Source organism: Amblyraja radiata, chromosome 2 (assembly GCF_010909765.2).
Source record: "Amblyraja radiata isolate CabotCenter1 chromosome 2, sAmbRad1.1.pri, whole genome shotgun sequence".
Classification (NCBI taxonomy): domain Eukaryota; kingdom Metazoa; phylum Chordata; class Chondrichthyes; order Rajiformes; family Rajidae; genus Amblyraja; species Amblyraja radiata.
In genome coordinates this window covers 4424381-4712738 of record NC_045957.1, presented here as the reverse complement: position 1 = coordinate 4712738, position 288358 = coordinate 4424381, and the positions used below count along the sequence as shown (strand labels likewise).

At 45.3% G+C, this 288358-nt stretch overlaps 2 protein-coding genes across 6 annotated transcripts; one reads left to right on the top strand and one right to left on the bottom strand.

Moving 5' to 3' along the window:
- Positions 1-5266: 5266 nt before the first annotated feature.
- LOC116985813 lies at positions 5267-16824 on the bottom strand. Of its 2 annotated transcripts, none has more exons than XM_033040876.1 (7): positions 16684-16824; positions 9728-10155; positions 9499-9626; positions 9214-9402; positions 8933-9109; positions 8745-8819; positions 5267-6051 (listed from the first exon to the last, which is right to left on the bottom strand). In XM_033040876.1, exons 2-7 carry the CDS (start codon positions 10140-10142, stop codon positions 5800-5802), a joined length of 1236 nt encoding a protein of 411 aa, XP_032896767.1. In that variant the 5' UTR covers positions 10143-10155; positions 16684-16824; the 3' UTR covers positions 5267-5799. The 2 variants fall into 2 exon arrangements, with proteins under 2 accessions (XP_032896767.1, XP_032896756.1); XM_033040865.1 differs by having other exon boundaries at positions 5267-6055; positions 8746-8819.
- Positions 16825-57330: 40506 nt separating this feature from the next.
- Positions 57331-254735, top strand: ctdspl (CTD small phosphatase like). Of its 4 annotated transcripts, XM_033040824.1 has the most exons (9): positions 57331-58367; positions 180968-181125; positions 205063-205095; positions 212715-212816; positions 233208-233264; positions 240158-240250; positions 251567-251752; positions 253725-253846; positions 254106-254735. In XM_033040824.1, the coding sequence occupies exons 1-9, from the start codon at positions 58298-58300 to the stop codon at positions 254386-254388; spliced, it is 1104 nt and encodes a 367-aa protein (XP_032896715.1). In that variant the 5' UTR covers positions 57331-58297; the 3' UTR covers positions 254389-254735. The 4 variants fall into 4 exon arrangements, with proteins under 4 accessions (XP_032896715.1, XP_032896735.1, XP_032896725.1 ...); XM_033040844.1 differs by having other exon boundaries at positions 57333-58367; positions 253725-254313; XM_033040834.1 differs by lacking the exon at positions 205063-205095 and having other exon boundaries at positions 57334-58367.
- The last annotated feature ends 33623 nt before the right edge of the window (positions 254736-288358 follow it).

The window sequence follows — 288358 nt, the reverse complement described above, 5'->3', positions numbered from 1 at the left end:
AGGGTGACCTGGACAGGTTGAGTGGGAGGGCAGATGCGTGGTAGATGCAGTATAATATAGATAAATGTGAGGTTATCCACTTTGGTGGCAAAAACAAGGGGGCAGATTATTATCTGAATGGTGTTAGGTTAGGTAAGGGGGACATACAGCGAGACCTGGTTGTCCTTGTACACCGGTCACTGAATGTTGGCGTGCAGGTACAGCAGGCGGTGAAGAAAGCTAATGGAATGTTGGCTTTCATAATAAGATTTCAGTATAGGAGTAAAGAGGTTCTTCTGCAGTTGTATAGGGATCTGGTGAGACCACATCAGGAGTATTGTGTGCAGTTTTGGTCTCCTAATTTAAGGAAGGACATCCTTGTGATTGAGGCAGTGCAGTGTAGGCTCACGAGATTGATCCCTGGGATGGCGGGACTATCATATGAGGAAAGATTGAAAAGACTAGGTTTGTATTCACTGGAGTTTAGAAGGATGAGGGGGATCTTATAGAAACATATAAAATTATAAAAGGACTGGACAAGCTAGATGCAAGAAAAATGTTCCCAATGTTGGGCGAGTCCAGAACCAGGGGCCACAATCTTAGAATAAAGGGGAGGCCAGTTAAGACTGAGGTGAGAAAAAACCTTTTCACCCAGAGAGTTGTGAATTTGTGGAATTCCCTGCCATAGAGGGCCAGTGGAGGCCAAGTCACTGGATGGGTTTAAGAGAGAATTAGATAGAGCTCTAGGGGTTAGTGGAGTCAAGGGATATGGGGATAAGGCAGGCACGGGTTATTGATTGGGGACGATCAGCCATGATCGCAATGAATGGAGGTGCTTTCTTGAAGGACCGAATGGCCTCCACCTGCACCTATTTTCTATGTTTCTATGTTTCTATTTCTTTTCTCCAGAGATGCTGCCTGACCCGCTGAGTTACTCCAGCTTTCTGAGCCTATCTCCTGGGAAGCCACTATGATCCAGTCCATTTTGCTGCCTGTGTAATATAATATAATAAGGCATTTTCTCTGCAGTGTTACAGATGTTGCCATGACTTGAGGGCCTGAGCTATAGTGAGAGGTTGGGCAGGCTAGGACTTCACCCTTTGGAGAGCAGGAGGATGAGGAGTGATCTTTCAAAGCTGTGCAAAATCATGAGGGGAATAGATACGGTAGATGCACAGAGCCTCTTACCCAGGGTGGGGAACCAAGAACCAGAGGACATAGGTGAGAGGGAAAACATTTAATAGGAACTTGAGAGGCAGCTTTTTCACACCAGGGGTGGTGGGTGTATAGAACGAGCTGTCGGATGAGGTCATTGACAAAAGGTACTGTCACAACATTTAAAAGACAATAGACAATAGACAATAGGTGCAGGAGTAGGCCATTCGGCCCTTCGAGCCAGCACCGCTATTCAATGTGATCATGGCTGATAATCCACAATCAGTACACCGTTCCTGCCTTCTCATCATATCCCCTGACTCCGCTATCTTTAAGAGCTCTATGTAACTCTCTCTTGAAAGTATCCAGAGAATCGGCCTCCACAGATTCCACAGATTCACAACTCTCTGGGTGAAAAAGTCATTCCTCATCGTTCTAAATGGCCTGCCCCTTATTCTTAAACTGGCCCCTGGTTTTGGACTCCCCCAACATCGGGAACATTTGGACAGGTACATGGATAGGACAGGTTTAGAGGAATATGGGCCAAATGTGGGCAAGGGTCTTAGTGTAGATGGGGCATCTTGGTTGACATGGACAAGTTGGGCCAAAGGGCCTGTTTCTGGGATGTTTGACCATGACTCAATGGCTATATTAATCCTGAAAGATACAAGCTTCAAGATGCAGCTTAAATTGCTTCACCATTTAGGCAAGAGAGACATGATTTGCTCACGAAACATATGATGCACTGATTGGACTGCTGAGTACATGAAAGCAAGTCCTCTTCAAGACTATTCATGGTCCTAGTTTCGTTTCACAATCGATATTACTAAAGGTCTGATCTTGACCACTTCCTGTTGTTCTGTATATTGATTTTAGAAAAAACGCTGCCACTTACGGCTGTAATTTTGGGCCATCTTACTCAGTCCCCCTCCGCTGCGCAGGACAAGAGGAATTTTCCCATCGATGACAAATAAAAGAGTTATTAGTGTTTAAAAATGTTGAGATTCTCTCTCCTGAAGCCCACGCCTCTTCCTGAGGGACTATAAAACCCGGAAGTGTTGAGTGCCTCAGTCAGTCTCTGCAAGATGGGGGAGCGAGCGGGTCACGTCTCTCAGTCTGAGCTGTGAATAACATTGAACACATGTCTACTAAACTGTGAGTGTGGTTTTACTGACCTTGAGTGCCCTTAAAGTGTTTTGAAAATGAAAATGTGGTTGGTTTGGATTAAGCACAGCAAATGGTTGGTGGTGGATGGTTTGAAATAAAGCACAGCAAATGGTTGGTGGTGGTTGGTTTGAAATGGCAAATGATTAAAAGTCTAACCATGACAACTTCCTGTTTGCACTGTATATTGATTTTAGTAAAACGCTACCACTTATGGCTGTGCTTTTTGTTCATCTTACTCAGTCCCCCTCCGCTCATCAGGTGCAGAGGATTCTTCCCATCAATTAAAAATAAAAGTGTTATTAGTGTTTAAAAAATATGGAGAATGTCTCTCCTGTCAATCATGCCATGAAGACCTTCTGGGGGGAGGGGGGAGGGATTATAAAACCCGGAAGTGTGGGTGTGGCTCAATCTCTGCAAGATGGGGGAGGGAGAGGTCACAACTCTGTCTGAGCTGTGAATCAACTGAACACACTGAATGTCTACTGAAATGTGAATGTGGTGTTTATGTGGGTTGTGGTATTTTGTGTAGTTTTATGGTGGTTTCACCCTGCTTGAAATGGTATATAACTGCATTTGAATGTGGTGGCCTTGCACCCTGCATGAAATGGTATGAAACTGCATTTGAATTTGGTGCCCTTGCACCCTGCTTGAAGTGGTAGGAAACTGCATTTGAATTTGGTGGCCTTGCACCCTGCTTGAAATGGTATGAAACTGCACTTGTGTTTGGTGGCCCTGCACCCTGCATGAAATGGTATGAAACTGCACTTGAATTTGGTGGCCTTGCACCCTGCTTGAAGTGGCATGAAGCTGCACTTGAGTTTGGTGGCATTGCACTCTGCTTGAAATGGTATGAAACTGCACTTGAGTTTGGTGGCCTTGCACCCTGCTTGAAGTGGTAGGAAACTGCACTTGAATTTGGTGGCCTTGCACCTTGCTTGAAGTGGTAGGAAACTGAACTTGAATTTGGTGGCCTTGCACCCTGCTTGAAGTGGTAGGAAACTGCACTTGAATTTGGTGGCCTCGCACCCTGCTTGAAATGGTAGGAAACTGCATTTGAATTTGGTGGCCTTGCACCCTGCTTGAAATGGAATTTCAAGGAATAGCCGTGAGTCAACTGCCAGCCCACCAGCCGTGAGTGAGCTGCCAGCACATCAGGCTTGAGTGACTGAGCTGCCACCCAAGGAATCCATTTGGCCTACAGTGTCTATACTAGCCCTCTGGAAACCAGTAGCTTCAGCCCACAATACTCATACTAGCGCTCCAGAAAGCACCCCACCCCCCACCCCCCACTGGCCAACAATATTGGAATTGGTGGGGAGGTGGAATATTGCTTTGGGGTCCAGCCCTCCCGTGTGAACATGGGACCCAACGGGTCCCGCTTAGTCTAGTAATATATATAGTGCTGGGTCAACTCAGCGTGTCAGGAAGCATCTGTGGATGGAATAGACTTCTGCTCCCTGCCTACAAACAAACATTGTAGCAGGAGGATCCGGTACAGAGAGTTGTGAAATGCTGCTCAACGAACATGGATGACATCTTACACGACTGCTTGGAGTCAGTGGACTGGTCCATATTCAGGGCTTCTCGCAGCTAACCTGAATGAGTACGCCACTGCCGTGACTGGCATCATCAGCCTTCAGAAACTACACTAGGATACCCCCTGAACTGAAGACACAGGTGGGTCCTCTCCTTGAGAAAAAGTAGACCTTCATGAGGAAGCCACTGGAACCAGGCCTGCGCCTAGCCATCACCCTCCACTACCTGGCATCAGGAGACTCCTATAAGAGCCTCTCCTACAACTTTCTTGTGGCCCACAACACAATCAGCAAGGTTGTCCGAGAGACCTGTGAGGCCATCATCAAGGCTTATGAAGATGAAGTCATGGACTTCCCTGGTACACAAGATGAGTGGAAGAGAGTAGTGCAGGGCTTTGATACAAGATGGAACTTCCAGCACACATGTGGGGCAGTTGACAGCAAGCATGTTGGCCATCAGCTGTCCACCCGAGGGAGGTTCAATCTACTTCATGCATAAGAAGTTCCATTCCATCGTACTCTTAGCTGTGGTGGATACAAACTCCAACTTCCTGTATGTGGATGTGGGCACACCTGGCTGTGGTGCAGATGGAGGGATCTGGAGAGAGACCACCATTGGGCAAGCACTGGAAGAAGGGAGAACAGGCCTTCCTGATCCAGTACCGCTGCCGGGAGAAGACAACTCTGACATCCCCTACTCACTGGTTGGTGATGATGCCTTCGCACTCAGGACATGGATGATGAAGCCATACCCTCACAGGCGGATGTCAAGGGAGCGAAGGATCTTTAATTACAGGCTGTCCAGGGTTAGGAGGGTTGTGGAAAATGCCTTTGGTATCCTTGCTAGCAGATTCAGATGCCTGCTGACTACAATGGAGCAGGAGCCCGAGAATGTGCAGACCATTGTCTACGCGGCATGTGTCCTCCACAACCTGATTCGTACCAGAAGTGCTGCATCATCACACCAGGCTCATGGGGAGCTGGAGGACAGGCTACACCGATGGTGGCACTGGAGATATTTCCAGGAAACACCTGCAACAAGAGAGCCAAGGACCAGAGAGACCATCTCTGCATTTACTACAACTCCAAACTAGGCAGTGTACCATGGCAGAACAACATGATCTGAAGACCAGCAGCAAACAGCCCACACCACAGACAGAAGTCCACCACTCCAGGAAGAGAGCCCACGACAGACATCAAGAAAAGGCCATTTTCAGGACAGCCACTTCCTCTCAAAGGAGTTTAATTTTCAATACAGTACAATGCTTGTGCTTGTTTTATTGATCAAATTATATGAAAAGATTTTTCTTTTCAATGCAGTGCAATATTTGCGTTTGTTTTATTGATTGAAATATATGAAATTTATATATTTGAAATTAATACCATGATTAACAATTCTGAAAAATAATAGCTTCTTACACCAATTTGTCATAAAAATGTCAAGTATTTGCTTTATTGATATTGATATTAAACATTTTTTTAACAACACAGTTACTAACAGGACATTGTAGTGCATACAGAAATATAATAATCACACTTGAATTGAAATTTTCTATACTAAATCTATGAAGAACCATAACATCATTTTAGATGTTCTTTTTTTCAGCCCTGTCCCACTGTACGAGGTAATTCAAGAGCTCTCCCGAGTTAAAAAAAAAATCAAACTCGTGGTAAGCACGAAGAATGAATGTAGCGGGTACGTCGGAGCTCGGGGACGTCTCTTAGCGGCTCATAACGCTAACGGCAGGTACTCGGGAAGACTCGCTAACGGCAGGTAAGCACGGGAAGACTCGTGAAGATTTTTCAACATGTTGAAAGATGTCCACGAGAGCCCCGAGTACCGACGAGTGGCCATTACCGTAAATCTCCGAGTTCGAATCAGGGCAAACTCGGGGAGAACTCTTGGAATGAACTCGTACCGGGGGACAGGGCTTTAATGGACTTTACATCATTTATGGACACATTACACTGATGGGTGATCTGTGTCCAATACATCTGTGAGGGTCTCTGATCTGGTGGTACAGCCTGGTATCACTGGTGTAAGTATGGGTGTATTAAGGCTGGTGTATTCTGGGAATTCAACTATGAGTGCGGAGATGTCACTTCTTGCAGGCTGCCAGGCACTGCGCGTGTAAGTTGTGGCTAGTTGGTGTGCAGCCGAACTGGGTGAGCTGGCCATGGGGCGGGATGGCATCTGCGGTAGTCCCAACAGTGACTGCGGATAAAACACAGAAACATGTCAATATGAAATGGAAGGCAAATATATATTTTTTTTTTTTTCACTTAAATTTTAATTGATTTTTCAGAGATATATACAAAACAGTGCAACACCATCACCATAAATAAAACAAAGTAAGAAAAACAGCAATCAAAATAAAAAAATAAGTAGATCGGGGGGAAAAAAAAAAGAGGTAGACAAATAAAAAAATTGGAATAAGACCGTGTGGTTCACTTACCAAATTAAAAAAAGAAAAACATTACATTGATTAGTTATCTGGAGATAATTCAATATTCATACAAACATACCATCTAGTTCTATATAACACCATCTTCCCATATCTAGCTCGGCATTTATCTAATTGGTGTCATGGCTCAAATAAACGGTCCATTTTTCCCAGATCTTCTCAAATGAATTCTTGACTCTCAAGGAATATGTCAATTTCTCCATATTAAAGATCTCGCACAATTTCTGACCACTGTTCCTGTTTTGGACTTTTTTCATTAAGCCACTGCCTGGTAATAGCCTTCTTACTTGCTGCAAGCAAAACTTTAATCAAATATGTAGCTTCTATTTTTACACTATCTTTAATACGCCCCAGATACATCACAGGGCAGGTATTTGGGATTTTATAACCCAAGATATTATTTACAGCTGCATTAACATTTTCCCAGTATGGCCTTATCTTTACACAGTTCCAGAAAATATGCGAGTGGTCTGCCTCCGTACTCCCACACAGCCTCCAACAGTGTTGTTGGACAGCAAGTTGTCTGCTTTTTATATTGGGTGTTATAAAAAAGCGAGATAGATTCTTCCAGCAAAATTCTCTCCATACTAGTGAGCTTGTGGATGAACATTGTGTTTCACACATTTGGTACCATTGTTCTTCTGTTATTTGAATCTTTAATTCTGCTTCCCATTTTGTTTTTATGTAGAGCGTTGATTCTCCCCCGCATCCCACCAGAGCTTGGTAGAAAGCAGAGATGACCCGAGACCCCTTCTGTTTGTATGCATCCACAATCACCTTGAACACATTATTTGAAGTTTCATCTAGTTCTGGCCTATCTCTTGTAAAGTAGCCTCTTAATTGCAAGTATCTAAAAAAATCTTTGTTTTCGAGACCATACTTTGACTTTAAATCTTGGAAGCTCATAAACTCGCCATTTTCTGAAACTGTATACATTGCCGTTATGCCTTTTTGTGCCCATTCTTTGAATTTTGAATCATACTTAAACTTTGAGTCATATGCGAACCACTTCAATGCGTGAACCCCTCTTTTTAATTTATATTTTTCCACTAGAACATTCCATATTTCTAACGTAAATGCTACTATTAGATCCATAGCATGGCTCAAAGCCCCTCTCAGATATTTGTCTCCCACCAAAATCTGGGTCTGGTAACCCTGTATCTCCCTTTCCATTTCTTTCCATCGAGATTCATAATCAGGTCTACACCAAGAAGCCAGAGGTCTGAGTTGAGCTGCATAAAAGTATTTCCTCAGATTTGGTAAAGCCATTCCACCCTTGCTTTTCGGCAGTTGAAGTGTTGTTAGTTTTATTCTTGGTGTTTTTCTATTCCAAATGAATCTAGAGATCATTTTATCCCAGGCTATGAATTTATCTCGGGGGACATTAATTGGGAGAGATTGGAATAAATATAGTAGTTTAGGTAGGATATTCATTTTTACCGTTTGTATTCTGGCACTGAAGTCTAGAGGAAGGGTCGACCACCTTTCAACATCCTTTTTGATGCTTTCTTCAATTTTGTTATAATTAGTTTCAAACAAGTTGGAAAGTGTTTTGGTTATAGTTACACCAAGATACTGCATCGTTTTAGAATTCCATTTCAGATTATATGCATCTCTGATTTGTTGGGATGGAGAATAATTGAATGAAAGAATTTGTGTTTTTGTTATATTCAGTTTATACCCTGAGTAGTATCCATATGTTTCATATAGGTTCATTAGATTTGGGAGACATATATCTGGTCGTTCAAGAAAAATAATGATAACATCAGTGAAAAGACCAATTATATGTTCTTTCCCCCCTATTTTGACCCCCTGCAGGTCTTCTCTCTGCCTTATTGCTTGTGCTAAGGGTTCAATATACAAAACGAAGAGAGTAGGAGAAAGACAGCATCCTTGCCTTGTGCCCCTCTCTAACTGGATCCTTTTTGATATGTTTCCATTTACTTTAATCCTAACTGTAGGCTCCTGATATATTGTTTTAATACACCGAATTGCATCTTCATTGAAACCAAATCTCCTCAGTACTTCATATAAAATACCCAACTAACACTATCAAAGGCTTTTTCTGCATCTAAACTGACCAGGACCATATGTGTATCCTTTTTTTGAGCATTATCCACAATGTGGAGGGTTCTTCTAATATTATCCTGTGTTTGACGCCCCCGAATAAATCCAGTTTGGTCTTCATTAATCAGATCTGGTACAAAAGTCTCGAGTCTTTTGCAAATGATTGAGGTAAATAGTTTGTAGTCTACATTTAAAATTGAGATTGGCCTGAAATGTTTACATTGCTCTTTGTCTTTGCCTTCCTTGGGTAAAATGGTAATAATTGCTTCCTTCCATGATGGGGGAGCCCTGCCAATATATTTAAACTTTTCACATGCTGTGTGTGTGACAACGAATTTCAGGTGCAATTCACAAAAAGTATTATAACATTAGATACCTGGTAAGCCTGCTGATGTGGTGGTACCATCAGTCCCATGTGTGGTTGACTCAAGAATTCCATCTGCTGCGGAGTCTGCAACACCAACGAATTCACTGCGATTACTTCATACAAAAACATTAATTTTACGGTCTGATATTAAAGTCAAACGTTTCCAAAATGCCACAAAATGTGATTAAAATATTTACCGGCTGAGCAAAGCTGAGTGCCCTCGACAAGGCATCTGTGGTGTAGCTGTGCCAGATGTTTTCAGGGATCTTCAGCATCACTGTTCTTAAGTAGGCTGAGAAGATGTCAACAGTCCTCTCATGCGGTGTCTGGGGCTGTGTCATAGACTGCTTGGCTGCTAATACCTGTTGCACGAGCTGCAACATCAATGAGGATGATACAGGTAAGTAAATGTTGGGAAAAAATGAGAAGATGGATGGATGGATGGATGAGAAGAGAAATCCCCAAAAGTAGTACTTACCTCTTTGGTCAGCTTCAGCTGAGTTGCCTGTCTCTCCTCTTCCTCAGCTGCAGTTGGGATAAAACCTGCAGTGGTCCTGCTCCTCGTGCTTTGCTGTTGACTGCTGGAGGGGGTGGATCCAGACGTTCCCTCAAGACTATCAAGATCCTCCACACTAGAGAAACCGGAAAGTGAACTGATCTCGTCAAACTGGAAGAGAATAAATGTGCGTTACAAACTTTCAAGACCATCAGGAGGTGGACAATCAAATGATCAATGTCACACTAAGTATTTTATAATAGTTACCCATTTATCCATTATCCATTGCTTCCTCTGGGTCACGTATGTGTCACCAGATCCAGACCAGCTCGCTATCTGTGACAACTTGTCGTACGTGGCTATCTGGCTCTTGAACCATTGGCACAGTTGGGCATCTGTAAAAACAAAAAAGAAATGAAGATCAGTGTGGAACAATTTTTTATTTTCATTATATTACCAGAAATACAGACAAACAACCCAGTAAGTGGGTACTTACAGGTGCAGCCAGGGAACTCCGTCGCCTTGTTCTCTAGTAGTGTTTTCTTTTTCAGCTTGTTGTGATAATGTTGGCAATTTTGATCGTATAACTCAGGGTTTGCCCGATACCAATCTACCAGCTCCTCCTCTTGATCCAAGCTGAATTCATACGGCGGTGTCTTGGTTTCACTGCCCTTCTTCACCCCACTTGAGGCATCAGTGTCCTGAGCATAATCCGAGTCTGGGTCAGCAACAGTAGCAGCAGCAGCAGTGCTTGTGGACTTGACAGGCCGGGGTGGGGTGGTGGTGTGGACACGACCCACCTCCATGGTCACGTCCTCCTGGACATCAATCTCCTGGGATCCCTCAGTCTCCACCTGCCGGGTGGGTTGTGTCTTGCTCTTAGGCTGCGCCTTCCTTCTCCTTGGAGCCATTTTGCGACATTCACTGTCCCGGATCAACAAAAAAAGTTTGAATGTCAACGCACTATACACGACTAATCACGTTGAGCTGTGCACTTTTTTTCAAAAGTCGCTACTTGACTTCTCTTGACGCCGGTACCTGTCGCCAGTTGACGTAGGTAGTCGCCAGTGGAATTCACTGAAGTCAGCACCCAGCGACAACCAGCGACAACCTGCGTCGTCCCGGCGACAACCTACGACAGGGGAAGACAAGCTACGTCACTTAGAAATCCAGCACAGCGACCAGAAAAACATTACGACTCTTTAGGCGACTTGAGGACACTACTCACGACCATACAGTCGTCACCCCGCGCCCATGTAAAAACAACCTAGTCGCCGCAAAAAGCGCCTAAGTGGAACAGGGGCATAACTGTTTCTTCAACATTGCGATAGTCCCTGCCTCAACTACCTCCTCTGGCAGCTTGTTCCATACACCCACCACCCTTTGTGCAAAGGAGATACTACTCAGATTCCTATTAAACCCTTCACCCTTCACCTTAAACCTTGCAGTGTAGCTGCTGCTGGCGCTGACGATGGCAGCCACGGTGTACTGCTCCTTGCTATTTTGTATGTGCTTGTTCGTTTGTGTCGTCTGTGAAAACCCTACAAAGATTCTTCTTAATATTAATGTTTAGTGTTTTCTGAGTCATTCATAACTGTCACTGTATGTCATGTTGTTACTTGTGGGCGGAGCACCAAGGCAAATTCCTTGTATGTGAATACTTGGCCAATAAACTTACTTTCTTACTTATTTAAAAGTCCTCTGGTTCTTGATACCCTTATTCTGGGCAAGAGACTCTGTGCGTTTCTCCCATCTATTCCTCTCACGATTTTGTACACTCTTTGGTAATTCATGTCATAAGACACTCTTGTCTATACAAATAAATCTCCCCACAGTGCTTATACAAATAAATCTTCTTTCCTTTCTTGAAAGTTTTGTGGGTTCTCTGTATTATTATCTTATTATTATCTTCCACAAGCCAGCTGTGAACACACGGCATGTACAGGATGCAGATGAACAGTCAGGATCGTTACCCAAGTTGGCCAGGCGTGCGGCTGTGGCACAGTGGCTTGTGGCAAACACAGTTCTCAGCAGGACACGCTGGGGGATAAATTACCAGCAGGGCTGCTCATTCAGCTCGGCTCCACAGTTCCCTGCCCACAACACTGACCACCAGCTGCTCTGCCAACCATCTTTTCAGCCTCCTTCACCGTGCCCCCAAACTTGCCCTCTCACACCTGCCATCCTCCCCACTGGCTTTCTCATCTAAGTAGTCTTCCTGAGAAAACAGAACCATGAGCTGCTTTACAAATACAATGAGGCCCAACCTACCAAAGTGAACAAAGATATCAATGGGAGACAAAAATGCTGGAGAAACTCAGCAGGTGAGGCAGCATCTATGGAACGATGGAATAGGTGACGTTTCGGGTCGAGACCTTTCTTCAGACTGACATGGGAGTGGGGGGTGGGGGAGAGGAAGAAAGGAAGAGGCGGAGACAGTGGGCTGTTGGAGAGCTGGGAAGGGGAGGGAGAGGAGGGAGAAAGCAAGGACTACCTGAAACTGGAGAAGTCAATATTCATACCTCTGGGATGTAAACTTCCCAAGCGAAATATGAGGTGCTGCTCCTCCAATTTGTGGTGGGCCTCACTCTGGCCATGGAGGAGGCCCAGGACAGAAAGGTTGGATACGGAATGGGAGGGGGAGTTGAAATGCTGAGCCACCGGGAGATCAGGTTGGTTAATGTGAACTGTGCGGAGGTGCTGGGCGAAGCGATCGCCAAGCCTGCGCTTGGACTCACCGATGTAGAGCAGTTGATATCTAGAACAGCGGATGCAATAGATGAGATTGAAGGAGGTGCAGGTGAACCTCTGCACACATGGAAAGACTGCTTGGGTCCTTGAATGGAGTCGAGGGGGGAGGCAAAGCGACAAGTATGGCATTTCCTGCGGTTGTAAGGGAAAGTGCCTGGAAAGGGGGTGGTTTGGGTGGGAAGGGACAAATTGACCAGGGAGTTACTGAGGGAGTGGTCTCTGCAGAAAGCCGAAAGGGGAGGAGATGGGAAGATGTAGCCAGTGGTGGGATCCCGTTTGGAGGTGGCGAAAATGTCGGAGGATTATCTGTTGTATGTGACGGCTGGTAGAGTGGAAGGTGAGGACAAGCGGGACTCTGCCCTTGTTACGAGTGGGGGGATGGGGAGTGAGAGCGGAGCTATGGGATATAGAGGAGACCCTGCTGAGAGCCTCATCTGTAGTTGAAGAGGGGAACCCCCGTTACCTAAAGAATGAGCCCTGGTTTGGAACACCTCATCCTGGGTGCAGATGCGGCGTAGACGGAGGAATTGGGAGTAGGAGACAGGAAGCAGGGTGGGAAGAAGTGTCGTCCAGATAGCCATGGGAGTCAGTGGGTTTGTAGTGGATGTCGGTCAGTAGTCTGTTACCTGCGATGGAGAGAGTGTGGTCTAGAAACGGTAGGGAGATGTTGGAAATGGTCCAGGTGAACTTGAGTGCCGAATGAAAGTTAGTGGTGAAATGGATGAAGTCAGTGAGTTCTGTATGGATGCAGGGGGTGGCACCAATGCAGTCGTCGATGTAGCGGAGGCAGAGTTCAGGGATAGGGTCACGGTAACAAGGATTGTTCGATGTACCTTACAAAGCGCGCGTGCCCATAGCTACGCCTTGGATTTGGAAATCCAAATATATGCAGTTGGTATACTATGGGCACGAGCATGGGCCCCAGTTATTGATGCTACCTCCTGAAACATCACCTATTCCTTCGCTCCATAGGAGGGGGGGGGGGAGGGTGTGTGTGTGTGTGTTTTCACATCTTCTCAGAAAAACGACCCGCGAACGGGAATTTTATTTATATATTCTGGTAGAGATTTACCCCCTGGAGTCCGAAATCGGCTTACCTGAAAATTTTGTGCATTATTTCCCGAGTTATTAATCTCGAGCTGCCCCCTCCACTGGCCTCTTCACCGGAGCCTTGCAAGTTTTCAACCATCCTGTCTTTATCCAACTCCCACTTGAAAGCCACAATATAACCACATCCACAGACTGTACATTCCAGATTGCAACCACATCAAGCATAAAAAAGTTGTTCCAACATGTTATTCTTAATACTCTTTCCCTTTATTTTGTTCCAGTAACCTCTGGTTACAGGAGTCGCTGCCTGAACAAGGCAGCCAGCATCATCAGAGACCCACACTACCCAGGCTACATACTCATTTCACCCCTGCCATCGAGAAGAAGGTACAGGAGCCTGAAAACTGTTCAGGAACAGCTTCTTCCATACAGTCATCAGGCTATTAAACAACGACAACAAATAAACTGGGATCTACATAAACGATTATTGTTATTATTACAGTATTATTGTTGTTTCTTTATGTGTACATATATGTGTGTGTGTGTGTGTGTGCGCGTGTGTATATATATATACATATATCAGCGTTGCCAGATTGCAATTTTAATTTAAAGCCAAGTAATACTAGAAATAAGCCAAAAATCCAAACAGGCTTTAATATATTCTTCATACACCCACACACCCACTCACTCACCCACACACATACACCCACTCATGCGCACACACACACCCACACACACCCACTCAAACACACCCTCACGCTCCTACTCACACACTCACTCACCCACACACTCACACACACCCACCCACTCACACCCACCCACTCACTCACACACCCACCCACTCACACACCCACCCACTCACCCCCAGAGTGGTGTCTGTGGAATTCTCTGCCCCAGGGCGGTGGAGGCAGGTTCTCTGGATGCTTTCAAGAGAGAGCTAGATAGGGCTCTTAAAGATAGCGGAGTCAGGGGATATGGGGAGAAGGCAGGAACGGGGTACTGATTGGGGATGATCAGCCATGATCACATTGAATGGCGGTGCTGGCTTGAAGGGCCAAATGGCCTACTCCTGCACCTATTGTCTATGTCGCATGCACCCACTCACACACACGCGCACTTACACTCACACTCATACCCACTCACACACACACACACCCAGTCACACTCACTCCAGACTGGTCCCTTCACCGACACTCCTCGACTAGACCGCCCGCTCACAGGCCGGAGCTCCACCGCTGGACCGCGGCGCTGCATGCCCGGCCACCAGGAGAATGGAGCAGCAACACGACACGCACTGCTTCTACGCCCTCACTACCTCCCCGCCCGGGCGGGGACTCGCCGACGCTGTCGCCGACCTTCATCGTCTCCCCGACACCGACGCTGCTGCTGCCACTGCTGACCCGTATAGTGACTCTACTCACGGGCCTCCACCAGCGACTCCCCCGACCCTCTCCACCCGGCCACCATCGGGCCAGAGCCGACACTCACCTCACAAGAGCTCCAGGCGCAGTACTAGGCCCTAAAGGGCCTGTCCCACTGTACGAGCTAATTCAAGAGTTCTCCCGAGTTTAAAAAAAAATCAAACTCGTGGTAAGCACATAGAATGTACGTAGCGGGTACGTCGGAGCTCGGGGCCGTATCTTAGTGGCTCGTAACGCTAACGGCAGGTACTCAGGAAACGCGGTAAGCTCGGGAAGACTCGTGAAAAATTTTCAACATGTTGAAAAATGTCCACGAGAGCCCCGAGTACCTACGAGCGGCTATTACCGTAAATCTCCGAGTTGGAATCAGGGAAACTTGGGAGAACTCTTGAATTAGCTCGTACAGTGGGACAGGCCCTTAACCTACGCCCTCCACGATGCAGACACACTGCACGTGGTCTGTCTTAGTCTGACTCTGCTGGCTGGGTCCTAGTGCCCACCCTCACTCCTAGTTGGCGCAGGCACAGCACTAGGCCCACAACCTCCACCCTCCACGATGCACGCACACAGCACGTGGTCTGTCTGAGTCTGACTCTGCTGGCTGGGTCCTAGTGCCCACCCCCCCATCCTAGTTGGCGGCAGAAATATTGCCAAATGTAACTGACCAAAAAACATTGCTCTTAAAGGAAAATGTTTTGGAAAAAGGATGGTATGTAATTTTCGTGCAGATCATTTTAGCATGTAAAAAAGCCAGGAAAAAGCCAAATGAATTTTCTGACGGAAAAAAACAAATGGACATTATGATACCAACCAAATTTAAAAAAGCCAGATTTCTGGAATTTGTCATTAAAAAAGCCAATCTGGCAACCTTGATATATATATGTATATATACACACACATGCACACATACGTACATATGTCATATCTCTATGAGGGATTACATGCCCTCTGCTCCCACCCTCTATTATAAAGGTCAACTGGTATCCTAGTTCTTCTTATCTTACTATGTTTATTTCAATTACTATTACTGTGATTCCACACCGCTGCTTTGAAGAATGTCGCGCATGCGTGGTGGCGGAGTCTTCACATAATTCCTCATCGTAACTCCTCATTAAAATAAAGATCAAACTTCAAACTGGTAAGTTCTCATTTAATCTTACTATTAAAGCCTTCCCATCCTTCCTGTAATGCGGTGACCACAATTGAACAAATAACCACAGTTGAATCTGGAGCAGTATTTCATTAAGTTTCATCATTATACTCTATGCCTCTATTGCTTGAGCCCAGTGTATAACTTATTGAACGCGTTCTCAACTTGTTCTGCTACTTTCATCAACACATAAGGTCATAAGTGATAGGAGTAGAATTAGACTATGCCTACTCCGCCATTCAATCATGGCTGATCTATCTCTCCCTCCTAACCCCATTCTCCTGCCTTCTCCCCATAACCTCTGACACCCGTACTAATCGAGAATTTATCTATCTCTGCCTAAAAAATATCAACTGACGGCCTTCACTGCCTTCTGTGGCAAAGAATTCCACAGATTCATCACCCTCTGAAATTTCTCCTCCTTTTGTTCCTAAACTAACGTCCTTTAATTCTGAAGCTATGACCTCTGGTCCTCTAGTCCTAAATTTCTAATCCTAGACGTTCCCAGTAGTGGAAACATCCTCTCCACAACCACTCTATCCATGCCTTTCACTATTCTGTATGTTTCAATGAGGTCCCCCCTCATTTTTCCAAACTCCAGCGAGTACAGGCCCAATGCTGACACTTGGGACAATTTTACAACTGAAAAAGGCACAACTTTACAATGTTTTACTGATGCCAATTAACCTCCAAACCTGTATGTCTTTGGAGTGTGGGAGGAAACCGGAGCACCTGGGGAAAACCCACGTGGTCACAGGGAGAACGTACAAACTCTGTACTGACAGCACCTGTAGTCAGGATCAAACCCAGGTCTCTGGCGCTGTGAGGCAGCAACTCTACCGCTGCGCCACCGTGTCACGCAGTTTGTTACATATCCATGGTATTAATGTCCCTTTTACCCCACATGCTTGAACTTTGCTGAGAAACCTGTTGTGCATCACCTTATCAAAAGCTTTCTGATAGTCCATGTACACTAACTTCATCATTTGCATTCCCTTCATCATCTCTATCCATCACCTAATGAAAAACTCTATTGGATTATTAAACCTGGCTAAGCCTTAACAATCCGTGCTGACTTACCTTCATTATTCAGGTCTGTTCAGGTGACTATTGATCATGTCCCAGATCAACAATTATCAAACCTTTCTGATCACCAAGGTGACTGGTGCATGGTCACTGGGCTTGGGGACACGGGAGTAGTATTTTCTGCTTTCCAGTACAATTCCTGTATACAAAGAGCATCAAAAATTTATAAGAAACAACTGCAGATGCGGGAAAAATCGAAGGTAGACAAAAATGCTGGAGAAACTCAGCAGGTGAGGCAGCATCTATGGAGCGAAGGAATAGGTGACGTTTCAGGTCGAGACGTCTGAAGAAGGGTCTCGACCCGAAACGTCATCTATTTCTTCGCTCCATAGATGCTGCCTCACCCGCTGAGTTTCTACAGCATTTTTGTCTACCTTCAAAAATTTCTGATCAACTCACCCGCGATTTTCACCCATGATTCCTTTAAAATCCTGCAACGCACCCCATCATGTCCTGGAGACCTACCTACATTAAATTTGGCCACTTTTTTCTCATATCTCCATGTCTTCAGTTTTTAATGTACCCAGCGTCTCAACTATCTCTGCCTTCACTTTGGAATTTAGTAGCTTCAATGTAAGAGCTTAACATCATGTGTACGTTCGTATTTTTGTCCTCCATTTACAACCCTTTTACTATTTAGGTGCCTCGAGAACTATTTTGGATTCTCAAGTATGTTGGACGCTAATAATTTCTCAAGGGTTCTCTACACCTCTCTTTTCTCAATTTTCACTTTCCCGCTGAATCTTTTACAATCAGCTTGGTTCTTGCTGGCATTCAAGAACCAACACCAGTCATGTGCAGCCATTTTAGGCTCGAGCTTCCTCTACCTCTTACATTCTCCAGGAATTATGGGTATTTCTTCGTCCCCTGACCCTCATGGGAATGTGCTTCAAACATATGTGAACAATTTCTTCCTTAAATCCAGTTTGTTGTCCTGTTACAATTTTGTCTACCAACTTATGGATCCAATTTACCTGGGCAAGGTTTACGCTTATCCCATTGAACATTGCTTTTGTCCGATTACTTATTTATAGTTTGATTTGCCCCCTTCTCATTATGACATAGAAGGCAGCAATTCAACCTATTAGTATCGATTTACTATTGTCACGTGTATCAAGATACAGTGAAAAACTTTGTTTGCATGCTGTCCAGTCAAATTCAACTGTCCATGAGTATAATCAAACCATACCCAAGTGCAAAGAGAAAAATGCCAGAGTGCAGAAAAGAGTGTTACAGTATTATTGCATGATAGCTGTAGAGAAAGTGCAGATAACAAAGTGCAAGATCCTCAATGAGGTAGGTTGGGAGATCAGGACTGCATACTAGCTTTTGCAAGGACCATTCAGTATTCCGATCACAGTAGGAAGAAGCTGTTCCTGAATCTGGTGGTGCATGTTCTCAAACCTTTGTATCTTCTTCCTGACGGGAACGGGGGAGAAGAGGGAATGACCGGGATGAAAAAGGTCCTTGATTATGTGGCCTGCTTTCCAGAGGCAGTGTGAAATATAGATGGAGTCGGTGAAGGGGAGGCTGGTTTGTGTGAAGGACTGGGCTACATCCACAGCTCCCACCAAGTTGTGATGCATCTCAAAAGGAAGCTCTCGATGGTGCATCTATAGAAGTTGGTAAGAGTTGTTGGAGACATGCAGGACTTCCTTAGTCTTCTGAGGAAGTGGAGGCATAGTGTGCTTTCTTGGTCAGAGCTTCATGTGTCCATCTTATGGACCTGTTGTCTCTATCCTGCCTCTCAGATCTCTCTTCAACCACATGCCTCTAGAATTCCCCTGTAACCTATTCTCTCATATGCTGACCTACAGCAGGGGTAATTTGCAGGAGTCACTTAAAATATCAATCTTTGGAACATGGGTGGAAACTGGAGAATGTAGGGGAAACCCACACAGCCACTGAGAGACCGTGTAAACTCCACGTAGATAGTATTAGAGATCAGGATCAAAATTAGGTTGCCCGAAGCTGTGAGACACCGATGCCAGTCAATAATCTAAATACAATAATGTTTTGACTACTTGAATGCTTTCCTAAATAAATTATCAATCTAAATTAATGTGAAAAATACATTGCATGGTTCTGTCACCCAGTAAGTAACATCCTTTTGCAAAGAGGGGCAAGAGTAGTAAGGCTACTAAAGAAAAGCAAATGTCAGTTCCTTTTTATTGTGCGTAATCATTTTTATTCAGTATCTCTTCACTGTGAGTCAAAAGAACTTATGTGCAACTTAATTTCTCTGAAGGTACACAAAGGTGCTGGAGAAACTCAGCGGGTGCAGCAGCATCTAAGGAGCGAAGGAAATAGGCAACGTTTCGGGCCGAAACCCTTCTTCAGAAATCTAGTCTGGAAATTGCTTCACTAGATGTTAATCTAGTTTTTGTTGTTGTTGTTTGTTTGTTTGTTTGTTTGTTTGGCTTGGCAGCCCCGCCAACAGTCTGTTTTTTCGTCTTTCAAAAAAAAAAACATTTAGTGTGTTTTAAAAGTGTGTGTAAATGTTCTCTGGTGTGTTTTATGTTGTGGGTGGGGGAGGGGGCCGGGGGAAACATATTTTCAGCTTCTTACCTTGCCGGAGTTGCGATTGTTCTCTGGGTCGTATCTCCGGTCGCTCTGCGGCCTAACATCGATGGAGCTGGTTGGAGCGATCCCTTGCTTGGGATCGCTCCAACCGCGGCCTGCAGACTTTACCGTCGAGAGCTCGCAGTCTCGGGAGAGGCCGAGTCGGGAGCTCCAATTAAGCAGATTCTCGACCAGCCCCGACACGAGGTTCGATCGTCCAGCGCGGGGGAGCTGACATCCCCCCGATGCAGATCGCCCTGACGCGGAGGGCCCAAACGCCGCCAACTACGAGAGTAAGATCGTCCCGTCAACGGAGGGCTCGAGGCTCCCGACCGCGGGGGAGCAAAGAAGGGAAGAGATTTGAACTCATTTCGCCTTCCATCACAGTGTGGAGTGTGGAGGAGTCACTGTGGTGGATGTTTATGTTAAAATGTATTTTGTGTGTTCTGTTGCTTTTTATTGGTATGACTGACTTGGCAAATGAAATTCCTCGTATGTTGCAAAACATACTTGGCTAATAAAGTATTATTGTGATTGTGATTGTAATGACATTAAAACTGTGCTGAGAGTCATCCCGACACATAAAGATCACAATCTTCAATTGGAAGATTCATGGTCCAAGGTTCTTTCAATTGCCTGTGTAATGCTGCACAGTGTGGCATCTACTACATTGACTATTGCATGTACTAAGGAGCAGAGCAAAGTCCATGGTCTATGAGAGCCACTCAGGAGTATGCAATCAGGGTTCCATCTGGCACTGCACATAACCAAACACAAAGTTTGAAAGGATTTCAAGTGAGACCACAGTTGGGTCATTCTGCTCAGTTTTGATCACCCTGCTACAGGAAATATGTGGTTAAGTTGGAAAGAGTGTAGAAATGTACGAGGATGCTGCCAGGGCATTAAACAATAGACAATAGGTCCTTCGAGCCAGCACCGCCATTCATTGTGATCATGGCTGATCATCCACAATCAAGTACCTCATTCCTGCCTTCTCCCCATATCCCCTGACTCCGCTATCTTTAAGAGCCCTATCTAACTCTCTCTTGAAAGTATCCAGAAAATTGGCCTCCACTGCTTTCTGAGGCAGACAATTTCGCAGATTCACAATCCTCTGTGTGAAAACGTTTTTGCTCATCTCCGTTTTAAATGGCTTACCCCTTATTCTTAAACTGTGGCCCCTGGTTCTGGACTCCCCCAACATCGGGAACATGTTTCCTGCCTCTAGCGTGTCCAAACACTTAATAATCTTATATGTTTCAGTAAGATACCCTCTCATCCTTCTAAAGTCCGCAGTATACAAGCCCAGCCGCTCCATTCTATCAACATATGACAGTCCCGCCATCCCTGGAATTAACCCTGTGAATTTACGCTGCACTCCCTCAAATCTGGAGAACAAAATTGCACACAATACTCCAGGTGTGGTATCATTAGGGTCCTGTACAACTGCAGAAGGACCTCTTTACTTCTATACTCCTCTTGTTATGACTTGAAGCTCTGAGCAAAAGAGAGGGGTTTTGCCTGTTCGGGTTGTATTCCACATAGAAGGATGAGAGGTGATTATGAGGGGAATAAATAGGATAGATGCGTTTTGGGTTGGGATCCCGACCTAAAACTTCACCTATCCACGTTATACAGAGATGCTGTCTGACCCACTGGAGTTACTCCAGCACTTTGTCTTCTAGCATCTGCAGTTCATTGTATCTCCAGATTTCTCCGAAAAGTGGGCTGGTTAATGTTGAGCACACACAAGAATGTAAAATCAATAGAGCAGGCTTCACGTCAAATGGGACAACTAATAGAGGTTCCAGAATCAAGAGGAGCAAGGCCTTGGAGCACGTTAACATAAGGATGAGAATTTGTAGTCTGAGGTATTTGTGGCCTGGATCCAATGAATGAAGGCAATGGATGAGCAGAATGATGCAAGTTCTGAACATACAGCAAGGTTTTAGAGAGTGTAACGCTGGTCAAGGGAGTTTTGACATGATTGGGATTGGAGTGTTTCGGAGCAGATGGACAGAAGCAGTAGTTGTGAGGTCATATTAGAAAGAAAGAAGCTCGAGAGTCAAGAGTCAAGAGTGTTTTATTAGCATATGTCCCAGACAGAATAATGAATTTCTAAGTTGCAGCATCACATGAGAATATGTAAACATAGTACTCTGTACTCTGTAGCTTTTAATGGAAATGATGAAATCCACACGGGCAACTTCTACCGCCTCACCTTCATCACCTCCTCAAACATTTAATTCCTTTCAAATTATTAGCTCACTGGCCTGTAATTCGTTGGATTATCTCTGCTTTCTTTCTTAACCAAAGAAAAGACATTGGCTGACGATAGACACAAAATGCTGGAGTAACTCAACGGGACAGGCAGTATCTCTGGAGAGAAGAAATGGGTGACGTTTCGGGTCGAGGCCCTTCATCAGACTAGAGTCGGGGGGGGGAAGGGAAACGAGAGATATAGCCGGTGATGTAGAGAGATATAGAGCAAATGAATGAAAGAGATGCAATGGAGGAGGCCTCGGACAGAAAGGTCAATGTGGGAATGGGATGGGGAAGAAAAGCGTTTAGCAACCAGGAGATCAGATAGGTCCAGGCGGACTGAGCGAAGGTGTTCAGGGAAACGACATTGGCCACTCATGCTGACAATCAATTCCAGGTGAAATCAGGCTGATCAGAATATTGGACAGTACTTTGTGCATAATTCACCTCGGCATGGCTGATATTTTCCCAGAGTCGGTCGTGCACCTAATGATGCCACAAGTCACACATTACGTGTCCTCCCTGCCTGACATAAATTGGAGCTTGTGGATGCAACCCATAGCTATGTTGAATACTCACAAAATAACAGCCTACAGCGATAGGTGTAAGGCATTAATTAAAGGGGCTGGGCCGTGACATCAATGCCTTTGCCAGACTCAGTTTTCAATGATCAAGATAATGGAAAATTCATCACTGGTTTCCCCATCACTGCTCCAAACCTCTTTATGCACTTAATCTGAACTACATGCTGTGATCTTTGGCTTGGATACAATGGATGTGGAGGATGTTTCCACTTGTGGGAGAGTCTAGGACCAGAGGTCATAGCCTCAGAATAAAAGGAAGTTCCTTTAGGAAGGAGATGAGGAGGAACTTCTTTAGTCAGAGGGTTACTTAAAGCAAGACTCCAGTCTGAAAAGACTGGACCCTTTCCCACCCCAACCAACACTTTACACCCACTCACAGCCTGACCCCAGTCTGCAAAGAGTGGACCTTTCTACAGCCACTCCTCCCCAATCACCACGTCACACCTATTTAAAGCAAGACTCCAGTCTGAAAAGACTGAACCTTTCCCATCCACCCCTCTCCAATCACCACTTCACACCCAATTACCCGTCCCCTCAATGCTGCACAACATCACTTCTCCATCATCAACAATAAAAATAGAGAGGTGGAGAGGCTGTTCAGAAGCCAGAAAGCCGGAAATCTCAATGTTTCCCCCTCTACTCTCAAGCTCTGTGTCGAACAACTGGCACCGGTCTACACAGACATTTTCAACCAGTCCCTGCAAACCTGTACTGTCCCTGCCTGCTTCAAAGTCTCCACTATTGTCCCTGTACTCAAAAAGGCAAGGATTCCTGGTCTTAATGACTACAGGCCTGTCGCACTGACCTCTGTAGTCATGAAGACCCTTGAAAGGCTTGTGCTGGCCAAGCTGTAAAATATCACAAACCCGCTGCTGGACCCTCTGCAGTTTGCATATCGGGCCAATAGATCTGTGGATGACGCAGTCAACCTGGGCCTGACTTCATCCTCCAGCACCTTGCCTGCCTATGCAAGGATTTTGTTTGTTGATTTTAGCTCTGCATTCAACACCATTGTGCCAGAGCTACTACACTCCAAACTTTCTGAGTTGACTGTGCCTGAACTCCTCTGTCGGTGGATCACCAGCTTCCTGACCGAAAAGGAAGCAGCATGTGAGGCTGGGAAAGCACATCTCGGACCCGCAAACGCTCAGCATAGGAGCACCACAAGGCTGCGTACTCTCCCCTCTCCTCTACTCTCTCTACACCAACGACTTCACCTCCACAGACACCTCTGTCAAGCTTCTCAAGTTTGCGGATGACACAACCCTGATTGGACTGATCCAGGATGGGGAGGAATCTGCCTACAGACAGGAAGTGACACAGCTGGCATCCTGGTGCCATCGCAACAACTTGGGGCTCAATGCTCTTAAGACAGTGAAATTGATAGTAGACTTCAGGAGAGCTCCCCCTCCCCTCCCCCCACTCACCATCAACAACAGTCACATCTGTGGAGTATTTTAAGTTCCTGGGAACCATCATCTCCAAGGACCTTAAATGGGGGGCTACCATCGACTCCACGGTCAAAAAGGCCCAACAGAGGATGTACTTCCTGCGGCAGCTGAGGAAGCACAATCTGCCACAGGCAATGATGGTCCAATTCTACACGGCCATCGTAGAGTCTGTCCTCACCTTCTCCATCATGGTCTGGTTTGGCTCAGCCACCAAGCACTACACCCGGAGGCTGCAGCGAATCGTCCGATCAGCTGAGAAGGTTATTGGCTGCAACCTTCCCTCCATTGATGAACTGTACACTGCAAGGGCCAGGAAGCGAGCGGGTAAGATCATCTCTGACCCCTCTCACCCTGGCCACAAACTCATTGAATCACTTCCCTCTGGAAGGTGACTCCGGACTGTCAAAGCTGCCACAGCCAGACATAAAAGCAGCTTTTTTCCACGAGTAGTTGCTCTACTCAATAAGCAAAAATCTGTAGCCTCCTTGTGCTCTGGTATTTTATTTAATTCACATGTTTAATCAATTTTGTTTTATTATTAATGTTTAGTTTTTTCTGAGTCATTCCTAACTGTCACTGTATGTCGTTGTGGTGACAACTTGGGTGGAGCACCAAGGCAAATTCCTTGTATGTGAATACTTGGCCAATAAACTTATTCATTCATTCATCCATTCATTCATTCGTGGAATTCTTTGCCACAGATGGCTGTGGAGGCCGTTACTAAGGCAGAGATTGATAGATTCTTGATTAGTACATGTGTCAGGGGTTATGGGGAGAAGGCAGGAGTATGTGGCAAAGAGGGAAAGACAGATCAGCCATGATTGAATGGCAGAGCAGTCTTGTCGGGCTGAATGGCGTAATTTTGCTCCTATCACTTATGAACCTATTTGATCTTCCTGCACCTCGCATGGAACGGGACTCGATCAGGATAGACCATCTTGTTAGGGTGGGCGTAGGAGCAAACACCCACATATACATGAGATTGCTAAGTATCCCTCGCCTCCCTTTGCAATCACCTACAACTGGTTTGTGGCTGCCATGGGGACAGGGCCTCGAGGCCCAACATCCCTCTCGATGTATCTTCACACAGCTACTAACAGGATTGGAACAGGATCACTTCAGACCGTGATCTAGTAGGATATGGCAGTGGTGCTGTTTTTAAAATGTCTTTGGCTAATTTAGTTTAGTTTAGTTTAGAGATAGTGTGAAAACAGGCTCTTTGGTCCACCGAGTGCCTTCTAACCAGCGATCCCTGTACACTAGCACTACTCTACACACCAGGGAGAATTTACAATCTTTACTGAAGCCAATTAACCTACAAACCTGTACGTCTTTGAAGTGTGGGAGGAAACTGGAGCAGCCAGAGAACACCCACGCCGTCACAGGGAGAACGTACAAACTCCGTACAGACAGCGACGATAGTCAGGATCTCTGGAACCCGGTCTCTGACACAACTCTGCCGTTGCATCGCTGTGTCACCCTCAGAAAGCCTCTTGATTTTTTTTGTAGGTGACCCCATTGTGCATTTGCTCTTTAGTCACCACGTATAGCCTGCCAAATAGAGACTGAAGTCCGATTCTAGGTATTAACTGGGTAAAACAAGCAAATGCAAAGGGATCTGAACTGTAAGGTACAGTATTCCAACTTGTGTCTTATGGCAATTGGCACAGATGCTGTGGAACAGATTGTGCCGAACAATAGGTGGAGATATCTTTACAAATAAATATTTGTTGAAAAAAATTCTATGTGTGTAAAAATTAATTATGTGTTAAAGAAACACAAGCATTTTGGCAAAGGTAAAACTGAAGGTGTGGTTGAATATTATCACTACCTTAGAGTAGAGTAAGGGTGATGGTGATTCAATGGCGCCAGAAATCCGGGTTCGATCCTGACCACGGGTGCTGTCTGTACGGAGTTTGTACGTTCTCCATGTGACCACGTGGGTTTCTCTGGGTGCTCCGGTTTCCTCCCACACTCTAAAGACGTGCAGGTTTGCAGTTAATTGGCTTTGCTAAGTTGTAAAAGTTGTCCCTAGTGCTTAGTAGGTTAGTGTATGGGGTGATCATTGGTCGGTGGGCCGAAGGGACTGTTTCCGTGCAGTATCTCTAAAGTCTAAAGTAAATAGACAATGGTGATGGTGTTACTGGCTTTCTTTCAAAAGGATGAATAATTTATAAGCATTGCAGGACCGTTTCAGAAATATTTGCTGATTCTAATAACGTAACACAAAGCCAGACGTACAGCAAACGCTGCTGAAAAAGACTGTCTTTCTTGCAAAACAATGACTGTTTAAATGAGGAACCATAGTCACTAAGGATTCTGAGTTATAAAGCATAAAATAATATTGAGATGCTTTGTGTGTGAAGTAACTCACACACGGGTTAAGGTCGTATAGCTCAAGCTAATACCAGTGGGAGTTGGGTTGAGAAACCAACTCCAAACTGCTAATTAGAAAACAAGATTGGAAGATTTTCAAGAGCTGCTTGTCTCTTGCGAATGATGATGAACTCATGCTGGGAGCACAGTGTGAGGAAGAACAGAGGCTATGAGAAACGTGACAAAGCATGTGGACCAATATTCTTATCTGTTATCAGGCAACTGAGGGAGTTAGATGTGGCCCTTGTGGCTAAAGGATCAGGGGTATGGAGAGAAGGCAGGGATGGGATACTGAGTTGGATGATCAGCCATGATCATATCGAATGGCGGTGCAGGCTCGAAGGGCCGAATGGCCTACTGCTGCATCTATTTTCTATGTAACTGAACCATCCTACCAACAACTAAAGAGCAGTCCTGAACTACTATGTAAGTGCCTCCGACTATCTTTCATCAGACTTTATTCTTGCACTAACATGTTATTCCCTTTAACATGTATCTGTATACTGTGGACGGCTTGATTGTAGTCATAGAAACATAGAAATAAGGTGCAGGAGTAGGCCATTCGGCCCTTCGAGCCTACACCGCCATTCAATATGATCATGGCTGATCATCCAACTCAGTATCCCGTACCTGCCTTCTCTCCATACCCCCTGATCCCTTTAGCCACAAGGGCCACATCTAACTCCCTCTTAAATATAGCCAATGAACTGGCCTCGACTACCCTCTGTGGCAGAGAATTCCAGAGATTCACCACTGGTGGAGGCAGATTCGACAGTGATATTTAAGAGGCTTTTAGATAGGCGCATATATGTGCAGGGAATGGAAGTGTTACGGTGGCAGTCATGATGGCACAGCGGTAGAGTTGCTGCCTTACAGCAAAATGCAGCGCCAGAGACCCGGGTTCCATCCCGACTACGAGTGCTGTCTGTGTGGAGTTTGTACGTTCTCCCCGTGATCTGCGTGGGTTTTCTCCGAGAACTTCGGTTTCCTCCCACACTCCAAAGACGTACGGGTTTGTAGGTTAATTGGCTTGATAAAATGTTAAATTGTCCAAGTTGGCGATATGCAGAGTGCTGCCTTGCCGACGACAAAATTCAGAAGGTTCAGAAGGAAGGATATGGAGCATATGCTGGCAGACGGCGTTAGTTTAATGTAGGCATCATATTCAGTACAGATATCGTGGGCTGAAGGGGCTATTCCTGCGCTGTGCTGTTCTCTGCTCTCTATGATCATAACCCAGTAAACCGATTTTAGAGTTTAGAAGAGATAAATATTGACAAGGATATCAGAGACAATTCTCCCGTTTCTTTTTCAAAATAGTGCCAAGGGAACTTTAAGTCTACCTAGGCGAGCATGATAGGGCTCCAGTTCAGTTTCATTTAAATGACACACCTCCAATAACACAGCATTCCCTCAATGCCTATCCCTACAGTGTGATTGGCAACTCACATTCTGTTTAAAAGGCAACCGTGGTGCCACTGATTCACAGTTGACAATGTCATGATGGAAGACCATCTCTCCCTGAACTCCATACTGGACCCTCTGCCATCTATCCACTGAACAGGAGGGATACGATTCCGATCAGCCTCATACATCATGTTCACCAAGGCAGTGGTGCACTAAACCAAACTGAGTTTGTTACACTTTGGACAGCTGATTGTGTCCCAGCTTCGTGGCAAGCTCTTGCCTGCTTTTGCTTTACCCATCTAATTGTAGCCAGAATGTGACTCCTTCTTATCACCTAAAGAAGAAGACATAAGAAACAGCAGATGCTGGGATCTTGACAATAGGCAATAGACAAAAGGTGCAGGAGTAGACCATTCAGCCCTTCGAGCCAGCACCGCCATTCAATGTGATCATGGCTGATCATCCCCAATCAGTACCTCGTTCCTGCCTTCTCCCCATATCCCCTGGCTCCGCTATCTTTAAGAGCCCTATCTAGCTCTCTCTTGAAAGTATCCAGAGAACCAGCCTCCATCGTCCTCTGAGGCAGAGAATTCCACAGACTCACCACTCTCTGTGAAAAAAAGTGTTTCCTCGTCTCCGTTCTAAATGGCTTACTCCTTATTCTTAAGCTGTGGCTCCTGGTTCTGGACTCCACCAACATTAGGGACATGTTTCTTGAGCAAACCAGAAAGTGCTGGAGGAACTCAGTGGGCCAGGCAGCATCTGTGGAGGGAATGGACAGACATTTTGGGTTGGGACCCTTCTTCGGCTGATATGAGCTGTATCCACCTATCACTTGCCAGGCTTTGTCTCAACCCCATTTCTTTTTTTCCAGTTTTCTCTCCCTCATTACAATCAGTCTGAAGAAGTGTCCCGACCTGAAACATCGCCTGTCCATTCCCTCCACAGATGCTACCTAATCCACAGTTACTCCAGCACTTGGTATTACCTCAAGAATCAGTTCTTCCCTCACTGCTTTCTCATCCGCATGCTTCTCCCTCAAGTTGCTACCTACAAGCAGTCAGTTTCCAGACGACTACAGCTCGACCTCTCCTGCTCCCTTATTGAAAATGCAGTTCCAGTCTCACGTTGTGTGAGCTTCCATTTCCTGCAGCTAAAATTTGGGAATGACAACTCAGCATCATGCCGTTCACCAATTTATGTTGGTCCTCATCTTCTTGACTACTCTTAATTCTGTGCATTTGCTTCAAACATGTATGCCTTGTCATTCAGCTGAGCTAACCATATCATCTAGTCTTAAAAAGCATGGTTCTGATTCATTCCATTTAGGTTTTTGCAAACCTCATTCATTGTTACAATACTGCCCAAGCTCACCACTCCATCGTCTGTCCAATATCAACACATGTACATTACTAGACTTAGACTTAGTGGATGCAAATAAGACTTACCTGGAGCATTGAGTACAGTTTTGGTCTCCTAATCTGAGGAAAGACATTCTTGCCATAGAGGGAGTACAGAGAAGGTTCACCAGACTGATTCCTGGGATGTCAGGACTGTCTTATGAAGAAAGACTGGATAGACTCGGCTTGTACTCGCTAGAATTTAGAAGATTGAGGGGGGATCTTATAGAAACTTACAAAATTCTTAAGGGGTTGGACAGGCTAGATGCAGGAAGATTGTTCCCGATGTTGGGGAAGTCCAGAACAAGGGGTCACAGTTTAAGGATAAGGGGGAAATCTTTTAGGACCGAGATGAGGAAAACTTTTTTCACACAGAGAGTGGTGAATCTCTGGAATTCACTGCCACAGAAGGTAGTTGAGGCCAGTTCGTTGGCTATATTTAAGAGGGAGTTAGATGTGGCCCTTGTGGCTAAAGGGATCAGGGGGTATGGAGAGAAGGCAGGTACAGGATACTGAGTTGGATGATCAGCCATGATCATATTGAATGACGGTGCAGGCTCGAAGGGCCGAATGGCCTACTCCTGCACCTATTTTCTATGTTTCTATGTTTCATAACAGGAGGAGTTGAATATAGGAGCAAAGAGGTAATTCCGCAGTTGTACAGGGCCCTAGTGAGACCACACCTGGAGTATTGTGTGCAGTTTTGGTCTTCATATTTGAGGAAGGACGTTCTTGTTATTGAGGGAGTGCAGCATAGGTTCACTATGTTAATTCCCGGGATGGCGGGACTGTCATATGTTGATAGAATGGAGCGGCTGGGCTTGTATACTCTGGAATTTAGAAGGATGAGCGGCTTTCTTATTGAGGCATAAGATTATTAAGGGGTTGGGCATGCTAGAGGCAGGAAACATGTTCCCGATGTTGGGGGAGTCCAGAACCAGTGTCCACAGTTTAAGAATGAGGGGTAAGCCATTTAGAATGGAGATGAGGACAATCTTTTTCACACACAGAGTTGTGAGTCTGTGGAATTCTCTGCCTCAGAGGGCAGTGGAGGCCAATTCTCTGGATGCTTTCACGAGAGAGCTAGACAGAGCTCTTAAAGATAGCAGTGTTAAGGGATATGGGGAGAAGGCAGGAACGGGGTACTGATTGGGGATGATCAGCCATGATCACATTGAATGGTGGTGCTGGCTCGAGAGGTGGTGCTGGCTACTCCTGCACCTATTGTCTATTGTCTAACTGGGAAAGGGGGAATATCTAATCTAGTATTAAGGTTTTTTTTTTACTCCTTATAGACAGTAAAGAATTAAAGAGATCAATACTAATCAAAATAGACAAATTGCTTTTCCTTGTCTGTTTGGCTGTCACTGTGTTCTCCTATTTTGGCAGTCTGAAGCGGTTCTGAGAACATGCCTTTGTGTGAGTTAATGTGGGGCGGACATATACACAAAATATCTCCCCACCCCGGACTCTCCCTCTCTCTCCCCATATCTCTCTAAGCACGCATAGGCAGCGGAAGAGTTATGTGCAGAGGAATAAATAATAATCACATTTGGTGTTCTCGCACTCCAGGGAAAGGATGCTGTTATAGGAATTCATGAATTATGAACCATTTGCACTTCTGAGAAAGTGTGCTCATCTCATTGTCAGTCAGATACCTTTCCTTTTAGACACTTAAATGGATCAATGATTGAAAAGGTGGAGGGGAATGGATACATGACTGTCCACTTCTAAGCAGCTATGCAGCTTAAAGTCACATTTAAAAGCCCTATAAGAATCAAATCAATGTTTTATGTGGGATTAAAATATAGTCAGGGAGGGAGAGATACTGCACAGTTCCATGTTGCAATAGGTAGATGATTTATGTTGAGACCCATCAATACGATGGCAACTGAAGTACATCTCAATACTTGTGGTTGGCTTGTTAAGTGGTCCCTGCATCAAGTACGTGACTCCCATAACCAGCGTCATACCGTAAAGGGGACATTTTTCAAATGAAGTTATATCAATAAAATCTGGTAGCAGAATTGGAAATGCAAACAAATAGTTTCCTTTCAGAATATTTCCTTCAAAAAGTTCCAAATGCGGCAAAAAGATGTTCTAAGCCAGCCACTTGATAGTTTTTGGTTTATGGATGGCTCTTATCCTTTCGATAGCGAGAATCCTTTCCTGCGGGGAAAAAAAAAGCTAAACCTGATAATGATATACCCTTCTAATGAAGGGTTTATGGCCTCTTTCACACCTCATTTAATTTGAAGGGTCCCACTGGCAAGTGGCTTTAAATGTGTGCAGGCAGTAACTTCCATTGACAAAGTTAACCCCTTTTGTGTTGTAACATTTAGCTACAACAATGAAGAGGAGGGGAAGATAGTGATGCTTTGAGCTACAGCAAAAGCAATCAAAACATGACTCGGATTGTTTTAATTGTAACCAGAGAATAATTGGAACAGGAAGATGGCAAGGTTTTTATTAATAAACAGTTACAAATATAGGCAGCTTTTCCCTGAAAATGGACCTCATCGGTTTCACTGAACCAACTTTAAACTACCGTTGTAAAATGAAACACCAAAGGTTGAATTTTATGTATCCTGAACGATTTAAATTGAATTACTCATAGGAGCAAATTTAAGCCAAATGGCTAGCATAAAAATTTGTCTCCTGTTAGATTGTAAAATCCTCCAATGGTTCCATGAGCACATACAAACAAGGACAGGCATTCAATTATAAAACAATTTTAAAATGTTTTTTACATGAATGTTATTTTTCCTCTGGAGTGGAGAACAACGGCAATCATTTTTGATTCATTTGCAAGCCTTGTGGTCTGATGTGCTTTCCACATTTCGGATGCAACGACTGTTGTTCCTAGTGTAACTAACGGACTACACTGTCCCTCGTGCATCTGCTGGGCCAACTTAGTTTAGTTTAGTTTAGAGATACAGCGCGGAAACAGGCCCTTCGGCCCACCGGGTCCACGCCGACCAGCGATCCCCGCACATTAACACCATCCCACACCCACTAGGGACAATTTTTACATTTCAAGTCAAGAGAGTTTATTGTCATGTGTCCCAGATAGGACAATGAAATTCTTGCTTGCTGCAGCACAACAGAATATTGTAGGCATAAATACAGATCACATCAGTGTGTCCATATACCATAGAATATATATATGCACACATAAATAAATAAACAGATAAAGTGCAATAGGCTGTTATAGTTCAGAGTTTGTTTGAAGTTGTGTTTAATAGTCTGATGGCTGTGGGGAAGATGCTGTTCCTGAACCTGGACGTTGCAGTCTTCAGGCTCCTGTACCTTCTACCTGGAGGTAACAGGGAGATGAGTGTGTGACCAGGATGGTGTGGGTCCTTGATGATGCTGGCAGCCTTTTTGAGGCAGCGACTGCGATAGATCCCCTCGATGGTAGGGAGGTCAGAGCCGATGATGAACAGGGCAGTGTTTACAACTGTTTGCAGCCTTTTCCGCTCCTGGACGCTCAAGTTGCCAAACCAAGCCACGATGCAACACTCCAGCATGCTCTCTACTGTGCACCTGTAGAACTTAGAGAGAGTCCTCCTTGACATACCGACTCTCCGTAATCTTCTCAGGAAGTAGAGGCGCTGATGTGCTTTCTTTATGATTGCATCAGTGTTCTGGGACCAGGAGAGATCTTCAGAGATATGCACGCCCAGGAATTTGAAGTTCTTGACCCCTTCCACCATCGACCCGTTGATATAAACAGGACTATGGGTCCCCATCCTACCCCTTCCGAAGTCCACAATCAGTTCCTTGGTTTTGCTGGTGATGAGGGCCAGGTTATTGTGCTGGCACCATTTGGTCAATCGGTCGATCTCACTTCTATACTCTGACTCGTCCCCATCAGTGATACGTCCTACAACAGTGGTGTTGTCGGCGAACTTGATGATGGAGTTCGCACTATTTCCGGCTACGCAGTCATGAGTATAGAGTGAGTACAGCAGGGGGCTGAGTACGCAGCCTTGAGGTGCTCTCGTGCTGATTGTTATCGAGGATGACACATTTCCACCACTGTGGTCTGTGAATGAGGAAGTCGAGGATCCAATTGCAGAGGGATGCGCTGAGGCCCAGCTCTGAGAGCTTGGTAACCAGCTTGGAGGGGACGATGGTATTAAATGCCGAGCTGTAGTCAATGAATAACAGCCTGACATATGAGTTTTTGTTGTCCAAGTGGTCCAGAGCGGAGTGGAGAGCCAGTGAGATCACATCCACCGTTGATCTGTTGTGGCGGTAAGCGAACTGCAGTGGCTACCAAGCCAATCAACCTACAAACCTGTACGTCTTTGGAGTGTGGGAGGAAACCCGAAGATCTAGGAGAAAAACACATGCAGGTCTCGGGAGAACGTACAAACTCCGTACAGACAGCCAGGGCCGGCCTTAGGAGGTGCGGGGCCCAATTGGGAACAATTTTGGTGAGCCCCAGGTTCCCAGCCAAGGTCTGTAGAATCATAGAAATACAAATAAAGTCTATTATAGACTATATAATATATCTCTTATGGTAGAATGGAAAGTAATCAAAATGTGTGCTTAAAAGTGCCTACGAGTTAATGGACCAAACAGATCTAAGCTACATTTTAATATAAAATTGTATACATGTAAGTCTACAAGTAACAAACAAATGTGTAGATCACCTCTGAAAAGTACATAGTTACAATACCACTTGTTTTAGTGACTGTGAAATGAAAAAAAAAGTAATTTAATTAACTAGATCCTGGAAAACCAATAACCATTGGCGAAAAAGCAGTCCAGGCATTACATTTTGGGCTTCAGCCCCATCCTACCGTTCCGGGCTTTGATTACTGCAGACCTTTTTGAGTGGAAGACTTGCCATAAAACCACTGATTTTACGATTTAACTACTTGGTTTCCCTCCCAAGTTGACTCTCTCCAACCTTCCCCACGAGAGCTCGCTTAAACCAAATATAAAACATTTTACATTTGGCTGCTTCTCTCCAGAAGCTGGTAAATCCAAATCCAGACATATATTGAAAGTTGTGTGGTGTTTTCCACATATAGATGCGGTGTCTGTACTCAAAACATCATTGCAACATAATATGGATAGCATGGATTTACCAGCATGGTATCCTGCCAAGGATACTCTGGCCACTGCTTGTCTACGAAGTCCCAATATCCATCGTAGAGAGATTGGAGAGGAAAGTCAGCAGCTTTCTCAGAAGGTGGCTGGGACTACCCAGGAGCCTTAGCAGCATCGCCCTTTACGGAAATAACACCAAGCTCCAGCTGCCCCTGAAGTCCCTGGAGGAGGAGTTCAAGGTGACTCGGGCCAGAGAGGTGATGATGTACAGGGACTCCAGCGACCCCAAGGTGGCTCAAGCAGGGGTGGAGGTGAAAACTGGGAGGAAGTGGAGAGCCGGCAAAGCCGTGCTGCAAGCGGAGTCCCGGATACGCCACAGAGTCCTGGTGGGAGCAGTGACTCGGGGAAGAGCAGGCCTGGGAATCTTCCCATCTCCCCAGTTTGACAAGGCCAAGGGGAAGGAGAGGCGCAGGCTGGTCCAGGAGGAAGTGAGGGCAGTGATGGAGGAGGAGAGGTGTACCAGAGCAGTTAGATTGAGGCAGCAGGGAGCCTGGACAAGGTGGGAGCAGGCCATGGACCGAAAAGTCACATGGACTGAGCTCTGGCAGGCTGAACCACAGCGCATCAAGTTCCTGGTCCAGGCAGTGTATGATGTCCTGCCCAGCCCATCGAACCTCTTCATCTGGGGCAAAGCGGAATCTCCAGATTGCCCGCAATGCTCAGGCAAGGGGACGTTGGAACACATCCTGAGCTGTTGTCCAAAGGCTCTTGGGCAGGGCCGGTACACATGGCGTCACGACCAGGTTCTCAAACCCATTGCAGAAGCCATCAGCATGGGAATCAGCAGCTGCAGACGAGAACGCCCCACCACCCAGATGATCACCTTCGTGAAGGCCGGAGTGCAGCTGCCAAGAACCACAGCAGCCAGGAATCAGTCAGGAATCCTGGCGACTGCGCAGGACTGGCAGCTTTCCGTAGACCTGGTGAAACAGCTGAAGTTCCCACAGCACATTGCCACGACCACCCTGAGGCCAGATATCCTACTGGTCTCAGAGGCGACCAAAAACATCGTCTTATTGGAACTGACAGTGCCGTGGGAGGACCGTCTGGAGGAGGCCCACGAGAGGAAGATGGCCAAGTATGAAGAGCTGGTCATAGACTGCCGCAAGCAGGGCTGGAAGGCAAGGTGTATGCCCATCGAGGTTGGCTGCAGAGGTTTTGCAGGGCAATCGCTCTACAAAGCCTTGAATGCACTGGGCATCAACGGAGTGGCAAGGAGAAGGGCCATCGAGAACACCACAGAGGCAGCGGAGAAGGCATCAAGATGGCTCTGGATCAGGAGAGGAGGTCCATGGGGAGGAGCGAATGCCGCCTGAACACAAGTCGTGGTCTGATCAACCACGGCTGGGTCGCCTGGGTGAGGGTGTCTGATGTTGAAAGACCCGATGTGTTCAGGAGCATCTATCGATGTATTTGTATCAATCAAAATGTTGCTCAGTTTCAACTGTCTGGTTCCCTCCCAGCCTCCCATACTGTGAAATGATTTATTAAAAATATTAAGTTTTTTTTCCGGAAAAAAATTTCAGAATTTAAGTGCATTGTTGGAAACAAATGATCTTTTATGGATTTCTATTAACATTCATAAATTATAAATATCATATTATTATTGCCTTTTATTATGAGAACGCTATCTTGCTTTTTTCTCTGCAAAGTCTTTTAGAATTTTGTCAAAGTTTAAACTCCTGCTAATTTCAGATTCAATGGACATAATTGCCAAACTGTTCTAACATTCTTGCTGAATTGATGATCTCAAGTAAGTTTTGATCAGTTTCAGCTTGGAAAAACTCCTTTCTCCAGATGCCACAGTCACTGGGATTGTCAAGAAAATCCGAAGTGCAATAAATAAATTTGGAAATGCGATAGACTTGTTGTTGCAAGCAAGGAATTCAAGCATTTTCATGGGGTTTTGAATCTCTGGTGGCAGAATTGGCTTTCGTGCTTCCATTTCCTCACAAAGCATGTATCCATCTATATCAGCCAGTTTTGTGGTTTTAACTCCATCTTTTTCCTGTCCCAGCTTGACCTCTGTCAATGCCACTTCCAGATCTGCTGCACATTTTCTTATGGTGTCCTTGGACAGGTACTGAAAATTGCACAAGAATCCACATAAATGTTGATACTTTTTCAGTTGTTCAAACCGTGGCTCAAGTGTTTGCAGTGCTTTATCTACCACTTGATTCAAACATTGCACTCTGAAGGCTGTTTTTGGATCTGACAAAGGTTCATCTGCAGATTCATAATCAAATAATTTTCTTTTTTTGCATAAGCGCTGACTCCGAGTCTTGAATACAGGCTCAGCATCTAGGTCTTTGGCAAGTTCACTAGCGTCAATCAAGGCTTCGTCAAAACCTTTTCCCCTGTATGTCTTTAACCAGTTACAAAGCTTTTAAGATGAAGAAAGCCCTGTAGCAACATCCATGGTATCACTCTGAAGTTCCTTAAGGGCCTGTCCCACTTGCATGCGATTGCGTGCGTTTACCGCGACCGACCGGAAGCGGAGGCATCGTATGGCCGTGCGGGGGCGGTCCCACTTAGAAGTGCGGAGGGGTATGTAGTTGTGCACGACATCGCCCGGGGCTCTGAAATTTTTGTAGTGAACAAAATCTTCGCGCGCCAACGGCCTGTCATGGAACTGACGGCCAAAGTGGGACAGGCCCAAGACCCTGGCGCGACGCAATGTCTCACCTCAACAGCAGCAGAAGCAGGCAAACGATCACCGAACTCGGCCTGGGGCTCACGACCGTTGCGGTCCGGATCCGCCCCCAATCCTACTCCCAGAGCGGGGCCAAGAAAATTGAAGATAGACACAAAATGCTGGAGTAACTCAGCGGGACCGGCATCATCTCTGGAGAGAAGCAATGGGTGACGTTTCGGGTCAAGACCCTTCTTTTCAGACTGAGGACGAGTCTCGACACGAAACCTCACCCATTGCTGCTCTCCAGAGATGCTGCCGGTCTCGCTGAGTTACTCCAGCTTTGTGTCCATCTTTAAATGACGTCACGCGCTCCAGACGGCTGTGCGGACGCATGTAATCGCGTCCGACCTTCGCAGGATCATCACGGCTCAACGCGACCACGAGGTCGCGTAATTTGCGTGCCAAGGACACGTAAGTGGGACAGGCCCTTTACTCACAAAATTTACTTGAAAGAGTAAGGAGTGCCAGAAAACTAGTGAGACCAGAAACTTGTAATCTCTCATTTGACTGATTAACGATTCAGCATCGCTTTTTGCTTGGGCATCATCAGTGTTTTCTGCTAACTCTTCTAGTGCAATACAAACTTCAGCAGCCTGGTACCGTACAGTTTTGACACTTGCCATTCTACATTTCCATCGCGTTTCAGAGAGAGGTTTTATAGACAGACCTGCCACATGTTTTCTAAAAACAGTCCATCTTTTAGTAGATGATGCAAAAATGGTGTATATACGCTGCAGAGTTCCAAAGAAAGTCATTGCATCTGGACATGACTTGGCCATGTCTCCCAAAACTAGGTTGTAGTTGTGACATGCGCATGGTGTAGAGAAAGCTCTTCAATTCTTCTGTAGAAGTCGTGCATGCACACCTGAGGTGTGTCTCTTCATATTGGCACCATTATCGTACCCTTGTCCACGGATATTTTCAACATCCAGCCCTAATGTTTCAAGTTCATGTAGAAGGGTGTTGTTAGCAGCCTTGATTCGCAAAATGAATTCCTGTAGAACGGTTCGACATTGCGGATTCTTTTTCCTAAATAATGATCATGTATTTCCGTATTCTGGATTTTTCGCAGATGGTCTTGCATTACTGGATCAAACTTTCCTAGCAACTCAATAACACCAAGGAAATTTCCATGATGTGGTGTTCCTATATGTTCCGCAGATCCCCGTAATGGCAAGTTTCTTTCTGCCAGGAACTGTACAGTGGCTACCAGTCGCTCAAAAACTTGATGCCAGCGTTTTGCATCTTGTCTGATTAGTTTTTCTCCCACTTCATCAATAGGTTTTTTCAGCCGATAATCTTTGCTGCAGTTCACAGCAACTGAGCATAGCTTGCAAATGCTTTTTGGAGTTCTCATGCTCAGCTAGTCTTGTATGAATGTTCGGCCAGTTATTAAAACCACAACTTGCAAGTGCATTTGCTGTGTTATTATCAAAAAGCTGGCAGTAGTAACAGAAGATTTTATCACGATACAGAGTATATTAGCCGTGGACGATCTACAATTTCACCATTTGGCAGTTTTCTTTTGCAGTGAAATTTTGAAAAACGTGATCGACTCTCATTCTTGGGGAAAAATTCTACTATATTTGAAGGTGGTCCTTTTTTCACGAAATAGTCCCTGACACTCTGACTTATTATTTCTGGCCATGTTGCAGGATCATCTGTTAATTCCACAAAACTGGCAGATTTTGAATTCCCGTTCTCCCTTGCCTCAGAGGCACCAGCAGTCATGTGAACAGGCGAGTTTCCTTATTTGTCAAATTCAACACTTTCAAAATGGCCGATCTCACTTTCAGTAAATAAATTCCCACTTTGATTGTCTTGCATAACTTCTACAGACTGGCTTCCTTTGGTGTCATCATCTTCACTGTGTTGTGGCTCCACTTGCTCTTCTGCATTTCCTGAGATAGTTTTGCTGAAATACTTATCCAATGCACCTTTCTCCTTTTCTGCTTCGGCCTTCTTTGCCTTGGCTACTCTTATTGCCATTCAAATATGTTCTGCCGATGTCCCTTAGTCTTTTACTCATATTTACAGAAACCACGGAAATCTCTGTAGAACCTGCAATGTGGTGTTACATATATATTGCAATGTGTTGTTGTGTGTAGTTGACGAGCCGAGAGTAGATTACTCTAGCGCGGGGCCCCCTTAGGAACGGGGCCTAATTGGGAGCAATTAGTCCAATTGGCTTAAGGCCGGCCCTGCAGACAGCACCCTTAGTCGGGATCGAACCCGGGTCTCCGGCGCTGAATTAGCTGTAAGGCAGCAACTCTACCGCTGCGCCACCATGACCCGCCCAAAGTTCTCCCAAATGGGATTATATAACGGTACATACCATGCTTATCTACATTCATTCGATACGATACGATAGAATTTAATTCATCCCCGGAAGGAAATTGGTATGCCAACAGTCACAACACACAACAAGGTACACGAAAACTTGAAATTAAAATTAAATTAAAAAGTGAAAAAAAGAACAAGATAAGCAACTGTTGGCTGGCAGCCGTAACCGAAACGAACAAACAAACAAATGTTTAAGAGGGAACTGCAGATGCTGGAAAATCGAAGGTAGACAAAAATGCTGGAGAAACTCAGCGGGTGAGGCAGCATCTATGGAGCGAAGGAAATAGGCAACGTTTTGGGTCGAGACCCTTCTTCAGACTGATGTGAGGGTGGGGTGGCGGGAAGAAGAAAGGAAGAGGCGGAGACAATGGGCTGTGGGAGAGCTGGGAATGGGAGGAGGAAGCTGGGAATGGGAGGAGGAAGCCGGGACTACCTGAAATTATAGAAGTCAATGTTCATACTGCTGGGGTGTAAACTACCCAAGCGAAATATGTGGTGCTGCTCCTCCAATTTACGGTGGGCCTCACTCTGGCCATGGAGGAGGCCCAGGGCAGAAAGGTCGGATTCGGAATGGGAGGGATAATTGAAGTGCTGAGCCACTGGGAGATCAGGTTGATTATTGCGAACCAAGTGGAGGTGTTGGGCGAAGCGATCGCCAAGCCTACGCTTGGTCTCACCGATGTAGAGCAGCTGACACCTAGAGCAGCGGATGCAATAGATGAGGTTGGAGGTGCAGGTGAACCTCTGCTGCACCTGGAAAGACTGTTTGGGTCCTTGGATGGAGTCAAGGGGGGAGAAACAAACAAATGAATGCAGGCTTATCCACTGGGCTGAGGATTATAAAGCTAGAGTGCCCCAACCCCCTCCCCCACACCGAGTCCCCCTTTGTTCTCCCAACGTCACTCACGGTAATCCCCCCACGCCAGTTCCCCCCACGACGGGTCCCCATTGTCTTCCCCTCCCCCCCCTCACGCTCATCGACTGCTGATCGTGGGTCGATCGCGAGGCCCCATCGCTGCCGAGGCTCCCGCTGCTGCCGAGGCTCCTGCTGCGCCAACGCTCACGCTGCCTCCGAGGCCTCACTGCCGCCTACATTGAGGCTCGCTACCGCTGGGGCTCCCGCTGCCGCCGCCGAGGCTCCCATGGCCGCCGCCGGTGAGGCTCCTTCGGCCCAGACAGGCCTCGCCACCCGGCTTCTCCGCAGTCCCCTGGGATGCCTGTGGGCCGAGTCGGGCCTTCAGGGGCTTGTATCCGGTCAGTGGCGCGGTTGTTCAGTGGGTGGATTCCCCACCACTCCCCATTGTTACGACTGATCCCCTGACTTCTCAGCATCCCCAATACGCCATAGCACAACAGCTGAACCTGTCTACTGTCTTCCAAAACAGTGACCAAAAGTTTGTGTCTATCTTCGGTGCAAACCAGTATCTACAGTTCTTACTTCAGTCTTCAGTTCCTTCTGGTCTGAAGAAGGATCTCAATCCAAAAACATCACCCATTCCTTCTCTCCAGAGTTGCTGCCTGTCCCGCTGAGTTACTCCAGCATTTTGTGTCTACCTTTGGTTTAAACCAAGATTCAAGAGAGTTTATTGTCATGTGTCCCAGATAGGACAATGAATTTCTTGCTTTGCTTCAGCACAACAGAATATGGTAGGCATGAATACAGAACAGATCAGTGTGTCCATATACCATTATATAAATATATACACACATGAATAAATAAACAGATAAAGTGCAAATAAACAGATAATGGGCTATTAATGTTCAGAGTTTTGTATGAGTTGAGTTTAATAGCCTGATGGCTGTGGGGAAGTAGCAATGCCTGAACCTGATCATTCTTCAGGCTCCTGTACCTTCTACTTGAGGGTAGTGGGGAGATGAGTGTGTGGCCAGGATGGTGTGGGTTCTTGATGATGCTGCCGGCCTTTTTGAGGCAGCGACTGCGATAGATCCCCTCGATGGTGGGGAGGCCAGAGCCAGTGATGGATTGGGCAGTGTTTACTACTTTTTGTAGTCATTTCCGCTCCTGGGCACTCAAGTTGCTGAACCAGGCCACGATGCAACCGGTCAGCATGCTCTCTACTGTGCACCTGTAGAAGTTAGAGAGAGTCCTCCTTGACAAACCGACTCTCCGTAATCTTCTCAGGAAGTAGAGTTCATCTGCAGTTCATTCCTGCACATCTGCAGTTCCTTTCTAAACATGACAAAGAGCAAGAGTCCAAGCACCAATCCATTCTGAACTTGCAGACTCATAACTTCTACTTCACATTCAGTTGCCTCTCCTTTTCTGCTGGATCCTTGCTGTGGGCTGGAGACATTTGAGGTTGTAATTTACAGAATCGACAAGGGACAACTAGTTGATGTGGTGCATTTGGACTTTCGTGTGGCAATTAATAAGCTACACCACAAGGGATTATTAAGACAAATTATAGAACGTGGGATTGGGGGATAATACACTGTTGTGGATTGAGAATTGATTGATGGACGGAAAACAGAGCAGAGATTAATGGGCAATGCTCGGAATGGGAGACTGTGACCCAGTGGTATTCTACAAGGATTAATGCTGGAAATTCAGTTGTACACAGCCTATATCAATAATGCCAGGAGGATGTGGAAAGGATTAGGGAGATAGGATACTGGCTATGAACGAGCAAGGGCATGACAGATGGAATATAATATGGAAAAATCCGAGGTCATCTACTTTGGTAGGAAAAATGAGTAAGGTAGAATATATTTTATTCATGAGAGAATAAAAACAGTTAGTTTCAGGGGACATGCGTGTCGTGTATAAATCATTGAAAGTTAACACACAAATTTAGCATGTACTTAGAAAGCCAGTATGTTGGCCGTCTCTGGACAAAAAAATGAATAGGTGACGTTTCAGGTCGAGAACCTTCTTCAGACTTCCTCTGAAAAAAGGTCTCGACACGAAACATCACCTTTTCCTTTTCTCCAGAGATGCTGTCTGACCTGCTGAGTTACTCCAGCTTTTTGTGTCTATCTTCAGTTTAAACCAGCATCTGCAGTTCCTTCTTTCACTGGAGGAGGATTAGAGATATTTTACCCCAATCACATAGTCCTAATGAGACCAAATGTGGAATATTCAAGAGTCAAGAGTGATTCATTGTTATAATGAATTTATTGTCATTGAACAATAAAATTCTTACTTGCAACAGGACAGTAACAGGACAGTCAATGTATGTAATACATGCAGATAATATAGAACGTAAAAAAAAATCAATAAATCAATAGCCATAATACTAATGCAAAAAAAAAAAAGAAGTCCTTGGTGTAACCAAGGTGGTCTATAGATGTTCATTTTTGCTGAGGTTAGTGTTGTGCAGTGTTCAAGAGCATGATGATTGTTGGAAGAAGCTATTCTTGAACTTGGTGGTCATGGATTACAGGGCCCTGTGCCTTCTTCCCCATGGTAGAATATTAAAAACAAGTCTGATCCCTCTGTTGAAGAAAGGATGTAAGTGTGACAGATGGAGTTCAGCAAAGAATCACCAGCTAGAATACTCAGACGATGGGTTATCTGTATCGAGAGATGTCATGCCTATTTCCTCTTAGAGTTTAGAAGAATAGGAGATGATATCAGTGAAACGTAGAACTCTATAAGGTCTGGAAAGGATAGATGTGGAACTGTGCTTCACGTAGCTAGGATGTATAGAACCAAGGCTAGAGAAGAAAAAAAATGTCTGCTCGCTGAGAGGCGGGTATATTGGGCATTCTCGATCTAGGATGGCTGTGGATGCTCAGTTGCCAAGTAGATTCATGACAGAGAACAGCGCACGTTTAGAGAAAAGGAACCCAATGTTTTGTGGGAAAATGGTGCCGAGGTAATAGCCATGATTTATTTCTTAAGTTTTGATGTAGTTTCATTGGTATTAGGAATCCTCTGTTGCCTCACCCACGTAGCTGCTCATGGGTTATGAATATGAATGCATCGTGCATTATAGACATGTTTGATCCTGCTCCTTCTCCTGACATCTACAGATAACGCAAGGTCTCCAGACGCTCCTGGTGTGCAAATTATCTCACTTCTCTCACCTGTATCTTCAGCCATGTGGAGAATGGCAAATGGTAGTGGGAGATGAGAGTGACTTGCCCACATGAAAAATGAGGGGTTCAAAATTCACGGTAAAACAGAAATCAAATGGACATAAAGGGAAACCTGCCATTCCTCAGACATCACTCTAGGAGTTTCTAGGTACAGTGTATTATGCTCAAACACTTTAGCAGTTATAAGATCAGAGATGGGGAGGTTTTCTGTGGATTGCACATTCCAACGCTAGAGATAACAAAGGTATTTTTGCCCGTTTGCAATAAGACTTAAGCACATGGAATGGAATGATGAATGGCAAGACATATTAGTGGCATACAAGAACCAGGCAATGTCCTTTGTGGTATGACCATCATCAAAATTTCCACCACCACCATTGATTGCACACATAACTGTAGATACTGCAGCTACACAGCAGGTCAGGGGCGGTGTGAACGTGCTGTGTGACTCACCTCCTGAGACTCCATGGGCTTTCTCTCTATATAACTAAAAGTCTCATCTTGACCACTTCCTGTCTGCGCTGTATATTGATTTTAGAAAAACCGCTACCACATATCGCTATGTTTTTGGCCATCTTACTCACAGTCCTCCTCCGCTGAGGCAGCCCCAAGGATTTTTCAGATTGATGAAAAATAAAAAAGTTATGAGTGTTTAAAAAATCTTAAGATCACCTAAGATAAAGTCATCTCGCCTGTCAATCACCACAATGAAGGTAACGCCCCTTCCGGGGTGGGGGGTGGGGGGTGGGGGGGGGGGGGGGGGGGGGGGGGGGGGGGGGTAGGCAGGACTATAAAACCTCAGATGCCTGGACGTGAGTCAGTCACTCTGTTAGATCGCGAGGGAGAGGCCACAACTGTGATTCTAAGCTGTGAATCAACTGAACTGAGTCTGCAATGTACCTGCAATAAATGATTTGTTAACCCTTAATGAAAATGCAATGAGTTGTTTGGCCTGCCCTGTGCTTGAAACTGCAATGGAAATGAAATGAAAATGCAATGAGCTGTTTGGTCTGCCCTGTGCTTGAAACGGCAATGGAAATGGAAATGAAATGATAATGCAATGAGCTGTTTGGCCTGCCCTGTGCTTGAAACTGCAATGGAAATGGAAATGGAATGTAATTAAAATGAAGTGAGCTGTTTGGCCTGCCCTGTGCTTGAAACTGCAATGGAATTGGAAATGGAAATGGAAATGAAATGAGTTGTTTGGCCTGCCTGAAACAACAAATTTTGGCCCACAATGCCCCTATTAGCCGAGAAACCAGTCCCCTTTGCCTAAAATGCCCGTCTTAGCCCAGGAAGAGCATTTTGGCCCAAAAGACCCATGCCAGGCCAGGAAATGTCCAGAAAAAGTGCCTTTCACTGAGATTTGACTCAGATTTTATTTTAAAATAGCCCCTACGGCTCATCAGTCCCGTACTAGCCCAGTAGGAGTCCCTTTGGCCCCAGTAAGTATTCCCCCTGAAAGAATTAAACCTCACCCCAGTATTTTTCTCCCTCCCTTCATTGGCTCCCCGTGAGATCCAGGCCAGGATAGACTTTCCTCCTTCATTGCTGTGATCTGCAGAAAAAGATGAAAAATGTCTAAAATTAATTCTCCACCCTCTCCCCCTTCTCTCTCACAGAGTCTCTCACCTGTTTTGGGCAGAATTTCTGGTAGTTTCTGAGCTGCCAGCCCACCAGCCTTGAGTGACTGAGCTGCCAGCCCACCAGGCCTGAGTGACTGAGCTGCCCGCCCATCAGGCCTGAGTGACTGAGCTGCCAGCCCACCAAGCCTGAGTGACTGAGCTGCAAGCCCGCCATGCCTGAGTGACGGATCTGCCAACCCACCAGGCCTGAGTGACTGAACTGCCAGACCACCAGGCCTGAGTGACTGAGCTGCCAGCCCATCGGGCCTGAGTGACTGAGCTGCCAGCCCAAAAATCCTTTTGGCCCACAATGTCCATACTAGCCCTCTGGAAACCAGTCCCTTCAGCCCACAACACCCATTCTAGCGCTCCAGAAAGCCCCCCCCCCCCCAATGGCTACCAATATTGGAATTGGTGGAGAGGTGGAATATTGCGTTGGGGGACCAGCCCTCCCGTGCGAACATGGGACCCAACGGGTCCCACTTAGTCTAGTAATCTACTAGAAATGAGAGCCGTCCATCAGCCCTTAAGAAGGTTGAAACCATTCAGCACAAAATACAGCTGATGTGTTTTATATGGACTTCAGTGAGGCCTTTGACAATATCCAAAATGCCTCTTTATTGGCGTCTATCTTTATTTGGAGTATTGCCTGCAGTTCCTGTCGCCCCATTACAGGAAAGGTGTGGAAGCTTTGGAGAGGATGCAGAGGAGGTTAACCAGAATGCTGCCTGGATTAGAGGGATTCAGCTTCAGAGGAAGGTTGGATAAACTTGGATTGTTTTCTCTGGAATGTCAGAGGTTGAGGGGAGATTTGATGGAAGTATATAAAATTATGAGAGGCATAGACAGGGTAGACGGTCAGAACATTTTTTCCCAGGGTGTAAATATCCAACATCAGAAGGCATAGCTATGGGGTGAGAAGGAGAAAGTTTAATGGAGATGTGCGGGGCAAGTTTTATTTTACACGGTGGTGAGGTCCTGGAATGCAGTGCCGGGGACAGATACGATAGTGGAGTTTAAGAGGCCTTTAGATGGGCACTTGGAAGTGCAGGGGATAGCAGGATGTGGATCATGTGCAGGCAGATGAGATCAGTTCAGCACGGCATCATGTTCGGCACAAACATTGTGGTACGAAGGGCATGTTGCTGTGTTCTACTGTTCTATGTTCATACCCAAATGTGGGTAACAGGTCGAAAAGGCTTGGGCCAATGGGATCCAAAGCATCGGTAAAATGGACACAAAATTGGCTTGCCAATAGGAGACCGAGGGTGATAGTGAAGTTGATTTTGTGATTGGACGGGAGATTGTGACCCAGCTAGTGGTGAGACCCTTCCTTTTTATTAATATATGGGAATGAATTGGATGTTGATGTTGGAGGCATGATATGCAAGTTCGCAGATGACAAAGATTGGTGGTTGGAGGGTAGTATCAAGCCACAGAGCAATGTATTGATGAAATGTGCCTGTACTCTCCAGAGTGACCACCTGGGTTTTCTCCGGGTGCTCCGGTTTACTCCCACATCCAAAAGACATGCCGGTTTGTAGGTTAATTGGTCTCTGTATATAGCTCCTTGTGTGCAGGGAGTTGATGAGATAATTAGATAACATAGAACTAACATGGACTGGTGATCGGGCGGGCCGAATGGCCTGTTTCCATGGTGTCTGGCTCTACTGACGAAGAAGCTACTTGATTTCAGTCCAGTTACCACTCTAAACGTTTGCTCCCTCCACAGCTGAGCCCCTGCCATTGTAGTGTACTCCACTGGCAAGCTGTGTCGCAGAAACGTCCCCCATTTCCCTGGCAGCACCCCCTGAGCCCGTGACTTAGCCCATTAGAAGAACCAGGGATAGCCACCCTAACCCATTCTTTTGTATCATGTATAAAAATACAAAACTTCTGGAGGGAATATTCAATATCATTTCTAAAACACTCAAAATTCAATTGGACTCAGATTCAAAATTATTAATATTAGGAATGGCAGAGGGCTGCCCTAAGTTAACAATATTCCAAAGACTATGTATTAATAACTGTGAGAAAACGTATACTTAAATTCTGGAAAAAGATAACAGTCCCCACAGTGAAGATGTGGATGACAGAAATGACCGAGACACTACATCGAGAAAAAATAAGGCTTGTTTTGTCTGACAAACCAGATCAATTTTCCAAAATATGGTCTCCTTTCATTGAATTTCTTCAACAACATAATGGTTGAACACAAATTCAAAACCGACGCTAGGGTCGGGTGAGCGGGCGTAGGGAGGGGTAGTGGGATATATTCCCGCTTTTTTCACTTCTTCGATAGTTCAGGGGTTTTTCTTTTTTCTCTTTCGTGTCTTTTTCGAAATTCATTCTTTTCTTTTTCTTTTATTCTTCCTTTCCCTTCTTTCCTTTTTTCTTTATTCCGATTTAGTTATTGGTTTATAAAATGTTAAAATTGAAGCTGTACGAAAATTGTAAAATTGTTATGTCGATTACTTTCTCCTTGTACAATTGCTTCTAATAAAATAAATATTTAAAAAAAGAAGAACCAGGGATGAGGTGCATGAAAGGTCCTGTCCATGAGTTGGAAACAACATACCATCCGTCATCCTCACTTGGTCATGATCCTAGAACTCCAAAGCACTCTGGAAATTCCTTTCACCTACTAACTGCAGCTTACTGTCACCTCGTGCAAATTAGATATGGATAATTAGAGGCAGAGGCATTAATTGTCCTAATTGCATGTAAAATGCAATTAGGCCCTCCACTCCGCACTGGACCACTTGGACAACAAAAACTCATATGTCAGGCTGTTATTCATTGATTACAGCTCGGCATTTAACACAATCATCCCCTCCAAACTGGTTACCAAACTCGCAGAACTGGGTCTCTGCGCATCCCTCTGCAACTGGATCCTCGACTTCCTCATCCACAGACCACAGTCTGTTCGTATTGGTGGAAATGTGTCAGCCTCGATAACAATCAGCACGGGAGCACCTCAAGGCTGCGTGCTCAGCCCCCTGCTGTACTCACTCTATACCCATGACTGCGTAGCGAACCACAGTGCGAACTCCATCATCAAGTTCGCTGATGACACCACTGTTGTGGGGCGTATCACTGATGGGGATGAGTCAGAATACAGAAGAGAGATCGAGCAACTGTCCATATGGTGCCAGCGCAATAACCTGGCCCTCAACACCAGCAAAACCAAGGAACTGATTGTGGACTTTGGAAGGAGTAGGAGGGGGACCCACAGCCCCATTTATATCAACGGATCGATGGTTGAAAGGGTCAACAACTTCAAATTCCTGGGCGTGCACATCTCTGAAGATCTTTCCTGGTCCGAGAACACTAACGCAATTATCAAAAAAGCTCATCAGCGCCTCTACTTCCTGAGAAGATTACGGAGAGTCGGATTGTCAAGGAAGACTCTCGCTAACTTCTACAGGTGCACAGTCGAGAGCATACTGACCGGTTACATTGTGGCTTGGTTCGGCAATTTGAGTGCCTTGGAGAGGAAAAGACTACAAAAAGTAGTAAACACTGCCCAGTCCATCATCGGCTCTGACCTTCCTTCCATCGAGGGGATTTATCGCAGTTGCTGCCTCAAAAAGGCTGGCAGCATCGTCCAAGACCCACGCCATCCTGGCCACACACTTATCTCCCTGCTACCTTCAGGTAGAAGGTACAGGAGCCTGAAGACTGCAACAACCAGGTTCAGGAATAGCTACTTCCCCACAGCCATCAGGCTATTAAACCTGGCTCGGACAAAACTCTGATTATTAATAACCACTTTCTGTTATTTGCACTTTACCAGTTTATTTATTCATGTGTGTATATATTTATATCATGGTATATAGACACATTTATCTGTTTTGTAGTAAATGCCTACCATTTTCTGTGTGCTTAAGCAAAGCAAGAATTTCATTGTCCTATACAGGGATACATGACAATAAACTCACTTGAACTTGAAAATAAGAAAGAACCATGTGTCGTTCTTGTTGTCTTGGCTCTACAATGCATTCTTGCCTCGTAGTCAGAAAGCGATGGATCAAGTCGCACTTCAAGGTTTCAAGGTCAGTTTATTGTCACATATCAATTAAGGTACAGTGAAAATCAAATTACCAGTGATCTAGACCAACACTTCTGAACAATACTGAAGTGTGTTGTACATTTAGACATGCCAGTTCTCTTGGGTAGATGTTTCATTTAGTTTGGACAGACACAAAAATGCTGGAGTAACTCAGAGTGACAGGCAGCATGGAATGGATGATGTTTTGGGTCGAGACCCTTCTCCAAAAAGGTGGGGGGGGGGGGGCTCTGAGCAACCTGGTTGTGGGTGTTGGAGAGCCGGGGCGGAGGGAGAGATTGAAGCAGCTGCGGGGGCAGATGCGGACAGGGAGCCGGGGCTGGCGAGTCGCTCGCTGCAGCTCCGGCCATGGAGCAGCCTTAGTGCAAGAGTCCCGGGCCGTCGGAGGTGTTGCGCTGCTGCCTTGAGAGTCTCTGCGCCGAATTTGCCCTGGTGACCGGCATGGATCAGGATGCGGCTCGGTGCATCCTGGAGGACAACTAGTGGCTGCTGGAAGTAGGAACCAAACACTGGGTAGAAGTGGTGGAAGATAGTGGCCTTCAAATGGGGGTGGTTGGAGAAAGCATCCTGCTTGCCTGCTAGTTTTTTACTTACTGTAATTGCAGGAAAGATATTCCCCATGTTGGGGGAGTTCAGAACCAGGGGTCACAGTTTAAGAATAGGAATCTGTGGAATTCTCTGCCACAGAAGGCAGTGGAGGTCAATTCACTGGATGTTTTCAAGAGAGAGTTACATTTAGCTCTTGGGGCTAGCAAAATCAAGGGATATGGTGAAAAAACAGGAAAGGGGTACTGATATTAGATGAACAGCCATGATCATATTGAATGGCAGTGCTGGCTTGAAGGGCCGAATGGCCTATTCCTGCACATAATTTCCATGTTTCTATGCTTGAGTATATGGCAATAAAACTCGACCACTTGATTTTGAAGCATTCATGCATGGTGGAGGTATAATGTAGTCATAAAGTGATACAGTGTGCAAACAGGCCTTTCGGCCCAACTTGCCCACACCCGCCAACATGTCCCAGCTACACTACCTGCTTTTGATCCTTATCCCACCAAACCTGTCTTATCCATGTATCAGTCTAACTGTTTCTTAAATGTTGGGATAGTTCCTGCCTCAACTACCTCCTCTGGCAGCTTGTTCCGTACACCCGCCAACCTTTGTGTGGAAAAGATTACCCCTCAGATTCCTATGAAATCCTTTCCTCTTCACCATAAATCTGTCCTCTGGTCCTCGATTCACCTACTCTGGGCAAGAGACTCAGTGCATTGATATGTATATTTCTTCTGCATTTTAGATTTCTTGAAAGTCTTACTTTAAAAAAAGTGATGTTTCCACAAACATCTACCCCCTTTATTAATGTCATGGTTTGATGATTCTAAATTCAAATCAAAATGAAATATACGTCAAAAGGAGAACACATAATTTCAAAATACTCTGATTTTTTCCCCCGAGCAAATAATTTGTATGACTTTGCAAAATCAGGAAATGTTATGATTATTTCTTGTCCCTTTTTCCAACTACAAACAAAAAAAATAGCACTTGAAATTATAATACATTTAAAAGTTTTTTAGTCAAATTTTCTGTACCGTGGAAGGCACTGGCGTCGATCCGGGGGGATATGGGATACATCCCCCCCACTTTTTGAGGTGGGGGATGGCCTGTATTATTATCCCCCAGTTTTTGGAGGTCGAGCAATAACAAAAATAATAATCACCTGCTCTTATCTCTCATGTAGGCACTTATCTTAAAAATACTTCAAACAAAAAACATTGAAATCATACTTCTACACTGCACTAAAACATGATTTTAATACATCAAATTTCAAAATGTCCCTACCGTGGGAGGGGGGGGGGGGGCACCCCCCTCCTACACCCTCCCCCCACTTGGTCGTTCCACTCCCTCGCCGGGTACCCCCAAGGCCAGTGGTCAGTGATCGCTCAGCCCCCCCCACTTTCAAAAACGCTCCGCGGCCCCTGAAAGAAAGGACTATACATGAATACACTCAAGCCATCCACAGTGCACAGATAAAGGATACAACATTACGTGTAAAGATATAACATTGAAGTCCGATAAAGTCCAACTATAGATAGTTCATAAATCTCCAATGAGGTCAGACCCTTAATCTGAATATACTGTACATTTTCAAACTTCTGTACCTCTTGCCTGATGGGAGAGGGGAGAAGAGGGAGTGACCCGGAGTGAGACTGGTCCTTGATTATGTTGCTGGCCTTGCCGAGGCAGCGTGAAGTGTAGATGGACTCAATGGAAGGGAGGTTGATCTAATTATCCATATCTAATTTGCACTTGAGGTGAGGGTAAACTGCAGTCACTATGCCAAAGGAATTTCCAGAGTACCTCTGAGATGATAGATGCTCTGTGAAATTGTCTGGAGAATACTGGTTAAATTCTCCCCTGTATCTCAACTGATATTGATTGTTAATGAGTCTCATGAAAATACCAATTACATTAGCACATGTCATAAAACAGATGATTTGGCCCTACCAGTCCACGCCACTTTGGAACTTAATCCTTGCTAAACCGCCAATGAGGTTGAGAGAGTGTTACAAAGTACATGTTCTGTTTTTTTGGATGGCACGAATGCCTTTTGGATAAAGACAAAGGGTTTTGAAGAGTCACCCGTGTGTGACTGCTTAAACCACAAAAATACTAAAGCGTGTTTTGGTGGAAATTATTCCCTTTAAACGGCATTAAAACAGTGTTAACTTTTTTATTGATCCATTAGATGCTCTGACATTGCCACCATTTAGCCCTGCAATCTCTGCAGCTATTTCTCAATAGAAAATTCTACAATACGCCATACTACGTTCATTGCTACTGAAGGAACAGACACTGCAAAAGAGTTGATCCGCATCGAAACGGGTCCATCAGTCCAACTCATCCATGTTGTTCAAGATAAATCCCATCTAAGCTAAAGAATGACACAAAAAGTTGGAGTAACTCAGCAGGTCAGACAGCATCTCTGGAGTAAAGGAATAGGTGACGTTTTGGGTTGAGACCCTTCTTCAGTCATCTAAGCTAGTCCCATGTGCCCATGTTTGGCCCATGTCCCTCCAAAGCTTTCCCATCCACGTACAAGTCCAAGTGTCCATTAAAGGCTGTAATAGTATTTGGTGGCGCAGCGGTAGAGCTGCTGTCTTACAGCGTCTGAGACCCGATCCTGACTACGGAAGCCGTCTGTACGTTCTCCCTGTGACAGTGTGGGTTTTCTCCGGGTGCTCCGGTTTCCTCCCACACTCCAAAGACGTATAGGTTTGTAGGTTAGTTGACTTTGGTAAGTTGTAAAATTGTCCCTAGTGTGTAGGTTAGTGCTAGTGTATGGGGTGATCGTTTGTCAGGGCGGATTCGGTGGGCCGAAGGGCCTGTTTCCGTGCTGTATCTCTAAAGTCAAAAAGTCCAAAGTAGTACCTTCTCTGGTAGTTTGTTCCATATAACCACCACCTTCTGACTGAAAATGATGCCCCTCAGGTTCCTAGGTAATCTTGCCCCATCTGCCTTAAATCTATGTCGACTGGTTCTTGATTCTCCTCCCCTGGGTAAAAGACTGTGTATTCACCCTATCTATTCTCCTCATGATTTTATACACCTCTATAAGATCACCCCTCAGCCTCCTGTGCTCCTAGAAGTGGTAGCGTGCCCGATCTCTCCCTGTAGCTCAGGCTCCCCAGTCTGGGCGACGTCCTCATGAGGGGAGAGAGCTCCCAGAGCATCAGAAGAGCATGGGCAGGGTGACTAGCTGTGGCCGCAGGAGGCATGATCTGTGTGACCCTGACGTGCTGCCGATAGTTGGCAGGCGGTTTGTGAGTGTGATCCATGAAAGCCTGCATTTTATGGAAGATGCAAGAAAGAGCTGAAAGAAAGTAGATACAGTCTCCTTTGCCAGAGAATGGAATCTGGAAGACCTCACCCATGCAGTAGGGAGCAGCAAAGGGCGAGAAGAGACCAAGATCAGCAGCAGCAGCAGCCAGCAGTGATGGTGTGGGAGCGGAGAGTCGCTGTGACGTTCACGCCTCGTGGCAAGGCAGTCCAGGCAAACATGAAGAAGGTTTGAAGGCCCGACCCGAAACGTCACCCATCCTTTTTCTCCAGAGATGCTGCCTGACCCGCTGAGTTACTCCAGCACTTTGTGTCTATCTGGGTGACCATGAGGCTGCATCCGAGGATGCAGAAGGTTACAGATGTCAGTGATAACAAAAAAAACACTGCAAGTGTTGTCCCTTTGAAGAGCACATCTTCCAGTTCTGACAATATGTTTATTCTGTTTTTCTCTCTCCACGGATGCTGCCCGACCTGCTGAGCATCTCCAACATTCTCTGCTTTTATTGGTTTCATGGGATTGGCAAAAACTTGTTTGTTGTGCAAGCAATTAAGACATTTTTTTTTTTAGACAAGTGAAATTGAAAATCTCTCTAGAAATGCATTGAATGCAAGATGTTTTACTCTGGAATAAATTGGACAAATCCCACCAACGTGTCACGTTGAATTTCCCAATGGACTGAAAGACACCAGTTCTTTTTCTTTGGAATTGTTTTAAAGGATTTCTGCGCCAGTTTCTGATATTGCAACAATGACTCTTCTTCCATTGTCAAGCACATAAGTGGTTGTGAAGAACTTTGGGTGGTCATGGATGATCATGAGTGGTACTGTGTGTTCTTTCCTTTTAGAAATAAAAAGAGGAATGTAGTTCAAAATGTGGAGAAGGCAGGAGAATGGGGTTGAGAGAGAAAGATAGATCAGCCATGATTGATTGGCGGAGTAGACGTGATGGGCCGAATGGCCTAATTCTACTCCTATAACATGAATTTATGAAAATGTGAGAAGAGGAAATTAGAGGGGGAGTGGTCTAGTGTTGAGCATGTGATTGTGGGGTCCTCTCGTGCATAGTTATAGTGTTTCTAGGGCCTCAATGCTGGGGATGTTAGACTTGGAGAGGACATTGAAGCTGTTACGCTTGAAATCCAATGGATTTGGAAGATTTTATGGAGGCAGTACTGGCAATAGCTTTCCAGTTCATTGAGTGTTGGCTACAAGTAGTTTAGGTCTCAGAGGATACAGGAAGGCAGGGTTGCTGTCCAATAGACCATGGGATTTATGTCAAGTCTGAGGTCTTGATATTCAAACATCCTACTTTTTAGGTTTAGGTTTATTATTGTCACATATTAAGGTACAGTGAAAAGCTTTGTTTTGCATGCTATTCTATGCATAGGCAATCAGTTCAAATTCAAGTACAATAGATGAAACAAAGAGAATATAGTTCTCAGCATTGCAGTGCATCAGTTCCAGAGACAACGTGCAATGTCCTCGTTGGGGTGGAGGTGAATTGGTCAGTACCCTAGCATATGGAAGGACCGTTCAGAAGTCTGATAACTGTGGGGAAGAAGCTGTTCTTGAGTCTGGTGGTGCGTGGTTTCAAGCTTCTGTATCTCTGGGAGCAGGACTGTGGTAGCACAGTGAAGGTGACAGTGAATACCATCACATTTGATTTGGTGAAGAATTGAATCCCCAAAAAATGCAAGTTCCAGATCGGTTCTGAGATCTGATAGGCAGATGGTTGGACAGAGATGGAAAAAAAAGGGGTTGTAAGCTATTAAAGTGGAATATGAGCCTTGTACCTCCAGTTTACGTGTGGCCTCACTCTGGCAATGGTGGAGGCCCAGGACAGAAAGGTCACTTTGGGGATGGGATGGGGAGTTAAAATGGTTGACAACCAGTAGATCCTGTAGTGGACTGTGCGCAGGTGTTCGGCAAAGTAGTCGCCGAGTCAGTGGTCTCACTGATGTTCAGGAGGCACATGGGAACACAGTACAACATATAAACAGGCCCTTCGGCCCACAATGCCAAACATAATGCCAAGACCAACTCTTATCTGTCTGTACACAATCCATATCCAAAGTAGAAAAGAAAGGAAGGTGCTATGTGGAGTACAAAAACCTATATAAACCCATTTTAGTGAATGGATTATTTCTGGTTTGTAGATTCTATGCATTGTTTGGATAGAACATGACAAACTTTTCTGGTTTGTGTAGCTAAATTTCACAGCAGAAAAACGATGAACTCTTATAAGTGCTCGTTCTCTGTTAGTTTCCTTACAATAGTTAATTGAGCACCAGTGATTAGTTGAAAAAAGAGGCCCCTGTAGACTGGATTGAGGTTCAACATTACAGCGTTGGGATGAAGGTTACATTGTGAAGGTTACGTCTAGTGAGACCTTGATTGAACTATTGTAAATAATTAATTTATGCACCTAGCAAGGTTAACATATCAACATTATTGAGCTGCATTGCAAAGTTGCATTGCTCACAACTTTCTATAAATTTGGTTTACGTCATACTTAACATTACAGATCTGAGCACCATCCGAGGATATAGGGGACCTGCTCTAGACTAACCCTTAATTATGTGATTCAATACTGTATTTCAAGACAAAAACAGATTTCTGGACCGTAGCCATATTGGGTATATTTACCAAAATTATTAAATAATGTTGCATTATCTGAGGTGATCAGGGGTTTTCATCATTCAGTCTCGCATAGCAGGCAAATTATGTTAAGAATTAGGTTAAGATGTGGCGAGACATTATTTGGAAGGTTCTCCACAATGTTTTGGGCAAGTTACATTTATTAAAACAACATTTCAAAGCTACAGGTACATGCATAGGAAAGGTTTATGTGCCAAACTGGGAAAATAGGGCAATTTGGCCGACATGGTCAAATTGGGCCAAAGGGCCTGTGTCCATGCTGTATGACTCATTGACTCTAAGTAGATGCAGGTGGAACAATACCATTCCACTGCACTCCTTAATTTTGCACACTATGCCTCTGATCTTTTATTGCCAGGCGATGGTTATGCAAAATAAGTGAATCTATGCTGCATATAGTTATAATCTCCTTAGACAAGAAGAGAGGTGTTGCATTGGAGGCTGTTCAAGGAAGTTGTTTCCTGCAAGAAAGGGGCTGTTTTATCAGGGCAGGTTTGGCCTATATTCACAGTTTAGAATGAAAGAAGTGATCTTAATGACATTTAAGATTCTGTGTGGGCTTGACAGGGTAAACACTGTGAGAATCGTATTGCCATTGCTATTAGTTTATAATTGTCACGTGTCCGAGATACAGCAAAAAATCTTTGTGTGCTATCCAGTCAAACCATACTGTACACGAGTACAATGAAGCCATACACAAGTACAACAGGTAGCGCTAAGGAAAAAATGCCAAAGTGCAGAATATAGTTACAACATTACAGCGTTACAATTACAGAGAAAAAGTCCAAGGTCTGCAATGAGGTAGGTTGGAAGATCTGGACACCACCCTATCTCGTGGAAGAACTGTTCAGTAGGTAAGAAGGTGTTCCTGAATCAGGTGCCAAGCGCTTTCAAATTTTTGTATCTATCGATGGTAGAAGCAATGATGAGGCTGAAAAATGATTATGATGGTTGCTTTCCTGAGGCAGGGTTAAGTATAGATGGAGTTGATGGTGGGGACACTGGTCTGTATAAAGGGCATTTGGAACGAGGGGACATGGTTCCAGATGAGGAGGTGAGAATGCGGTGAATCTTTTGATTTAAGTAATTCAATACGGTATTTCAAGACAAAAACAGATTTCTGGACCATAGGCAATTGGGTATATTTACCAGAATGATGCTTGAATGAGGTGATATCAGCTACAGGGAGAGGTTGGACAAACTTGGATTGTCTTCTCCTCAACGCCAGTGGTTGCAGAGGGACTTGATAGAAGTAAATAAAATTATGAGAGGCATAAATAGGATAGACAGAGGTATTGGAGATAGATACGATAGCGGCATTTTGGATAGGCATATGGATATGGAAGGGAGGGATATGGAGTATGTGCAGGTGCAAGCATTTGCTTGTAGTTTGACCAAACCAGTTGTGTTTCATGTATTCCCGTATATTTAGATTATGGTAGGATTGGAGAAGAGATTAAATTGAACTCTAGAAAGAAACATAATGGACAGTTAAAAAAATATGTACCATTAGGTAGCTTTTGAAATACCACCCCTGCAAAAAAGCATTATTAGGGCAGGTGGAAGTGTCGCTGCCACACAGCGCCAGGTTCGATCCTGACGTTTTGTCTGCCTGTGTGGAGTTTGCATGGTCTCCCTGTGACTGCGTGGGTTTCCTCCAGGTGCTCCACCTCCCAGATGCCAAAAGACATGCGGGTTTATAGGATAATTGGTCTCTGTAAAACTGCCCCTACTATGTATGGAGTGGATGAGAAAGTAGTATCACATAGAACTGGTGTGAAGAAGTGATCGATGGTCAACGTGGACTAAAAGGCATGTTTCAATGCTATATTTCTCAACTAAAAGATGGCTTTTTAATACCACCCCTCCAAAAAAAAAGATATTTGCACTCTGGATTAATTATTCCTCTCAAACAAAGAAATGAGAAGTATTCTGCAATTCCAGGACATTTGGATGGGATGCTGTTGCCCACGTTATAAACCTCTCTCATTCCAATTGCCACTTTTATTTTATTCTTGGCAGCCAGAGTGTAGTGGAGTTGGGAGGAGGCGGGGTGAGGGCTGGTTTATGAGTATGTGTGTGTGTGCGCTCGCCTTGTGTGCACACACACACACACCATCAGCTCGGATTTCTTCTCTGCCTGGACTATTACCATTAATATTATTATTATTATTTTTGTCTGGGGAGGGGGGGTGGGTGGTGGAAAGAGGCAGGGGGAGGGAAGAGCGGTTGGAAAAAATGACTTGGATTTAACTGCTCCGCTGGCATCTCGTTTTATTCACGGCCAGGAGTTGCTGTTTTAATTGGGAAGCCAATTTTTTTTTTTTTTAGCTGGGGTGGGGTGGGGGGGGGAGAGGAGAAAGGAGGAGAGAGGAGAAGAAAAAAAACCCTCCTAAAGGAAGGAAGAAAGTGGGGGAGAAAAAGGAGAAGGCGGAAAAAAAAGTGAGGAGGGTTTCTTGAAACAGACGGCGCACATTTTCTTGTTGTTTTGGAGAAGTTCGAGCTCCTCCATATTGGAGAGCAAAAGGACGAGCAGCAGCAACAACCCGCCACCGACAGTGGAGGATAAAACACCCACCGCTAAACCCCACGGCCTCGGCACGACGACGACGACAAACAAAACTCCTCGTCTTTTTCCCCCGTCTCTCCGTTGACGACCAGGAGGATTTTTTTGTTTGCGTGGGAACAGAAGAAGAGGGAGAGAACGAGAGAGAGAGATAATTCTCCTCAGCACACACTCACCGGACAGCCTGGCGTCTCCTCTCCCGGGCCGCCGCCGCCGCCGCCGCGCAAAGGCGGTTATTTTTTGAATCTTGGTTTTATAATATATATATATACAATCTCCACCCATCAACGTTAATCTAAATGGTGGACTGACTCAAACATTTTAACAAAAAAATATTAATCCTCTGATTGTGTGGAAGAATCGTTTTTTTTACACACGAAAAAAAGTTGCAAGGGAAATATATTTCCTGTAATTTTTTTCTCTCTAAGGACGTGGCCTCCTCTTTCTGGCTGGTGTCTATTGTATAATAATATACATTATTATTTTTTAAAAATTTCCTCGGGGGGGGGGGGGGTTATTTTTTCGGTGCATTTTCTGAAGGAGAGAGAGAGGCGAGGGCCCGGCGGCCGAGGGCTTGTTCGATGGACAGCACGTCCATTATAACGCAGGTCTGCAAAGAGGATGAGATTATTTCATCGTCCCAGGAAAAAGGTAAGGCAATTGAGCATCTTTTATCCCAAATAGAAACATAATTGAAACCACTAAAATCTGAAGGGCGGGGAAATTTCAAGTGTGTATGGGGTTGGTTGGATGGATGGAGGAGGCACTCGAGTTTGTAAAGTGGCAACCAATTCTTGACCCTGGCCTTCCCAAGCTTTGGGTATTTACTTTTTTAGTCTTTAATTAAGTGCCAATGCTGATTAAAAAAATAATATATAATGTATTGAAATGTTATTTGCGCGCGCATATGTGACATCTATCGTAAATTTGGCTTGGAAGTGAATACTTCATAGACACATAGAAACAGAAAATATGTGCAGGAGTAGGCCATTCGGCCCTTCGAGCCTGCACCGCCATTCAATATGATCATGGCTGATCATCCAACTCAGTATCCCATCCCTGCCTTCTCTCCATACCCCCTGATCCCTTTAGCCACAAGGGCCACATCTAACTCCCTCTTAAATATAGCCAATGAACTGGCCTCAACTACCTTCTGTGGCAGAGAATTCCACAGATTCACCACTCTCTGTGTGAAAAAAAGTTTTCACTAAAGGAAGTATTCCTTCACTCCACAGTAAAGGATTTGAGCACTCTGTGTTGAATTTTATTTTTCACCCAATCTTTTTCTTGCTTAAAGTGATCGTTTCGTTTGTGAGCAACTAGTTTAGCGGGAGATGCAAGGGAATTCAGTCGATTCAATGACATGGAGAGTTGAGGAAAAATAAGGGGAGAGTCACTTTATGTTTCTCTCCCCATCGCCCTATCAAAGGTGGTTTTCTTTTTATTGATCGATTATGCAATTGAGGTTTAAAGGGAGGGGCAATCTCGCCGAGTTTGTTTACTGTGTAGAATTATGCATTAATAATTTAAACGCTTCTATGGCGAGAGAGAGAGAAACTGTAGTTGTTTGTCAAACGATGTTGTTAGCGTGAGCTCTATCCACTTTTCCACGCCCACTGTCTTGTCATCTGTGGAATTGAATGGAAAATGGCACACTTCCCACTCCCCTCCCAATTAAAAAAAAAAAAAAAAAGTAAAATAGAAATTGTGGAAATAGTATTTCCTCTAGCAATCCAACAACGTTTAACATAGGAAGAAACTATGCATTAGCCCGTGTTTAGAAAGAAATCACATTCTGGAATTAGGGTGTAAAAAGTTATGATAGTTGGATCGGTAAAACCATCTACACATAGTTGCCAGTAGGAACTTTTAAAAGAGAAAATCCGGTTAGGCATTTGGAGCTCATGGAGGGGATGGATCTAAGTAGATGAGGTTTGAGTTGGTATTAAAACTAAAAGGCATTTGCTTTAGTGTGACGAAGAATTTATTTAGTTAACAAGGTAGTTTTGGCAAGCATTTTTAAAAGTATTTTCCTGATTTCATACTTTTAAGTGTACCTTCTGAACCTGAATTTTGTAGTCGGCAGGGCAGTACTCTGCATATTTGGACAATTTAACATTGTACAAAAAAGTTTGATGGAATTGTCCCTCTTATGGAAAGGGTGCTTGTCAAAAGTACTTAATTGTTATAGTTTTTGCTTGTGCAACTTCTTAAATTTTCTGTGGTTTGTTTTCTTACCATTTATAATACTTATGTGGGAATTTCCATTGCATGCATCATTCCCAGGATTGAAGATTTTTAAAATTAGCTTAAATTCTAGACAAGAGCTTAAACATGTGTGGTCTGGAATCAGTGGCACTGTTGTTTGTAAATCCCAACTCTTTCGGAGTAACAGCAAGAATTTGCATTTTAAAATTAATGTAAATATGGTTGGATATGAAAGAACATGTTAGAAGATGGCAGTGTCTGGTTTACCCAAACTTTTTTAGGGGCTATGAACTGTCAAAATACCTGGTAAAGTCCAGGTATTTGGTCAAACTATTTGTGGTAGCTAGAATGTTTTTTTTTTAACATGTCATTGCATAGAAGGAAATTTAATATTTGATAATTAAGGATCACCAAAACGTACGTACTGTGAGGTACAAAGTGTGCTTCTATATACGTTTTCCTTTTACATAATGAACTATGTTGCTACTTGCTATGTTTGTGCAAAAATTCAGTTTATAGTCATGCATTCAGTTTCTTTTCACAACTATGTTATGATGGGCTTTCCTATTCTGTTTGCCGAGCAAGGTCTTGTGATAGGAAACAGGAGGTTAATGCTGCCTGGCTTCAGTTAACGTTCTAAATGGTTTCCTTTGTGCATGCTTTCAGCTAGGCCTTTTAAAAAATTTGGAGAAGGACCATACCCTTTTGTCAAAGCTTGAATTACAAGGTTGAAATGCTGTGTGCAGTGTTGTACTGTTTAGTGAAGGTTTCACATCACGTATGTGCCTGCTTTGGCAGTCTTTCAGCTTGCGTTGTTTTTGACTTGTTTCAAAATAGGAAGACCATAAAGCCTTAATCTGGCAAATATTGAGCCATACGTTTTTAAATAATGTTCCTGATAAAGATTCCCTTGAATTTTCAGCACTAGACACAGGAAATTGTAAGCAGTAGTTTTAACAGCACAACACACAGCTTGTTGAATGCCACCACACAGACACACATCTAGTTCTTGAAGACAATTTTAAGATGACCAATCCAACTTGAAAGGAATACTTGATCAAAAGCAGGCTAATAAAAAAAATCAACTTATTTTTTGTGCTTAAGAAAGAACATTTGTGCTATTCATTTTAAATTATCGTTACTGAATATGATGACACACGTGTAATATGAGAATTTTTCGCTGCACAGTAGAAATGGAAATGGAGAAACTTCCTGTTTTTTTTGCTGTCGTTGTCAGACCTTCCAGTCTGAATATCTTGTCTGTTAAGATATTTGATGTAAAACCCATGAATTGAAATTGTCCAGAATAATATTATAACCTTGGATTTCATGGGAGGGTTGTGAATTTATTTTGCGGAATTCATGTGATTCGGTTATTAATTGGCGAATATGCCCTTAATACCAGCATACTGATATGAAAATGTTAGAGCTCTGTATTTTTCCAATGTAAACTTGCAATTAATCCATGGTACTGCAGTCTGAAGGGATGGATGTTTGTGACAAGGCTAAAATATGTTTTCAATTTAGCAGCATCAGTTAAAGTAATCCAAATAGTCCAAGGTCATTGACCAGAAACTTTTAATTCTGTTTCTCTCTCTGTAGATGCTGTTTGACATGCTGAGTGTTTCCAGCATTTTCTTTTACCTTAGATTTGCAGCCACCGGCAATATTTTCCTTTTGTTCTTCAATCACATTATTGGTCCTGCCTGATACCCCTGTTGGCATGTATAGAAACAGGATGTATTGAGTGTATAAATATGTTTGAGTTTGTGAAAATTTTAGAGGCTGGAAAGACTTTGTGCAGGTCTTCCAAGTTGTCTTCAGGTCTCCTTCGGCCTTAGTTAGTTTGAGAAAAACAGAAATGTAATCATCTAGAGGTTGACGTATCAACTTCAAAAAATGAGTTTTATTTAAAAGTATATTTTACATCTACTTAGAAATTACTGCACTGATGAATTTTGGAGATTAACACATGTTGCCAATCCAGCCTCAAATAAGTGGGAGAATGGATAGTCTTGGGTGTAACAGAACCGAGAATGAGTGTTTTACGGACTTGACTATTATCTTGATAGATTAGTTATAGGAAATTTGATGGAGTCGTTACTCCAGGCTAGTACCTTTCTATATGTATCCTTAACTTTTTATTTATGTTTATTGTCACATGTACCGAAGAGCAGTGAAAAGGTTTGCTTTGTGTGCTTTCTGGCAAATCAGATAATACTATTAATTCAATGGGTAAAGAGAACAGTAAAATACAGTGTGCAAAATATAGTTCTCAGCATTGTATCAATGCAGTGCCAGAGAAAAAAATTCATTGTCTGCAATGAGGTAGGTTGGAAGATTAGGATTATGTCCACAATTCCAGAAGCCTGTTAACAGAGGGAAGAAACTGTTCCTGAGTCAGGCAGTGCGTGCTTTGTCAGTATCTTCTGCCAAATGGGAGCAGTGAGCAGAGGGAATGACCGGGGTGAAAAAAGTCCTTGATTGTGTTGTCTGCATTTCCGATGCAGTGTGAAGTGTAGATGGAGTGAATGGGTAGGGGGTCTGATCTGTGTGATGGACTGATACAGATGCATTGGAGATCATTATTCTGGATTCAAAGCCTAGCTGGGGTCTTGAATGCTTTGGTAGAAATAAAGTGCCACGGTACTAGTGAAGTAAAGTATTCTTACAAGTCCTTCAGGGCAAGAGTTGTTGCAAGAACAGAATGTTTAGTAAAACTTCAGCCTCGTGTCAAATTCAAACAAGCCAGATTAAAAGATTATGATCAATACACAATCCTTTATGGCAGAGTTCCTGACCCTTTCTCCTCTTCCTTTCTCCCCCCCCCCCCAAAAATAAATTGTTGGGCAGGAAGCATCTGTGGAAAGAGAAACAGTGTTGACGTGTCAGGTCCAGGACCCTTCATTAAACGTTCATGAGTTCTGTTTAAGGATCTCCAGCATGCATTCCTGAGATGCCTACCTGACCTGCAGAGTGCTTCCAGCAATTTGTTTGCTTTTGCTTATGACCATATGATCTTGTATTCTGTGTCGACCAATAAAGACCACCTTAACCTCTTTATAGACCTGTCCTGCATATTTATGGTAGACAAAAATTATGGAGTAACTCAGCGGGCCAGGCAGCATTTCTGGAGAGAAAGAATGGGTGACATTTCAGGTCGAGACCCTTCTTCAGACTGATGTCAGGGGAGTGGGCGGGACAGAGATAGAATCTAGTCGGAGACGGTAAGACTGGTGGGAGAACTGGGAAGGGGGAGGGATGGAGAGAGAGAGAAAGCAAGGGCTATTTGAAGTTAGGGAAGTCAATGTTCATACCGCTGGGGTGTAAGCTACCCAAGCGAAATATGAGGTTCTATTCCTCCAATTTGCACTGGGCCTCACTGACAATGGAGTAGGCCCAGGACAGAAAGGTCAGATTGGGAATGGGAGGGAGAGCTAAATTGCTGCGTTAAAGTATGATTCTGTGAGCACATATTTCAAGATTCCTTTGTTCCTATCTCTTAGCACCCTATCATTTACTGTATACTGCATCTCGTATGCCCTCCCCAAATGCATAAGCATACTTTTTCCGGCTAAAATTCCACTTACCATTTCTCTCCCATCCTAACCCCTTGATTGATGTCTTCCTGCAGCTTAGAATTTTTCACATTGCCGTTGCCCACAGTGTTCACTTTGGGAACATTGCAAACTTCTTAATCATGCTTCTTCACAGGAAGTTAGCTTGCTTGCTCTCTAGTCCATTACCACTGTGCTTGTTTACCTATATTCCCAATCTGTTTTAAGCCATAATGTATTTCCCATCTGTTCATGGCCCCAGCACTGACCAAATCTCTAGGTAGTTCCAACTTTGGTTCCTTGCCCAACCTCCACCATTGCCAACTGGTCAGCTGCCATAATGACAAATTCAGGAATTCCCTTACACCTACGACTCCCCCCCCCCCCCCCCCCCCTTAAAAAGTACGTCATTGTGCAACATTTTGATTTAAAATAGCTTGTATATTATCTTGGCATCAGCTTCTGTTATCTTTTCCTCCAATTAATACTTTGGGACATTTTCACCGTTTTGAAAGCAAACACAGCTAAAACAGAAAATGCCAGGGCAGTTTGGCAAGCATCATGTGTGGAGAATGTTTTGGACCACTGACCTTTCAACAGAATTGCAAGATGCTTGTGTGCACTTTCCAATAATTGGATCAGTGTGGCACTTGTAAGGGTCTGTGGTGGGGACAGGAAGGCCATGCTAATCTTTTCATGTGGTTCTGGTGTGTTTTCAATGGGAAGGAAATAACTTGAGAAAACGTGAATGGTTAACTCCCTTTGCAAAGAAAGGGGAGAAAAGAAGTTTGGAAATCAAATTAGATTTGGGCAGTTTCTTGTAAAAAAAAAAAAGTTTATTTAAATAATACAACTTTTTACTTCCAAACAATCTCTTTCATCTTTGAATTTTGACAGAATGCCATTCCAGTGGAAGCTAACCGGGGAAGCGACAGAGTGGCGCTTGTAACCAGAAGATAATTAAATTTGAGTACTTTACTTTAGTCTTCAGATCCGTGCCGCAGTTTGAAGGGTTGCTTGTTTTAATTCATTTTGCAAATGTACCATGTACATTTTAGAGCATGTACAAGTTTTCTCTATTCTGGCTTCTCGACCCCCGTGGCAAACTTCAAAGGGGTTGGCTATGAAGGTTGATTGTAACAGATATAGTTGATTTAAATAAAACTGCAAAAGTAAAATTGTGTTTCTGTGAACATTCTCCTGTTGTGGGATAAAGTATATTTGAAAAATGTTGCGTGGTGTGCTTGGTTGGAGCAAAGTTTCAATGGGAGATCTCCTCCCTCTGCTTGCTCCATGCCACAAGTGCAATGTAAGGAATGTGGTAATATCTACTCGTGGGGGGGGGGGGGGGGGGGGGGGGGGGGAATAAGCAAGTGACGCCATCCACGAACTTGGTGCTTTCAGTCTGTTGGGTTTCTTAAAGAATGCAGGATTTTACAGTATACTTTGGGGGAAGCTCTTTGGAGTCATTGAATATAAATAATCTCACTACTAATTACTTCTCATTTGCTTGCAATGCCAAAGGATCTTGCATTTTACTGCAGACTAACGATTATTAAACTGGAACAACTTTCATCTGAATTGCTTATTCCATCTGCTGAATTCCATCCTCATATATAACATCTTTGCTCTCCATGCCTCCTTTTCCTATGTTCTGTATCACGAAGCACTGTCAGAACGAATATAACATGGATGATGATAGATTGCTTTACAGATTAGTTCTATACAAAATGTCTGTTCAGAGGTTACCTGTGTTATTGTTTTAAAATCCAGAAAAGTTTACAAAGGGAAATTATGGGTTGTCATTTCAATTTTGTAAATAACCCAAATACAGGAAGGAAAATGTGAAATTTTGGGGAAATATTTTTGACTATATATCCTACATATTGCATCAAGCTTTTACTCCTCAAACATTTAATATTTTTGAAAGGGCCATGCTATATCATTTCTTTGTTATCAATTATAGAGCTTGCAGTGTATGTAGTCACACACTTTGCCTTGCTGCTGTTTGAAGGTTGTGTGATTATGAAATAATTTTATCCAAAAGTCCTCTTTGATCATAATCTTCACCTTTCCATCTTGCTTTTAGTTGACATTTAATGATATCAATTAGTTTAAATTTTCAAATCAATTTGACGACTAAATCCCCAGGGTGTATTAATGTTTCAACAATGTGAATTACATTGGGGGAAGATGGCATTTGGATGCGTTTCTGATATTTCCTATTTGTTCACTTGGCTGCACTATGCGGATGGCAATTCTGAGCTGAATCCAGCTGCTCTGGGAAAGGGATGGTCAATGTTTTGGAAGAGATTCATGAGGCCTGGATTGCTTGACTCTGGTATGATGAGCCGGGGCCAAAATGATGGCCAGTGCTTTTTATTTGTGAGATGTAAACAATCCTCTGTGGCTGGTTTAGGGTATGATGTTGTGAGGTCCATCCAAGAATCTAGCCCTTGAGCTATGACCTCTGTCAAATTATTCATTTTGTGGAACTGCCGTTTGTAAGGTTTGAGATCAGCTATGGTAATGGTACATAGAACATGGAAAATAGAAAAATATAGCACAAGAATAGGCCCTTCAGCCCATAATGCCCAGGCGGCACGGTGGTGCAGCAGTAGAGTTGCTGTCTTACAGCGAATGCAGCGCCGGAGACCCGAGTTTGATCCCGACTATGGGTGCTGTCTGTACGGAGTTTGTACGTTCTGCCCGTGACCTGCGTGGGTTTTCTCCAAGATCTTCGGTTTCCTCCCACACTCCAAAGACGTACAGGTTTGTAAGTTAATAGGCTTGGTGTAAATGTAAAAAATGTCCCTTCTGGGTGCCGGATAGTGTTAGTGTGCGGGGATCGCTGGTCGGTGTGGAACCAGTGGGCCGAAGGGCCTGTTTCCGTGCTGTATCTCTAAACTAAACTAAAATGCCTGTGCCAAACATAGTGCTGTTATACAAATCTCCTCCTATCTAAATGCCACTTTTGTATCTGCTTCCATCACCACCCCTGGCAGCGTATACCCATCTCTTGCTGTGCATATGGGGAAAAAACTTACCTTGTAGAAGTAGCCATTAATAGTGGAGTATAGTGTCTAAAGAAACAGCCATCAATCGTGGATCAGGTTGGTGGAGCAACAAGCAAGCTCAGTGTTGGATGAGGAAAATGTACACAATGAGATCTTCAAGAAGCATTAAGATTCAAAAGTAAATTTGTTCAGGCAAGAGAACTAAATGTTCTTAGATTGATGGCTACGTTGGATTTTCTGTGTGAGTGAAGATGACATTTGCCATGTGTTTAGTTACTTGAAGCCTGTGTGTGGTTGAGAAGGGTTGGTTGCTTAGGGGAACTAATGAAGGCATGGGTTTTGGCAGTGGAGAGGAGTTGCAGCGTTTTAGATGTGGAACGCTAATGTTACAGAATTGGAGGAAGTATTACTAACTGAGCTGATATAGATCAACTAAATCAGTAGTTTTCTGTGTATATAATTTCTGAAATGTCTTGTTTGCTCGCAATCAAATGATCAATGATTTATTTTCCATGTCCATGAAGTTTGTTTATTATTGGCAGGGCCACTGACTTGTAATTCAAAAACATCCACCCCTATGAAATCTAAAAATCTGTGGCTTTGCTTGTAAATTATATATCTGGAGAGAAGGAATGGGTGACGTTTTGAGTCGAGACCCTTCTTCAGACTCGGTCTATCTTTGGTTTAAACCATCATCTGCAGGTCCTTCGAACACTACTTTCTGTGAATCAGGTTCTGAAGACTATCTTATCTTATTTCAGACTTTAAGCTGAAGATTATCTTTTAGAAACGTATAAAATGATAAAAGGACTGGACAAGCTAGATGCAGGAAAAATGTTCCCAATGTTGGGGGAGTCCAGAACCAGGGGCCACAGTCTAAAAATAAAGGGGAGGCCATTTAAAACTGAGGTGAGAAAAAACCTTTCAAGTTCAAGTTCAAGTGAGTTTATTGTCATGTGTCCCTGTATAGGACAATGAAATTCTTGCTTTGCTTAAGCACACAGAAAATAGTAGGCATTTACTACAAAACAGATAAATGTGTCACAAATATATACACACATGAATAAATAAACTGATAGTGCAAATAACAGAAAGTGGTTGGTAATAATCAGAGTTTTGTCCGAGCCAGGTTTAATAGCCTGATGGCTGAGGGGAAGTAACTATTCCTGAACCTGGTTGTTGCAGTCTTCAGGCTCCTGTACCTTCTACCTGAAGGTAGCAGGGAGATGAGTGTGTGGCCAGGATGGTGTGGGTCTTTGATGATACTGCCAGCCTTTTTGAGGCAGCGACTGCGATAAATCCCCTCGATGGAAGGAAGGTCAGAGCCGATGATGGACTGGGCAGTGTTTACTACTTTTTGTAGTCTTTTCCTTTCCAGGGCGCTCAAATTGCCGAACCAAGCCACGATGCAACCGGTCAGCATGCTCTCGACTGTGCACCTGTAGAAGTTAGAGAGAGTCTTCCTTGACAATCCGACTCTCCGTAATCTTCTCAGGAAGTAGAGGCGCTGATGTGCTTTTTTGATGATTCCACCCAGAGAGTTGTGAATGTTTGGAATTCTCTGCCACAGAACGCAGTGGAGGCCAATTCACTGGATGATCACTCTATGAGAAAGTAAGATTATTGACTATTTTGAGTCTGATGATTGCTATGAGAACAAAAATCAAATGTCTATATGAAGTTGATGCTCGCCTATCCAATAACAACAGTGTGTTCAGGTGTTATTGCTTCTGTAAGGAGTAGTTGAAGAAAGTCCCAAGCCATTGTGGCTATGTTATGGAAACCTCATCAACCATTTTCGCAAGGATTTGATTGACAGCAAGACAGCTGGTGTACCATTAATAGTGATCATTATTGTCATAAACCTTTTAGTGTGCGTGCTTAAAGCTGGACTGATCATTCAACTCCAGCATTCTCAGTCACCAGTATCTTGTTATGCCTCGAGCATGTAGATTTTTTAATGGGATTTCTCACTCGAGGTTTATTATTTGTGAGTTCTCCAGTTTCATTTGCAAATCTTACGGAATTTAAGATCTTGCGTAATGACGGAGGTTGAGGGGCGACCTGATAGAAGTGTATAAGGTTATGAGAGGCATAGATAGGGTAGAAGTCAGAACATTTTGTCCTGAGGTGGAAATATCAAAGACTAGAAGGCATAAATTTGAGTTGAGTGGGAATGTGCGAGGGAATAGGGTGGTAAGTGTCTGGCACGCGCTGCCGGGGAAATATAATATTTGAGATGGACACAGCGACCTACAGGGAAAGGACAGGTATGGATCACGTGCAGGCAGATGAGATGAGTTTATCTTGGCATCCTGCTCAGCATAGACATTGTGGGCCGAAGGGTCCTTTACAGTATCGAACTGTTCTACGTTTGTATAATTCTTGATGCTTTTCTGGGCTGCTTTTAATTAAAATCTTGTGGTTTAATATCCTATGCAATTCTTCAGAATTTGATTTTCTGTCTCGGCCTGAAGACTGATTCCTCCATCTCATTGGTAGCTAGTGCTACAAATTCTAAACGAGGTTTTGTTGCTTTTTCCATGTTTTGCCTGTAAGTTGCCCGACACTTTCCTGTGTAAAAGGGAATTGACTTGTTTATTCACTGGAGTGAATCTCCTGTTCCCTTTTTAGATAACCATGCCCTATGATGTGACGCATTGTTTTATCGTCTTTGTTTATCTTGCCAAGTATCAAGATTGCATTTAAAAAAAAAAAATAGTGATTTGCCTCAGGAAGCTTGCCCAGTGCTGAAGTTTTCTAATCTTTTTGAGATTAAAAGGTTTTTCTTTGGGTATTGCAGCCAAGTATTGTGTAAAAATAAATCATAAATACTGCCGATCTATTATTGAGATAATTTTACAGTGCACTTGGGCCGGCTGTCGAATGGAAGAACTAGTTTCTCTATAGGGCGGCAATTTTATTGTAAGAAGGGAAATAATTACTTTAAAGAAACAATCTACTTAGTAATATGATTAAGGAAGGAGGGTGCCCACCTGATGACCCCAATGAAGTTTATACCCCTACCCCCACTCAAGATATTAAGAAGGTGCCAATTGCACCATCGACGCTGGACACCTCCTGTGCCTGTGCACCATCGATGCTGGATGCTGGACACCTCCTGTGCCTGTGCACCATCGATGCTGGACACCTCCTGTGCCTGTGCACCATCGATGCTGGATGCTGGACACCTCCTGTGCCTGTGCACCATCGATGCTGGATGCTGGACACCTCCTGTGCCTGTGCACCATCGATGCTGGATGCTGGACACCTCCTGTGCCTGTGCACCATCGATGCTGGATGCTGGACACCTCCTGTGCCTGTGCACCATCGATGCTGGACACCTCCTGTGCCTGTGCACCATCGATGCTGGATGCTGGACACCTCCTGTGCCTGTGCACCATTGACGCTGGACACCTCCCTGCACCAGTGAGGGAGCTGGATCCTCTCTGCACCCGCACCGCTGGACAACCTCTCTACACCTGCACTGCTGGACAACCTATCTGCACCTGCACTGCTGGATACTCTCTGCACCCTCATCGCTGGACTACCTCTACACCTGCTCTGCTGGACAACCTATTTGCTCCCTCAATGCTGGACACCTCGCTGCATCTGCACTGCTGGTCAACCTCTTTGCTCCCTCACTGCTCGACACCTCGCTGCACCCGCTCTGCTGGACAACCTCTCTGCTCCCTCACCGCTGGATACTCTCTCCACCTGCACCTGCACCGCTGGACACCTCTCTGCACCCTCACCATCATGCTAAAATACTCAACTCTGCAGATGACTGGTTTCTTCAACAACCACATCCCATCCTGCATCCAGGTCGTTAAACAGCTTGGACTTCTGCGTCGACCCCGTTTCATCCACAGAGGCTCTCGGCGCAGGCTTGTTTGCTTCAACCACGGACATTCCATTCCATCCATCTGCTCACTACCACGCTCTGCCCCCCCTCACCTGCGTCACCCCCCCATCCCAGCTGACCGCACGCACTGTCAACCGGGACAACCTCAGATCTCTCCAGCCTGCCCCCATCCCTCCACCCTCTCATAATGCCAACTTTGCCCTCCTCAACACCAGGTCGCTCAACGACAAAGCCCTTGCCCTCCATGAACTAATCCTTGACAACACTCTGGACTTCCTTCTGCTCACTGAGACCTGGCAACAACCCAATGTCTTATTCTCCCTCAATCAAACATCCCCACCTGGATTTAATTACATCTCCAAACCCCGCCCCTCCCGCCATGGAGGTGGCCTCGCTGTTATTTTCAACCAGAATTTCCGTATCACTGAACTCACCTTCCCCCCAGTAGCATCATTTGAATTCCTCGCCTTCAAAGCCCTTTCCTCCATGACAGTCATCCTCATTTACCGGCCACCTAAACCAAACCCCTCCTTCCTATCTGACTTCACTGAACTCCTCACACTTGCCTCATCCCTCTCCCCACGTCTGCTGCTACTTGGTGACTTAAATATTCACATGGACTCCCCCACCTGCAAGCTCGCATCTGAATTCGCCTTTTTACTTGACAACTTCTCTCTCACTCAGCACGTCACCTTTCCCACCCATGACAAAGGTCACATCCTTGACCTGGTCTGCTCCACAAATCAACCGGTACTCGACCTCCATCCTTGCCTCCTCCCCCTCTCTGATCATAAGCTTATACGGTTCACCATCCCTTCTCTGACACCTCGCCCCCGCTTCCTCCGAGAAATCACCTTCCGTAATCTAAAATCCATTGATCCCCACCATCTCTCTGACTTACTCTCCACCACTCTCCCCCTGGACTCAACCCCCATCTCACCTGATGATCTCACAAACCATCTCAACTCCACCTTGTCTACCTCCCTTAACACTATGGCCCCCCTCAAAACAAGAACCGTAACTTTCAACACATCTTCAGCCTGGTACACACCTGCACTTCGTAAACTGAAACAGACTGGTCGCCGACTTGAACGACTCACAAAGAAATCATCTCTCACAGTCCACCTTGAAGCTTACAAACTCCACCTCACTGACTACAAAGATGCCCTCATTGCTGCAAAATCTGCCTACCTCTCCTCCATATTCACCGATCCCTGCCTAAACCACAGAACCCTCTTCTCCACAGTGGGCAACCTCCTCAAGCCTCGAGCCAACACTCTCCCTACTTCTACTCCGGGTCTCTGCAACTCATTCCTCCACTTTTTCGCTGATAAAATCAGCACCATCTATCAATCTTTATCCCCTGTACCCGACTCCCCAGCATCTACTCCACCACCTACCAAGGCTCCTCCTTTCAACATCTCCACTGACCTCCTTACCCCTCCTCCACACTGCTTCCTCTCCCAGTTTGACCTGGTCACCCCTATTGAAATCTCAAAACTCATCAGCTCTTCCAAACCCACTACCTGCTCCCTCGACCCTCTCCCCACTCCCCTGCTGAAGTCCTGCCTCCCCGTTCTCTGCCCCTACCTCACTAATCCCTTCAACTCCTCATTGTCCCAAGGAATTGTCCCCTCCGCTTTCAAAACTGCTGCCGTTACACCAATCTTAAAGAAACCTGGTCTTGATCCCTCCTCTCTCATTAACTACCGCCCAATCTCAAACCTCCCCTTTCTTTCAAAAACCCTGGAGGGTATCGTTGCGTCGCAACTTCATTCCCACCTCCTTGCGTATAACCTACTTGAACCCCTCCAATCTGGCTTTCGCCCCCTCCATAGCACAGAAACTGCTCTCCTCAAAGTCCTCAACGACCTCCTCACCTCTGCTGACACCGGTTCCCTCAACATCCTCATCCTCCTCGACCTGAGCGCAGCCTTCGATACAGTGAACCATAACATCCTGCTCACCAGACTCAAAGACCTCGGCATTGAAGGCTCTGCACTCAGCTGGCTCCGTTCCTACCTTTCCAACAGATCCCACTTCATCTCTCTCCACAACCACACCTCTGCTACAGCCACAGTCACTCAAGGCGTTCCCCAAGGCTCCGTACTCGGCCCCCTCCTCTTCGTCATCTACATCCTCCCCCTTGGTCAGATACTCCGCCACTTCAACCTGGACTTCCACTGTTACGCTGACGACACCCAGATCTACCTCGGCACCAAATCCCCCCCCCCTCTCCCATATCAACTCCTGTTTGTCAGCTATAAAAACCTGGATGCAACATAATTTCCTCAAGCTCAACAGCGATAAGACAGAATTCCTCCTCATAGGCTCCAAAGCCACACTCAGCAAAATCAATAACCCCACTCTCACCATCGATGGCACCACTGTCTCCCCATCTCCCCAGGCCTGCAACCTTGGTGTGATCTTTGATTCCACCGTCTCCCTTGAGCCTCACATCCGCCATGTCATTAAAACCTCCTTCTTTCATCTCCGCAACATCGCCAAACTCAGACCCTCTCTCACACCTCCCGCAGCTGAAAGACTCATCCATGCCTTCATCTCCTCCCGACTGGACTACTGCAACTCACTTCTCCTTGGCATCAGCTCCACCTACATCAACCGACTCCAACTGGTCCAGAACGCAGCCGCCCAACTCATCACCCACACCAAATCCTGGCATCACATCACTCCAGTCCTCAAACAACTTCACTGGCTTCCCATCTCCCACCGGATCAACTACAAAATCCTGATCCTCACCTACAAAGCCCTCCACCATCTGGCCCCCCCCATATCTCACTGACCTCCTCTCCCCCTACCAACCCTCACGGTCCCTCAGATCCACATCAGCCGGTCTCCTCTCCATCCACAAGTCCAACCTCCGCAGTTTTGGGGACAGAGCCTTCTCCAGGGCAGCTCCCAGGCTCTGGAACTCCCTCCCCCAACTGATCCGCAATTCCGTGTCCCTCACCATCTTCCAGTCCCGCCTCAAGACCCATCTCTTCACCTCTGCCTATCCTTAGCCCCACGTCCCCCTCCCTTTTCATCTGTGCATTAATTGCCTCATATTGTGTTTTGTATTGAATTCTGTCTTTACTTTGTGTACTAGTCATGTCTCTACTATTTATTTCATTCCCCTTACATGTTTTTCCTCTACCTGCTAAATTTTTGTAAGGTGTCCTTGAGACTCTTGAAAGGCGCCCATAAATAAAATGTATTATTATTATTATTAATTATAGTTGGGATTGTAATATCAAGTCCTATAAGCTCAACTGATTGACTATAGAGTAAGTACAAGTGGGCAGAATAGTGGCACAGCAGTAGAGACCCGGGTTCGATCCTGAGTGCGGAGTTTATACCTTCTCGCTGTGACTGCGTGGATTATCTCCGGATGCTCTGGTTTCCTCCCACATTCCAAAGACGTGTAGGTTTGTAGGTTAATTGGCTTCTGTAAATTTTCCGTAGTCTGTAGGATAGAACTAGTGTATGGGGATTGCTGGTCAGTGTGGACTCTGGACCAAAGGGCCTGTTCCCACACTCTTATCTCTCAACTAAACTAAAATAACTGGAGATGCTGGTCTACAAAAAAAGACAAAATGCTGGCATATCCCAGTATTTTTGGAGAACTTGAATATGCTATATTTTGGGTCTATGTTCTCCAGAGATGCTCCCTGGCCTGCTGAGTTACTCCAGTACTTTGTGTCTTTTTTGACGTTTGACTGTATTTAATTTAACAACCAAGTTGAAATTTCTATTAGTGCATATAGCAGTCCATTGGTTGCAACCTATTGTGGACAGACACAATATTAGCGCTAACACTTATTATTTGTTTTAAATAAGTGACCTGCGCTAAGATAAACTTTCAGCGCATCAAGCTTGTAATTGTTTTTAAGAGTGACTATTACATTACCAAAACATTCATAGAACAGAGAACATAGAACTAGCATATTTGCTGAGTAATGGTTTAATGTATTCATTTATGTTGTCCTTGGTGCACTAATGAATGCTTATCTCCCGATCAGCTGTGGAAAAAAATGATCTGGTTATTATCTCATTGTTATGAGTAGGAGATTGCAACACCGAATTTGACAGCTGTCTTTCCTACATCTGTAACTGGTTAGACTTGGGTTGGCATTAAAGCACATTGGCATACTGAACCTGTTAAAGGTGCTGAATAATAAATTTTCCAAAGTTACATATTGCCACCTTTCTTCCTGCTCCGCATGGTCATTCTTTCTGATTTAAGTGTGAGGAAGCAACACCGCTTTCTATTTAAGCAAAACTTCTAAAAAATATCAACAATAATACTTCATCTAATTCAGTTATAGGGCTTGTTGATGTTTTTTTGGTTTGAATTTAGTTTTGAGTGTTAGCTGGCTATTTACAGCAAATCAGATCCTTGCCTTCAAAGTCCTGTGGATTTCCATTCGGGCATGAGAATTGGCTTTTTTAAATGCATCTTTCCTCACAGGTCCCCTCCCCCTACATCATAAAACTGGTAGAACCAAACCTAGAAAGAGCTGATGGTCCACTATTCAGTGCAGAGCAGTAGATCAGGACACTAGGAACTACAGATGCTAGAATTTTGTGCAAAGTACATAGTGCTGGAGTAACTCGGGACCCGAAATGTCACCTATCCATTCCTTCCACAGATACTGTGTGACCTGTTATCTGATTTAGGTTTATTATTATCTGTTGTACCAAAGCTGTGATTTACATACTATCCAATCAAGTCAGATAATGCTATACATAAATACAATCAAGCCATAGGCATAGTATGTCGAGCTCAGGGAAAGATAAAGATTGCAGCATATAGCATTGTAATGTAACAGATCCAGAGACAAAATCCAACGTTAGAATATTTTTAGAATGACTAGAAATGGAGCTAGATTTATGGGTATAAAAACGATTTATTAAAAAAAAAAAAGTTACTCCAGCATTTTGCTGTAAATTGGGATTTCTTCTTGAGGAATATCGACTAGATAGCGGGCTATCTGAGTCAGCGATTCTGCAGCTTAAGTTGGGCGTGTAGAAATCAAGCATGCTATTACTTTTCTTGAGGCTAAATTACACGCAAAATCTAAAAAAAGATCAGAAAGCAAATCTGTCCAAATGTATCGGAAGCTATCTCTGATTGACAGGTTTCCAAGGACTGCATTGTAATAGCAGTGGGGTGCAGTAACTGTGTGTCCTAATTTTTTGTCACATAAATATGGGAACAGGAGTAGGCTTTTACTCCCTCTGATCCTGTCTCACCATTCAGACCACACCTAATGCATAACTCAATTACATTTTTTCCACCTTTGTTCAATTGCCATGAATGTTCTTGCCAACATAAATGTTTTTACATATTTTAAGAGGATGGAGGATTAATCAGATTTTTATGATTGCTTAATGTTTTAAATCAAGAAGCTGTTGAATCTGTGATGCATCACTTCCAAGGCCAATGTAGCATCCTTGAGGATCATTGCTCAAACTAAATACAGTGCTCCAGGTGGGCTTCTGATCAATTGAATAACCTTAAGATAAAGGTGAAAGGGAAGCACCTTTTTCACTCAGTGGGTAGACCGTATTGGGAACGAGCTGTCAGAGGAAGGCGAAATAAGAAAATTACTTATAAAAGATGTTTGGACAGATATATGGATTGGAAGGGTTTAGAGGGCTATGGGACAAATACAGGCATATTCCTTGTACAGCTCTATAACTCAATAATAAACTGGCAATAAGATTTGATTTATCTCCTGAAACTCTTCAAACATATCTCGCACCCATTGTTCTTCTCTCTGGCCTTTTTTCCAACCATATGCCTGTCAAAAAATAACCTATTACCTGCCACGCTTTGGCCTCCTTCTCATTTCCAGCTTTATCCCCCCCCCCTCCGACCCGCTCCGCAATCAGTCTTCTTCTTGCGTATGTCGTGCACAGCCTAAAGTTGTAGGACAACTTGTTCTATTTGATTGTGCACATCAGGTTGATGCGTTGAAACGGGGTGGACCACGTGAAGGTTGCAATCTCCCACTCCGCAATCAGTCTGAAAGGTCTCGACCCAAAACGCTACCTATCCATATTCCCCACAGATGTTGCCTGACCCTCTGAGTTTCTCCAGCACTTTGTGTCCTTTTGTGTACCAAGCAGCATTTGCAGTTATCTATATAATTAAAAGTTTAATCTTGACCACTTCCTGTTTGCATTGTGCTTTGATTCTAGAAAAAAACGCTACCATATATGGCGGTGATTTAAAAAAAAAAAATTTTGGCCAACTTACTCGGAGTCCTCCTCCGCTGCGCAGGCCCTGAGGATTTTTCTATGTTTCTATGTTTCTAACTGATAGCAAAATAATGTATTGAAGTGATCAAGATTTCACTGCCGGCAGAACCTTGCCACCAGATGTTTGTTTTTTTGTAGTTCCTGCTTGCACAAGATAATCAGTGTGATGAATCAGGTAGCAAAGTTTCAGAATGTTTGTACACGTTTGTTGTTGCCAAGCCAGTGCACGGGAATGTATCTCCTTTTCATTACTTGGAACAGGAAGTCTGCAACATATTTTCCTCTTCTGGCTTTTGAGATTCGTGTGTAAAAATAAGGAAAATTTAACTAATCTTTACTAGTAAATTGGAAGAAAATTAGTTTGAGTCGAGGCAAAGTTGAAGACAATAGTAGAAACGAGGAACTGCAGATGCTGGTTTACAAAAAATGACACAAACTGCTGGAGTTACTCAGCAGGCTAGGCTGCATCCCTGGTGAATATGGATAGAAGATGTTTCGGGTCCGGATCCTCCTTCAGACGAGTGAAGATACAGGTTACCGTATCAAGCTCAAGCAGTCTGAAGAAGGGTTCTGATCTGAAATGTCAGCGTTCCATGTTCTCCAGCATCACTGCTTAACCTGTTGAATTACTCTAGTATGTTGTGTCTTTTTTTATAAGCCTTTATAGCCTTTTATAAGGCTATAAGTGCTTTCCAATAGTTTCAATGAACATGGAGTTTGAATTGAATGCCTTTTTGTCCTCCATTTTGGCTTCAAAACATATAGAGAATGTGAAAAAGAGTAAGTTATGAAAAAGTTATAGTCATAGAATCATAGACCATGGAAACAGTCCCTTCGGCCCATCTTGTTCATGCTGACCAAGCTGTACTATCTATGCCAGCCCCATTTCCCTGTGTTTGGGCCGTATCCCTCCAAATCCTTCTTATGACCCTTTCCAAATGTCTTTTACGTTATTTCATTCTAATTATTATTAATTTCACCACTGAATCGTACAATTAAAAGTATAACTTTACAAGTGATTGTGCCATCTACCACGAATGGTTCTACTTACTAATACACAATAAAAATGAAAAATGTTGGTTTAACTGGACTGCAGGGAATTTTGCTCAGTAAGGTTAAAGTCATAACCGGTTAAGCCATTACAGGTACAGGGCATAAAGTCATAACAGGTTAACGTGTATAAGATCACGAGAGGAATAGATCAGGTAGGTGCACAGTGTCTCTTGCCCTGAGTAGTAAATTGAAAACATTTAATAGGAATCTGAGGGGTATCCTTTTCATACTAAGGGTAGTGGATGTATGGAACAAGCTGCCAGAGGAGGTAGTTGATGCTGGAACAATCCCGACATTTAAGAAACAGTATGACAGTATATGGATAGGACAGGTGGCAAGTGGGATTGATGTATCTGGGGCATGTTGGCCGTTGTGGGCAAGTTGGTCCGAAGGGCCTGTTTCCATACTGTATCACTCTGTCTCTATGTATCATTGTGCCGTGCTGGTTATTTCAACAGTGTCATGCGTCACACCAAGTACATCAAGTTAATAAACAGAAATCTGAGCTATTGTCCTTTGCATGTTGCACCATTGCCTGGGTGTGATTGCAAAGAGCATTCTGATTTCAAGGCTTGAGACTGCTATAAATAGCTCAAGCTGTTTTGTAAAGTATCTGAAGGTTGCAGAGACATTTACAGTGCCCTCCATAATGTTTGGGACAATGACCCATCATTTATTTATTTGCCTCTGTACTCCACAATTTGAGATTTGTAATAGAAAAAAAATCATATGTGGTTAAAGTGCACATTGTCAGATTTTAATAAAGGCCAATTTTCTACATTTTGGTTTCACCATGTAGAAATTACAGCTGTGTTTATACATAGTCCCCACATTTCAGGGCACCATAATGTTTGGGACACAGCAATGTCATGTAAATGAAAGTAGTCATGTTTAGTATTTTGTTGCATATCCTTTGCATGCAATAATAATAATAATAATAATACATTTTATTTATGGGCGCCTTTCACGAGTCTCAAGGACACCTTACAAAAATTTAGCAGGTAGAGGAAAAACATGTAAGGGGAATGAAATAAATAGTAGAGACATGACTGACATGAGCAATGACTGCTTGAAGTCTGCGATTCATGGACATCACCAGTTGCTGGGTGTCTTCTCTGGTGATGCTCTGCCAGGCCTGTATTGCAGCCATCTTTAGCTTATTCTTGTTTTGGGGGCTAGTCCCCTTCAGTTTTCTCTTCAGCATATAAAAGGCATGCTCAATTGGGTTCAAATCTGGTAATTGACTTGGCCACTCACCTTTTAGCTTTGAAAAACACCTTTGTTGCTTTAGCAGTATGTTTGGGATCATTTTCTTGCTGTAGAATGAACCGCCGGCAATGAGTTTTGAGGCATTTGTTTGAACTTGAGCACATAGGATGTGTCCATACACTTCAGAATTAATTATGCTACTACCATCAGCAGTTGTATCATCAATGAAGATAAGTGAGCCAGTACCTTCAGCAGCCATACATGCCCAGGCCATAACACCCCCACCACTGTGTTTCACAGATAAGATGGTATGCTTTGGATCTTGGGCAGTTCCTTCTCTCCTCCATACTTTGCTCTTGCCATCACTCTGATACAAGTTAATCTTCGTCTCATCTGTCCACAAGACCTTTTTTCCAGAACTGTGGTTGTTCTTTTTAAGTCCTTCTTGGCAAACTGTAACCTGGCCATCCTATTTTTTTCGGCTAACCAGTGGTTTGCATCTTGTAGTGTAGTCTCTGTATATCTGTTCATGAAGTCTTCTGCGGACAGTGATCATTGCCAAATCCACACCTGACTCCTGAAGAGTGTTTCTGATCTGTCGGACAAGTGTTTGGGGATTTTACTTTATTATAGAGAGAATTCTTCTGTCATCAGCTGTGGAGGTCTTCCTTGGCCTGCCAGTCCCTTTGCGATTAGTAAGCTCATCAGTGCTCTCATTCTTCTTAATGATGTTCCAAACAGTTGATCTTGGTAAACCTAAGGTTTGGCTGATGTCTCTAACAGTTTTATTCTTGTTTCTCAGTCACATAATGGCTTCTTTCACGTTCATTGGCACAACTTTGGTCCTCATGTTGATAAACAGCAATAAATGTTTCCAAAGGTGATGGAAAACTGGAGGAAAGACTAGGTGCTGAGAGCTCACTTATACCTGCATTCAGGAGGCATTTTTATTTTTGTCTAGTTAAATGTAGTGTTTGTGTTTTTTTTAAGCTTGGTTTTAAATGTGTATATGTGGGGGGCGGGGGGAAACCGTTTTAAATCTCTTCCCTGTTCGGGAGACCCGACCTTTTCCCTGTCGGGTCTCCGTTGTCGTTGGGGCCTAGCACCGTGGAGTGGCCTCCAACCTGAACGACCCGGGGGCTCAGGAGACTGCGGACTGCGGACTACTCACCATCGTGGGGCTGGCCGGCCTCGGAACGTGGGGAGCGGTGGTGACTCGCTGCTGCGACTCGACTCCTGGGGCTCGGAGGCTCCAGCAACGCAGCCGCAGGTCCGGTGGACTGGGACATCGGGAGCTCGCGGGTCCGGGGGGAGAGACCGCTTCCCGGAGCTCCCGCAACGCGACTTCTCCAGCCCGTGTCGCGGGGTTGGAACGACCCGGAGCGGGGTCATACATCGCCCGGCATGGCTTCATGGCCGTGGGACATTCCAGCGCCCGCCGGGGGCTCCAACTTTGTGACTTTTAGACCGGGAGCGGGGCCGGAAATCGCCCCGCGCGGCCTAAAATGGCCATGGGACTTATCATCACCCGCCTGGGGCTTGGACATCGGGAGAGACATGGAGAGCAGGGGAGAGAAAAGACTTTACCTTCCATCACAGTGGGTTCACTGTGATGGATGTTTGTGTGAACTTAATTGTGTGTATGTCTGTAGGACATTGTTTTTGTTTGTATGGCTGTGGAAACAAAATTTCGTTTGAGTCTCACTGGGGCTCAAATGACAATAAAATTTGTATTGTATTGTATTGTATTTAAACACACCTGAGTAATTACAAACACCTGTGAAGCCATGTGTCCCAAACATTATGGTGCCCTGAAATGGTGGGGACTATGTATAAACACAGCTGTAATTTCTACATGGTGAAACCAAAATGTATAAAAATGTCCTTTAATAAAATCTGACAATGTATACTTTAACCACATGTGATTTTTTCTATTACAAATCTCAAATTGTGGAGTACAGAGGCAAATAAATAAATGATGGGTCTTTGTCTCCAGGGCATTGTAGGGCATTGTATATGTATTAAATTTGCTCTGATCCTTTGAGTTTTCTACAGGATAAAATGAAACGTTTAAATGGTTAGACACATAATTATGCGATCTGCCGGCTGACTTATTTTATTAGGTGGTAGGTGTTACATTGATGGGTAGGTGGGTCCTCCATTTTACTTTGTTTCATGAGATTGTAATCCGTTGTGCAAGGCTTGGGGATGAGGATGATAGTGGAGGTGAACCACAAGAATTTTATTTTTGAGAGTTTGGTCTTCATCTTGGGACTCGGAGGCACCTTCCTCTGATGCAAGGCTATTGGTAAATGAGGGGACCAAAACTTTATGTAGTACTCCAAGTGTGATCTCAATGGATGGATGTTCTGTATAGTTATAGCAAAACATACTACCTTTGTGCTCCTTTACTTTGCCATATAAGGTTTGGCTGATGTCACTAACAGTTTTATTCTTGTTTCTCAGTCTTATAATGGCTTCTTTGACTTTCATTGGCACAACTTTGGTCCTCGTGTTGATAAACAGCAATAAAAGTTTCCAAAGGTGATGGAAAGACTGGAGAAAAGACTAGGCGCTGAGAGTTCTCTTATACCTGCACTCAATTTTGTGTGCCTGCGTGCTAGCTTTAGGATTTGTTAAGTACGAGTGGTTAATAGTGGTTCAATTGCAGTACTCAATGGGGAAATTGATAAATATCTGAAAGAAAAAACAAAGCACAGTGATGTGGAGAGAGGATGGATGGTGTTAGGATTGGCTGGAGTATGTTGGATACTTTCTGGGCTGTGTGGCCTCCTCTTCTGTAACCTCTCATTTATCCCACAACTCTTCCAAATCCTGATGTCTGCTGGCTGAATTTGCCGAACTCCAGTCTAATCTTTCACCTTGTGACCCTCTGTGCCATTTGTTCATGGATCTTTTCATAGCAAAGCAGAAACTATCCCTCCAGATGTCTCGTGTTAAATGGAAGGGGAATTGCCAAATCCTGAACACAGTCCATCATTTGTTCAATTCAAAATGATTAATTAGAGCATTGTTATACTGATTTTGTTTCTGTCAGCAATACGCTGCTGCAATCGAATCATTAAAAATGACACTAGCTTTTGTGTAAAATCTGATCATCAAATGTTATTGTAGATATGGATAAATAGTATTATCTGCAGAACTGACCCACGACCGCCTGACCAATTTTCATTTCCACCCTTCATTAACTGAAACTCATCCAAAACTCTGCATAGTCTTAACTTTCACCAAAATCCTATTCACCCGTCACCTCTGTTCCTGCTCAACTACACTGGCTCCTGCTTGAACAGTACCTCAATTTAATGAAACAATTTATTGATTTAACATACAACAGATTGTCCTCCGACATTTTCGTCACCTCCAACGGGATCCCACCACTGGCCACATCTTCCCATCTCCTCCCCTTTCGGCTTTCCGCAGAGACCGCTCCCTCCGTAACTCCTTGGTCAATTCGTCCCTTCCCACCCAAACCACCCCCTCCACCGGTAATTTCCCTTGCAACTGCAGGAAATTCTACACTTGTCCTGGGCCTCCCCCATGGCCAGAGTGAGTCCCACCACAAATTGGAGGAGCAGCACCTCGTATTTCACTTGGGTAGTTTACACCACAGCCGATTGAACATTGACCAGCAGGCAGTGAAGAAGGCGAATGGTATGTTAGCATTCATAGCAAAAGGATTTGAGTATAGGAGCAGGGAGGTTCTACTGCAGTTGTACAGGGTCTTGGTGAGACCACACCTGGAGTAATGCGTACAGTTTTGGTCTCCTAATCTGAGGAAAGACATTCTTGCCATAGAGGGGGTACAGAGAAGGTTCACCAGACTGATTCCTGGGATGTCAGGACTTTCATATGAAGAAAGACTGGATAGACTCGATTTGTACTCGCTAGAATTTAGAAGATTGAGGGGGGATCTTATAGAAACTTACAAAATTCTTAAGGAGTTTGACAGGCTAGATGCAGGAAGATTGTTCCCGATGTTGGGGAAGTCCAGAACAAGAGGTCACAGTTTAAGGATAAGGGGGAAATCTTTTAGGACCGAGATGAGGAAAACATTTTTCACACAGAGAGTGATGAATCTCTGGAATTCTGTGCCACAGAAGGTAGTTGAGGCCAGTTCATTGGCTATATTTAAGAGGGAGTTAGATGTGGCCCTTGTGGCTAAAGGGATCAGGGGGTATGGAGAGAAGGCAGGTACAGGATACTGAGTTGGATGATCAGCCATGATCATATTGAATGGCGGTGCAGGCTCGAAGGGCCGAATGGCCTACTCCTGAACCTATTTTCTATGTTTCTATGACCTCCAATTCCAGGTACTCCTTGCTTTCTCCCTCCCCTCCCCTTCCCAGCTCTCCCACAGCCTACTGTCTCAGCCTCTTCCTTTCTTCTTACCCCCCCCCCCCCACTGAAGAAGGGTCTCGACCCGAAACATCACCCATTCCTTCGCTCCATAGATGCTGCCTCACCCGCTGAGTTTCTCCAGCTTTTTGTCTACCCTCAATTTAATGATGATCGTTTCCACTCTGGACATCACCTCACTATCTCTGCAACTTTCTCCAGCTCTGCAACACTCCTAAATTATATATTCCTTTAAACATCCAACTTGTTCTGTCTCTCTTCCTTCATTCCACCATGTGCCAGCTGAGTTTCAACATTTAGGCTGGTCCCTCGGGTCCTGAAATCCTCTCCCAAACTTTCTTGTTCCTGTTGTTTGAAAACATCTTTCGTCAAGCATTTAACACTGCTCTATTTTTTTCATGTACAATTTGGTATACTTTATGTAATTGAAGCTTGTGTCATGATACTTGGGACAGAGCGATACAGCCTGGAAGTGAGCATCTTGCTCTGTTGACACATCAAGCATGTGTCCCAAAAATTGCTCTTTTTTCTCCCCAGATATTACTGCTTACATGCACTGGGGGGGAGGGGGTGAGGGGAGAGTAGTAGATCAGGGGCTCCCAACCTTTTTTGTTTTGTTTACCCCTGAAAATAACAATGTTATATCACTTATTTATGAACAACTAATGATGAACAGATGACCAGAACCAAACACAGTCAGTCAATGATGTACAAATCTAGAATCAACTAATTTTCCCCTTGGGTAAGCAAAATTTACTCCCGGAGGTAGATTTACCCCCAGATTGGGAACCCTTGTAGTAGACAGTTAACCCACTGATCTGCATGTCTTTAGAATGTGAGAGGAAACCAGAGCATCCAGTGAAAATCCACGTTGTCACTGGAGAGTGTACAAATTCCACACAAGCAGCAGCACCAGAGGTCAGGATTAAACCCGGATCACTGGTGTTGTGAGGCAGCAGCTTTACTAGCTGTGCTGCTGTGCCGGATGTTTCGCTAATTGGAGCAGCAAGTAATGCAGGATATTAGAGTAAGAGACTTTCGTTCCTCTGCCATTAAGATGTCTGATCTCCCAAGACGTTTAGAATTGGGTCTAGGACATGTAGAAGATCATTGAGCTGAAAATGTTTACCAATCCTAATGCAACTATGCAGGTTTTGCATATGTTTGTGAACTGGTTAACTTTAACTTTAGTGCGGAAGTCTTTAAGGTATTGCACAAGTAAAACCTATTTCCTAAACGCTGCTTTTGTCTTTGATTGCAGCATGCCATTTCCTAGTTTTTAAACCACATTAGAATGTAGACAGCAAATATAAAATTAAGCGTGCCGTTTGAATACACTGACATTCCTTTCCCCCTTTACGCAAAGCCACTGGTTCCTTCTGTTCTTCCACGTTTTTGTTGAAGTTGTTTAAGAAGTGCAAATAACATGTTGCAGTGCTTTCTAACATGATTACTCAACAATATCTTGCATTATGTCGCATAGAACCCCTTGTGTTTGTCTGTCCAGTGTGTGGAAATCTACATTGCATGTAATGGAGCTTATTAATGAAGGCACAATTGGAAACAGATGCGTTTAGTTGGTTTATGAAGTTGGGAGAGAGGAGGAATGGAAAAGGAATTTAAAGAATTTTGTGATCTTTTAGCAGTGGGTTAGAAAAGTGATCTGTGTTCTGGAGAGACGAGGAACACCAGATGCTGGTTCACAAAAAAGACCAATTGCTGGAGTTACTAAGCGGGCCAGGCAGTATCTATTGAGAGCGTGGATAGGTGACGTTTCGGGTTGGAACCCATCTTCAGTCTCAAACATTGTCTATGTTCTCGAGAGGTGCTGCCTGACCTGCTGAGTTACTCAGCACTTTGCCTTTATCTGCATTCTGGAATTGGTGTAAGAGAGAGAGAGTATAGAAAACCTAAAGAAAATATCTCAGATTGGGAGAAGGGGAATGAGACTGTTAAAATTGTACTTTATCTGGAATATAATAATGTTGAAAGGGGGGGGGTGTCAGGGTATATGCAATCAGTTTTCTGGATTTTGCTGTAAAATAGGGAAATATTAGAAAGAACATATTTAAGGCTTCTTTATTGTTTGGTATATAGAATGGTTCAATTGATACGCAATTATATTGATATTAGTTTATTTGTTAAAGGGTTATTCTGCACACCAATAATGGTTTATATCAAATATGTTGTCAAATGCACAGATTATTAAACCTATACAGCGTGCTGTTACGTCTTGGGTAACTAGTATGGACTAGGGACTCTTGCTTTTGATCCTTGTATTTGAAATTTCTCAGATTAAATATTTTATTTTTGTTTTGTGCTCTTGAATCCCACACCTCGCACAGTTTTAAATGGCGATGGCATGAAATAAGGGTTGGGATGTTATGTTAAACATGTCTGACATGTTATGCCTGACGAAGGGTCTCGACCCGAAAACATCACCCGTTCCTTCTCTCCAGAGATGCTGCCTGTCCTGCTGAGTTACTCCAGCATTTTGTCCCTACCTTCATGTTATGTTAAACCACTGGTTCGGCCATACGTGAAATATTGCATGCAGTTTTGGTCACCACACTAAAGGAAGGATGTGATTAGACTGGAGAGAGTGCAGAGGAAATTGGCCAGGATTGGAGGACTTCAGTCATGAGAGAAATTGGATAGGCTGGCTTGCTTTCCTTGGAATGAAGGTGGAAGACAGCTGAGATGGTGTCAAAATCTTTTTACAATGGTAGGGATATCAAAACAAAAGGAGGCTATATGTTAATGGTGAGAAGAAGGACTTTAATTGTTTTTAAATATGCAAAGTGGTTGAAATCTAGAATGCACAACTAGAGTACATAGAATCAAATCAATTACTGCATTTAAGAGGCATTCAGACATCTTAAGTAGGTGAGGCATAGAAGGATACACACATAATGTGGTTCAATGAGATTGGAGTAGGTGGATGAAAGGTTTGATTATGGATATGGTGGGCTGAGGGGCCTGTTTCTGTGCTGTTCAACTATGACTATATCTAATACTTTGGGTGCATTAGAACCATGGGAGGATGCAATTTCATTTTTATCTATTCCCTGGAAGGAAGCTCTTTCTAACTCTTGGGTTTGTCCAAACCAAAACGGCTTTTACCAGAGACTTACTTTTAAATAAAAAATTTGGATCAAGGAATTCACTTCTGTGATTAACTACAGTGGCTGAAATGAGTATATTTTTCTTGATTAGGTTCCCATATTTTCCCAGATCACATTACAATTCATTTCAGCAATGAAGGAGAAATGTTGTCCTCATTTGTCCTTTGGTTCTTTTGCCAATTGTTCTATATCTACTGATTACCACCTCGTCTGGCAGAAGAAACGATCTTGGTTTACTGTATTAAAACACTTCAGAACTTTGGATGCTCCTTTTAACTCTCCCCATCATTTTTAGTACCCTGAGAGAATAATCTTCCTTCCTCATAACATTCTGTTAAATCTTCTCTGAACCCTCTCCAGGGTCTTGAAATCTTTCCTGAAGCACAGTGCCCAGAACTATATGTCCCAAGCAAAGGCTTAAAAGATTAATTTACAAAGATTTAACATAATGTCATTATGAGAGAGTTTTCCCACCAAGAGACTAAACAGTTTGGTCATGAATCCCTTAAGACCATAAGACATAAGAGCAGAATTAGGCCATTCAGCTCATCGAGTCTACTCCGCCATTCAATCATGGCTGATCTATTTGCCGTCCGAAGAAGGGTCTCAACCCGAAATGTCGCCTATTCCTTCTCTCCATAGATGCTGCCTCACCCGCTGAGTTCCTCCAGCATTTTTGTCTACCTTTGATTTTTCCAGCATCTGCAGTTCTTTCTTAAATATTTTCTCTCAACTCTGTTTTCCTACATTCTTCCCGTAACCTTTGACACCCTTATTAATCAAGAATCTGTCAATCACTACCTTAAAAATACACATCTTCTTGGCATCCACCACTGTCTGTGGTAATGAAATCCACAGATTCACCACTCTCTGGCTAAAGAAATTCATCCTCATCTTCATTTTAAAGGTATGTTCTTTTCTTCTGAGGCTGTGCCCTCCGGTTCTAGACTCTCCCATTAACGTAAATATTCTTTACAGGTCCACTCTATCTAGGCCTTTCATTATCTGGTAGGTTTCAATGTGATTTCCCCTTCCTCTCATCCTTCTAAACTCCAGCGAGGAGAGGGCCAGAGCCTACAAATGCTCCTCGTACATTAACCTATTCATCCACAGGATCATTCCAAACCCAGCACTTCCTCAGACAAGGGCCCTAAAAATGCTCACAATATTGAAAATGTGCCCTCACCTGCACCCGATAAAGCCTCAGCATTATATCCTTGTTTTTGTATACCTTATCAAAAGCCTTCAGAAAATCCAAGTAAACAACTTCCATTGACTCTCCTTTGCCTATCCTACCTATCCATAAAATGTGCTGACTGGCCAATTTTATCATATGCTTCCAAGTACCCCGAAACCTCATCCTTAAGAATCCTCATATTGAAGAAGGGTCTCGACCCGATTCTCCAGAGATACTGCCTGTCCCGCTGAGTTATCCCAGCATTTTGTGTCTACCTTCGATTTAAACCAGTCCTTTCTTACTCACCTCATCCTTAATAATTGACTCTAAAATTTTACCAGCCACAGAAGTCAAACTAACTAGTCTATAATTTCCTTTCGTTGCCTCCCTTTTTACACAGTGGATTCACATTTGGTTGTGTGGAATTACCTGCCCTGCTGGGTTGTGGAAGCTCGATCATTGGATGTATTTAAAGTGGAAGCAGATCAGGAAATAAGAGGGTTCGGGGAAATGGCACAAGAGGGGCTGAAGCCAGCATAGATCATTCATGGTGAGGTCGGCTTGAAGGGCCTGATGTCCTGCTCCTGCTCCTATTGCATTCTTCTTTTAAAAGCTAAGGATCTTTATTCATTTCAATAGACTTCATTTATCCTTTGTGCACTCCCCTTTGAAAGTGTCTATTTAGTTTATTCTGCCAGTCCTGGTTCCTTCTTTCAAAATTACAGAACTGAGTCAAATTATTATTATTTAACGCAGTTACAAGCTATGAAATGTTTTATTGTTTAATGCGCGCAGTGCCTGAAGAGATGTTGCAATATTTGATGTGTACTCCTTCAAGTTAGCAGAATTTGTATTTGTTCGCCAAGGGATCTAGTAGTCACACTACCTGGTACAGGTGCACAACCTTTTATCCGAAAGCCTTGGGACCAGACACTTTTCGTAATTCGGAATTTGTCGGTCTTCGGAATGGAAATTTTTTAGCGTAGATTTTAATGGCTGGCTCAGTGGTAGAGTGCTCGGCTCATATCCGCAAGGTCACGAGTTTGCGCCTTGATCCCGGCAGTTCCTCGGTCGCGAGTTTGAGTCTTCAATGTAGTTTTTTCTTGCAGAATAAATGTCTGTATGAAATGCAGTGTGTTGAATGAATTCCTGAATTTGTAAATGTGACCGCAGCATTGAATCACCTCTCGCACTCATGTCACCCTAGCGGGGCTACATGCCCTTAGGCGGCCTAAGGCGACATTTTCACACTCTTATATTCGTGTGCAGCAGAGGCGACGTGCGTTTGGCGCCAAACGTGAGCTTTGGTGTGCAGACGACATCCTGGAAAAAATGTCCGGTTTCTTCCAGGTAGGCGATATACCCTCCCGGGCAATATACCCTCCACTTCTCTTTTATGAAGGGGATTTAGTTCCCCTTTCTTCCAGGACCGACCGGAGGTTCCGCTGTCACCTCTGCGGGCCACCCTTGGTGAACGCTCACTCAACTTTGTCTTTGGATTCCTACTCTCCCGCGCAATGTACCCTCACCTTCTCTTTTATGAATGGGGATTTAGTTCCCCTTTCTTCGAGGACCGACCGGAGGTTCCGCTGTCACCTCTGCGGGCCGCCCTCGGTGAACGTCCTGTCTCCCTGTCCCTGGGATAGCAGGGGGCGATCAAACAGCACAATACCCCCCTCCCCCTCCAACTCCAGAGGAATCCGCTCCCCGATGGGCCGCTACGGCGACAAGTGGCAGTTCGCCAACAGCCCGAGCTGCGCGACCCCAAGAACAAGACGTACCTTGCACACCATCAGCTTCTGCCCATACGGGGAGCGTGTTCCTCTGGAGTTGGAGCGGGGCTGGGCTGGAGTTGCTGATCTGGGATCTCCGTGCTTGCAATGGGCCTGGGGGTCAGTGTCCCGATGAGGGGGCTGTGGGCGAACTGCCACTTGTCGCCGTAGCGGCCCATCGGGGAACGGCTTCTGGTGGTCCTGATGTCTCCGGCCAGTTTTCAGTTTTCCTCTGTAGTTGGAGCGGGGCTGGGCTGCTGCTGGCTGTGGGTCTCTGGGATCTCCGTGCTTGCAGTGGGCCTGGGGGTCGGTGTCCCGTTGGTCCTGACGTCTCCGGTGACTGGCACTGACCTGCTAGCATCGCGACATGAAGACAGTGCAAAGCCACCGCGCCTGTGCAATGGGCGGGGAGCTGGAGAGGGGAGGGAAGGGGTCACACACATGGCCGGGAAGCAGAGGGGTGTAGGTGGGGTGAAACTGAAGGCAGCGACAATCTGCTGCTGCTGCCTGCCCGCTGAGTTAAAAAGTTCCCACGCAAGACTCACGATACGTGCTACCGTGGGAACTTTTTAACTCAGCGGGCAGGCAGCAGCATATTGTCAATTATTAACCCTCCCGCGCAATATACCCTCACCTTCTCTTTTATGAATGGGGATTTAGTTCCCCTTTCTTCGAGGACTGACCGGAGGTTCCGCTGTCACCTCTGCGGGCCGCCCTCGGTGAACGTTTTCAAGGACCTTTCTTCAAGGACCGAAAAAATGTCCGCTATTCGGAGGTTTTCGTTATTTGGATCATCGGATAAAAGGTTGTGCACCTGTACTCTGAATTGTTAATATTGTACATGGTGATCTTTATTGCATTTGCTAGCTAGTGCCACATTAAAGGAATTCACACAAAGACATCTTCCACTCTTTATAACCAGAGTGGCAGTAAGCCATCCTTGACCCCGAGGGAATGCTGATGATGATGACTCTTAAAGTATTGATTTTCCTCTCCCGAGGCAATGTAAATATAATGTGGTCATGCTCAAATCAGCAACAGTTTCCATCTTTAGTGGTGCTCTGCAAATGTCTTTTCACTTGTAAATAAACATTGTTGCTGAATGTATACTATTGTGATGACTGTAAATTGAGTAAGTGTAGGAAACAACTGCAGGTGCTGGTTTACACCAAAGATATACACAAAATGTTGGAGTAACTCAGCGGGACGGGCAGCATTTCTGGAGAGAGAGAATGGGCGACGTTTCGTGTTGAGACCCTTCTTCATCATTGAGAGTCAGGGGAAAGGGTAGACGGCGATATAAAGAGATATAGAACAAAGAAAAAATGTATGTGAAACAATAATGATGATCAAGGAAATGGTCCATTGTTTGCTGTGTGCTAGGTGAAAATGAGTTATAGACAATGAAACTCACTAGGACAACAGTGAAACTAGTACAACGACTAGGCTGGGGGATGAACAGAGAGAGAGAGAGAGAGAGAGAGAGAGAGAGAAAGAGAGGGAAAGCAAGGGTTACTTGAAGTTAGAGAAATCAATATTCACACCTCTGGTCCTAGTGCAAAGTAAAAGAAATTGCATTTCATTGACTCAAGAAGTACGGTCAGTAATTGTGACAATGCGTCTTGATGTGCCCTCTTGTTAAATTTAAGCATTGAGGTGTATGGAACCAGACTATGACTTAAAGTATTGAAGTGCATTGTCGATCTTTAAATCTCTTGCGTTAGGGTGAGAGGATGAGAAAGATAAACATAGGTTGATGAAGCCAAGGTGTGTGTGGGGCAAGAACACTGTGCATTGGGATATCCGAAATTAGAAAATGTAATGCTCATTCACAATGTTTGTAAGCTGCCCAAGTGGAATATGAGTAAGAAGGAACTGCACATGCTGGTAGACACAAAAAGCTGAAGTAACTCTTCTTCTAGAAGGGTCTCGACCCGAAACGTCACCCATTTCTTCTTTCCAGAGATGCTGCCTGTCCCGCTGAGTTCCTCCAGCTTTTTGTGTCTTATCAAGTGGAATACGAATGTAGACAAAAATGCTGGAGAAACTCAGCGGGTGAGGCAGCATCTATGGAGCGAAGGAAATAGGTGACGTTTCGGGTCGAGACCCTGCTTCAGACTTATGTTCTTCCGATTTGGGCTTGCTTAACAATTGAGAAGGACAAAGCGAGACAGATCAGTGTGGGAGTAGGAGTGCTTAAATGAGCTTGTGTGGTCTCTGTGAGGAAAAAGGGAGAGTATTCTATTGTTAATAAGGCATTGTTAAAGGGGTGAAGGTGAAGTACTGTGACTGTGTGGTGTAACACTGCATTACCCAGGGGAGCACCGTGGTGAAAAGAAAGGCCTGTTATCATTTGGGACCATTAGATAATCAATTCATTACATTAGGGACCTTAGAGGTTTGCAATTATTTTTAACATTGTTAAACTCTGAGTTACTAAATTTCTCCAAGGAAAGATTTTGAAAGTCATTATTGTGAAGAAGCACAAAATAATTTTCAGTAGATTTCAGGGCTCTCTCTTAATATATAGCTGGTGTTTTCCTAGAATGGCATGTTTATACAAATGCCTGTGGGTTAATAGGCAGTGCAGTTCAACAGGAACACATTGTCTGAAATATTTTCAGACACTGTGATAAGTTGTCATGGAAGGTAGAAACCTTTGAGATCATGAATTTTGTGGGATATATGGATGATTAATTCCTCTGCTTGCAAAAATAATTTTCATTGTACAGGTAGTACTTTAGTTTACATGGCAGTTTTCACAACTCCATGATATCCAGAGCTTCAAGTATTGTAAGCAGATCCTGCTGCCAACCTGCATATATTTAACGTGTTCATTTCATACTTCATTTTTGTGACTCAGTCCAGTCTAAACACTGTCAATGGGATCTCAATTCTAAAGGTTATTTCAGCTTGGTTTCTCTTTCTTCATCACTGCATGCGCATACTATTAGATAAGGTTGGCTGGTGCCATCCTTCAATACTCCTGTCTTGATACAATTTTATTTTTCCTCCTCCCTGGATTGGCATAGTTGCATTGTGTTGTGGGAATCGTCAAGTATGTGTTCTGCATCGTCCACAACATCAGTGCCAGATTTCTTTTAAAAAAAAATCCTGATTGCTTGTTTAAAAAAAAAAAAAAAGTAGGTATTTGGGTTCAGGATTTCAAGATTTATACACTTTTTCACAGGAAGGCTGTTTACTTTGCATTCTTCAAATGCTTTGCCAGTTCCTTACCTCATCCAGACTGGTTTTGGTTTATTGATTTATTAATCTTTTTTTACACCTAGATTTCACAGCTCGTTTAAATAATTTGGAATGAAACAGGTATTCAGAATGAGCATTGTGTAAAATAGATCAGCCTCCTGCTTGGAAAAAATCTTTGTGAATTTGTTAACTTCACCAGAGCTATTGGAGTAGGGATTTATAATTAACTACAGTTTTGTGTGGTAAATGATTAACAGCAGAAGCTTATTGCACTCCTCTATCTGAAGTAAACAGCCCTGGTAAGCTGCAGTGTATGTTGCTGCTTCAGAATCTCCAGCTGTTGAACTGCAGACAAATCGCACATTGCACGCAAGTTCATGTGGACCTTTGTGTGCACTCAATTTTTATAAACCATAATTAAGTCTCCCTGCATGCCTTTACCATGATTACCCTAGACAGTTTTGTACAAACCCACTATCAGAAAGAAAATGACGTTGCTGTTTCACTTTTATTTCTCCTCTCTTAATGTTAGAGCATATATCCTGACAGGAAGGCAAATATTTAGTTTGTCCAGGCTGGTATGTGTGTGTTACAGAAACGGATGTTGCTCCATAAGAGAGTAACTTTTTGACTGAGGTTAAAGAAAATGCATGCCTGCTGCTTTAAAAAAAAAAAAAAAAGTAGAAAAGTTTTGTCAGAATATTCTCCTCGTATCACTCCCCAGCCCACCTAAACTTTAGGAAGGCACTGCAGATGCTGGTTTACACCGAAGATAGACACAAAATGCTGGAGTAACTCATTGGAACATGCCTGTTCTGCTGAGTTACTCCAGCATTTTCTGTCTATCTCCACCTAAACTGTTTTTAATTTGGAGAGAGATGCTGGAACCTTGAACAAAACATAAAGTACTGGAGGAAATCAGAGGGTCCAGCAGCACCTGTGGATGACATAGATGATATTTTGGGGCATTCTAAAGAAGGGTTCAGATCTGAAACGTCACCTAATTATTTTCTCGTAGATGTTGCCTGACCCGCTGAGTACTTCCAACATTTTTAAGATGGTGAAATACTTCAGTATTTTACACAGGCACTACAGCCCCTCATCCACAACCTTAAAAACCATGCTGTGCCAGGACCAGTTGAGGCCATTTGCTTCCTATTTTAGCTGATCGATATCTTTCAATTGTTCTTCAAAGGATATGGGCACCACTGGCAAGGCCAGCAGTTATTACCCAGGGTTGAATGCCCACATGAAGGTGGTCTTATGCCAGCATGTTCAACTACTTCAGGGAAAGGCATGTTAAAAAGACCACCGACATCTAGACACACGCACATAGCTCAACACAGTCAAGTCAAGAGAGTTTATTGTCGTGTGTCCCAGATAGGACAATGAAATTCTTGCTTTGCTTCAGCACAACAGAATATAGTAGGCATGAATACAGAACATATCAGTGTGTCCATATACCATTATATAAATATATACCAACATCAATAAATAAGCAAATAAACAGATAATGGTCTATTAATGTTCAGAGTTTTGTTTCAGTTGAGTTTAATAGCCTGATGGCTGTGGGGAAGTAGCTATTTCTGAACCTGGACGTTGCAGTCTTCAGGCTCCTGTACCTTCTACCTGAAGGTAGCGGGGAGATGAGTGTGTGGCCAGGATGGTGTGGGTCCTTGATGATGCACAGTGTTGGAAGAACTCGGTGGATCAGGCAACATCTTCGAGAAAGAAATTAGGCGATGTTTCAGATCTGAACCCTTCCTTAGACTGCCCTGATACATCATCTATCTATGTCATCCACAGGTGCTGCCTGACCCTCTGATTTCCTCCAGCACATTGTGTTTTGCTCAAGGTTCCAGCATCTATCTCTCCAAATTCAATACGGTTTAGGTGGAGATTGACACAAAATGCTGGAGTAACTCAGCGGGTCAGGCAGCATCTGTGGAGGGAATGGGCGGTTAACAGTTCTGGTCAGATCCCTTCTTCAGACGGATTATAATGGGGGGGGGGGAGGGAGAAATCTGGAAAAGGGAGAAGGGGCAGCAACATTTCTTGCAAGTGATAGGTTGATACAGGTGAGGGCAGTGATTGACAGATGCGTGGAATAAGTGACAATGGCTAGAGATGAAAGGAGATAAAAGGCTGTCGGAGGGGGGGAGAAGAGGAATGAAATGTCAAAACAGAGGGAGGGATATGGGTGGAAGGGGGATAGGTGGGTGAGGAAGGAAAGAAGGTGGAACAAATGATATGCATAGGAATGAGAAAGGACTTGGGGTGGGGGGTTATTACTTAAAATTGGAGGAATCAATGTTCATGCCGTTTGGCCGTAAGTTACCCAAGCTGAATATGAATCCTCCAGTTTGTGTGTGCATTCCCTCCACAGATGGGCCTCCAGCACTTTGGCTTTTGGTCAGGATTCCAGCATGTGTACTTCCTTATGTCTCCAAAGATCTGACTATGTTTCGTTCACTACCTGATCATTGTGGAAGGAGGAGGACTGTAATGATTTAACTGCATTAACAGTTTGGATTGTGATCGTCTTTTTAAGAAAAAAAGCATTTGTTTGCCTCTGCTTGCTGTATATTAAATTGCAAGACCTTGTCTGTGGGTAGATGAAGTACTGTTACAATAGATTTGAGAACAATGAGAGTGGTTGAAAAAGAGATCTGATTTGATTAGAATTTTGGTTGCAATGCTGCAGTGCAGTTTGCCGTGATTTGAATATTTCCGTTAATTACATGCTATCTGACTGAAAGTCGCCGACACTCTTGACAGTGGGGTATTTACACTGGCTTCTTTCCCTCGTGGTTCTTGGTGAGAGGAGAATAAACAAAAACATCTGCTGTGTGTTCTCGTTTGTTGTAAAACCGAACACGCAGCTCTTTAAAGGAATGATCTGCTGTGAACCTTATTAATGGACATTGTAATAATGGTTGTATGATGAACTTGAGAGTTGAGGGCAGGGAAAAGCATTGTGAATGACATTTTAAGTGCTGCTTTAGATTGTGCAGTCATGGTTGACTTAAAGCAGCTGCATGCCAGAAACGAGGCTTAACTAAAGCTTTATGCACTGAAAGAATAGTTAACCATTAACATTTTCCTGTGGTAGCATCTCCTTTTTCCCCAGCAGCTGTATAAATTGTACCCAAAGGTTAGTTTTTTCCTTCCATTTTCTGTCTGGTATACTCTCTCTATTGTTGTTTAGTTTTTTCTTTGGCGTGGAAACAGGGCCCTTGGCCCACCGATTCCATGCCAACCAATGGTCACCTGTACACTAGTTCTATCCTACACTACACACTAGGGGCAATTTATAGATGCCCAGAGAAAAACCATGGAGAACGTACAAACTCCTCACAGACAGCACCCGTAGTCAGGATCGAACTAGGGTCTCTGGTGGTGCGAGGCAGCAACACTACCACTGTGTTCTCTGCCACAGAAGGTAGATGAGGCCAGTTCATTGGCTATATTTAAGAGGGAGTTAGATGTGGCCCTTGTGGCTAAAGGGACCAGGGGGTATGGAGAGAAGGCAGGTACAGGATACTGAGTTGGATGATCAGCCATGATCATATTGAATGGCGGTGCAGGCTCGAAGGGCCGAATGGCCTACTCCTGCACCTATTTTCTAGGTGCCACCCTAAATCTATTCTCCTTTCCTCAACTGTTGATTGTTTCAGCGTGTAGACCGCTGGACTCCATTCCAAGCTGGTATGGTAGCAAGGTCACTGTACCAGTCTGCAGTCAATGGCCTGGTGACACTAGCTTGAATGCATGGCAGTTGACAAATAATTAGGCAAGGATTTAAAGAAGCAAGTAAGAGTAACCATGAGGCTGTGGTTTTGCGATTATATACCCATCATGTTCACCAACGTCCTTTGTGAAGGAAATCTACCATTCTAATTCCACTCTGGCCAATATGTGATTCCAGACCCCCTCACTCATAGAACAAACAATACATCACAGGAGATAGACACAAAAAGCTGGAGTAACTCAGTAGGTCGTTAGACAGCATCTCTGGAGAAAAGGAATAGGTGACATTTTGGGTTGAGTCCCTTCTTCAGAGGAGCAGGTCCTTCGGCCCACAATGTCTGTGCTAAACATAGTGGACAGCCTAAACTAATCTCATCTGCCTGCACTTGATCCATACTCCTCAATTCCCTGCGGTGGTTATGTGGTTGAATCATAACCTTCTCCTTTCAAGGTCAGTTAAAGATAATGAATGGTAGCCTTTCCATTGATGTCCCCATCTCATGAACAAATACAAATTATCTTTGTAATACAGAAAAAATAACCACAGTGAGCATCACAAATGTTTACAGTGTTCATTTGTGAGTAATGTTACTGGGTGGTTTGGGAATCCAGGCATATCTCCCCAACATCCAATGATGGGGGCTACCCCCAATAACCCTCACAATAGAAAAGCAGTTGCATTTATACTGTAAATTCTCAACTTATGGAGTCTAAGTGCTTTAGTACTTTTTAAATGCCGTTTATTGTAATGTAGGAAGTGTGGAAAATGTATGTACGGTAAGGTTTCCCAGGATAACAACTATTTAAACTGTTCAAGTGATGTTGACTACATGTAGCAACCATTCCTCTGCTTGTTTTTCACAATAGTGCAAAGGTCTTTTATATTCTCCAGAGTCTAGGGGAGGGGGGGTGGAGTTGGGTGAAGAGTGGGTAGGTTAATACCATGCAGGAAACATGTTCCTGATGTTGGGGGAGTCCAGTACCAGGGGCCACAGTTTAAGGGGTAAGCCATTTAGAACGGAGATGAGGAAACACTTTTTCACACAGGGAGCTGTGAATCTGTGGAATTCTCTGCCTCAGATGGCAGTGGAGGCCAATTCTCTGGATGCTTTCAAGAGAGAGTTAGATAGAGCTCTTAAAGATAGCAGAGTCAGGGGATACGGTGAGAAGGCAGGAACGGGGTACTGATTGTGGATGATCAGCCACCGTCACAGTGAATGGCAGTGCTGGCTCGAGGGGCCGAATGGCCTACTCTTGCACCTATTGTCCATTGTCACTGGTTTAATGACCTGCTAAAGAAGATTTGTGGGTCATATGAGTTTGTGCCCAGGTGTCGGGGATAGAGCTTGAACCTGGAGCTGCAGTGCTGTGATGAGAGCACTGCAGAGCTCCACCAGGCTCTTTCTCTCATTCTGAAAACAAAAATAGTGCAGGAAATTCTCAGGTCAGCAAGTATTATGGTGAGTGGTTGTTTGGCATGCTGAATGTCTCTTATTTCATCTTATATTTGGATTTTCAGCATCCATAGTTTTTATTGTTAGACTCTTGCTTTATCGCTTTCAGGCAGTTATTCATGTTCCAATGAAATCCTCTAGCGCTCTGGCAACCCCTGATAAGGTCTGCTCTTCATATGGCCTTTGGACTCTTCTCCATTGTTTGTATATCTTTGGCAGCTAGTTATGACAGGCTTTTGCGATCAATTCACTTCCATTTGTTTTTTTAATCTCGCCTTTCAGTCCTGCTCTGCCCCAGAGATTTGTGCGGTAGTGCCTTTACAGATTGGTTTAGTGATACAGCGTGGAAACAGGCCCTTCAGCCCTCGGAGTTCACGCCGACCAACGATCCCCGTACACTAACACATGCCATACACTAGGGACAAACATAGAAACATAGAAAATAGGTGCAGGAGTAGACCATTCAGCCCTTCGAGCCTGCACCGCCATTCAATATGATCATGGCTGATCATCCAACTCAGTATCCCATCCCTGCCTTCTCTCCATACCCCCTGATCCCTTTAGCCACAAGGGCCACATCTAACTCCCTCTTAAATATAGCCAATGAACTGGCCTCAACTACCTTCTGTGGCAGAGAATTCCACAGATCCACCACTCTCTGTGTAAAAAATGATTTTCTCATCTCGGTCCTAAAAGACTTCCCTCTTATCCTTAAACTGTGACCCCTAGTTCTGGACTTCCCCAACATCGGGAATAATCTTCCTGCATCTAGCCTGTCCAACCCCTTAAGAATTTTGTAAGTTTCTATAAGATCCCCCCTCAATCTTCTGAATTCTAGCGTGTACAAGCCGAGTCCATCCAGTCTTTCTTCATATGAAAGTCCTGCCATCCCAGGAATCAGTCTGGTGAACCTTCTCTGTACTCCCTCTATGGCAAGAATGTCTTTCCTCAGATTAGGAGACCAAAACTGTACGCGATACTCCAGGTGTGGTCTCACCAAGACCCTGTACAACTGCAGTAAAACCTCCCTGCTCTTATACTCAAACCAAAATCAAAAGTTACAACTTTTACTGAAGCCAATTAGCCTACAAACCTACATGTCTTTGGAGTGAGGGAGGAAACTGGAGCACCCGGGGAAAACCCACGCGGTCAACGGGAGAACTTACAAGCTCCATATAGACAGCACCCGTTGTCGGGATTGAAACCAGGTCTCTGACACCGTGAGGCAGCAACTCTACCGCTGTGCCATCATGCTGCTCTTGCAGTTTATATCCAGGAAACGGCATCAAAGATGTATAATGGTAATAAAACGGGTCTGGCAGCATCCGTGGAGGCAAAGGGTTGGTTGATCTTTCAGGACAATGCCCTGCATGGATCTGACTGCTCTGAGATTACTGATGAGTAAGATCACACACACAGTGGTACCATAATGTAGCATGGCCTTGCCATGGCATAGATGGACTGATTCACAATATGTGATTAACAGCTGAGCCAGTGTTGTGCTCTCGAGTTTAGAAAAATAGGAGGTGATCTTGTGGAAGTCTGCAAAACTCTACAGGAGACAAGGAATTGCAGATGGTGGAATCTTGAGCAAACAAATTGCTGGAGTAACTCGGTAGGTCAGGCAGCATCTGTGGAGGGAATGGATAGCTGACGCTCAGAAGAGCTTACTCCCTCTTCCTTCTCCCAAGAGGCACAGAAGTGTGAAACGAACTTCAGGGACAGTTTCTTCCCAGCTGTTATTAGGCAGCTGAACGGTCCTCTCACTAGCTCGAGAGCGATCCTGATCTCCCATCTACCTCATTGGAAACCTTACCAATAAACTAAAAAAAGCTAAACCCCTTCTTTACCCATATCTCTGCACATCACTCCCTCGGTACTTGATGGCTATGCAGCAATTGGTCAAGAGAATGATTGAATCTGATGAAGCAACTGAGGAAGAGTAGGAAATAATGAGATCCTCTGGCATATTATGCTACGGGCAAAAAAAAAATAGGATGCCACACTCTGATTATAAATTGTGAAATAATGGTATTGGCCTAGCTAGTAAGAGGCCAGTAATGATTTGGGTGGAATTGCAATCCAAATGTAACATTTGCAATAGAACAAGGAACAGGACCAGGCTCTTCGGCCCACTGTCTGTGCCAAGTATAAATTAATCTCATCTGCCTGCATGTGATCCATTTCCCTCCATTCTCTGCATATCTGTATGCCTGTTTAATAGTTAAACACCCATCTAAAGTGAATAATCGTGGAAAAGTTGCCAAATCTGTGACATTATTTATTGTAAGATAGACAATGACTGCAGGACATGGATAAAGTACAAGCTTGAGCTACTATCAGAAAAGCTCTCTTCTCATAACAATCCCAATATCCAGAATAGTCTTTTGTAGGGAAGTGGAAATGCAGGCAGTGTTTTAATCTATCCTTGTCCAACTCTGCGATGGAGTGGAATTGTCAAAGTGTGATCACCAGGAATGGTAGGCGTATGTATCGATTCCCTCACAATTCGCTATGGCACTCCTGACTTCAAGCTGGCTGACAGTTAGCTTGACTGAGACGGAATTGAAGTTGGACTATTGCTTCACATATTGATCTCTTTGAAGCTCACTAATGTTTCTGACAATCGTGATTTCCTCAGGGCTGCAGCTTTTGTCTTTGCTGGAGATGGTTCAGAAAATGTGACACTTGTCCCTGTGCCTGATTCCTTGCACCTGATTTACCTGTTTTGTAAGCAGTGTCTGCTTGTCGAAGTTGAGTTCTGCAGCATACCTTGGTGTACAAATGCCAAGTTGCAGAATAAATGTGGATTCCAGCGAGAATCTGCGGCAGAAAATTAAAAAAACAAACCCTGGAATTTCTTGCACATCCCTAATTTCCTTAGAAAGTGACTACCAGCTATAGCGTCATAGCGTGGAAACCAGCCCTTCGGCCCAACTTGTCCACACCGGCCAACATGTCTCAGCTACACTAGTCTTCTTGCCGTTTTTGTTGTTCCCATTGTCGTTATTATTTATCTGTTACGTTGGAGCTCCGCTCGGGCAGTGCGCCTGAAATTTTGTTGTATGTATTTACAATGACAATAAAGTGTAGTATTATTAGCATTTAGTCCATATCTTCCAAACCTGTCCTATCCATGTACCTGTCCAACTGTTTCTTAAATGTTGCGATAGTCCCTGCCTCAACTACCTCCTTTGGCAGCTTATTCTATACACCAACCACCCTTTGTGTGGAAAAAGCTGCCACACAGATTCATATTAAATCTTTTCCCCATCATCTTAAATCTATGTCCCCTGGTCCTCGATTCATCTACTCTGGGCAAGAGACTGTGCATCTGCCCGATCTATTCCTCTCATGATTTTATACATCTCTATAAAATCACCCCTCATTCTTCTGTGCTCCAAGGAATACAACCGACTCAACCTCTCCCTCTAGCTCAGGCCCTCTAGCCCTAGCAACATCCTCGTAAATCTTCTCTGTACCCTTTCCAGCTTGACATCTTTCCTATAACATGGTGCCCAGAACTGTACAGAATACTGTAAATGCGGCCTCACCAACGTCTTATACAACTGCAACATGACCACTCAACTTTTATACTTAATACTCTGACTGATGATGGCCAATGTGCCAAAAGCCTTTTTGACCACCCGACCTACCACTGACTCCACCTTCAAGGAACCATGCACCTATACTCCTAGATCCCTCTGCTCTATAACACCTTCACTCTCTGCAAAACCACCCACTTTTGTATCATCAGAAAACTTGCTAATCTTGCTGTGTATGTACTCATCCAAATCATTGATAATAATGACAAACAGTAACGGACCCAGCACAGAACCCTGAGGCACACCACTAGTCACAGGCCTTCAGTCCGAAAAAAAACCTTCCACCATCACCCTCTGCTTCCTTCCATGGAGTCAATTTTCAATGCATTGAGTTACCCCTCCTTGGATCCCATGCGATCTAACCTTCCGGTTTTCTGGAACCTATCTTCTGGAACGGCTGATCAAAATGGCAAAGGTATTTATTAATCTTGCATTAATTATTATTGACAGAGAAAGATAGCTAAGTGTTTCATTGAGCCTTGGTACACTGTCCAGATATGAAGTGCCTTTGACGATTATCAGACCATCATTATTGCCTTGGTTTATTCTTGTCATGTGCACCAAGACACATTGAAAAACCTTGTTTGTTTGCAATCAAGCCATATACAATACGACAGGTACTGCAAGAGAAATATACCAGAGTGCAGAATTTAATGTGGCAGAGTTATAGCTTTACAATTACAGAGAAAGTGCAGATTTGTTTTTAAAAGCGCTAGGTGCAATGAGGTAGGTTGGGAAATCAGAATGTCATCCTTGCCTAATAGGAGCACCATTCAGTAGTGTGACAGAGGGAAGAAGCTGTTCATGAATCTGGTGGTATGTTTTCAAGCTTTTGTGTCTTCTGTCCAACAGGAGAGGGAAGAAGACGGAATGACTAGGGTGTGAGTGGTCCTTGATTGATTGTTGGTTGCTTTCCTGAGGCAGCGTGGTGCAGGTGTAGTCAATTGGGGGGGGGGGGGGGGGGATAGACCAGTCTCTGTGGGACTTGTTTGCATCCACAACTCTGCATTGTCTTGCAGTCTTGAGCTGAACCCAAGAGAGGTGAGAAAAACCTTAGGCTAGATGAGGGACAAAATATCAACAAAATCTATCACCTACCATTGAAGGGGGTCAACCCAAGTTTTGAAAGACGACCCGATAAATACTCTTACCTAGCACTAAACACTGTCCAACTGAATTGTGTATCGTGTAATGAATAGTTTCTTCTGCATGAGCTGACATCTTGTTATAAAAGTAAGCGACCATCCGAGAAAAGAACATTTATTATTCATTTATTCATGAAGTATTTTCTCTTATGTTCATTCCTCTGCCCTTATCCTGCACAGAGAGGGAGAGAGACTATTAATACTACATGCCAATATTGTTAAAATCTAGACCAGCATATGTAATGAGGATCAGTTGTTTCTCCAATTTGCTTTTGAAAGATATTAAAAATTCTGCTACCCCCATTGTTTTAGATAGGTTTTAAAATAAAATCACAAACGACCCTTCACAATGCATTCGTCAACCCTGCCCTCCATTATTTTATGTTGATCTTCAGAATACTCCCTTCTAGTTATAGACCTGCAACTAGTGAAAATAGTCATTCTCCTGTTTGCCTTCAACATTTTCTACGCCTCTGATTTCTATCTTGCTGTAAGAAAAGACATGTCAGAATTTCTGATATCCTCGGGTGATGAGTGTTTCTCATCCCTAGAATCACATTGTGTATATCTCTAAGTTCTCTTCGTTCCTGGGAATCTACAGTCAGGTTCATAATTTAAAATATGCTGTCTTTATCCTCTTTGTAATATTGCCTCAACTATTCTTTTAAAATAATTTTTCAAATTAAAATAGACCATAAACAGGTCACTTTGCTGTAGCAGCGTGTCAATATTGTGTACAGTTGCTGGTCTGCAGGGAATTGTGTAGGTGTTCGAAAGCTGTCAGGCAGTCAGAAAAGACAGTCAGAAAAGACAGTTCTCTATTGAGAACCAGAAGGGTGTATTTTTCAATTTCTACTTTCCTGTTTCACCATTTAACAAATGCCGCATTTTCCTTCCTTGAGATAAACCCTCAGGAAGCAGCGTCTCAGGGGAAAATGATAGACAGGATGTCGGTGCCAATCTGACCATCTTATTAGCAGGTCATATTCCCTGGGTGTGACTTTCCGTCTGTGTGGGCTGGGTGCGGCTGGCTTGACCGAGACTGCCAAGCATGACTGGGCTGCCAATCTGTACTTCATCTGTGCATCATACCTCCTGGTCATTCGCATTGCTTGCATCAATTATTTATTGATAGTCCTGATATTCCAAACCTATATTTTTCCACCATGAGAGAAATTATTTTCATCCTTTGTTTTATTGCTATGTCACCTTGCACATTCTTAACAGAGTACTTACTGTGGTGATGTGAAGCCTCATCTTAGCAGCAAAAAGGGTCATATGCAAAACATTGACTTCCAAGACTCGGTCAGAGTTTTCGGTAAGTATTTAAACTTTGGTAAAATTAATTATTCTTTCATCAGCTGCCAGAAAATCTTACAAAACATAATTTAAATAATCATATAAATGAATCTGAAAAAGGGTCTCGACCCAAAACTTCATCCATTCCTTCTCTCCGGAGCTGCTGACTGTCCCGCTGAGTTACTCCAGCATTTTGCATCTATCTTCGGTTTAAACCAGCATCTGCAGTTCCTCCTTACACATTTATATTCATAATTTCCCATTGTGAGAATCTGTGGGCATTGTACCTGACCCAGAATATACTTTTAAAAGCAAGGAGCAGAATGAGATTCTTCTCCATTGTAACAATAAATGGCACATACAATACGATAGAACTATATCCGGTTTCCATCAGACCCTTTGCCAAGACCTAGGAGAGTGCTCACAAATGGGGAATCTTAAAAATGTAAGAATAATAAATTAGAAAAATTGCTTTCTCTATCTAGTCATCGTCTGTTCTCCACCCCCCCCCCCCCCCCCCACCTGATATTTATTTTCTGCTTATTTCACAAGCAGTTACATGTGACTCTGCATTTGTCCAAAACTTCCAAACCGTTGGTTCTACCCAGAAGCAGTGAGCATAGAGAAGGGAAATTCGTGTTGGAAGATGAAGTCCGAGGGAAATTTGGTTGGAAGTACTGTAGCAAGTCCTAGGATTGTTTTTTGGAATTCAGACAATTATATTTTGGTTTGTATTAACATCCTGGGCTCTGAATCTGATTATTAACAGGTCAGAATTCTGGATGGTAACAATGCAGAAGAATAAGTGAGCCTGAAGAGGCAGCCAAATGGCTGCAAATTGAGATAGATAAAAAATCTCATCAGTGCCAGACTAAATTTAATATAAAATGTCATAGCTTGGAAGGAAAATTAGGTGCGAAATGTATTAATTTTTTGATGACAAAGGGTTGGAGGGTTGTTGGTAAACTTGGCATATGAGTGGTCCACTCGCCTGGAAGAGTAGTCAAAGCGTTTGCCTACTGAACCGCACTGCCAGATTGAGAGACGCAATGGATCATTTGCATCGAAACCTCTGTTCCAATCAGATTGGGCAGGTTATAGCATATTTTGGTCATAGAAAAGTTGTGAAGCTGCTACTTAACACTGGAAAATAGGGTTGCGAGGAGTTTGTTTAGAACAGGTGAGAGAGCATTCACTGGGAAAGGATTGTGCAGGGGAATGATTCTCACAGGTCTGGAACTTTGCTTCAATACAGTGACATTGTGAAGAGAAGACAGAATTTCAAACCAGCAAGAGGCAAATGGGAATGATGAGAAGCAGATAAAGAACTGAGTAACATGATGCCAAGATAGTAACCTCTCCCTCAGTCAGCAAGATGAAGGAGCTAGTTATTGACTTCAGGAAACAATCTGGTGTACATGCCCCTGTCTGCATCAATGGTGCCAAAGCGGAGATGGTCGAGAGAAACTTCCTCGATGTAAATGCCTTCAACAATTTGTCCTTGACAATCGCACCTCACAGCACGGTTGCATCCTTTTGCACCCAAGCATTGAAGTTGCCTAGGAGAATAATTTTTCCTTTCAGTGAAAGTTCACAGTAGAAGTCCTCAGCTCCTACGTCAGCAGCTGGTCTATACGCACTAATGATCATAGCTTGTTGGTTCTGCGTTAGAGAGTTGAAGAATCACAAGGCAACCACTGAGGTGGTGGCTGAGTCTCCAGACTAACTCAAACTCAATCATGCAGCTCACACTGTGACGGTAATAATGGTCATTATGTTTGACCTTGGCGAAGGTATACCCATTCTTTAAACGTGCCCTCCCTTACCAGTCATGATTCACTCAAGTGATGCTAAAGTATTGGAATTCCTAGGCTTTGATAGCAGAGCAGCATTCCTGCCCATCGCTGTTGAGATGGTCTGAGTGGAAGTAGTGTGTACCTGGGTTATTTTTACATTGGGCAGCCATTGCACACCAGCTACCATACGGCATTCACTGAATGACGTCTTGATCGAGGAGGTCCGAGCAAGCTTTGCTGGGTGAAATCCTACAAGGAATAATCAACATGACGGGTGGCCTTTGGAGACGGTAATAGACAAAACCATGTCAATGCACAAATTTATGGAGCATGATATGCATTTGACTACCAAATACTGTAATTTGGTTGTGTTTACATGTTTCTTTTCTGAATACCTCTCCATGCTATCTTCTGTCTTCTATAACTAAGCCAATTTTGTATCCAACTTACTGTGGATACTATGTGACTACATTTTTTTGAACCAACCTTCCACGATGTACCTTGTCAAATACTTTATCAAAGACCATGCAGACGTCATCCATTCCATACACTGATCAATCGTCTTGTTCATTTCCTCACATGGTTCGATCAGATCAGTGAGACAGGATCTTCCACCCACAATACCATGGTGCTTATCCATAATAAGTCCGTGCTTTTACAAATGCGAGTAACTCCTGTCCTTAAGAATCTTCTCGCATTTTCCTTACCAGTGATGCAAGGCTCACTAGTCTATAATTCCCTGGTTTGTCCATCTTAAATAAAGGGACAACATTGGCTATTCTACACTCTTTGGGTACCTTGCCTGTGGATATGAGAAAACACAGATCTCTGTTTAGATCCCAGTAAAATCTTCCCTTGCCTCCCTCTGTATTCTGGATTGTTTCCATCACCTCCTGGATACTTATCCACCTTGATATTTTACCAGACAGCAAGCACCACCACCTTTTCAATGTCGACATGTCTCAGAATATCAATGTACCTCTCTCTGGTCTCACATTATCCACGTCGTTCACCTTGGTGAAAATTGATGTGAAGTACTCATTAAGACCAAATATGATCCCCATCCAAAACAACTCCTTTCAATTGTTAGTGTATAGGAAGGAAATGCTGAAAAAGGGTCTCGACTCGAAAAGTCACCCATTCCTTCTCTCCAGAGATGCTGTCTGTCCCACTGAGTTACTCCAGCATTTTGTGTCTACCTTCGATTTAAACCAGCATCTGCAGTTCTTTCCTACACAAAGAAATGCAGATGCTGGTTTAAACCAAAGATAGACACAAAATGCGGGAGTAACTCAACGGGACAGGCATCTCTGGAGAAAAGGAATAGGTGACGTTTTGGGTCGAGACCCTTCTTCAGACTGAGGCAGGAGAAAGGAAAATGAGAGATAGACGGTGATGTGGAGAGATAAAGAACAATGAGTGACATATATGCAACAAAGTAACGATGATAAAGGAAACCGTCCATTGTTAGCTGTTTGCTATGTGAGAACAAGAAGCTGGTGCGACAGGTGGGGGTGGGATGGAGAGAGGGGGATTGCAAGGGTTACTTGTAAGTTAGAGAAATCAATATTCATATCGCTGCTTGTAAGCTGCCCAAGTGAAATATGACATGCTTTCCTTCCAATTTGCATTTAGCCTCACTGACAGTGAGGAGGCCTAGGACAGAAAGGTCAAGGTGTTCAACAACCAGTAGATCAGGTAGGCCCAGGTGGACTGAGCGAACGTGTTCAGCGAAACAATCGCCCGGTCTGCGTTTGGTCTCGCCGATGTACAAGTCCACATCTTGAACAACAGATACAGTAGATGAGGTTGGAATAGGTGCAAATGAACCTCTGCCTAACTTGAAAGGACCAATGGGGTCCCTGGACAGAGTTGAGGGGGGAGGTATAGGGCAAGTGTTGCATCTCCTGCGGTTGCAGGGGAAGGTAACTGGGGAGGGGGTAGTTTGGGTGGGAAGGAACGAGTTAACCAGGGAGTTGGAGGGAACAGTCTCTGTGGAAGACGGAAAGGGGTGGAGATGGGAAGGTGTGACTAGTGGTGGGATCCCGTTGGAGGTGGCGTAAATGTCGAGAGGATTATGTGTTGTATGCAACGGCTGATGGGGTGGAAGGTGAGGACTAAGGGGACTCTGTCCCTGTTGCGACTCGGGGGTGGGGGAGCAAGGGAGGTGCTGCAGGGTACCGAGAAGATACGTATGAGGGCCTCAACTATGATCACAGATGTTCCAGTATGGAACACCTTATCTTGGGCGCAGATGCGGCGTAGGAATTGGGAGTAGGGGAGAGAGTCTTTGCAGGAAGCAAGGTGGAAAGTGTAGCTGAGATAGTTGTGGGAGTTAGTGGGTTTGCAATAGACGTCAGTCAATTGTTAACTACATTATTAACCGGGCATTTGTAGATTTTAGCAGCTTTCTCAATACTATACTAATTTTCTTATACATTTTCTGCTGTTGAATTTAGTGTTCTCAAAACTTTCTAAATTCACTTCTTAATGCTCAATCATCTTTAGAAACCTTATTGGTGTTTAAAATCAGAACTGTCATCCAATCTATCACCACACCAACCCCAAATTTTACCATGAAGGATTAAAAATGATTAAAAATCATTGTTGTTTTGTGCAGAACAGTTCGTTTTTTCATTGTGAATTCAACGAGGTGGCTGCTGTTAACACACGTGGCACTAACCATCACACTGACAAGATCTTTGTTTTAATATATGATCTTAATTCACTGAAAATTACATGGTGCAATAAACTGGTTGTCTGGTGAATTGTCTCCCTGGAACATGCTCTGGTTTGATGGCATTTGTCCAGGTCAGGCAAACTCTTAACTAATGTAGGATCCTGAGCAACTGACAGATGCACTGGCATGTAATAATCAATAGAAATGATTTACCGCCCTTTACGATTCGGTGATGAAGCATAGTAAAAGATCAGACAGAAGCCGAATCATTTTGTTTCCTTGAAATGTGGCTCCCGTGGATTAAGAATTTGCTTTCTTACTGAAGCAGAAGTGATTTGTAGATTGAAGTAGAACACTAGTGGTGCACTGTTGTCTACTTTGTTGGGGCCGTTGCAACTGACCGCTTTTAGTAAAGAACTGGATATTTGCAGTGGGGAATGGCCTTGCAAATAACATGGGGATTTATGTGAGTAATGGTGCTGAGGGAGTGAGAAAGTGACAGTAATCATCATGTTCTGTGGCTTGGCATAGGTATTGAGTTGGCCAGTTTCAATCCATTCACTGCACAAAAGATGCTCATTCAGCATGAAGGTCCGAGTCTGTTTAAGTTTATTATTGTCATGTGTGCAGAGGTACAGTGAAAATGCCTGTGTCTCCAAACCCTCTTTTTAACCCCATCTGAATTTGTTTCATTTGAATAATGGGATTTTTAAAATTATTTTTTAAATTTCAAAATAGACTTTATTCGAAAAATAAATATACAATACACGATACTTACATAACCATCCGACATTCTCGGACACTATACATACATACAATACAGTTTCCCCAAATCACAAGTTTATCTCCCCCCCCCCCCCCCCCATCACTGCCACTCATGTGGCCCACTGGCGATTTATTTCAATGACATGCATATGGTCATGCTACAAATTTGAAGTCTGTTGCGGCATTGTGTCTTTTTAAAGAGCATTAATGTGGGTGCCTCCGGGGCTTGATGGGATCCAGGTAAGTGGGAGAGGAAAGAGAATGCAGGAGCCTTGCCAAACACCTTTGTATCCTCTCTAGCCTCAGGTGAGGTGCCAGAGGGTTGGAGAGGAGCCAGTGTTGTTCTTTTGTTCCTTTTGAAGCAAAAAAGGAGATAATCTGGGATATTTAAAGGCCGGTGAGTCTCACATCAGTGGCAGGGAAGCTATTAGAGAGGATTTAGATATGATTTGTATTTGGTGGCGAATGGCCAGTCAGCGTGGCCTTGTATGGAGCGGGTCATGTCTTACAAACGATTGAGTTTATTTCAAAGTGACAAGTGATTTTGATAAGGGTAGGGCAGTGGATGTCGTGTACATTGACTTTCATAAGGCATTTGACAAGGCCTGTCATGGTTGAGTATCTCAAAAATCAAGATGCATGGGATCCACAGTGACTTGTAGTTTGGATTCAAAATGTGCTTACATGTAGAAGAAAGAGGGAAGTGGTGGAAAGGTTTTATTCAGGCTGGAGGTTTGTGACCAGTGGTAGTCTGTAGGGGGTACACAAAATTGCTGGAGGAACTCAGCGGGTGCAGCAGCATCTATGGAGCGAAGGAAATAGGCGACGTTTCGGGCCGAAACCCTTCTTCAGACTCTTGCACCCGCTGAGTTCCTCCAGCAATTTTGTGTACCTTCGATATTCCAGCATCTGCAGTTCCCTTTTGAACACGGTAGTCTGTAGGGATCAGTCCTGTGCACTGTTGTTTTGTGATATATAAAAAATAACTTCTATGAAAATGGTAGGTTAGTTGGTAATGTTGTAGACAGCTCAAAAAATAAGTCAAGTGGCAGACAGTGAAGAAAGCGGCCATGAGGTGCGGCAGGATTTGGATCAGTTGCACACCTGGGCGCAAAAATAGCGGATGGAGCTTAATCTGGGCAAGTGTGAGGTGTTCCACTTTAGGAGGTCAATGGCAGGCCCCTTAACAGAATGTTGTAAAGAGGGATAGAATGATAAAGAAGGTGTATTGTATGCTTGCCTTCATTGATTGGAGCATTGAAAATAAGAGTCACAAAGTCGTGTTGCAGCTTTATTAAACTTTGGTTAGGCCGCATATGGGATATTGTGTGCACTTTTGGTCGCCCTTTATAGGAAGAATATGGAGGTTTTGGAGAGGGTGCAGGTTTACCAGGATTTTGTCCAGATTCAAAGGGTATTGTCTATAAAGAGAAGTTGGACAATCTTAGATTGTTTACTATGGAGTGGTGGATGCTGAGGGAAGACCTGGTAGAAGTTAAGGTAGACGGTCATAATCTTTTCCCTCGGGGTGGAAAAGTCAAATACTAGAGGGCATTGCTTTAAGATGAGAGGGGGAAAGTTTGAAAGAGATGTGTGGAACAATTATTTTTACACAAATTGGTGGGTGCCATAGTCGCACTGCTGGGGGTGATGGTGGAAACTAATCGGATCATGGTGATTAAGAGGCATATGAATATACAGGGAATTGAGGAGTCGTGCTGGCAGAAAAGATTAGTTTAATTTAGCACATTGCTTGTTACAGCCATCATGAGCCTAAGGGCCTGTTCCTGTACTGCACTGTTCTATGTACTTGAGATGTTATAATTACCCAGCTTAAACCACATTGAAAGCCATAAGAAACTGGGCTGTTTTACTTCAGAAATGAATCAACTAATAAAGTTGTTTAATGAACTGAAATTGCTTCCATTCTGTTAAATTGATATTTAGCCATTTGGGAGGAGCCGAGTTCTTGTGTACAAATTAAGCTTGGATATAACTGGGTTAGATGTCATTAGGTTCTTCTTTTCCAAGAAGATAGTAAACCTAAGGAATAAGTTGGCAGCTCTCCTTGATTTGTTGCATGCCTTCTCAGGGAGCTAGATCAGTTCCAGGACAAGGAGGAATTTGTAGATTGCAAAAGGCAGGTGGAAAGCCAAGTAGAGTAAATGGTAGTCATTGTGATGGAAAGTTTGTGGTGGAAAGTTGATTTTCAGATTGGAGGCCTGTGACCAGTGGTGTGCCTGGCCATAGGTTTCCTGGCCCATTACTGTTTGCCATCTATGTCGGAGATTTGGATGAGAATGCACAAGGCATGAATAGTAAGTTTACAGATGACACTAAGTGTGAGGGGTTCCATTTTGGGAAGTCAAACCAGGGTAGGACATTCACGATGAATGATAGGCCCCCCGGTGGAGCATTGTAGAGCCGAGGGTTCTAGGAATGTAAGTACATAGCCTGAAACGGTATTACTGGTAGATATGGTTGTGAAGAAGACATTTTGCACATTGGCCTTCATCAGTCAGGAAATTTAGTATAGATGTTGAGATTTGATGTTATAGTTGTACAAGACATTGGTGAGGCTACACTTGGAGTATTGTGTTCTATTTTGTTCATCCTGATGCCATTAAACTGGAAAGGGTGCAGACTAAATTTACACGATGTTGCCAGGACTCGAGGGCCAGTGCTACAGGGAGAGGTTGGGCAGGCTCACCCTTATTCCTCAAGGTGTAGGAGGCTGAGGGATGATCTTATAGAGGTGCATAAAAACATGAGGGGAATGTGCTGAGTCTTTTTCCCAGGATTGGGAAATCAAAAACCAAAAATTTAAGGTGAGAGGGGAAAGATTTAATAGGAACCTGAGGGGCAACTTTTCACAAATGCAGTGGGGCATATGGAATGAGATGTCGGAGGAGGTAGTTCAGATTCAGATTCAATTTTATTGTCATTGCACATTTCAGTACAATGAAATGGTTTAGCCTGCAGTCATAACATAGAATAAATAACAAAGCACACACTCAACACAGTTTTAACATCCACCACAGTGAGTTCACCAGGCACCTCCTCACTGTGATGGAAGGCAAAAGTCCCAAAGTCCTTGTCTCTTCCCTCCTTGCTCTCCCTCTGCGCTGAGGCGATCCAGGCCTCCGATGTTGTGACCCCGCCGGGTAATGTTAAGCAAGTCCCGCGGCTGAATCCGAGTTCCGCGAACGGGCCGGTTCAAACTCCGCGGCCTGGGGCGGTTGAAGCTGCCGCCCTCCAGTCCAGCGGACGAAGCTGCTGTTGAGGGAGCTCCGGAAAAACAGGTCACCAACCTGTGACCTGTGAGCTCCCGACGATGATGTCATCCACTGGCCCGCGGCCGAGGCTCCGAAGTCGGGTCGGAAGTCGGGTCGCAACGCCACCACAGCCCCGAAGTCGGCCAGCCTCGCGTTGGTAAATCCTGGCTCTGCCTCCGGAGCCTCGAGGTCGGTCCCAGTTGGAGGCCGCCAGCTCCGCGATAGGCCTCAGACGGAGACGGGGGATACGGCAAGAACGGTCGCACCCCCCCACCCCCCCCCCCCGAAGGAAGTCAAAAACATGTCCCTCCCACCCCCCCACACATACACAACTAAAATAAACCGAAATAAACTGTAACAACAGGACAAAAGAAAAAAAAAAAAAAAAAGACATACGGACTGCAGGCGAGCCGCAGCTGCAAGGCAGCGCAGCCACTTCCGGAAGTACTACAGAAACATTTAAAATACATTGGATAGTTACGTGAATAGGACGTTTAGTGGGAAATAAGGCTCTGCTTGGATGGGGGCCCTTGATTAGAAATCGTCAGGGAAGTATTAAATTAGTGGATCTTGAGTGTGGCAAAGCTAAAGTCAGTTTGCCTTCAATTTCCCCTCCACGTGATGTCCTCCAGGATTTTAGATCCCTTCCGAATTCATGTCTACAATTGGTCCTTCACCAACATCGTCTAAAATTCTGGTGCAACAAATCTCTTCCTCATCTTTTTCTACCCATTTTATTGTCATCTGTCCAGAAACGGAACAAGTAAGAATTTAATCGTTCCATTTCGGGACAAAATGACAATAAACCGCACTTAATTCTTGATTGTCAGATTGTTTGTCTAACTGATCTATCCTCAAAATGTTAAAAAAGGCAAAGTAACTTTCTTGTCATCATCCCCACCCCTTTTGGATCTGCCATTTATTAAATTTGACTGCTCAGGACCGTGGTGTCACAGTGAACTTTGGACCATATAGCCGCACCATCAATAAACATGGCACTATCTCAAGGGTTCCCAACCTGGGGTAAATTTCACTTACCCAGGGGGTAAATGTGTTGATTGTGGATTTATACATATTTTTTCCCATTGACTGACTGTTTGGTTCTGGCATCTGTTCATCATTAGTTGTTCATAAATAACATTGTTATGTGCTATTAAAGTTGCCAGGGGTAAACGGAACGAAAAAGTTTGGGAACCCCTGCACTATCTGCTTCCATACAGTCATCCAATTCCACTCCTGTTTCAGCAAACTTCTAGCTATCCTACACCAGTTTCCTCGGTCAATGACTATTCCCATGTCAACAATACACATCGAAATCCATCTAAAATAACACTCCCGACCCTAACTTGCCCTGTCCCATCAGCTGTTGACGTGTGTAGCCATGGTGATGGATTGAGAGTTTGGAACAGTAGGGAGTTTAGCTGGAAAACCTCTCGTACATTTGAAAGCGAATGTCAAGGTGAGCAATCTGCACAAAACTCCTTCATACTCTCTAATCCAGGCAGCATTGTGGTAAAGCCTCCACATCCTTCCTGGAATGGGGTGACGAGAACTGCACACAATGCTCCAAAGGCCGCCTAACCAAAGTTTTATAAAACTTCTCCCCGCCACCCCCTCCCCGCCTGAAGAATGGTTTCGGCCCGAAACGTTGCCTATTTCTTTCGCTCCATAGATGCTGCTGCACCCGCTGAGTTTCTCCAGCTTTTTTGTGTACCTTCAAAGTTTTATACAGCTGACATATTCAGTACTCCAATGTATCCCAATATTCATTATGATCAATGAAGGCAAGCTTGCCATTTAAAAAAAGACACAATGTGCTTAAGTAACTCAGCGGTCAGGCAGCATCTCTTTAGAACACGATAAGTGACATTTTGAATCAGGACTTTTCTTCAGACGGAAGAAGAGTCCTGACCCGAACCATCACCTAGCCATGTTATCCGGAGACATTGCCTGACCTGCTGAGTTACTCCAGCACTTTGTTTCTTTTTTTGTAAACCGGCATCTGCAGTTGCTTCTGACTCGAGCACACCATACACCATTCTTTGCCACTCTGCCTGTTAGTGTTGCTATTGTGGTTTCTATTCAACATGATTTCAACTAAAGTGTATAAACTACAAACAACATTAATATGATCAAGGATTCCTCTGTGGACGATTTCAAAGGAATGAGAAGCCGCAGCTGTAGTTGCCAAGATAATGATTGGCATGTATGCTGTTCATCTGAATTGCTCCCAGTGATGGTTGAATTCCAGACTTTGATATTTCTGGTTTAATAAAAAAAGTGACTTTATTAACTTTATACGAGACTATTGTACATGCTCATGTATGGCTTGATTGTACTTGTGTATGGATAATTTGCATGAAAACCATGCAAAACAGGTTTGTCTCTGTGTCTTGATAATAATAATAATAAACCAATACCTTATCTCCTTGTATTCCATCCCAGCCAGCATCCTAGAGACTGTGCAGAGGAGATTTGAATGGTCTGGAAGGCATGAGTTATGGAGGTTTATAAAATCGATAGGGTGGATGGCCACAGTTGTCTACCCAGGGTAGAAGAGTCTAAAGGGGGAGTGCGTGGGTTTAAGAATAGAGGGGAGAAATTGGGGGGCACCTGAGGGGCGGTGGGTGTATGGAACAAGGTGTCAGAGCTGGTGAAGGTGGGTATACTTGCAACGTAGCTTTTCACTGTACCTCGGTAGACATGACAATAATAAACTTAACTAATTTGGGGAAACAGTGGATGGTAAAAGAGGTCAGGACAAATGTGACGGAGAAAACAGAAGGGAAGAATAGAGTGAATGGTACAAGTGGTAGTGGTGTGGTCTGAAAGAAGATGCATGTTATTGTAGGGGGAGTGCATTCCTGCAGCTTATCGTTAGTTTTTCTATTTCCTTGTGGGTGGGTGTGCAAGCATATTTTATTCCTGAGAACGGATCTTGGTATTATTACCAAAAACTCTCTTTAGCTGCAGCAATGCTCAACCACGAGTGAAAGTGTTTCCGTGTTATCTTTAACAAAGCTGAGTAGGTGTTCTAATTTCAAACATTTGTCGGCATTGGATTTTGGGTGGATGAGGAGGTGGGGAGTGTGTGAGGAGGAGAAGTATTATTCTTTGAAAGTGTTTGCTGATGTCATCATGTTTATTTAGAGTGCGTTTGATATGACCAAAGTGTCATTTTGTGCAAATGTTTTGCGCAGAGGGCTGATTGTACAATTGTCCATTTTCAATGATGATGCAGGGCAGGAGGAGAATCATGAATGGGATAGGCAAGGGTTATTGCTAGGGATGCAGGATGTTGTTAATGTGTTAAGAATGGGGAGCTATGGATTTGCAGGACATGTGGTGATTGCTTGAGTTCTCAAGACTGGATTAAATTCTCAGCCCAGAATTTTCTTTGAATGCTTTAGACTAGATAATTTATAGGTCGATGTTAAATAATATTTCAAGACACTTCATTACCTCCGCTTTGGCTGAAGACGCCTAGGGAAAGAATACACTGAGTTGAAGTCATTGGCTGGAGAAATCGACTTCTGGACGTGCAAATATAACCAGTTGCTTCAAAATAAGTGACATTCGGACGTATTCCTGCAGTAGGTAAGGAGATGATGTAAAGGATGCCGTGTATAATGGTGCTATTCACTACAAATACGTGCATGGAGTATGTGAAATAGCCTCGTACATTTTTCTGCACATTCAAACTGTTCCTGAAAGCCTGCTGCCCAAAGCTGGTTGACTAAAAGAAGCATCCTATTGTAGACTCTAAAAGGCACATTGTGTGTTTTGAACAGAACAGCAAATAATTGCTACAGCAGACATTGGTTTGTTTATCAGGAGAATAATGTTAGTGTTAGTAGAAGGTTTGACTTTCTGTAGATTTACTGAGTGAGTCTGGAATGACGTGCAGCTCTGGACCAATGTAATGAAAGATGACATCACTTGCATTTAAAGGCTGCTTCTGCATTTTCTACCGTTACAACGTGTTTGTAAAAGACTCAGAAAATGTGTGAGAGAGGTCTGGATGAGTTTTAATGTTATTCTGTAGATCAGTGATTTTTTCAACCTTTACCTGTCAATGTGCACATCTTGAGGAGAACAGTTTCTGAGGCTGAGGACCCCACACATCTAGGCTCAGAGCAGCATTTTGCTTTAGTATTATTTTTAAATGCAGAATATGTTAAAGTTCTTTGGTATTGTAGTAAAACCTGACAGTTTATAGTGTTAGGAGAGAAATTAGAAAAAGTAACTAAAGATCCTCTCACACATAATAATAATAATAATAATAATAATAATAATAATAATAATAATAATATATTTTATTGTCATTGCACAGAGGTACAACGAGATTTGGTATGCAGCTTCCATCCGATGTAATAACTTAATTATCACTACCACTATCCTACACACACTAGGGACAATTTTACATTTATACCAGGCCAATTAGCCGCTAAACCTGGTGCATCTTTGGAGTGTGCGAGGAAACTGTAGCTTTCCAGAGAAACCCACGCAGGTCACGCGGAGAATGTACAAATGCCGAACAGACAGCACCCGTAGTCAGGATACAAGGCAGCTACTCTACCGCTGTGCCAACTATGGTTAGTCCAATCTGCAAACGATGACAGGGATAAGATCTATGGGAGGTTGCATGGGTATAGCCGTTAAGAACTGGAGCATTCTGGATAAGGACAAGATTTTGGATTTGATTTATTCAAATACTAGGAATTGTATATTTTTAAAAGGATACAAGGTTTGGAGAGATTGGGATGAATATAAGAACAAAACGCATACGGATTGAGGTAACCAAGGTATACTGGAGAATTTTAGTGGCAGTGAAACAAATCAGCCTGGAGAAGGGCAGTTGTACTGTTTAGGACATATGCCTTTAAGCTTGGCTTAATGCCAAATGCCCACATTGGCTCTCACCAGGGTCTCTTCTCTATCCCGTAGCTCCACTCTCACTCCCCATCCCCCTCCCCCCCCCACACTCGTAAGGACAGAGTCCCCCTTGTCCTCACATTCCACCCTACCAGCCGTCACATACAATAAAAATAATCCTCCGACATTTTCGCCACCTCCAACGGGATCCCACCACTGGCCACATCTTCCCATCTCCTCCCCTTTCAGCTTTCCACAGAGACCGTTCCCTCCGTAACTCCCTGGTCAATTCGTCCCTTCCTACCCTAACTACCCCCTCCCCTGGTACTTTCCCTTACAACCGCAGGAAATACTACACTTGTCGCATTACCTCCGCCTTGACTCCATCCAAGGACCCAAGCAGTCTTTCCAGGTGAGGCAGAGGTTCACCTGCACCTCCTTCAACCTCATTTATTGCATCTGGTGTCAACTGCTCTACATCGGTGAGACCAAGTGTAGGCCTGGCGATCGCTTCGCCCAACACCTCCGCACAGTTCGCAATAACCGACCTGATCTCCCGGTGGCTCAGAACTTCAACCACCTCCCATTCCGTATCCAACCTTTCTGTCCTGGGCCTCCTCCATGGCCAGAGTGAGTCCCACTGCAAATTGGAGGAGCAGCACCTCATATATTGCTTGGGAAGTTTACACCCCAGCGGTATGAACATTGACTTCACCAATTTCAGGTAGTCCTTGCTTTCTCCCTCCTTCCCCTCCCCTTCTCAGCTCTCCCATAGTGCACTGTCTCCGCCTCTCCCTTTCTTCTTCCCGCCCCCAGTCCCACATCTTTCTGAAGAAGGGTATCGACCCGAAACGTCACCTATTCCTTCGCTCCATATATGCTGAAATTTTCATTAGGCGAGAAATAGTATTGGGTAGGCTAATGGGACTGAAGGATGATAAATGGTGGACTGCATCCCAGGGTCCTCAGGGAGGTGGCTCTAGAAATAGTGGACGCATTGGTGATCATTTTACAATGTTCAATAGAATCAGGATCAGTTCCTGTGGATTGGAGGATAGCTAATGTTATCCCACTTTTCAAGAAAGGAGCGAGAGAGAAAACGGGTGCTGTTTTAGTTAGCCTGACCGGTGTGGGAAAGATGCTGGTCAATTATTAAAGAGGTAATAATGGGGTATTTGGATAGTAGTAAAGGGATTAGTCCAAGTCAGCATGGGTTTATGAAAGGAAAATCATGCTTGACTAATCTTCTGGAATTTGAGGATGTGACAAGTAAAATGGATGAAGGGGAGCCAGTGGATGTAGTGTATCTTGACTTTCAGAAAGCCTTTGATAAGGTCCCGCCCGGGAGACTGGTGACTAAAGTTAGAGCACATGGTATTGGGGATAGGGTGTTGACGTGGATAGACAATTGGTTGGCAGACAGGAAGCAAAGAGTAGAAGTGAATGGGTCCTTTTCAGAATGGCAGGCAGTGGCGAGTGGAGTGCCGCAAGGCTCGGTGTTGGGGCCGCAACTGTTTACCATATATATTAATGATTTGGAAGAGGGAATTAGGAGCAACACTAGCAAGTTTGCGGATGACACAAAGCTGGGTGGCAGTGTGAACTGTGAAGAGGATGTTAGGAGGTTGCAGGGTGACCTGGACAGGTTGAGTGGGAGGGCAGATGCGTGGCAGATGCAGTATAATATAGATAAATGTGAGGTTATCCACTTTGGCGGCAAAAACAAGGGGGCAGATTATTATCTCAATGGGGTTAGGTTAGGTAAGGGGGAGGTACAGCGAGACCTGGGTGTCCTTGTACACCGGTCACTGAAGGTTGGTGTGCAGGTACAGCAGGCGGTGAAGAAAGCTAATGGAATGTTGGCCTTCATAACAAGCGGATTTCAGTATAGGAGTAAAGAGGTTCTTCTGAGTTTATTGTCATGTGTCCCTGATAGGACAATGAAATTCTTGCTTTGCTTCAGCACAACAGAACATAGTAGGCATGAATACAGAACAGATCAGTGTGTCCATATACCATTATATAAATATATACACACATGAACAAATAAACTGATAAAGTGCAAATAAACAGATAATGGGCTATTAATGTTCAGAGTTTTGTCCGAGCCAAGTTTAATAGCCTAATGGCTGTGGGGAAGTAGCTATTCCTGAACCTGGTCGTTGCAGACTTCAAGCTTCTGTACCTTCTACCTGAGGGTAGCAGGGAGATGAGTGTGTGGCCAGGATGGTATGGGTCCTTGATGATACTGCCAGCCTTTTTGAGGCAGCGACTGCGATAGATCCACTCGATGGTAGGGAGGTCAGAGCCGATGATGAACTGGGCAGTGTTTACTACTTTTTGTAGTCTTTTCTGCTCCAGGGCGCTCAAGTTGCCGAACCAAGCGGCGATGCAACTGGTCAGCATGCTCTCTACTGTGCACCTGTAGAAGTTAGAGAGAGTCCTCCTTGACAAACCGACTCTCCGTAATCTTCTCAGGAAGTAGAGGCGCTGATGTGCTTTCTTAATAATTGCATCAGTGTTCTCGGACCAGGAAAGATCTTCAGAGATGTGCACGCCCAGGAATTTGAAGCTTTTGACCCTTTCAACCATCGACCCGTTGATATAAACGGGACTGTGGGTCCCCATCCTACTCCTTCCAAAGTCCACAATCAGTTCCTTGGTTTTGCTGGTGTTGAGGGCCAGGTTATTGTGCTGGCACCATATGGACAGTCGCTCGATCTCTCTTCAATACTACGACTCATCCCCATCAGTGATACATCCTACAACAGTGGTGTCGTCAGCGAACTTGATGATGGAGTTCGCACTATGACTGGCTACGCAGTCATGAGTATAGAGTGAGTATAGCAGGGGGCTGAGCACGCAGCCGTGCTGCGTGCTCCCGTGCTGATCGTTATCGAGGCTGACACATTTCCACCAATCCAAACAGACTGTGGTCTGTGAATGAGGAAGTCAAGGATCCAATTGTGAATGAGGAAGTCAAGGGTTCTGCAGTTGTATAGGGCTCTGGTAAGACCACATCTGGAGTATTGCATATAGTTTTGGTCTCCTAATTTGAGCAAGGACATCCTTGTGATTGAGACAGTGCAGCGTAGGTTCACGAGATTGATCCTTGGGATGGCGGGACTGTCATATGAGGATAGATTGAAAAGACTAGGTTTGTATTCATTGGAGTTTAGAAGGATGAGGGGGATTCTTATAGAAACATATAAAATGGCACGGCTTTTCATTATCACAGAAGCTGCGAGGGGGGGAGGGGGAAGGGAGGGGGGGACTGGCTGCAGTGAGCCAAAGGTAATTGGACCCAGGAAAGGGCAGTGATACATCAGGGAACTGCAGGTAGTGGGAGAGTATGTTAAATGCTGCAACATAGGGGTTCGGTGGAGTACATGTCCCAAAGTTATAGTAACATGGTGCTGTGAGTGGCGTTGGGAACAGACTGGAAGCTAGTACAAACAAGAGCACGTGAGAGGAAAGTGAATGGATGCAGGTAAATAGTTAAAAGGCTTATGACAAAAACAGGACCCATTGCAGTTGTGATTAAATATCGTTGTGAGATCTTGCTCTTCGCTTAGTGAATGTAAATGGTGAGTGGGCTTTGTGAGTAGTCATGATTGTATTGAATTGTAACAGGAGAAGCATTCATTCCAGTGGGGGGTGGGGTTGGATGCATTTTGTATGCAACGTGGAAGAATATTTCTTGCAAGCTCGTGAGAAGGGGGAATCATTTATAGGCCAGGCCGGTAGTGGACGGGGTTATTTCTATGTATTGGACATTGTTGGCATTTGTGATCTTGACATGCCTTTTGTATTGTAGCAGTCCTGGCTTCCGGATGCAGTCACAAGTAGCTTCATATGGAGCTGCTTTTTTAAATCTAGTTTTATTTCTGCTCTGCTTCTTGAAATATTTTGGGCTTTCTTCCACCACCGCACTTTGCCACAAGTATCAGATTAGTTCCTCTGAGCTCCTAATAATGACTTTGTTTACTGCGAGTTCTGAGGGTAGGTGTGCAGGGGCCGGTGATGGGGTCCAACTTCCTGAGCAGGATGGTGGAGGCCAAACACAGAGCTCGTCTTTATACAGAGCAGGCGAAAGCGAGGCTGAAATGTTTTTTTTTAAAGAAAACAATTTTGGACGCAAATGTATTCACTCTGGCGACCCCTGGTGATGGCTGCTTCAGGAAGTTGCTGCTGTCAGAGGCTGATAAACATGTTTTAAGCAATCCTTGTGTCTGCAGCTCAACCATGTTTATTGGACGGACAGTTTGAAACCCGGGAAGGAGTGGGAGTGTATCGATGAATATTTAATGACGGGAGGGATTTGGAAACATGTCTGAACAGTTAAATATCTCAGTGCCAAGTGGAGCAAATCTGCATCGAAAAGGTTTTCCTATCCCATTGAATTTGTTCTGATGTTTATAAATACCACCTTTTGTTGGCTAAGAATTTCAGCCCTGACCCCTGATATATAAACGGATTTATCTGCGATGCAAGAATTTTCTGTTCCTCAGAGTCATTGGACCAGAAAGAATAGACATTAAAGTGTTCTCATTGCCATGCGACTCTGATCTCTTCCAGATCTCTGCTTTTGATCTGGTATTAGTTCAGCAGCGTGGCACACAAGCCTTACAGTTCTGTCACTGGGGCCCCTCTCTTGCCATCAAATTACTCCATACCACTTGGTCCAATCTGAAGCAACATGTTTAAGAAGGAGCTGCAGATGCTGGAAAATCGAAGGTAGATAAAAATGTTGGAGAAACTCAGCGGGTGCGGCAGCATCTGTGGAGTGAAGGAAATAGGCAACGTTTCGGGCCGAAACCCTTCTTCAGTGATGTGAGGGTGGGGGGGGGGGAAGAAGAAAGGAAGGAGGAGGAGCCAGTGGGCTGAGGGAGAGCTGAGAAGGGGAGGAGAAAGTAAGGACTACCTGAAATTAGAGAAGTCAATGTTCATACCGCTGGGGTGCAAACTGCCCAAGCGAAATATCAGGTGCAACATATATGAAACAACATCCTGTTTTGTGAGACTCTCCAAATCGCATTTGATAACGATTGAGATTTTTTTTCCATGCTATATATTGATGGAAATGGAGGCAAAATAAATGTACATTTGTGCCCGTGCCTACAGTAGCTCTTATTTTAAGTAACTTGAGTGACTATGCACTGCTTGTTTTGGTTCTCTCACTCGATGTACACGCTGTCCAAGACTTGGTTAGCAGATGGAGGTCAGGTTCACTCCTTTTCCAGTGCAGCCTCCAGCACAGCTTTCACCAGCAGTAGGGCTCAGCCATTAGTTAATACAGACTGCTTCAAGTTATTTGGAAAATAAAGCTCCTCGGCTCAGATCTGGCAGTGGACTGAGCCAGCTGAATGCATTATGTCACACTGTGACAAATTTAGGTCACTGCACAAGTGGGCTATTGTGTTAGATTGACCCAGCAGGGCCTGGGGGACAAATTCTGCCCTCTGTCAACTCTCCCCGTGAGCATGTACCAGGTTATGCCTGTCTGCTTTAAGGATAGCTTCTTCTGTTAAAAGTGAAAATAATGGGCGGCACGGTGGTGCAGCAGTAGAGTTGCTGCCTTACAGCTCCAGAGACCCGGGTTCGATCCTGACTACAGGTGCTGCCTGTACAGAGTTGTAGGTTCTCCCTGTGCCGTGGTTTTTCTCTGGGAAGCTCCAGTTTCCTCCCACATTCCAAAGACGTACAGGTTTGTATAAATGTAAATTGTCCCTAGTTTGTGTAGGATAGTGTTAATGTGCGAGGGTCGTTGGGTGCAGTGAGTTGAAGGGCCTGTTTCCACGTTGTATCTCTGAACTAAATTTCACTGGAAGTATATTTTGGGTTCTGGGAATGTATTTATTTATTTTTTAAGATATTTGTGGTGTCATCTTGCTTTTAATCATCTGACATCCCCTCAATTTTGACATGCATGTATCTTGGTCGCATAATGAGACGGGGCAAGATTACTCTTCCTGTAACTCATTAAAAACAAACTGCATCATGCTGTTTGTTTATTGGCAGCTTGACAGCAATCTTGTGTGATAAGAACATGGTTTCTCAGTTGATGCTCTTTTTGCGAGCCATTCAACGACCTGAAACGTCACCCATTCCTTCTCTCCAGAGATGCTGCCTGTCCCGCTGAGTTATTCCAGCATTTTGTGCCTATCTTTGATTTAAACAACCATCTGCAGTTCCTTCCTACACATAGTGTTGATGGTAATGCTCACTACCGCTGAATGGCTCGCAAAAGGAACATCAACGGAGAAACCATGTTCTTATCACGCAAGATTGCTGACAAGCTGCCAATAAACAAACAACATTTTGAGTTTGTTTTTAAGGAAGATTTAATCAGTGAAGAAGGGTCTCGACCAGAAACATCATCCATTCTTTCTCGTCAGAGATGCTGCCTGAACAGCTGAGTTACTCTAGCATTATGTGTCTACCATCAACACTAGTTTGTGGCCTAACCCTAATGGTGACCACAGGAACCTTCTTCCTACTCCCCCTCACTTTTCCTTCTCTGCCTTCAGGTTCGGCCATCTGTCTTGGAGAACTGAAGATAAAAGTACTGCGCTAGCAATGGTGTGGAGACATTTTGCAATGGTTCACCATTTGAGAAATGCTTCACAGGGGCGAAGTGTAGTTGAGTAAATGGGACAGCCACTTGCTATTGTGCTCTTGAGGAAGTAATTGGGTACTTTCAGTACAATAAAAATGACAGCATTTGAAACAAAGTATCCTGACTAGCATTGTGTAAAGGAGGTGGAGTGCCCTCTGCTTACAAGACACAAAATCCCCCAGTGTTGGTGTTTGTGGGGGTAGGGTTGGGTTTGGAGGGCTGGGTTAATAATCCAGAAACCCAATTACAGGACCCACCATGGTAGCTGTGGTACTTAATTGAGTGACCAGAAAAAAAAAATGCTTATTGCTAATGTTGACCACCCAATGTTACGTTGACAAAACCCTTCTAGTTCACTAATGGCCTTTCAGGTGAGGAATTTCGACTATGCTCACCCATATATGGATGAATCTTGAATGTTCACTGAGGTGGCACTGCGGTAGAATTGCTGCTTTACAGCACCACAGACCCGGGTTCGATTCTGACTATGGGTGCTGCCTGTATGGAGTTTGTAGGTTTTCCCTGTTTCCCTTGGGTTTTCTCCAGATGCTCCGGTTTCCTCCCACATTCCAAGGGCATGCAGGTTTGTAGGCTAATTGGCTTCTGTAAATTGTCCCTAGTATGTAGGATAGAATAAGTGTATGGGGATTGCTGGTCGGCATGGACTCGGTGGGCCGCAAGGCCTGTTTCTGAAGAAGGGTCTCTACCCGAAACGTCACCCATTCCTTCTCTCCAGAGTTGCTTCCTGTCCCGCTGAGTTACTCCAGCTTTTTGTGTCTAATGTTTCCACACTATTATCTCTAAACTAAATGAACTCGCAAGCCATCAAGTTTGTGGTCATTTGGGAAGAACGACAAGTGGTGGTCTTGCTGTGAAACAGATTGCAGAATATGAATAGGTAAATGTTCAAATTATTGAGGGTGAAGATAAATATAATTGGGTATGTGTGTGTGTGTACTGGTAGCACAATTGCCAACTTACTGCACCAGCAGCCAGAGCTTTAGAGCATTGATTCAGGGTTAGGAATGTAAAAATAGTTTGCTTTTATCTTGGTAACCATGGAGCGTCTCGGATGTAGCCCCTATTGGCCAGCTTGGTTTCCTGGCATGTGTTGGTTGAACTTGAAAGCAGTAAATCCCAAGAAAATCTTTGTTTTTCTAATCTTTCTAACAGTTGCTTTTAATCAGGGAGCCAAAAACTAGAACACAGATTTAGAGAAGTAGGTCCTCATTAACTCTATCCAACCCCTTTCCATTTATTTGTCTTTCAGATGACTATATGCCAGAGAAATTCACTCCAGTCTATCCAATCTTCTCTCGTAAATTAAATTGACCAATCCTGGCAACATCCTGTAAACTTGCCAGCAACCTCTAGTGTAATTGCACCTTTCCTGCAATGTGGTCATCTGAGCGACAGGCAGTTCTCAAGCTATGGTGTAGCTCTTGCAGGGTGACTTGGACAGGTTGGGGGAGTGGGCAGATGCATGGCAGATGAAGTTTAATATGGATAAATGAGAGGTTATCTACTTTGGTAGCAAAAGCAGGAAGGCAGATGACTCTAAATGGCGTCAAGTTGGGAAAAGGGGAAGTACAACGGGATCTGGGGGTCCTTGTACATCAGTCTATGAAAGTAAGCATGCAGGTACAGCAGGCAGTGAAGAAAGCGAATGGCATGTTGGCCTTTATAACAAGAGGAATTGAGTATAGGAGCAAAGAGGTCCTTCTGCAGTTGTACAGGGCCCTAGTGAGAACACACCCGTGTGCAGTTTTGGTCCCATCATTTGAGGAAGGACATTCGTGCTATTGAGGGAGTGCAGCATGGGTTTACAAGGTTGATTCCCGGGATGGCGGGACTGTCATATGCTGAGAGAATGGAGCAGCAGGGCTTGTACATTCTGGAGCTTAGAAGGATGAGAGGGGATCTCATTGAAACGTATAAGATATTTGGACACGCTAGAAGCAGGAAACACGTTCCCGATGTTGGGGGAGTCCAGAACCAGGGGCCACAGTTTAAGAATAAGGAGTAAGCCATTTAGAATGGAGATGAGGAAAAACGTTTTCTCACAGAGAGTGGTGAGTGTGGAATTCTCTGCCTCAGGAGGATTCCACACTCCACCTTGGGGCAGGTTCTCTGGATGCTTTCAAGAGAGAGCTAGATAGGGCTCTTTAAAATAGCGGAGTCAGGGGATATGGGGAGAAGGCAGGAACGGGGTACTGATTGGGGATGATCAGCCATGATCACATTGAATGGCGGTGCTGACTCGAAGGGCCGAATTACCTACTCCTGCACCAATTGTCTATTGTCTCTTGTAGCAGAATCTTCCTCCTTTTACATTCTGTCTCATCTAGTAAAGAAAAGCACCTCTTGCGTTTTCTAACCGCTCCCTTGACTCTCTTCCATCTTTTAACAATTTGTGGACATACCCCTTTCTCTTATAAAATGACAGCATGGAAACAGTCCCTTTGGCCCAACTTGTCCATGCTGACCAAGTTGGCATTGGTGTGCTACTTTCCCTTGAATCCTATGGATTAAACTTTTTTGAACAGCTGCCTTATCAAAGGCATGCTAACATCACTGTGGATGGTGTAAGTGCACTCCCCTTATCAAGATTCCTTGCTGCCTCCTCGAAGAAATGAATCAAGGTGGTCAGATACAAATCTATGCAGTCTCTCCTTGATTAATATGTGGCTTTCCGAATAAAGGTTTGTACTCTCTCCCCAGAATTGATTCCAGTAATATGCTCTTAGTCATAGAGTGATACAGTGTGGAAACAGGCCCTTCGGCCCGACCTGCCCACACCGGCCAACATGTCCCAGCTACACTGGTCAAAAGCTACACTACACATGCTCACAGCTGGAATTAAGCCACCAGTCACTTGATTCATCCTGTCCTTTTCTACATAATGGTGCAGAAAGCTTTTCTCTAATCTACTGGCACCATGACTGCAGCAAAGACGGACTGAAAAAAATGGTCCAAAACTTTTAATTTTTTCCTTGGATCTATTAACAACCTGAAAAAATATTTCATCTTGGCCTGGCAACTTATCTACTTCCTAAGAAACAACACTATCTCTCAGGCTATATTTACCCTATGCAGTGCTTTTGATTTTGGTCAATTAAAAGTGTTAAATCTGCATTTTAAAACAGTTTGGGTTCCAACATGTGCTTTGCAAACAGTTTCGATCACGTAATTTCAGTAATTTACTGGAGGGGGGGGGGGGGGGGGGGGGGGAGGGGAGGGCGCAGGTAAGATTTATTGTAATTAGGGATTTTGGATACATAGTTTGGACTGGAGCAACTGCGGTGGGCTTCCTCAGTAGCTGAGAGGCTGATTAAAGAGTAGCTGATGAGTAGTTTGGATAGAATAAATAGGAAATTGGTTCCAGGTGGTCGTGGTAGCTGGTTCAAGCTCGGAACTCGTTTATTTTTTGGGGGGCAAAAGATGGAAGGAGAACGTGAGGGAGAGAAAGCAATTTTCCCACTGAGTAGTTGTGCAATTGAACTCGTTTGCATGTGGTCGATGGAAGTGGTCAGGATTTTCAGAAGTGAATAGGCACTCCAGAGAAAAGAAATTGGAAGAGCCAGGAACTGCAGGGATTGTAGCACAGTACTTGCATCTGACAAAGACATGGCAGGTCCTTCCAATGTTATGACTCCAAGATTCTATAATCCACAGTTTCAGTTCTGTGCATATGTAGGTTTTCCGGACACTTCTAGAATAGAATAGAATAGAATAGAATAGAATAGAATAGAATAGAATAGAATAGAATGCAATTTATTGTCATTCAAACCTAGGTTTGAACGAAATATCATTTCTACAGTTTTTTACATTACAAAACAATCCAAGACCCACACTTAACACAGTTTACATAAACATCCATCACAGTGAGTCTCCAACATCTTCTCACTGTGATGGAAGGCAAAGTCTTTATCTCTTCCCTTTGTTCCTTCTCCCGCGGTTCAGCAGTCCAACTGCAGTGTCGAGGTGAACTGGGGATCCGATGTTAAAGCCCCCGGCGGGCGATGGTAAGTCCTGAGGCCGTTTAAGCCACGCCGGGTGATGTTAGGCCCCGGCTCCATGTCCTTAAACCCACGATTCCAGCCGGAGAAGTTGCCGTTGCGGAGCTCGGAAAAGCGGTCTCCCACCAGGGACCTGCGAGCTCCCGATGTTCCCGTCCACCGGGTCTGCTGCCGGTGCCTCCGAACTCCAAAAGTCGAGTCGCAGCCGCACGCCACCACAGCTCTTCCCGCTCCGAAGTTGGCCAGCTCCGCGATGTCAGTTCAGCAGGCTCTGCAACTGGAGCCCTCAGGTTAGTCCCGGCCGGAGGTCGCCGCCGGCTCCACGATGTTAGGCCCAACGACATCCGAGACCCGACAGGGAATAGTCGGGTCTCCGCACAGGGAAGAGATTTAAAACAGTTTCCCCCACAGCCCCCCCACCACCCCCCACATATACACAGCTAAAAAAATAAATAAAAACTAACTCAAGACATACATTTAACAAGACAAAAATAAAAAAAGACAGACGACTGTAGTCGAGCCGCTGCCGTTAGGTGCCGCCACTATTCTGTCAGCCTTTTTGCAAACAATATTTTACTGCTGCAAAATAAAAGCTGAGATGGAGCAGGGTGCAAGGGTTGGTGATGGGGGAGAGGGGAGTGGAGGAGGTGGGGTGATGAGTCCAACATAGTGTAAACAGAGATGATTGAAAGTTTAATATTTCCAGTGGTTTGATTTTGAAACTTTTAAAATGTAATGTGTGCTTGTGGCTGGAGAGATGTGAAGCCACAAATATTCTCTCCAAGGTACACAAAATTGCTGGAGGAACTCAGCGGGTGCAGCAGCATCTATGGAGCAATATTCTCTCCAGTCGGCTGCTGGTTTGGTGGAAGGTAAATTCATGAAAATGGAAAAAAAAGCATTGAGATGCAGCTTAGATTTAGACATAGACAGCCTCTCCTGGACTGATGAAATATAAAATGTATTTCAAATGCTTCATGCTGTCCAAAGCCTTGCTACATTTCCTGTCTTGAAGCAATTATTGGCTGGCTGTTGTTTGGTGGCACCTTGAACAGGAACAAAGCTGTAAAAGATTCCAAGGCTACGTTATTCTCAAGGTGACTAAAATCTGGTAAAATAAGGTTCACATTTCACACTTGTCATTCATGAATGACCTTGGATTAACAATCTAATATCCTTGTCCCACGGTACGACGTTCATTCCAAGAGCATCTCCCGAGTTAAAAAAAATCAAACTCGTGGTAAGCACGGAGAATGAACGTAGCGGGTACGTCGGAGCTCGGGGACGTCTCTTAGCGGCTCGTAACGCTAACGGCAGGTACTCGGGAAGACTCGCTAACGGCAGGTAAGCACGGGAAGACTCGTGAAGATTTTTTAACATGTTGAAAAATGTCCATGAGAGCCCCGAGTACCGACGAGTGGCCATTACCGTAAATCTCCGAGTTCGAATGTGTTAGAAAACAAAGAATAATTTGGAAAGGAACAAAGGCAAATATTTTTTACAAACGTGTACAGATGATGCTATTTATTCAGGCTGGTGTAGATTAACATTTCTTGGAACTACTTTATGAAACTATGCATGTGCAAAATAATTTGGGTAGAGCTGCATCTTCACAGCACCAGAGATCCGGGTTTGATCCAGCACTCAAGTGCCACCAATGTGGAGTTAGCACGTACGCCATGCATCCACGCGGGTTTCCTCCGGGTGCTCCGGCTGTCTCCCATATCCGGATGCGGGTTTGTAGGTTAATTAGGTACATTGTCCCTAGTGGGTAGGTTTGTGGTATGACGTGTGCACTGGTGAACGATGGTTGGCGTGGCCTTGGTGGGATGAATGGTCTGTTTCTATGCTCCAGATTCAGTGAAGTCGTTTTGATGTCCAGTCTCCAATTTGTAAAGGAGCAAAAACCAATTAATTGTAACAAAAATTTCAATCTGTCAATCAATGATTACATTTCTGGGAGGTAACGTGGTGCTTTAGAATACTGTTGAGCTACTGATGATTCTTTTTTAACTTTGGAGAGATTGCACTTTGATACAGTAAACCCATGTATGTTCCAAATAGGAGCCTCCCTTTTGTGCAATAAAAGTTTTCTATTTAGGGGCAAAAAATGCACAAGGAATTTTTCTGACGCCTTCCAGCCTGTTGGGGCAGGTAGAAGGCACACAATGCCTTTCCGTAGCAGGTCTGGATTTGCCAACTCATTAGCAACCCTCGATTTCTTTTTAATCTGTACTATTGGAATCTGGATATTTTCTCATTTTTTGCAAGTGAGTTCAGGTTGTTGGTGCAAGCCCCAATTTGGAGATAGGTGTACATAAGTTAGTTTGACAGACAGGCAGGACGAATGATTCAGAGGAATGGAGACACAAGGATCTGTAGATGCGGGTTCACAAAAAAGGACACGGTGCTGGAGAACTCAGCGGGTCAGGTGACAACCCTGGAGTGCATGGATAGGCAATGTTTCAAGTGGGGGGCCTTCTGTTTCAGAGGAATCCTACGTACCGTCGCATGTGAATGTAAAGGATAAAGCACTCTTTAGGGATGAGTATGGAACTTCACTGTCACCATCTTTCACCCAACAGCACTGGAATAAATGATCCAGCCTTTAACTGTTTGTGAGAGCGTGCTGTGCAGAGATTGGCTGCTATATTTGACTGTTAATTGTTGTGGAACATGTTATGTTTGTGAAAGAGTATTGAAATGTCGGTTCTTTTGGAGACGCGAGGAACTGATGGTGGTTTTCAAAATAACAAAGTGCTGGAGTAACTTAACTAGTCAGGCAGCATCTTTGGAGTGAATGGATAAGCATGGGTCAAGACCCTTCTTCAGACTGATGGAGTGGGGGGAGGAAGCTGGAAGGGGGGGTCATGTGGGACAAAGCCTGACAAGTGATAGGTGGAGGAAGATGCTGGTTTAAACCGAAGATATACACAAAATGCTGGAGTAACTCAGCGGGACAGGCAGCTTCTCTGGAGAGAAGGAATAGGTGTTTAAGAAGGAACTGCATATGCTGGAAAATCGAAGGTACACAAAAATGCTGGAGAATCTGCAGCAGCATCTATGGATCGAAGGAAATAGGCAACGTTTCAGGCCGAAACCCTTCTTCAGACTTTCTTCAGAAGGAATAGGTGATGTTTTGGGTCGAGACCCTTCTTCAGACTAAGGGTCTCAACCTGATACATCGCCCATTCCTTCTCTCCAGAGAAGCTGCCTGTCCCGTTGAGTTATTCCAGTATATTGTGTCCATCTTAAGTGATGGGTGGATACAGGTGACTGGGTTATGATTGACAATCTTTGTCCTACGTCTCTTTTCCAACTGTCTCTCCCCTACTTCAATCAGCCTGAAGAAGGGTCCCAACCCGAAACATCACCTATACATGGCTTGCCCGAGATGCTGTCTGCCCCGCTAAGTTACTCCAAGACTTTTTTGCTAGGTTGAAACTAAAGCATGGTCGGGAACATTAGATGTATTGTAATAATAAGAATAAATTTTATTTTTGGGCGCCTTTCAGAAATCTCAAGGACACCTTACAGAGATTAACAGGAATAAAAAACATATAATCAGAATAAAATAAATAATAAAGACATCACAGAAACACAAATTAAAAACAGAATTCAGTCCAAAAACAAAAAATCAAAAACACAATGTGAAGAGAGAGCAGCGACAGCTAAAGCACGCCAGCGTCCACTCTCCCTTCACGGCAGCCATCTTGGACAAAGACTAACAGGATTACATTACAGACAAAAAAATCATCCCCCCACAATGGATACACTGTGGGGGAAGGCACAATGTCCAGTCCCCAACCCCAAGTTCACCCAAAGTCAGGCTTATTGAGGCCACCGCAGTTGCCTCTACGGAGGCCCGATGTTCCTGGCCGTTCTCACCGGGTCGTCTTGCCCCGGCGTCGGGAGAGTCCTCTCAGCGGCTGGGCCACCTAGAACGGCCGCTTCCTGGCTGGAGACCGCGGCTTCCAAAGCCGACAAGGCCGCGCCGGTTTGGAGCTCCCAGGCTCCCGATGTTGAAATCGGCGCCGCCCTCTCCGCTCCGCAGACCCACAACCCGGGGGTGTTGAACTCGCCGGTCACAGCTCACCGGAGCTCCAGTGCGGCGACCCAGGCAAGGCATCGCCCGCTCCGCTCCGCGATAGCGTTCCAGCGCTGTCCCGCCACCGAGGCCGAGGTGCTGGGCGGTCCCCACCAGGTAACGGCGCTCCAAGCCCGCTGGTAGGCCACGAGGACGGGTCGACGGGGCAGCCCGGAGAAAAAGCTGCCTCACCGACCAGGTAGGGACCTAGAAGTAAAATTGCCCCTACCCCTCACATTAAAAAGTCCATTTCTCCAACGGACGAAACACAGAACTTACTAAAAACTTTTTTTTTTAAAAAGCGAATTAAATGGACGGCTGCTGGTTAGCAGCCGTTCCCCAAGATGGCTCCTCCTCCTAGTTGGGAATTAGTCAATGGAAGTAACAAGCTGGAGATTGAAGTTTGCAATTTAGATTGAATTTGTAGTGTTGATTTTACCCATTAAGTTTCACCTCCTCTGACAGAGCAAGGAGCGTGAGAGGGACATGAATAAACCTAGTTCACTGCCTGTGCTGCAGTACATCGAGTAAATAGGGAACATTTGAAGGCATTTAGAAAGCGGGGAATGATTGGCAAAAAGAATGCTTTGATGAGATATTTTTGGCTGGAGTCCATGGGTGCTTGCATAACAGCACAATACCCGCTCCTTTCCATTCCTTCATACACTCACCTCTCATCGCTGAAACCCTATTTCTCTCCCCTTTACCTGCCAGTGGCAGTTACAGCTAGACAATAAATGCTGGCATTACCAGCAACATTAGCATCCTTTCATCAGATAAGATTTAAAACAGTCCACGGCAGTTCCACTTATACAGTATCTGGCATCTCTCTGTATTCAGCACATGTATAGCAGCTGGCTTGGTCCATAATTAAATAACTTCAATAAAATAGCAGCTTGTGATATTAAAAAAAAAAAAGCCTGAAAATGTTAACGAGTTTCTTAGTGGCGTTTAAAGCAGAAATGGACACAAGAAATGAATTTGGATGTGATTGTGCTCTTTGGTTTTTGTTTAATAGAGTTTGAAATTACTTTTAAGTTGAATACTGAGAGCTTCGACACAGGATACACACTGACCTTGGAGCACACATTTGCTCTATTGCAACTTCATTTTACTCTCCCCTTATCCCCAATCAATGCCCTTCCGATTCTACCACTCATCTACACACTGTAGGCAGTTTAGTTTAGGGATACAGTGCGGAAACAAGACCTTCAGCCCACCGAGTCCGCGCCGACCAGCGAATCCCGTACACTAACTCTATCCCACAATTTTTTCCAAGGCCAAATTAATCTACAGACCTGTACGTCTTTGGAGTGTTGGAGGAAACCAGAGCATCCAGAGAGTACCCACACAGTCACAGGGAGAACGTACAAACTCCGTACAGACAGCCCCAGTAGTCTGGATCGGACATGGATCTCAGGTGCAGCAAAGCAGCAACTTTACTTCTGTGCCACAGTTCCGTCCCTTCATATCTTTTGGGATGGGGGATGAAGCTGGTGGGGGATGAAGCTGGTGGGTGGGTGACGGGGTTGTAACACTCGCCTGGCAAAGAGAATGAGCAAACTCCATGCCTGACAGCACTGGAGGTCACAATTTGAACGTGTGCTGCTGGAGTTGTGATGTTAATTGCGGCTAATTTGCTGCACCAGTTACACACTCTGTACTCTAGCTGCAATGTTATTGTCACGTAACACAATATCTATGCCATGTGTTCACATACCAGTCACCTTTTGTAGGCAATGACTCACCATGTTTATTAGGTACTTATTTTCACAGTGAAAGATTCATCAACCCGTGATTTTTATTTTTTTTAACCATTTCTCTCCACAGTTGCTGTCAGTCCTCGTGAGTAATTTCAGCAGTTACCGTATTTTGCCTTTTAATTAACACTTGACTTTTTCATACTATTAAATGGCACAAATGCTTATCTTTGTACGTTTTGTCCGCTTTTGGCTAATCTTTCAGGTAAACCATTCAGGCTTCAGTGTGAACTTCTGGACTGTGAAATTGCTCTTCATCCCAAGTGGTTTAAAAAAAAGGAAGACTTGCAAACATATAATGTTTTTCACGACATAAGGATATCTTAGTGTATTTACAACCAGTGATGTATTTTGAGTTGTTGTTATCTTAAACTTGCCTAAGACACAAGAGACTGTGGATGTTGGAATTTCCTTGGCCACCTTGCTCTCAGTAAGCTGCTGTTAATGGCAAAATGATAAGCAGCTGATGACTAAAACATATTGATGAAAAAATCTTGACCAAGATTTTGAAATGTATTGAGTTTGATTGATTGAAAGGTACAGCATGGAAATATGCTTTTTAGCCCTCTGAGTTTGCACTGACTTTAAATCACCCGTTCACATTAGTTCTGTGTTATCCCACTTTCTCACTACACACTCGGGTCAATTTTACACAACCTGATTAACCTAAATGCCTCTGTAACGTGGGAGAAAACCGGAGCACCCAGCAGGAAACCAATGCATTTGCAGACAACATGAAAACTCCACACAGACAGCGCCTGAGGTTAGGATTGAACCAGGTTTCGGGCACTATGAAGGGGCTGTCCCACGGCGACCTAATTGGCTAGTTTAGGAGATGTTGAAGACCTCCTTCGACTATGTTGAAGACCAGCTTTGACTAGCTTCGGGAAAATTGGACACCGAACAGTGGAGAGTGAAGACGATCTCCTTCGATCTCCTTCGACCTCGTTGAAGACTATCTACGACTACCTTCGATTACCTTCGACTACCCTCGATTACCTACAACTAATATGCCAACCTACTTCGACCAAACCTACGAGTAAAAAAAAAAAGAGATTTTTTTCCCATTTTTTTTACTCGCGGGCATTTGTCAGATGTTGAAAAATACGCCGCGACCTAGCTGAGGCGTCGAGTACGCGGAGACTACTCTCGAGCATGAAGGAGAGTTACGAAGACCTCCTAGGGCCTCGTGTCGACCATGCTGCGAGTATGAGTCGAGGGCAAACTCTTCTAAACTCTCCAATTAGGTCGCCGCAGTGGGCCAGCCACTTGAGGCAGCGGCTCTAGGTGGCTTTCGCCTTTAAAGAAAAAACAATTAAATAATTAAATGGATTTAATTTGAGTGATGCAGTCGGATTCTGCCTTGATTTGAAATAGATTGCCTTGCAAAATTTTCTTTTGGTGGTGAATTGATAGCAGCTGGTAGATGATGTACAGAGCTATTTTAAGCCCATTATGCAGGTGCTAATTTTGTTTGTTAGTTTTAATTTTTTTTAAATCTCCTTCTGCTCATTGCTTAGTAACATCATTTAAAGAACTCCCTACCATGCAATGCAGAGCTATAAAGGTGTGAGGCCACCTTTTCTGGTTTGGGTGATTTGTGGCAACCAAATTCAAGACTCCATGTCACACAGCAAGAATGATTTTTTGCATTCCTAAACTGCAAATTCCAGCAGTCTCGACCAAGAAGCTCGGCAAAAGTAAACATCTTCATTTCCAAAATGATATCTTTAAATTTTATTATTAATTTTCATATGCACTCGTTAAAACACATTACACATTTGGATAAGCATTCTTGTAGAAGTACAATCATATATTGGATTTCTTTGTAAGTTCTGGGAATGGTGTGAAGTTTTTTTCAGTGTTTGATATCCTGTTGCAAGAATCATGGTTGCAGTAACCGTTTCCAAACAAATTTTGTTAAAACAGTTTTTCTCGAATCTTGCAACGGAGTAGTGTAAGGAAATGGGAACTTGCCAAGCAAATAGCGTGATGTGTTTGAGGAGAAACTAAATAATTGCAGGTTGGGGAATAGAATAATATGTTGATGGGTGGAATGCAAGGAAGACGTAGCTTCACTGGAGCATACATAATGGCACCAGCCTGTTCAATGAATGATTTGCATTTATACATGATCTGTCATGACTTAAGGATGTTTATGTGATGATAAATTCTATGTAATGAAAGATTGTTATACATTGCCTCAGCACCTTTGAAGTGTGGTCATTCCTGTAAAATAGAAAACATGGTAGTGCACAAAAGCAGTTTGATAATGGCAAGCTAATGTGTCATTAGTGATGCTGATTAGGGATAAATCTTGCCTGGGACACTTCAGTAAAGGATGGAGTTCTGTTTGTTTCTGATGATGCTTAAGCAGTTAGAAATAGGCAGCCCCTCGAGATATTGTGCCATTCCATAATATTGTGGATCCTGAGGTACCCTGTAGTCCGAGCTCCCTAACCTGAAACACCATTTTTTAAATTTTACCTCAACCCTATTTTCTGCTTGTAACTAAAACTATCCATGCTATTATCCTCGACCATAGCTCTTAGTTGAGGCCAGTTCATTGGATTTATTTAAGAGGGAGTTAGATGTGGCCCTTGTGGCTAAAGGGATCAGGGGGTATGGAGAGAAGGTACAGGATACTGAGTTGGATGATCAGCCATGATCATATTGAATGGCGGTGCAGGCTCGAAGGGCCGAATGGCCTACTCTTGCACCTATTTTCTATGTTTCTATGTCATCATATGTAATAATCTTTACTGCAGCAACTCATCAAAAGATATTGGAAATCCAAAGACACTATACCCTCTGCCTCCCCAACTTCTGTCCTGTTAGCTACATCCTCAGAGAACACAATATTTGTTAAGCAATGTTCTCTTTCCATAAAACCATTTTTATTTTAGTTTAGAGACACAGCATGGAAACAGGCCCTTTGGCCCACCAAGCGACACACACACACACACACACACACACACACACACACACACACACACACACACACACACACACACACACACACACACACACACACACACACACACACCAATTTACACTTATACCAACCAATTAGCCTTCAAACCTGTACATCTTTGCAATGTGGGAGGAAACTGAAGATCTTGGAGAAAAGTCACGGGGAGAATGTACGGACTCCATACTGACAGCACCTGGTCCCAGGCAATGTAGGCAGCAACTCTACCGCTGTGCCACCATGCCGCACATTTATTCTTCCTAAAGTCAAAACATCAAATGTTGGGGATATGCCACAGGTCAGGTTGCATAAATGTAGAGACAAGCAAAATCAGTCTTTCAGGTTAAAAACTTGTCATCAGAACAATGGCGTGAGCAAGATTAGCAATATAGGCTAGTGATGCTTCATTTCCCACTTTCTAGGATTTGCATTAAGTATTGAAGTTGGGACACTATTGTTACAGTTGCACAAGCTACACTTGAGGTAATGTGTTCATTTTTAGTCATCCTGTGGCAGAAAAGATGCCATTAAGCTGGATCAAAAGATTTTGCAGGGAGGATTTACGAGGATGTTACCATGACTCGAAGGCCTGAGGTCAGGCAGGCTAGGAATTTATTCCTTGGAGTGTAGGAGGCTGAGAGGTAATCGTATAGCAGTGGATAAATTCATGAGGAGAACAGATAGAGTTAATGCGCTCTTTTTCCAGGGGTAGGGGAAAATGAAGAACTAGTGGGTGAGATCTTTAAGGTGAGGGGAAAGATTTAATGGAACCTGAGGACATCTTTTTTTACTCGGAGGGTGTGAAACCAGCTGCCGAAGGAAGTTGTGGATGTGGGTACAATAACAATATTTGAAAGACATTTGGATACGTAGAGGAATGGGAAAAGTTTTGAGGTTTCTAGATAACTGTGGGCAAATGGAACTGACTTAGATGGGGCATAACGGTTGAGTTGGGCCAGAAGTCCTGTTTACATGCTATACGACTCAAAATGCTGATCAAATTGTTAATGAAGAGCCGATCAGAAGTGACAGGAGCGTCACCTATCCATACCCTCCAGAGATGCTGCCTGACCAGGAATGCTCACAACTAGTGAGTGCATAGGGTTAAACAGAATGGGCAAAGCAGTTTAAACTATCTGTAACCAGAGAATGGAGACTTGGGATAATTAGTGAAGTTGATGGTCAGGGGAGGCAGAGAATTACTGTAATTTTTTAACCATGAATTATGAGCTGGTAAAGGGAGGTGAATTGAATCGTAACTTTCAAAATGACTGAAAATCAAAAGGATGAAAGACCATGGAGGAAAGAGCAAGGTTTGCATGTTGAGAACAAGAGGAGATTTGTGAGTTGTTTTGTACTTTGCCTGGGAGCACGAAAGGGCAAGTTGTCAAAATGTCCACCATCATTTGTTTCAATGTGTGCAATCTGACTTCATCAAAAATCTGTGTTCCAATCCAGCCAGCGTACATAAATGTAAAGCCTAGTGTGCCACATTTTCTGGCTGCATCTGCGCCGACCAGCAATCACCCCGCCCGCTAGAATTATCCTACACGCTAGGGACAATTTACAACTTTACCAAAGCCACTTCATGGGAAATAAAATCTGGAAAATGCTTTCAAATTGTATAAGTCCTACTCGCATCCAAAGTTTTCACAATTGAGGTCCTCAAATCCCAACATTGAAGCGGGGGGGGGATAATTATTCAATTAATTACATAATCCTCATCTTGTATGTGCTACTGGTAAGTCCAGACCCAGCAAACTCAGCCCGTGTAATATTCACATGAGCACTCTGTTCAAGGTGTGATCGTGAATGAACAATAAATGCAGCGACAGGAACAGTGCCAACCTGCCTCGTCGCACCCTGGGTCTTCCAATCTGTGCAGTTAGGGTCAGGCCTTTGATCCTAAACAAGACACTGGCGAGTGCTCATGTAATTTATAATCGGCAGAATTCTCCATCCTCCCGCCTGTCAGATGTGATTAAAATAAAACTTGAAGACCGAGCAGGAGCATATGGTTCCCATCACAAAATGGCCAGCAGACAATGCCTAGAGAGACTTGGTTTTTTCCAAAGCACCTAATACAGTGTCGTAGCTTAAAGAACACAGTTTGTTGCCAGTATTGTATCGGGAGTCTCACCACTGCTGTCATTACAGCTTTGTCAGAAGCCCCTGAAACGCAGTTCTCAGCTGTCATAGGAGAGACATGGTGAATTCTGCCAGCTGGTGCTTTTTCCATTGCTGCTTCCAATCTTTCTTGGTCAGTGATGCACAGAACATAACGGGCTACTTACTTGCTTGTTAACACGTAACTCCACTGAATCGAAAATTTAGGCAAAGGATGTTTTTGGGCCCGAACCTATTCTTCACTTCACTGTTGTTTAGTTTATTGTCACGTGTACTGAGGTACATTGAGAAGCTTTTATGTGCTAATGACTAAATAATGTTAAGGCCTCCATCCAATACAAATCTGTCAGTAATTACGCAACAATATCTACAGGGATGCCTGTTCTGTATTTAGCCCTAAGTTGAATCTGAAGATAGACACAAATAGCTGGAGTAACTCAGTGGGTCTGACAGCATCTCTGGGGAGAAGGAATAGGTGACATTTCAGGGTTGAGGCCCTTCTTCAGACAACTTCTTCAACTCTTATTGTTGCAGTTTTGAACTTTAATTTTGGCTAATGGAATCTAAAATGTAAAGCTGCCTTTTGCAGGCTTTAAAAATGCACTAAAAGGAAGATATATAATTGCATCCTGTCAAATGTTTCCATGGGAACATCAACACTGATGAATGCCAAGATACCATCAATTCAGTGGACACTGTTTCAGATGCTCTGGGAATAAACAGCTTGGTCTCATTCATCTTTTTTTATTTTGGTGTAACTTCACTGGCTTGATAAGTTAGTAATATAGTCTAGGAAGAGTGAATCCTTGTTTAAAGCTGGTCTAAGTGAGCCGGGAATTGTTTTTCGATGAATAGGCTAAATGTTGACATATACACCCCCTCGTTGGATCATAGGTACAGGTGGTTGTGTCCCCCAGGTATCGAGTACCATGTCCTTTCTGGTTTACACTGGCCTTTGCCTATTATCCAAACTATACTTCAAAATTCAGCTCAACAAATACAAAACAACTTTGGAATTTGCACCCGTAGGCAGACCTCGTAAGCTGTCTCCTCAAGTTAAAGGTGCAGTACCGATCTCCCAATCTACTTCATTGTGGCCCCGACACTTTAAAAAAAATCTTTGTAACTGTGACATTATAATGCTGTAGATAGACACAATATGCTAGAGGTCAGACAGCATCTTTGAAGAAGGATCCCGACACAAAATATCACCTATCCATTTTCCCCAGAGATGCTGCCTGACCTAGTGAGTTACTCCAGCATCTTGTGTTTATCTTTAATATAAACCAGGACCTGCAGTTCCTTTTTATTACATTATAATGCTGTAACCCTGTTATTCTGTACACAGTTATGTTTCTCATTGCACTAAAACCCGTTGCACTGATTGTATGTAGAAACAAAGAACTGCAGATGCTGGTTTACACCTAAGTTAGACACAAAATGCTGGAGTAATTCAGCGGGTCGCAAAGTATCTAGATAAGTGCTTGACCTAGCAAAACATAGAAGCTACAGACCAAGTGCTGGCAAATGGATCTTGGTTCCTGATGGACAAATAAAATGATAAAGTGCAAATAACAAATAATTGGTTATTAATAATCAGAGTTTTGTCCGAGCCAGGTTTAATAGCCTGATGGCTGTGGGGAAGTAGCTATTCCTGAACCTGGTTGTTGCAGTCTTCAGGCTCCTGTACCTTCTACCTGAAGGTAGCAGGGAGATGAGTGTGTGGCCAGGATGGTGTGGGTCTTTGATGATACTTCCAGCCTTTTTGAGGCAGCGACTGAGACTGGGTTGAAGGGCCAGTTTTCTTGCTGTATGTATCAATCAATTCAATCAAATTAATGTTATCCTAACCCCAGTTTGTATCTGGAAATATGTTTCAAAGGTTAACGTTCACAACAACTTGAAACTATTTTTAGCATTTCTTATTACTCAGTGCCTACTGGGTGGTAGTAACAGGTAGCAAGGGCATGTTGATACCCACTGTACACGGTATGATTGGATAATATGCCATCAAAGCACCAATCTGCGTCATAGCCATAGAAATTGGCAATTCATTCTTGCCAAGCTCTTGCAGTGGTGGAAGCTGACTGCCACTCTCGTAGTTAAATAAAGTGAAAAGCTGAGATGGTTTCCATGTAGAATGATCGTGCTCTGATCTGCACCACAAATGTATACCTTTGTTCATGAAGAAGTGATGAACCATGTAGATTTTCCAGTAGCTTGGGTTCCAACTCCAACCTAATCCGTGACGTTTTCAAGTCTTGGGTGGTGGGTGGGGGGGGGGGGGGGGGGGGGGGGGGCGAAGTGGGGCACATGTTTGAAGGCTTGCTTTGAAAGTTAATCACTGAATGCTTTTTTTCTCTCCCGTGATTAGCATCCCATTAACAAAATTGCAGGTACGTGCAGCTTTGAGAAAGTAATTTCTGAGAATTAGTTTGATATTGGAACCTTTAATTACAACAAGAAACAGCATCAAAAGAGGAGTGTAGTTACCCCGGTGTTTGTCCCAGTGGCCAATACAGGGATATTCCGTGGCTTCTGTGTGTTGTGGTTCCTTTTTTTACTCAAAGACTGCTTTGAGTGCAGCTAAGTTAAGCTCATTACTTTGATCATTAGCTAAACTCTCATTCCCACAGCAAGAGTCTGAGCCTTGAAATCGAACCTGAGCAAGCTTTGCTGTTGCTCTGTAATCTGATTTGCCTTTGATTGTCTGAAAATGTCATCATAAATGTTTGTGGCCACAAGACCCTGGCCTGTAGTGTTGTGTGTCTCAGTGTCACAAATGCAACGTTTGCAACCAAATATACATGATAGCATTATAGAATTGTTGGCACCTACAACACAGGAGAGGTCCCTTTCAGCCCACCTCGCCCATGCTCTTCATGCCAACCTGCACTAATCCCATTTGCCCGCATTAGCTTAGTGTATCTCTATATCCCTCCTTTCCAAGTACCGTGTCCAAACCCATTTTAAACGTTGCAGTTGTATTTGCCTCCACCACCACCTCTGGCAGCTACAGAGGGAAAATAAAACTAATGTATAAATAAACAAGGAACTGCAGATGCTGGTTGACAAAAGAAGCAATTGTTTAAAGCAATGCAACATTCAAAATGGAGACGGAACGGAGCAGGCTGGAAATACTGCCCTAGAGGGAGAAACAAACGGTGTTTCAAGTCAGTCACTGATCATCAAAACTCCTGTTAATCAACACACAATTCTAAAAAGTCTTCTCTGTTAAGATGCTAAAGAAGGTATTGTTGGGGTGTTAATTAGTTCATTTTACTTCCAAACAGCATAGATTTGCTTTGCTATATTCTCTCATAAATTCCATAACCATTCATTGCTACAACGTTCTTCTTAATGCCGGTGCCATTTTAGTACTTGTCAGAGACATGAGAAAGTGCAGGTGCTAAAATCTTGAGCAAAATCATAAAGTGCTGGACGAGCTCAACGGGTCAGGCTTTGTCCGTGGTGGGAAATAGACAGATAACGTTTTGGGCCATGACCCTTTTTCAATTTGTAGAAGGTTCCCGACCTGAAACGTCGTCTAACTTACTTGCAAACGTTCTTTCGGTACAGCGCGGGGATGGGGGGAAATGTGCAAGCAATGCAATCTAGGAGTGACCAGGTAATGGAGCTGGATATTAGCAGTCATCTGGAGTCACAGCAAAGGTGTATTCTGCTGGAGGATATCATTGAACAGAGCTGGAGCAAGATGTTGAGTGTTAAGGGGCTGTCCCACTTGGGCGAACCAATCCGCGACTTCTGGCGGGTTTGCCCTCGACTTATGGTGGGGGTTATGGAGACCATGGCAGCACGGTTGACACGAGGTCGTAGGAGGTCTTTGTAACTCTCCTTCATGCTCGAGAGTAATCCCCGTGTACTCGACGACTCAGCTAGGTCAGGAGGAGGAGCCATCTTGGGGAACGGCTGTACACAGCAGCCGTCCGTTCAATTCACTTTTTTTTGTAGTTTTAGTGAGTCCTGTGCTTTGTTTGTTGGAGAAATAGACTTTTTAATGTGGGGGGAAGGGGGTAATTATATTTCTAGGTCCCTACCTGGTCGGTGAGGCAGCTTTTTCTCCGGGCTGACCCGTCCTCGTGGCCTACCAGCGGGCGTGGAGCGCTGTTACCTGGCGGGGACCGCCCAGCATCTCTGCTTCGGTGGCGGCACAGCGCTGGAGCGCTATCGCGGACCGGAGCGGGCGATGCCTTGCCTGGGTTGCCGCGCTGGATCGACGTGCTGGAGCTCTGGTGAGCTGTGACCGGCGAGTTCAACACCCCCGGGTTGCGGGTCTGCGGAGCGGAGCGGGCGGCGCCGACTTCAACATCGGGAGCCTGGGAGCTCCAATCCGGCGCGGCCTTGTCGGCTTCGGAAGCCGCGGTCTCCAGTTAGGAAGCGGCTGTTCCAGGTGGCCCAGCCGCTGAGAGAACTCTCCCGACGCCGGGGCAACAGCACCCGGCCAGAACGACCAGGAACATCGGGCCTCCGTAGAGGCAATAGCGGAGGCCTCAATAGGCCTGACTTTGGGTGAACTGGGGATGGGGACTGGACATTGTGCCTTCCTCCACAGTGGTAACCATTGTGGGGGGATGATTTTTTGTGTGTAAGTGAATATTTTAGTTTGTGTCCAAGATGGCTGTCGGAAGGGAGAGTGTACGCTGGCGCCGTTTGGCTGCCGCTGCTCTCTCTTCACATTGTGTTTTTTGATTTTTTGTCTTTGGATCAAATTCTGTCTTTAATTTGTGTATTGGTGATGTCTTTATTATTTATTTTATTCCGATTATATGTTATTTTACTCTTGTTAATTTCTGTAAGGTGTCCTTGAGACTTATGAAAGGCGCCCGCAAATAAAATTTATTATTATTATTATTAGGTCGAGGCATATGTTGAAAAATGCCCGCGAGTATAAAAAGGTCGCCATGGAAAAAATCGATACATTTTTTACTCGTAAGTTTAGTCGTAGTAGGTCGTCAAGTTAGTCGTAGGTAATTGAGGGTAGTCGAAGGTGGTTGTAGATAGTCTTCATCATAGTCGGAGGAGGTCGTCTTCACTCTCCACTATTCGGTGTCCAATTTTCCCGAAGTTAGTCGAAGCTAGTCTTCTACATAGTCAAAGGAGGTCTTCAACATGACATTTTTTTCAAACTCTCCTAAACTCTTCTAAACTCGCCAATTAGGTCGCCGCAGTGGGACAGCCCCTTTAGTCGTAGGAGAAAAAAAATCTGTTAATTGTCCATGTTTCCATTCTGAAGATTAAAGTAGCCAACTTTATTGTGGTTAAAAGTTGCATGCATTTGTTCGAATTGAAATAGAACGACAAACAGTACAGCACGTGAACTAGCCCTTCAGCCCACAATGTCGGTGTGGGACATGATGTCAAGTTGAATCTCTTCTACCTGCATATGATCCATAGAATATCACAGCTCTGGAACAGGCCCTTCAGCCCAGAATGTCCATGCTGAAATTAATGCCAAAATAGACTCACCTCCAATGCCTGCATGTGAACATATCCATAGCCCATCTAAAACCCTCTTAAATGGCATTATCGTGTCTGCCTCCACTATCACCCTGCCAGCATGTTCCAGGCACCCACTCCTCTGTGTTTAAACATATATTTGCCCCACACATCGTTAATTGAAACACATGATTCTAAGAGTATTTGGCAAGGTATAAACAAAGAATATGTTGCATCACGAGGTAGAGAGTAGACTGGGCATACATTCTGTCGGCAACATGCCAATCTTAGTGTGCATTTTTGCGTGATATTGCCCCAACTTGTTGCCTGCAAAGTTGCACCTCATCTCCTGCAAGTTTCCAGCTGGACGCAACATATCTACAGAACTAATGGGAAGCTTTTCTTACCTACAGAGCCCTCCATAATGTTTGGGACAAAGACCCATCATTTATTTATTTGCCTCTGTACTCCACAATTTGAGATTTGTAATAGAAAAAATCACATGTGGTTAAAGTGCACATTGTCAGATTTTATTAAAGGGTATTTTTATACATTTGGTTTCACCATGTAGAAATTTATCAACATGAGGACCAAAGTTGTGCCAATGAAAGTCAAAGAAGCCATTATGAGACTGAGAAACAAGAATAAAACTGTTAGAGACATCAGCCAAACATTAGGCTTACTAAAATCAACTGTTTGGAACATCATTAAGAAGAAAGAGAGCACTGGTGAGCTTACTAATCGCAAAGGGACTGGCAGGCCAAGGAAGACCTCCACAGCTGTGACAGAAGAATTCTCTCTATAATAAAGAAAAATCCCCAAACACCTGTCCGACAGATCAGAAACACTCTTCAGGAGTCGGGTGTGGATTTGTCAATGACCACTGTCTGCAGAAGACTTCATGAACAGAAATACAGAGGCTACATTGCAAGATGCAAATCACTGGTTAGCCGCAAAAATAGGATGGCTAGGTTACAGTTTGCTAAGAAGTACTTAAAAGAGCAACTACAGTTCTGGAAAAAAGGTCTTGTGGACAGATGAGACGAAGATTAACTTGTATCAGAGTGATGGCAAGAGCAAAGTATGGAGGAGAGAAGGAACTGCCCAAGCTCCAAAGCATACTATCTTATCTGTGAAACACGGTGGTGGGGGTGTTATGGCCTGGGCATGTATGGCTGCTGAAGGTACTGGCTCACTTATCTTCATTGATGATACAACTGCTGATGGTAGTAGAATAATGAATTCTGACGTGTATAGACACATCCTATGTGCTCAAGTTCAAACAAATGCCTCAAAACTCATTGGCCGGCGGTTCATTCTACAGCAAGACAATGATCCCAAACATACTGCTAAAGCAACAAAGGAGTTTTTCAAAGCTAAAAAAGGGTCAATTCTTGAGTGGCCAAGTCAATCATTCGATCTGAACCCAATTGAGCATGCCTTTTATATGCTGAAGAGAAAACTGAAGGGGACTAGCCCCCAAAACAAGCATAAGCTAAAGATGGCTGCAATACAGGCCTGGCAGAGCATCACCAGAGAAGACACCCAGCAACCGGTGATGTCCATGAATCACAGACTTCAAACAGTCATTGCATGCAAAGGATATGCAACAAAATACTAAACATGACTACTTTCATTTACATGACATTGCTGTGTCCCAAACATTATGGTGCCCGTGAAATGGAGGGTGCTATATATAAACACAGCTGCAATTTCTACATGGTGAAACCAAAATGTATAAAAATGGCCTTTATTAAAATCTGACAATGTGCACTTTAACCATATGTGATTTTTATTTTTTTTTCTATTACAAATCTCAAATTGTGGAGTACAGAGGCAAATAAATAAATGACGGGTCTTTGTCCCAAACATTATGGTGGGCCCTGTTTGTTATCTTCACTCTGGAACCAAAGTCATCCCAACTTTAATTGTCGAAACTATAGCATGCGGGTGATGCTTGTGTTTGTCCATGTTTGGAGGCTGAGCTCCATTCGTCAATGTGTTCTCTGAAACATACCAGAGCATGGCCATCCACTGAACATGTATTAACCAGTTGTTTCTCTTAACATTTTCTGCATCCTGGCGGTCACCTCTCAGTCGAGACGAACATGTAAAAATGCTAGAAACTGTGTAGCATCCCTAATCCATGATTTCCAAACTCTCAAAGTAGTTTTTGGAATAGCACTGAGAACAATGGGTTGCTGGAGGCGCTGCCAATATTGCTGCTGCCTTGCACCTCCTGTGACTTGGGCTTGATTTTGCACAGGACCAGGCCATTCGGCCCACAATGTCTGTGCCAAACATGATTCCAAGATAAACTAATCTTTTCTGCCTGCATATGAATCAAATCCCTCTTCTCTGTATTTCCATGTACCGCATCTAAAAACCCTCTTAAACTCCACTATCGTAACTGCCTCCATCACCAACCCTGGCAAGCGTGTTCCAGGCACCCACATCCTCTTTTTTTTTTAAATACACTCCTTTAAATTTTCCAGCTTTCACGTTAAAACTATGCCCTCTAGTCTTTGACATTTCCAACAGGAATGATTCTTGGTTAGTAAGGGCATGAAAGGTTACAAGGGGGAAGGCAGGAGAGAGGGGTTGAGAAGGAAAAATAGATCAGCTGTGATCAAATGGTGGAGCAGACTCGATGGGCCGAATGGCCTAAATCTGCTGCTATGTCTTATGGTCTTTTGGAATCATCCAAGTTAGTAAAGAGAATACATTTGATGGCATGTAGGGAAAGGACAGGGAATAAGATTAACTAATTTGAAATTTCAGGAGCTGGTGATAGGTCAGTAGGTTCTGTGCTGTTTCATGGTTAATTATGTGAACGACTATTGCATGATATCATTTTTAATAACGATTTTATGGGCAATATAGATAAGAGACCTGGTCTGAAATGTATTCTTTGATAGAATCCAGAATTGTAACACTGCTATATGAATCAGTTGTTCAGTTTCAAATGTTTATTCTGTGCAAGGAAACTGGTTGCTGCATTTTGTAAACCAGATGTGTATACATTCATAATCAGCTTGACTGTAATGCCTTTGCCCTCTGATGATACTGCTGAAATTGCCAGTGTGAAATGCATGCATATCCCAGACACATCCCCACAATAAAGAAAATAGTTCTTGCCCACATCTATATCCCAGCAGTGGTGTGCTCAATTTCAAGGACAGACCACCCATTTTCTCCAACCGCTGACCCCTACTTTGAGATGTCTGTAAATAGAACCTTGAAGTATTGTATTAAATATTTCAAATATCACATTCCTCCAGGGCCGTAATTGTTGGTAGACTGCTGTAGTCACAAGCGCATACTTGCCTGGAATCTTCTCAAGAGTAATTAGACTTGCCTTCCAGCTGTTGGAGCATGTAACCAGCCCTTCATTAGTGACGGGTGGCTGGTTGTATGAAGATTGCGTCTCGCATTTAATAGATTTGATTCTCAAGCCTATGTGAGACTCGCCATGACTTTCCTCTTGTCTATGCAGTCCTTTCATTTTAGCTCTTGGTCTTGGAGCCTCCATCTGCAACTGGTTTCTAGACTTAGTTTAGTTTATTAGTGCCACATGTACTGAGGTAGACTGAATAGCTTTTGGCTTGGTCATAAAACTGGTGATAATTCCCTTCATCCTGACCCTCTACACTGGTGCCGCTGAAGGTTGTGTTTGTCCCTTCCCAACATGGGTCCTTGATCCCTTCCCAACTTGGTGCCCCTCTACCCTGTACACTTGGATGTACCTGAGTATAGTGTGTGCTTCATCGCTTGCTCTAATCTTGTACACCCAAGACTGTAACTTGGTCACACCATGGGTCTACAAGAGTAGAGCAAGTGCCCCTCAGCTCTTCCTCCACACTTCTACTCCCATGACTGGAACCAAGTTAAATGCCAACTCTTTAGACTTTGGAGATAAGAATGGAAACAGGCCCTTCAGCCCACTGAGTCCACGCTGACCAGTGACCCTAGTGCACTAGCACTATCCTACACACTAGGGACAATTTACAGAAGCCAATTAACCTACAAACCCGCATGTCTTTGGAGTGTGGGAGAAAACTCATGCGGTCACAGGGAGAATGTACAAAATCCATGCAGTTAGCACCCGTAGTCAGTATCGAACCTGTGTCTCCGTCTGCACCACTGTGCTTCCCCTAAAGAACTTGATCGTCAAGTTCACCGATGGTACCACTGTTATCTGCCACATGTGCCACATCGATGAGGAGAGGGTACAGGAAAGAGATCGAGAAGCCTGAGTCATGCTGTCAGAACAATAACATAGCCCTTCATGTCAGCAAGGCAAAATAGTTGGTTCCTGACCTAAGGAAGCAATGGGGTGAACACGGAGCTGCTGGAGAGATGCTTGACAAGTTTTAAGTTCTGATGCATCCATATCACCAGCATATCAATGATCAGACATGAGTTTGAATCTCACCTTGGCAAGTTGGGGGGGGGGGGGGGGGGGGTTGAATTCAAATAAATAGGTACAGAACATTTTTTTTAAATAGTAGTCTTGGTAACAGTAGGCACAAAATTACTGAAGTGTTTTTTTAATTTAAACTTGCTTCAGGAAGGGGAAGCTGCCCTCACCTGCTGTAGTCTGTATTAGACTCCAGACCCATTCTTTTGTTGGATATCTAACAATCTGCTGCTGAACATATCTATGATGGACTAAATAAAACAAGATGGCAAAGTACAGCCAGAAAAATACATTAGAGAATCTTTTCTGACACTGTTGCAATGCAGGAAATGCAGCCATTTTGCACCTAACCATCTTTCACAAATTTTAAATGTGATTTTTATTTTTCGTGACATTGAGCAATAAACAGGTCCCCTCATCGTGTTTCTCATCTTTGTCCTCCCCCCCCCCCCCCCCCCCCCCGCTGCTGGTTTAAACCGAAGATAGATACAAAAAGCTGGAGTAACTCAGCAGGACAGGCAGCATCTCTGGAGACAAGGGAATGGGTGACGTTTTGGGTCGAGGCCCAAATCGTTTTTGAGAAATGCTTGAGGAACCATCCATTACCTCAGAGTCTGAAGAAGTGTCGCTTATCCATGTCCTCCAGAGACACTGCTTGACCTGTTGAGTTACTCCAGCACTTTGTGTATTTTTGGTAAACCAGCATCTACATCATGCTGACCAAGATGCCAGGCTAAACTAGTCCATTTGTCCAAGTTAGGGCCATACACCTCTAAAGCCTTCCTCTTCATGTACCTGTTTAAAAGCCTTTTAAACATTGGGAGACTATGTTTAAGTCTTTTAAATGTTATTATTGTACCTGCCTCAACCATTTTCTCTGACAGCTCGTTCCATGTATGCATCACCTTCCATGTGAAGAAATTGCCAGTGGTCGAGTTGCTGCCTTATAGCACCACAGACCTGTGTTCAATCCTGACTGCGGGTGCTGTCTGTACAGAGTTTGGACGTTCTTCCTGTGGTCGCGTGGGTTTTCTTATGGTGCTCCGGTTTCCTCCCACAACATAGGTTTATGTTAATTGGCTTTGGTAAAATTGTCTATAGTGTGTAAGATACTGCTGGAATATGGGAATCGCTGGTTGGCGCAGACTTAGTGGGCCGAAGGACCTGTTTCCTCACTTTTAAAATTTTTATATTTTTTCCCTCCATCTTAAATCTATTGTTTTTGACACTCCATCGCTGAAAAAGAGCAACCTTATCTATACCCTTTAAGATTCAAGTGAGTTTATTGTCATGTGTCCCAGATAGGACAATGAAATTCTTACTTTGCTTCAGCACAACAGAATTATAGAAGGCGTGAATACGAAACAGATCAGTGTGTCCATATACCATTGTATCAATATATACACACATGAATACCCTTCATGATTTTATATACCTCTATAAGGTCACCCACCACACTCGCATTCTCAGGAATGGCGCATTCCCAGCCTGTCAAACCTCTTTCTACAGCTATCCCTCAAGTCCTGGCAACATTCTCATAAAACTTCTTGGTACACTTTTCAGCTTGATGTTTTTCCTATAGTAAGGTAATCAAAACTCTACACAGTACTTCAAGAGTAGCTTCACCAATGTCTTGTACAAGTGCAACATAACGTTCCGACTCCCGTACTCAATGTCCTGACTGATTGAGGCCAGCATGTCAAGTGCCTTGTACACCACTTGCAGGGAACAGTGTACCTCTACTCTTATGTCCCTGTGTCCTACAGCACTCCCCAGGGCTCTCCCTGTTCACTCTAAAAGTCCAATTCTGGTTCAGCTTACACCAGTCATTTACCTGAATTGAATACTCTGCTATTCCTCGGTCAACTTCCCACTCAATGATTCTTGATAACCTTCTTCACTTCCTAAAGATCTCATTTTTGTATAATTTGCAAACTCATTGCCTATGCTTTGTACATTCTCTGTGAAAAGTGTGAAAATGCACACCTCCAGATTCAGGGCCAGTTTCTTCCCATCTGTTATCAGGCAGCTGAATCACCCTACCACAACTAGAGAACAATCTTGAACTACTATCTTCCTCATTGGTGACCCTCAGACTATCCTTTGCTGGCTTTACCTTGCACTAAACGTTATTCCCTTATCATGTATCTATACACTGTAAATGGGTTGATTGTAATCATGTGTTGTCTTTCTGCTGACTGGGTAGCACGCAACAAAAGCTTTTCACTGTACTTCTGTACACTTGACAAACTAAACTAACTCTTCTGAAATGTTTAAATAAATGACACCCAACATGGCCCCTTCACTGATCCTTGCATTAGGTTTCCAGTCTGAAAAACAACCCTCAGCTTCATACCCTTATGCCCCTGTCCCACTTAGGAAACCTGAACGGAAACCTCTGGAGACTGCGCCCCACCCAAGGTTTCCGTGCGGTTTCCGGAGGTTGCGGGTGGTTGCTGGAGGTTGCAGGTAGTGGAAGCAGGTAGGGAGACTGACAAAAACCTCCGGGAACAGCCCCACCCAAGGTGTCCGTGCGGTTCCCGGAGGTTTTTGTCAGTCTCCCTAATGGTCGAAAGTGGTTTACGCTTCTTCTATGTTCCGGCGATTATTTCAAAAAATTCAAAACCGGCCGCGACTAAAAATAGGTTGCCGTTTTAAAAATCGGTAATTTTTTAGTTGAAGCCGGTTGCGATGTTAGTTGAAGGTGGTTGCCGGAGGTTGCAGGTAGTGGAAGGTAAGACCTCCCTGGTGGAATAAAACTGGGTGAAAAAAAGGTCTAACCTTCCACTACCTGTAACTACTGGTGGGTCCTCATCCATCCCCTTCCAAAGTCCACAATCAGTTCCTTGGTTTTACTGATATTGAGAGCCAGGTTATTGTGTTGGCACCATTTGGTCAATCGGTCGATCTCACTTCTAAACTCTGACTCGTCCCTATCTTTAATTCGTCCAACAACAGTGGTGTCGTTGGCGAACTTGATGATGGAGTTTGCACTATGTCCAGTTACGCAGTCATGAGTATAGAGTAGAGCAGGGGGCTGAGCACGCAACCTTGAGGTGTTCCCGTACTGATTGCTACTGAGGATAACGTTGGAAACGCGGCAACTCTTGTGTACTGTCTCAGTGTAATCTACTATTCCTACACTCTTGTACTTAAGTAAGCTTGTGACTCTTTGTGTAGTAGGATTTTACTGAACTATATGCAAAAATGTAATTTCACTGTACCTGGGTATATGTAACAATAAAGTACTATTGACTTTCCAGTTAAGTGCTGATTTACGCCCTGCTAACCCACAGTGTACCCACATGGCCTTTCAGTGGGTTAGTGATCGGGGGATCCCGTTTACTAGTACTTTGGCAATGCTGCATTGATCATAGTGTCTTTAACATTGTGTGGATTTGCCATGAACATACAAGCCTGTATTAGTCCTATTCACTGAATAAATATACTGGTCCATTAAGTGAGGTTTGGATTTTAGCTTTAATATTGTACTGCAGTGTTTGTCATTACAGCAAAGTTGGTGTGGACGCCAATTGCTTTCTGTGAATTCTTAGCCCTTGTTTGTTTAATGTTATTTCATCACAAGAAAATTCCCATTACATTTTGCCATCACCGTGAATAACTAAACTAACTAATCAGATTTGTGATTTTCCTATCTGACCATTTTTGTATCTTCAGGGGAGCATTAACTTGCATTGGTGAATGAGACAGCAAATGAATAGTTTAATCTGCTGGGTTGAAAGTGTTTCTTCCCCACTTGCTAACTACCTCCCTTTTCCATTGTAAAATTAAACTAGATGTTTTACTAACACAATCACTCCGATAGGGCAGCATAATGGCCCAGTGGTGCTGTCTTACTGGGCGAGAGACCCAGGTTCGATCCTGATTACAGGTGCTGTCTGTACGGAGTTTAACGTTCTCTCCGTGACCGGGCGGGTTTTCTCCGGGTGCTCCGGCTTCCGCCAACATTCCAAAATTGGCTCCTGTAAACTGTTCCTACTGTGTAGGGTAATAATAATAATAATAAATTTTATTTATGGGCGACTTTCAATAGTCTCAAGGACACCTTACAAAAAGGACACCTTACAAAAATTTAGCAAGTAGAGGAAAAACATGTAAGCGGAATGAAATAAATAGTAGAGACATGACTAGTACACAAATTAAAGACAGAATTCAATTCAAAACACAATATGAGTCAATTCAAGCACAGATGAAAAGGGAGGGGGACGTGGGGCTAAGGATAGGCAGAGGTGAAGAGATGGGTCTTGAGGCGGGACTGGAAGATGGTGAGGGACACGGAATTGCGGATCAGTTGGGGGAGGGAGTTCCAGAGCCTGGGAGCTGCCCTGGAGAAGGCACTGTCACCAAAACTGCAGAGGTTGGATTTGTGGATCTGAGGGACCGTGAGGGTCGGTAGGGGGAGAGGAGGTCAGTGAGATATGGGGGGGCCAGATGGTGGAGGGCTTTGTAGGTGAGGACCAGGATTTTGTAGGTGATCCGGTGGGAGATGGGAAGCCAGTGAAGTTGTTTGAGGACTGGAGTGATGTGATACCAGGACTAGGGTAGAACTAGGGTAGAACTAGTATATGGCGTGATCGTTGGTGTGTACTCAGTGCTTTCACGCTGTATCTCTAAACTAAACCAAACACTCCCACCCAGCTATCCTTTATAAACTAGAAACGTGATCTCCTCACGCTATTGTTTCACTGTCACTGACTGAGAACGTACTGTTCCTTCTTCAAAGGTCACGGATTTGCTGCCGTTTAACATCCTGCTCTATTTTGTTGCAAACAATTGTCACCTTATTTTAAAATGTGAGAATTGTTGGAATTAATAAATATCTGTTTAAGTCGCCATTTGATATTTCTCTGGACTCTGATACCCTACCACAGCAGCCAGGAAATCTGAATTTGCTTATTTACATCAAAAGTGAAACTATTGGATGGTTGCGATAATGTACTTGATTCAGTATTATCCATAAGGGAGGAGAATTTGCCCTTGTTCCCTTTTAAATATCTTGAGCAAGACTCACATAGTTAACTCTTAACACCACAACAAAATGGTGCTGGGTCAAGGTGGAGGTCACAGCCATCAAACAGCTCTACTAAAAAGATTGAGGAGATTTGGCATATCGACAAATACTCTTTTTTTTTTTTAATCAAAAAAAATGTATTCAATTATTAAAAAATAATATTTACACTACAATAAAACAAGCCAGAACCTACCACCATAATACAATACAAACATATATTAATAATAAACTATTATACAATTATGATACAATCCTTATTGAGGATATATTCAACACCCTGCGGAGCCCAGCGGTCCCGGAACTCCCTCAGGGTGCCCGTGGACAGTGCGTATTCCCTTTCTAACCGCACCCGGGCACGGACGTATCCCCGGAAAAGGGGCAGGCCGCCAGCTCGGGTAGAGCCCTCCACCGTCTGGCGCCGTGACTCGCGGATGGCCAGCTTGGCCCGGCCCAGGAGCAACACAACCTGGACATCTTCAGCCCTACCCTCTCCCCTACGCACAGGGTGTCCAAAGATGAGGATGGTGGGTGAAAAATGCAGCCAGAAGGCATGGAGCAGCCCTTTTAGGTATTCAAACAGTAGCTGCAGCCTCACTGACAAATACTCTCTTGGACTTCTACCGGTGTACGGTAGAGAGCACATTGACTGGCTGCATCACGCGCGGTCTGGTTTGGGAACTCGAACGCCCAGGAACTAAGGAGATTACAAAACTTGGGTTACATTGCCCGCTCCAGCACGGGTATTGACCTTCCCGACATTGGAAGGATTTATAAGAGGCACTGCCTCAAAAAGGCAGCCCGCACCATCAAGGACCCACACCACCCTGGCCACGCTCTCATTTTATTCCTGCCATCGGGAAGAAGGTCTGAAAACTGACCTCCTGGTTCAGGAAAAGCTTCTTCCCAACATCAGTCAAGTTATTGAACACTAAGAACCCCAAATAAACTATGACCTTTGAACTGTCTTGGTTGCACTAGGGTCATGGGCTTTAGTTCTGTTTTGCACTTCCAAAATGCGACACATTGCAATTGTTGATCTTAAATTCCATCTGCCATTTCTCTGCCCAACTTATCATCTGATTATATCCTAACCTTGGACAACCTTCCTTGCTTCCATGCTATCCACAACATGTCATCTGCGAACTTACCAATCATATCTCCTACATTCCCATAGAAATCATTAAAAAAAATCACACAGCCACTGTCTCACTGAGCCCTGTAGACTTCCAGTCTGGAAAAACTTCCTTCCACTTCTGCCTCCTATCACTAAGGTAATTTGACTACCATATTCCTTAAAAGTGATTGCTTGATTAAGAGATGGCAAACAGGCCTTTCAATCCACTGATGCATGGAAACAGGCCTTTCAATCCACTGAGACCACGCTGACCACCGATCAGCCGTTCACACTAGTTTCATGTCATCCCACTTTCCTATCCATTCCTTACACACGGCGGTCAATTTGCGGAGGTCAATTAACCTACCAACCCGCATATTTTGGGGATCTGGGAGGAAACCGGAACACCCGGAGGAATACCACGGGGTCGCAAGGAGAACGTGCAAATTCCACGCAGACATCACTCGACGTCAGGATCATACCTCGGTTTATGGCGCTGTGAGGCAGTGGCTCTGAGTTTCTGGAACAACCTACCATGCAGGACCATGTCAAATGTCTAACTAAAGTCTATATAGACAATATCTGCTACCCTGTTTTCACCTAAAAAAAAAACAATTAATGAGACAGGGTTCCTCCTATAAAAGGCCATGCTGAGTATCATTACTCAGCTCGTGCCTTTCTCAATGTATATAAATCCTGGCCTTTAGACTTTCCCCCAATAATTTACCTAGCCACAGACATAAAGGTCACGGGCCTGGACTTGCTTATCTTATTCCAGCTGCCTTTCTTAAATAAGGGACCTCATTAACTATCCTATATTTTTCCAACACTTTTCCTGCGGCTAATAAAGATGCAGAAATCTTCGTTAGTGCCCCAAAAATCTCCTTTCATGTTTCCAATGTCTTTCTGGGTTTGACCTCATCCAACCCTGGCGATTTATCCACCCTTCTGCATTCCAAGACATCTATCAGCTCCACTTTCCTACAGAGATGTGTCATTGCAGGTGGTCAACTCCTGCCGTCACTGTTCTCGATGTCCTTCTTGGTGAACACAGACAAGTGGTCATTAAGGACCCCATCCACTTCCCCAGGCTCTGATATCATGAAGCTCTGGAGCAAAGTAACCCAGCCCTTGGTCTTTTTGCTCGGTGGTGTCCCAAGGTATGGACAAGGTCAGTAATTAAACTGCCAGGGAATCATGTTTCAGACAGTCTGACCAAGTGTGTAAATCTGCTATACAGCATTTCTCCCACTGTAAACAAATCCTGATCTTTACGTGGGTGAATTAGTTTGCGTTCACTGCTTTCCGTGGTAGCTGAGGGTTGAATGTTTGCCTGGACACCAGGCGGGCGAAATCGGACAGTTGCACAAAGCAGACTTCAATGTAAATGAAAATCGGAGTGGATGTGAACGGGCTTTTGTTTCTCTGCTGCCCAAGCATTGCTGTGAAACACTGCTGTTCTTTAAAAAGTGAATCTTCCACGCTCACTGGTTCTAATGAGGGTAGGAGGATGCACTCGTGTCTTTTCCTGCGATGATTCCAATTGTAATGCATCAGGGAGGAGATGAGCTTGCGACATTCTAACCTGGAAAGTCCGGACAGAGCAATTTAGGGAGAGCGGAGCAGAAAGTTGTGTGACATGCAGACACTTGTGACAGCTTTAGGAGACTCCAGACACGGAACAGTGTCCTAAATTGCCTTGAAGCCTGTCATGGAACTGCACTGGGACCAGAACACTTGTGAAAATGTATTGAATACAGAGTGGTTTGATACTCTACTCGGATGAAGAAATAAATGGGAAATTACAGGAAATGGCCACAGGAGACTTCTGTGAAGACGAGTCTCTTGTATGATGGTACTGAGGTCCTCAAGTTCTGTTTGCAATTTCCAGCTTAATGGCTAAGAGCTGCTAAGCAAAGTTGCTAAGTGAGCCTTTGGTTTGGTAAAGTGTGAAGCCATATGCAGATAAACTGCGTGATTTTATTCACAATGACCGTCAGATCCTTTAATTTGGGAATAGAGAATTTTCCGGAGTGCAATGTCTTGCAGAGACTGGAAATCTAAAAGGTCAGCAGCCTGAAGCATTAACTGTGGTTTGTCTCTCTCTCAGATGCTGACTGACCCATTGAGCATTTCAGCCACTCTTGGTTTTATTTCAAGAGCCTGTTTTATTACATGCATTTGTAAGTCATTACAGGTGCACAACCTTTTATCCGAAGATCCAAATAACGAAAACCTCCGAATAGCGGCCATTTTTTCGGTCCTTGAAGAAAGGTCCTTGAAAACGTTCACCGAGGGCGGCCCGCAGAGGTGACAGCGGAACCTCCGGTCGGTCCTCGAAGAAAGGGGAACTAAATCCCCATTCATAAAAGAGAAGATGAGGGTATATTGCGCGGGAGGGTTAATAATTGACAATATGCTGCTGCCTGCCCGCTGAGTTAAAAAGTTCCCACGGTAGACTCACGATACACATTGTTTCGTGAGTCTTGCGTGGGAACTTTTTAACTCAGCGGGCAGGCAGCAGCAGATTGTCGCTCGCTTCAGTATCACCCCACCTACACCCCTCTGCTTCCCGACCATGTGTGTGACCCCTTCCCTCCCCTCTCCAGCTCCCCGCCCATTGCACCGGCGCGGGGGCTTTGCCAGTCACCGGAGACGTCAGGACCAACGGGACACCGACCACCAGGCCCACCGCAAGCACGGAGATCCCAGAGACCCACAGCCAACAGCAGCCCAGCCCAGCCCCACTCCAACTACAGAGGAACCTGGGTTGCGGATGACGGGGCGCAGCTCGGGGCGTCGTAGGGGCCCATCGGGGAGCGGCCACTCAAAGCCACGCCGGGAGATGTAGGGCCCTGCCCCGGGTCTTGATGTTGGAGCCCCCGGCGGGCGCTAGCAAGTCCGCGGTAATTTACAGCCGCGCCGGGCGTTGTAAGGCCCCCCTCCAGGTCACTCTCAACCTCTATGATGTTTGCTCTCAACCCCGTAATTCGGGCGGGAGAAGTCGCCGCTGCCGGTGCCCCGCAAAGCAGTCTCCCACCGGAGACCCGCGAGCTCCCGGTGTCACCATCCACCGGAGTCGGGTCGCAGCAGCTCGCCCCCGCAGCTCTCCACGCTCCGAAGCTGGCTAGCTCCACGGAGGTAGGTCCGTAGGTCCACAGCTCCCACCGCCGCCCACCGACCCCCAGGCCCACTGCAAGCACGGAGATCCCAGAGACCCACAGCCAGCAGCAACTCCAGCCCAGCCCCGCTCCAACTCCAGAGGAACACGTAGGGGCAGAAGCTGATGGTGTGCAAGGTACGTCTTGTTCTTGGGGTGGCGGATGAGGGGGCGCAGCTCGGGCTGTGGGCGAACTGCCACTTGTCGCTGTAGCGGCCAAAGATCATAGAGGAGCTCCTCTATGATCTTTGGTAGCGGCCCATCGGGGAGCGGATTCCTCTGGAGTTGGAGGGGGAGGGGGGTATTGTGCTGTTTGATCGCCCCCTGCTATCCCAGGGACAGGGAGACACCGCGGCTTTTTAGACTGGTGGGCAATCACTTCCAAAGTTCTGCCCACACAGTCAGTACACTTCTCCTACACTGTATTTCATACAAACATTTATTCTGCAAGAAAAAACGACATTGAAGACTCAAACTCGCGATCGAGTAACTGCCAGGATCAAGGCGCAAACTCGCGACCTTGCGGATATGAGCCGAGCACTCTACCACTGAGCCAGCCATTAAAATCTACGCTAAAAAAATTCCATTCCGAAGACCGACAAATTCTGAATTACGAAAAGTGTCTGGTCCCAAGGCTTTCGGATAAAAGGTTGTGCACCTGTATTATATTCTCAACCAACATCACCACAATTACAAATTCATCTTTATTGGCCAAGTCATTGGGTAATTTTAAGGCGGAGATTGACAGATTCTTGATTACTAAGGGCATCAAGGGTTATGGGAGAAGGCAGGAGAATGGGGTTGAGAGGAAAAGATAGATCAGCCATGATTGAAAGGAGGAGGAGACACAATGGGCCTAGCTCTGCTCCAATGACATGAAATTATTACAACGGTCACTAACCTTCAGAAGCATTTTATTGGCCATGAACTGCTCCTACATTTATTCAGGTCACAAAGGCATTGTTTATGTTCAAGTCCTTTTTTCATTCCTGAAGAAGGGTCTCGACCCAAAACATCACCCATCCCTTCTCTCCAGAGATGCTGCCTGTCCCGCTGAGTTACTCCAGCATTTTGTGTCTACCTTTTTTTCACTCCTATCAGTTCTGTTCAGAAAGTTTTATGATGCGAAAAGATGGTTCATTTATGTATTGTCAGCGGGGCAGATGTTCTGTGGTGATTAAAAAAAAACACAACAGGGCTTCAGGGTTGTAAGAGATCAAAAGATCTATTCTGGGGCTATTGGATTACTCTTATACACCCCAAAATAACCTTAACCTGAATACCTTCTGTAAGTAGCACAAAGTTATGGTTCAATTCTTTCCAAACTGCATGTTGAGCTTTCCTCCATTCGGCTGGTGTCAGCTATAAATCTCAATTTCTCAGTAACTTGAAGGTTGTGTGGAAGGTATTTTCTCCTGGCTGCATGCCACAACAGACCAACATTAATTATCTGCCATGAAAGTTTGAGAAAAGAGAGAGAATCATGAGTTAATCGATGTGATTTAAACATATTTTGTGATCTGTTGAATTCATTGAGTTATTTTATTTGCATGTTATTACCCTGTGAAGAATCCCACTGATGTGAGTCTATAACCGTAGACACTTCCTCCTCTCCAGTGGAGCCCATTTACCATATTCAGTTTCATCATCGCTGTTGATTGGCTAAATTGAAGCGGTCTTGCAATAAAGATCAAGATTTTCTACATCCTTTGTGTTTGTACAAAGTAAGAATTGCCAATGTCATTTAATAGGTGATCTTTCCATGTAAATTATTCAAGTACTGGCTATCGGTTATCAGACTTTGTTCCAGGCTTTGTTTATAATGGACTGTTTTGTTTTTGCTCTCTGGTTTAAATCATTTATTGTTTCATAATTTGGCTGATGAGATGATTAGTGATTTGTTTTTTCCAAAAAAATCTTTGATGGATGATGCATCTCTAGAAGGTTTGGATCACTTAACAGATCAGTCAGCCATTTCAATGCCATTGTTCAGCACAATACAGGCACTTAAACCATACCTCAGTTGTTGGAACATGTGACGAGTATTTCTTTTGTTGTCAGAAATGGAAAAGCAAACTTGTCCCTTATTAATTTAAAGGGAAAATAAATTGGGTAAATAGTGAAATAAAAGGTGAAGGTGGCAAGCAACTGGGAGAGGTCCTTTATGTGATGTTACATGGACTGATAAACCTTTCTCTTTCCTATTTTATATGCTACACACCAAGCATCCCTTTACGTCCCTGATTGTTAGCTTTAAAAAAAATTCAAGATTCAATTTAAATGTCACATGTACCGATTAAGGAACAGTGAAATTTGAGTTACCATAGCAAGTAAAAAGCAAAAATACACACAGCACATCAAATAAAGTTTAACATAAACATCCACCACAGTGGAATCAACATTCCTCACTGTGATGGAAGGCAATAAAGTTCAGTCATCTTCCTCCTTTGTTCACCCGTGGTCGGGACCTTCGAACGTTGCCGGTAATTTAAATGTAACTAATAAGTTTTTTAATTCCTGCAAGTCTTTTTTTTAATATCTTCCATGCAGTATTATACACAACAGTATAGCACAAGAATGGGCCCTTTGGCCCACAACGTTTGTGCCAAACAGGATGCCAAGTTTAAATACTGATCTTGTCTGTTTGTACATGATCTGTATCCCTCTAGTCCCTGCACTGCATCAAGCATATCTAAAAGCCTCTTAAATGCCCCCATTATATCTGCCTCCGCCAACAACTCAGGCAATGCGTTCCAGGCCCCCTCTGGTCCCTGCGGGGGGAAAAAAACCCTTGCCCTGCATAACTCTTGTAAACACTTCCCCTCTCACCTTACAGCTATGCCCGCTAGTGTTGGACATTTCTGCCACAAGTTAAAAAGTTCTGACTGTCTACCCTATCTATACCTCTCATTTTATTATATATTTCCCCTCAACCGCTGGTTCCAGAGAAAACATTCCAGAGAAAACTAATGGGAATGCAAGTTTTAAAACTCCTTCATATGCAATTGATACTTCTTCACTGAAGTATCTGCACTGTTGCAGGTGCGGTCTATTGGACAACACTAAACCGAGGCTCTCGTAGATGAACTTAAAACATTCACTGGCATTAAAGGAAGATACAAAGTGCTGGAGAAACTCAGCTGGTCAGACAGCATCACTCCATCTCCATCCCCTTCCCCTTCCCCTTCTCAGTTCTCCCACTAGTCTTACTGTCTCCGACTACATTCTATCTTTGCCCCACCCACTTCCCTGACACCAGTCTGAAGAAGGGTCTCGACCCGAAACATCGCCCATTCCTTCTCTCCAGAGATGCTGCCTGTCCCGCAGTTACTCCAGCATTTTGCATTATTCTTCGGTGTAAACCAGCATCTGCAGTTTCTTCCCACACATGTATAGGTGGCATTTCGGGTCAGGATCCTTCTTTGGACTGATTCTTCAGATACTCCCTCTGAGAACTCCAGCACTTTGTGTCTTTCTTTTTGTAAGCCTGCATTTGCAGTTCCTTGTTTTTTACATTCAGTGGTGTTACGTTGACAAGCAGGTGGGAAATTATCCCTGATGTCAAGGGTTCTGTACCTTGATTAAAATCTCTAAAGTAAATGTATCTAATCCAGTATTACCTTGCTATCGTGGGACCAAATTAGCTGCTGTGTTTCTCACATTATAACAGTGGCTAAACAAGTCATTAATTTGGGTGTGAAACATTTTAAATTCTGTGATTCTGATTAGTGCCATCCAATTGCACATCTTATTGTTTTGTGTGTCCCCCCACACATAGTGGGATAAATTCAGCAGCATCCCAGCCAAGAGTTACTACACAGAAGACAGGCAGGACGTCTTCATATGTGGAAGGCTGAAGGGTACAAAGCGAGTCTGACTACGGCACAGCCCTCAAACCCAACCTAGGTTTAGGTTTATAGTGGAAGTCAACAGTTTTGTTTTGCATGCCATCCAATGAGGTCAGACAATACTATACAGATATACAATCAAGTCAAACTCAAGTACAATGGATAGATCAAAGCGGAAAAGAGTGGAGCGATTGTATCAGATGATAGTAGACCCTAGTAGATGGGTGGCACAGTGGCGCAGCGATAGAGGTGCTGCCTTACAGCACTAGAACTCCAGGTTCCATCCTGATTCCGAGTGCAGTCCGTATAGAGTTTGTATGTTTTCCATGTGACCTGCGTGGGTTTTCTCCAGGTTATCCGGTTTCCTCCCACACACCAAAGACGTGTGTAGGCTTATTGACTTTGTAAAATTGTAAATTGTCCCTGGTGTGTGTAGGATAGTGTTTGTGTTATTTATCTTGCTCGGGGATTGCTGCTCGGTGTGGGCTGAAGGGCCTGTTTCCACGCTGCATCTCCAAACTAAGCTAAACTAAACTAAACCCTTCTCTGGGAAGAGCATGCAAAGAGTCGTCGCTCTCCGGCGCCACAACTCTGTACTGAGCCTTGCTTGTGACTAAATCATTCCTTGCATGGAGGCAACGGAAAATACTAAGTCCTTGTTTAATCATCCCAACCTCAGTCAGTACCAGAAGAAGGAAATTAGAGCATTTATAGTGGAACACCGTTCAATGGACTACTCCTCGAAAGAGAACATAGTGTTTATTATTAAGGTTTAAGCTATATCATAACAGAGACTCATCTGGGTCTTTTTTAATTCGTTTTAGCTTGAATTGGTGAAATGTGTAATAACTTGTAGATCAAGCTTTCTATCTTTTGGGGAGGAAGGAACAGTACTTGTAGACACAAGGAACTGCAGATGCTGGTTTACAATAAGACACAAATTGTTGGAGTAATGCCCCTGTCCCACTTAGGAAAACTGATAGGAAACCTCTGGAGACTTTGCGCCCCACCCAAGGTTTCCGTGCGGTTCCCGGAGGTTGCGGATGGTTGCCGGAGGTTGCAGGTAGTGGAAGCAGGTAGGGAGACTGACAAAAACCTCCGGGAACCGCACGGAAACCTTGGGTGGGGTGCAAAGTCTCCAGAGGTTTCCGTTCAGGTTTCCTAAGTGGGACAGGGGCATTACTCAGCAGGTCAGGCAGCATCTCTGGAGGATGTGGATAAGCGACATTTCGGGTCAGGAGCCTTCTTCTGAGGAAGGGTCCTGACACGAAACATCACCTATCATGTGCTTCAGATATGCTATCCTTGTCCTCTAGAGATGTTGCCTACTTATGAATTACTTCAGCACTTTATGTATTATAACTAATAATGCTTGTTTTGTTCTGCTTTTTTTCCCATCGTTAGCTAGTTCATTCCACAGTAGTAACAGTTAAAGGATGGTTCTGCAGCAGTATATGACAAGGGATGGTTGGATCAAAGAAGGGGAAAAAGTTTCAGAAAAGAACAGTGCAGCAGAAAGGACTTATTGGTTTAATTCCCATGTTTTTTTTGTGGGAAAACTAAATGAGTTAAACTTGATGAGTTTAGCAGCAGGTCCTGGTCGTTGTGGTGGGTGTAACTGTTGAAGGGTGGCGCAGCCGAGCTGGTAAATTGTAAAATGCACAGTCGGTCAGAGAGGAAATGGAGATTTGCTAAGGGATATGTCTGGAGCCAAGCGGTGTGTAGTCTGCTTTATTCTCAGATAAATGGCCATTTGTTAGATACTCAACAGGCAAAGCAAGAATGCAGGGCAGGCTGCACTGCGTTTCCTGTAGAGGTCCCTGGTTCACAACCACTAACCTGGCAGAATTCCAGTGAGCTGCTCGGATCCAGACAACAAAATGGAGTAGTTCAGCAGCACATCTTACTCCACGTGTGTAGGTTTAAGAGCATGTAAAGGGCAGGGCAAATTGATTTATTGTGTTAATTCATCTGACAGTTCCAACTAAGCAAATCTATTTTAGCCCACCCATGTGCTCCCTGACCTGTTTATTAATAGCCTTTTTTGAATGTGCTGTTTGAGCCTGACTTGTAGCGCTGTACTTACAAAAAACATTCGTATTTGAAAATAATGGGCCAAGTGTATACTTTCCTTGAGTCACAATACAACCATTCCTTGGGTATTAATTTTGCTATTACAAGAAAATTGACAATTTTCCATTTATATTTAGAGTCACACAGTATATTTGCCCAATCCGTCCATGCCTCCTAAAATGCCCCACCTGTCCCACTCGTCCCACCTGCCTGCTTTTGGCCCATATCCCTCTAAACCTTTCCAATCTCTGTACCTGTCCAAATGTCAGAAGAAGGGTCTCGACCTGAAACGCCACCCATTCCTTCTTTCCCGCCTGTCCCGCGGAGTTACTCCAGCATTTTGTGTCTTTCTTCAAATGTCTTTCAAAATTGCTGTTGTAGTATCTGCCTCAACTACCCCCTCTGGCAGCTTGTTCCATATACTGACCACCCTCTGTGTGGAAAAAGCTGCCCCTCAGCTTCCTATTAACGCTTTGCCCTCTCACCGTAAACCTATACCCAGTGTTTTATGATTCTGGGTAAAACACTGCATGTTTCTACATAGAATCTAGATTTGATTTCTGTTTTAATGTGCTACCCTTGTGCATGCCTTGATACCGTTTGAAAGAAAAGCTGGCATTTAATTTTTTAATTTTAACTACAGAGGCTTACCATTGTGGATTTGTATTGAGACAGGAGCAGATAGAAAGCACTGGACCTACTGACACTGTTATATAAGTAAACACTTGCCACTGGCGAATGTCCTTGGGATGTCCAAGTGTACTTTCGAAGCATTGAAGTGGTTTTGAAATATAACCACAGTTGTAGTGCAGGAGACACAGCGATCACTTTGTTCACTGCATGCTCCTACTGCCTGCTGCTCAGTGTGTTGAGCTTGGAATTTAGCAATGGTTTTGAGTCAGCCACCGGGCTTTTTTAAGATGTGACCTTTCACACATACTTTCTGTGCTGGTTGCTTGTGACCTGGGATGTGTGACTCACCTGCTCAAGTGTTACCCTGAGATACATATATTTGGATGAGCTGAATTATAACATTTTTGAATTTAAATAACTCTCCAGTTGATGTTTCGCTTTTGTTCCTTTTAGTGTAGTTTCGAGATGCAGCATGGAAGCGGGTCCTTCGGCCCACCGGGTCCACACCGACCATCACTCACCCGTTCACACTAGTTCTTCATGATCCCACTTTCTCACCCACTGCTTTGAAACTAGGGAGAATTTATAGAGGACAGTTGACCTAGCTTCAAACCGAGAGGTCTTTGGGATGTGGGTGGATACTGAAGCACCCGGAGGAAATCTGCCCTGTCACAGGGAGGAGGTGCAAACGCCGTGCCGACAGTGTCTGAGGTCAGGATGGAACCTGGGTCTTTGGTACCGAGTGGGAACAGCTCTACCAATTGGTTTAATCGTTTATTTGATCAGGTTCATTAACGATAGAAGTATATAAAATGATGAGAGGTAAGACAGTCAGAACACTCGTCCCAGGGTGGAAATGTCAAAGGCTAGCGAGCATAGCTCTAAAATGAGAGGGGCAAAATTTAAAGGCGATTGTAGGAGCCATTTATGCTTAAGTTAGTTACTGTTGGTGTATTCTAGCCATGTCTAGATATATATTTTTTCAATTAACATTTTTTTTAGAAGCAATGTACAGTAGTATAAACTGCAGCATATGACAAAATACATTTATTGTACATCTTCCATTTTAATTTTGACAAAAATGAAATAGAAAGAGAGAAAAAAAGCCAGGAAGAGAGAGAGTGAAAGAGCTAGTGAATGTGTAAACCCCTAAACTGCCAAAGAGTGTAGTCGCTAAGTGAATAAGTAAAATCTCAAAAAAATAAAAAGACAAAAACAAAAAATAATAAAAAGGAAAAAAAAGACCAAAAACGTGTTGATATACCAGCTTCATTTCTCACCACACCCATCACCTATGTCTAGATATTTCTAGTTGTATCTTTTTGTATGCTTGTGGGTGGGAATTGATACGTAGAAGGGCGTGTCTACATCCGCGGAGACTAGTGCAGACACATATATTGGGAGTTTAGTTCAGCCTCGACGGATGGTGAAGACAACAGTTTTTTACCACGATCACCACCATAAGACTCACGTACGTTACACGACTCGACACGACACGGATGAAACAGTTGGTAACAAAAAGTTGTACGAATTATTTCTTTGTTTTGCACTACTTGAATAAAAGACCAATTAATCAAGAAACGACGACTGGAAGATTTGTTTTTGCTATCTGCTAGTGCGTAAGCTATATCTCCACCACATCCCCGAGTAGTAATGGCAATCAAAGGTTGGACATTGGTAAGTTAAGAAATTACCATTACCGAGATGAGTGGGGCAAGTTTTATTCACAAAGGGTGGCAAGTGCTCGGAGCATGCTGCAAGGGGTCGTGGTGGAGGCATATACGACAGTATCACTTAGGAGTCTTTTAGAGAGGCGTTTGGATATGCACATGCTTATGAGGGATAGGGATCATGTGCAGGTAGAGATTGGTTTATCTTGGCATCGTGTTCACTTGTTCCATGGTTTCTTTATTGTCACGTACAAGATACAGTAAAATGCTTGCTCTGCGTGCTATCCTTCAGATCACACATCCATGAGTGCAACGGATCTTATTCTGGAACAGTATGGAGAGGGTTGTGACATTGTGGATGGAATGACCCGTTCCTGTGCTGTCCTTTTCTGTTTGAAAGTTAACCTTTTACTTTAAACAAAACAAACAACTAATATTTTAATTTAGTATTGGCCTATTCCAGCAAAGAAGCAGAAAATCCAGCTCTATCAAGTCTACCTTGTTTAATCCCATGCTGGGATCTGCGGCTAAGATCACCTTGCCTCTGAGTCACAGTGTTCAGCGCTAAAGTCTAGACTGGAGTTCTGCTAATGTAAGCTCTTGAGTGGATGGTCTCAAAGATCCATTATTGTTTTGTGACCTGGCTTGCACATTCTTCAAACAGTAAGTGTAATTTTTCCACCGGCCTGTTTTAGCTTGCGTGGAAAATGTTAGTCAATCTGCATTACCAGGGGAGGAAGTGGCCTTGTCTTTGCTGTGTGGAGCCATTTCCTCCCTGGCATCTGGAAAAATTCTGGGACGCTGAAACAAAAGCCTTTTGGAAACCTGGGAAAATTAGGTCATCCATATCTGCCCTGCACTATCAAAACGAATGCGGAGAATGACATGGCTTGGGGGGAGTGGTTCCACGAGGATCGTAACAATGCATGTCCTTCAAGTCAGCTCGGAATAAACCAGCACACCTCATTGTTCCAAGTTCCTTTGTTCAGAGCTGCAGGTGCCAGCCGCTGCTTCACTCTGCAGATCTCTTTCAATATGGAGCAGTACAGTCCAAGAACAGGTCCTCCTTGTGCCAAACATGATGCCTGCACATAATCAATATCCCTCCATTCCCAGCACATCTAGTAGCAATGTTACAAAATTTTGAGATTTAAAAAATCAAGTCTGTAATTTATCCCATCAGATAAAGCATAAAAATAAGTTTAATTTGACACCTACTTCACTTTCATATCTCAAGTATTTAAAATGTTATGGCCATTTTCATACTCGGAAATTAGCATCTTGTTCCCTATTGATTTTCTATGGACATAACAAAAAAGCTGTGATCGTGTGCAGTCAAAAGCCCATAACCTTCTTAAAAATTAAGAGAACTGAATGAAATTTTCAGTTATCGTAGATTGAACCATTCTGAAACAAATATAAAATAATCTTACTTGGATGACCTGAAATTAAATCATATAATTAGTTAGTTACCCAAGTGTAGCTAATTTCAAACTTCAATTACTAGATATAAACATCTATCCATTTCTTAATAAATGATTAACATTTTTAAATAGCCTAAGTGTCCAAATAATATTCATAAATAATTCACAATAAAACATGATTTTTAAATCTCATTTACATTAATTTATAGGCCAAATGGAAGGAATTTAGTGTTCAATTGCTGTAAATTATAGTCCATTTAAAATCAGCTTTCTAGTGGGATCCTGTGAACGCGCTGGTTTGGAACGTTCACATTGCGGTGGATTTGTGCCCCCAAATGCCCAGAAAAATACTGCGGGATATAATGGGCCCAAAATGAGCTACTCGCAATATTAAACTTTGTATAAAAGGATCTTAAGAAGCCCTTTTTAATGTAAAAAATAAGCAGCATACCTTCAGTTATTTGCTCTATGAGACCCTGACAGCTGCCGGTGGTCAGGTTTAGAGATTGATTTTTAAACTACTATAACTATTATACGAGGCCTTTAAAACTAATAATAGCTTTTGCGACGGGGTCTTCCAGCGATTTTTCGTTAATAATTAACTAGGCTGAACATCTTCGATTTGAACAGCCTAGAGAAAATCGCGTTTTAAACCCGCCCCCCTCTAAACGGCGCCAAAATCGCGCACACCCGCAGCGACAGATTTTCAGCGACGCTTCAGGTAGGCTTTGCAACATACCTACATCTAGGTGGCTATCATCAATGTTGCTGTCATGTCTGCTTTCAGTACTTTTCAGGCACTCTCTGCTCATACTTTCCCTCCACATCTCCTTTAAACTTTGCCCCTTTCACTTGTGACTTTGTGGGCAATTGGAGATAGTGGCCGCTTATGGACTCAGTGGAACGTTACGCCCATTGCGTAGAAACTCCAGATTTGAAGAAAGTACCTCTTTCTGAGCATTCCAAAGTTGCATGCTGCCAGGGAGATGGTAAAACTGTAAAACTTGTGTCTCTGGGTGAGAAAGCTTACCGATTAAAGTTCCAATCTAAAAATGATGCTCAAAAACTCACGATGTAGCATTGAAGGAATGCAGCACAGTTTTGTCAACTATCTTTTTAGGTATGTATTAAACAGGGCCTGCATCCAGACTGCATTCCGAGGTATAAAATATCTCGTGGCACTATTCGAAAGCTAGTTCTTTGTCAACCAACCTCACTAAAACCAATTATGTGGCCAATACTGTTGACAAGTACTTGTACAAATTGTCTGTATAACTACCTAGTCATAGAGTTATACAGCACAAAAACAAGCCGTTGTGCCCAACTCGTCCATACCGATCAGTAAACATGTTGCTGATACATCTGTGATGAATGGTGTTGAAACATGTGTGGTTTTGCTTCTATTCTCCACACTTTGTCTCTTAAAAATGCACGTCTTTCTGCCTCTTGAAATGGCATCTCAGCTGCCTTTGAAGCCTCTGCAATTTCCACCCGCACCAGTAGAAACAAGGAACTGCAGATGCTGGTTTCTATAATTATAATGCACCAATAAACCCCTTTTAGCATGGGGTTCATTAATACTGTAATTCCAAGAAGTGTATCCTGAGTACTTACCGAGCGAGGCACCACGTTACTATTCAACAACAAACAATGGATGATCAGGTAGATTTATTCAATGTTAAGTGTATGACACATCACAACCATTGGTCAAACGCTGTGCAAGTCTCTGAATGCAAAGTGTGTTTGTCAATCCTGATCATTAAACTGGTTTGTTTTCACGGGCTGTGCTTTTCTACCGCTCTGTTTTGGGAGTGAGATCCGGTCGATGCACAGAGTCTCTTGCTCAGAGTAGGTGAATCGAGGAGCGGAGGACATAGGTTTAAGGTGAAGTGGAAAAGATTTAATAGGAATCCGAGGGGTAACTTTTTCACACAAAGGGTGGTGGGTGTATGTTGCCAGAGGAAGCTCTCAGAGGAGGTAGTTGAGGCAGGGGCTATCCCAATGTAAAGAAACAGTCTGAAGAAGGGTCTCGACCCCTAAACGTCACCCATTCCTTCTCTCCAGAGATGCTGCCTGTTCCACAATACAATACAATACAATTTTATTTGTCATTTGAACCTCATTGAGGTTCAAATGAAATGTTGTTTCTGCAGTCATACACACAAGAAAAAGACCCAAGACACAACACAATTTACACAGACATCCATCACAGCGCATCTCCTCCTCGCTGTGATGGAAGGCAAAAAGTATCTCTCCCCTGCACTCCCCATTCCCCTCCCGATGTCAGAGTCAAAGCCCCCGGCGGGCGATGGCAATTGTCCCGCGGCCATTAACGCCGCATCGGGTGGTGCAAGGCCACGCTCCGGGTCTTGTTGTTGGAGCCCCCGGCGGGCGCTAGCAAAGTCCCGCAGCCATTCCAAACTGCGCGGGCCGGTGATGTAAGGCCCCGCTCCAGGTAATCTTCAACCCCGCAACTCGGGCGGGAGAAGTCGCCGTTGCGGAAGCCCCGAAAAGCGGTCTCCCAGCAGGGACCCGTGGGCTCCCGGTATTACTGTCTACCAGACCTGCGGTAAGCCTCCGAATCTCCGGGGTCAGGTCGCAGCAGCGCGCCACCACCGCTTCTCCCGCTCCGAACTCGGCCAGCTCCATGATGGTGAGTAAAGTCCGCAGCTCCGCGACTGGAGCCCTAGGTCGTTCCTGCTGGAGGCCGCTCCACGTTGCACAGCCCCAATGACAACGGAGACCCGACAAGGAAAAGGTTGGGTTCTCTGTGCAGGGGAAAGATTTTAAAAGTCCCCCCCCCCCCCCCCCCCCGCACACACACACACACACACACGCACACACACGCACACACACACACACACATACCCCGTCAAAAAAAATAAAAACTACATTGAAACAAGACAAAAAATAATAAAAAGACAGACGGACTGCAGAGGCCGCTGCGAAGTGAGTCGCGCCGCCCATCGCGCCTGTTCCACTGAGTGACTCCAGCATTTTGTGTCCACCTTAAAGAAACAGTTAGACAGGTACATGGATAGGAACGGTTTGGAGGGAAACGGACCCAACGTGGGTAGATTGGACTAGTGTAGCTGGGACACGTTGGCCAGTGTGGGCAAGTTGTGCCGAAGGGCCTGTTTCCACGCTGTATCACTCAATGAGGATAACTGGATACTCTGAGGGTGCCGAGTTGTAGCGTAGAATGTCGAACAGCTTTTGAAGCAGCAGTTTACCATCCTGGTGCAAATAAAGTACAGCAAGATGAAGATACGGGCATCGTGCGCACATACACAGGCATCCACGCACGCAGGCATGCACACCCACAGGTATGTACGCACATGCACAAGCAACACAGTATGATCTGTGGACATTTCGCCGGATTAATGAGTCAAACTAACAAGCAAGAGACGTGGGTATCCGACCGTGTTTAGTTAATCAAAACTGAAAACTCCAAAAAGCAACAGCTTTGCTAATCTCTTGTCTTATCTGCCCTTTATATGGGCTTTAGATGACTTCCGATTGATAGCAATGTCAGTTGATTCTTAACTGCCCTTGGGAATGACCTTGTAAGCCGAGTGCAAAGTCAGGGACGGGCTGCAAACACTGGCCTTGTCTGCGGCATCCAAACGCAGCGAGATTTAAGAAGAGGGCAGACAGACCAGGGCAGGCGCAAGTAGTGTTGCAGTGCATGCTGTGGATGCAGTTGGAATTGTGGTACCCGAAGCACTGTAGTTCCCTGCCTCCAACTGCACCCCGTCCTAAACAGCCAAGTGACTAGACTTTTAGATTTGAATGGAAATGGGCCCTTCGGCCCACCAAGGCCACGCCGAACGTACAAACTCCGTACAGACAGCACCCGTAGTCAGGATCGAACCTGGTTCTCCGGCGCTGTAAGGCAGTAGCTCGACCGCTGCGCCATTCTGAACGATTCTCCCACAGTGAGGGTGGAGTCCCAATCCTCCAACCTATCTCATTGTGGACATTGTCCTTTTTTCCTGGAACTGTAAGAGTACAATGCTGAATACTATCTTGTGCACTCTGGTATTTTTCCTCTTTGCTCTACATGTTGTATTTGTGTATGGTTTGATTGTATTCATGCCGAGTATTATCTGAAAACAAAAGCTTTGATGTATCTCAGTACATGACAATACTAAATTAACGCCAGTACACTTCTGTAGTTATATAAAAGCAACAGGGTGAGAATGCCTGAGGGAAAGTGGCAGACTTGTTGATAACCAAAGTAGGTTACAACAATAACAAGCATGTATTTTCACACCACTCATTTCTATTGTGCTGATCATATGTCATCTAATTCATTGTTCTCAAGTGCCGCTGTTCATAGATGTTATGCAGATTTTTAATTTCAACCTCGGTATTAAATCAAGTTTGGTCATACAGTTTGAAGACCATATCTCCCCCCTCCCCCGCCACGATCTCAATGTACTTTAGAAATGGGACTATTTCAGATGACTGTAGCAGCCTCTGTAGAATGCACTGTAATCTGTAACAATGGGTTTCACTTCTTGGAGAACTCATTCCAATCTCATGATAATTTCACCCGGCAGCCTGGATGATTTCCAGCCCCACAACCCACTGAGAGTCTCCCCAAATCTTGTACGTTGCATGCTCTCCCGCTTTTAACTATCTCCTGTCTGAAGAAGGGTCTCGACCCGAAACGTCGCCCATTCCTTCCCTCCAGAGATGCTGCCTCACCCGCTGAGTTACTCCAGCATTTTGTGTCTACCATGAGATGAGATTGTGTCTACCATGAGGTAACATTAGTTCATCTTGGTAAAGATAAACTAATCTCATGATTTAATCACCTGATGAGAAGGGGTGAAAAAACACGTGATGTATTTCGTGCAGATGCATTGCACAACATAGCACAGCATGGGAACGTGTGCCCTTCGGCCCACAGTGTCTGTGACCAAGCATGATGCCAAGATGAAACGCAATAACCCAGCGGGTCAGGCAGCATCTGTGGAGGAAAATGGATCGGTGACATTTTGGGTCTGGAGCCGCCTTCAAACGTAGACCTAACTTATATACAGCAAGCTCTTAGAAGAGCAGTGTGATAGTGTCATCTAATCAGTTTGCAGTGAAGTGTTTGGTGCTAAATGATGGACAGGATGCATAAGGATCTCCTTATTTCTCTCTAAGCAGTGCTTTGGATCCCTTGTGTAACCCTGAAGGAGTTAAATGTGGTGTTTTATCTGAAAGGCAACAAGAAAGAGAACTTCCTTCTGCATGATGCACTAGTTTGTTAGCTTGGATTTCTGAGCTCGAGTCTGTGGAGCGGAATTAAGTCTACCCCACGACAGAAGGGGGAGGAGTTGTACAGTTTGATAGCCACAAGGAAGAAGGAACTCCTGTGGCATTCTGTTGTGCATCTTGGTGGAGCCAGTCTGTTGCAGAAGGTGCTCCTCAGGTTGACCAGTGTGTCATGGAGGGTGTGGGATGTATTGTCCAAGATGCTCCGCAGTTTGAGGAGCATCCTCTCCTCCAAGACCACCTCCCATGAATCCAACTCCACCCCCAGGATGGAGCCAGCCTTCCTGATGAGCTTGTTAATCCTGTTGGCGTCTGCAGCCTTCGCCCTGCTGCCCCAGCACACAGCAGCGAAGAAGATGGCACCGGCTACCACCGATTGGTAGAACATCTGCAGCATCTTACTGCAGACGTTGAAGGAGCGGAGCCTTCTCAAAAGTACAGCCGGCTCCGTCCCTTCTTGCACAGGGCCTCAGCGTTCCTGGACCAGTCCAGTTTACTGTCCAGGTACACTCCAAAGTACTTGTACTCCCTGGTAAACTGCACCATTGATGGAGACAGGGGACAGGGTTCATCTTCTCCTAAAGTACCTGCTGAGTTATTCCAGCACTTTATGTTTTACTCAAGATTCCAACATCTGTAGTTAATAAGTACATAAGTTATAGGAGCAGAATTAGACCATTTGGCCCATCAAGACTATTCTGCCATTCAACAAACGGCTGACATATCATTCCCTCACTGCCCCATTCTCTTACCTTCTTCACATAACCCCAGACACCCTTACTAATCAAGAATCTTTTATGGGTAAATTTTGTCGCTTTTTCCAAAGCACTGCTTGCGGTTCCTTCTGTTCTTTAAACATTTGGTATTGGTTTATTATTGTCACGTGTACTAAGATACAATGAATTATATTTATTTGCATGCTAATCCAATTCAATCAGATAATACTATATGTGAAAACAATCAAGCCAAATATGAAACAACAGGCAGAGCAGAGAGACAAATAAATACCAGAGTGCAGCTTAATGGAGCATAAGTTTAAGAGTTGGGAGATTGTATTGGATTGGATGATAGTAGATCCTCTTTTGGGACCACCATGCAGAGAGTCGTCATGCTCCAGTACTAAATGTTGTGCTTTCTATTTCGTGATTATTTTCCTTTTAGATTATGCTTCCACTAAATCGATGTCTTTCATGTAAAATCAAAGATGTAAGTAGCAGCCATGATTCACTGAAAACAGAAAGATAAGCGTGTAAATCTTACACGCATGCCTTATAACCATATAACAATTACAGCACGTAAACAGGCCATCTCGGCCCTTCTCCTCCGTGCCGAACACTTATTCACCCCTAGTCCCATCTACCTGCACTCAGACCATAACCCTCCAATCCTTTCCCGTCCATATACCTATCCAATTTCTTTTTAAATGATAAAATCGAACCTGCCTCCACCACTTCCACTGGAAGCTCATTCCACACAGCTACCACTTTCTGAGTAAAGAAGTTCCCCCTCATGTTGCCCCTAAACTTCTGTCTCTTAATTCTCAAGTCATGTCCTCTTGTTTGAATCTTCCCTACTCTCAATGGAAAAAGCTTATCCACATCAACTCTGTTTACCCCTCTCATCATTTTAAAGACCTCTATCAAGTCCCCCCTTAACCTTCTGTGCTCCAAAGAATAAAGACCTATCTTGTTCAACCTTTCTCTGTAACTTAGCTGCTGAAACCCAGGCAATATTCTAGTAAATCTCCCCTGTACTCTCTCTATTTTGTTGACATCTTTCCTATAATTTGGCGACCAAAATTGTACACCATACTCCAGAATTGGCCTCACCAATGCCTTGTACAATTTTAACATTACATCCCAACTTCCATACTCAATGCTCTGATTTTTAAAGGCCAGCACACCAAAACCTTTCTTTACCACCCTATCTACATGAGATTCCACCTTCAGGGAACTATCCACAGTTATTCCTAGATCCCTCTGTTCAACTGCATTCCTCAATTCGCTACCATTTACCATGTACGTCCTATTTTGATTTGTCCTGCCAAGATGTAGCATCTAGCAGCCACTGTTTGAATATCTAAAGGGGCTGCTCCTTGCCTTCTGGCTGCATTTCTCACCCACCATCCTCATCTTTGGACACCCTGTGCGTAGGGGAGAGGGTAGGGCTGAAGATGTCCTGGTTGGGTTGCTCCTGGGTCTGGCCAAGCTGGCCATCCGCGAGTCACGGCGCCAGACGGTGGAGGGCTCTACCCGAGCCAGCTGCCTGCCCCTTTTCCGGGGTTACGTCCGTGCCCGGGTGGGATTAGAAAGGGAATATGCTCTGTCTACGGGCACCCTGAGGGAGTTCCGGGACTGCTGGGCTCCGCAGGGTGTTGAATGTATCCTCAATAAGGATTGTATCATAGTTGTATAGTAGTTTATTATGGATACATGTTTGTATTGTATTATGGTGGTGGGTTCTGGCTTGTTTTATTGTAATGTAAATATTATTTTAAATAATTGAATACATTTTTTGAAAGAAAAAAAAAAAAAAAAAAAGATGTAGCATCTCACACTTATCAGCATTAAAACTCCATCTGCCATCTTTCAGCCCACTCTTCCAAATGGCCTAAATCTCTCTGTAGACTTTGAAAATCTACTTCATTGTCCACAACACCACCTTTTCAAGCCTACTCTTGCCATTTGCTACTAGGAGCAATAGAGATGGGGATCCTAGCTGAGGAAGATGGTTAACCATTATGGAAATGAAATGGAAGAATATGTGACGGTAAACCGACGGAGGAGGATTGGATCGAATGCATGCCTGAGCATGGACATATTGGGGCAAAATGTCTCCTAAATATTCCGTATATGATTAAGCCAAACACATATTTTAGTTTGAAAAGCGTACATACCAGTAGGACCTGTTTTGATTACTGCTGCGAACTGGATTCAGAAGCAACTGGGATACAAAGATCATCATTATTACATTTAAAAGCAAAGCACAAATTGCTGGAGGAACTCAGCGGGTCAAGCGACATCTATGGGGGGAATGGACAGACAATGTTTTGGGTCGTGTCCCTTCAGAGTTATAGTAGTAGGTGGGAGAAAGCTGGAAAAGCGAGGTAGTTGTGGGGCAAAGTTTGGCCAGTGATATGTGGAATAAGGCGAGTGGGGTTTGATTGGTAGATGGGCGGGGTAAGTGACAAAGACGGGAGGTGAAAAGGAGAAAAAGGGTGTCGGAGAAGGAGAGACGAGGAGTGAAATGTAAGTACAGAGGGAAAATGACAGGTGGGAGGGGTTGATGGACGATAAAAAGGAAATTTGGATCTCTGGGATGGGAGATCAGTGTAAGAAGGTGCAGGAGGGTGGGAGAAATGGGTGCCCGCCATGGTGAGGGGCGTCACAGGGAAGAGGGAGGTTGTCTGGAGGTGACACTTAAAATTCAGTGTTTGTACTGTTCATCACTGGGTAGTCCTTTACAGCACCCCATTTGTCCAAGAAAGGTCATAGAGGGCGGAGAACCTCCCTTGTTGAACTTCCAAGATGGGTCAATGGTTGTGGCTGGACAAGAAATGACCTAATGATGCAAATTGACATTGATGTTTCCACCAGCGGGAGAGTGTAGGACCAGAGGCCACAGCCTCAGATCTAAAGGACTTACCTTTAGAAAGGAGATGTGGAGGAATTCTTTTTAGTCAGAGGGTGGCAAATCTGTGTAGTTCATTGCCACAAAAGACTGTTGAGGCCAAGCCAATGGATACTTTAAAGGTATAGATTGACAGATTCTTGATTAGTAAGGGTGTCGGGGGATATGGGTAGAAGGCAGGAGAATGGGGTTGAGACGGAAAGATAGATCAGCCATGATTGAATGGCAAAGTAGACTTGATGGGCCAATTCTGCTCCTAGAAATGATGACCGTGACTTCTGCGGCACCAATCTTGTGTGTAGTTCGGCGTGATATTGAAAACGGTTGTTCTCAGTATGCAGCGAATATGTGCTGTAGATTGCCTCAATAACCACGGCGGTTGTAAACGCGTTAGGAGACTAGGGTTGCACCAATTAATCCATTCACATTTTCACATGTTCTAGGCCAGAATTCAGCAACATCTCTTTGCAATGGACTTTTTTTTTTAAATGAAAGGACATGTCCTCAATATAGCTTTGTCATGATGTGCTCTCCAAGATAATGTGCCAAATTGTTAGAAGTGAATCACTCGAGATCAAGCAAATGGTTAAATATATTCTGAAGTAAATGAAAACAACAAGATTTTATAATGTGTGAATTTTACTGCATGAGCCTCTGAAGTTAGATCAATGCTTCTGGAGCTTTTTGAAATATGCAACCAATTTATAAATAGGACTGCTGGTTTAACTTCTCGGCTCTTAATCAAGTGAGTCTTTGAAAGCATTTCCCCTTCCCTTCTGCTGATTGAGTGTTTCTTTGCCATTTATTGATCTTGGATGGCAGTCAGCCAGTCTGCAGGTCTTCACTGGTGACCTGAACATATTATACGTCATTCAGTCCTCAATGTGCCATGAAAGAATACCACAGTTGTTCTCGGGTGCTGTGGTGATAATGGTACCCTCAACCAAAGCAAGCAAAGCAAACCTAAATCTATCCATTTACAAACTTACTCTCATTCTGTGCACCTTGCCTGCGCTTGTTGCTTTTTCCCACAGCACAAAGTTAGAGATCTACATCTTGAAATGAAACAAAAACAAAATGATAAGGACACAAAGTGCTGGAGTAACTCAGCAGGTCAGGCAGCATCTCTGGAGAACATGGAGAGGTGACGTTTGGGCCGAGACCCTTTTCCAGACTGATTGCAGGGGGAGTGGGAGGGGGGGGGGGGGGGAGAGAAGAAGGCTGGAAAGGGGCTTTTTCATCTTTTTTCCCCCAGCTTTCTACCTCGCCCCCCCCCCCCCCCCCACCCACAATCAGTCTGAAGAAGGATCTCGACCCAAAATGTCACCCAAAGATGTTAACTGACCAGTTGAGTTACTCCAGCACTTTGTGTCCTTTTGTGTATAAATAGAATCTGCAGTTCTTGGTTTCTAAAATAAAAATTGAAAGGGTCAGTCAGCATTTGCAAAGGAAATGGAATGAACATTTGAAGAGAAGCAGCCTGAGCAATATCTCCAGCAGATATACAACATCTGCAGTGTTTTGCTTTTGAGGATCTGAAACTGCTACATTGGAAACCATCGCTGGCATGTGCTTCTATTTATCGCAGCAATGAGTGCGAATCACACTTTGAAGGCAAACATAATATTGGAGGTATCTGCCGTGGATACCTCATGACTGGGAAATGTACAGGAGCGTGAGATCTCTGGTGCCTGGTGGACCATGAGTTATTGCACTGACTATGAAGTTTTCAGTGGATAGAAGCAAGCTGCATCTTGCCCGAATCTCTGTCAGGGTACTTCGACTGTGTGGTACAAACAGTAATGAATTTTGAGATAATGGTCAACTCTTCTCCTCCCCTCCAATCTGCTTCGGTGCAAAGGAAAGGAGTTATGGTCATCCTAATGACGTTAACGCTCCACTTGCAAATGGCTTAGGGATAATTTTATGAACTACATTTAGTCTCTATTGGAATGGTGTACCACAATTGATTTGAGGAAGTATCGAGTGTGTCTATTTTTATCTGCACTCTGAACGTTGTACAGAAATTTGATCTGACTGTTCTGGTGAAAAGGACGTTGAGGCACTGGCGAATATGTAAGAACAAACAGTTCTGTAACTACGCTTGCGTATAAAGATTGAAAAAGAGCTATTTTCTCTACGTCCTGGAAAGCTGGGAGATAATGTGCATAAACAAACCTTTATCAAAGTAGGTGCAAAGATGCTAATCCTATAGTAAGGTAGTCATTAGTACAAGATGGTCACCAAGATATACCACTTGAAATTCAGAAGCAATTTCTTTATCCATGGACTGATGATTCCAGTCCAACAGTTGCATGACATGACTTTCAAAGGAACTGGGTATTATCACCAGTTAGAATGGAATAGTGAGATATGTCTGAAGATGGGTCTCGACCCGAAACGTCACCTATTTCCTTCGCTCCATAGCTCTGCCTCACCCGCTGAGTTTCTGCAGCATTTTTGTCTACCAGGGGGATATGCTGCTCAGGTGAGATGGCTCAAGGAGGTTTTGTGGAGAATAAGCACCAAATTTGTGAGATAGAGTGGAAACAGGCATCAGGTCCGCACTGACCAGCGATCCCCTTACACTAACACTATCCTACACATACTAGCGACAATTTCCAATTTTACCAAGCCAATTAGCCTACAAACCTGTACATCTTTGGAGTGTGGTAGGAAACCAGAGCACCTGGAGAAAGCCCATGCAGGCCACGGGAAGAAAGTACAAGCTCTGTACTGACGGCACCCGTAGTCAGAATCGAACCCGGGTCACTGGCGCTGAAAGGCAACAACTCCACCAATGCGCAGCCATGCTGCAGATTTGAGTATGCTTTGAGTTTAGTCGGTCAACAGTCTGGATTGTGCCATGATGGTCAAGGGAAATGTATGGTTTTGGTTAGTGGCATTGAGGATGTAAAACATTCAACAGTCTGAAGAAACATCACCCATTCCCTTTCTCCAGAGATGCTGCCTGTCCCTCTGAGTTACTCCAGCATTTTGTGTCTACCTTCAATCTAATCCAGCACCTGCAGTTCTTTCCTGCAACATTCTTTGGCAGCTCACTGTGATGAAACACTTGTGACTTTAATGTGCATTTGGACAAGGTCAGTTTTGGGATAAAATGGATTCTCATTCCACTCTCCAGTAACCACTTCAAGAATACAGGTCTTGTGTCATCTAGAAGCACTGGAGCCATTATGGTTGTTCCTTACAGGCTGGACATGGTTAAAGAGAAAGTTAAAATGGAGGCACAAGAGAGACAAAATTAATATGTATTCAAAACTATGAAGGATTTTGAATGAGTAAATATGCAGTCCTTGTTTCCAGTGGAAAAAAGGATTATAAACCAGGGAATATAGACTTGGCAGAACAGGAAGCCCTGAACAGGTTATTATGATCTAGAATGTGTTGACTGCAAGTGGCCATGGCAGGCTCAGTACATTTCAGAAGGAAATGAATGCATTTTGGGGGAATGTGCAGGAGCAGGGAATGGGATTAATTGGGTAGCTGCAAAAGAGAAAATAACTGATGACGGAATGGCCTTATGTTTGTTGTTTACTTGTTGCACGATTTCTTCACTTGGACCAATCTAAGTTGCCTGTAACAATCAATCAATACGTATTGTATTGAATGCACAGATCATGCACTCGCTTGTTTTAGTTTCTCACTCCCATCAACCCTTGGCCCCAATGCATCCACAATGATTTACTTCTAGCTCATGACCTTGCGTGTATTTCTGAGACGAGAGTTACGCAGCATGGAAACAGGCTCGTTGGCCCATCATATCCATGCCAACCAAGGTGCCTTCTTGAACTAGTCCTTATTGCCTGTATTCTGCCCATATTCCTCTCAACCTTCCTGCCCATGAACATGTCCAATTGTCTTTAAAGCAGTGTGATTGCACCCACCTCTACTGCTTCCTCTGGCAGCTCGTTCTCTATCGCCTTCTGTGTGAAAGACTTGTCCCTCAGCTCCCTCTTTCCCCTATGCCCACTAGTTTTAGACTCCCCCCCCCCCCCACAAATCTACCTTGCTGGGAAAAGGAGACGATCTGCCTTATCTATGTCCCCCATGATTTTTCTAAATCTCTATAAGGTCTCCCTTCAGTCTCTTTCCAGAGTAAACTGTCCCAGTCCATCCAGTGTCTCCTTATAACTTGTCCTCTGTTATTGGCTGGTGAATCTGGTGAATCTTTTCTGTACTCCAGCTTAATCTCATCCTTCCTCAGGTTGAACGTTTTCACCCAACAGGTCTGAGCAGTTTTACCTACACAGCATGATTTTGAAAGCTTTGTTAACAAGGAGACCAACTCTTCTCCTCCCCTCCAATCTGCTTCGGTGCAAAGGAAAGGAGTTATGTTTAATAGGGTACCGATAGCAAGGATAAGCAGCCTCTAGAATTGTACTAGAATTAATGCCATTGTTTTTCTTCAGCTGAATGTTGTTCTCTCCATTTCAGTTTCTCAGAGCGGCCTCAGCTTGAAGAAGCAGAGGAGTCGGAGCTTTTTCAGCTCGTTCTTCTGCTGCTTTCGCGACTACAATGTGGAATCGGCAAACATCAACAGCAACAGCAATGTTCAGTCCCCAGCGGTGGAGGAGAATGGGTCGGTCGCTAAGGTGCGTCTTGCTCCTATTAACACAGTGTTGCCGCTGGAATCTTATGTAAATTGCGGCTTGAATGACAATTTATTCTTTCTTTTGCTTCTCAGAGCAATCTTAATTTTCAGAACGGGAGAACTATTTGTGGAATAAAATGATTTCAGATCAGAAATGCAGCATTAAAAAACTGAGGAAATGATCCCGATTTAAAGTTCCTCCTTGCCAAAGCCAAGCATTGCCAGCTCTTCGCCTCGTGATTTTAAATATGTCCTACTATTTGTAAACTAAACATTGCAGATCTGATTCATATATATATATATATATATCCTTTAGCCAACATCACAAAAGCTGGTCATTAACAATTCTTGGGAGCTTGTAGATTAGCTGCTTCAGTTATCCACCCAACCCCAATGCATCCTTCAAAAGTAATTTATCAGCTCAAGAAAATGTGAGGACTTTTTCCCGAGCTACTGGAAGCCATTTGTTCTATTGTGATGGTGCCAACACTTTGTGAGAGCATTCTAAAACGGCTGAAGAACCTCGTCATTGGTTTCCGTGGTCTAATAGGCTTACAGATAGAAAGCACTTACTGATGGAAAGTGCTTTGTAATTCTTAAACCTTCCCAGTGTAAGTTGTCTCAATACTGTAAATCTCCTCTGAACCACAGTTTGTGAGGTTGAGAATACTAATGAATCTGTACTGGGCTTAAATGATTTTTTATGATTCGAACCCAAATCTGAAATCTGTAATTATCACCTATTGAAACTTATTCACAGTTGGTTGGGGTGAAATGGGGAGGTAGTCTTTTTGTTGTTGTATACAGCTTTATCCAACGACTTCCTTTTCTAGCCTGGCGTGATGTATTTTTGAATGTCTAGATATCCAGGTTTCAGTCCACATCCATCAACAATAATGGAGCTGCTCCAGTTCCATCCAGTGTATTTCATCTCTTCAAGTTGCTTCATTGCTTTACTTTTTCTGCAGCTTTGTCTGCATTTATGTTTGTTGTCTTTTGTAGTAATTCCCTCTGCTTGCAACCTCCCTCCCCCAATTTTCGTGTCCTTGGCATGTTTTAAGTTTGTGTTCTGCTTTGCCAGAAGAAAAGATGGTCCAGCATTGACCTCTGAGGTAGAATATCTGGAACTCAACCTTCCATCCAAGTTGTGGTGTTTCCCCATGGGTGCATTTTTATAACAACCACCTTCAGAGAAGTGTGGTACTTTACACCCATCCTTTACTGAAATATAATCCTGAAACAAGTTCAACGTTAACATCAATGTCAAGTGCTTTCATTCCTTTCTTCCTCTCGGTTTAATATTTTACTCGATACAATGTCATCGTCTTATTTTCACTGAAAGAAGACTCGTAGGCCTCCCACAGTATTTCCAAATTGGACTCGTCAGCCTGCACCTCAAATAAAGCAGAGTGTGGTGAAATACTCAGCAGGTTTGGCAATATCTGTGGAGAGAGAAAGTGAGTTAACACTTCAGTTGATGCTCTTTCATCAGTTCAGCTGAAAGGTAGTTGATCTGAAATGTTAGCTCTTTTCTCTTGGGGTGGAAGATTGCAACCTTCATGTGATCCGCCCTGTTTCGACGAATGCAATCAACTCGGCGTGCACAATCAAATAAGATCAAATAGTACAAGTTGTCCAACAACTTTAGGCTGTGCACGCCATACGCAAGAAGAAAAAGCTCTTTTCTCTCCACAGATATTGCTTGATTGACTGAAACTCATCCTGCTCTACAGTTGTTGCTTGACCTGCTGATATCTACTGGTATCAACAACATTTCAGATTTCCATCATTTGCAGTAAATCTCTTTTAGAATCTCAAGATGTCTGGAGTGGGACAAGTCCTCTTTGTGTGTGTGTGTGTGTGTGTGTGTGTGTGTGTGTGTGTGTGTGCGTGTGTGTGCGTGTGTGTGCGCGCGTGTGTGTGCGTGTGTGTGTGTGCTACCACTTAGCCAAGCACAATGGGGGTCACAGCAATCAATCTCTGCCAATTAGCCTGCAGTAGACCCAGGCAAAGAGAGAGGAAAGCCCATTGGTGTGGAACCTTGAGACTGGAATCCTTTCTCCTCTATCCATGAGCCATTCTTGCCACAACCCTCCCCCCGCCCCCCCCACCCACACACTTTGCAGGCTCGTGTGAAGTATTACCACCTGGTTGAGCTCAATACAGGTTGGCATGGATCCATTACTCTAGTTATTTTTATGGTGCAAAATTGTAAGACGACAATTTGGATGGTTGGTTGATGGACTCGACAAGTCAACGGTATGTAGATAAGTGACCTTTTCAGGACCACTTGAGAGAATAAATACAGTGCTCTTCGTTCCCAGTTGGCCAGTAGGATTGGAGTCCAGGAGGAAATGACTGAAGAAGCCACGGCAACAATTTAGGGATAAGGGCACATTACTCATGTCGTTTAGACGCAACTTAAATGGTCCCTGTGTTTGTATTTCATAAAGAAGCTGCACAATTGTCAATGAGTGAACCTTTTGTAATCCAGCATTGAGCTTTGTGATGGGTCTCTTAATAGAACAGTGCACCACAGGAACACTCCCTTTGGCCCTAAAGCAAATGGGAGGTAGCTGGTGTGGCACAGGCTAATGGTCATAGAGAAGGTGGAAGGCGATTTGACTGGTACAACAATATCGTTTGAAGATGTAACATATTTGTGACAAAGAAAGACAGACCCCTTTTGAACTGGTTTGTGTGGCTTGGCTGATTTATCACAGAAGAGGAACTTCCTTGTTGATCTAGCTGTGTAAAGGCTCATCAGTTCCGTAACCACCAATTTAGAAAAATGAGGGTAAACTGCAGAGCATGAGTTGCAGGCTGAAATAAGAACTGAAACATCGCAAGAGCTGTTTATGTTATTCCATCACTACACCATTGCACAAACTGATTCTAGTCACATGTGTTTCGTAACTACAACCAATTTAGCTCAAGTTTAAAAACAAATCCAGGCTGTCAGTTCTGGCATGTCTTCAAAGCAGACTTTTTTAAAGTAGTAGATTGGTGAATATCCATAGATTGGTGAATATCCATAGATATTATTGATAATTAATTTTATTAGGGTTCTGGCAGGCGGTGCTGGCTCGATGGAGCCAAATGGCCTCCTGCACCTATTTTCTATTTTCTATGTTTCCCTTTGAGATTGAAAATTACACGAGTTTCAATCTTGCAAGAGAATCACATGAGCCATCGAGGGCTGAAAATGGACAGGTGATCATATCAGCAGACACAAGGAACTGCAGACGCTGGAGTCTAGGGAAAACACAAAGTGCTGGAGGAACTCTGTGAGTCAGGCAGCATCTGTGGAGGGAATGGGCTGGTGGTGTTTTGGGGTTGGGGACCCTTCTTCAGACCAGCAGGATCAAATTAGCAGGATGTGGCTGGAGGTGTCTTTCAATGATCAACGTTGGAGCTGCAGCTATTGCCCGTATTTTAATCTGAATGATGTGGGCCGAAGGGCCTGTTTCTGTGCCACGACTCGTGTCCGGATGGAAGGGGAATGTGACCAAATTTGAAGAAGGCAAAGGACATGTAGCTGAGAATGCTAAGTAGACTGAAATGTTAAATTACAAAGAGGAATCGATAGATGACTTGAATGACCAAAGCCTCGACAAGTCTATTTCAACCTGGAGTTGTCTCCTTCAAGGTGGATAAAGGATAGCAAAGAGCATTATCAAATGGTGAAAAGTTTGAGTTTCTATCAAGGTACAATGAAAAGCTTTTGTCATGTGCTAACCAGTCTAAAGCTGCAAGCAGCGGAGGTCCAAAGATCTCTGGGCATAAATGCTGGGCAGAATAGTTTTATTTTCCAACGGTGGAGGATTAGGGTGCAAGGGGCTGGAAATTGTGTAGATAGTATATGAAACCCTAGTGGATCAGACCTTGAGACCATGGGCCGATCTGGGCACCCACCACAGAATAGCTGGATTGAAAGGTATTATCTATAAGGAGATGTTGGATAAACCTTGATTGTTCTGAAGCATTGGAGGCTGAGGGGAGACCTGATAAGTGTATAAAATGATGCGATGCAGAGTTTAGTTTGACTACAGTCAGGAGGGACACAGTCAGAACCTTTGTCCCAGGGTAGAAATGTTGAGTGAGCACAGCTTTAAGATGAGAGAGGCAGAGTTTAAAGTAGATGTACGGAGCAAGTTTATCTACACAGAGAATGGCAGGTGCCTCTAACCTCCTACCAATGGTGGTGGAGATTAACATCATGTTCGGCATAAAAACGATGGGTCACAGGGCCTGTTGCCACGCTGTTCTGTTTTAGATTGGAAGGGCCTCACAGATTTATTAGTGATATGGCTGGGGGTACAGTCTAAAAATAAGAGCCATTGAAGTTGGAAAGGCCTTGTATATAAAGAGTGGTATATGTTTTGTAACTCTTCCATAAACAACAATTGATGTGGGGTTCTTTGATCATTTTGAGACTAACAATTTTTGGTTAATTTACGTGGGATTATGGGCGGCACGGTGGCGCAGCGGTAGATTTGCTACCTCACCGGGGTGCTGTCTGTACGGAATTTGTACGTTCTCCCTGTGACTGCCTGGGTGCTCCAGTTTCCTCCCACACTCCAAAGATGTACAGGTTTGTAGGCTAATCGGTTTGGTAAAATTGAAAATTGTCCCTAGTGTGTGTAGGATAGTGTCAGTGTGGGGGAATCGCTGGTTGGCGCCGACTCAGTGGGCCGAAGGGCCTGTTTCTGTGCTGTATCTCTAAGCTAAACTAAACTAATTTTGCAGCCAGATCAGTCATTGAATGTCAGACAAGTTCACAAGCAAAATGGCCTTTTCCTGTTGCTCTTAATACAGTTGGTTTCTGAATACAAGTGTTATCACATTGTCCTGTGATTTTATCCACACAAGTCAGTTTACTGTAGCTATAGTTGCTACCAAATCTCATTCCACTTTCCAGGCTGTCCTTCAATATCCTTAATTAGATGCCAGAATACTTTGTTCACAAATGCACTGCTTGAAAAAGGCGACTTTGTGCACATTTATTTTATTATCCCAGTTAGTGTTAAACTGTTAACATTCCCTATATCTATCCAAATGACAAATAATTAAAAGTATAGATTTCAATCTTGTTCACTTGGTTTTTAAGAAGGAACTGCAGATGCTGGAAAATCGAAGGTACACAAAAATTCTGGAGAAACTCAGCGGGTGCAGCAGCATCTATGGAGCGAAGGAGATAGGCAACGTTTCGGGCCGAAACCGAAAGGTTTCGGCCCGAAACGTTGCCTATCTCCTTCGCTCCATAGATGCTGCTGCACCCGCTGAGTTTCTCCAGCATTTTTGTATACCTTGTTCACTTGGCTGTTTACTGATGTTCCAAAGTTGAACTGAAATGAATACGATTAGCAATGCAATTCTAACTTCAGCAGAAATGAAAAAGATGCATTGCACTTTAATTTGTTTCCACCTCTCTTGTGAAAGAACAGTGAATAAATCTTGCAGCTGAACCGAACGCACCACCAATCACACTGAGATCTTTGCTCTTTCAAAAAGAAAGGATGCCATGTAGCAATAGATTTGACAGTGGATAAAAACAAGGGATAGAACAAAAATAACATTGGCTTGGTCTTTTATTAATTTTGTGCAAAGATTTCTTGATTAAACCAATAACACGGATTAAGGTTTTTAGAGAAGGACTCTTAGGATCTCAAAAGCATTGGGGAAATGAAACACAATTAACCTTTTACTGATGCATTAGTTCCTGTGCTTTATTAATAAATGATTTGAGAGAGAGAGCTTTGTGGCATTGCCTGTTGTAACTCCAGTCTTTCCCCGGGTGGAAAAATCAAATATTAGAGGGCCTAGCTTTAAGGTGAGAGGGGCAAAATTTAAAGGAGATGAATGGGGCAACGTTTAAAGTAGATTTTGAGGCTCAAGTTCTTTTCATGGAGGGTGGTGAGTGCCTGGAACGCACTGCCAGGTTGGTGGTTGAGTCGGATCCAATAGTGGCATTTAAGAGCTTTTTGGATAGGCGCGTGGAGGGATATGGATCACGTGCAGGTAGATACAAGTTAGTCTTAGCATCATAGGTAGAAAAGAAATGCTGGTGAAAATCAGCGGGTGAGACTGCATCTATTGAGAGAAGGAATAGGCGACGTTTTGGTTCGAGACCCTTCTTCAGACTGATGAAATAATTTGAAATAATTTAATTGCCACACAACCAAGGTCGGTGGAATTTGGGTTGCCAGCAGCGGTACAATAATAAAGAACACAACCACAATAAAAATTTTACACAAACATCCACCACAGCATTCATCACTGTGGTGGAAGGCACAGAGCTTGGCCAGTCCTCCTCCATTTCCCCCCGTGGTCGGGACCTCCACCCTCCACAGCCGTTGCTGCGGGCGTCCAGATGGTAAGGGACAAAGTCAAAGTCAAGGTGAGTCCAGGATCGGCTCTTCCCAACCAGAGTCCGCGGCTTCAGGCTGGTGTAGGCCGCAGGCCGGCGGTCAAAGTTTTAAAGTACCTGCCGTGCCGCAGCCGGAAGCACCGCAGACCGCAGGGCCGGCGGTCGAAGCTCCCCTCCAGGGGAGATGATAAGTCCATGCCGCACCCGCGGTAGAAGTTGGCCGCGGGCTGGCGGTGGAAGCTTCTTCTTCCCCCCGGGTCCTCCAAGAGGGATCCCGGACTGTAGACGCCGCACCAGCTGGAGTTCTGCAGACCGCTGCTTCAGGCTGCCGGCTGCCGCGGGCCAGCGTAACGGAGCGCTCCCCTCCAGCGAGGTCTCACCCGCTCCGCGCCGAGAGTCCACGCTGTGCCCGCCGCTGAAGCTCCGGGCGCGTCTCCGGGAAAGTTGGCGCCGATCCATGCTGTTAGGCCACGGGGGAGGCGACCTGAAAAAGTCGCCTCTCCATGGAAGAGGCGGCCGAAACGGTTTCCCCCTCACCCCCCACACTTAACACACAAAGAAACATTAAAAACAGACTTTTAAACACACTAAAAAAATAAAAAAAGTTGAAAAAAGACGGACACGCTGCCGACAGGCTGCTGCCAGTGCAGCGCCCCCTACCGAACCCAAGATGTCTAAAGATGGCATCATGTTCGGCACAGACATTCTTCTTGTGCTGTACCGGTGTGTGTTCTAAACTTGGATCATTTTCTCGAATATTGAAGGTTGAGTGGAAACCTGATAGAAGTATATAAAGTTATGGGAGGCATAGATAGTGTAGACTGCCACAACCTTATGCCCAGAGTGGAAATGTCAAATACTAGAGCTGTAAGGTAAGAGAGGCACAGTTTAAAGGACAGATGTGGGGAAAAGATGCTCTGCCCTCTAGTATTAGATTTTTCACCCTGGGGAAAAAGCTTCTGGCTGTTTGCCCTAATTTGTTGGAGGCATTGCAGACTGCGAAGAATGCTTTCAGAAGATACCGTGCAGGTGTAGATCAGCTGCAGAAATGGGTAGAGAAATGGCAGATGGAGTTAAACGCAAGCAAGTGTGAGATGTTGCACTTTGGGTGGAATGTTAGGAGAAAGTAGGCAGTTAATAGCAAGACCCTTAACAGCATTGATGTGTAGAACTTGGAGTCCAAGTTTGTGGCAGCACGAGTAGATAGGGTGGTTAAAGAAGACATTTGGATGCTTGCCTTCATTGCCGGGGTCATTGAATATAAGAGTGAGGAAGTCAAGATGCAGCACTATAGGACTTTGGCTAGGCCAAGAGTTTTGTGTGCAGTTTTGGTCACCCCGTTACAGGGAAGATGTGGAGGCTTGGGAGGGGTGCAGAGGAGGTTTACCAGATTGCTGCCTGCATTAGAGGGTATTAACTATAAAGTTGGATAAACTTGGATTGTTTTCTCTGGAAGGTCAGAAGTTGAGGGGAGACTTGATAGATGTATATAAAATGATGAGAGGCCTAGATAGGGTAGACAGTCAGAACCTTTCTCCCAGGGTGGGAATATCACACGCTAGAGGGCATGGCAATAAGGTGAGAGGGGGAAAGTTTAATGGACAAGTGGCGGGGGCCTGGAATGCATTGGCAGGGGTGGTGGTGATGGAGGCGAATATGATAGTGGTGTTCAAGAGGCTGTTTGGTAGGCATGTGGAAGTACAGGGAAAAGAGGGATATGGATCAGTGCAGGCGGATGAGAGCAGTTAAACTTGGAGTCATGTTTGGCACGAACATTGTGGGCCGACTGGCCCGTTCCTGTACTGTGCTGTTCTATGGAAGTATTTTACAGAGTGTGGTGGGTGCCTGGAGCATGCTGGATACAGATTGAATCGTGGTGTTTAAGAGGCTTTTGGATAGGCACATTGGATATGCGGGGCATGGAGGGATATGGATCGTGTGCAGGCAGATTAATTTAACCTGACACCATGTTCAATAAGGACATTGTGGGCCGAAGGACCTGTTCCTGTGCTGTACTATTCTATGTAGCGTGTAATCTTGCATGATATGAGGGTGATGTAATGGAACTGAGACCTGAGAGATGATCAGCATTCATTTGGTCTCTGGGTGTTGTGATCTGGAAGGTTGTGGGAGGGAGGGAGGGGGAGGGGGGGGGATGGGCAGAGGAAGTGGGAAGTGTAAAGCTGTAATCTGTTCCCCAGTCTGATTGAAACATGAAGCCAAATCGCCTTCTCATTTTAGTTTGGAATTGGTCTGAGTTGACATGTTTGATCTTGATTTTCATAGCCGTGCAAGATGGCCCTTCCAACCCTGAAAATGCCTGCCTTGTATGTGATAGCACAGGGGTTCGCAACTCTTCCAGTAGAGATTGCCACGCCAGTGCTAGACAGATCCTGACTTTGATGAAAGCCGCTAACATTTGGTGCATTGTGTTCACTTCACACCCAGTCCTGTGATTGCCGGCCGAGCTTGATTGATGAGTGCTTTTCCACTTTGATTACGTGCTTGAGTCTGCTTGGGGCGACTTGATCTGTGAGCAATGGACAACAAAATGGATCTGCCTTGTATTTTTCTTTTGCTAATTAAAAACCACTTGTCTTTTTTATGCTCTTCCCAACTTCCTTTTGCATTCTTCAGCTCTGAAGACATGACATTACCCTGGGGCATGTTCAGTGCACTCTGCCAACTCTTCAAGTGGTTGCTCTTGCATCAGCTTGCATTGTAAATGTTGGCAGGCAAACTGGCTGTATCGCAGCTTGGCTTTAGCCCATCCCTAATCGGAGGCCCATAGACGCCTATATACTGAAAAGTGATCAAGAATTGGGCTACTTATTGAAATTCTGCCCCAACTTATTTCATCTGGAGGTAGCGCTTCCTATTGGAATGTTCCTCTGTGCCTAATTCAGAACAAAAATCACTTTGAACCCTTCTGGTCAATATTGCTTCACGGCCACACTTTGTTGACCAATTATAGCCATTGATAAGGGTGACACTGTTCACAGCTGGTAGAGCTGCTGCACCGGAGACCGGGGTTCGATCCTGACCTCGGGTGTGGAGTTTGCACGTTCTCCCCAAGTGGGTTTCCTCCGGCTCCTCCGGTTTCCTCCCACATCCCAAAGACCTGCGGGTTTGTAGGTTAATTGGCCTCTGGTAAAATTGCCCCTAGTGTGTAGGGAGTGGATGCAAAAATGGGATAACATTGAAGTGCTGTGCATGGATAATCAATGGTCGGCAAAGACTTGTGTGAAGGGTCTGTTTTCATTCTGTATCTCTACACTAAACTGACACTTAAAAACGCACATAAGCATAAATAAGAAGTACCTTTCTTTGAGTAAATTCTTCTCATACTCAGTAGAGCTTTGGAGGAGCTGCAATACGAGTACTGAACATCTGGGGTTGAGAATAATTTAGCAGACCGAGAGCAATGAATGGGATTGATTTTCCGTGTGTTGACAGACTCGTGGGCTGCTGTAGGAATTGGTTCTTGGGCCTGAGCTATTCACAATCTATATCAGCAATTTGGGGAAGGGGACTAATGGTGATTTTAACGAGTTTGCTGATAATATAAAACTCGGTGAAACTGAGGTGGAACTGGCAAGGCGATGTAAAGAGAGTCCAAGGAGATTGAGGCAAGCCGAGTGTGTGAGGAAGTGTGAATTTGGCAGAAGGAATCAGCGGGACAAGTGGGTCTAGGAATGACAAATGGTGCGCCATTCAAATAAGTGTGAGGTGTTGCATTTGGCAAGTGGACCCAGGCAGGGATTTCACAGTGTGGAGCAGAGGGAGTGAGGAGTACACACACGTACATCACGTTCCCCAGAAGAAGATTAGCCAAGATCATGATGACTGGCGGAGCAGGCTTCACGGGCCAAATAACCTACTCCCACTCCTAATTCATGGGTTTATGTTATCAAAGAGACGTTGCTAAAATCACATAGCCGCATTGAGGGATTCTGACTTTGAAATAAACCAACGCCAAAGCAACAATTGTTTTCCCAGCCATCTTCTTAAATGAATGTGCTTTAGAACTGATGAGAAAGGAGCCAGAGTGAATTTAATGATGAGTAACAAAATGGAATTACATAACACTGCAACAGTTAGGCACATCTAGTAATCACCATAGTGTGATTGACTTTAATATTAAACTTTGAGACACAAAGGATAATCACAAACTGAGGCACAGAGGCAGATTTGATTATAGTAAACTGTGATCTGTTAATGGGCAACACGTCTGAAGAAGGGTTTCGGCCCGAAACGTTGCCTATTTCCTTCGCTCCATAGATGCTGCTGCACCCGCTGAGTTTCCCCAGCACTTTTGTCTACCACATGGATAATGTCACACTCATGTTTAACTTCTCCCCTCCAAACTGGAAGCTATGCCCTCTCGTCTCTGACATTTCTACTCATGGGGAAACGGTTCTGACTAATGACCCTGTCTATGCCTGTCATCATTTTATTTTCATCTATCAGGTTTCCACTCAGCCTCGGATGGTCCAGAGAGAACTGTCTAGGTTTGTGCAACCTCCCCTTTATAGCTAGTTCCAAGGTGTCAAAATACAGGTCATGGGAACAACTTAGTGGATTTAATCATCGTTTTGAAAGCTGAAGTCAGGAGTGGTTGAGGCCAAGGGCAGAACTGAGATGACCTATTTTACCCAAGTGAATGTCACCTGCGCAAATCAATGTTGGGAAGTGGCAGTAAGTGGGGCAGAGGGGGAGAGGCATTGTGTTTGGGTCTGAACCTTGGACTTGCAGCATATTTTGTCATTTTTAATAGTTACAGGTGGGGCCATACTTCAGGCATGCATTGAAATCCTGTCATTTCAAAATGTCAGATTGCCTTGGTGGAACTCCACTGACACTGCAAACTGATGAAGCTCTTGGCAGTGGGTTACTGATCTCACGTTGGTAGTCAGCCTTCAGATAAATCTTTGCATTTCCAGCTTTGAGAACAGCAGAAAGAAAAATTAAGCGTATAACTTGAGGCGCCGCAGTGGCGCAGCGGTAGAGTTGCTGCCTTACAGCGCCAGAGACTCTGGTTCGTCCCTGACTATGAGTGCTGTTTGTGCGGAGTTTGCACGTTCTCCCTGTGACCGCGTGGGTTTTCACCGGCTGCTCTGGTTTCCTCCCACACTCCAAAGATGTACAGGTTTGTAGGTTAATTGGCAATGGTTTAAAAAAAAGAAGTAAGTTGTCCCTAGTGTGTGGTATAGTGCTAGTGTACGGGGCGATCGCTGGCCGGCGTGGGCCGAAGGGCTTGTTTCCGCGCTGTATCTCTAAAAGTTTTTTTATTTAAGTGCTGGTTTTCTCGCAATCGGTTTGCCAGTATTGGAAAGACACGGATCACCGACAGGCTGATGAGATCAGTTTATTCTGTCATCGTGTTTGGCACAGACGTATGGGCCGAAAGGCCTGTTTCTGTGCTGTACTGTTCTACATGCTAATATCATTGGTAAAGGCTGAGAAACTGCTTCTATACCCATTTCTTTCAAGGAGGGAATGAGATGAGTAAAAGCTTGTGAGACAACTACTGACACCGGCCATCCTGGTCACAGAGAGCTACAACTATCGAGTAAATAGTTCTTGTTGTGGTGAACCAATATATAGAAGGGTTTATATAAGGTGATATTGTGTGGAGAGAGGCTCTTTGCCCCAACTTGCCCACACCCACCAACATGTCCCATCTACACTAGTCTCACCTGCCTGTGTTTACACCACATCCCTCCAAACTTGTCCTAACCATGTATCTGTGCAATTGTCTCTTAAACCTTGCAATAGTCCCTGCCTCTGGTACCTCCGCCAGCAGCTTGTTCCATACATCCACCCCCTTAGTGTGAAAAAAGATACCCCTCAGATCCCTATTAAATCTTCCCTCCTTCACCGTAAACCTATGTCCTCTGGTTCTCGATTTCCCCCACTATGGGGAAGAGACTCCGATCTACTCCTCTCATGATTTTATACACCTCTATAAGATCACCCCTCATCCTCCTGCGCTCCAAGGAATAGCGTCCCAGTCTACTCAACCCCTCCTTGTAGCTCAGACCCTCGAGTCCTGGTAACATCCTTTTAAATCTTCTCTGAACCCTTTCCAACTTGACAACATATTTCCTGTCACAAGCTGCCCAGAACTGAACATAATACTCTAAATGTGAAGGTACACAAAATTGCTGGGGAAACTCAGCGGGTGCAGCAGCATCTATGGAGCGAAGGATACTCTAAATGTGGCCTTACCAATGTCTTGTATAACTGCAACATGACCTCCCAACTGCTATACTCAATACCCTGCAGTGCCCTTGCTGAGTAGAGCCCCAGATCTGAACACAATAAGTGTTGTATGTGCAAGCTCTTAAAAGCAGCCAGATCCAAAATCTTATTAGGACAAAAGTCCAAACTGAGAACTAGAGACATTTGTAACGAATCACCCCTCTGAAGTCTGTGTTTTGAGTGCTGCGACCCAAATTGTTTTGTCACATCTGTGAAATCACAAATGTCTGCCGCGGTTTAAAATGGCACTTGCAACCCATTGGAATTTATTCCTGAAATTATTGCGCAGACATCACACCACAATGCTGGCGAAAAACAGATCCCATTCCAGCAGCTCCAAGTTTTAAAGCCAGCCTGCCTCCTCCTGCAAGCCTCCTATCCCTACACTCTTCCTACTGCTGTTTTCTCTAGCACCATTTCAGTCTGTGGCACTCCGCAGCATTCAGCACTTTATAATTGTGTTTTAACATAAAACATAGAAAAGCACAGCGCTCTTCAGCTCACATTACCGAACATGATGCCATTAAATTAACCCCAACTGCCTGCATGTGAGCCATGCCCATCCATTCCCTGCATATCCATTTGTCTGTCTAAAAGACTCTTAAACACCACTATCAAATCTACTTCTACCACCACCTCTGTCAGCGTGTCGTACGCACTTCCCCCCCCCCCCCTCCCCCTCTTGTGTAAAAATAATTTATCCCGCATATCTCCTTTAAACTTGGCTCCACTCTCCATTCAGCTATGCCATCTAGTCTTTGCCATTTCCAACCTGAGAAAATGACTATCTCTCACTCATCGTTTTATATATTTCTATCAGGTCTCCTCTGCCTCGCATGGGGTTGAGATGGAAAGATAGATCAACCATGATTGAATGGTGGAGTAAACTCGATGGGCCGAATGGCCGACTTCTGCTCCTATCATTTATGAACCATGAACTTATCACCAGAGATTGTGTACCACCTACTCAGAGCCCTGGTGTGACCAAATGCACCGAGCCCTGCCCATCATGTCTCAGAGCATAACTGACTTTGCAGTATGAACTTCCAACCTGCTTCCTGTGTAAAAGGTGAGTCAGACAGAAGTACAGTACGGACACTGGCTCTTCGACCCATCACATCCACAAAAACTATTGCACTCATCAACACTAGTCCCATTTTACCTGCATTATGTCCATTATTAACTCGTATATATGTTTATTATGAGGACAGATTGGGGGGGAAAAACACAGTGCCAGATGAACTCAGCGGGTCAGTCAGCATCTTTGGAGAACGTGGGTAGGTGATGTTTTGGGTCGGATCCCTTGGGCCTCAACCCAAAACGCCACCTATCCATGTTCTCCAGAGATTGTGTACCACCTACTCCGATTGTGTACCACCCTGGTGTGACCAAATGCACCGAGCCCTGACCATCATAACTGACTTGCAGTATAAACATAGCAAATGGTATGTTAGCATTCATAGCAAAAGGATTTGAGTATAAGAGCAGGGAGGTTCTACTGCAGTTGGACAGGGTCTTGGTGAGAACACACCTGGAGTATTGCGTACAGTTTTGGCCTCCAAATCTGAGGAAGGACATTATTGCCATAGAGGGAGTACAGAGAAGGTTCACCAGACTGATTCCTGGGATGTCAGGACTTTCATATGAAGAAAGACTGGATAGACTCGGCTTGTACTCGCTAGAATTTAGGAGATTGAGGGGGGATCTTATAGAAGCTTACAAAATTCTTAAGGGGTTGGACAGGCTAAATGCAGGAAGATTATTCCCGATGTTGGGGAAGTCCAGAACTAGGGGTCACAGTTTAAGGATAAGAGGGAGGTCTTTTAGGACCGAGGTGAGAAAATCATTTTTTACACAGAGAGTGGTGAATCTGTGGAACTCTCTGCCACAGAAGGTAGTTGAGGCCAGTTCATTAGCTATATTTAAGAGGGAGTTAGATGTGGCCCTTGTGGCTAAAGGGATCGGGGGTATGGAGAGATGGCAGGGATGGGATACTGAGTTGGATGATCAGCCATGATCATATCGAATGGCGGTGCAGGCTCGAAGGGCCGAATGGCCTACTCCTGCACCTATTTTCTATGTTTCTATGCTGCCTGGCCCACTGAGTTACTCTAGCACTCTGTTTTTTCCGGGATGCAGGCCCACAGAAGTGCAGATGCTGGTTTACAATAAAAAGACACAAAGGCAGCTGTATCAGATCGAACCCAGGTCTCTGGCGCTATAAGGCTGCAACTCTACCACTGTGCCACTGTGCTGTCTTTATGTGTGTTGGAAACCGGAACACCTGGAGAAAGCCCACATGGTCACGGGGAGAACGTACAAACTCTGTACAGACAGCAGATTTGTAGATTAATTGGCTTTGGTAAAATTGTAAATTGTCCCTAGTGTGTAGGATAGGGGCGATCGCTGGTCGACGTGGATTCGGTGGGTCAAAGGGCCTGTTTCCGCGCTGTATGTCTAAAGTCTAAAGCTTGCATTTCTGTTAGGTGGTGTTCAACAGAATTAGGTGGTGTTCAACATTTACCTATGAAGGACGAGAGGAGAGCTAGAGAGAACTTGTACCGTATCCGATTCAATCTGCTAGCTAAGAAGCCAAAATGTTGCCTGTCCATTCCCTGCACAGATGCTGCTTGACCTGCTGAGTTCCTCCAGCACTTTGTGTTTTGTTCAAGATCCCAGTATTTGTAGTTCCATGTGTCTCCATCCAATATTGGACGGTGTAATAATAATAATAAATTTTATATTTAATGGGCGCCTTTCATACAAAATCTCAAGGACACCTTACATAGTAATCGAAATTAAAACATATAATCGGAGTAAAACAAGTAATTAAAGACATCACAATGACACAAATTAAAAACAGAATTCAATCCAAAAACAGAAAATCAAAAACACAGTGTGAAGAGAGAGCAGCGGCAACCAATTCGTGCCAGCGTCCACTCTCCCTTCACAGGTGTAGTTCCTAGATCAAATAGTTCATGAGCTATTTGACATGCAGCACAAACTCTCTACGTGGGTCCTTGTTTTCCTTCCTAAACTGGTCGATCTACTGGAATACAACCTTAGATTAGTGGCAAAGTGTAGCCTCTAATTTGTATTGCAACCATGTGGGTGTGCTCCATTAGACTTTAGAGATTCAGTGCAGAAACGGGGCCCTTCGGCCCAACAGCGATCGCCCCGTACATTAGCATTATTTTACACGCTAAGGACAATTTCAATTTTACCAAAGCCTATTAACATAAACCTGCACGTCTTTGGGGTGTGGGACGAAACTGGGGCACCCGGAGAAAACCCAAGCCGTCACAGGAAGAGCGTGCAAACTCCATACAGACAGCATGTGTAGTCAGGATGGAACCCGGGTCACTGGCACTGTAAGGCAGCAACTCTACCTGCTATCATTGTTCTGTTGGCCAGGATACTCTTTTATTACTCACCCTTGATCTGCCCCAATGTCTATTAAAACACCATGGCTGATTTTCAGTGACGTTGCATTTCTCAGTCAGAAGCAATTGTGTGGACATTTTTCTTATCGAGCTGATTTCTTGATATTAAACTTCACTGAGATGGGTGCTTAAACTCATTTCCGTGTATTGTAAGCGAGTGCGTCTGATTATATCAGTGCCACCCCCAACGCATCATCCTTTTGAATCACAGGTTTCTTTGCCAAATGGAGCAGCCAAATTGAATGGGAAATTTCAAATGAGGGTAGTACAATGCACTGATTATTTATTTTTGTATGGGCATCCTGTTTTTCCAAATGTCTCTTGTGATGTCAGTGCCAGATTTTGTTTTTGCAAGAGCAAGCCGATCTTTTCTCATTATCCGCTTTTTATTTGTTTCAGTTGCATTTCTATCTGCCATTCTTGCACCCAAAATGTGATACTTCACACATTATTAAATTGAATGTTATCTGCCAAGGTTACATTCGTTCCTTAATCTCAGTTCCCTGACGGGTTTGCTTCCCTTCCGTATCACTTGTCAACATCACCTGTTCTCAAATCTATCCTCGGTCCCACTGATCCGCACTTGAATCAGTTGCCATCAAGGCCACGGATCTTTTCAATTCTTTCTCACTTTTCATTTTTGTTTTTTACTTCGAGTGGTGGGGGCCTGGAACGACCTACAGGGCTGGTGGTGGGGACAGATAAGATGGCGGCTTTTAAGAGGCTTTTAGATAGGCACGTGGGAATGGAGGGATAAATGGCCTGTCCCACCTGCACGACCTATACAGGCGACTGCCGTCGTAGGTCGCCGAAATTTTCAACATGTTGAAAATTCAGAGGGCGACCAGAAAGATGCTACGACTCTTTGGAGACCTCTCACGACCATACAGGCTGTTTAGTCGTGAGAGGTGTCCTATGGTCGTGAGAGGTCACCTGCGACATGTCGCCAGGGTTTAAGAAGAAACTGCAGATGCTGGAAAATCGAAGGTAGACAAAAGTGCTGGAGAAACTCAGCGGGTGCGGCAGCGTCTACGGAGCGAAGGAAATAAGCAACGTTTCGGGCCGAAACCCTTCTTCAGACGCCAGGGGTCGCCAGTATGGTCGTGAGAGGTCTCCAAAGAGTCATAGTGTCTTTCTGGTCGCCGCTGAATTTTCACCATGTTGAAAATTTCGGCAACCTACGGTCACGTAAGTGGGACAGGCCCTTATGGATCACGTGCTGGCAGAGGTGATTAGTTTGACGGCATCATGTTCGACATGGACATGTGGGGGGAGGTTGGGGTGGTTGAAGGGCCTGCTCCTGTGCTGTACTCTTCTAAGTTCTTTGACCTACCTGCTTCCCTGTGGACTCTTTAAAAACCATTATGAAATCCACTGATCCTCTCCGTCATCTGCTCGGCACACTTCCAGTTCTCTGGTGCTCTTTCCTGAACTATCAAATGAACTATCTATTCACACAGAGGGTGGTAGGTCTGCGGAATGAGCTGCCAGAGGAAGTGTTGGAGGCAGGTACAATGACAGTGTTTAAAGGGCATTTGGACAGCCTTATAGATCGACATGTTTGAGGCCTAACACAGGGTCCAGCTCAACTAGACATCTTGGTCGACACGGACCAGTTGAGCCAAAGGACCTTACTCTGTGTTCTATAATTCTCTGGAGGATGGCAATTAATTCATCTCTATGGTTACTGTCCCATTTCATTTAATATTGTTTATTTGTTCATTCATAGTTTGGTATCTCTACCTCACTGGCTGCTTCGTTTTATTATCCATCCCTACTCACCTGAATCGAATATAGGAGCAAAGAGGTCCTTCTGCAGTTGTACAGAGCCCTAGTGAGACCACACCTGGAGTATTGTGTGCAGTTTTGGTCCCCTAATTTGAGGAAGGACATTCTTGCTATTGAGGGAGTGCAGCGTAGGTTTACAAGGTTAATTCCCGGGATGGCGGGACTGTCATATGCTGAGAGAATGGAGCAGCTGGACTTGTACACTCTGGAGTTTAGAAGGGTGAGAGGGGATCTCATTGAAACATATAAGATTATTAAGGGTTTGGACACGCTAGAGGCAGGAAACATGTTCCCGATGTTGGGGGAGTCCAGAACCAGGGGCCACAGTTTAAGAATAAGGAGTAAGCCATTAAGAACGGAGACGAAGAAACACTTTTTAGAAACATAGAAACATAGAAAGTAGGTGCGAGAGTAGACCATTCGGCCCTTCGAGCCTGCACCGCCATTCAATATGATCATGGCTGATCATCCAACTCAGTATCCCGTACCTGCCTTCTCTCCATACCCTCTGAAAAGCACAGAGAGTGGTGAGTCTGTGGAACTCTCTGGGAGGCAGGTTTTCTGGATGCTTTCAAGAGAGAGCTAGATAGGGCTCTTAAAAATAGCGGAGTCAGGGGATATGGGGAGAAGGCAGGAATGGGGTACTGATCGGGGATGATCAGCCATGATCACATTGAATGGCGGTGCTGGCTCGAAGGGCCAAATGCACCTATTGTTTGTTGTCTATTGTCACCCTCGAGAAGGTGATGGTGCGTTAGTTTAGTTTAGAGAAACAACGTGAAAACAGGCAACCGAGTCCATGCCAACTAGTGATCCACGCACACTAACACTATCTTACACACACTGGGGACAATTTACAATTTTATCAAACCAATTCGCCTGGAGCACCCAGAGATAACCCATGCAGGTGACGGGGAGAATGGACAAACTCCATACAGACAGCACCCATAGTCAGGATGGAACCCGAGTCTCTGGCGCTGTGAGGCAGCAACTCTACCGCTGTGCCACCGTGCTGCCCATACTTGAAGTGGTGCAGTTCTGGTGAAGGTCCTCTCACTGTTGTTGAGGGGGAACCTTCAAGATTTAGACCCAAAGGGATGAAGATATATTTTAAGGTTTCGACCCGAATCATCGTCTATTCCTTCTCTCCATATAGATGCTGCCTCACTCGCTGAGTTCCTCCAGCATTTTTGTCTACCTTCGATTTTTCCAGCATCTGCAGTTCTTTCTTAAAGATATATTTCAAAGTCAGAATGGTGTACAACATCATGTGATAAAAAAACCTGGTAGTTTATTGCATTTTTAGAATGATTTCCACTTGTTCACTTTCAATCTTTTGTATATTATTAGACCTATTCATTTAATGAAAAGACTATCTCTCACCATGTAGTCAAGTCACACCAAGTGACTGTAAATTTCCATATAGCTAATTACCATGGAAGAGGATTGTCTAAAAAAGAGTGAGAAATATACTCTTTAACAACCTCCACTTCTAAGTCGAGCTCTCCTCCTTCACATGGCATGAGCTGCCTGCCTACTGCTTCGTTGGATTGCAGTACAAGGTATATGTTTACAGAAGCCTAGTATAAAACTAGACAATCATACAGTGATACAGCATAGAAACAGGCCCTTCGGCCCCACTTGCTCACACCGGCCAACATTTCCCAGCTACACTAGTCCCACCTGCCTACGTTTGGTCCATATCCCTCCAAACCTGCCCTATCCATTTACCTGTCTAACTGTTTCTTTAACGTTGGGATAGTCCCAGCCTCAACTACCTCCTCTGGCAGCTTGTTCCATACACCCACCACCCTTTGTGTGAAAAGGTTACCCCTCAGATTCGTATGAAATCTTTTCCTCTTCGCCTTCAACCTATGTCCTCTGGTCCTAGATTCCCCTACTCTGGGCAAGAGACTCTGTGCATCTACCCGATCTATTCCGCTCGTGATTTTGTACACCTCTATAAGATCACCCCTCATCCTCCTGCGCTCCAAGGAATAGAGCCTACTCAACCTCCGCCTATAGCTCTGATCCTCCAGTCCTGGCAACATTCTTATAAATAGGATGTAAATAATCCCACAACACGTTTATGAATGTGATAATGCGTCTGTACATTGCTTTTAATTACATGAAGTTTACAGCCCTAAACAGGACATTTTGCCCAGTGTTTATGTTCATCTCTCTGTCACTCATTCATCTTTTCATTTTTCTCTCATGTACCTTATGTACCTATACTATTTACTTTCTTGTGGTCGCAGCTCAATTTTGGTCACCCCAATACAGGAAGGATGTGGAGGCTTTGGACAGGGTGCAGAAGAGCTTTACCATAACGCTGTCTGGATTTGAGGGTACGACTAGCATCTGCAGTTCCTCGTTTCTATGAGGAAAGATTGGACAAACTCTGTGTGTCTGTTTTCTCTGAGAGAAGACATGATAGAGGTGTATAACGTGAAGAGAGGTGTAAGATAGTCCACGTTTTCGCAAGATGGAAAGCCAAATACTAGAGAGCCCAGCTTTAAGGTCAGAGGGAGAAAGTTTAAAGGAGATGCATGGGGCTAGCTTTTTAGAAACATAGAAACATAGAAAATAGGTGCAGGAGTAGGCCATTCGGCCCTTCGAGCCTGCACCGCCATTCAATATGATCATGGCTGATCAACCAACTCAGTATCCTGTACCTGCCTTATCGCCATACCTCCTGATCCCTTTAGCCACAAGGGTCACATCTAACTCACTCTTAAATATAGCCAATGAACTGGCCTCAACTACCTCTGTGGCAGAGAATTCCACAGATTCACCACTCTGTGTAAAAAATGATTTTCTCATCTCGGTCCTAAAAGACTTCCCTCTTATCCTTAAACTGTGACCCCTAGTTCTGGACTTCCCCAACATCGGGAATAATCTTCCTGCATCTAGCCTGTCCAACCCCTTAAGAATTTTGTAAGTTTCTATAAGATCCCCCCTCAATCTTCTGAATTCTAGCGAGTACAAGCCGAGTCTATCCAGTCTTTCTTCATATGAAAGTCCTGACATCCCAGGAATCAGTCTGGTGAACCTTCTCTGTACTCCCTCTATGGCAAGAATGTCTTTCCTCAGATTAGGAGACCAAAACTGTACGCAATACTCCAGGTGTGGTCTCACCAAGACCCTGTACAACTTTTTGTTACGCAGAATGGCGTGTGCCTGGAACGCGCTGCCAGGGGTGGTGGTGGAGGCAGTTACGAACGTGGTGTTTAACAGGCTTTTGGATACAGGAGGATATGGATCATGTACAGACAGAGGAGATTAGTTTAACTTTGCATCATGGGTGGCATAGACATCGTGGGCTGAAGGGCCTGTTCTGTGTTGTCCCATTCTACATTCACCTCCATTGTCTCATCAGTCTGGGGAAATGACTTTTCCTGAATTGGATTTCTTGAGCTTACATTTCTAGTCCTTTGCTTTGGACAGTGGTGCATCTGCTGCCTCACAGCTGCAGCCACCCAGGTTCAGCCCTGACCTCAGGCGCTGTCTGTGTGGAGTTTACATGTTCTCCCTCTGACGCGTGGGTTTAAACCCGGCCGCTGCGGTTTCCTGCCACATCCCAACAACTTGGTGGGTTTTACGTGGTCACTGTAAACTGCTCATCGTGTGTAGGTGAGTGGTTACATTTGACGGGAGTGGTTGGGAATTGTGGAACAAAGGTCTAGTGTAAGTTGGTGCCATGGACTAAGTGGGCCGAAGGGCATGTTTCCATGCTGTATCGTTCCATGACAAAATGTTTGTTTTTGGCAAACAAAGTGCTGGAGGAACTCAGCGAGCATCAGTGCAGGAAAACAGTTCACATATCCACACTTCTGCACGCTCCGGACATTTGTATTATAATTGTGTCCCCCCCCCCCCCCTTGTGGTGATCGCAAAGTGCTCCCCTGTTCATTTCTGGTGCCACAAACACCATTTCAAGCAGTTCTCAAAATGCTGCTTGTGCCTGCTCATTTAGAAATTCCAGTTATTTTAATTATTGGAACAGTTTTGCGGTTGAACTGCAGACCATATGGAAGTAATCAGAAGACAGCCTTGTGCAGTTCCATCGTTAGCCCGTGAGCTGGGCCTCTTCTGAAGTCAGGGCCAATTACCAAGTCTTGTCGAGCTGAACATTGCACAGGCAGTCTGATCGTTTGTGACTATGGCACCTCCAGCCACTTCATAACGCTTGTACATCGGCACCTTGACACTTCTTCCCATTCATGTTGAAGCTGAGATGTCCCTGTTGGCACAGGGCAACATAAGCTGCACAGCAACGTACTGATGAAGGGAAGGTTTCTGCGCTTTGGAACAGCATTGGGGAACACATTGGTTTTGCATTTGACAATCAGCTGTCTTAACTTTTAAACTGCATATCCAAGACTGACATTTCCGATTTGGTTGAATTAATTTTTAAACAACTCCTCTGGGTCTTTGATGGCAACTTGCTTTAGCTCTCAGCATTTAATGATATTTCTTTTGGTTGTTGTTTAACTTTTTTCTCTTTATGCCCTTTCACTTTCTAGGTCTCTCTCTCTCCCCCCCCTTTTTCCCTTTCCCTCACATTCTAATGCTTTCTCTTCATTTTTCTTTACTTGTTTCCACCCCCACGTTCTCTCCTCTTCGTCCCCTCTCTTTCCACTTTATCCCTTGCCTTTTCCTTTCCTTCAAACTTCATTCTTCTACAGACCTTATCCTTGCCCACTCTCCCTGTATTCTTACCTCTCTCTCTCTCTCTCTCTCTCTCTCTCTCTCTCTCTCTCTCTCTCACCTCTCTCTCTCTCTCTCTCTCTCTCTCTCTCTCTCTCTCTCTCTCTCTCTCTCTCTCTCTCTCTCTCTCTCTCTCTCTCTCTCTCTCTCTCTCTCTCTCTCTCTCTCTCTCTCTCTCTCTGTCTCTCTCCATCTCTCTCTCCGTCTCTCCCTCCGTCTCTCTCTCCGTCTGTCTCTCCGTCTCTGTCTCTCTCTCTTCCTCTGTCTCTCTCACGGTCTCTCTCTCCTCTGTCTCATCCCTCTCTCTCTCTGTTTCTGTCTCTGTCTCTGTCTCTTTCTCTCTGTCTGTCTGTTTCCCCCCTCGTCTTCGCTCTCTCCTCCCCTCTCCCTCTCCCTCTCCCTCTCCCTCGCCCGCTCCCGCGCCCGCGCCCGCGCCGCGCGCGTCGCGCGCCGCTCTCGCCCCGCGCCAGCGCGGCGCGCGCCCGCGCGCCCGCGCACGCGCGCACACGCGCGCACCGCGCGCTCGCACCGCCTCGCGCTCGCGCGCGCGCGCGCAGCACACGCGCGCGGGACGCGCGCACACGCACGCGCGCACGACCACACGCGCGCGCGCGCGCACACCCTCCCGCGCGCGCCCGCGCCGAATCGCGCGCCCCGCCCGACGCGCCGCGCCCTCGCGCACCTCTTCGCCCTCACGCTCCTGCTCAACTCCTCTCTCTCCCTCTCTCTCTCTCTCACCCTCTCTCTCTCTCACTCACACTCTCTCTCTCACTCTCACTCTCTCACTCTCTCTCTCACACTCTCTCTCTCACTCTCACTCACTCACTCTCTCTCACACTCTCTCTCACTCTCACTCACACACTCTCTCACTCTGTCTCTCTCTCTCTCTCTCTCACTCTCTCTCTCACTCTCTCACACTCTCTCACACTCTCTCCCTCTCTGACACTCTCTCTCACTGTGTATGTGTAAGTCTGACACTATTTCCAGATTGAGTTCATTGTGGTTTTCAGCGGTATGATTCAGCAATGCCCAGGTCTACACGAGTGCTCCTGATAAGAGTGGAGACACTGGCCCAAGAGCAGAGCATCGAGCGTTTCAAGCAGTCCCTCGCTGGTATTGAGCATTGTGTGGCCCACTGCCTCCTCCTGTGCACCCATTTAAATCCCATGCCTGGTGGTACAGAGGACAAAGGTCTGACGTGGATCACTCTCTCCTGTATCAAAGCCAGTCTAGGGCAGGTTATGAGAAGCCATCTTTGACATTGGTTCATTTTATTTTCTTCATTCAGTAATATTTTCTTGTTGGATATTGATGGGAATTTTTTCTTTTTTTTGTTGTTGTCTGTTTTTGTTTTGTTCTCCAGTCTGACCAGGTGCAGGACATCCCCAGTCCTGGTGTATGTATTATTTAATTTTCTGTTCTGACCATCTTGCATGCCAGCAAACTGCTTGTGGGTCCCCGGTAACCCAGCGCAAAGCTGTATGAATCCTAATCCCTTTAACCAGTTGTTGCATGATTCCACACTACCTCCGCTTCCATTGGAGTGCCAGTGTTCAGAGGTGTGCTGCATCAGTCAGTATTCAACATGTACTTTGTTTCCTCCATATTAACGTTCTGTTTCCTTTCTTAGGCCTAGAATATATGCTTTTCCACCTTGTGTTATTTCCAGGAGTGGGGATGGGAAGGGTGGGAGTTGCTCTATCTATATGCATCTGTTCTCTCAATCGGTGGACAAGCATGACACTGCCCTACCTGGCCCGCAGCCGGTCACATCATTACCGTACCCAACCCTTGGCCAATGCCGTCTGAAGAAGGGTCTCGGCCCTGAGACGCCACCCATTCCTTCTCTCCAGAGATGCTGCCTGTCCCGCTGAGTTACTCCAGCTTTTTGTCTGTCTATTCTTGGCCAATGACGTTGCTGCCCTACCCGACCTGACCCACAGCCAATGATATTGCTGCCCTACCGAACGCTCAGCCAATCGCACCACTGTTGTACCTGACCCTCAGCCAATTACATCACTTCCATGCCCGACCCTTGACCAATCACCCCACTATTGTGCCTGATCCTTGACCAATCACCCCACGCCCTGCCTGACCCTCAGACGCGATCCTTGACCAATCACCCCACTGCTGTGCCTGACCCTTGTCCAATCACCCGACGCCCTGCCTGACCCTCAGACACAACCTTTGACCAATCACCCCACACCCTGCCTGACCCTCAGGCACAACCCTTGACCAATCACCCCACTGTTGTGCCTGACCCTTGACCAATCACCCCACTGTTGTGCCTGATCCTTGACCAATCACCCCACACCCTGCCTGACCCTCGGACGCGACCCTTGACCAATCAGCCCACTGTTGTGCCTGACGCTTGACTAATCACCCCACTGTTGTGCCTGATCCTTGACCAATCACCCTACACCCTGCCTGACCCTCGGACGCGACCCTTGACCAATCAGCCCACGCTCAGACACAACCCTTGACCAATCACCCTACACCCTGCCTGACCCTCGGACGCGACCCTTGACCAATCAGCCCACGCTCAGACACAACCCTTGACCAATCACCCCACTCCCTGCCTGACCCTCAGACACAACCCTTGACCAATCACCCCACACCCTACCTGACCCTCGGACGCGACCCTTGACCAATCAGCCCACGCTCAGACACAACCCTTGACCAATCACCCCACACCCTACCTGACCCTCAGACACAACCCTTGACCAATCACCCCACTCCCTGCCTGACCCTCAGACACAACCCTTGACCAATCACCCCACTCCCTGCCTGACCCTCAGACACAACCCTTGACCAATCATCCCACGCCCTACCTGACCCTCAGATATAACCCTTGACTAACCACACCGCTGTCATACCTGACCTTGGACCAATCACCACACTGCCCTACCCGAGCCGTGGCTAATGAAGCCAATGTGGTAGCCACAGTTTGGCCCATCACCCCACTGCCCTACGCTACCCTACCCTCTGTGGCCACATCACCCACACGGTAACCAGCCAAGTCAGCAACATCAATGAAATCCCCTCATCATTTGATACAGAGCAAACCCCTTCACTCTCGCTTTCTCCTGCATCTGCTCCTTGGTATTGCAATCCATTTTTTAGAACGTGCATTTGCCCAAAACAATTGACACTAACTGGCCTGGATGTTGATTTGGTTAATCGCATGATATAATTAGTCATCTGGGGTCCTGGTCCCATGGAAACAAGCTAACCAGACTATGATTCAAAATAAAATCACCTGTCCCAGGTCCTAGTTGGACGATATTGAGTGTGGAGATTAAGAGATGGAGTTTGGTGGTGGTGATTTTTAAATACATTGGCTTTAGACCACAATGCTGCTTTAGCATTTAACTGTAACTGCTTGATGTTGTATAGTCTCAATGTAATTGAGTAACGTGATGAATTTCTCCTGCTTATTCCATATTGGTATTCAGCCTGAGTATGTTAGCAATGTACGGTAAGACTGTTTTTGTTATCAAACGTCATTCTGCTGAGTTCAGTGCTCTTAACTGTCGAAACCCAGAACAGAGGTTAATTCTTGCAGGGAGCGGAGAACGGTCGAATATGACACCCTGGGATTCCAGTCCCTTGTAAGCTTGACCTTGTGGCTTCAGCTGGTCAGCTTGCTTCTCTCACTTAAAGACATCAAACGGGAACGCGGAGGTGCACTGTTTCCCAGGAATCCTAGGTTTAGAGATGCAATTAAAGACAAGCATCCTTAATTAATTAAACATTTCATTCCGTTTTTAAAATAAGCTATCTGATGGCTCAAAAGAAAGAAATCATGAGTGTATGAATGTAGCTGCTCTTTTATGGAATGTCTATCCCTGCCCCTCTCTTCCCTCTTGAACATAGAACAGTACAGCACAGGAACAGGCTCTTCGGCCCACAATGTCCATGTTAAACTAATCTCCTCTGCCTGCATGTGATCCACATCCCTCCATTCACTGCACATCCATGTGCCTATCTAAAAGCCTCTTAAGCGCTTAAAAAGTGTGTTTACCTCCACCACAGTCCCTGGCAGCATGTTCCAGGAACTCATCAATCTCTGTAAAAAATAAACTTGCTCCGCACATCATTTTTAAACTTTGTCACTCTTTCCATGAAGCTATGCCAAGGGTCATGTCTGAGGGAAGAAATGCCTTTGACATTTCTACCCTGGGAGAAAAGATTCTGACTGTCTACCCTATCTACGCCTCTCAGCATTTGAAATGCTTCTATCAGGTCTCCCCTTAACTCCTGATGTTCCAGAAAAAAGAATCAAAGTTTGGCCAACCTCTCCATGTAGCTAACAGTCCCTCAGCCAGCAGCATTCTGGTAAATCTCCTCTGCGCCCACTTCAAAGCCTCATCTTTCCTGAATTTTAAGTTGAAGGGGAAAATATTTAATAGGAATCTGAGGGGTAACTTTATCACACTAAGAGTGGTGGGTGTATGGAACAAGCTGGAGATAGTCCCAGCCTCATCTATCTCAAAATTTAAAAAAAACGTTAGACAGGTACATGGATAGGACAGGTTTGGAGGGATATGGATGAAACGTGGGCAGGTGGGACCAGTGTAACTGGGACATTGGGGACAAGTTGGGCCGAAGGGCCTGTTTCCACGCTGTATCACTCTATGACTCTGACTAATTGGGGTGGCCAGAATTGCCTACAATCCCCCAAACTTTTGGTTGATTTTTGTAGGCATGTGGGCGGAACCAATTTTCTGCAAGTCCCCTCATTCTGGCTGCACGCGTTTTGTCAGGTGAAAATACTGTCGGGGCTAAAGAGGCCCCCATATTCTTCATGGTGGAAACAGAAAGTCCAGCCCCTTCGAGCACGGCCCATCCCAAATGAAATTCCATGTGTGTTCAAGATACAGCGACTCGCTAGAGATTATATTTTAGAAATGAATAAAGATATTACGAAAATGAACCCAACACCAAATAGTGGGAATAAAAAATATTCTGAAAGTAAATATTGTTTTTCTGATTGTATGATTGACATTGACCTGCTAGGGAGAAAGTGCAGATTTAAAAAGCGCAAGGGAGTGCGAAGTGTTGCCAGCACTGTGTGTGTACTCGTGCAGAAAATGCTCTGTGTTGTTGGACCAGGGCAAATTGTCCGCTACATTTACACCTGGGAACATGGTTCGACAGATTCACGTTCTTGGGTGCAAACATCACCCCAATTTGTTCAACCATATTGACACTGTGGCCATGACTGCACACCAATGCCTCGACTGGTGAAGGACATTTCCAGTGACTGGTACCAATTTCTGGAGATGTACCATAGAAATCACCGCAGCTGGATGCACCACAGTTTGGTACGGCAAGGGCCACAGGGAACTGCAGGGTTGTAAACATAGCCTGGTCCCAACACATAAAACCAGCCGCCCCCTCCCGCACCCCTGACTAAGTCACTGCCTCAAGAAATCGGCCCATATAGTCCAGGACCACTCGCTCGTTTTCTCTTCTCCCCTCTCCCGGCAAGCAGACGATGCAAAAGCTTGAAAACACGTACCATCAGATTGAAGAGCAGCTTTTTACCTGGTGTTATCAAACTCTGTACGGACCTCTTAAATGCCACGGATAAATTCACGATCTTCCACTCTACCTCGTTGCTCCCTTGCACTTTTTAAATCTGCACTTTCTCTGTCGCTGTCATACTACACACTACGCTCCTATCTTCTCCCTCGCACTACCTGATGCACCAATATATGTGGCCCTTGTGGCTAAGGGGATCAGGGGGTATGGAGAGAAGGCAGGTACGGGATACCGAGTTGGATGATCAGCCATGATCATATTGAATGGCGGTGCAGGCTCGAAGGGCCGAATGGCCTACTCCTGCACCTAATTTCTATGTTTCTATATAGTAGGATTTGACAGGATAGCAATGAAAACCAAGTTTTCACTGTATTTCAGTACGTGTGACAACAATAAACCAGGATCAATAATATAGTGAGATTTAGGTCCATCACTATAAGCCATTCTGTCCTCCTCTGTCTCCAGGCTGATCTTATTAAAATAATTATAAGTAAAGTTAATCCCTATCAGCTGCTGTCTTCTAATCAGGTGTCTGTCTATGTAATACTGCTGCACACCAGCTCAACGGCTGAGTGATTAACTAAGCCCTAATACCTGCTAGAAGATAGACACAAAATGTTGGAGTAACTCAGCAGTCAGGCAGCATCTCTGGAGAAAAGGAATAGGTGACGTTTCGGGTTGTGACCCTCCTTCAGACTCGGTCTCGACCAGAAACCATCACCTATTCCTTTCATCCAGAGATGCTGCCTGACCTGCTGAGTTACTTCAGCACTTTGTGTCCATCTTTAGTGTAAACCGGCATCTGCAGGTTTCCCTACACCCTATTCCATACCACTGTGCTGGATCACCTGTACATGGCTCAATGACTAGGTTTGGAGTTGTACAGGAGAGGTAGTGGGCAGCAGAAGAAGGAGAAATGAACCCAATAGCCGTCTTGAGAACACACTAGCTTAGAGATTATATTCACCATATATTTAAGGTGAAGGGGAAAAGATTTAATAGGAATCTGAGGGGTAACTTTTTCACACAAAGGGTGGTGGGTGTATGGAACAAGCTGCTGTATGAGATAGGTACACAAAATTGCTGGGGAAACTCAGCGGGTGCAGCAGCATCTATGGAGCGAAGGAAATAGGCGACGTTTCGGGCCGAAACCCTTCTTCAGACCATGGATAGGACAGGTTTGGAGAGATATGGGCCAAACACGGGCAGGTGGGACTAGTGTAGCTGGGACATGTTGGCCAGTGTGGGCTAGTTGGGCCGATTGGCCTGATTCCTCGCTGTGTCACCTTTGACCCTATCGTTGCATAATGTGTGTGTCTAAACTCTCAACAGTTGGTTGAAGGGTCAAACCCTTCGGAGAAATGTAACTCTAAAACTGAATGATTTACCCAATGCCGCTTGTTGGGAATGTATCTTGAAGGGCCATGTAGATAGATATATACATGAGGGATGCTGGATCTTTGGCCCACCCAGTCCATGCTGACCATCATTCACCCTTTTACGCTAATCCTACACTAATCATAGATACATAGAAAATAGGTGCAGGAGTAGGCCATTCGGCCCTTCGAGCCTGCACCGCCATTCAATATGATCATGGCTGATCATCCAACTCAGTATCCTGTACCTGCCTTCTCTCCATACCCCCTGATCCCTTTAGCCACAAGGGCCAAATCTAACTCCCTCTTAAATATAGCCAATGAACTGGCCTCAACTACCTTCTGTGGCAGAGAATTCCACAGATTCACCACTCTCTGTGTGAAAAATGTTTTTCTCATCTCGGTCTTAAAGGATTTCCCCTCTATCCTTAAGCTGTGACCCCTTGTCCTGGACTTCCCCAACATCGGGAACAATCTTCCTGCATCTAGCCTGTCCAACCCCTTAAGAATTTTGTAAGCTTCTATAAGATGCCCCCTCAATCTCCTAAATTCTAGCGAGTACAAGCCGAGTCTATCCAGTCTCTCTTCATATGAAAGTCCTGACATCCCAGGAATCAGTCTGGTGAACCTTCTCTGTACTCCCTCTATGGCAATAATGTCCTTCCTCAGATTTGGAGGCCAAAACTGTACGCAATACTCCAGGTGTGTTCTCACCAAGACCCTGTACAACTGCAGTAGAACCTCCCTGCTCCTATACTCAAATCCTTTTGCTATGAATGCTAACATACCATTCGTACACATAACATACCATGGGGAGAATAAATCAGACTTTATTCTCCCCATATCGTAACCAAACCCCTCCTGGATTCCACCACTCATGCACACACATGGGGGTATTACAGCGGCCAACCTATCGACCCACGCGTCTGTGGGACGCGGTCACAGAGGGAATATGCAACGTCCACACAAACAGGTCCGGATGGAACGCGGGCCTCTGGCGCTGTGAGGCAGCGTGCGTCTCTTCCAGCTGCGTCACCATACCGCCCTCGTGATCATTGGACCCAAAACCTGGAACACCTCACACAGCAGGACTGTCAAAGCTCCTTCACGAGCAAGATGCTCACCACAGAGTTGAGAATAAAGATATTTTAGATGGAAATCTGCTGTTTGGAAGCGCATTTGTGCCTTTACTAGTTGAGAAATGAATACTGCTTGTGAATCAATATCCTCAGTCTCGCACTCCACCACTTGATCATCCATATTCACCAAATGAGCTTCATGGACACAGCAATCAGTGTTTCCCGCTCGAGAGAAAATTGCCAGGGTTTTCTTTGAAGAATATTTTGGAGTAGAAGAGATCTTAAATGATAAGGTTGCCCTGAAGCTGAAGCTTAGGATACTGAGTTGGATGATCAGCCATGATCATATTGAATGGCGGTGCAGGCTCGAAGGGCAGAATGGCCTACTCTTGCACCTATTTTCTATGTTTCTATGAGCCCTGAGCCAGATTGTTGATGAGCAGTGGACCATGTACAGGGAACAGGGCAATGACTCTGGCCAGCTACACCATGCCCCACAGCTTCCCAGCCCCAGGTGGCCCTTTGCCCATGGGGGAATTAAATAGGGAGCAGGGAGGAAAACGGGAGGCGCTCAAGGTGCCAGTTTGCACTGGGGTGGTGGGAATCACTGAGTCAGCCAGCGTGGTCGGGGAGGCGTGGGAGGACTTCTGGACCCGAGAATGAGACCAAAACACAAGACAAATGCGGAGAAAACTATCAGAATGTCACTCTAACTCGGTAATAATGCACCCCCTGGCAAACATGCTCAGAAGGGATTTTTGAATGTTTGATTTGAGTTTTTTTAAACCTGCAATCTGGCCACCGGTTCTGTGCTAACCCTGTAAAGTCTGAACTATCCATTGAAGAGGCTGTACACATTTATCAATAGAATAATTATCTGGGTCTCACCAGTTCAGATATCTGATATTTGCAGTTTCTAGTTTTTATAGTATTACAGCAATGTATGTCCTGTGATTTCAATCCTGTTTTATTTTTATTTGTGTTTTTTCTTTGCCCTTTTTTTTCTCCTTTAGCCTCCAGCCAAATACCTCTTACCAGAGATGAGAGTGTCTGATGTTGGAAGGAAATGTGTAGTGATCGACTTAGATGAAACCTTAGTACATAGTTCCTTTAAGGTACTGCAAGTTCTTTGTTCTTTCTTGTGTATTTGTTGCTAGATAAAGTTGACAACTCTCATGGGGGTGTATGAGCAAAGAGCAGTGCAATGTGGAATTACAGATGATCATTTTGATAGCAACTTGATCATGCTTGACGCTGTGATCGGTTTGCAGTTTACAATTCTTCCATGTGTTCATATGAGGGTTGCAGGTGGGTCTTATCATGGAGACAAGGTGGGGGGACAGAATATTAATTTGCCGGCCATTTGGGCGGGAAGCATGCATTGGGGGACTAATTGGATAACTTTATCACAGTGTGAATGATTGGCTGAACCGTGGATCCCAGCTTGTGGAGCTCGCCAGAGACCCGGGTTCAACCCTGACCTCGGATGCTGTCGGTGTGGAGTTTGCATGTTCTCCCTGTGACCACGTGGTTTTTCTCTGGGCGTTCCCTTTTCCTCCCACATCCCAAAGAAGTGCGGGTTTGTAGGTTAATTGGCCCTCTGTAAATTGCCCCTCGTGTGCAGGGAGTGGATGAGAAAGTGGGATAACATAGAACTAGCGTGAACGGGCGATCGATGATCTGCATGGGTTGGGTGGGTCGAAGGCCCTGTTTCTATGCTAGGTCTTTGAACTAAACTCCATCACCGTGTGAATGATTGGTTGTAGACAAAATGGTGGGGAAACTCAGTGGGTGCAGCAGCATCTATGGAGCGAAGGAAATAGGCAACGTTTCGGGCCAAAACCCTTCTTCAGGCTGATGGAGGGTGGGGGGGGTGGGTAGAAGAAAGGAAGAGGAGGAGCCAGAGGGCTGAGGGAGAGCTGGGGAAGGGGAGGAGACAGCAAGGGCTACCGGAAATTGGAGAAGTCAATGTTCATGCCGCTAGGGTGCAGACTGCCCAAGCGGAATATGAGGTGCTGCTCCTCCAATTTCCAGTGGTGCTCACTCTGGCCATGGAGGAGGCCCAGGACAGAAAGGTCGGATTCGGAATGGGAGGGGGAGTTGAAGCGCTGAGCCACCGGGAGATCAGTTTGGTTATTGCGAACCGAGCGGAGGTGTTCGGCGAAACGATCGCCAAGCCTACGCTTGGTCTCACCGATGTAGATCAGCTGACATCTACAGCAGCGGATGCAATAGATGAGGTTGGAGGAGGTGCAGGTGAATGATTGGTTGAACTGTCCTGTTTGTGTGCTGTCTAAATGAATGGAAGCTAAGGATAATTTAACAGCTTTCCCAACCCTGGTGGGCTCTTGAAGAGGGTTAGCAAAAACTGATTTACGTGTGAGGAAACTGAGGATTCGTACAGAAGAATGGTGTGAAAGCACTGCCTTGCTAGCACCACACACAGAACTGCAGATGCTGGTTTACACAAAAAAAACAAGACACAAAGTGCTGGAGTAACTGCTGTCCACCTATCACTTGCCAGACTTTGTCCCACCCCCACCTCTCCTCCAGTTCTCCCTCCACCCCACTCACTGCAGTCAATCTGAAGAAGGGCCCCAGCTTGAAGCGCCACCTAGCTGTGTTGTCCAGACGTGTTGCCTGACCCACTGTGTTACTCCAGCACTTTGAGTCTTATCTAGCTATCTGGATTGCCTATCAAGTCCGGGACATTCCCAACCAGTGCACGTCCAGGCAAGGTGAAAACATTTATAGCTTTGGAGCCATTCTAGATTATAAAGGATATCTGATATTCTGCACAGTTAACCTAAAGTTTACTCCAAAGACTTAAGGGCCTGTCCCACGAGCATGTGACCTGCATGCGGCAAGCGCGACCAAACCGGAAGCGGGGGCCGCGCGGAGTATAAACATGAAATCTGCTAACTTAATTGAATTCAACACCCTGCATTTGTATAGTATCGTTAACATGCTAAAATATTACAAGATGTGACAAGTACAATTAGAATCTGAACAAGGAAGAAACATTTGGAAGATTACTATTTTTCATTTTAAAAAAAAGTAGGTTTGAAGATATTTAAAGGTGGAGACAAAGAGTTGTTTGTAGTTGAGAAAAAGGGTGGGGTTTTTGAGTGAGAAAGAAACGACACCAAGATACCAAAGTAGGTGGTTTTGCAGATAGTGAAGATGGTTGTGAAAGATTGCAGAAGGATCTTGATCGATTGGCCAGGTGGGCTGAGGAATGGTTGATGGCATTTAACACACAGAAATGTGAGGTGTCGCATTTTGGGACGTCTAACAAGGGCAGGACCTACACAGTGAGTGGTAGGCCTCTGGAGAGTGTTATAGAGCAGAGGGATCTAGGTGCTTGGTTCCTTGAAGGTCGAGTCACAGGTAAATAAGGTGGTTAAAAAGACTTTTGGCACATTGGCCTTCATCAGTCATTGAGTATAGAAGTTGAGAGGTCATGTTGCAGTTGTATAAGATGTTGGTGAGACCGTATTTAGAGTATTGTGTCGAATTCTGGGCACCATGTTATAGGAAAGATACTGTCAAGCTTGAAAGGGTTCAGAGAAGATTTATGAGGATGTTGCCAGGACGAGAGGATCTGAGCTATAGGGAGAGGTTGAGTAGGCTGGGTCTCTATTCCCTGGGGTGCAGGAGGATGAGGGGTAATCTTATTGAGGTGTATAAAATCATGAGTAGAATAGACCGTGTAGATGCACGGAATCTCTTGCCCAGAGTAGGGGAATCGAGGACCAGGGGACATGGGATCAAGGTGATGGGGAAAAGATTTAATAAGAATCCGAAGAGTAACTTTTTCATACAAAGGGTGGTGGTTGTATGGAACAAGCTGCCAGAGGAGGTAGTTGAGGCTGGGACTATCCCAATGTTTAAGAAACAGTTAGACAGGTACATGAATAGGACAGGTTTGGAGCGATATGGACCAAGCGCAGGCAGGTGGGACTAGCGTAGCTGGGACATGTTGGCCGGTGTGGGCAAGTTGGGCTGAATGGCCTGTTTCCATACTGTATCACTCTATGGCTCTATGGCTCTGGAGGTCGAGTGAGTGACGTGAAGTACGAGCGAAGTCCGCGAGTGACGTACGGCGTCGAGACGGTGCGTATGCCCGTCGAGGCGCTGCGTGAGGTGGCTGCGGGCCGGCAGGCCGTTGCCGCGCAGAATTTTTGAACACGGTCAGTTTTTCGGAGCCCCGCGCGATGTCGAGACCAGCTCTGCACAACTCCATACGGCTCCGGCGATCGAAGTGGGACCGGCCCCGCAAGGCCGTACGGCTCAAGCGACCACGTTAGGTCGCGCTCCCCGCATGCAGTCGTATGCTCGTGGGACAGGCCCTTTACAGGTTTGTAAGTTCATTGACTTGGTATCGTGTAAAAATTGTCCCTAGTGCGCGTAGGGTAGTGTTAATGTGCGGGGATCGCTGATCAGTGTGGACTCGGTGGGCCGAAGGGCCTGTTTCTGTGTCGTATCTTGAAACTAAACTAAACTAGAGGTGGAGGCAGCTTTGTTGAATGTGCCGATCAACACTGATCTCAAATCCAGGGGTTCCCACTCCTCTGTTCTAAACCCTCTTCCACTATGAGAAATGTAAAGGGAATTCACCAGAGAACAGAAAATAGCACGTGAACAAAGGGTTTCATTCAATACTCTGACCAGCAGCGCAATGCTCTACATATTGGCCCCACTTAGTCCCTTGCCCTTTGGGAATGAAATAGGGAACGGGAGCGGCTCAAGCTGTGAGTTTGCTCTGGGTGGGGGGCATCACTGAGTCAGCCGGATGTGGTGGGTGGTGGGGGGGGGGGGGCTGAGAGGGTGGGTAGTTACATGACCTCTGTACTGGAGAATGAGACCTAAACAGGAAGAGACGTGTGGAGAAAAGCTATCAGATTGCCACTCTCACTCCGTGATAATGCATCCCCAGGTAAATGTGCTCTGGAGGAACTCTTGACTGATAGATTCGATGGGAATTTGTCAATAGCAGACGTTCTGCCCCGCTGTGGAACGGTTCAAACAAACTCGGTTGACTGCCTGCATGTGTTTGATTAAAATATACCCAAGCTTGTGTTAAAACGCCATCTGTTTGTAGAGGCTTCAGGGGCCCCTAACAGTTGCACTTATTGCATGTTGGAGTGAGGTTAAAACCAAGTACGCAGCCCACATTGTTCACAAGTTCATTCTGAAACATTCCAAGTCATTGTCCCAGCCCTCCTTGCAATGCGGCCAAGAGATTTATTGCTCAGGTAATTGGAGTGTTGCCAGAGGCTGGGGATTGAGTTGTCGTGCTCCTTCCTCTTCTCAGTTGCTGCTGCCAACAACCCTGGCTGGTATTTTCAAGTTCCATCTCTTTGCTTTCATCTCAAATAGTTCACTTTGTGGAGAGGTCAGTTTGTTGTCAGGCAAAGAGGTTTGGGGTTTACTACATTTGAGAGACTTTGGCTACCTGACAACAATAAAGTGTGCAGCAGGTATTCTGGCAGCACAGGTCAGTGTGACCAATTGTGTTTTTGATACAGTTAATAATGCACTGTTGCCCTGGTGGCTTTATTTGTTCCCTGGCCATCCCCAGTAACAATGAGCCACTGTATATCATGCAGACTTGCAGGTGACTTCAATGGTCCCATTTCCAACATGTACAGGGAGTTTGGGGGGATTTGCCCCACATTCCATCCCTCACCACACGGCTGTGGTGTAACCGGGAAATACTGGGGCGACCCGGAGCACTTCAGGTTTATTAGTGTCGCATGTGAACGGCTTTGCTTTGCTTGCTATCCAGATATACCGTACATAGATACAATCAGTTCAAACACAAGTACAATCGATAGAGCAAAGGGAAAAATACAGAGTGCATAAAAACATAGAAAATGGGTGCAGGAGGAGGCCATTTGGCCCTGAGAGCCAGCACCGCCATTCATTGTGATCATGGCTGACCATCCACAATCAGTAACCCGTGCCTGCCTTCTCCCCATATCCCTTGATTCCGCTAACCCCTAGAGCTCTATCTAACTCTCTTTTAATTCATCCAGTGAATTGGCCTCTGTGGCAGGGAATTCCACAAATTGACAAATTCCACAAATTGACAAATCTCTGGGTGAAAACGTTTTTTCTCATCTGTTTTAAATGGCCTCCCCTTTATTCTTAAACTGTGGCCCCTGGTTCTGGACTCACCCAACATTGGGAACACTTCTCCTGCATCCACCTTTTATAATTTTATACGTTTCTATAAGATTCCCTCTCAGGCTTCGAAATTCCAGTGAATACAAGCCCAGTCTTTCAAATCAAGTTCAAGTTCAAGTGAGTTTATTGTCATGTGTCCCTGTATAGGACAATGAAATTCTTGCTTTGCTTCAGCACAACAGAACATAGTAGGCATTTACTACAAAACAGATCAGTGTGTCCATATACCATTATATAAATATATACACACATGAATAAATAAACTGATAAAGTGCAAATAACAGATAATGGGTTATTAATGTTCAGAGTTTTGTCCGAGACAAGTTTAATAGCCTGATGGCTGTGGGGAAGTAGCTATTCCTGAACCTGGTTGTTGCAGTCTTCAGGCTCCTGTACCTTCTATCTGAAGGTAGCAGGGAGATGAGTGTGTGGCCAGGATGGTGTGGGTCCTTGATGATGCTGCCAGCCTTTTTGAGGCAGCGACTGCGATAGATCCCCTCGATGGAAGGGAGGTCAGAGCCGATGATGGACTGGGCAGTGTTTACTACTTTTTGTAGTCTATTCTCCTGGGCGCTCAAGTTGCCGAACCGAGCCACGATGCAACCGGTCAGCATGCTCTCTACAAAAGCTGCCATTCCCTGACCCCGATCTTTCCTTATGACAGTCCCTCCATAACCTCGTGAAACTCCGCTGCACTTCCTCAATAGCAAGGATGTCCTTCCTCAAATTAGGAATATAATTAGAGTTATAAAGTTGGAAACAGGCCCTTCAGCCCAACTTGCCCACACCCACCCACGTGTCCCATCTACACTAGTCCCTCCTGCCTGCGCTTGGTTCTACCTGTCCTATCCATGTAGCTGTCCAAGTTCTCAGCATTGTAGATCCTTAGACAAATTCCTTAGACAAATGTTGATATCCTTAATTGGATAGAGATGAATTGAACAGTAGCCTAGTTTACGGAAGGACTGTTCCGAAGCCCGATAACAGAGAGGAAGAAGCTCTTCCTGCGCACTTTCAAGCTTCTGTAACAGTACCATTAGGTAGATCGGCATGGACAAGACTTACATTGGAAAACACAGATATCTCAGAGGAGAGTAGAGTGCAGGACATTCTAGAAATGAAGCATGGGATTGGGGATGATCAGCCATCATCACATTGAATGGCGGTGCTGGCTCGAAGGGCCAAATGGCCTCCTCCTGCACCTATTTTCTATGTTTCTATTGGGATTGGAAATGAAGGGCATGAGTTTACAGTCATAGCACTACACTGAAACAGGCCAACCATCCCAATTAGCCCATGGGACAGTTTGTACTCTCATGAGCTCTCTCTCACCCTCCCAATTAGCATATCCCCCCTCGACTCCATACCGCAAGAAATGCAACACCTGTCCCTTCACCTCCCCCCTCGACTCCATTCAAGGTCCCAAGCAGTCGTTCCAGGTGCGACAAAGGTTCACCTGTATCTCCTCCAACCTCATCTACTGCATCCGCTGCTCTAGATGTCAGCTGATTTACATCGGTGAGACCAAGCGTAGGTTGGGCGACCGTTTCGCCGAACACCTCCGCTCAGTCCGCAATAACCTACCTGACCTCCCGGTGGCTCAGCACTTCAACTCCCCCTCCCATTCCCAATCCGACCTCTCTGTCCTGGGTCTCCTCCATTGCCAGAGTGAGCAACAGCGGAAATTGGAGGAACAGCACCTCATATTCCGTCTGGGGTCCTTGCGTCCTTATGGCATCAACATTGAATTCTCCCAATTTGGCTAGCCCGTGCTGTCTCCTCCCCTTCCTTCACCCTCTAGCTGTCTCCTCCCACCCTCCCATCCGCCCGCCCTCGGGCTCCTCCTCCTCCTCCCTTTTTCCTTCTTTCTTTCCCCACCCCCCATCAGTCTGAAGAAGGGTTTCGGCCCGAAACGTCGCCTATTTCCTTCGCTTCATAGATGCTGCTGCACCCGCTGAGTTTCCCCAGCAATTTTGTGTACCTAGCATATCCTTCTGTTGCTTTCTCTTTCAACCTCACCGAGGCTGCACCTTAAATCAGGCCATGGTATTTGCCAGAAGAACACTGCTCTACTTCAGAACACGGCTGATTTTATTGCTTCAGCTTTAGTCACAGTGCCTTCAAGCTGCTGAGCATCAACTTTGCAATTCCCGCACCAACCAACTGTGCCACAACCTCTCCCTTCACCCTTTACCACGCTCCCACTTCTTTGACCTTGTCTCTGGTCACCTGTCCTACTGCGTCCCAATGATGCATATTGCCAGTTTTATTCATGACATTCTTGTTGAAATGTTGGGATGTTTTGCTGTTTTAAAAACCCACTATAAAAGCCCTGTCCCACGGTACGAGTTCATTCCAAGAGTTCTCCCGAGTTTGCCCTGATTCCAACTCGGAGATTTACGGTAACGGCGGTACTCGGGGCTCTCGTGGACATTTTTCAACGTGTTGAAAAAATCTTCACGAGTCTTCCCGAGCTTACCTGCCGTTAGCGAGTCTTCCCGAGTACCTGCCGTTAGCGTTACGAGCCGCTAAGAGACGTCCCCGAGCTCCGACGTACCCGCTACGTTCATTCTCTGTGCTTACCACGAGTTTGATTTATTTTTTTTTAAACTCGGGAGAGCTCTTGGAATGAACTTGTACCGTGGGACAGGGCTGTAAATGCTTGTTTTTTTATTTCTGTTTAATCCCGATTACTAATTGCGCACAAGAGTAACCACACATCGTAGATTGTGGGTCACGTGTGATCTTACACAGGATATGCTTCAGACATACTGCTGTGAAGGCACATTCTTGCTCCACTCTGAAGGGAGAAGGGGAGTACACTGTCCAGTCTGAACCAATTGTCCCACTCCCTCCAATGCTGTCTACGGCAGTATTAACAGTGAGAACCAAAGATCCTATAGCGGAGCATAATAGATCTTTGGTGAGAACGTTTCCAGCAGCTGCTGCTTCTAGTGACTTCGAAATGTAGGGAACAGCAGGCCATTCAGCCCTTCAAACCCACCCTGCCACTCAATGTGATCATGGCTATTCATCTAAATTCAGAACCCTGTTCCTGCTTCTTCCCCAAGTTTCGTGATCCCTCTGGTCCTGAACAATATTCAACTCCTTGAATATATTTAATGATTTGACTGCAAAACTTTGGTGGAGACTTCCACTGGTTCACCATGCACTGGGAGAATACATTTCTCTCCATTTTGGTCTTCAATGGCTAGCCTCCTACCCTTGATACAGATACAGAGATTATAGACTCCCACCCATTGAGAACATCATTCCTGCATTTAATCTGTTCAGTCTTGTTGGAACTCTGTAGGCTTCTGTGTGGTCCTCCTTTGCTCTTCCAAGCTCCTGTGAAAATAAGATGAGTTCTTGGTTCTTCACCAATCTCTCTTCATATATGTCAGTTCTGCAGACCCAGGAATTAATCCAATGAATCTTTGCAGAACTCCCTACATGACTAGGCCATTCTCATTGAAACATATAAGATTGTTAAGGTTTCATTGAAACATATAAGATTGTTAAGGGCTTGGACACTCTAGAGGCAGGAAACATGTTCCCGATGTTGGGGGAGTCCAGAACCAGGGCCCACAGTTTAAGAATAAGGGGTAAGCCATTTAGAATGGAGACGAGGAAACACTTTTTCTCACAGAGAGTGGTGAGTCTGTGGAATTCTCTGCCTCAGAGGGTGGTGGAGGCAGGTTCTCTGGATGCTTTCAAGAGAGAGCTAGATAGGGCTCTTAACGATAGTGGAGTCAGGGGATATGGGGAGAAGGCAGGAACGGGGTACTGATTGGGAATGATCAGCCATGATCACATTGAATGGCGGTGCTGGCTCGAAGGGCCGAATGGCCTACTCCTGCACCTATTGTCTATTGTCTATTGCCATCCTTCCTCGGATAAGGTGGCCAAAACTGCACACAATACTCGATGTGCGGTCTCACCAAGGCTATGTCCGTTTGCAGCAAGACATCCCTGTTCCACCCCTATCTCTCTCTTCCAGCTTTCATTCCCCCTCCCCCCAGCCCACCTCCCACTCCCATCAATCTAAAGAAAAGTCCCGACCCGAAAGGTCAGTCCCCCTTCCCTCCACAGATACTGTCTGACCCGCTGAATTCCTCCAGCAGTTTGTGTTTTGTTCAAGGTTCCAGCAGCTGCTGTTTCTTGTGTCTCCTTCCCTGCTCCTGATCTTGAACCTGGAGCTATGAAGGGCAGTTATCACCTGCTCTACCTGCATGCATACCATCAGCAACACCACCTCGTCTTCCCAATCTGTTGCTCATCAGATAACCTGCCTTTCTGCTCTTGCCGTCAACGTGGGCAACCTTGCATCTATCCACATTATACTGTATTATCAAGTTGTGTGGAGATACTAAGATGGGTAGAAAGACTGCTCTAAAGTCCAAAGAAGGGCCCCGACCCAAAACGTCACCCTTACCTTTCCTCCAGAGATGCTGCGTGACCCGCTGAGTTCCTCCAGCAGTGCGTCTGGTGAAGAGACAGGGACAGAAGTACACAAATGGGGAGCTCAGTGGAAGTTAGAGAAGTGTAAAGCAGGTGAAAGATAATAGAGATGTACTGCACTTGACTTTTTGATGTGGTGCCACACAGGGTCATTACTCACAATCAGTGTGATAGGGTTGGGACAACAGCACGGAGAAAAGATTGGTGTGCGGACAGCAAAGTCAGATAGCAGGCTGTCAACGAGCATGGGTCCGTGCTAAAAGTCACTGTCAATAACTCCGATTAGAAGATGCATCTAAGGATCTATATCTGTTGGCATACTAAGCCGAGAGGGAAAATAAACTCTTGAGTGAGGAGGGTTCTTGATAAGGTCAAGTGAGCAGGCAAAAACTGGACGAAGATGCATATCGTGTGAAGAATTGCAAAGAATGGGAGCAGTAGGACAGCAACATAAATGGTGAGATATGTCAGTATTCACAGTGACCTGGACGTCCTTGTACATGGATCATATAGATTGGAAGGGGTTAGGCAAGTAAGGCTTATTTACAGTGATGTTGCAGTGAAGACGTACATTTGACTGTAATTATGTAAGGATATATTTAATAGCATTAAGGTGAAAGGGGCCAAATTTAAAGGATATGTGCGAGGCAAGTTTTTATGCAAAGTGGTAGGTGTTTAGTTTAGAGATACAGCATGGAAGCAGCCATTCGGCCCACCGAGTCCATGCTGACCAGCGATCCCTGTACACTAGCACTATCCTACACACTAGGGACAGTTTTATAATTTTACCAAAGCCAATTCACCTACAAACCTGTACGCCTTTGAAATGTGGGAGGAAACCGGAGCACCCGTGCGGTCACGGGGAGAAGGTACAAATTCCATACAGACAGCACCCATAGTCAGGATCGAACCCGGGTCTCTGGCGCTGTGAGGCAGCAAGTGGTTCAAATGCGCTGTCGGTGGTGGTTGGGGCAGATATGACAGTGGGATTTAAGAGGCTTTTAAATATGCTCATTGATAGGTTGGGAATGGAGGGGTGTGGACCAAGTGCATGCAGAGAAGATTAGTTTAACCTGGCATCATGCTCGCCACAGACATTGTGGGCCGAAGGGCCTCTAATACATTCTATATGGGAGCTGCAAATTCTGCTCATCATTTACTTCTTGTCCTTCCCAAATACATCACTACTATTTTCCTGAACCACTCTACATTGCATGTTGCCAGCAGATTCTTGATTGAACTTCATTTTGAATTTTTCTATTATGTTTTAAATATTCAGGCCATAATCTCCAACCCACACAGTTTGCAGGTATCGCTAAAACTATGAGCGATCGTGCTGCGCAGCTTTAGAATCGTGGAGCGAGTGGGCTTTTTTCACAACAATCCGAGACGGCAGAAGCCTTCTCTCTCCTCCTCCTCCTCCTCCTCCTCCTCCTCCTCGTCCTCCTCCTCCTCCTCTCAGCTTTTTACTTCTGGCCTTGTTGACTATCATGTGAAGAGCGATTCTGGCACCCTGCTTTTCCAGTGAGGAGCTCCACCTACAGGGAGCTCACCAAGGCCGACTGAGGATGTGATGGCCTGACGAGAAGGACTTATAGAAACATAGAAAATAGGTGCAGGAGGAGGCCATTTGGCCCTTCGAGCCAGCACCGCCATTTATTGTGATCATGGCTGATCGTCCCCAATCAATAGCCCGTGCCTGCTTTCTCCCCATATCCCTTGACTCCACTAGCCCCTAGAGCCCTATCTAACTCTCTCTTAAATCCATCCAGTGATTTGGCCTCCACTGCCCTCTGTGGCAGGGAATTCCACAAATTCACAACTTTCTGGGTGAAAAAGGTTTTTCTCATCTCAGTCTTAAATGGCCTCCCCTTTATTCTAAGACTGTGGCCCCTGGTTCTGGACTCGCCCTACATTGGGAACATTTTTCCGGCATCTAGTTTGTCCAGTCCTTTTATAATTTTATATGTTTCTATAAGATCCCCCTCATCCCTCTAAACTCCAATGAATCGGGCTCAACAGGCTCACGTTCACTCCATTAGCCTGATCTCGTGCTCAGTGTGATCATGTTCTATCCCGTTTAGGCTGGGAAGAGTGCAGAGAGACGATTTACAAGAATGTTGCCAAGACTCGAGGGCCTGAGCTGTAGGTGGAGGTTGGCCAAGCTAGGAATTTGCTCCCTGGAGTGTAGGAAGCTGAGGGGGTGATCTTACAGAGGTGTATAAAGTCATGCGGCGACACAGTGGCGGAGCAGTAGAGTTGGTGCCTTACAGTGCCAACGACCTGGGTTCAATCCTGTTTACAGGTGTTGTCTGTACAGAGTTTGGATGTTCTCCCTGTGACCACGTGGGTTTTCTCCAGGCGCTCCGGTTTCCTCACACAATCACTGCAATTCCACAGTCTGTGGAATTCTCTGGAGGCAGGTTCTCTGGATGCTTTCAAGAGAGAGCTAGATAGGGCTCTTAAAAATAGCGGAGTCAGGGGATATGGGGAGAAGGCAGGAACGGGGTACTGATTGGGGATGATCAGCCATGATCACATTGAATGGCGGTGCTGGCTCGAAGGGCCAAATGGCCTCCTCCTGCACCTATTGTCTATTGTCTAATCCAAAGATGTGCAGGTTTTTAGGTTAATTGGCTTCGGTAAAAACTCTAAATTGTCCCAAGTGTGTAGGACAGTGCTGGTGTACGCGCTGATTGGTGGTTGGCGCAGACTCGGTGTGCCGAATGACCTGTTTTTGTGCTGTATCTCTAAAATAAAGTAATCTAAAAGTAAAGTAAAAAGATACGGTGTTTAATGCCCCTGTCCCACGCTGCGAGTTTACCAAAGAGCTCTCCCGAGTTTAAAAAAAAATCAAACTCATGGTACCTCATCACGAGTATTTTTTTACTCTTGGAAAATTTTCACACTGTTGAAAAAACTTCACGGGTTTCCGCGTTTCCCGAGAACCTGCCGTTAGCGTTACGAGCCGCTACGAGACATCCACGAGCTCCGACGTACCCGCTACGTACTTATCACGAGTTTGATTTGTTTTTAAACTCGGGGGAAGCTCTTGGGTAAACTCGCATCTTGAGTCGCATTGGGCCTTAAGAAAGAACTGCAGATGCTGGAAAAATCGAAGGTAGACAAAAATGCTGGAGAAACTCAGCGGGTGAGGCAGCATCTATGGAGCGAAGGAATAGGTGACGTTTCGGGTCTTGACCCGAAACGTCACCTATTCCTTCGCTCCATAGATGCTGCCTCACCCGCTGAGTTTCTCCAGCATTTTTGTCTACCTAAAAAGATAGAGTGAATACACTGAGTGTTTTACCCAGAGTAGGGGAATCAAGAAGCAGACGACTTGGGTTTAAGGTGAGAGGGGCAAGAATCAAGAGGGACTTTTACCCAGAATAGGTGAATCTGTGCAGCATGTCCTCATCACTTCATGCATGCCCTTCCAACAATTCTCATGTCATCAGCAAAGTTGGAAACCTTACGACACTGTTTCTTCCTCCAGGCCATTAATGTAAATAAAGAACAATCGCGGGCCAACATCTGATCCGTGCAGTGCCCCTCGGGTGGCACCCATCCCAGTCCGAAAGAGCTGTGTAACATCATGAGGGGCAACGAATGCACAGACTCGTTTACACAGAGTAGGGCAATCAGGAATGGGAAGAGAAACTGTAAACCAGTCAGCATGATTCTTAAAGAAGGACTTTATTCTGGCTAGGACGTTATCCTTTTGAGCGCAGCAGGACGAGGGGTGACCTTAGAGAGGTGTATAAAACCAGGTGTATAGATAGGGTGAATGTGCAGTCTTTTACCCAGGGGAGGGGAATCAAGAACCAGCGGACATGAAGAGAATACCTACGCCCCAAAGAATATCAAGACCCAGCCTGTCCAACTTCTCCCAACAGGTGCTTGCGTCCTGCCAATTTCTGTGTTCATTCTTTTCGTGGGATTATTTCTCTTCTGGATGCTCACACTCCCAGCAAAACTTTTATCGTGTTGAAAGCTGCCTTTGAAATTTTAACCTGTCAGGTCTGCAAATTACCAGGAGGTTGTCAAAGCCGGCACTATTTCTTCAGAAAGTGTTGGGCTGCTTTAATAACAGGTCTGCTGATGCCCTTCTCATTAGATCATCCCCACAGCTTCACCTCATTTTTCCAGACATTGCTCCTCCATTTTATGCTGCTGGTGCTTCTCCAACTTGCTGTTTTTCTAAGCTATGTGCCCTGCCTGCTTGTATCCTGTCTGCTTTAATTGGGCTTTACCTTGCACTAAACATTATTCCCTTTATCATGTGTCTGTACACTGTGGGTACAAGACACACACCAACACAATTCACACAGACATCCATCACAATGAATCTCCTCCTCACTGCGGTGGAAGGCAAAGTCTTGTCTCTCCCCTGCTCTCCATCCTCTCCCGATGTTAAAGCGCCCGGCGGGCGATGGTAAGTCCCACGGCCGTTAAGGCCGCGCCGGCGATGTAAGGCCCTGCTCTGGGTCTTAATGTTGGAGCCCCCGGCGGGCGATGGCAAGTCCCGTGGCCGCTAAAACCGCGCCAGGCGATGTCAGGCCCCGCTCTGGGTCGTTTTCAGCCCCGCAACTCGGGCAGGAGAAGCTGCCGCCGCGGGAGCTCCGAAAAGCGGTCTCCCACCAGGGACCCACAAGCTCCCGATGTCACCGTCCACAGGCCTGCAGCTGGAGCCTCCAAAGCTCCGGAGCCGGGTCGCAGCCGCGCGCCACTACAGCTCCCAACGCTCCGAAGCCGACCAGCCCCACGATGGTAAGTCCGCAGGTCGTTCCGGCTGGAGGCCGCTCCACGGTGCTAGGCCCCAACAACAACGGAGACCCGACAGAGAAAAGGTCGGGTCTTCCATGCAGGGAAGATATTTTAAAGTTTCCCCCCCCCGCCCCTCACATATACACAGCTAAAAACAATATAAAAACCACAGCAAACTACACATTGAACGGGACAAATATTTTTTAAAAGGACAGACGGACTGTAGAGGCCGCTGCCGTGAGGCGCCGCCAACACAGCACAAACACTATTGTCTTTCCGCTGACCGTATAGCAGGCAACGAATGCTTTTCACTGTACCTTGGTTCACGTGACCATAAACTAAACTAAAAGTATCCTCTCAACTTCCTCACATCTCCTGCTCTCAAATCTGACTTCAGGCCCTGAAAACCATGGAACATTTGACCCCAGCTGCTAATCCCTTCCTTGTGCCACTGATCTTTGTCCCACTGATCTTTGATTGTCTTATCTCAGTGGTCACCGTGCCCCTGTCCTCACACCAGATACTCAACCCCACCAATCGACCTGACAGCCCTGTGCACCATAGGGGAAATGTGGCAGTGTTGTGGGTGTTGTATGAAGGATAAAACATTGAAACATCTGCTTTCTTACATGAAAGAACCAGTGGAATTAGTTGGAGGTAGACACAAAATGCTGGAGTAACTCAGCGGGTGAGGCAGCATCTGTGGAGAGAAGGAATTGGCGATGTTTCGGGGTCAAGACCCATAAGGTCTCCAATTCCTTCTCTCCAGAGATGCTGCCTCATCCGCTGAGTTACTCCAGCATTTTGTGTCTACCTTCGATTTAAGCAGCATCTGCAGTTCTTCCTTAAACAAATTAATTGGAGGAGGAGGAGGTGGTGTCCTTGCCCACATTTATCCCTAAATGATCATGGCAAGTGCAGATTATCTCAGCCCTATCCACGTTGCTGCATTTGGGAGCTTGCAGCGGCCAAATTGGTTACCACGCTCTCTAGATTACAACTATGGTCATGCTTCATAAATACTGCATTAGGTGGAAAGCATTTTGCCATTTTCCTGGAAGATCATGAATTACTGCAGGAATGCAAGACTTTATTTAAAGATATTCCTTGGAGTGCAGAAGGCTACGGGGTGGTCTTATAGAGGTGTATAGCATAATGAGGGGGGATTGATGGGGTGAACGCACAGTCTTTTACCTAGGGGAGGTACTTAGAGAATTTTTACAGCCGGCATTTGTTTTCTGTGTTCCACGTTCCTTTTCTTATCGATGCATCGTTCCTCCTTAGCTCTGTTCCCAACCCTCAGGCTTTCTGTATTGTTTTTTGTTTGGAAACCTTGCCCAGCTTTCCCTTTGATCTAATGCTATCTTTAACTTCTCTTATTAGGCATAGTAGACGCAATTATAGATTTTTAAATGCTACCATTGTTTCTCGCCTGTTATACCTTTCAATTATTGCTGACCACTTTAACCCATTCCCACACCGACCTTTCTGTCCTGGGCCTCCTCCACTGCCAGAGTGAGGCCACACACACAAACTGGAGGAACACCACCTCATATCTTGCATGGGTAGCTTACAACCCAGCGGTATGAACGTTGAATTCATGAATTGTAGGTAACTAACCAACAAATTCTCCCTCTCCCCTCCCCCCCACACCTACCTTCCCAGTGTCCTGCCTTGATGCACACCCATTCCTCTCTTTCCACCTACATTCATTCCTCTAGCTTCACAGTTGGCAACTCTTCGATCCTTGTGTCTCGCACCTTCTGTCTTTTCATCTCTGCCTTTTGTCCACCGATCTCTCGGATACAGCCACCTATCATTAGCCAGGCTTGGCCCCGCATCCATCTCTTCCAGCTTCCCCCACCCCAAAATACAATCAGTCTGACGCAGGGTCCTGACCCAAAATGTCATCTATCCATCTTCTCCAGAGTGCTGCCTGACCTGCTGAGGTACTCCAGGGCTTGGTGTCTTTCCTTTCAGTGTAGTTTCCCAATCTACCATTGCCTTGCCTTTATAGTTGTCCCTGTACAAATTTAGGACCTTGCTTTCTGATTCAACTAAATGTGAATGTTCTGACCTATGTGGCATCCTCCACAGCGGGTTTCCTGCTTCCCCACCTTCAACTTGTCAAGAGTGTTGAATTGCCATTTGTATAAACAACAGAACAGTGACATTTCTCAGTGCAGCAGCATAACAGGTCTGCAAACACATTGCACAGATAATATGCAATAAACAAAAAAATTCAATCACGTCAATATTAGTGCAAAAGCCCCTGTGAAGTCTTGAGTACATCAAAGACACTTGATACTTGAGAGTTGAGGTTAATGTTGTAAAATTCTCAGGAGCCTGATGGTTGTGGGGAAGAGGCTATTCGTGAATCTAAGATAGACACATAACGCTGGAGTAACTCAGCAGGACAGGCAGCATCTCTGGAGAGGGGGAATGGGTGCCGTTTTGGGTCGAGACCCTGGTTGAACCCAGGCGTCACAGATTTGCAACTCCTCCCTGTAACTACTTCCGACAGCAAGAGTGAAATGAGAGCGTGGCCAGGGTGGCTGCTTTTTTGAGGCAGCGCCTCCTGTAGATCCCTTCAATGGTGGGGAGGTGAGTACCCATGATGGACCAGGCAGTGTCCACTGCTTTTTTGTAATCCTTTGTTCGTGGGTTTTTAAATAAGTTTAAATAGTGAGAACGTTTGGAGCAAGTACCCAAAGCAACCAGAGTGATTGACATTAATGAAAAGATTCAGTTAAGACACTTCCATGCTGTTACAAACACTCCAGCTATGCAGGCTAACCGGAAGGGTTGCCTTTGAAGCACACAGCCACCATTATACTGTGGTGAGAAAATCCTGCAGGGGTGGCTGTCATCCAGCAACTAATAATTTGAGCAAGTATGGGGCGCCCTCATCTGGCTCTGCATCAGTCTCCGTGCTGTGGTCAAAGTTATTAGTCAGGGCTGGAGACGTTTGCTCGGTATTTAGTGTCGGAAGGAACTGCAGACTCTGGTTTAAACTGAAGATAGACACAAAAAGCTGGAGTAACTCAGCGGGACAGGCAGCATCTCTGGAGAGAAGGAATAGGTGACGTTTCAGGTCGAGACCCTTCTTCAAACCTTTCTTTTGAAGAAGAGTCTTGACCTGAAACGTCACCTATTCCTTTTCTCCACAGATGCTGTCTGACCCGCTGAGTTACTCCAGCTTTTTGTGTCCACTGCTTGGCATTTAGCTGGATAGTGGTCCTAAGGCATGCCTTCGCACAATCATTTGCATGCAATTCATGCAACCCAGCACGCTGATGCAATCATAAAGAATGCACGTCAAATTTTCAACTTCCTTAGAAGATTGAGGAGATTTGGTATGTCAACAAATATTCTCTTGAACCCCTGCAGATGTACGGTAGAAAGCATTTTGTCTGGTTGCATCAGTCTGGTTTGACAACTCAAATGCCCAGGAACATCGGAGATCACAAAAAGTCCTGATCTCCCACCATCCTTTAATGGGGCGACCAGACCTGCACGTAATACTACAAATACAGCTTCACCAAAGTCCTCAGGAAGGCATCTAGTCTTTCCTCCAGTCTAAAGTCCTATAAAGTTCCTTCTCTCCTCCATACTTTGCTCTTGCCATCACTCTGATATGCTAACCTTTGTCTCATCTGTTCACAAGACCTTTTTCCACGACTGGTTGCTCTTTTAAGTACTTCTTGGCAAACTGTAACCTGGCCATCCTATTTTTGCAGCTAACCAAAAAATGGTTTGCATCTTGCAGTGTAGCCTCTGTATATCTGTTCATGAAGTCTTCAGCGGACAGTGATCATTGACAAATCCACACCCGACTCCTGAAGAGTGTTTCTGATCTGTCAGACAGGTGTTTGGGGATTTTTCTTTATTATAGAGAGAATTCTTCTGTCATCAGCTGTGAAGGTCTTCCTTGGCCTGCCAGTCCCTTTGCGATTAGTAAGCTCACCAGTGCTCTCTTTCTTCTTAATGATGTTCCAAACAGTTAATTTTGGTAAGCCTAAGGTTTGGCTGATGTCTCTCACAGTTTTATTCTTGTTTCTCAGTCTCATAATGGCTTCTTTGACTTTCATTGGCACAACTTTGTATAGTAATTGCCCAGAACAATGACGGCAAGGCTGTCATGCCTCCTTTGCCATGCTATCTTTACTTGTGTTGCTATTTAAAGGAGTTATGGACTTGCATCCCTCTACGACAATGCCATTAATACAATCGCTACATTCCTTTGGATTTTCCTTGCGTTTGACTTGATTATATTCATGTATAGTACTACCGGTTTTGGTTGGATAACACGCAACAAAGCTTTTCACTTGGTACACATGATAATAATAAGCCTCAACTTGCAAAATGTCAGATCATTCCTCTGTTCACCAGTGTTTCTATTTGTAGAGTTGGCTTTGTACAAAAGTTTTCAAATGATCAGGGGGCAGGTGGGTGGGAGCTTTTAAAGATTACCCATGGTCTCACTGAATCCATAACCTTCACTCCAAGCTTCTGCCAGAGGTCTTCCCTGTCACCCATGTCAGGTCCCTCAAGCCCTTTGCTCAGTAAGACCAAGGCAAATGGAGAGTTACTCTTGCAATTCAAAAATGGGAATTAGTTAAATGACCCAGTTTGAGAGGACATGGTTGAACTTTATCTTAAAAAAAAAAGACAAAGTGCTGGAGTAACTCAGCAGGTGAAGACAGTGTCCCTGGAGAACATAGGCAGGTGACGTTCTGAGTCTGAAGAAGGGTCCCGACCCGACATATCACCTATCCATGTTCTCCAGGGATGATGCCTGACCTGCTGAGTTACTCCAGCACTTTGTCTTTTTTTAATGGATTCATGGACGTTTCGAGCCAGGACTTATCAGACTGATTGTTGGGGGGGGGGGGGGGGGGGGTGTGGTACTGGAAGAGAGATGGGGCAGGTAATAGGTTGATTCAGGCAAGGATGTTTTTGTGTTAGGCAGATGGTTGGACAAATGCCAGAGATGAGCAATCAAAAGGATTGAAGAGTAGCGAATTGTGAAGCTAGAGGGTGTAGGTGGAAGGGGAGGGTGCGGGGAGAAATGGGTGTGAGTCCAGCTGGGGCACAGGGGAGCGGGGTGGTTCTAAATATGGGGAAGAGGGGAGAGGGGGAGAGTTATATAGTAGTTACCTAAAATTAGAGAATTCAATGTTCATTCCATTGGGTTGTAAGCTGCCTAAGTGGAATACAAGGTGTTGTTCCTCCTGTTTGAGTGTGGCCTCACTCTGGCCTTCTTTATCTTAGTCAGCTGCCTTGTGCCAGTTGTCACGGTGGTACCGTGAATATGCAGGGATGGGGGTGCTTTGGCAATGGAAAGGTAACTGTTGAGACTTGGCTTCACTGGTGGTGGTGACATCACAGGGTGGAGATCCAATTCCTGCAAATCATGTGACCCATTTGTCACCACCAAGCCTGGACCCCTGAAGATGTTCCTGTTTTGTTTCTCTGTACTGACAACTGTTCGTATCAAGAAGGAACTGCAGATGCTAGAAAATCGAAGGTAGACCAAAGTGCTGGAGAAACTCAGCGGGTGAGGCAGCATCTATGGAGCGAAGGAAATAGGCAACGTTTCGGGCCAAAACCCTTCTTCAGACTGTATCTGTGATTGGGCTAAAGGGTTGCTTCCCTCTGTATTTTCCCGCCACTATATATTGGTATAAATAGGTGATCGATGCGTTAGCCCGTGTCTTTCTTTCCCTGTTCTGTCTGCGCGAGGATGCTGTGGGCTCGAGTGAGTGGATCAGAAACTGGCCCCGCGGTGAATAAAGGGTTTGGACTATAGTATTCGAATCAGTGTTTTACTGACCCAGACTGGGGGGGGGGGTAAAGGAACCAGAATCAACCGTACAATAATGAATTTAGAAGGTGTTTTACAATTCCCCATCTTAATGTCATTACAGCAACAGCAATAAATTGGAAAATCATCTTGTCTGGAAGACAAATGCAAATGTGCTCATTGGAAATAGACTATTCAAGTAATGAATGTATGCTTCATTAGCATCATTAAGACTGCATATTAAGCTGATTTATAATGACACCCTTTTGTTTATTTTCAGCCTATTAACAATGCTGATTTCATTGTTCCTGTTGAGATAGATGGGACTGTTCACCAGGTAAGACACTTTGCATTGGAAGCGGGATCGGTAATGATATGACGTGAGGAAGAGCGAGCATCAAGTTGCCGTGCATGGGCAGTGCTGAGAATCCCAGCTCTTTGAGCATGCTGGAAGTGCTGCTGTGGGTTTCCAATTGGCCACGGATGTCAGGGGTTGCGGAGTTTAGAGATACAGCGTGGAAACGGGCCCCATCGGCCCACCGAGTCCCTATACACTGGCAATCTCCTACACACCAGGGACAATGTGCAGTCTTTACCCAAGCCAATGAACCTACCAACCTGTACGTCCTTGGAGTGTGGAAAGAAACAGTAGCACCCGGACAAAACCCACGCGGTCACAGGGGAGAACGTACAAACTCTGAACAGACAGCACCCGTAGTCAGGATTGAACCCGGGTCTCTGGCGCTGGAAGGCAGCAACTCTACCGCTGCGCCACCGTGCTGCTCCAGAGGACTAAATGACGACGGTGAATGCATGCGAGATTGAATCACAAACAAAATGAGAGCAAGATAGCGATAGAGTTGCTGCCTCACAATATCAGTTCGATCCTGACTACGGTGCTGTCTGTACAGAGTTTGTACATTCTCCATGTGACCACGTGGGTTTTCTCCTGGTGCTCCGGTTTCCTCTCACACCAAAGACATACAGGTTTGCCGGTTGATAGTGCTAGTGTACAGGGTGATCGCTGGCCGATGCGGACTCGGTGAGCTGGAGGGCCTGTTTCCATGCTGTATCTCTAAAGTCTGAAGTATAGAGAGGTTTGGGGGGGGGGGGGGAATAAATAGCAGTGGTCCTGTGTCTGTGCAGTTCGCTCTGATTAGAATAAGAGCATATTTCTAAAAAAATAGCAGAATTGCAAAAGGAATTTTAGATTGCAAGCCCTCATCTGTATCCAACTATCACTTGCTAGGCTCTGCCCCACCCTCACCTCTCTTTTCCAGCTTTCTCCACCCACCCCACCACCACAATCGATCAGAGAAAGGGTCCTAACCCAAAACGTTGCCTATCCACCCCCTCCATAGATGCTGCCCGACTCGCAGAGTTCCTCTGGCACGTTGTGTTTTGCTCAAGCTCTATAAGCCTGGATGAGGCAAGACAGATATACATGGTCATTGCAGCTGGCCAGCAAGATTTCCTGTGTAGCTGCATATCCTCTCTTCACCATCACCACCAGACATCTTTGATTTGCTCACAATACTCCAAATGCATTCTGACCAGCACCTTATAAAAAGCCTCACCATTACATCTTGCCATCTTGCTGAGCACAGACATCGTGGGCTGAAGGGCCTGAGCTTGTGTTGTACTGCTCCTTGTACCTGTGCAGCTCCTTTGAGGAACCAAATACAGATCAGTTTTATTGTCACATGCACGAGAGTACAATGAAGTTCCTTGTTCACTATGCACATAGTACTGATAAATACATCAACTAATGCAAAACAGCAGACTGGTGCAAAGATTGAAGTGAAACCTGAAGTTGTGCAGAAACACACTAAGCTGCATGATGGAATAACTGGACGAGGTACAGTGGGGTATAAGGGAAAATTGCCTTTGCATATTCTCCCTCAGAATTGTTGCGGTCATTTCCCTGCCATCAGATGCTAGGTTGACTGGCTCTCGCCCGTCTCTCATTTTCTCCTTTCTTTCAAACAATGATACCTGATTAAACAGCTTTTCCAATCCTCTGGCTCCAAACCTGTAGCCATGAAGCAGTGTAAATAAATCATCAGAACCGTGCTGTTTGCTCATTTGCTTCACTTAATTGATTAGGATATATTTCAGTGTAGTCAGACAACATGCTTGCATTCACAGACACGCACTCTGTTGATATTTCTCAGCTCGTTATGTTTTTCATTATGTTCAGATGGAGTCATAAAGCATGGACACAGGCCCTTCGACCCAACTCATCCTTGCCAACCAACATACCTAATATAAGCTAGTTCTCGTATTTTCCCCATATCCCTCGAAACCTTTCCTATCCATGAACTTGTCTTTTAAATGTTGTTATAGTACCTGCCTCAACTACTTCGCCTTCTCTGATATTTCATATTGCTTCTGCTTAATGTATCAATGATAGTTTGTTACAGTTGAAGCACAAAGTATCCACTAAACAACCATAATCCACCTCTTGAACATTTAATTTCTTGGTCTGAAGAAGGGTCCCGACCCGAAACGTCACCTATCCATGTTCTCCAGAGATGCTGCCTGACCCGCTGAGTTACTCCAGCACTTTGTGTCTGTTTTGGTAAATCAGTATCTGCAGTTCCTTGTTTCTTCTTCTTAGTTTCTTGGTCTACTTGGCCCTTCTCTGTCCTTGCCAGAGAGACCCACAGCTTTTACCTGCTTTGCTTTCAATTCTCATTCCTGCCTGAATTAGCTCTATTTTTAATAGAATCCCACACCAATTGTAAATTTTCCAAAGCTGCATGGGGGCACTGAACTAAATCAGTTTTAATTTTAGTTTAGTCTAGGGTATGGAAACAGGCCCTTCGGCCCACCGAGTCGGTGCTGACCACTGGTCATCCATCTGTACACGAGTTCAATGTTAACCCCCTTTCACATCCACTCCCTATACACTGAGGGCAATTTACAGAAGCCAATTAACCTGCAAAGTCTCACGTCTTTGGGATTTGGGAGGAAACCGGATCACCCAGGGGAAACCCACGCGGTCACGGGGAGAACGTGCAAACTCCGCACAGACTGCACCTGAGATCAGGATCAAACCCGGGTCTCTGGCGCTGTGAGGCAGTAGCTCTCCTGCTGAGCCACTCTGCCGCCCTTAAAGGTTCGGCTTAAATTATGCATTGACCAGCAAGATTTGGATTAGTTTATTATCACGTGTACTGAGGTACAGTTTTTGTTGCGTGTTGTCCAGTCAGCAGAAATACCATACATTATTATAGTCAAGTTGTGTACAGATACAGGATGAAGGGAGTAATATTTAGTGCAAGATAAAGTCTTGAAATATTACTTATTTTCACATCATTAGTACCAGTGCTAACACCCGGGATTGAACCAGCGGCTTTTAGATCTTCAGTCTAAAACTCTCCCAACTGAGCTCAGTGGGTGCTGAGACAATATGAGTCACAACGTTGGGTCGGACAGTACCAGCCGTCGAGTGGTGTCTTCCATCGAAGGGACGCAAGATCAGACTGAGACCTGGTTCAAGTAATCCAGGATAGGCTGTGTGCCTTCTAGTTGGCCTATTCTTGATTACTTGTACTGGGAAGCAGTCACAGTGCTTGGAGCGAGACCAGCAGCTGAAGACAAGGAGGCCATCGACTGGCTGAAGCCCAAGTAACGCCGTGAAGGAAATTCTGAGATTTTTAGTTTAGAGAAACAAACTCTTTGACCCACCTAAATCACAGTAACCAGATTTTCGTCTGTGCAATTCTATGCCTCATGGAGGCCAGTTCACTGGATGCTTTCAAGAGAGAGCTAGATAGGGCTCTTAAAAATAGCGGAGTCAGGGGATATGGGGTGAAGGCAGGAACGGGGTAGTGATTGGGGATGATCAGCCATGATCACATTGAATGGCGGTGCTGGCTCGAAGGGCCGAATGGCCTCCTCCTGCACCTACTGTCTATTCACATCCACACTTGTTATCACACTTTCGCGTCCACACCAGGAGCAATTTACAGAAGCCAATTAAATTACAAACCCTTGGGATGTGGGAGGAAACCCACGTGGTCACCGGGAGAACATGCAAACTCCACCCACAGACAAGATCCGAGCTTGAGATGGAACTGCGTCTGTGTTGCTGTGAGGTAGCAGCTCTACCATCTGCGCCCCTGTGCGACTAGTGAAAGCTTCACGGTGCCGCTAGTCATACTGGGTGTGGGTGGGGGCCTCCCTCGGCACTAAAATACAACCATCAGAAAAAATAATTTGGCTCTTATTGCCCAGCTAAAAACAAGTGGTGGAGGAACTCAGCGGATCAGGCAGCATCTGTGGAGGGAATGGAAAGACAGCTTTCTTCGGCATGGAGTAGAGGGGAGAAAGCTGGAAAAGGGGTGGGGGCGGGACAAGCAGATAAAGTTGAGTAGGAAAGAACTGAAGATGCTGGTTTATATCGAAGATAGACACAAAATGCTGGAGTAACTCAGCGGGACAGGCAGCATCACTGGAGAGAAGGAATGGGTGACGTTTTGAGTCGAGACCCTTCTTCAGACTGAAAAACTGTCTTGAAACGTCACCCATTCCTTCTATCCAGAAATGACGCCTGTCCCGCTGAGTTCTCCAGCTTTTAGTGCCTACTTTTAAATGCTGTTACTGCAGCTGCCTCAGTCACATCCTCTGGCAGCTCGTTGCATATTCCCACTACCCCTTGTGTGGAGAAAGTTGCCCTTCCTGTTTCTATGAAATATTTTCTCACTGAGCTTAAACCTTTGCCTTCCAGTTCTTGATTCCCCTGCATCCGTGGAAAAAGACTGTGCATTGACAGTCTATTTACTTGGTGATTTTATACATCTCCATAAGATGAGCCGTCAGCCTCCAGCAGTCCAAGGAAGAAAGTCCCAGCCTGCCCAACCTCTCCCCATAGCTCAGCCCCTCAAGCCTTGGCAACATCTTTGTAAATCTTCTCTGCTCTCTTTCCACCTTAATGGCATCTTTCCTCTCGCAGGGGGACCAAAACTGAACACATTCACCAAATTATGTTTTCAAGAAGGAACTGCAGATGCTGGAAAATTGAAGGTACACAAAAATGCTGGAGAAACTCAGCGGGTGCAGCAGCATCTATGGAGCGAAGGAAATAGGTAACGTTTCGGGCCGAAACCCGTGACGGGTTTCGGCCCGAAACGTTACCTATTTCCTTCGCTCCATAGATGCTGCTGCACCCGCTGAGTTTCTCCAGCATTTTTGTGTACCACCAAATTATGTTTAGTGGCTTTGCTTGGTGTTGTGCCCGGTTTAAATCCCCGCGCATGTTTTCACTACGTATGTGTTCACAGAACCACAGGCAATTTTTAACATTCGATATAGCAGTTGGAAACACAGTGCAGGAAACAATGGTGTTGACAGGCAAAGAAATCGCATGGCATTCTGTGTATCCAAACATTGTTCAGGAAGGAAAGTCAGGGAACAGGGAAGGCACATTACCTGTTTCCCATCGGTTTCCATTTTATGGTTATTTCTGCTGACCACTGGGGGAGGAAGACATAGGCCTTATGACCCTGTCCCACTTAGGCGATTTTTTAGGCGACTAGGATGTCGCCTGTATGTTCGTGAGTAGTCTCCTCACTCGCCCAATGAATCGTAGCGTTTTTCTGGTCGCCGCTGGATTTTGAAATGTTCGAAACTTTTCAGCGACAGTCGGCTTGACGCCAATGAGCGTAGCTTGACTTCTCTTGACGTAGGTGCTGTCGTAGGTTGTCGCCAGGATAATGTAGGTTGTCGCCGGTGCTGACTTGGGTGAATTCCATTGTCGACTACATACGTCAACCGGTACCGGCCACTGAATTGTCTTAGGTTGTCTTCAGTTGTCTCCAACAGGGTGGTACCTTATCACAGGTGGACGTAGGTGGACGTCCTGATGAGTCGCTAGTTGTTGGTAGCTTACCATAGCTTGACATCGACTAGGTGGTAGATTGTTGTAGCCTTATGCTGATGGGTCCATTTGAACAGCCAGTGTCAAATTGTCGTAGGGGGGTCCAGTCGCCGTTTGTTCGGCGACCTGCCATGACTGTGGACGAAAAATTCGCCTAAGTGGGACAGGCCCATTATTGTATGAAGGAGGGCACTCCGCCTTATGCTGATGGGTCCATTTGAACAGCCAGTGTCAGTGCAGTGAGAGTTGTGTTGTGTCAAGTGCAGCTTGGTGCCACAGCAGCTGTCGCAAAGATTGCGACCACTCGCAGCAACACTGCAGCACAGATCCTGTCTTTCCACTTGCTCCTTAATTTGATGCTTTACAAAAAACTGAAGGAAGCATCTAAGGTACAACATACACAGAACAGTACATCAGAGGAACAGGCCGTTCGGCCCAACCGCCCGGGTGGGGGGGGGGGGGGGGGGGGGGGGGAAGAAGACGATGTGGGGACCCGAGCCTTGTCGGCGGCAGAAATGTGGCGTCTTGTGAACTACCCAAGTGAGATCTGCTATATGATTTTACCGGGTTGTAAGCAAAGCATTTCACTGTACCTAGGCGATAATAATTGAGTCAAATTCACTCCACAGTGTGTGTGTGTCGAACATGATACCAAGTTAAACCTCTCTGCTCTGCCTACACGTGATCCATACGCCTCCATCCCCTGCATATTCACATGCCTATCCAAAAGCCTCTTAAATGCCATGATTGTATCTGCCTCCACCACCAGGGCATTCCAGGCACTCACTACCCTCTGTGTGATCATCTTTTTTTTAAACTTGCGCCACACATCTCCTTGAAACTATAAATTTCTGTCTGATCTGCCCCTCAACCACCAATACACCAGAAAAAAAACCAATCCAGATTTGTCCAACCTTTCCTGTAGCCCAAATACCCTCTAATCCAGGCATCATTCTGGTAAACCTCATCTGCACCCTCTCCAAAGCCTCCACATCGTTCCAGCAATGGGGCGACCAGAACTGCACGCAATACTCCAAATGCAGCTGAGCCAAAGGCTTATAAATCTGCAATATAACTTCCTGACTCTTTTTCTCAATGCTGCATCCAATAAAGGCAAGTATACCATATGCCTTCTTTACCCATTTTCTGGTAGCTACGGACTCGGACCTCTAGATCCCTCTGTACATCAATGCTGTTTAGGGTCTTGCCATTAACTGTATACTTTCCCCTTGCATTCGACTTCCCAAGCTGGGATGCTTGTTACACTTTTAACGGATGTAAATGGATGTAAGCGCATGGCACTAGCTTGCTTGAGTCCTTGACCTACCTGTTCCCTACATTTACAGGTTTATGTGTTGAAAAGGCCGCATGTCGACTTATTCCTGCAGAAGATGGGGCAGCTCTTCGAATGTGTTCTCTTCACAGCCAGTCTAGCCAAGGTGAGCGTGCAGAGGAGTGTAACCTATGTCTGCTTGTGTGTATGTGTGTGTGAACCTTCAAAGCTTGCTTAACAAATTCATCATTTTTTGGAGAAATTATTTCTTAACTTTGTTTGCCGATGGAAATTTTTTTCATCCATCCTCCCTCCTCTTGTTTCTATTCTCCTTGTATGTGTGCGTGGACCCAGGTGAGCTGAAAGCCCTATTTCCATGCTGTCTCTCTAAACTAAGGCAAGGTCAATCCTGGGAGCAAGAAATATATCGACTGGGTAAGGTGAAGACAGGAGGATGGGGGTTGGAGGTTTGCGCAAATACCTTTGTGGCCAAGTTAGCCAAGTCCCTGTGTTGTAAACACTTGAAAAGATGCACCACTTTCATAGTCTAATGGAGAGCAAACTCATCTTCACGGCCACTTAATTCATTGTCATTGTACAGTCGCTGTTTCTCGTTGTACGAGTTGCAATTGTGACCTTGTGCGAGTTTCATTTCTAACTAGAGGCAGAGGGGACTGCAGATGCTGGAATCTTGAACCAAACTCAAAGTGCCAGAGGAACCCAGCGGGTCAGACAGCGCCTGGAGTAAATGGACAGATGAAAGCTCTGGGTTTCGGGACCCTCAATGAGTCTGATGAAGGGTCCCAATCCGATGTGTCGTCTGGCCACACCCTCCACCGAGGCAGCTGAGCCCGCTGAGTTCCTCCAGCTCTCTGTGTCGTGCTACATTTGCAACCTCATCTGGCATGGGCAAGGATGGTGGAAAGAAGAACAAACATTACTAGTGTGTGGATTTGCAGCAAGTTGTTTTGTTTCCTGCATTGGGCATTATCATTTCCAGCAAGGTAGAGGTCACTTGACAAAACTGTGTGGCGATTAGCACTGTGAACCAAGCAGATAGCGGTCCCAATTATTTTTGTGACTTGGTTACGTAAATGCATTGAATTAGTTTCTTTGTTTAATCCCGCCACTAGGGGTCAATACAGACTGACATCATTGCTAATGCCGCTAATCTTTTGATCGCACTCAGTCTAAAATGCAAACTCTACAGTTAACCCAAGAGTCGAACAACACAGCAACAGGCCCTTTGGCCCATCGCATACATGCAGATTTTTTTGCATGTTCATAAGTGTTCATATGTGATAGGAGAAGAATTAGGCCATTCGGCCCATCAAGTCTACTGTGCCATTCAATCATGGCTCAACTCTCTGAACCCCATTCTCCTGCCTCTCCCAGTAACCCTTCTACCCCGATCCCATTTACCTGCATTAACCATATAACAATTACAGCACGGAAACAAGCCATCTCGGCCCTACAAGTCCGTGCCGAACAATTTTTTCCCTTAGTCCCACCTGCCTGCACTCATACCATAACCCTCCATTCCCTTCTCATCCATATGCCTATCCAATTTATTCTTAAATGATACCAACAAACCTGCCGCCACCACTTCCACTGGAAGCTCATTCCACACCGCTACCACTCTCTGAGTAAAGAGGTTCCCCCTAATGTAGTAGTGAAGTTGGAGAGTAGTAGTGAAGTTGGAGATGGTATCAAACAGGAAATTAGAAATGCGTGCGACAAAGGCAAAACCGTTATAATGGGTGACTTCAATCTACATATAGATTGGGTGAATCAAATTGGCAGGGGTGCTGAGGAAGAGGATTTTTTGGAATGTATGCGGGATAGTTATCTAAATCAACATGTAGAGGAACCAACGAGAGAGCAGGCTATTTTAGACTGGGTATTGAGTAATGAGGAAGGGTTAGTTAGCAGTCTTGTTGTACGTGCCCCCTTGGGCAAGAGTGACCATAATATGGTTGAGTTCTTCATTAGGATGGAGAGTGACATTGTTAATTCAGAAACAATGGTTCTGAACTTAAAGAAAGGTAACTTTGAGGGTATGAGACGTGAATTGGCCAAGATTGACTGGCAATTAATTCTAAAAGGGTTGACGGTGGATATGCAATGGAAGACATTTAAAGACTGCATGGATGAACTACAAAAATTGTTCATCCCAGTTTGGCAAAAGAATAAATCAGGGACGGTAGTGCATCCGTGGATAACAAGGGAAATCAGGGATAGTATCAAAGCGAAGGATGATGCGTACAAATTAGCCAGAAAAAGCAGCATACCGGAGGACTGGGAGAAATTCAGAGACCAGCAGAGGAGGACAAAGGGCTTATTAGGAAAGGAAAAATAGATTATGAAAGAAAACTGGCAGGGAACATAAAAACTGACTGCAAAAGTTTTTATAGATATGTGAAAAGAAAGAGATTAGTTAAAACAAATGTAGGTCCCTTGCAGTCAGAAACGGGTGAGTTGATCATGGGGAACAAGGATATGGCGGACCAATTGAATAACTACTTTGGTTCCGTCTTCACTAAGGAAGACATAAATAATCTGCCGGAAATAGCAGGGGACCGCGGGTCAAAGGAGTTGGAGGAATTGAGTGAAATCCAGGTTAGCCGGGAAGTGGTGTTGGGTAAATTAAATGGATTAAAGGCCGATAAATCCCCAGGGCCAGATAGGCTGCATCCCAGAGTACTTAAGGAAGTAGCTCCAGAAATAGTGGATGCATTAGTAATAATCTTTCAAAACTCTTTAGATTCTGGAGTAGTTCCTGAGGATTGGCGGGTAGCAAACGTAACCCCACTTTTTAAGAAGGGAGGGAGAGAGAAAACGGGGAATTACAGACCAGTTAGTCTAACATCGGTAGTGGGGAAACTGCTAGAGTCAGTTATTAAAGATGGGATAGCAGCACATTTGGAAAGTGGTGAAATCATTGGACAAAGTCAGCATGGATTTACAAAAGGTAAATCATGTCTGACGAATCTTATAGAATTTTTCGAGGATGTAACTAGTAGCGTGGATAGGGGAGAACCAGTGGATGTGGTGTATCTGGACTTCCAGAAGGCTTTCGACAAGGTCCCACATAAGAGATTAGTTTACAAACTTAAAGCACACGGCATTGGGGGTTCAGTATTGATGTGGATAGAGAACTGGCTGGCAAACAGGAAGCAAAGAGTAGGAGTAAACGGGTCCTTTTCACAATGGCAGGCAGTGACTAGTGGGGTACCGCAAGGCTCAGTGCTGGGACCCCAGCTATTTACAATATATATTAATGATCTGGATGAGGGAATTGAAGGCAATATCTGCAAGTTTGCGGATGACACTAAGCTGGGGGGCAGTGTTAGCTGTGAGGAGGATGCTAGGAGACTGCAAGGTGACTTGGATAGGCTGGGTGAGTGGGCAAATGTTTGGCAGATGCAGTATAATGTGGATAAATGTGAGGTTATCCATTTTGGTGGCAAAAACAGGAAAGCAGACTATTATCTAAATGGTGGCCGACTAGGAAAAGGGGAGATGCAGCGAGACCTGGGTGTCATGGTACACCAGTCATTGAAAGTGGGCATGCAGGTGCAGCAGGCAGTGAAGAAAGCGAATGGTATGTTAGCTTTCATAGCAAAAGGATTTGAGTATAGGAGCAGGGAGGTTCTACTGCAGTTGTACAGGGTCTTGGTGAGACCACACCTGGAGTATTGCGTACAGTTTTGGTCTCCAAATCTGAGGAAGGACATTATTGCCATAGAGGGAGTGCAGAGAAGGTTCACCAGACTGATTCCTGGGATGTCAGGACTGTCTTATGAAGAAAGACTGGATAGACTTGGTTTATACTCTCTAGAATTTAGAAGATTGAGAGGGGATCTTATAGAAACTTACAAAATTCTTAAGGGGTTGGACAGGCTAGATGCAGGAAGATTGCTCCCGATGTTGGGGAAGTCCAGGACAAGGGGTCCCAGCTTAAGGATAAGGGGGAAATCCTTTAAAACCGAGATGAGAAGAACTTTTTTCACACAGAGAGTGGTGAATCTCTGGAACTCTCTGCCACAGAGGGTAGTCGAGGCCAGTTCATTGGCTATATTTAAGAGGGAGTTAGATGTGGCCCTTGTGGCTAAGGGGATCAGAGGGTATGGCGAGAAGGCAGGTACGGGATACTGAGTTGGATGATCAGCCATGATCATATTGAATGGCGGTGCAGGCTCGAAGGGCCGAATGGCCTACTCCTGCACCTAATTTCTATGTTTCTATGTTTCTAATGTTACCCCTAAACTTCTGTCCCTTAATTCTGAAGTCATGTCCTCTTGTTTGAATCTTCCCTATTCTCAAAGGGAAAAGCTTGATCACATCAACTCTGTCTATCCCTCTCATCATTTTAAAGACCTCTATCAAGTCCCCCCTTAACCTTCTGCGCTCCAGAGAATAAAGACCTAACTTATTCAACCTATCTCTGTAACTTAGTTGTTGAAACCCAGGCAACATTCTAGTAAATCTCCTCTGTACTCTCTCTATTTTGTTGACATCCTTCCTATAATTGGGCGACCAAAATTGTACACCATACTCCAGATTTGGTCTCACCAATGCCTTGTACAATTTTAACATTACATCCCAGCTTCTATACTCAATGCTCTGATTTATAAAGGCTAGCATACCAAAAGCTTTCTTTACCACCCTATCTATATGAGATTCCACCTTCAAGGAACTATGCACGGTTATTCCCAGATCCCTCTGTTCAACTGTATTCTTCAATTCCCTACCATTTATCATGTACGTCCTATTTTGATTTGTCCTGCCAAGGTGTAACACCTCACATTTATCAGCATTAAACTCCATCTGCCATCTTTCAGCCCATTTTTCCAAATGGCCTAAATCACTCTGTAGACTTTGGAAATCCTCTTCATTATCCACAACACCCCCTATCTTGGTATCATCTGCATACTTACTAATCCAATTTACCACCCCTTCATCCAGATCATTGATGTACATGACAAACAACAAAGGACCCAACACAGATCCCTGAGGCACCCCACTAGTCACCTGCCTCCAACCCGACAAACAGCCATCCACCATTACCCTCTGGCTTCTCCCATTCAGCCACTGCTGAATCCATCTTGCTATTCCTGCATTTATACCCAACAGTTTAACCTTCTTAACCAACCTTCCATGAGGAACCTTGTCAAAGGCCTTACTAAAGTCCATATAGACAACATCCACTGCTTTACCCTCGTCAATTTCCCTAGTAACCTCTTCAAAAAATTCAAGAAGATTAGTCAAACATGACCTTCCAGGCACAAATCCATGTTGACTGTTCCTAATCAGACCCTGTTTATCCAGATGCTTATATATATTATCTCTAAGTATCTTTTCCATTAATTTGCCCACCACTGAAGTCAAACTAACAGGTCTATAATTGCTAGTTTACTCTTAGAACCCTTTTTAAACAATGGAACAACATGCGCAGTACGCCAATCCTCGGGGACTATTCCCGTTTCTAATGACATTTGAAATATTTCTGTCATAGCCCCGGCTATTTCTACACTAACTTCCCTCAATGTCCTAGGGAATATCCTGTCAGGACCTGGAGACTTATCCACTTTTATATTTTTCAAAAGTGTCAGTACTTCTTTTACTTTGAAACTCATAGTATCCATAACTAATCTACTCGTTTCCCTTACCTCACATAATTCAATATCCTTCTCCTTGGTAATACCGAAGAAAAGAAATTGTTCAATATCTCCCCCATCTCTTTTGGCTCTGCAGATAGCTGCCCACTCTGTTTCTCCAATGGACCAATTTTATCCCTCGTTATCCTTTTGCTATTAATATAGCTGTAGATACCCTTTGGATTTACTTTCACCTTACTTGCCAAAGCAACCTCATATCTTCTTTTAGCTTTTCTAATTTCTTTCTTAAGATTCTTTTTACATTCCTTATACTCCACAAGCACCTCATTTACTTCATGCTGCCTATAATTATTGTAGATCTCCCTCTTTTTCCGAACAAGATGTCCAATTTCCCTTGAAAACCAGGGCTCTTTCCAATTTTACTGTTTCCTTTCAACCGAACAGGAACATAAAGATTCTGTACTCTTAAAATTTCCCCTTTAAATGTCCACCATTTCTCTTCTACATCTTTCCCATAAAACAAAATGTCCCAGTCCACTCCTTTTAAATCATCTCGCATCTCATCAAAGTTAGCCTTTCTCCAATCAAAAATCTCAACCCTAGGTCCAGTTCTGACCTTCTCCATAATTATATTGAAACTAATGGTATTGTGATCACTGGACCCGAAGTGCTCCCCAACGCATACCTCCGCCACCTGTCCCGTCTCATTTCCTAACAGGAGGTCCAGCACTGCCCCTCCTCTAGTAGGTACCTCTATGTATTGCTGCAAAAAACTATCCTGCATACATTTTACAAACTCCAAACCATCCAGCATTGAAACCATAAAAGCCCTGTCCCACGGTACGAGTTCATTCCAAGAGCTCTCCCGAGTTTAAAAAAAAATCAAACTCGTGGTAAGCGCGGAGAATGAACGTAGCGGGTACGTCGGAGCTCGGGGACGTCTCTTAGCGGCTCGTAACGCTAACGGCAGGTACTCGGGAAGACTCGCTAACGGCAGGTAAGCACGGGAAGACTCGTGAAGATTTTCAACATGTTGAAAAATGTCCACGAGAGCCCCGAGTACCGACGAGTGGCCATTACCGTAAATCTCCGAGTTGGAATCAGGGCAAACTCGGGAGAGCTCTTGGAATGAACTCGTACCGTGGGACAGGGCGAAAAGCCTTTCTACTGAAGTGTATACTGAAGTGTCTGTCTTAAACATTAGTGATTGTACCTGATTGTACCACCACCTCTGGCAACTCAATCCAGATATCACCCACTCTCTACATATACAGACCATGCCCAATTTTGCATGAAGACTCCCTCATTCCTCTCCTTCACATTATCTGGGCAGTAGTGAGAAATGTGATAATGAGTTGATGAATAAGGGCAGAAAATATATGAATGGTTTGGACAAATGTAGGCGGCATGATCAGTGTTTGCAGAAGATACTAAAATGACAACCTGTTTAACACGAAGGAAGAGCTAGCTACACCTTGTGAAAAGGTTTAGGCTTACTATTGATAAATAAAAAGCTTTGTTTTGCATGCTATCCAAATAGTTCAGACAATGCTGGAGTAACTCAGCGGGTCTGGCAGTATCTCTGGAGAGAAGGAATAGGTGACTTTTTGTGACCCCAAAGGGGTTTGAAGAAGTTGTCTTGATCCGAGACGTCACCTATTCCTTTTCTCCAGAGATGCGACCTGACCCACTGAGTTACTCCAGCATATTGTGTCTATCTTAAGTGGAAGCCAGCATCTGCAATTCATAGATACATAGACAATAGGTGCAGGAGTAGGCCATTCAGCCCTTCCAGCCGGCACCGCCTATCAATGTGATCATGGCTGAACATCCACAATCAGTACCCCGTTCCTGCCTTCTCCCCATACCCCTTGATTCCACTAGCCCTAAGAGCTCTATCTAACTGTCTTGTGAATTCCTGCACAGATCAGATAATACTACACATAAATACAATCAAGCCAAACTCAAGTGTAACAGGTAGAGCAAAGGGGAAGGTGCAGAGTGAACAACTGGAAATGGTGCTAGATTTTTAGGTAGAATAGAGATTTAAAAGAGATGGGCAATTGTACGGCAGTAGATCCTTCTCTGGGAGCAGCGTGCAAAGAGTCGACACACTCTTGCATCTCAATGCCAGCTAGAGATTCAGTCATTTGAGCAAAAACATGGAAAATAGGATTCAATCCAAAGAATGTGAGGGGTAATGTATTTGGGAAGTACCAACTAAACAAGAAAATATAGTGACTGGAAGGATGGTGAGAGATGTGGAGGATCAGAGGGGCTTTAGCATGTAGGCCAATAGGTTCCTTAATCTATCACAAGACCCAAAACGTCACCCATTCCTTCTCACCAGAGATGCTGCCTGACCCGCTGAGTTACTCCAACATTTTGTGTCTATCTTCGGTGTAAACCAGCATCTGCAGTTCCTTCCTGCACAGGAAAATGGGAGCAGGAGATAGGCCACTCAACCCCTCAAACCAGCCTTGCCATTCAGAGTGATCCTGGTTGATTTACACTGGCTTCAATTCCTCTTCTGTGCCAGGACCCCATAGCCCTCAATTCCTCAATCCTTAGATTTACCTATTCCTAGTGTATATGCAACCACCCTCGGGGGCGGAGAATTCCAGAGAACTACTTTAAACTTTATAGATGCCGGGCAGAAACAGGCCCTTAGGCCCACTGAGACTGTGATCACCCCGTACACTAACAATAGCCTACACACCAGTAACAATTTACAATTTGTTTACCAATGCCAATTATCCTACAAACCTGCACGTCTTTGGCATGTGAGAGGAAACTGAAGCACCCAGAGAAAACCCACGCGGCCACAGGGAGAACGTTCAAACTCTGTACAGTCAGCACCCGTAATCGGGATATAACCTGGGTCTCTGGCACTGTAAGGCAGCAACTCTACCACTGTGCCACCTTAAACTCATCCAAGATTCACAGCAGGATAGGTCAAGAAAATGCAAGGGCATGAGAAATGTTTCCCTTTAACGGCTGCGGCATTGAATTGAAGAGCAGGAATGTTTAACAACTGGTATGCGAACTACGAACATTTCTGGTTACTAGGATACTGGGTTACTAGGAAGCCAGGATACTGTCTGATTCGCCTTTACCATTGCAGGCATTGGACTTTGTCTCCACAACTGTTCCGCCCCAGTGCCCTCTGCATCTTCCCCTTCGCTCAACCTATTGTATTCCAGTTTGGCTTCAATCCATTTATAGGTAGTAATAAGGTCATAAGTGATAGGAGTAGAATTAGGCCATTCGGCCCATCAAGTCTACTCCGCCATTCAATCATGGCTTTAGAAGTTTGAGTTTAGAAGGATGAGGGGGTTTCTTATAGAAACATATAAAATTATAAAAAGGACTGGACAAGCTAGATGCAGGAAAAATGTTCCCAATGTTGGGCGAGTCCAGAACCAGGGGCCACAGTCTTAGAATAAAGGGGAGGCCATTTAAGACAGGTGAGAAAAAACGTTTTCACCCAGAGAGTTGTGAATTTGTGGAATTCCCTGCCACAGAGGGCAGTGGAGGCCAAGTCACTGGATGGATTTAAGAGAGAGTTAGATAGAGCTCTAGGGGCTAGTGGAATCAAGGGATATGGGGAGAAGGCAGGCACGAGTTATTGATTGGGGACAATCAGCCATGATCACAATGAATGGCAGTGCTGGCTCGAAGGGCCGAATGGCCTCCTGCACCTATTTTCTATGTTTATGGCTGATCTATCTCCCCTTCCTAACCCCATTCTCCTGCCTTCTACCCATAACCTTTGACACTCATACTAACCCGTATTGTCTGATGTGATTGGATAGCATGCAAAATAAAGCTTTTTACTGTACCTCGATCGAGGGGAAAATAATAGACATAAACATAAATCATTTGTAGGACAGTTGTGATTGCATGGTGGAGAACGCTGTTATCTGCAAAACGGCAGCTACGATAAAGATTGGATAAGTTTGTTTTCTTTGGAAATCAAGGAAGAACACTCTGAGGATCTCAACAGAGTAAATAGATGAGACCTATCTCCCTTTGAGGTACTTTCTCACCGACTCCCTACACACTAGGGTCAACCTGTAGAGGCCAATTAACCCACAAACCCGCATTGGACAGTAATGGGAAGTTAGAACAGACACCATGGGCCGAAGGGCCTGTCCCTGAACTGCACCCATTCTTAGACCTAAAGAGCCATGACCTTTGATGATAATTCCACTAGTGAGAGTCGAGGACTAGAGGACACAGCCTCAGAATAAAAAGACGTACCTTTAGAAAGGAGATGAGGAATTTCTTTAGGCAGAGAGTGGTGAATCAGTGGAATGTAAAGCATAGTCTATTTAATGTACTGGTCAGGCCGCATTTAGAGTATTGTAAGCAATTTTGGGCCCCATATCTGAGGAAGGATGTGCTGGCGCTGGAGAGATGCAGAAGAGGTTCACGAGAATGATCCCAGGAATGAGTGGGTTAACATATGATGAGCGTTTGGCGGCACTGGGCCTGTACTCGCTGGAGTTTAGAAGGATGAGTGGGAACCAAATAGTTGAATGCCTGGATAGAGTGGTTAGCTTCAGAGTTGAAGGACATTCCTTTAAGAAGGAGATGAGGAGGAACTTCTTTGATCAGAATGTGTGGAATTCATTGCCACAGACAATGGAGGCCAAGTCAATGGATATTTTTTAAGGCAGAGAAAGATAGATTCTTTATTAGTACGAGTGTCAGGGGTTATGGGAAGAAGGAGTGGACTTGATGGGCCAAATGGCCTTATTCTGCTCCTGGAACATAAACATGACTAAATCAGTGATGGGGAGTAGTGTGAATAGTGGGGAGCAGCTGCCGTTAAGATGAAACTATATTGTGTTTGACAATGCAGGTGTATTACAGCAGAGCTGTTGACCTCTTTGTGGTTTAAGTTTGTTACTGTCAGGTGTAATGAAGTACAGCTTTGTTTTACATGCTATCCAATCAGATCAGATAATACAATACGTATTTACAGCCAAGTTGAGCAAAGGGGGAGATACAGAGTACAGAATATAGTTCTCAGCATTGTAGCGCACCAGTTCCACAGGCAAAGTCCAATAGACGAGATAATAGGTGTTTAAGAAGGAACTGCAGATGATGGAAAATCGAAGGTGGACAAAGGTGCTGGAGAAACTCAGCGGGTGCAGCAGCATCTAAGGAGTGAAAGAAATAGGCAACGTTTCGGGCCGAAACCCTTCTTCAGATGAGATAATAGGTGCAGGAGTAGGCCATTCCGCTCTTCGAGTCAGCACCGCCATGCACTGTGATCATGTCTGATCATCCACAATCAGCACACCGTTCCTGCCTTCTCCCCATATCCCCTGACTCCACTATCTTTAAGAGCTCCATCTAACTCTTTCTTGAAAGCATCCAGAAAATTAGCCTCCACTGCCATCTGAGGCAGAGAATTCCACAGATTCACAACTGTCTGGGTGAAAACGTTTTTCCTCATCTCTGTTCTAAATGGCCTACCCCTTATTCTTAAACTGTTAAACCAATGGGGTAGAGGTGAATCAGACAGTACCCTAGCTTATGGAAGGGCCTTTCGTAAGCCTGTTAACAGAGGAGAGTAAGCTGTTCCTGAGTCCGGTGGAGCTTTCTGTACCTTCTTTCAAGTTTCTGTACCTTCTGCCAAACGGGAGTGGGGAGAAGAAGGGATGACTGAGATGAGAAAGGCCTTTGATTATGTTGGCTGCTTTCCTGAGGTAGAGGGAGTTTTTGTATGTGGGGTTTTTGTATTGGAAATGAGTTCAAGATGTTGGACTGGTTGTCGAGTGAATGTTTGGAAGCATGTTGTGTGTCAGTCACTGGGCCGTAACTTGTTTACTTTCCCTGCTCTCTCAAAGTATGCAGATCCGGTGGCAGACCTGCTGGATCGCTGGGGCGTCTTCAGGGCCAGGCTCTTCAGAGAATCGTGCGTTTTCCACAGAGGAAACTACGTGAAAGACCTTAGTCGACTAGGGAGGGACTTGAGTAAGGTCATAATAGTGGATAATTCACCGGCATCCTACATCTTCCACCCCGAAAACGCAGTGAGTACTCCCTTCCCTTTAAGTTTGGTTGCCTCCATCTATTTGCAGAGGGCCAACGTAACATGGAGGCACATGGAACGGCACATGATGGTTTGCAAAAAAAAAAGAGACAGAGTGCTGGAGTAACTCAGCGGGTTGGGCAGCATCTCTGGAGAACATGGATAGGTGCGACGTCCATAGTTGCTCCATAAAATGTATCAACCTTCCAGCTGTGGTAGTAGTTGATGACAGGACATCCCCCACAGAAACTTCCAACCGCAGATAGACACAAAGTGTTGCAGTAAGTCAGCAGGTTAGGCAGCATCTCTGGAGAAAATGGATGGGTGACGTTTCAGGTCGGGGACCCTTCAGACTGAAAATAGAGGTGACGGGAGAAAAGTGGCCTTTCCTCACCAGTTTATTTCTCCCACTGCCGCTCCCCCCCCCCCCCCCCCCCCCCACACATCTACTTTCAGTCTGAAGAAGGGTCGGCGACCCGGAACGCCACCTATCCATGTTCTCCAGAGATGCGTGGTCCGAGAGCCTGAACCGCTGAGTTACTCCAGCACTTTGTGTCTCTTGCTCAGCAGGGATGCGGTGGGCCGAAGGACCTGTTTCTGTGCTGTATGACTCTATGACCCCTTTAGACTCTCGCATCCTTTTTAGATGCATTGATTGGATCACCCCTGAATCTTCTACGCTGATGGTAAATTCATCCTAGTCCAGCATCCTGTTGCCTTAACTTTGCCCTTTGTACTCCAGTATCATTCTGGTGATTCTGAGTCCAAGACCCGTGTGATTGACCTGAAGATGTACGCATTCCTGACAGAACCCTAGATGTACACATGCCTGACACCGGATGGCACAGCTGATAAAGCCACTACTTCACAGCGCCAGACACCCGGGTTCGATCCTGACCTCAGGGGCTGTCAGTGTGGAGTTTGCACGTTCTTCCAGTGACGGCGTGGGTTTTTCTCCGGCTGCTCCAGTTTCCTCCCACATCTCAGAGACGTGCGGGTTAATCAGCCTCTGTAAATTGTCCCTAGTGTGTAGGGAATGGATGGGAAAGTGAGATAACATAGAACTAGTGCGCCTGGTTGATCAATGATTGGCGTGGACCCGATGGGCCGGTTTCCATGCTTTGTTTCTCAATCCAAACAAAAACAAGGGCTCCAAATCACCTTACCCCGCTCCAAATCACACGAGATCTCCATCTGTACAAATATTCCTCCTTCACTGCTTAATCAACGTCTCTCAACACCTCCAGCACATGGTTTGCAACCCTTCAACCAGTTGGACCTCTTTTCCAATAATCTCTGTCCTCACCTACACTGTCCACTCCCCAATATCAAACGCCTCTATTTCTGTTGAAAATCCGTAAATATTTTGGGGATGGGGAAATCGACTAACCTCCTCTGCCTGACATGATCCATATCCCTCCGATCACTGCATATCCATGTGCATATCTAAAAGTACACACGGTGCTGGAGTAACTCGGCGGGTCAGGCAGCATCTCCAGAGAACATGGCGGTCACGGTGGTGCAGCGGTACAGTTGCTGCCTTACAGCGAATGCAGCGCCGGAGACCCGGGTTCCATCCCGACTACGGGTGCTGTCTGTACGGAGTTTGTACCTTCTCCCCGTGACCTGCGTGGGTTTTCTACGAGATCTTCGGTTTCCTCCCACATTCCAAAGACGTGCAGGTTTGTAGGTTAATTGGCTTGGTAAATGTAAAAAATTGTCCCTAGTGGGTGTAGGATAGTGTTAATGTGCGGGGATTGCTGGTTGGCGCGGACCTGGTGGACTGAAGAGCCTGTTTCCGCGCTGTATCTCTAAACTAAACTAAACATGGATAGGTGACGTTTCGGGTCGGGTCTCTTCTTTAGGGAAGAGATGATAAGGGGGGACTAAAGGATTCGACCAGGTTACAAAATGGTTGTCTTCATGAAGGGAAGTTAACTAATGCAAGTGTTTCTCACCCCCCCCACACACAGGTGCCTGTGCAGTCGTGGTTCGACGACATGTCGGACACAGAGTTGTATGATCTGATCCCATTCTTTGAAGGACTGAGCAAAGAGGAGGATGTTTACACTATGCTGCAGAACCTCCGTGGCAGGTAGCGACTGTGCTCCAGGCATGTGGCAGTTTCCTTGCGTTGATCTTGGCCCGATTTTTTGTTTTATTTTTAAATTCCCCCTGCCCCTCCCTACCCAATTCACACACATCCCCCACACCCCGTCTCCTTCCCCGTTCTCCCCCCGAACCCCTTTGCAAATGTTGTGTTTTCTTTTCTTTGTAACGAGAAAGCTTCCTTCACTTCCCCCGTCCCTTCCCCACCCCATGCCTTGGATCGGAACTGCACCTGGTGGAGTTAGGAGCAGGAAGCAATCTGCAAACGGGAAGCACTTCAGCACCTGCTGCCCTGAGTTCGCTGTGAACAAGGTGACATGCGGTCGTTCCAGCCTCTGCCAGCCTGGCGTCAGAAACGCACGAGCGACCAGACGTCGAGGAAACAACTACCATTTTAAAAAGAAATACATCACACTTACAACACGTGGGAAACCAGGAGAAATATCCGCTGCAGACTGTGGTTTGAATATCAATCTTCTTCTTTCCGCCTACCAAAAAAAAAAACACAAGTATTGGGCAGTTCTGTGATACTTTTGAAAGTTTTTTTTCCTCTTTGGTTTTCTTTTCGCAGATATTGCTATGCAGACAGTCACTCTGATCTACAGTAGCTGATCTGATTCTGTGATCTCCTTTTTGCAGAATGAAGTGCCTTTTGAAAACAAAATTGATAATTTTAGACGAGAAAAAAAAAAAAAAGCAGACTTAATTTTTTTGTACACCGCATATTCCAGAGATCTTTTATCTTTTAATGACTGTATGTTTTAAAACAAAAAAAAACAAAAATTAATCTTTATGAGCACTGTTATTTATGCTGAACACATTGAATTCTAAGTGCTGGGTACAAGACTACAGAGCCATTAGACTTCTAAATTTTACACCAATTGGCTTAACAATAGTTCGTGGCACCAAATTATAATATTTTTGAATTGCTATTTTAAATATTGGGATGGGGTAAGATTACTCTGTGGCATCGGTTGCGCTACGACACAATAAGGGAAGCAGAAGTCATGATATGTTGTCACCAGGTACTTGGGAAATGTCACCCTCCCTGCCAAAGGTCACCATTTTTCTTTCTATCCCTCTCTGATTCCCATCCCTCCCGTCTGCCATTGTGTTGCTTCCTTCCTGACACCCCCTCTCTCCCCAATGGCCCTCCCCAAAGCGAAACCTTCTTGAAACCACCCTGCCACACAGCGGTTGGGCCTTATGGACTTGCTCTCAATAAGTTTGTCGTTGGAGAAGATGGTGGGGGGAGGAGGAGGAGGAGGAGACAGGTTCACTTTGGGAGGACAGGTGTTAATTGCCATTTCAGTTCAGGATTGCCTCCTTGCCTCTTCAGCGCTTTAACATTGCCTCTAGGTGGAGGCTGTGAAGGGAAGGGCGGCGAGGAGCTGGGGGGCGGGGGGAAGGGGGTGGGGATGGTAGGGGCTCAGGATGCACATGCCGCATATTCAGTGGGTTTCAGGGATTTCTTTACCTTCCGAACTTTGCAAATAGCACCAGTGTTGTTTTACGGAGACACGAGGAACTGCAGATGCTGGAATCCTGAGCAAAACACAAAGTGCTGGAGGAACTCAGCGGACCAGGACAGGTTACATTTCGGGTCTGAAGCAGGTTCCCGACTCAATACATTGTCCATTTCCCTCCGCGGAAGCTGCCTGACCCACTGAGTTCCGCCAGCACTTTGTGTGTTGCCCGTGTTGTTTTACATTTGAATCAAACCTTTTCTCCATGAATCAGAAGTCAAGCAATTCTATTGGAGAGATTGTGAGATTTATCAAGTGTGGGGTTCATTTTTACAAAGTGCCACCAGTTTTCTGGCTGCTTGATGGTCGGGGGCTGGTCTTTTATGGAAACTGGCAGCCCCGTGCACCGAGACGGTGATGGTGTTTAGTTTGTGTCGTCTCCCGTCTCCGAGTGAATGGACTCACAAGGAACTGCAGATGCTGCAATCTTGAGCCAACCACAAAGTGCTGGAGGAACTCAGTGGGCCAGGCAGCGTCTGTGGAGAAGAAGGGCCCCCCACCCGAATCGTCACCTGTACATGTTCTTCTCCGGGGATGCTGCCTAACCCGCTGAGTTACACGCGCTCTTTGTGTCCCATCGGTGGAGGGAATGGGCCGATGACGTTTCAGGTCTGGACCCTACTTCAGACTGCCCGGAGTAAAGCTATCCGTTGAACTGGGAGGCCATGTGAATTAATTCCCCACCTCCCTGCCCACCTGCTCCCCTCCCCTCGTCAATATTGAGAGCGGGGAGCTCGCCTGTATGTGTGTGACTCTCCACAACACAGCCTCTGCCTGCACATGCTCCCCATTGCCAGGACCAAGGTGTCTGGAGATTCCAGCACCTGCAGTCTCTTGTGTCTCAGGCATCAGTCTCAGCCAGGAGAGAGTCATGGTGAAGGGGGGGGGGGGGGGGGAATGGGAATGAGCTTCCTCCCTCCCATCTCCACCCAAATGACCTTGTCTTCTGGTGGCCACACCACCACCAGCAGAAGGTTGGGCAATCCGGGGCTGTCCACCCACCACACATGAGCACGGGAGGGGAGGACGAGCTCCTGGCTACCAGCAGCTGGTGGTTGGGCATTTTACATTGGTGGTAGGCGATTCCCCACTTCCCAATGGTGGATGGAAACCGGCAATCCCTGCAAACAGCCAGGACTCGGACTCTTCTGTCAGAGTTCACCAGTGAGATGGGAGTCAGAGCAGGGAAACGAGCCCTTCGTTCCGCCGGTCGTCCCCATGCTGGCCCTGGTCCATACTCATCCTGTTCGCCGGCACTTGTGACCTCAGCCCAGCGCTTCTCGTCGACTGTAATGCTGCTCCAGATCCGGTGAGCGGTGGTCGCGGGGGGTTGCCGTTCACCGATCCCGTCTGAGTTGTTCCGGCTCTTCTCCTTGGGTCCGTCGAGGAAGCGAGACGGGCTGAATTGGAGCTGGGATGAGATTGAGATGGCTGGAGATGGGCCGGATGACGGAGCGATGGCAGAACTGGAATGAGCAGCGTGGGGATGGGCGGGATACAAAGCACCTCCCCCGCTCAATTGATTTCCACCCCCTTCCCCTCAATCCTGACCCTAGTGCTCGCCCTTTCTCCCACTATCCCCATCCCACCCCCTTTGCCTCCCATCTTTCTCTCCCACCACGGCCAGTCACCCCTGCCCCCGCCCCACCCTCTCTGCTGGTGTTCCCTTTCTCCGAGCCCCACCAACTGCGGATACTGGAACCTGGAGTTAAAAAAAACAAAAAAAGTGCTGGAGGAACTCAGCCTGTCAGGCAGCATCTTTGGAGGGAAACGGACAGAGGGCGTTTCGGGTCTTAAGAAGGGTCGCTTTAAAAGGTTGGACAGTATTACAATCCATTTTCCAGTCAAGCAGGTAAGTCTAAAGGGAGCAGAACACTGGGAGCTGGAGTAACAGCGGGACAGGCAGCATCAGTGGAGGGAATGGTCAGGACCCTTCTTCAGACAGGGGGGAGAAAGCTGGAACGAAGAGGTGGGGGTGGGAGAAGAGTGCAATATTTATTATCACGTATACCTAGATACTGTGAAATATTTAGTTTTGCATGCATTCTAGTAAGATCATACTGTACACACTATAAGCACAATATTACATAACTAAGGGGGTGCAGTGTAAAATACATTGTCGATATCCCCTCAGGCAGTACACCAAGAGTTGCTATGTTTTCAGTGCCATTTTGTCCCTTCGAGTATCGGCTTCCTCCAAAAAATAGCGAGTCTTATCTTGGCCTGAAAGGCCCGTTGTCCTGACGTCGGCACTGGACATTCAGATTGACACCCTTCTTCAGTCTGTCTATTCCCCCACACAACTGTTGCCGGTCCCGCCGAGTTCCCCCGGCAGTCCTGTCGGGATTTTAATCCAATTCCACTCTAAAAGACTGTATCTGAATCGTTACCTGCCTCTTGGCACTCAAAGTAGGCTGCACTGTCGACCAATATGCGTGGCGCTGGCCCTTCGGCCCACAATATTGATGATCGATGCCGAGATCAACTAATGCCTGCCTGCACCCGATGCATATCCCTCCATTCCCTGCAAATCCACGTGCCTATCTAAAAACCTCTTAAACGCCACAATCATCTGCCTCCATCACCACCCTTAGCAGCCCATTCCAAGCACACACTACTCTCTGTGTAAAAACATCCCTGCCCCGCACATCTCCTTTAAACGTTGGCCCTCTCACCTTAAAACCATGCCCTCTAGTCTTTGACATTGCCTCCCGGGGAAAAAGATTCTGACTCTCTACCCCATCTACGGCTCTCATCATTTTAAATGATGAAAGAGTGGGCCAGGTTTTTGCCAAGTGCTTTTGCTGGGGGTGTATATTCCTTGTCCCAGGCGGTTGACTCTCTGTCCCCATTCATCTCAATCCCTCCCTTCAGCTTTACATTCAAGGGGCAAGAATGTTTCATAGTCAGGTGTACCGACAACGGAACAATGAAATTCATACTTGCAGGAGCATGGTAGACCTGTAACACAATTAACAGGTAACATATAATAGTTTTAAAACTTCAATAAATGAATAACTAATACTAGTGCAAAGAAATCCTTGGTTCAATCCAGACAATTCCTTATTTGTTGTCTCATTTGTCACTGATGCCACCCAACTCCCCTCCACCCCACCTGTATCCACCTATCACTTGCCAGGCTTTGTCCTGCCCCCCGCCTCTCTTTTCCAGCTTCCTTCCCATCGGTCTGAAGCAGGGTCCAGACCCGAAATGTCACCTCTCCGTTCCCTCCACAGATGCTGCCGGACCTGCTGAGTTCCTCCAGCATTTTGTATTAGCCTCAAGATTCCAGCGTCTGCAGTTCCATGTGTCTCCGTGTGTCTGCACCTGTGCAGGGTTAGGAAAGGTTTAAAGATCTCTTGCATCTCCAGGGTGTGTTGTCTAGGATGAGGATTGGTGTGCAAAGCCTGTGCTTTATGACTGCTTTGATCCCCTGGTATCTGAAAGTGTCGCCCCTCTGTTAGCAAGCCATCTCCAAATCCCAGTTCCTCCCCATATATTCAAGCACAAAGCCTTCCCATTGCAATCAGCTTGTGCCCAAAAACACTTCACCTTCCCTCCTCCTCAGCTCTGCCAATGCCCCCGGCTTAAAAGTAAAAGCTTGGCCGTTCTTTTTTCTCCTGTACATAACAGTCTCCAACCAGTGTGGCATGATGTGAACTTCACAACACGTCAGTGTCTAGGGAGGAGGGGGGGGGGGGGCACGACGGCTTTTCACTTTCAAGCACTTTGGACTGGGAATGGTTTTTACAACGCGGGGTATGTGCCAGGCTCCGAACACTAACGCAAGCACTCGGGCCCAGCCACCGACCGGGCTGTGCTCTCTAACAGTTGTACACATCGCCGCGATGCCACTCACTTTCTGTGTAAAGAAACGTAACTCTTCTTTCAGAATCTGCTTTTCTTCTATGAGAAACCTCTGCCCTTATTAGTGTGTAGTCGACAAAAGTGCCAACTTTATTCATGCTGCTGCGTGTTGCGCGCGTGTGTGTATGGTGTGTGTGTGTATGCGTGTGTGCCCGTGTGTGTGTGTGCACGTGTGTGTGTGTGCCCGTGTGTGTGTATGCGCGTATGTTTGCATGTGTGCCCAAGTGATCAAAGGACGGGGGACTGGACCTCAAAGTCACTGTCATTTCTAGCGTCTATTCCCTCTGCGGCATTAATTTGGCTGCCGATAGTTCATGTTCTGGGTTGGTCTGGGGTAAGACCATGAGTCCAAGAGCAGAATTAGGCCACTCGGCCCATCGCGTCTGCTCTGCCATTCAATCATGGCTGACCTATCTTTCCCTGTCAACCTCATTATTCTGCCTTCTCCCCATAACCTTTGAAGCCCTTGCTAATCAAGAACCTATCAACAGTGTGTGTATGTGTACAGTATACTATGGTGTCAATGTGAGAGGCAGTGTGTGTGTATGTGTACAGTATACTATGGTGTCAATGTGAAAGGCAGTGTGTGTGTCTGTAAGGCATACTATGGTGTCAATGTGAGAGGCACATACTCAGCCAGTTAGCTAGACATCAACTTTTGTTCTTGTTTTAAAGAGTGTAATAATATTCATCTTTTTTTAAATATAATTGTGTTGGGCCCAAACCAATGGTCTGTTATCGTCTCCAATTTCCTTTTTGAATCTCGGTCAACAGATGAACCACTTGCCTTAAAATCTAGTCGAGGAATGTTAGGACAAAGTCATTTCTGTTCAGCACACAGGTTGTACAAACTCTCTCCACGGTGATGTCCACCAACTGTTATTTTTTGGGGGGAGGGGGGGGGGGGGGGGGTGTCAAGGCACAGGACTGTGCAGAGAACACAGCAGTTTGAGGAGAAACATTTTGGCATTCCGTTAATCTTTAATCTTGTAAACTCTCAGCTGTTTAAAACAAAACAGCTTGTTCTGTGCCTCCTGTTCTCAAGGTGCTCCAGTGAGATGTTGGCCTGGTCAATAATTGCCTGGGAGGTGTGTTAGTGTGGAGAGGGGGTGAGAGGGGAACAGAGAGAGGTAACTATGCAAACCAAGGATCAATCTTCCATGCCCTGCGCAGCTGGTGAGGTCATTCCCCCTCCTACACTGGGTCAGTGGGGATTGCGGGGCATGTTTTTCATGGTGGTGAGCCGTGGTTCAGGAGTTGGTGACACTTTCCCCTCCCCACCCCACTCCCCTCCCCCCCTTCCTCCCCCCACTTTGATCAGCAATACTTGACGAACACTATGAGTCTGAGGGAAAGAAACAGAAATGCTTGTTACCGTCGGTTACTGAATAAATCTGTTTCTTTACTTTCGCCAATAAAATAAACTTTTAAAACAACGGTGGCACGAGTGTGTTCTTCTCCTTCTCCCGTCGCTGGCTCTGCACAGTTTGGCAGAGATTCGCCCCGCTCCCCACTGCAACTGGAAGCAAAGCTGGAGGGCAGATGGTAGAGCCCGCTGCCTCAGCGCCAGAGGCACGGGTTCAGTCCTCACCTCGGGTGCTGTCTGTACGGAGTCTGACCGCGAGGGTTTCCTCCTGGTGCATCTGTTTAGCACATAGAACAGTACACCACCGGAACGGGCCCTTCGGCCCACAATGTCTGTGCCCAACATGATGCCAAGTTAAACTGATCTCATCTGCCTGTACGTGATCCACATCTGCACCTCCGTGGGCCTATCTAAAAGTGCCACCATCATAATTGTCTCAACCACCACCCCTGGCAATGTGTTCCAGGCCTCCATCACTCTGTGTAAAAAAACAACTTCCTCCACACATCGCCATCAAATGTTCCCCCCTCTCACCTTATTGCTACACCCTCTAGTGGTGGATATTTCCACCCTGGGAAAAGGTTCTAACTGTCTACCCTATCTATATGCCTCTCATCATTTTATTTCCCCTGTCAAATCTCCCCTTAATCTCCGACGTTCCAAATAAAGCAATCAAAGGCTAACCAACCTCTCCCTGTAGCTGAAACTCTCTAATGCAGGCATCATCCTGGTAAATCTCCACTGCACCCTCTCCACATCTTTCCTGTAATGGGGCGACCAGATCTGAGCTTTCCTCCTATATCCCAAAGACGTGCGTGTTTGCAAGTTAATGGGCCTCTGTAAATCGCCCAGAGTGCAGGGAGTGGATGAGAAAATGTGATCGATGGGTAGCATGAACTCGGTGGGCCAAAGGGCCTGTTTGCATGCTGTGTCTCTTTTTTGTTTAAATGTGTTTTAATGAAAACCTGCTAAAGACTATAAACCGCTTTCTACTTCAAAGGGTGGTGACTTCAAAGGCATTTCTGCACAAGAACAGGATTTAAACATAGCCGTACTAGGCACGGGTCCAATGGCTGATGCTGTGGAATAAGGCAACTGATTAAAAACCTCTCTCTGCTCAAAATTAAAAAGGTAACACTCAGTTATGCTAGCAGCCCAGAAGATGATAGGATCGAACACTGTCCAACGCACACTCACACACAAAATGAGTCAACCACAAGTAGGTAGAGTGATGAAGAAGGTGTACGTTATGCTTGCCTTCGTCGGTCTGGGCATTGAGTACAAGGGTCAGGAAGTAATGTTGAGGATTTATAAAAGGTTTTGGTCAGGATGCCCGTGGGGTTTTACATGCAGTTCTGGCGCCTTATGGCTGGAGGGATGTGGAGGCTTTGGAGAGGATGCAGAGGGGGTTCACCAGAATGATGGAGACAAGGTGCTGGAGTAACTCAGCGGGTCAGGCAGCATGTCTGAAAACAAACAACGGGTGAATGCGCAGCCTGAAGAAGGATCCCGACTTGAAATGTCACCTATCCATGTTCTCCTGAGATGCTGCTGGCCCGCTCAGTTACCCCAGCAGTTAAACTAGCAGCTACAGTACTTTGTTTCCACGTTTTACCAGGATGATGCCTGGATTGGAGGGTATTAGCTATGGGGTCAGGTTGAACAGACTTGGATTGTTTTCTCAGGAACATCAGAGATTGAGTGAAGACCTGATAGAAGTATATGAGAGGTATAGACACGGTAGACAGTCAGAACATTTCCCCCCACACAGCGACAATGTTAAAGACTTTGCCTATTTAAAGACACGTGCCTATTTAAAAGCCTGTTTGACACGATCAGAGGAACAGCACCTCGTATTTCACTTGGGCAGCTAGCAACCCAGCGGTATGAATATCGACTTCTCTAACATTAAGTAACTTTTCGTCTCTCCATCCCTGTTCTCCGCCCAGCCTGTCTGGCTGATCACATTTTATCTCTGCATGCTTCGTTGTCACATTCCCCTAACTAACAACGATCTATTCTACATTCTCCTTGACCTTCGTCTCCTTTGATGTCTCGTTTTCACACCTTACCCTTCCGCATCTCAGTGACTCCCTCTCCCCTGACTCTCTGTCTGAAGAAGGGTGTCGACCCGCTGAGTTACTCCAGCATTTTGTGTCTTATCAACACCATTCCTCCAGGTTCAATAGTGCTTTTATTCTCAAAGGCGTGAAGTGCAAACATTTGCTTTTAGTTTTAGAGATCCAGCGTGAAAATAGGCCCTTCATCCCGCCGAATCTGTGCCGAACACGGTAGAGTAGCTGCCTTGCAGCGTCAGAGACCCGGGCTCAATCCTGACTACAGGTGCTGACTATACAGAGATGGTACTTTCTCCCTGTGACTGCGTGGGCTTTCTCCGGGTGCTCCGGTTTCCTCCCACACCCCAAAGACGTGCAGGTTTGTAGGTTAATTAGCTTCTGTAAATTGTACCCAGTGTGTAGGATAGTGCTAGTGTACCAAACATCTTTGGAGTGTGGGAGGAAACTAGAGCACCTGGAGAAAACCCACGCAGTCATAGGGAGAACGCACAAACTCCGTACAGACAGTACCTGTAGTCAGGATTGAACCCGTGTCTCTGGCGCTGTGAGGCAGCAACTCTACCGCTGCCCCACTTCACGAAGGATTCTGAACACTAACATAGTGTCGTCATGTTGCAGCTGTACAAGTCATTGGTGAGACCACACTTAGAGTACAATGTCAACGCTGCAGGCTTGATGGACTGAGTGGCCTGGTTTTCTGTTGCTTCTGGACTCTTCATATTCCCATGGCCTAGAATCCTTCAGACACCTTTTCTTAAATGGATCTTGTTTTCCATAATCGACATCTGAAATGTATTTGATACATTTGTGAATGGGTGTCGTAGCTTTCAGGCATAGTTTAGATGGACATTCAGAAACTTTTTCACAGGGAAAATGTCAAAGACTGAGGCATAACTTTAAGGTGAGGGAGGAAGTTTGCAGGAGATATGTGGGACACGTTTTTCATACATAGAAACATAGACAATAGGTGCAGGAGTGGGCCATTCGGCCCTTCGAGCCTGCACCGCCATTCAATATGATCATGGCTGATCATCCAACTCAGTATCCTGTACCTGCCTTCTCTCCATACCCCCTGATCCCTTTAGCCACAAGGGCCACATCTAACTCCCTCTTAAATATAGCCAATGAACTGGCCTCAACTACCTTCTGTGGCAGAGAATTCCACAGATTCACCACTCTTCTCTGTGTGAAAAATGTTTTCTCATCTCGGTGTTAAAAGACTTCCCCCTTATCCTTAAACTGTGACCCCTTGTTCTGGACTTCCCCAACATCGGGAACAATCTTCCTGCATCTAGCCTGTCCAACCCCTTAAGAATTTTGTAAGTTTCTATAAGACCCCCTCCCCCCCCCCCCTCAAGCTTCTAAATTCTAGCGAGTACAAGCCGAGTCTATCCAGTCTTTCTTCATATGAAAGTCCTGACATCCCAGGAATCAGTCTGGTGAACCTCTGTATTCCGTACCCTCTGTATACAGAGGGTGGTGGGTGTCTGGTCTGTGTTACTGGTGGTGGTGGAGGAAATATTAGGTTGCCCTTTCATAATTTCCCCCTCTCACCTGAAAGCTCTGTCCACTAGTATTTCACATTTCCACCCATGGGGGAAAAAAATGTTCTATCTGACTCTCCTAATTGTCTAGACCTCTCTTAGGTCTCCCCTCAGTCTCAGATGCTCCAGAGAAAACAATCCAAGTCTGTCCAACCTCTCATTATAACCAATCCCTCTAATCCAGGCATCATCCTGGTGAACCTCCTCTGCACCCTCTCCAAAGCCTCCACATGCTTCCTGTAATGGGGGCATCCACAACTGCACACAATACTCCAAATGCCGCCTAACCAACGTTTTATAAAGATACAACGTGAAAGTTTGTACTCAACGCCCTGACTGATGAAGGCAAGCATAACACATGCCTTCTTCAGCACACTACCTATTTAGTCATAGAGTGTGGAAACAGCCCCTTCGGCCCAACTTGCCCACACCCACACCAACCAACATGCCCCATCTATAATAGTCCCACTTGCCTGCGTTTGGCCCATATCCCTCTAAACCTGTCCTATCCGTGTACCTGTCCAAATGTCTCTTAAATATTGTGTTGGTACCTGCCTCAACTACCTCCTCCAGCAGCTCATTCCATACACCCACCACCGATTCCCATACTCTGGGCAAGAGACTCTGTGCATCTAACCAATCTATTCCCCTCATGATATTATACACCTCTATAAGATCACCCCTCATCCTCCTGCGCTCCAAGGAATAGAGTCCCAGCCTACTCAACCTCTCCCTACAGCTCACACCCTCAAGTCCTGGCAACATCCTCGTAAATCTTCTCTCTGCCCTTTCCAGCTTGACGACATCTTTCCTATAACATGGTGCCCAGAACTGAACACAATACTCTAAATGCGGCCTCACCAGCATCTTATACAACTGCAACATGACCTCCCAACCTCTATACTCAATGTGTAAGAAGGAACTGCAGATGCTGGTTTAAACCGAAGATCGACACTGAAGAAGGGTCTCGACCCGAAACGTCACCCATTCTTTCCAGAGATGCTGCCTGTCCCGCTGAGTTACTCCAGCTTTTTGTGTCTACTGTATTCAATGCTCTGACTGATGAAGGCCAATGTGCCAAAAGCCTATTTGACCAGGGTGGTGCGTGACCCAGAGGGGAACCTGCAGGTGTACACCCATCTGCTGCCCTTGGTCCCTCCATGTTGGGCAGGTGATGAAGCTCGCCTGTGCAGATCTCATGATCTCTCCATATTCCTAGATCTTTCACCCTTCAACCATCTAATCCCAAACACCTGAAGTTCATTTGTCCAATTTGTAAAATAAAGGTAGTGCCTCATACCTGCAAGGCATAGATAGGGTAGACAGTCAGGACCTTTTCTCTCAGGGTGGAAACTGACGTTAAAGGGCCTGTCCCACTTAGGTGATTTTTTAGGCGACTAGGCTGTTGCCGGGGTGTCGCCTGTATGGGCCGTGACTTGTCCCCTCAGTCGCCCAAAGAGTGCTCGCGTCTTTCAGGTCGCCGCTGGATTTTCAACGTTGAAAAATCTTCGGAGACGCTGGGTTTGACGCCAATGAGCGTAGCTTGACTTCTCCTGACGTAGGTACTGTCGTAGGTGGTCGCTAGGGAAACGTCAGTCGTCGCCAGGTGACGTAAGATGTCGCCATGTTGACCCAGGTTGTCGCCAGGGTAACGTAGGTTGTCTCCGGCACTGGCTACGTTTTTTTGTTGTTGTTAATGTTGAAATTCTATTTCAATTTTTTTGTCGGGGGGGGGGGGGGTTCCAGTCGCCAGTTTGTCGGCGACCTGCTACAACTATAACAGTCGCCTAAAAATAGCCTGTGGGACAGCCCCTTAAAAGGCGTAGTTTAAAGTGAGAGTAGGTATCGGGTGCCTGGAACGTGCTGCCAGGTTTGGTGGTGAAGGCGGATATGATAGTGACAATTCTGAGACTTTTAGACAGGCAGATAGGTTTTAATAGGTTTTATAGGCATAGGCTCATAGATGGTACACAAAAATGCTGGAGAAACTCAGCGGGTGCAGCAGCATCTATGGAACGAAGGAAATAGGCAACGTTTCGGGCCGAAACCCTTCTTCAGTCTGAAGAAGGGTCTAGACCTGAAACGTCACCCATCCATGTTCTCCAGAGATGCTGCCTGACCCGCTGAGTCACTCCAGCATTTTGAGTCCTTTTAACATGGATAAGCAAGGAATGGGGGATTATAGATCACATGCAGACTGAGATTAGTTTAACGACATCAGGTTCAGCACAGATATTGTGGGCTGAAGGGCCTGTTCCTATGCTGTACTGTTCTATACGTTTAGACTAGAGATACAACACGGAAACAGGCCCTTCGGCCCACCCAGTTGCTGCTGACCAGCGATCACCCCGTACAGTAACCTACACCCACTAGGGACAATTTTACAACTTATCAAAACCAATTAAGCCTCAGTCTTATGTCCTAATGTTATGTCAGTGGTTCTGGGAGTCACCGAATGGTATTTGATATGCCTAACCTTCCACACAGTTCTAAACCCCACCCCTCCAAACCTTCACTCAGCTGTGTCTGTGAGACAAATGGGTGTTGTGAAATATTGCTCCCTTGTTCAAGAGAGGGTGTAAGCACATTCTTGGTGACGGTCAGTTTAACACCAGCCTTGGGTAAAGTGTTAGACAAAACTATCGGGAAAAAATTAACAAGCTCTTCGAGAGGTTGAATGAATCAAGGTGAGTCAGAACTGATTTGAAAAGGCAGATCCTGTTTAGAGCTTTGAACGTAGAAAGGTGCAGCATAGCAACAGGCCCTTCTGCCCACAATGTCTGTGCCGAACGTTAAACTAATCCTCTTCCTCCACACAGGATTTCACCTTCCACCAGTACCCTCTGTCTTCTGTGCGTAAGGCAGTTCTGAGTCAGAGGGCGGTGGAGGCAGGTTCTCTGGATGCTTTCAAGAGAGAGCTGGATAGGGCTCTTAAAGATAGCGGAGTCAGGGGATATGGGGAGAAGGCAGGAACGGGGTACTGATTGGGGATGATCAGCCATGATCACATTGAATGGCGGTGCTGGCTCAAAGGGCTGAATGGCCTCCTCCTGCACCTATTGTCTATTGTCTATTGAGTCCATACTACCTTGAACGATACAGGCAACATAACTGTACCTCTCCCCTGCCCTTTCACCCACATTCCTTTCTCTGGCTTCCCAATTCGCACTTCTTCAATTCTTAGTTTAGTTTAGAGATACAGCGCGGAAACAGGCACTTTGGCCCACCGAGGCTGCACCGACCAGCGATCCCCACACACTAACACTATCCTACACCCACTAGGGTCGATTTACACTTATACCAAGCCAATTAACCCACTAACCTGTAGGTCTTTGGATCAAAGATCCTATAGCGGAGCAAGATAGACCACTCCTGCTAAATACAATGGGCTGACGTGTAGTACGCAACGGAGCGGAACCTGGGCCTTTTTTTCATCCATTTCAGTAACCCGACCCGACCCGACCCGACTCGCAGTGTAATCAACGTTGCGGGGGAACAGTTTGTGTTAATAAATTATAATTCTGAAAATGAGGAGAAGATTTTTAACCAAATAACTTTTATTTTTACGAGGATGTTTCCGTAACCGGCTTCCGTCTCCGCACTAGTATCTTTGCTCTGCTATGATGGGATCTTTGGTGCGGAGACGGAAACCGGTTACGGAAATGGGGCCGAAAATTACCCATGAATCTGCCCGTGACCGTACTACGTCTTTTTCGTCGAGTGGACTATCTTGCTTGCTATAGGGTCTTTGGTTCCAACCATCTGTCCAGGAACTCCCCTCCCCGTGCCTGTGTCCACCTACTACCTGCCACATTTTATCTTGCCCCCTCCTCTCTACAGTCAGTCCCGACACCGAGACAGCACACAGACGCGCCATCTTTCCAGCGCCATTTTGCACCCTTCAATGTTATAGTTATTTAAAATGTAGAGACTTAACTTGGCCACTAAAGCCCGTTGTCCTGATGACAGCACGGGGTCGGAGCTACAGGAGTCGGCAAGCGCAATGCTAGCATGTATTGCAAGAGGGATAGAATATAAAAACAGGGATGTAATGCTGACCCTTCCCTCCGCAACTCCCTGGTTAACCCATCCCTTCCCATCCAAACCACCACAAGGCATCGAATCACAGATTGATTACAGCACAAAGTCTATTTGGCCCTTTGGGTCCTTCGAGGAAAGGTTTAAAAGGGGCAACTTTTTCACACAGTTGGGTCTCGAGAATGAGCTGCCAGAGGAGGTAGTTGAGGCAGGTACTATAACAGCACTTAAAGGCCATTTGGATAGGTAAAGGTTTAGCGGGAAAGGGCATGAATATGCTGGAGAAACTCAGCGGTTCAGGCACTGTCTATGAAGGACATCAATAGGTGGCATTTCGGGTCAGGGCCCTTCGACAGACTGAAGACAGGCCATGATGAAAGGCCACACATCCATGTCCTCCAGAGATGCTGCTTGAATCACCGAGTTCCTCCAGCATTCTGTGACCTTTAGTGTAAATCAGCATCTGCAGTTGCTTGATTCTACTCGAAGGTTCAGAGGGATCTGGGTCAAAGAGGAGCCGTTGGGACCAGCTTAGATGGGGCACGAGTCGGCATTGATGCTTTGGGCTGAAGGGCCTGTTTCCGTGCTGTTTGACTCTAAACCCTCCAGTCCTGGCAAATCCTCGTGAATCTTTTCCACTCTATACTTTAATCAAATCCTTCAAATGAATGAAGTCTTCTGCCGACTCCTTGCTAACTCTTGTCTTGCATGAAAGACGGGTTTGGGAGGGGGAGGGGAGGGGGAGGAGAGAGGGGGGGGGGGAGAAATGTGGCTCCCAGATTGGTAAGATGTGATTTTTAGATCAGTTTAGTTTAGAGATACAGCGCGGAAACAAGGCCCTTGGGCCCACCGAGTCCATGCCGACCAGCGATCCCCCTAGCACTATCCTACACGCAAGGGACAATTTGCAATTTACACAAGCCAGTTAACCTACAAACCTGCACGTCTTTGGAATGTGGGAGGAGAAACCGGAGCAAACCCACTCGGTCACGGGGAGAACGTACAAACTCGGTGCAGACAGCACCCGTAGTCAGGATGGAACCCGGGTCTCTGGCGCTGTAAGGCTGCAACTCTACCTCTGCGCCACCATTTACTGCCGTGCCCCTGGTGCTCTGTCCTGAGGATGGGGGGGAATGAGAGCGAATTGTGATTAATGGTTAGATTAGACCAGGTGAGGTGGCACAGTGTGTTCTGCAGTCGGGACAGGAATGTTACCAAGGGATAGGTGGAAGTGTGGGAACAGAATGTCATGGAAGGATGATCCCAATCTTTGTACCCAAGCAAACTGGAATCATCTCATCTACAGGTGGGGAAACGTTTAGATTAGGTACCAACTAGAGAGTGGTCCTGACCTCCCATCTACCTCATTGGAGACCCTTGGATGGGGTGGGAGATTGCAACCTTCACGTGGTCCGCCCTGTTCGACGAATGCAATCAACCTGATGTGCACAATCAAATAGAACAAGTTGTCCTACAACTTTAGGCTGTGCACGACATACGCAAGAAGAAGAGACCCTTGGATTAGCTTGAATCGGACTTTATCTTGCACTAAACGCTATTCTCTTCTCCTTTATCTGTACTTGATTGTAATCATGTGTGATCTTTCCACTGACTGGGAGCTAGTACGTCAACTCGGGTGGGGCAGGGACGGAGAGAGAGAGGGGGTGCAAGGGAGAGGGAATCTCTAAACTAGTTGAGAGTTACGGCATGGATACAGGCCCTTCGGCCCACCGAGTCCACACCGACCATCGATCACCCGTTCACACTAGTTCCATCTTATCCCACTCTCTCATCCACTCCCGTACAAACTCTGTACAGACAGCGCCCGTAGTCAGGATGGAGCCCGGGTCTAATGTTAAATGACTTTGCAGAGTCATTGCGGGCGGTAAACTGAGATTTGAGTTGCCCTTGTCGGCATGGTAAGGTGAGAGCAGGGAGTGGTGTGTAGATGGAGGTGTCGGCTCACGGATGGGATGGGACGTATCGGTGACACCCCCTGGGGCACTTCATCCCATTGTTGTGCTGGGAGTCACCGTTGCAATCTAATCCCACACGGGCAGAGAGCGCTGGTGTCACCTCTGGGGAATGTCTCTCTCTCTGTGGGTGGGGCGAGGACACAGGAATCCATTTCCAAAAGGTAAAAGGCATCAAAGAGGCAAACACCAGGAACCGCAGATAGAAACATAGAAACATAGACAATAGGAGCAGGAGTAGGCCATTCGGCCCTTCGAGCCTGCAACACCATTCAATATGATCATGGCTGATCATCCAACTCAGTATCCTGTACCTGCCTTCTCTCCATACCCCCTGATCCCTTTAGCCACAAGGGCCACATCTAACTCCCTCTTAAATATAGCCAATGAACTGGCCTCAACTACCCTCTGTGGCAGAGAATTCCACAGATTCACCACTATCTGTGTGAAAAATGATTTTCTCATCTCGGTCCTAAAAGATTTCCCCTTTATCCTTAAACTGTGACCCCTTGTTCTGGACTTCCCCAACATCGGGAACAATCTTCCTGCATCTAGCCTGTCCAACTCTTTAACAATTTTGTACGTTTCTATAAGATCCCCCCTCAATCTGCTAGTTTACTAAATAAATGGGCACAAAGTGCTGGAGTAACTCAGCGAGTCGGGCAGCATCTGTGGAGAACATGGGATGAGTGAAGCTGGGATATGTTGGCCAGTGTGGGCAAGTTGGGCTGAGGGGCTTGTTTCCACGCTGTATCACTCTTTGACCTCTGCAGTTGTACAGAGCCCTAGTGAGACCACACCTGGAGTATTGTGTGCAGTTTTGGTCCCCTAATTTGAGGAAGGACATTCTTGCTATTGAGGGAGTGCAGCGTAGGTTTACAAGGTTAATTCCCGGGATGGTGGGACTGTCATATGCTGAGAGAATGGAGCGGCTGGACTTGTACACTCTGGAGTTTAGAAGGATGAGAAGGTATCTCATTGAAACATATAAGATTGTTAAGGGCTTGGACACGCTAGAGGCAGGAAACATGTTCCCGATGTCGGGTGAGTCCAGAACCAGGGGCCACAGTTTAAGAATAAGGAGTAAGCCATTTAGAACGAAGACGAGGAAACACTTTTTCTCACAGAGAGTGGTGAGTCTGTGGAATTCTCTGCCTCAGATTCTCAAGAGAGAGTTTGATAGGGCTCTTAAAAATAGCGGAGTCAGGGGATATGGGGAGAAGGCAGGAACGGGGTACTGATTGGGGATGATCAGCCATGATCACATTGAATGGCGGTGCTGGCTCGAAGGGGCGAATGGCCTACTCCTGCACCTATTGTGTATTGACTCTAAGATCACCCCTCAACCTCCTGCGCTCCAAGGAGTAAAGTCCTGGCCTGGGCTGACTGGTGCTAGCCTTTTCCCATCTCTTGTCCACCGGATTGGGGCGAGGCGAGCCTCTCCCGCTGGGACAAAGGGAATGTTTGCACTGAAACCAGCTTGCTTCAACGGAGGCCGCAGCTCGAATGGGAGGACCAGCAGCCATGACCATTGTTGGCTCAGCGCTCAATCGAAACTGAAACTTGAACCTTTCTCTGCGAAATCAAACCCGGAGCCTAAACTGGAAGAACAACAGTCACCTCTGGAGATAGCGTAACGAACAAGATCCCTGGGGGAAGGAACAGCCAGAGTGATTTAGATCTCAAATCTTTCGCTCTTTGACATAGAAACATAGAAACATAGAAAATAGGTGCAGGAGTAGGCCATTCGGCCCTTCGAGCCTGCACCGCCATTCAATATGATCATGGCTGATCATCCAACTCAGTATCCTGTACCTGCCTTCTCTCCATACCCCCTGATCCCTTTAGCCACAAGGGCCACATCTAACTCCCTCTTAAATATAGCCAATGAACTGGCCTCAACTACCTTCTGTGGCAGAGAATTCCACAGATTCACCACTCTCTGTGTGAAAAATGTTTTCCTCATCTCGGTCCTAAAAGACTTCTCCCTTATCCTTAAACTGTGACCCCTTGTTCTGGACTTCCCCAACATCGGGAACAATCTTCCTGCATCTAGCCTGTCCAACCCTTTAAGAATTTTGTAAGTTTCTATAAGATCCCCCCTCAATCTTCTAAATTCTAGCGAGTACAAGCCGAGTCTATCCAATCTTTCTTCATATGAAAGTCCTGACATCCCAGGAATCAGTCTGGTGAACCTTCTCTGTACTCCCTCTATGGCAAGAATGTCTTTCCTCAGGTAAAGAAGTTCCTCCTCATCTCCTTTCTAAAGGTACGTCCTTTTATTCTGCGGCTGTGATCTCTAGTCCTAGACTCTCCTAATCGTGGAAGCATCCTCTGAACACACACTCTATCCAGGCCTTTCACTAGTCGAGGCAGAGATGCTGCTGCCTCTCCCGCTGACTTACTCCAGCATTTTGTGTCTACCTAAGAATGACATTGTTCTGCTTTGGTACCTATGACAATAAAATACTCTCGATTCTTTATGTGAACTCTCCACAGATGCTGCCTGACCTCCTGACACATTCCAGATTTATTTCTCATTTTCTACATCTTTAGTTTAGTTTAGTTTAGAGATACAGCACGGAAACAGGCCCTTCGGCCCACCGTGTCCGTGCCGACCAGCGATCCCCGCACATTAACACTATCCTACACCCACTAGGGACAATTTTTACATCTATACCAAGCCAATTAACCTACAAACCTGCACGTCTTTGGAGTGTGGGAGGAAACCGAAGATCTCGGAGAAAACCCACGCAGGTCACGGGGAGAACGTACAAACTCCGTACAGACAGCACCCGTAGTCGGGATGGAACCCGGGTCTCCGGCGCTGCATTCGCTGTAAGGCAGCAACTCTACCGCTGCGCCACCGCGACCGTCCCATCTACAGTGTTATATTTCATACAGTCATAGTCATACAGCATGGAGACCGGCCCTTTGGCTCGACTTGCCCACGCCGACCAACATGCCTCATCTACTCTTGTCCCACCTGCCCATGTTTAGTCCATATCCCTCTAAACCATTCGCTGATACTGGTACAAGCTTTCAATTCCAGACTTATTTCATCAACTTGTGGTAAATCACAGCCAACAGATGTCGGTAAAGAATGCATACGGTGCTCCTGCCTTCATCGGTCGCGGCGTTGAGTACAAGAGTCAGGAGGTCACGATGCACCTCTATCGGACTTGGGTCGGGCTGTAATTGGAGGACTGTGTGCAGTTGTGGTCGCCCCCATTACAGGAAGCATGTGGAGGCTTTGGAGAGGGTGCAGAGGAGGTTCACCAGGATGATGCCTGGATTAGAGGGTGTTAGATACAGGGAGAGGCTGGACACACTTCGATTGGTATCTCTGGAGCGTCGGAGGCTGAAGAGAAAGTTTATGGAATCATGAGAGGCTCAGATAGAGAAGACAGTCAGACCTCTTGTAAAAATTAAATATTAGCGGGCATAGCGTTAAGGTGAGTGACAAAAAAAATAAAGGAATTCCTCTTGTTATGAAGGCCAACATTCCATTAGGCGGTGAAGAAAGCGAATGGAATGTTGGCCTTCATAACAAGAGGTTCATCTGCAGTTGTATAGGGCTCTGGTGAGACCACATCTGGAGTATTGTGTACAGTTTTGGTCTCCTAATTTGAGGAAGGACATCCTTGTGATTGAGGCAGTGCAATGTAGGTTCACGAGATTGATCCCTGGGATGGCGGGACTGTCATATGAGGAAAGATTGAAAAGACTAGGCATGTATTCACTGGAGTTTAGAAGGTTTCTTATAGAAACATATAAAATTATAAAAGGACTGGACAAGCTAGATGCAGGAAAAATGTTGGGCGAGCTCAGAAACAGGGGCCACAGTCTTAGAATAAAGGGGAGGTCATTTAAGATTGAGGTGAGAAAAGACTATTTCCACCCAGAGAGTTGTGAATTTGTGGAATTCCCTGCCACAGAGGGCAGTGGAGGCCAAGTCACTGGATGGATTTAAGAAAGTTAGATAGAGCTCTAGGGGCTAGTGGAGTCAAGGGATTGGGGACGATCAGCCATTAATGGCGGTGCTGGCTCGAAGGGCCGAATGGCCTCCTCCTGCACCTATTTTCTAAGTTGCTATGTTTCTATGAGATGTGTGGGGCAATTTCTTCTACACAAAGGGTGGTGGGTGCCTGGAACGTGCTGCCTGTAATGGGGGTGGTGGTGGAGGCAGATACGATAGTGGTGTTTTGGATGTGAGGGCTTGAGCTACAGGGAGAGGTTGAACACATGTATACGCAGGGTATGGGGAGGACATGGATCGCGTGTGGGCAGATATGAGTTGGTCTTGGCATCATGTTGGCCATGGACATTGTGGGCATGATCTATGTTCCTTGTTCCTCCAATACGGGGAAGGATCGTGGATGGGAATAACCGGTTTTGTGTGAACAGGCCTGTTTTGAAGCAAATGCTTCCAGTTCCTGTTGAGGTGGATTTGACAGTACATTCCATGCACCTCTGCAGCCTGACAAATATGTCCTGTAGTCGCAGCCAAGGGAGGGTGGGGCCAATGCATGGAACGCAGACCAACAGGATTGGTGGTTTCACCGGGGAGCAGTCTGATCCCGGGAATGTGGACTGCACAAGGGGATTTCTTCTCCCCACGCAACGACACAGATATAGAAGAGAGATCGAGCAACTGTCCATATGGTGCCAGCACAATAACCTGGCCCTCAACACCAGCAAAACCAAGGAACTGATTGTGGACTTTGGAAGGAGTAGGAGGGGGACACACAGTCCTGTTTATATCAACGGGTCGATGGTGGAAAGGGTCAATAACTTCAAATTCCTGGGCGTGCATATTTCCAAAGATCTTTCCTGGTCCCAGAACACTGATGCAATTGTAAAGAAAGCACATCAGCGCCTCTACTTCCTGAGAAGCTAACGGAGAGTCGGTTTGTCAAGGAGGACTCTCTCTAACTTCTACAGGTGCACAGTAGAGAGCATGCTGACCGGTTGCATCGTGGCTTTGTTCGGGAACTTGAGTGCCCTGGAGAGGAAGAGACTACAAAAAGTAGTAAACACTGCCCAGTTCATCATCGGCTCTGACCTTCCTTCCATCGAGGGGATTTATCGCAGTCGCTGCCTCAAAAAGGCTGGCAGCATCATCAAGGACCCATACCACCCTGGCCACACACTCATCTCCCCGCTACCTTCAGGTAGAAGGTACAGGAGCCTGAAGACTGCAACAACCAGGTTCAGGATTAGCTACTTCCCCACAGCCATCAGGCTATTAAACACAACTTCAAACAAACTCTGAACTCTAACAGCCTATTGCACTTTATCTGTTTATTTATTTATGTGTGTATATATATATTCTATGGTATATGGACACACTGATATATTCTGTATTTATGCCTACTATATTCTGTTGTGCTGAAGCAAAGCAAGAATCTCATTGTCCTATCTGGGACACATGACAATAAACTCTCTTGCCTTGACTTGACCCCAAACGCCACCTCTCCATAGATACACACACAGTGCTGGAGTAACTCAGCGGGTCAGGCAGCATCTCTGGAGAAAAGGAATAGATGGTATTTTCTAAACCAGCATCTGCAATTGTACAAGCACAAAGATGCAGAGATAGCTCGCAGAAATGGCCGACCTGCACCGACCAGCGATCCCAGCGCACCAGCACTGTCATACACACACTGGGGACAAGCTACAGATTTACTGACAATAGACAATAGGTGCAGGAGTAGGCCATTCGGCCCTTCGAGCCAGCACCGCCATTCAATGTGATCATGGCTGATTATCCACAATCAGTACCCCGTTCCTGCCTTCTCCCCATATCCCCTGACTCCGCTATCTAACTGAAGCTAATTAACCTAACTACTTTGGGACGACAGATGGCACAATGGGCTAAGTGTTCGGCTGGCAACCGGAAGGTAGCCGGTTCGAATCCCGCTTGGAGTGCATACTGTCGTTGTGTCCTTGGGCAAGACACTTCACCCACCTTTGCCTGTGTGTGAATGTGTGTGAATGTGTGTGAGTGATTGGTGGTGGTCGGAGGGGCCGTAGGCGCAGATTGGCAGCCACGCTTCCGTCAGTCTGCCCCAGGGCAGCTGTGGCTACAGAAGTAGCTTACCACCACCGAGTGTGACTGAGGAGTGAATGAATAATGCGATGTAAAGCGCCTTGAGTATTAGAAAGGCGCTATATAAATCCCATCCATTATTATTATTATTACAAACCTGCACGTCTTTGGAGTGTGGGAGGAAACCGGAGCACCCGGAGAAAACCCACGCGGTCAAGGGGAGATCATGCAAACTCCATACAGGCAGCGCCTGTAGTCGGGATCAAATCTGGGTCTCTGCCGCTGTGAGGCAGCAACTCTACCGCTGCACCACCTCGCCCACCATCCTACACGTCACCTATCCATGTTCTCCAGTAGTGCTGCCTGAACCGCTGAGATGTTCCAGCACTCACGGTTCTCCCATCGGTCAAGGGCCCAGTTGAGGCTTCGACTATCACAATATTTAAAATACATTTGGACAGGTACATGGTTAGGACAGGTTAGGAGGGATATGGACCAAACACAGGCAGGTGTGATTAATGTACTTGGGGCATGTTTGTCGGCATGAGCAAGTTGGGCCGAAGGGCCTGTTTCCACACTGTATCACTCTAAAATGTCCTCAAAATTATGTATGATCCCCTTCTTCCTTTCTCCCCCACAACCCACCCCCCCCCCCTCTTTTATTCTCCCACCTCTCCCACAAACCACCTGTAGCTCAGGTTGTGTTGTGTTCAGCTCTGGGCACCATGTTATAGGAAAGATGTTGTCAAGCAGCAAATGGCACAGAGAAGATTTACAAGGATGTTGCCAGGACTAGAGGGTCTGAGCCCAACATGTCCCATCTACGCTAGTCCTACCTGCCCATGTTTGGTCCATATCCCTCCAAACCTGTCCAATCCATGTACCTGTCTAAGGTAGACACAAAATGCTGGAGTAAGTCAGTGGGACCAGGCAGCATCTCTGGAGAGAAGGAATCTCCAGAGATGATGCTGCCTGTCCCGCTGAATTACTCCAGCATTTTGTGTCTACCTTCGATTTAAACCAGCATCTGCAGTTCTTTACTACACATGTACCTGTATAACTGTATAACGTTGGGATAGTCCCAGCCTCAACTACCTCCCCTGGCAGCTTGTTCCATACACCCACCACCCTTTGTGTGAAAACGTTACCACTTAGATTCCTACTTAACCTTTCCCGCCTCACCTTAAATAAATATCCTCTGGTCCTCGATTCCCCTACTCTGGGCAAGAGACTCTGGGCGTCTACCCGATCTATTCCTCTCATGATTTTATACACCTCTATAAGATCACCCCTCATCCTCCTGCTCTCCAAGGAATAGAGACCCAGCCTACTCAACCTCTCCCTATAGCTCACACCCTCTAGTCCTGGCAACATCCTCGTAAATCTTCTCTGAATCCTTTCAAGCTTGACAATGTCTTTCCAATAACACGGTGCCCAGAACTGAACACAATACTCTAAATGCGGCCTTGTACAACTGCAACATGACCTCCCAACTTCTAGACTCAATACCCTGGCTGATGAAGGCCAAAGCGCCAAACGACTTTTTGACCACCTTGTCTACCTGCGACTCGACCTTCAAGGAACCAGAGCGCTCACACTGAAGGGCCTGTTTCCGTGCAGTGAGACTCTGTGACATTCAAGTAGATGATTGAGTCTGGAGTGGGATCACTAATGACTGGAGTGGGATCACTAATGTCCCGCTGTTACTACAGCATCTTGTATCTACCTTCAAAATAATCAACTTCTTCCTCAACAGACTCCGTGGCTGAATTACTTGTCCCGCACCCAGAGTCACCGGCTCAGAACCGGCCTCTTACTAAATTAAAGCCACAAGCAACCGCAGATGCTGGTTTACAAAAAAATTGTGCTGGAGCAACTCTGCGGGTCAGGCAGCAACTGTGGAGGGAAATGGATAGGTGACGTTTCAGGTCGGGACCATTAGAAACATGGAAAATATAGAAAATATGTGCAGGGGGAGGCCATTCGGCCCTTCGAGCCAGCACCGCCATTCATTGTGATCATGGCTGATCGTCCCCAATCAATAACCCGTGCATGCCTTCTCCCCATATCCCTTGATTCCACCAGCCCCTAGAGCTCTATCTAACTCTCTCTTAAATCCATCCAGTGACTTGGCCTCCACTGCCCTCTGTGGCAGGAAATTCCACAAATTCACAACTCTCTGGGTGAAAAAGTTTTTTCTCACCTCAGTCTTAAATGGCCTCCCCTTTATTCTAAGACTGTGGCCCCTGGTTCTGGACTCGCCCAACATTGGGAACATTTTTCCTGCATCTAGCTTGTCCAGTCCTTTTATAATTTTATATGTTTCTATAAGATATCCCCTCATCCTTCTAAACTCCAGTGAATACAAGCCTAGTCTTTTCAATCTTTCCCCAGATGACAGTCCCGCCATCCCAGGGATCAATCTCATGAACCTACACTGCATTGCCTCAATCACAAGGATGTCCTTCCTCAAATTAGGAGACCAAATACTCCAGATGTGATCTTACCAGATCCCTATACAACTGCAGAAGAACCTCTTTACTCCTATACTGAAATCCACTTGTTATGACTCAGAAGAAATCTAAAGAAGAGTTCCAACTCGAAACGTCACCTATCCATGCTCTCCAGAAATGCAGTCTGACCTGCTGTTAATCATATTCATGCTCCTACTTCCTTTATTAGCCGAGTATGTTTTGCAACATTTGAGGAATTTGATTTGCCGTACATCATACCAATAAAAAGCAACAGAACACACAAAATACATTTTAACATAAACATCCACCACAGTGACTCCTCCACATTCCCCACTGTGATGGAAAGTTCAATCTCTTCCCTTCTTAGTCCTCCAGTGGTTGAGGGCCTCTAACCTTCCGTTGACGGGACGATCTTACTCCCGTAGCCGGCGGCGAGCCTCCGTGTCGGGGTGATCAAGCTGCTGCATCGGGGGGGATCTCAGCACCCCCGCGCTGGGTGATCTACTCCGGGTCGGGGCTAGTCGAACGTTGTGCGGCTTTTGCGCTTCCCGACGTCGGTCTCATCCCGAGACTGCGAGCTCATTGATGTTAAAGTCCGCAGGCTGCGGTTGAAGCGTCGATCCCAGGCAAGGGATCACAGGCTCCGATGGTAAGACCACGTCCCCGCGGTGGGACTCAAAGTCAGTCACGAGCAAGGCCTCCAGCTCCACGATGTTAGGCCGCAGAGCGACCGGAGATACGACCCAGAGAACAATCGCATCTCCGGCAAGGTTAGAGATTGAAACAAAGTTCCCCCGCCCCCCCCCCCCCCCTCCGCATAAAACAAACCAAAGAACATTAACACAAACTTTTTAAACACACTAAAAATAACAAAAAAAAGACGAAAATCCCCGGGCACTTTCCCTTGCAACCGCAGGAAATGCTACACTTGTCGCTTTACCTCCCCCCTTGACTCCATTCAAGGACCCAAGCAGTCTTTCCAGGTGCGACAGAGGTTCACCTGCACCTCCTCCAACCTCATCTATTGCATCCGCTGCTCTAGGTGTCAGCTGCTCTACATCGGTGAGACCAAGCGTAGGCTTGGCGATCACTTCGCCCAACACCTCCGCTCGGTTCGCAATAGCCAACCTGATCTCCCGGTGCTCAGCGCTTCAACTCCCCCTCACATTCTGAATCCGACCTTTCTGTCCTGGGCCTCCTCCATGGTCAGAGTGAGGCCCACCGTAAATTGGAGGAGCAGCACCTCATATTCCGCTTGGGCAGTTTACACCCCAGCGGTATGAACATTGACTTCTCCAATTTCAGGTAGTCCTTGCTGTCTCCCTCCTTCCCCTCCCATTCCCAACTCTCCCACAGCCCACTGTCTCCAGCCTGTGACCGACCCCGAGGCTCCGGAGGCAGAGCCAGCCAGGCCTCACCAACGAGAGGCTGGCCGTCTTCGGGGCTGAGGCAGCGGTGGCCCGACTTGCTGGTGCGGCGTTCTGGCTTTCGGCGGCGGCCTGGAGCTGATGCGGCAGGGCTCGGAGCGGAGACTGCGGGACCCGGAGCTGGGGCAGCGGCCTGGAGCTGGGGCAGCGGCCCGGAGCTGATGATGTGGCGGGCCGTCTCGGAGCGGAGACGGCGTTCCGGCTTTCGGCGGCGGCGACATCACCACGGAGGTCCGCTGGACTGGAGAGCGGCATCTTCGGCCTGGATCGATCGCCTCAGCGCAGAGGGAGAACAAGGAGGGAAGAGACAGAGACTAAAGACTTTGCCTCCATCACAGTGAGGATGTGCTTGGTGAACTCACTGTGGTGGATGTTTAATTTGTGTTTATTGTATGTTTTGTTTTTATTGGTTCTGTGTATGACTGCAGGCAACATAATTTCGTTCAGACCAAAAGGTCTGAATGACAATAAAGGAATATAATTCTAATTCTAATGGACACACAGGGACTGTTTTTTGATGGAAAGATACAGCTTGGAAAGAGGCCCTTCGGCCCACCGAGACCATGCCGACCATCGATCTCCCATTCACATTAGTTCTAGCTTATCCCAGTAAGGGAGGGAGGGATGGACACATTGAGGGAGGGGATGAGTGTGGCGTGACTCGCATTGGGTAGGCGTATACTCCCTATCTGTGTGTGTGTGAGTGTGTAAGTGTGTGTGTGTGTGTGTGTGTGTGAGTGTGTGAGTGAGTGAGTGAGTGAGTGAGTGAGTGAGTGAGTGAGTGTGTGTGTGTGTGTGTGTGTGTGTGTGTGTGTGTGTGTGTGTGAGTGAGTGAGTGAGTGAGTGAGTGAGTGAGTGAGTGAGTATGTGTGTGTGTGTGTGTGTGTGCGTGTGAGTGAGCAGGATGTGGGGAGATGCAGTGTGGGTATGTGTGTGTGTGAATGGGAATGCAGTCGACCCGGTCTGTCGGTCGGTCTGTGTGTGTGTGTGAGTGAGTCAGGGCGCTAGAAGCTGCCCAGATTCCACGGCAATGAGTCCCGTTGCCCTGGGTTACTCTGTTGTGGTCAGGTCCCATCACTCCCTGTGTACAGTGGCATATACTCAGCTACAGACTGTGGCAGCGTGTGTGTTATACATGTGTGTGTGTGTATACATGTGTGTGTGTATACATGTGTGTGTGTTATACATGTGTGTGTGTTATACATGTGTGTGTGTTATACATGTGAGTGTATACATGTGTGTGTATACATGTGTATGTGTATACCATATAACCATATAACCATATAACAATTACAGCACGGAAACAGGCCATCTCGACCCTTCTAGTCCGTGCCGAACACATAATCTCCCCTAGTCCCATATACCTGCGCTCAGACCATAACCCTCCATTCCTTTCCCATCCATATAACTATCCAATTTATTTTTAAATGATAAAAACGAACCTGCCTCCACCACCTTCACTAGAAGCTCATTCCACACAGCTACCACTCTCTGAGTAAAGAAGTTCCCCCTCATGTTACCCCTAAACTTCAGTCCCTTAATTCTCAAGTCATGTCCCCTTGTTTGAATCTTCCCTACTCTCAATGGGAAAAGCTTATCCACGTCAACTCTGTCTATCCCTCTCATCATTTTAAAGACTTCTATCAAGTCCCCCCTTAACCTTCTGCGCTCCAGAGAATAAAGACCTAACTTATTCAACCTTTCTCTGTAACTTAGTTGCTGAAACCCAGGCAACATTCTAGTAAATCTCCTCTGTACTCTCTCTATTTTGTTGACATCCTTCCTATAATTAGGCGACCAAAATTGTACACCATACTCCAGAATTGGCCTCACCAATGCCTTGTACAATTTTAACATTACATCCCAACTTCTATACTCAATGCTCTGATTTATAATGTGTGTGTATGTGAATACATGTGTGTGTGTGTACATGTGTGTGTGTGTACATGTGTGTGTGTACATGTGTGTGTGTACATGTGTGTGTATATATGTGTGTGTATACATGTGTGTGTGGATACATGTGTGTGTGTTATACATGTGTGTGTATACATGTGTGTATATACGTGTGTGTGTGTGTGTATACTTATGTGTGTGTATATACATGTGTGTTATAATGTGAACGGGTGATCGATGGTCGGCATTGACTCGGTGGGCCGAATGGCCTCTTTCCACACTGTATCTTTCAACCAAAAAACATTTTTATGGTTCTTTCCTCAGTTTCTGCCGCTCCAGAGAAAACAATCCAAGCTTGTCCAACCTCTCCTTCTAGCTACTAGTCTCCAATCCCAACAACACCACGGCACACCTCTTCTGCACCCACTACTCATTGTGTATGGATGAATAGACCACATTTAGGCCCAACTGCAATGTGACTCCCAGACTCATACTCAAAGCCTGATCGATCCTACTCCCCACTGAATCAGGCACAGATACCGTGCATCTCTCTAATCTTGTACTTAGAGTCATACAGCAGGGAAACAGGCCCTTCGGCCCAACTTGCCCATGCCCACCAACATGTCATAGATACATCGACAATAGGTGCAGGAGTAGGCCATTCGGCCCTTCGTGCCAGCACCGTTATTCAATGTGATCATGGCTGATCATCCACAATCAGTACCCCGTTCCTGCCTTCTCCCCATATCCCCTGACTCCGCAAGCCCTAAGAGCTCTATCTAGCTCTTAAATGCATCCAGTGAATAAGCCTCCACTGCCTTCTGAGGCAGAGAATTCCACAAATTCACAACCCTCTGTGTGAATTTTTTTTTCCTCGTCTCCGTTCTAAATGGCTTACCCCTTATTCTTTAACTGTGGCCCCTGGTTCTGGACTCCCCCAACATCGGGAACATGTTTCCTGCCTCTCGGGTGTTCAATCCCTTAATAATGTTATATGTTTCTCTAAGTTCCCCTCTTTTATAAGGTCCCATCTACACTAGTCCCACCTGCCTTGTGTTTGGCCCATATTCCTCTAAACCTGTCCTATTCTAGAGTTGGCACGGTGGCGCAGTGGTACAATTGCTGCCTCACAGCGCCAGAGACCAGACTTCAATCCTGACTACGAATGCTGTCTCTGTGGAGTTAGTACGTTCACCCTGGGACCGTGGGGTTTTTCTCCGGGTGCTCTGGTTTCCTCCCACATTCTAAAGATGTACAGGTTTGTAGGTGAATTGGCTTTGGCAAAAATATGTCCCTAGTTTGTAGGATAGTGCTAGTGTACTGGGTGATTGCTGGCTGGGCTGGACTCGTTGGGCCGAAGGGCCTGTATCTCTCTAAACTCTAACCATGTACCTGCCAAATGTGTTTTAAACGTTGTGATAGTCCCTGGCTCAACTACCTCCTCCGGCAGCTCGTTCCAGACACCCACCATCCCTTGTGTAAAACAATTGCACATCAGGTTCCTATTAAATCTTTCCCCCCCTCACCTTAAACCTATGTCCTGTGGTTGTCGATTCCCCAACTCTGGGCAAGAGATTGGTTATCCATTCCCCTCATCTGAGATGCATTAAGAATCATGCTGTCTGCTTTTATCACTGTTGGCCAACCAATTTCCCTCCTGGGAAGTTAAATAAAGTTCTATCGTATCGTATCATTGACAAGTTTCTCATCCCATTCTTACTTGTAACATTTCTCAGGGTTGTTACAACTGCATCACATCGTTCATTTGATCAGCATGAGAGTATTTCCTCATAGTCTATTGCCCAAAGTCTATAAGCAATGGGTGATGTTTCGTGTCGAGACTCTTCTTCAGACTGAAAAGAAGGGTCTTGACCCGAAACGTCACCCATTGTTTCTCTCCAGAGATGCTGCCGGTCCCGCTGAGTTACTCCAGCATTTTGTGTCTATCTTCAATTTTCTTGGCCCCGCTCTGGGAGTAGAAGTGGGGGCGGATCCGGACCGCAACGGCCGTGAGCCCCAGGCCGAGTTCGGCGATCGTTTGCCTGCTTCTGCTGCTGTTGGAGGTGAGGCGTTGCATCGTGTCAGGGTCTTGGGCCTGTCCCACTTTGGCCGTCAGTTACGCGACAGGCCAGGGGCGCGCGAAGATTTTGTTCAGGACGAAGTCCGCACTCCTCCACACCACTCCATGTGCCCATCCCCGCACTACCCACATGCTACCCACATGCTACCCACATGCTACCCACATGCTACCCACATGCTACCCACATGCTACCCACATGCTACCCACACGCTACCCACACGCTACCCACATGCTACCCACACTCTAGCGGGTTGCGTAAATGGCGCGCGAATGACGGCCACGTGGGACAGGCCATTGACAGCTTCACATTTAGAAGCTGTGCCTCATGAGCTCAAGTCCAAGTTCTTCATTGTGGCAACACTCACAAAGAAAGCCCATCAACACAGTGGTGCCGCGGTAGAGTTGCTGCCCGACAGTGCCAGGGACCCGGGTTCCATCCTAAACCACGGGCGCTGTCTGTATGGAGTTTGCACGCTCACCCTGTGCCCACGTGGGTTTTCTCCGGGTGCTCCGGTTTCCTTCCGCACTCCAAAGACGTACAGGTTTGTAGGTTAATTGGCTGCGGTAAAGATTGTAAATTGTCCCTCGTGTGTAGGATAGTACTAGTGTCGGGGATTGCTGGTCTGTGCAGACTCGGCGGGCCGAAGGGCCTGTTTCCACGCTGTATCTCTATGTGTCTATGTAAAGTCTCAGACGTTCTGGTCTCCTAATCTGAGGAAAGACATTATTGCCATAGAGGGAGTGCAGAGAAGGTTCACCAGACTGATTCCTGGGATGGCAGGACTTTCATATGAAGAGAGACTGGATAGACTCGGCTTGTACACGCTAGAATTTAGATGATTGCGGGGGGATCTTATAGAAACTTACAAAATTCTTAAGGGGTTGGACAGGCTAGATGCAGGAAGATTATTCCCGATGTTGGGGAAGTCCAGAACTAGGGGTCACAGTTTAAGGATAAGAGGGAAATCTTTTAGGACCGAGATGAGAAAAACATTTTTCACACAGAGAGTGGTGAATCTGTGGAATTCTCTGCCACAGAAGGGGGTTGAGGCCAGTTCATTGGCTATATTTAAGAGGGAGTTAGATGTGGCCCTTGTGGCTAAAGGGATCAGGGGGTATGGAGAGAAGGCAGGGATGGGATACTGAGTTGGATGATCAGCCATGGTCATATTGAATGGCGGTGCAGGCTCGAAGGGCCAAATGGCCTAATCCTGCACCTATTGTCTATGTTTCTATGTTTCAAGGGGATTCTGCTTGTCAAGGAATACTCCATTGGAGCTCTAGAGGTTGCAGATGCTGGAATCTTGAACAAAGAGCAAAGAGCTGGGGGATTCAGTGTCTGTGGAGGGAATGGACAGACGACGTTTTGGGTCAGGACCCTTCTTCAGTGGGATGAGGGTCCCAACCTGAGCCTCCACCAGCTTCATGACCCATGCTGCCCAACCCCACCTCAGCTCTGAGCTACTGTGGACTTTGCAAAGTTTGCATTATTAGTTGCTTTTCATTTTAGTTTTCGAGATGCAGCGTGGAAACAGGCCCTTCGGCCCACTGGATCCGTACCGACCAAGGATCATCGGTTCACACTAGTTCTATCCACGCACTTTGGACAATTTGCAGAAGCCAATTAACCTGCAAACCCGCACGTCTTTGGGAGTGTGGGAGGAAACCAGAGCACCCAGAGGAAACCCACGTGGTCACAGGGAGAACGTGCAAACTCCAAGCAGACAGCACCTGAGGTTGGGATTGAACCCGGGTCTCTGGCGCTGTGATGCAGCAACTCTACCGCTGCGCCACCAGAGAACACAGTGGCCTGGTTCGGTAACTCGAAGGCCCAGGAATGAAGGAAGCTGCTGAAAGTGGTGAACACTGCCCCAATGCATCACAGGTACTGACCTCCCCACCATCGAAGGGATCTACAGGAGTCGCTGCCTCAATAAGGCAGCCAGCATCATCAGAGACCCACACCACCCTGACCACACACTCATCTCGCTGCCACCATCGGGAAGAAGGTACAGGAGCCCGAGAACTGTGACCTCCAGCTTCAGGAACAGCTTCTTCCCAGTCACCATCAGGCTCTTGAGCCATCCCGCACAACACTAACCTCAAGCCCACTTCGGCACCAATCCGTTGTGGACTATGCAGTTTGTTTGGGTTGCACTACACACTTCAGCTTGCATTGTCATGGTCTGGTTACCTAGTATTACTGATCATTGATTGTATTGTACATGTATTGTGGGGGGTGTTGTTGCATTTGTGTCTCTGCAAAGCTGCTGCAGGCAAGAACCCCATTGTTCTGCTTCCAATGAAACACTCTTGACGTTTGAGGAAGGACATTCTTGCTATTGAGGGAGTGCAGCGTAGGTTTACAAGGTTAATTCCCGGGATGGCGGGACTGTCATATGCTGAGAGAATAGAAACATAGAAACATAAGACAATAGGTGCAGGAGGAGGCCATTCGGCCCTTTGAGCCAGCACCGCCATTCTTTGTGATCATGGCTGATCGTCCCCAATCAATCACCCGTGCCTACCTTCTCCCCATATCCCCTGACTCCACTAGCCCCTAGAGCTCTATCTAACTCTCTCTTGAGGAAGGGGAGGAGGAACTCAGCCAATGCTTTAGGTTGAAGACATGTCCAACTCATTCAGCTTTAGAAGGTAGACAAAAATGCTGGAGAAACTCAGCGGGTGCAGCAGCATCTATGGAGCGAAGGAAATAGGCAACGTTTCGGGCCAAAACTCTTCTTCAGACTGATGCAGGGTGGGGGCAGGGAGATGAAAGGAAAAAGGAGGAGGAGGAGCCCGAGGGCTGGGGAAAGGGAGGAGATAGCAAGGGCTAACAAAATTGGGAGAATTCAATGTTCATACCCGCAGGATGCAGACTCCCCAAGCGGAATATGGGGTGCTGTTCCTCCAATTTCCGGTGTTGCTCACTCTGGCCATGGAGGAGACCCAGGACAGAGAGGTCGGATACGGAATGGGAGGGGGAGTTGAAGTGCTGAGCCACCGGGAGGTCAGGTTGGTTAATGCATTAGTCGAAACAGGGTGGACCACGTGAAGGTTGCAATCTCCCAGCCCTTTGACCCTGGTGCACTGTACTCCACCTTCAAGGTCTCACACCACCAGAGACCCTGGTTCCATCCTGACCTCGGGCACTGTCTGTGCGTGGAGGTGGCAAGTTTAGTTTAGTTTAGTTTAGAGATACAGCGCGGAAACAGGCCCTTCGGCCCACCCACCGAGTCAAGTCAAGTCAAGTCAAGTTTATTCGTCACATACACATACGAGATGTGCAGTGAAATGAAAAGTGGCAATGCTCGCGGACTTTGTGCAAAAAGACAAACAAACAGAATGGAACGGAATCACATATTCACATATTACATATTTGTGGAAGAAAAAGGGGGAAAAAAACAGCAATTTAAAAAGACACCACATAACAGTAACTTGGTTCAGTAGAGTTAGTCCCTGGTGAGATAGTCGTTTACAGTCCGAATGGCCTCTGGGAAGAAACTCCTTCTCAACCTCTCAGTTCTCACCGCATGGCAACGGAGGCGTTTGCCTGACCGTAGCAGCTGGAACAGTCCGTTGCAGGGGTGGAAGGGGTCTCTCATGATATTGTTGGCTCTGGAGTTGCACCTCCTGTTGTATAGTTCCTGCAGGGGGGTGAGTGAAGTTCCCATAGTGCGTTCGGGACCGAACGCACTACTCTCTGCAGAGCCTTCTTGTCCTGGGCAGAGCAATTCCCAAACCAGATGGTAATATTCCCGGACAAGATGCTTTCCACAGCCGCTGCGTAAAGTCCGCACCGACCAGCGATCCCCGCACACTAGCACTATCCTGCACACACTGGGGACAATTTACACATACACCAAGCCAACTCACCTACATACCTGTATGTTCTTGAGTGTGGGAGGAAACCGAAGATCTCGGTGAAATGTTCTCCTGGTGACCGTGTGGGTTTTGTCCGGGTGCTCCGGTTTCCTCCCACATCCCAAAGACATGTGGGTTTTAGATGAATAGATCCTGTGTAAATTGTCCCCTAGTGTGTAGGGAGTGGATGAGAGAGTGGGATAACATGGAACCAGTGTGGACAGATGATCGATGGTCGCACGGACCCAGTGGCTGAAGGGCCTGTCTCCACCCTGTTTCATGTCTAAACTAAACCACATTCCCCTCCAGTCTGGTG

Coding starts and splice junctions, on each gene's coding strand:
- LOC116985813 (XM_033040865.1), bottom strand. CDS start 10,142: ATGGCTCCAAGGAGAAGGAAGGCGCAGCCTAAGAGCAAGACACAACCC. Junction 9,403..9,498: donor AATGGATAATGGATAAATGG/GTAACTATTATA, acceptor ATTCTCTTCCAG/TTTGACGAGATCAGTTCACT. Junction 9,110..9,213: donor AGCTGAAGCTGACCAAAGAG/GTAAGTACTACT, acceptor TTGATGTTGCAG/CTCGTGCAACAGGTATTAGC.
- ctdspl (XM_033040824.1), top strand. CDS start 58,298: ATGGACAGCACGTCCATTATAACGCAGGTCTGCAAAGAGGATGAGATT. Junction 212,817..233,207: donor TAGTACATAGTTCCTTTAAG/GTACTGCAAGTT, acceptor GTTTATTTTCAG/CCTATTAACAATGCTGATTT. Junction 233,265..240,157: donor TAGATGGGACTGTTCACCAG/GTAAGACACTTT, acceptor CTACATTTACAG/GTTTATGTGTTGAAAAGGCC.